The sequence below is a fragment of the Antechinus flavipes genome, chromosome 1 (assembly GCF_016432865.1).
Source record: "Antechinus flavipes isolate AdamAnt ecotype Samford, QLD, Australia chromosome 1, AdamAnt_v2, whole genome shotgun sequence".
In the NCBI taxonomy this organism is placed as follows: Eukaryota; Metazoa; Chordata; class Mammalia; order Dasyuromorphia; family Dasyuridae; genus Antechinus; species Antechinus flavipes.
In genome coordinates, this window is record NC_067398.1 from 498,164,943 (window position 1) to 498,453,300 (window position 288,358).

Here is a 288,358-nt window from a genome sequence, read left to right on the forward strand (position 1 = left end):
TGTTTTTTGTTTTTCTTTGTGTGTGTTTTTTAAGAGCTTTGGCAGATGTCAGAAGTATGAACTCAAGAGAATGAGAGACAGAGAGAACAGTAATAGTGTTTTTAGACAAGACTGAATGTTTAGAGATTGTTGGAGGTAAAAGCATGGGCAACAGAGAGAATATGCCTGCATCTGCTAGATAATATACTCTAAAGAATCATATGGAAAGGTTCTAGCATTTGCTAAATCTCTCCAAGCAGTTCCATGATATGGGAAAGTGAAAAATTGCTGCGAGTGTGATGAATTTGATGACTATATCTTACCCTTGTTAAGTGGTGGATAGATTCAGTGTCAGTTGACACTGGAACAGCTTTTATCCAGTTATACTACCTTCTTGCCATTTCTCAAACAAGACCACTCCATTTCCCAACTCTGCGTATTTTTAACTGTCTGTTTCCCATGCCTGGAATGCTCTCCCTCTTAGTTTCTACCTCCTGGCTTCCTTCAAGTCCCAGTTAAAATCCCAATTTCTCTAAGAAGCCTTTTCCAAACCCCCTTGATGCTAGTGCTTTCCCTCCGGGATCATCTCCAGTTTATATTGTACCTATCTTATATGCACATAATTGTTGTTGTGTTATCTTTCCCATTAGATCATGATCTTGAGAGCAAAGATTATTCTTTCCCTTTCTTTGTATCCACTTTACTTAACCCAGTGCTTGGCAAAGTAGGTGTTTAATAAATGCTTGTTATTAGAGATGAGTAAAAAGAAATAAGACCATTTCTTAAGATACATATATGTCTTGACTAAAGAGATGCCATAAGAATTCTTTCTTTCCCAAATTAGAGTATGATTCATACATATTATTTTTTATTCTGTCCCGTGTAAGTATCCAATGCTTGAATCCTAAGAGTCCATGACTTACTCTGAAAAATCAGAGTTCCTTCTCTATATTCTGTGAGCTTTTGGCTAAAAATAATAAAAATTGGCCTGATTTTCAGTATTTAATCTAGGTTTTGTTTAAATGTGAATTTAATCCAAGGCAATCCTAATAGAGTTAGGATAGAAAATGCCATCTGCATCCAGAAAAAGAACTATGGAAATTGAATATAAATCAACACATGCTATGTTCACTTCTTTTTTCTGTTTTTTTTTTCTCTCTCTCATGGTTTTTCCCTTTCTTCTGATTTTTCTCTCCCAACATGATACATAAAGCAACATGTATTAAAAATAAATACTTAATAAATTAATTTTTAAAATGTTCATTTAAATTGAATATTTATTTTCTTTTGTAAAATAACATTTTACCTGAATCTGAACAGGCCAAATAAAGAGATTTAAAGTATAGATAATTCAAGCTGCCTTCCCCCCAAAACACACACACACACACACACACACACACACACACACACCTAACAACTTTTGTTCTAGTCAGGAAAATCATTCTTTTTCTGACCTGAATTATCTAGATTGTCTGTCCACAGTGGCTGAACTTATTGGATAATGCATTGCTTGGCTATTTACGTCCCTTTGCCTATGAAGACACAGCCAGACTGTGGTCTGGGATCCTTCCATCCAGATATCCACTGTAACACTATCCTTGCATTATGACCACAGACAGAAAATAAAGCCTTTGAAGTAGTGCCTGAGGAGCCACATTCTTTATTGTGGGAAGATAGCATTGCACAGAGAAAGAGAATTAGTTCTGAACTCAAATCCTAGGTTCAAATCCTGACTGATATTTATTAAACATGCAATCTTAGGCAAATCATTCAATCTTGCTGGGTCTCCAATTCTTCACATGGAAAATGAGGAAGTTGGACTAGATGTTCTCTGAGTCCCTTCTAGGGCTAAATCTACTATAGATGGATTCTGTAGCTTAGACAGAAATGGGCTGGGTCTTTCGTGTGTCAGTGTCTGCCCCCAAAAGGGAACCCAGAGAGGATCATTTGGGTATGTTTAGGAGAGCACCGTCAGTATTCTCTACTGTGCACTCCCTTTTCCATCCCTGCACCTTTCTTTATCTCAGCACTACCTTCTCCAACACATAGCTTCAGGATGAACAAGTCTTTTACTATGTTGAAAAGTCTAGTAGTTAAGTATGAAAAATCAAATGTACAGAATTATGAAATTTTAGAACCATTTGAGTACATCTGTTCCAATCTTGTCTCTCTGATTGGCCCAAAGTTACATAATTAATTAGTTGCAGATGAAGGTCTAAATCCTACATTCCAAACTCAGAATCTGGTCCACACAACACTACAGGTATTATGATATATTCAAGAACAGATTTTTCATAGGTCAGTCACTTTTGCATATTAAACCCATTAATATATAATATTAATTATATTTAATTTATTTAATTTAATTTAATTTAATTTAATATTAATTTAATTAAATATTAAATAAATAATAAACAATCTCTGGGCAATGCTTCTTAGTAGCAAAAGAGAAGAGATGAAGTATTGTCTAGTAGGCTGAGTTCTTGACTTTTAGTCAGAAATACCTATTTTCAAATCCTTCCTTGCCTTTATCATATGAACCTGAGTAAATCACTCACCGTCTCTGAGCCTTAGTTTCTACATCTGTAAAATGAGAATAACAATATTTTAATCAACAGTGGGCTAGAACCAGCTCCAATCAGCCAAGTGTTAAATTTTCAGAATGAGCATTTGGATCTTGAATATTGTCAAATGCTACAAATCAGGGCTTGATTTATCATTTTGTTGATTGTCTAAATTTTAGAAAGTGTTGGAGAAATGTTAATGGTGTAGACTAAACTTAAAAGTGTGTTGTATATACATTTTAACACCTATTAAAGATTTCACATTACTTTTTTGTTGTTATTGTTCAGTCATGCTTGACTCTTCATGATCCTATTCAAGGTTTTCTTAGCAATGATAATGGAGTGGTCTGACATTTCTTTTTCAGTTCAATTTACAGATAAGGCAGGGTTAAGTGACTTGCCCAGAGTCACACAGCTAGTAAGTATCTGAGGGCAGATTTGAGGTCTTCTTCATTCAAAGGCTGGTCCTCTATCCACCGTGCAATCTAGCTCTCCATTTATAGCACAACACTACTTATAATATATCAGTATGTAGCTCATAAAAATAAACTAATGTAAGTAAAGCATTTGGCAAACTTTAAAGCATTATACAAATATCAATTTATATTAAACACAATTTATATTTCTGTTTATTTTATTATATATATTATATATACACAATTTCATATATAAACACAAATTTATATTAAAAACAATCAAATTGTTTTTAGTAACCCAAATCAGTACAATGAAATTATTTTACCAAAATGTTTGCTCTTAGGCAGTTAGTTGAGCCTGTAAGTTTTGTACCATGCTTTTATACTCTTGAGTCCTTCTTTCCTCAACATTTTGAGTTAAAACCTGGGCATCTAACACCTTTGTATTTTATTTGCATTTTTTAAAGGCCAGGTGTCATCATCTGATACATTTTAGAAAAGAGTCAGGTGCAGAAATAAAAAGGTGACCAGTGCAAAGCCAATGGCTGCCAATACTGAGCACAGATAATGCTTTCCTTTAAGAGTTGATCTATGTTTAGTTTGAACCTAGTTACAGCATTCACTGTATAGTCACTTGCTATAAATTGCAGCAATATAACAATGAAATGAAACATGCAAAAATATGAATTTGCTTTCCACAGCCTTTTCCACATTACCATTTTTTGAAAATGCCATCTGTCTTGTATATATTTTGATTGTCTAGAATTGTTTTCTGTTGTCTCCTTCATTAGAGTGTGAGTTCTTTGAGGGTAGGGACTGTCTCTTGTGCTTTCTTGTATCTCCAGTGCTTGACACAGTGCCTGGAACATAGTAAGTGTTTAATAAATGTTTGCTGACTGACCAACCATTACTGGCTATTTATGCTTGTGCTGGAATATATTTTGACTTATTTTGCTAATAAGTGTTAAGTGTCTGAGGTTAGATTTGAACTCAGGTCCTTGTGACTCCAGAGTCAGTATTCTATACACCATGCCATCTAGTTGCCTCAATTATCTTAGCTTTTATGGCTAATATATGACACTGTTAATTCACATTGAGCTTGCAGGCCACTTAAAACCCTCAAGTCTATTTGAGATAAACTTACTTTTGAGCCAATGTCTCCCCTTCCTTTAACTTGTAATGATTTGTTAGATTGTCTTATTTTTAAAATTAAATATATTTTATGAATGGAAATGTGATCAATTCATTTAAATTTGTATCCCAACATTTTATTTTAAAAGCCTTGAAAAAAGCTAAAAAAACCTCCATTAAAAAATGCATTCTAAATCTTTTTTCCCTATTAAATTGAATGAAAACCCCTCAGAAATCATTAATTACATTTCTTTCTTAGATTTGGACCACTCATTAATATTGGTTAAAAGCACAAATCCAGATGGCTTAGTTTTAAGTCAATACATGTTTCATTTTCCACAGTGACTAATAAAAATGGATCTATGAAGCAAAAGAAAAGCATATTTCAGAGAGAAAAACTTATTATTTGCTAATTCATGACAAAGTTATTAGATCAATAAACAAACTAGTGTTTCATAGCATTTCTTAATTAATATTATAATTATTCCTTCAGGTATTTTCTATGCAATGAACCCCAGCAATACTGGTAGGTGGTATATATAACAAGGTTTGGAAACCTATGAAAGATAGTAAGCAAGAGATATGCCCCAAATACTTTGAATGTATCAGAACTGAAAAAGTACTTTTACTAACAAAGGGATCTTAGACAGAAGGGTGTGAATTTATTATTTACCAACCTTAAAGGGAGGTAATAAAAATAATAGTTAACATTTATATAGTACTTACTAGGTGCCATGCACTGGGCTAAAGGTTTGCAATCATTATCTGAGTTGAAATAGATGCTATTATCATCTCATTTTACTGATGAGGCATATAAGAGTTAAATGACTTGCCTAATACCACATGGTTAATAAGTATCTGAAGTGAGATTTGAAGTCAGGTCTTTCTGATTCTTAGCTAGGAACTATCCATCGCACTACTTAGTTATTGTCTACTCCATATAGTATGATATAAAGGACATTGAAAAGGTTTCCCCAGAGACAGATGCCTCCAACCATCATCTGAAATCCTTTATTCCACTCTTTTACAATGTATAAAATTGCATGTATTAAAAGATACACTTTTTTTTTAAAGAAATAAACTTTTAAAATATCTCCTTTCCACCTCGCCTTCCCTGCATTAAGGGAAAGCATAGAATATAGGACCAGGGAGGTAAGAGTCTCACTGTATTGTGTCCTATTTAAATGCCCTCTGGAGGGCACATTAGGACATGACGATACTGAAAAGGCCACCCATGAAGGGCCACATTTTAGCATAAAATCATTACTAATTTGCATTCCTACTACAATGAAGCTTCACTGGAAAGAGAGAAGATTGCTTTCTGTTAGGAAATAAAAGGATTTGAGGAAGGAAGAAAAATAATTTCCTAAGGGCCCACCTAGAGCCCAAGGGCTGCTAAAGGAGTGATAGTGGAGAATATGTGGAGAAAAAACAAAAACGGGTAATGGGAAAGTGTTCTTCTCATTTTTCATTTTCTATTGAGACCAGTCTTTGTTTGGGGATACAAGGTAGGTCAGCAATCAATTTCCAGTGAGAGGACTGTCACTATGGCAACATTTTGAGAGTGATCAGTAGCTCTCAAAGCCTCAGCAATCAAAAAACTGGATAAAAATAGATTAAAAAAAAAAAAACACTGAATTTACCAACCATAAGACTAGTGAGTGGGATGTAAATAGTAATATCCTGCATTCAAACAGGGTATGGAAATACTAAAAATTTCCAGAACACAGCGATGGTGAGAATAAGTGTTACCATGATATTAGTTTTACATATACGTCTTTGAGAAAAGAAGATGAAATGTTTAGATTTCCATGGCAATGATCAGGTGAAAAAGCAGTTGTGTTTTATTTTAACATGCTGCTATGCTTTACATATTAGAATCATTAGCACCATTAAAAAAATAATGCACAGTTGTTAAGGATTTCACCGACCTTCCTCATAAACTGATGGGCTATTGCTGCTATTGTTGCTCACTCACATCTGACTCTTCTTGACCCTATGGACCACAGCACACCAATATTGTTCATGGAGTTGTTTTTGTTTTTTGTTTTTGCAAAGATACTGGACTGCCATTTCTTCCTCCAGTAGTTGAAGGCAAACAGAGGTTAAATGATTTGTCTAGGGACACACAGATTTGAGATTACATTTTTGCTTAGGTCTTCCTGACTCCAGTTCCAATACTCTCTCTAACGTCTGCAAAATGGTAGTTTTTTTTTTTTTTAATAGCTTTTTATTTACAAGTTATATGCATGGGTAATTTTACAGCATTGACAATTGCCAAACCTTTTTTTTTTTAATTATAGCTTTTTAATGGTAGTTATTTTTAAAAGTGAAGATGGGAAAGAAAGATCATTCATAAACAGTTAAGAGTCAAATGTGAAAGCTGGAAATGATAACAGAGCAGTTCAAGAGATAGTCCCATCTGATTAGAGCAGAGTGCCCCCTGGACTAGAATAAAATAAGACTGGAAAGTTAGGGTGGAACCAGGTGGAACCAAATTATAGAGACTTGAATATTAAACAAAGCAGTTTGATGGGTTCTGACTTTTTAAAAGCAGAGTGTTGGTACAACATTATCTATGTAGAAGGAAGATTAGTTTAAATAAAGGATGAGTTGGGGAGAGGAGGGTAAAGAGAAGAAAGTGAATGAAGAAAACATTTGTTAAAATGTACTGAAATTCTATATTTGCTTATGACACAATAGTTTACTTTAAAAATCCTAGAGGATCAGTTAAGAAACTAAGATAATAGCTTCAGCAAATTTTCACATAACAGTATTTCTATATAATAATAACCAACATAAGAATTAATGATAGAACGGGAAGTTTTATTTGAAATAACTACAATATTTGGTATAAATAAAATATTTGGGAGCCATTCTACTAAAGCACACCCCATTCTTGTATAGATTTCATTACAAAATGGTCCTTAAGGAAATAAACATCTTAAATAGTTGGAAGAATATTCATTGCTTATGATTGGACTATGCCAAGATAAAAAAACGATAATACTACTAAAGTTAATTTAGTCTTAATGCTATACCAATCAAATTATCAAAGGGATACTTTATAGAACTTGATAAAATAACAAAACTTATTTGAGAGAATAAAAGATATAGAATATCAAGGGAAATAATGAAAAAGGGTAGGAATGAAGAGGGAATATCATTTCCAGACCTCACATCTTATTATAAAACATCAATCATAAAAACCATTTGCTTGAAAAAAAATTATATCAATGAAACAGACCAGCCAATGGAGAATCAGAAATAATGGAATTCAATAACCCAGTGTTTAATAAACCTCAAAACATAAATTACTTAGGAAAAACCCTCCTTATTTGATTTAAACTGCTGGGGAAAAGTAAAAAAGCAGCCAGTCCAAAATAAGTCATAGATCAATATGTTATACATATTCCACATTAATTCAAATGCACATGTAACTTTAATATAAAAGATCATACCATGGGAAAAAGAGAATTAGATTGTATACCTTTCACTGCTACATGCATTCTTTGCCAAAGTAGAAAGAAAAATGTAAAAGATAAAAAAAGATAATTTTGATTACATGAAAAAGCTTTTTAAAAAAGATTTTAGTACTTATAAAACTAATAGCTAAGATAGAAAGGAAAAAGGTTTCCTGAGGCTTAAACCAACAGCCTTGTATCAACATTCTTGGATAAAGGTTTAATATGCAAAATATTCTGACAATTAACAGAATTATTTAACACCAAAAGCCATTCTCTAAAAGATAATTGGTCAAGGGATATGAATGTTTGTTAAAAAGAATTGCAAAATATTAACAATCATAAAAAAGAATATCTGGATCACTTGTAATGAAAGAAATGAAAACCAAAATAACTCTGATATTTCACCTCATGCCCAGTAAATTGGAAAAAAATGATGAAAGATGAGAATAGTAGCTAAAGTATCCATAACCTATGACCCAAAGATAGCACTGTTAAAATACACCCCCAAGGAGGTCATTGACAAAAAGAAAAACACACATGAGATTTCTAGCAGCAATTTCATGATAGCAAAGAACTAGAAATAAAATAGATATCCATTGATTAGAGAATGGCTAATGAAATTTTGGTATATGAATGCAGTAATATGCTACTGTGCTATAAGAAATGCCATTTTTTTCTCTCTTTTGAAAAATCTTTGTTATAAGAGATGGCTCTTTAGATGGGGAGAGAGGAAAGATTCAGGAGAAAATTAAGGTAAAACATAAAATAAAGACGTTTAAAAAATTATGGCAATGACCATTTATGACTTAAAAGAACTGATGATGAATTATGTACAAAATGAGATGTACACACACACACACATATATGTATATATATATACATATATATACGTGTGTGTATATATATATATATATATACACACACACACATGTGTATATATATATATACATATATATATGTATATATATATATATATATACATCTATCAAATAAATTTACTTTGCTTGACTCTTATTTAAAGGTACTGAAATTGTTTGGACAATGGTATTGAAAGTCCGAATATTATGTTGGTATATACAGGAAGAGAAAGAGAAGAAAGACAATGTGGAGGGATAGTGGATAAGACTTAGAAGCAGATTATATACAGGCATACCTCATTTTATTGCACTTCACTTTATTACATTTTGCAGATACTGTGTTTTTAAAAAATAATTTGAAGTTTTGTGGCAACCTCGCATTAAGCAAGTTTATTGGCACCATTTTTCCAACAGCATGTACTCACATCATGTCTCTGTGTCACATTTTGGTAATTCTCACAATTATTTCAAAGTTTTTTCATTATCATTATATGTTATAACACTTTGTGATCAGTGATCTTTGATGTTCCTATTATATTATAATTGTTTTGGGATGCCACAAACTGCACCTACATAAGATGGAGAACTTAATCATGAATGTTGTGTGACTTCTGACTATTCCATCTTTCTCCCTTTCTTTGGAGCTCTCTATTACCTCTGATACAACAATATTGAAGAATATTACATAAACTTAGTTGATAAAGCAGTGGCAGGATTTTATAGCATTGACTCCAATTTTAAAAAAAAATTTCTACTGTGGATGAAATGCTATCAAACAGCATTGTATGTTACAGAGAAATCTTTCATAAAAGGAAGAATAAATAGATGTGGCAAACTTCATTGTGTGTTATTTTAAGAAACTGCCACAGCCACTCAAATATTCAGCAACTACCATCCTAATCAGTTGGCAGTCATCAATAATGAGTCAAGACCTTCAACCAGCAAAAAGTGTATGATTCACTGAAGGCTTAGGTAATTATTAGCATTTTTAAGCAATAAAGTATTTTAAAATTAAGTCATGCACATTTTTTAGAAATAATAATATTGCATATTTAATAAATTACAGTATAGTATAAGCATAATGTTTATAAGCACTAGGAAACAAAAAAAAATTATGTGACTTGCTTTATTGTTATATTTGTTTCTTGCAGTGGTCTACAGCTGAACTCCCAACATCTCCAAGGTATTCCTGTATAAAAAGTAAGAAAGAGAGATGACTTGAAGATAACACCAAAGTTGCAAACACTGGAAATGAAGATACTAGGTGGTATCATTGGTAAGAAAAAACAATAGCAGAGTCAGAAGGAAAGCATGGGGCAAAGATAATACATTGGATGGATTATGTTAAATTTGAGGTGTCAGTGAAACATCTCATAGACAGATTTTTTAGCTGTTGGGAATGTGTCAATAAAGAGCTTGAAAGGGAGGTCAAGGATAGAGATAGATTTGGGGATCATCTGCATAGGGCAGACAAAGTTATAGGAGGAAATGAGATTTCCAAAATACAGTTTAGAGAGAAAGAGAAGAATATTAACAACAGAATCTCAGGGAACATCCATTTAAAAGATTGGAAAGATGTAGAATCAGCTAAGGAAACTCAGACAAGTCAATCATAAAGGTAGCAAGAAAATTGAAGAGTGACTCCAAAGCCAAGAATTGTCAATGTTAAAAGCTACAGAAAAATGAAAGGACAAGAAGTTTAAAAAGGTCATTGGATTTGACAATTAAGAGGTCATTGTAAACTTTGAGGAGAATATTTTTGATAAAAATTATAGGAGCAGAAACCAAATTTGCAAGGGTTGAAGGAAAAATTTGTATTAAGAAAATTAAAATGTCACAGTAGACATGTTTTTCAAGAAATTCAGCACTGAAGAACAAGAAGGATAGAAAACTAGTTGGATGGGATATGTGTTTGTATGTATGTATGTGTGTGCTGTTGTGTAGTTGTTTTCAGTTGAGTCCTCTTTGTGACCTCAATTTGAGGATTTTTTTCACAAAGACACTGGAATGGTTTGCTATTTTCTTCTCTAGCTCATTTTATAGATGAGGAAACTGAGATAAATGACTTGTCCAAGGTCATCTAACTAGTAAGTTTCTGAGGCTGAATTTGAACCCAGGTATTTTTGTCTCCAAGCCCAACATTCTATCCACTGAGCTACCCAGCTTCCCTATATTAATGTGTATGTGTATGTGTGTGTATATATATATACATATACATATCTGTATACACACACATATATATGTAAATCTTGTTTCTAAATTGTTTCTAAATCCTGGGTACCAAACCCTTATCAGAGAAGCTTAATAAAAAGTTATTCCCCCCATTTAACTGTTTTCTTTCTTATCCTAAGTATACTAATTTTGTTTATGCAGACTTTTCAACTTAATCTTCTGTAATTACTTCTATCCATTGTTCAACAATACATCTCCTACTCATAACTGAAAAATCTGCTTCTCTTCTAATTTTTAATAGACTAATAATTAATATTGATAAATTATTATATATAAAATTATATATAATTCATTATACACATATAATATAATTAATATTAATAATAACTAATATAATACATTTAGAATATATTGGGCAATATGGCATAAGTATTGGTCTAAGCTTAATTCTTGCCAAACTGTTTTCCCAAAGTTTTTATCAAGTAATTTGTTCTCTCCTAAATATTTTCTATTTTTTAGTTTACTGAACATTGAGTATTGAATTCCATTATTTTCATTCTCCCTTTCCTAGTCCATCTCTTTCTTCTATTTTTTTAAAACTAATACCAGATAGTTTTGATGACTGTTGCTCTACAATAATTTGAATCAGAGGTCCTCAAACTTTTTAAATAGGGGGCCAGTTCACTGTCCCTCAGACTATTGTAGGGTCTGACTATAGTAAAAACAAAAACTTTGTTATGTGGACCTTTAAATAAAGAAACTTCATAGCCTTGGGTGAGGGGGATAAACGTCCTCAGCTGCTGCATGTGGCCCACGGCTGTAGTTTGAGGACTCCTGGCTACTGAATCATTGAAGTATTATCCTGGAAATTTGAAGTTTGGAAGTGCTATTTCCCTCCTCCTTCCTCTTTTCTTAATTTCTCTGGATATTGTAGACCTTTTTTCCCCCAAATGAATGTTCTTATTATTTTATTGAAGCCTATAAAATATCCTGTTCGTAATTTGATTAGTGTGGTATTAAAGTTGCAAATTAATTTAGGAAATATTTTCATTTCTATTATATTGGCATGGCCTAGCCATGAGCACTGGATATTTCTCCATTATTAACTTCTTTATTTCTTTCAGAATGTTCTATAATTGAATCTATAAAAATATTTTATGCATTTTAGTAGATTAATCCCTAGATATTTTGTACTTTTTGTAGTTATTTGCAATGTGATTTCCCTTTCTGTTGTAGCTTCTTAGATTTTGTTATTAGTGTATAAAATTCTATTGCATTTTTGAGACTTCAATTTCTTATTAACCACATTAATTCTCTTTTCCACCTGGAAGCTCATTCTTCCTTCCCTTCAACCACAGTAAAAAAAAAAAAAAAAAAAAAAAAACTACAAAGAAAATAAAAATGGTGTAATTCTTTCTATAATCTTTATGTTAATGTTAATGTTAAATGTTAAATGTTGGTTTCTATGCTTTTTTTGTTTAGTGACCATAGCCTTCCAGGGATGTTGGTCTCAGTAATGCATAAGGTTATCACAAAGGCAAAGCCAATGTCCATAGGTACTTAACATGTTTACCAAAAATTCTATAAGTATGAAGGGTGGCAGGAAAATTTGAAATACAAATTTCTACTGCAAAAGAGAAAATTCCAGCCCAGTCTTAGCAGTCCTTTATTCTCCAATCGAGAACATCTGTAGAATGATTAATCTACATAGCTACATTCTATTAGACAAACATATAAATACAAAGAGATATCTTCTCTGCTACAATGTAGAAAGTTAACAAGTTACTAATGTGCAGGAATGCTTTCTTCATTTTTTTCCTCAATCATATTGTACTCTCATAAGCAGGCAGAATAGTTTCCCTGAAGCAGCAAGTATCCCCTGGGGAAAAAATAAGAGGTAGTAAGTTCCAAGCAAGTTGGGCTACCTCTTCCACCCTAACCATCATGTCCCTTCAGACCTGGATGGAAAAACTCAAAACTCTACCCCCCAAACTATCAGACTGGCTTCTAGCCCAGTCTCAGCAACCATCATTGAGGAGAGAAATCTTTGTGGAAAAGGGTTCTGCTACTTTCCTCATCACCATCAAAAACAATTTATCAATTGCCACTTGCAGGCAGATGGCTACAGGAGCCCTGAGAATGGCAGCACTCCACATCTGTTATCGAGGGAAGCAAAATTTGTGAAGAAGGGGACAACTATTCTCACCACTTCCAACCAAGTGCTACCCACAGTACAGGAAAGCCAACCTATCTGAGGCAGTAATTATATTGACAGACAAGAAGCAGTATGTACCAGAAAAGTCAAACCACTGTCTCGACCTTTGCTACCATCGCCCCATAAATTTTGATGGAGACTGCTCAGAATCCTGAACCCACGAATCTTGGCAACACCAAGGCATCCATAAGCCTGGGAAGCAAGCCCTGTGGAGATGCAGTCTGGCAACTGCTTCCATAGACACTACAACTATATCTTTTGAAGATACAGAAAATTCAGTTTTCCTTGACATTGCCAAATGGTTCAACATCAGAAACTAATTAGCCTTTATTAGTGTAAATTATAGTAAAGAAAAGGCATTAACATCTGCTTTGCCACTTCCCCTTCAATCCATCTGACCCTTCTATTGTGCTTGCAACTAAAACCTACATGTGTTAATTCCCCATTAGAATGGGAACTCCTTGAAATCAAGAAATAGCTCTGGTTTTCAATCTTCCTTATCATTTAGGACAGTGCTTTGCAAAAAAAATAAATAAACAAGTGTTTAATAATGCATTTTCATTCATTTATTCATTCTGCCTATGACTCAAATGCCCTCTTAAAATATTTGAATCATATTTCATCTTTGAACTTTGTAGTGCCCACCACAATGCCTTGCACAGGGAAGATCTTTACACTAGAAATGATTCTAGAATTGAAATTGAAATAAATTTGAATTAGGAAAGTTGAGTTAAAATGGCATTCATTTGGGTTTTAAAAAATCTGACTTGAGATCAGGTTGTTTTCCAAAGTGAGAGAGGAACAGGGAAAGGAACAGAAAGAAGGAGCTTACATGTTCAAGCAGAGGCTGAATGATCATTTATCACCCATATCATAGAAGGGATTCATGAATTGGGCAGATATCAGAGATAACCCTGAAGATACGTTCAAATTTTAAGATGTTTTATATGTATAAAGATCAGAATCCTTTTGGATCAAATCCTAGAGAGGACTTGATAGAGATGGAATTACCATCTAAAAAAGAGAAGAAAGTACTTACCTTCGCCTTAGTATAGTTACCCAGAGAAGGAAGATGAATTTCCTCTGCTTCCTTTTAAAAAGTGTGGAGAAGGGGCAGTTAGATGGTGGTGTGGTAGATAATGTACCAGCCCTGAAGTCAGGAGGACCTGAGTTCAAATGTGATCTCAGACACTTAACATTTCCAAACTGTGTGACTCTGGGCAAGTCACTTAACCCCAATTACCTCAACAAAAAAAAAAAATGTGGAGGTGTTGGGATACATAGAATCAAAAGTTTTTTGAATTTTAAGAAAATACTGAGAAGTAGAGATCAGCAAATGTTGAGAAATATGTTAATTATGGAAAGGTGAGTTTCTCAGAAGTGAGTACAAGGGATAATGCTGTAAAAAATTACCCTGGCATGGGTTCTGTCAATAAAAAGTTATTAAAAAAAATAATAATAATAAAGAAAGATGAGTTTCTGTACTAAGCTTAGGCTGAGCAAGGCTTTGTATACTTATCAGTATTTTGACAAGAAATAAATTCATGCAAATGGATTGGTTGTTCAGAAGAACTAAGTACTCCCAAAGAAATATTTTTTTAACTATTTTTCACAAGCTCCACAGAAAAACAATAATGTGCCTCCAACTACTGAGAAGACAAGAACACCCCTCTCTCCATCCCATTCTCTTTCTCCCCAACAAGCAATTTTTTCACCACTACATGCATTCCCCACCCTTCCCACCCACTCACCCTCAAATAGAGTTTTTGTAGATTTTGCAGAAATGGATAGGACATGATGGGTGTGAGGGAAATGGTGATAATTCTGCACAGAGTTGACTTTTCTTGGCCTAAAAATACCCCTTTCTGCCTAAACCCTTGGGTCAGAAACATTCTCTCAGAAAAACTGCTGGCAAAGATTTTTGACTGGGTGAAATGTCAACTGAGGGTTTGGTAACTCTGGATAAAGTTGAAGACATGGTAGGTTGGGAGAGGCAGTAGTTGAGGTAGAATGAATAGTGAATCTTTAATTTGCCCAAACTCCTAATTGTTAAGGAACCTATTTGTCTCTCCCCCATATTCCATATTATTCAATCATAGAAGAAAAAAATTGGATTTGGGATCAGAAAACTTAGATTAAAATCTCAGCTCTGCTAAATATTCTGTGTGGCTTGGGATATGTCATTTAATATTTTGGAATCTCAGTTTCTATAAAACAAAAAAGGCTCAACAAGATGCTCTCTATTGTCTCTTCTAGCTCTAAATCCTTGTTATTGTTGTTGTTTAGTTTTGTCTGACTTTTTGTGATCCCATTTGGGGTTTTCTTGACAAAGATACTGAAGTGGTTTGCCATTTCCTTCTCCAGTTCATTTTATAGATGAGGAAACCGAGGCAAACAGAATCAAGTGACTTGCCCTTACCAAGCTAGTAAGTTTCTGAGAGTGTGTTTGAACTGAGGTCTTCCTGATTCTAGGCTCAGTGCCCTATCCATCTAGCTGTCCCAGCTCTAAATGCTATTATTTTATATAAGTAGAACAAGTTTCAACTTCACTTTGAATAGTATCTATTATGTGCAGACTACTCTGCCCAGCTGGGGAAAATGAATATCAAATAAGACCAGTTTTTTGTTCTCATCTAATAGAGATACAGTTTTGAAGCCATATTGCACCCATGCTGTCACCTGAAATGTAATAATAGTCTTGGAACCCATTGAGTACAGAATAGCTTGTGAGGTAAAGAGAGCAAAGCCTAAGTAACATAGAGTAAATGGGACTTTATCCTAGGATCCTGAAATACAGGAAGTAGAATTCCTCCCCAGAAGGTTTCCTTCTTCCTAGGTAAAATACCATATTCACCAGCCTTCCATTATAAGAGATATCATCCTTACCACGAATCCATCACAATGGTATCTATCTCCCTAACCTTACTCTTCCCTTCATATGCACAAAGTCAAAGAACTGTGTCTCTAGGGGACATACTTCTCCAGGCAAGACTGTCTTGCAATCAACTCTGTCCTTTGCAGTACCAACATTCCACTCTTCCCTATTGTTTTTGTGCCATGTGAAAAAATTCTGGGTTACATTTCTGGTGAGAAGGCTAATTTTTTGAATGTTCTGGTGCCAAAAATTTGGGGAGTACAGGACAAGAGTTAGAAAATCAGAGTCAGAAGAAAGAAAAGAGTCCTTTGGGGATGGGAATGGGGATGGAGCAAGACAGAATAAACTTTTGGAGAGAAAGTACCCAGTGAACATGAACTATGAGAAGGAAACCCAGGAAGACAAGAAGGAGGGCTAATATTCAGGGATTGGGATAATTAGCTACAGAGTATTTGAGTGTGGTGGGCCAAGGCAATTGAAGCAGATTCAAGGGCAAGCTTTTGACTTTAATCAATGGGGAAAAGGGAGGTGTGATCAGAGAAAGGCTGGATAGGAAACAGATTTTAATTTCAGACTTTTGAGAGGTTATTATAAACAACTGTGAGAAAAGGTTGTTTTAAAATGTGTTTAATGTAACTATTCACTCATTGGCAATACTCAGGATTTCCTATAAATATCACTTACATCTGATGGAATGAAACTGTAATGTGTAATTTGTAAGGCAAAGAGGCGAAGAGCAAGGAGGAAAACTTGGAAAGCAAAGACTTGGCATGATGAATTCTGGGAATCTAAACTCTATTCTTTTTGGAACTAATGGTGAACAATTGCCTTTTGAATGGATATGATCTTAATAATGTACATTTTTGCTTTGGTTTTTTGGCTATTTAATGTACTCTCTAGAGTGCTGTTCAAAGGACTTTAAAAGAACAGCTGCTTATTTCTTCTTTTTCTAATTAGCACAAAACCATCTTGTTCTTGCCAAGACTCTAGGCTATATCTACTCTAGCAAAGTGAAGGGAATGGTTGAGGCAATTATCTCCTGTGAAGAAAAAATAGGTGGGTTTTTCTTGGAATAATTGGTATTAGCATGTACCTTAATCAAATCATTAGGACAATTGCTTGTTCTTTCATTTTGTCCCCAAGGATACTGCCTAAGTACAACATTCTTCTCCATGTCCCTTTATATATCTAAAAATGTCTAAATCTTCACTTATTTTCTTTTCCTTCCCTCCTATTTTGGAAGATGAAATTGTCCATTTCCTTGCCAAGGCCCTCCACTTATGCCATTGATACCATCTTTTCCTATTCTCTCCAATTCATTTCCATCAATCCATTCTTTTCACTTAACTTCAAGAGTTCCCTTTCTACAGCTTCTTATGTCTTTTCCTACATAGTGAGCTGTGTTTATCCTTAAAATACTTTCATTGACCCTATATCGACTCTAGTTCCCCTTCTTTCACAGGATGACAAATCAAGAGCAAGAAGGGATCCCAGAGATCAATTAATCCAACCACCTTACTTTACATATGAAGAAACTGAGCCCCTCTTCAGAGTCTGAGTAATTTGTTCAAGGTCACATAAGATAGCAAATATCAGGAGTATAGTTTGAACTAAGGTCCTTTGATTGCAGAACCACTGCACTGATTGCAGTATTTCTACTGTACCACATTTCTTTTATTGCCAACTCTGAAAAAAGTAGAACTTCAGTTTTTGAGATATGATTTCCAGCTTCATTAAGACTGCTCTTTTCAAAATCACCTATGGCTTTTAACTACCATATCTAATAGCCTTTTCTCAGTCTCCTTTCTCTTTGGTCTTTCCAAAGCTTTTGACACCATTAATCACCCAGATGGTGTTTCTGGATTTTTTTTTTCCCATCTGTTACATTGCTCTCTCCTGTGCCTTGTGACCTCTCTAACCTTTCAACACAATTCAACCAATACACATTTATTAAGAGCCTACTATTACGTGTTAGGGGATAGAGTAATGGCCCTGTATTTAGGAGGATCTGAGTTGAAATCCAACCATGGATAAGTCACTTAACTCTGTTTGTCTCAGTATTCTCATTTGTAAAATGAGTTGCAGGAAAAAATGGCAAAACTCTCTAGTATCTTTTCCAATCAAGCCCCAAAGAGTCAAAAAGGAACAACTGACTAAACAACAAATGTGTCAAACAATACAAGAACAAAGAATGAAATAATCTTCTTCAGAAGGGTCTTACATTTTGATAGGAAAGACAGTAAATATGTTTGTAATACATCCAAGCCCTCCTTGCCCTTGCAGAGGGGTTTGCATAGCTCATTAAAACTATGAACTATGCAGTTCAGTTACCCAACACAGATTATAGTGGAGAGTTCTGACAAATGGAGATTCACTAGAGAAGGAAATGGCAAACCATTCCAATGTATTTGTGAAGAAAATTAGAAAAGTAAAGCTAAATAGATACCCAACTCATAAATTCTTAGACAAAAAGGTTTATCAACTAAACTCTTTGAAAAAGCTGCCCATATTTGATATCTCTACTTCTCTTATTACTCAGTCTTCAACCCTTTACAATATGGGTTCTGATTTAATCACTCAACTGAAATTGCTGTCCCCAAAGTTACCAACAATGTCACAAAAGAGCCTTAATATCCATGAGGTCACAAAAAGTCAGACATGACTAAATGACTGAACAATAGCAACAAATCTATACAGTATAGAAATATATAACTTTATTCAGAGGTTGTTGTTTGTCCTCCATTGTTTCAACTAGTTTTTAGTTGATTGTCTAATTATATAATTATAGGGGCATCTAGGTTGTGAATAGAGCACTGGCCCTGGAGTCAGGAAGACCTGAGTTCAAATACAGTCTCAGACACTTAATACTTTCTAGCTGTGTGAATCTGGGTAAGTCAGTTAACCCCAACTGCCTTGCAAAAAAAAAAAAAATAATAATAATAATAAAACAAAGGGAGTATCATGCAAGTAATGTAAATTATAGTAACAAGACAAGAAAAGGAAAGTGAAGGCATAAGAATTAAAAGAGAAAATAAAACTACCACTTTTTTGCAGATATGATAGTATACTTCTAGAACCCTAGATAATCAATTAAAAACTAGTTGAAACAATTAACAATTTTAGAAAAGTTTCAGGATATAAAATAAACCTACATATATGAGCATTTCTATATATTGCCAATAAAACCAATTAGGAAGGTATAGAAAAAGAAATTTCACTAAAATAACTACAGAGATATAATAACCTTGGAAGTCTACTTGCCCAGACATATATAGGAATTATATGAACACAAAAATAAAGATAGATCTAAACAACTGGAGAAATATTATTTGCTTGTGGTGGATTTTTATCATGTTGGTTGAACCAATATAATAAAAATTACAATACTATCTAAGCAAATTGCTTATTTGGTGCCATGCCGAAACTGCCAAAGAATTATTTTTTAGCGCTAGAAAAAATAATACAAAATTCATCTGTAAACAACATTATTATCAACAACAACAACAACAAAAAGATCAAGAAAATTAAGAGAATTACTGGAAAAAAGCAAAGGAGTGGCCCCATAGTACCAGATTTCAAATTATACTATAAAACAGTAACTATCAAAACAATCTAGTATTGGATAAGAAATAGAGTGGTTGATCAATGGAATTGATTAGGTACACAATAGTCAGAAGTAAATAATTGCAGCAATTTAGTGTTTGATAAATCCAGACTGAAGGTTTGAAAACCAGAATTAATTATTTGACAAAAATCTCTAGAAAGCAGCTTGTCAGAAACTAGATACAGACTAACATCTTATGCCACATGAATAGATTCATGCTTTAGACATAAAAGATGATATCATAAGCAAATTAGGGAAGTGTGGAAGGAATTTCCTGTCAGATCTATGGATAAAGGAAAAGTTTATGACCAAACAAGAGAGAGAAGATCACTGGAGAGAAATTGTATAATTTTAATTGCATAAAAAAGAAAAAATTGTTTTTTGCACAAACAAAAAGCAATGCAGCCAAAATAAGAAGAAAGGCAAGAAACTGGGGGTGAAGATAGAGTGTGAAATTTACAAGAAGTTTCTCTGATAAAAACGTACCTTCTCGGGGCACCTAGATGGCACAGTGGATAGAGAATCTAGTTGCTATTAGAGAATGTAAATTAAAACAACTCTGAGACACTACCTCACACCTATCAGATTGACTAATATTGACTGGCAGAAAAGGAAAATGGCAAATGCTAAAGAAGATGTTAGTTAGTGAAGCTGTGAAATGATCCAACCATTCTGGAGAACAATTTAGTACTATGCCAAAGGACTATAAAACTCTGTATATCCATGTTTACAAAAGTATAGTGGTTCTTTTTTGGGATGACAAAGAATAAGAAAATAAGGTCCCATCGATTGGGGAATGGCTGAACAAAATCAAGACAGATAATTGCCATGGAATACTATTGTACTTAAATAAATAAAGTATTGACATTTTGCTGGGTTAGTTTAAGTAACTCTGTTTTTAAAAACCTCATTTAGACTTTGAGTACATGGCAGTTAGTTTACATGAGAAGTCGTGTGCTCACCTCCCCCATCTTCTCACTGATACATATACCAACACAAATACTAAGAAAGTGGCTGAGGAAGTATTAACCCCAACTCCTCATTGAAATGTGGAATTAGAATTTTCTTTCCTTTATATGAGAATTGTTTATTCCTCTCTATAAAGCAGCATGAAATTTGAATGTAGACAGTCACACTTCTACTGCTAATTGCCTTGGTGAGTTCAATACTCTTCTTAACTTCCTTTTCCCGAATTTGCTTTTTTAATTATGGTGAGACCCATATAAAGAAATCCTTTTAGCAATTTGGCAAATTAGCCAGGAGTCCCTTTGTTCACATGACTATTATCAAGTGAGCCTATTCCATTTCAGCAGGCACTTAGACCTTTGTCCAATCACGGGTTGGAGTGGACTCCCCTAGTTATTAGCCATGAAGTTGTTGAATAAAACTAACCAAAATCAGTAAGGATAAAGAGAAATAAACGTTAAAAGATATTCTCTCTCATTTGTCCATAAAGAAGGGAAAGGGAGCATGTAGAAATGGGGTCAGGGAGAGTACTAGTCCTTGCCCAATATTAGATTACTGAGGGATAAATGACAAAGGGATATGTATATCAATATATAATTGGCATAGAGTGAGTCTCCTGCTAACTTCCTATTAGATAAGCTGTTCAAAGCTTGGGATAATGTAAAGCTGCCTATGCAAGCAGAGATGTCCATAGTTCAAGGGGTAGAACTCAGTTCATACTAGATGCAGTACTTAGATAATTTTGGGGAACAAATTTGACCAGGTAGATATTGGACTTTTGATTATTGTCAGTCATGAATGCTAAAAACCAAACATGAAGAACTAGAGTTCAGGGAAAAAATGGATTGTTTATGCATTGGGTCAGAATTTTCGAATTCAAAAATCTGGGTGGGAGGAGAGAGAGAAAAAGAGAGAGAGACAGAGAGAGAGAGAGAGACAGAGAGGCAGAGAGAGAGAGAGCAGCGAGACAGAGAAAGACAGACAGACAGAGACAGAGAGAGAGAACAAAGAGAGAAATGGAGAGACAGAGAGATAGACAGACAATTAGAGAGGGGGGAGACAGAGACAGAGACACACAGAGAGAGAAAAAGAGAGAGACACACACAAAGAGAGATAAAGAGAGAGAGAGAGAGAGAGAGAGAGAGAGAGAGAGAGAGAGAGAGAGAGAGAGAGAGACAACTTATTCTCATTAATTTTTGATAAAGCTTTCAATGGAAGATGAGGAGAAAAATTGTGAATTTCTTTCTCTCTGCCTTCACAGTTCTGGTGAGGATGGAGATTGCAGAGGTCAAGCAGCTAAGAAGAGGAGACATTTATTTTCTCTCTCCCTTCTTGCCTGATTTGTAGAAATTCGTGGATTTATAATCTAATTAGAAACAAAATTTTGCAAGTCAAATGTAATCCTTATTGTAAATTTCCAAATTAAGGTTTAACTATTTTCCAATTGCTGAAAAAGTATAATAGTTAATTGGCATTGTAAAAGGGTAATTATGGTAAATCAGAACTTGTGAAAGAAATTTGTTAATTTGTCATTAAGGCAATATTCTTAGAAAAATACATGAATTAGAATAACCTGAGTTCAAATCCATTCTCAGAATTTCATTAACTGTGTGGCTTTAAGCTATTACTTTCACTTCTCTTTACCTCATCTATAAAAGTTATAATGACAGCACTTAAACCTACCAGAGTTGTTGTATGGATCAAATGACATCATAATTGTAAAGTGCTTAGCACATTTCTTGGCACATGATAAGCACTGTACATAAAATTTTAGCTATTATTATTTTCATTGAGTATGAGTAGTCTATAGTAGATTTTGAATGTAACCAGTAAAGACTGCCAAATTTATATATAGTGGATTTTCCATGAAAGGATTCAAGAATAGCAGTCAAATGAATGTACATTATTTGATTAACAAAAAAAGTTGTTATATTTTGAAAACTCATCTTGTTTATGTTATTGTTAGACTGCTAAATTTTTTGAATTATGAATTTTGATAAGCCCCTTATATTGTTTATGTTATTGTTAGACTTCTAGTTTTTTTGTATGATGAATTTTGGGTAACTATCACAAAAGAATTGCTGTTAACTGAAAAATGATGCCCCAAGAATGTTGAAATTGGATCATTATGAAAATAACTTCCCTTTTAATCTGGATACTGTTACATTTGAATTGAGTGATTGAAGAATGTGGTCACAGTTTTTGAAGACTTTTAAATATTTAATTGGGTATGTTTTATTTTAAAATGGATAAAGTTTTGGGGTTTTTTTGTTGAGCAGGGTCATAAGATCTTATCAGCCCTGCTGTCTGCATGTTGTCACATTTTACAATAATGAAGTTTGAGAAACTAGATCCATTCCCAGCCAAAGTTGTCAGGGGAAGGGGTAGAAGGGGAAGTGGGGGAGGGGTAGTGGTGGGTAAAGAGAGGAGGGGAAGGGAGGGAGGACTAACAAGTTTACATATAGTGTAGAGTGGGTTTTGTAATAGATTGATTATTATTTACAGAAATAATAAAATTTTACTGTTAATGAATAGTATGTATTGAAGCTACATGTTTGAGACAACTCATTAACAATAGCTCTTACCTTCAGAGGTTTTATTTTTGCCATATGGTTACTAGGAAGTATAAAACGAAGGCTTATAATGGTCAGCTTTTTATGTGCTTTTAAATCAACTATTAGGTATTCACTGTATGTATGAAACTCCAGAATGTGATCATTTTAAATTTATAAATGAAAAAATAAGATATTCTTCTATGTATATTCATTGTTAACAATTATTGAAAAATGAAAAAATAAAAATAACAAGTTGCAATTAGTAAAATTTTGCTATTTGAGTTTAAATCTTTGGGGACTATAATTTGATATAGTTCTGAGTTTTGATTTCAGGTTTGTGTGTCAGAATTGTTATTGAATCAATAGTACACCATTCAAGGGGAGTGCCATGTGTTGACCAGAATCAGTGTAGTCTGAGGATTGTCATAAGTGGATATGTGTGTGTGTGTGTATGTGTGTGTGATAAAGTTAAGGGGATAACCTTTCATAGGCAAAGGTAAGATTCTCTTGATTCAGTTTCCCCATTCTATTATTTCCTTTCTGAACAGGAAATTTTCCCACCTGGTTCATTCTGAGCCTGTTCTTGATACCTTGTGAATAATGTAGAACTCTTTGTATCACTGATTGTTAAATATGATGCATTCCTGGAATCAAGAGAACTAAAGATGTTATTCTCTGTTATGGCTTATGGCAGATATATCTGTTCCTTGAAGAGATAATTTTGATATCATTATAACCATGTGCCTCCTTTTTTTTCCTTTAATAGCAAATTTCTGTATTCAGAACAAACAAACTGTAATATTAATCTACTAATGAATAGATTAATGCTAAAACATCTGAGTTTCCATAATAGGACAAAAATATGAAAGATCCTTTTTATTTTTAATCTGATTTTGTAGTTAACTCCATATCCTAAGCAACTAGATAAATGGGTTCTTGGGCTTGCCAAATCCTCACCAATAGTTATGTGTATTCATATATAAGATTAGGTCTATTCTTCAGGATGATATATGGATAATATATATATATCCTCAAAATAATGGGATTTGATAAAGATGGAAAAGTTTTTTTTTAAATTTATTAGAGTAGTAAACTTTTAGAAAGCAGTAAGATTAAATTGTTTTCTCTAAGAATTAAGGCATATATATACAAATTCATATATACATATATGATTGATTGGCTTCCCTCGAATGTGTTTTAGCAGGGTCTCAAAACTGCATTAATAATTTTAAAAGAATTGTGAAATTATTGTTTTCCTTTTTTCTATTTTGAAGCATCTTTTTATTAAGAGACAGAAGAGCTCATTTTAAAAGTCAGATTTTTATAGGTATTTTAAGATTTTTCCTTCAGCCTCTTGATGACATTGTCCCTATTACGTGTAGGGTTTTAGTAGAGACAGAAAGAATAAGTTGTATATAAAAAACGAAAATCTTTTAAGTGAATTTGAGATTCTTTATTTGTTGTTTCTATAGCTCTGGTGTTAATAGAAGTAGATCCATAAGTTTTGAGTCAGTTTTTTATTGAAAAAGCAAATTAGGAGGTTGTGTCAAATTATGTTGAAACTTGTTCCTGGCATATTTTAACAGAATTTCTTAATAATTAATACTTTAAATAATAAATTACTTAATTTATATAAGTGGCTTGGAAACAGAAAAGCAAAACTACTAGGAGAAACCCCTTCAGAGATGCCTCAAAACAAGGACTATTCCAAAATGTCCAAGGAATGATGTTTCCAGGAGCAAGATAACTACATGAGATATCTGGGACTCGATGCAATGTGCTGTGGACATTTGGGAATATGTTACCAGATTACAAGGAAATAATATTGTTTAATATAAATGATGACTTATATCACTTTAGCTTTCTGTTTAATGATGTTTATGTTTGCCTAGAAGTATTGTTAAGGATCAGGGCCATTCCTCCTGCAACTTTTTGGTCAATTAAATGTTTTCTATTTATAGTAACTTCACCTGATTGAAACTTGATTATGGAATAATAATATTACATTCTCCAGATGGAAATCAAAGAGAAGTTTGAAGTTTCCCAAAATGATTTCATTATTATTCTCATTAATTGTATGAGAGGATTTCCCTGACACAAAATTCTCTTGGTTATCTTGATATATCTGTCTTTCTGTTTCTTTTTCTCTCTTTCTCTCTATCTCAATTTCTTTCTCTGTCTCCGTCTCTCTCTTTCTCTTTTGCTGTCATTCAATTTCTCTTTTCTTCTCTCTGTTTCTCACTGTCTCTCTCTCACACCTTCTCTCTGTGTCTCTCTGTTTTTTTCTGTGTTTTTCTTTATCTTTGTCTCTGTCTTTCTGTCTATTTCTGTGTCTGTCTTTCTCTGAAAGACATGTCTTCCACTCAAGAAACTTCTAAATGAGTGCAAAAGGTTGCCTCAGTATTCTCTCAACCAATCTAGAGTTATGTTTCCTCCTGAATATACAACCACATAATAAATGTCCTCGGCTTGGTTGGAAGCTCAGTTACAAATACATGACCCATTTCTGGGACCATATGATCCCAGCATACAGGTTTAACAGATATTTTTGTACTCCAGCAATTCCAATTCTTGGAATGGTTTATTCCAAGAATTTGTCTGAAAGCTTGAATCCTTATGGCAAACACATTATCAACTTCACTGAGAAAATTTCTACTGTGAATTTTGAGAGCTGGAGCTCTGAGCCACCAAGCTCATTAAATATCATCTTTATTAACATATGTATGAAAAGATAGGTAAGGCTAGATGGGGTCATCAGAATGTAGAATCCAGTTATTGGCTTAATAGTTTCAATTACTTGGAGCAGCATGGTACAATAGTCAGAGCTGGTATAAAATCAGGAAGGTGTTGGCTTGAAACCTATCTTATTGCTTACTTACTTACTAACTATGTGATTCCAGGCATGTCACTTGATTACTCTGAGATTCAGTTTCCTCATCTCCAAAATGGACTTAATACTCTATAATATTTCTTCCATCACTATTATATAATCCTTTTATTTTAACAGTTCTCCAGAGGTAATTGGTTTCTGAGGACTAATTCACACTGTCCAAACTCAGGAGATTTAAAAAATTATAAATAGGAAAATAATGTATTAATTTATAATGAGATATCTATGCTATGAGGACCATAATACTCATAACTCCTAGCTGAGGATCCCAAGAAAATGTCATTCATAAGCATATGGTGCCTAGATAAATATGAATTATGAAGCAAAGATGGTAGATAATTTAAGGGGTATTTTTCAATTAGCTACAGTAGTTGGTAAATCACCCATCTTCACTATAAGAATATGTGAGCACCTGGACAGATTTGTGTCTGCTATTCAGAGCACTACACTAAGCGGAAAATCTTTAGACACATTTCTAGACTATTTTTGCACACAAAACCCCTGCTATTGGCCCTTATCACCATGTCCTTGAGAACAGGGCAGAAACATTTATCCGATATTATTATCATGTCATCTTCCTAATCTTTTTCAAGGTTTTTTCTCATCCTAAATCTTATATTCCCTCTTTCAGTTTCACTATTCCCCTTCTTTTGGCACTATAATATTATCTTCCTTCCTTTTAATCTGTATATAGATTCTTTAATTCAGTCTCTGAGCCGGAGTCTTCTCTGATATGGGTATGTGTTATCTTCCTGATCTTTAACTTTAGTTCTCTCTTGCCCTAAATCATGTACTTCCTCTTCTATTGGGCCTGTAGCCCAATGATCTTGCCTATTGTAGTTTGTACTACAACAAGCAAGGCCACATTCAGGTTTGATATAAATGTGCTTGTTTCTATTCCCATTCTCCACCAGAGAGTCTGATTGACTGAAATCTACTCCTTTGCTCCCCCCCCCCCATTTATTTCCTGTAAGCAAAACCAGTCCTCATATACCTCACATAAAAATATAAATATTTCCTTATGTGACCCAATTAATCATTCTTATCTTAACCTTTTGAGAGATTTTGCCTTTCTTACTCAGAATAAGAGTTCAAATAAATAAATGTCAGATTTGTGAGTCTTCATGAGAAGCTCTTCAGAACAAAAATTTTAATCTTTGTAGAAAGTTAAAAAAAAAAAAAAAAGCTATTTGTTTCCTTGATACAGATAGATACTATCTCTTGAAGATTTTGATCAAGAAAGAGGAAAAACTATAAATGTAACAAATTTCACTATCTGGAGACTTGTTGGCAGAGGAATGCTTTTAATTATTTAAATACTTTCACAGCAAGGGATCCCTGTGATTAAGGTTGCTTGGAGCTTTGCTAGAGTCCCACTTTAGGTAACTATGTAATTGTGTTAGAGGCATTAATCATATCCTTCTCCATGTCAGCATGGAATGGAATGTACGCTCATGGCAGGGGTGAGTGACCAATAGCTATATCATAGATGGCTATACTGTGAAGACTATTAGCTGTTACCTACTTGCTATGCTTAAAGATAGCCTGTCTCAGTGGAAGTGAGTCAGGACTGGATACCCAAACCTCCCCCAAAATGAATTTCTATGCTTACACAGTAGGGGGAAATTCCCCATCAAGGCTCCTGTTGGTGTTTCATCTTCTATGAAGACAGCCAAAGAAGGTCACAGACAGAGATACACTATAGCCCATAGGCAATAAGGAATAGCTTTGAAACACTGTGCAAATAGAATGCTGGTCTCCTCTGTCCACCTGGAAAAGATTTCTATAAACAAAAGGAAAATTGAAATACTGAATCCAAAGAAAACTAAGTCTGGGAAGAGTTTAAATTTCTCCAATTAAATATAGGTCCTTGCAAAGTGTTTGCTAATGAAGAGAAAAATAGCCAAAGATGACTAAATAACTTAGAAGCTTAGATAAGAAGCTTAGGTAATATATTAAATGTTATACCAGGTAAAGCAAACACCTCTTCTCAGGCACCTTAAAATTTAAGTGACTGTCAATTCTATTTGTTAAAATGAAGAAGGGCTCATAGAGAGTTCCAATCTAATTCAACAAATATTTATTAAATAATTATTGGATATAAGGTACTGTGCTGGATATAGAGGATATAAAAATTAAATGAAAATACAATTCCCTTTTCCCTCAAGGAATCAAAACATTTATTTTAATTGCTTAACTATGCTTATTTGTCAAAAGGGAGAACTTTTCCATGAATAATGCATTAATGTACCCCCCAAAGGATAATACCAGAATTTTGGGGGATTTGATAACTCTTCTTTACTTGTATAAGGAGTCTTGTCTTATAAAACAAAAAAGGGGGGGAAGAATTTCTATATAGGAAGGAGTTTATGAGTTAGTGGGAAGAGTAAGAGAAGAGAAAGAAAAAGAGAGACATATATATATATATATATATATATATATATATATATGAGACAGAGAGACAGAGGAGACAGAGACAAAGAGAGAGAAGAAACAGAGAGAGAGATAGAGACAGAGAGACAGAAAGAATAAACATATACAATACATATCACAAAAGAAAAAATATAAACATACTTTATATGTGTATATGCATATATATATATTTAGCAGGATTTATATCTTTTTAAATTTTTTGGTATTTGGAATTTTTGTGTCTGTTAATGATGTTAAGTTCAAAATTTTTATAAATTTGAGGAAAAAATAGGGAAAAATTGTCATTTATTGACTGACTATAGCTCCTTTTAAAATCTTGCTTCCAGGGTTCCAATTGGCTCACAACTCTGGCACTCAAAAGTTATAAATCCCTTATTCCTCTACTTTTTTTAGTACTCAGAATTCTGAAGGTAATCCATCCTTAAAAGATCCATCACTCTCGTAGTCACTGTCATGACACTTTGAATATCACAGAATTATAAAATCTCAAAAGTATGAACTATCTTAATCCATCTAGTTCAACTTGTGCCATCTAGTTCATTCCATTCCTTACAAAACTGTATGTCTATAACATATAGACTAGAAATAAGCCAGGCTTTGTCCTCCAATGAGGAAGCATTATCTCCCCAGAGAGACCATTTCGTTTTTATGTAGCCCAATTGTTAGGAAGTTTAAATTTGTCTCTGCTCCTTCTGCATTGCTTCTAGGTGTGCCTTTTGGAACCAAACAAAACAAATTAATTTCTCTTGGTCATAAAAGTCCTTCATATTCTTGCAGGTAGAGAATATGCCCCCTAAATTTTCTCTGCTGTAGGCTGAATAACTCTCCTTCATTCAGCTAATATGGCAAGAATTCAAAGCTCTTTATTCCAATTTCCCTTTTCCTGGTACTCTTCAATTATCAAAAGTTCTCCTTAAAATATGGTCAGCTAGGTGGTATAATGGATAAAGCATCTGATCTTGAGTCAGCCAAACCTGAGTTCAGATCCAATCTCAGACACTTACTAGCCATGTGACACCGAACAAGTCATTTTCTATTTCCCTCAGTTTACTCATTTTTAAAACCACAAACTTCTCCAACATCTTTGCAAAGAAAAACCCCAAATAGTCTAACACAAATGAACAGCAACAACAAAAATGTGGCACTCAGAACTATAGAGGCAGTAAGTTCAGTGAAGAGTATTGAGGGACTTATTTCTGAAAGCCATGTCTCTCAATGCAAATTAACTCTTGCTAACTCTTCAAATACAAGGTTATTATATTTATGTGCTGTTATAAATTATATATCTACCTTTCATTGATCTACCTTTCTATTTCTTATCTAGTACTCAATAGTTTTAATAATTACTACCTTATTATATACTTTAAGATCTGATACTGCTAAACTTCCTTTCCATTATTTTTCAATAGTTCCTTTGATATATTTGAATTTTTGTTCTTCAAAATCAATTTTTAAGTTATTTTTTCTAATTCAGTAAAATAATTTTTCATAATTTAATTGGGATGGCATTGAATATATATATTAGCTTGAACAAAATTGTCATTTTTTATTGTGTTGATCCTGCCTACTGATTAAGAATTAATATTTCTCCAATTATTTATATCTGATTGTATCTGCATGAAAATTTTTATAATTGGTAGCCATAGTAAGTTTCTTTATTCATATTGAACTTGAAATGAAGATGCTCTGCTCATGTTATGTTGTCTTCCTTTTCTTACTTTACTATGCTTTTGAATCATGTCTAACCTTTCATACTACCCAAAATACCACATACTTCTTACCAGTGTAATGAGACTGTACGTTTTCCCCTTACAGGTAGAGTACTTGAGGAGTTTTGAGTTTCACATGATCTTAGATGTCAAAGCCTGAAGTTAGGTAGTCCAAAATCCTAACAAGTGGGCAAAGTTAGAAATAAGTTGAAATGGGCGTATGTTGTCAACCTTCCAAGTCACTCAAAAGTGTTGGGGAACAAAGGGAAACAAAAGCCTTAGAGCATAAAATGGAGTCATATTTAAGGGTAAGAAGGGCATTTTTGTTTTCCTGACATAAGTAAATTGTCATATAAAGCCAGTTACCCCTGGGACTGTACTGTAAGAGACAGAATAGCTTTAGCATAGAGGAAACTTCATCTGGGAAATGAAATATTCCAAAGGCTTCTTTGGGGAATGAAATTTGCCCTACCACTTGCTGGAGTCCATGAAGAACTACAAGCAGACTGATCTGGAAAGTTGTGAAAAGCTTCAGGAAGCACGGAATATGAACTCAAATCCACATAATGCATTATTATAAAATGACTGAGACTGTGCAGATGTCTGGAGAAAGGCTGGGTATCTATAGTTTCCATGAGCTCTACTAAGACTTCAATTTCGGCCTATCAACAAACCTACTGACCTGTCTATCAATAAACTTTGTTTTTTTTTTTTCTTTTTTCTGAGCAATACACAATATGTATTGTGTGACATATGCAAGAGGAATTATCACCCAAATATACCATAACTATAATGGTGCTGTATAATGAAGTTCCCAGATTTTGTAGGGAGCAGAAGATAACAAAGGAGAAATTCCCCCAATATCCCAAACTATCCCTCTGCCCTGTATGTTTTCTGAGAGCTTCCAACCAATATATTGGGAGGGAGGGGAGTGAATAGGATAAAAGTAGTAATGGTTATTATGGTGGGAAAAAGATGGTTCAGAATGTGTGTAAACTTTTAGAATGTATTTGATTTTTTTAATAGCCCACATTTATATGGTGATTTAAGGCATACAAAGTACTTTACTACTATTATCTCATTTGATAATCAGGTAGAAGATAGGTTCTATTATCTCCATTTTACATTTAAGGAAAATAATACAGACAGAAGTTAAGTGAATTGCAGGGAGGTTGGACTTGAATTCAGTTCTTCTGTCTCCAAGGCTAGCACTTTATTAATAATAATAACTAATATTTTTATAGCACCTTCTATGTGTCAGGTACTATATTTCTTTATAAATATTTGCTTTATGGGGCAGTTGGGTGGCACAGTAACTAGAGCACCAGCCCTGAAGTCAGGAGGACCTGAATTCAGATCTCAAACATTTAACACTTCCTAGCTGTGTGGCCCTAGGCAAATCACTTAATCCCAATTGCCTCAGCTAAAATATATATATATATATATATTTAATTAGCTTAATTGCTTTACAAATATTATCTTAATTGATACAACAACCCTGGGAGATAGGTGCTAGTGTTATCCCCATTTTACAGATGAGAAAACTGAGGCAAACAGAAGTTAATTACCCTGGTCAGGATCACACAGCTAGTAATTATCTGATACCATATTTGAACTCAAGTCTTCCTGATTCCAGGTCCAGATGTATATCCAATGTGACACTAGACATTAGTCCATCTATGATTTCATCAGTTAGGAAACTGCCAGTGTAGAAATTCCCTCTACAGATTCATATTTTCTATAAGTTACAGCCACAAAAGTTCCCTGGGTCATTGAAAAATAAACTGACTTGCCCATGATCACATAGTAAGAAAGTGTTAGATTGAATATTTGAACTAAGATCTTCCCAACTCCAACTTGACCAGCCCTTCATTCTCTAGTCCACATTGTCTCTTCGATATGGTAGAAAACAAGAACTATGTGGGATGATGGTTTTGAAAGATTGGGAGGTATTTTCTTTCTAGATAGTATCTATTGGTTGGTTTCTATTTTTATTTGTTTGATTAGTTGTTTTGTTTGTTTTTGCATTTTTACAGAAGTCTTGCAGACTGACAATTTTGGATCCTCTGTCATATTTGCACCAGAATTTAAAACAAGAATGCTTTTTTTTTTTTTTTTTTTTTGGACTGGTTGGACACCAGGCTGGATATGGGAGGATTGGGGGGATGGGAGGAGGCAGAAATATTTTCTCCTACTTAGAGCTCTAATATCTGGTTTTTATTAACAGAAAAAATAAGAATTCTTTAATAAATCAATTTTGATACAACCATGATTTCCAAAATAATGACTCAAAGAATCCATAGCCTTTAGTTTCTGAATCACAGCTGATCCTCATTTCTCAGAGGACCCATCTCACAACTACCTGTGGAGTCTGCTTTTCCTCCACTATGCAACTTATACTTTTTCAGTATAACAATGTGTATACACACACACACACACACACACACACACACCCATATATACATATACACACAGTATAACAGTAACAATTAGCACCACTAACACCATTTCCTCTGTGATCCCATGGAACTGCACTACTGTAGGAAGTCTCAAGGGTAAGTTGAGCAAGAAACTGTTTTGACAGTGATGGATTTCTAGAGGCAGTTAGCACAATGGGTAAAAGGATAGACTTAGAGTCAGGATGCCCTGAATTCAGATTCTGCCTGAGACACTGATTTTCTGTGTGACTTGGGGCAAGACACTTAACTTTTCAGTCTCAGTTTCCTCCTCTGTAATATGAAAAGGTTAGATTCAATCCCTTCTGAGGGCCTTTCCAACTCTAAACCTATGAAGCTACAGTTCTTAAGGCCCAATGTCACATAATCAAAAGTAGACATGTCAATATCTATAAAATTACTTGTGTATATGATTGTAAAGGAACATTTTGTAGTAAGAAAATATTAATTTGAGAAATTCAGAGAAATGTAGGAAGATTTGGGTGAATAAACTTAGCAAAAATTGTATAAAATAAAACAAATAAAGCAGAATTATAAGACACATCATTTCTACAGCAATGTAAATGAAAAGATGATGAAAAGGAAACTAAAATATGCATAATTGAAAAACTAGTAATGATCCTTTGATATACTGAAGTATAGCTTTCTTCATAAAAGCAAAGAAATAGCCTTATAGACCAATATCATTAATGAATATCAGTTTAAAAATTTTGACATAAATAAAAAATCACTGAATTTTTAACAAAAACATATTTACAATAATCAAGTCAAATTTATATCACCAATGTAAGAATAGTTCAATAATTAAAACCAATTAATGTAATTTATTCAAAATGATATTAATAATAATGGATAGCATTGTACAATTTGCAAGATTTACAAAAATGAACTCATTTCATCCTCCAACCGACCTTGTGAGAGAGGCATAATGATTATCCCCTTTTCATATGGGGAAATTGAGGCAGATGAGACTAAATTATTTGCCCAGGCCAGGGTCACATAACTAGTAAGTGTCTGAGGACAGATTTAAATTCAGGTAGATCTTCCCAACTCCATCTCTATCACTCTATATACCGGGGCACCTAGGTCCCTTCAAACAAAAATTATATGAAGCCACATTATTATATAAATAGATGAGGGGAAGACTTTGACAGGAGAATAACACTTTCAGACTTCATTCTGTACTATTGTGGTAATCATAAAAACCAAATGGTAAAAACCATTTTGGTTAAAAAATAGAAAAATAGACCAAAGAAATAGAGAATCAGAAATAACGAAACTCAATAAATATAGTGTTTGATAACACACTTTAAAAAATAAACCTTAAAACATTATCTAGGAAAGAACTTATTTGGTAAGAATTGCTGGGAAAATTGGAAAGCAACCTAATAGAAATTAAGCATGGACCACTGTATTCGATCTTATTTCATATGACTTAAATATTAAATATTAGATCATTAAAAATTTAAAGAGAATCAAATTGTATATCTTCATAACTATGACTAATATGAATTATTAACAAAATGAGAAAGACAATTTCAAAAATTGAAATAGATTATTTTAATTATATGAAACAAAATTATTTCCATGGACAAAATTAATGCAATTTAGAGAAGTGAAGCAATCAACTAGAAACTTTTTTTTTCAAATATCACTGATAAGGATCTGATATTTAAAATATATAAGCAACTAACAGAAATATATGAGACCAAAACTCATTACTCAACAGATACGTTCAAAAGATCTGAACAAAAGTTCCCAAAAGAATTGCAATCTATGAACAACCATATTTTTAAAAGTGTACCATGTCACAAATAAGAAAAAAAAAAGCAGGCAATCCTGAGATTTGGCTTCACACCTAGCAAATTGACAAAGATGACAAAATATTGGGAAAAGTGAGTTTGGAGGGACTGTGGAAAAACAGGCACTCTAATATATTGGTGGAGCTGTGATTTAACCCAGCTGTTTTGAAAAGCAATTCTGAACAATGTGAAGAGAATGACTAATAATTACTAGAGTTTATATAGCTGTTTAAGTTTGCAAAGCACTTAACATATATCCTCATTTGAATTTCACAACCTTTTGTGAGATAATAAGCATGTCAATGAAAAAAAGAAAATTCCCTAACTTTCTCTAATCACTTTTTAAAATAATAACATTTAAAAATTATAAATTAAGTAGACATCCACGGAGAATGAATTTAAAAACAAACAAAAAACAACAAAAAAGTGTGGTACATTAGAAGCAGTGATTATGAGAGCAACATGGAGAAACATGAACTAATGCAAAGTGAAGTAAACAGATTCAGGGAAACAATACAAAAGAACTGGGAAATCACAAGAAGAGCAAACAATAGAGAGTAAATAGTGATATTATCATAATCAAGATTGAACCAAAAGAGGAGATATGAAAGAGACCTGTGACTGCTTCTTAGCAGTGGTGGGTAACCAAATAAATAACATGAGTCATTTTCCATAGCTTACATTATTTTGTGGAACACTTTTTTTTTCTTCCTTTATAAAAATTCTTTACTAACAGAGGTGCCTCTTTGAGAGGTTGTTATTGTTGTTGTTATTGTTTTTGCTCTTTGTGATCCAATTTGAGGTTTTCTAGTCAAAGATACTGAAGAGGTTTGCCATTTCCTTCTCCAGTTCATTTTACAGGAGGAAACTGAGGCAAATGGGTCGCACAATTAGTATCAGAGGCTGTATTGAACTTAGTTCCTGATTTCAGGTGCAGCAAGGGAGATTTACTTTATGTAAAAAAAAAAAAAAAAATCAATGAAAATTCACTTTGAATATAAGAAAAATCAAAATAGTCTGAAACTTCACTTCATATTTAGCAAATATCAAGGATGATAAAAGATGAGAATAATCAGTAGTAGAGAGTTTGAAGAAAGAGAGACACTTATACATTTCTGAATGTACTATGGATTGGTCCAAACAATTTAGAAAGCAATTTAGAATTACTTAAAAGTAACTGAAATGACCTTAACCTTTCAGCCAAAAATTTTATTACTAAGTGTATGTATATCTTAGAAAGTCAATGAAAAATAAAGGGGGAAAGGGACTAATATAAAGTATTTGTAGTTGCAAAGAATTGGAAATAGTTTATCAATTGGGGAAATGACAATGAATTGGGGTATATGAATGTAATAGAATATTGCTTCTCTATGAGAAATAATGAGTTGAATGAATACAGAGAAACAAGGGAAGACTTAAATGCACTTCCACAAATTAAGAGAAGGAAAATAATGAGCAGTGACTCTGAATCCAGAAGATCTGCATTCAAAAATCCCATCTAATTCTTACTGTTGTGTAACTTTGAAAAAAATCATTTAACTTCTCTAAGCTGTTTAATCGTCATCTGTACAATGATAGCATTGGACTAAGTGGCCTCTGAGGTTTCTTCAAGCTCTAAGGACTAACAAAACCAAGATCTATGTATGTATCTATGAACTAGGAAGCAGTATACATATGAATGAATAAAAAATATTTATTAATTACTCACTACATGCACAGCATTATGCTAAGCACTGGAGATAAAAACAGAAAAATGGAGACATCCCATGCTCTCAGGGAACTCACATCTTAATCCAAATTCATATTTATTTATTCCAGATATTTTGGTTGCAAGTCAAATGGAAAGTCCCATGATTCTTACGGTTCAGTGGCAAAACTTGCGCATATCTTTTAACATAATGAGAATAAATGATAAATATATATATATATACATATATATATATATACCCTTCAATTTAAGAAATAAACTTGCAATTAAGAAACAAACTCATAAGGAGCAAAATCTAGTTTGAACTGAATAAATTCTGTTTCCCCATTATCAAACTCACATGTTTATTAATTCTAGGAAGACTAAATTAGTTGTGCCTGGACCTGGTGAATCTAAGCAACTGAGTTGTCTCTATGGTATCTGTTTTTATTTAGTAACATTATGTATTTTTGTCCAGCACTGCTCTTTTTCTAATATGACATTTTTGTACATGTGCAATGCTTTGGATCTTATATACTGTGCAGAGGTCAATCACTTTAATTTATGGAGGATCCCAGTTGTTGCTTCCCCTAAACAGCAATGGAATTTTTCAATATCCTCAAAATAAATCCCCCTTCCAGAGCAGTAAACATCATATGACAGTATGTCAGGCATGGATTTGTTTTGAGATTATTTACTTACAATTAAACAACATGGCTGGCTCACAGAGTGCATTATCAGCAAAACCAACATTATTTGAAGAAGCAGGGGAAACGGCAAGGGTCCCAGAATCTGAAGAATGCAGTTTTCCCAAATACCTCAGGATTACGAGATGCTATAGCACCAATAAATTTGTTCCTTAAAATAGGCCAGAAGGAATCTTTAACTATTTTTACATGTTTGAAAGTTTATGTTATTGATGGGGAGAGAGACTGTGGCTTTCTCTTTTTGGCTTATACAATGAATATTTCAGGGTGACCTCTTTTTTTCTATTTCTTTCTGGTTTCAAAAAAAGCAACGACAACAAAAAAAAAAAACCTAGAGTTAGCATAGTTTTTGAATAATCAAGAAATAAATGTGATATAGAAATTAATCCCTGTGAGATCACCATTTGATCATATATCAGGGATAGCTGTCATATTTATAGAGTGCAAATAAATATGTGAGCTGTGGTCAGTTGGATCATATCCAGAGAAGAACCATTGATTTAGAAGTGGAAGGGATTTTAAGGGTCATCTCTCCAATTTCCTCATTTTATAGATGAGGAAACTGAACCATAGAGGGCTTACTCAAGATCCACAAGTGGTCAGCAGTAGAGCTAGGCTTTTAACCTAAGATTTATAATTCCAAATCCAGCACTTTCCCCACAGAATCTTACTACTTTTGTGAATTCACAGAATTAAGTTGTTTATTTTGGTGTTGGGTTAAAAAAAAGTATGATTCTGTAAAAAAAATTAAAATCACAACATAAGTAAAAACTGAATTATCCCATCCAACTATAAAGCTTATATTGGCCAAAAATTCCATCCCCATCCCCATCATCTGTTTGTCTAAAACTTGAGTGCTGCTTATCACTATGTACTTAGTGCCATGGAGAGGGTTAAGCTTCTCTCCTTTACCAAACAGCTTCAGCAGCTTCCCCCATAGCTGCCCAGAAACTGGAGAAGCCAGAATCAGATGTTGCTGCTGGTAAAGCTAGTTAATAAGAAAGCACTTTTATATTCAGAGGTAGCATAGAGTCAAAGCTATATAGTGAGACCAGTGAATATTTTTCCTTTTTATATTGCAGCTTTATTTTGCTAGTGCCCAAATCTCCATGCCCCTTTCCAGTATCTGCATATCAAGACTTCCTGCTTTCAAGCCATTTTCCTCATCTTCTTCCAACCAGAACCTTGAGGGTCTCCCCTCATTTTATTTGGCCAAGGTTCATGCCACTTTCCTGTCATCACCTCACCATACCATCACAGCCTTCCTTTTTTAGCACTCCTTAACAGTTAATCTTCCCCTATTGATAGGAAACTCCTTGGTGGAAAAAGACTATTTTGCTTATTTGTATCCCCAGAGCTTAGCACAGCCTGGAACACAATAAATGGTTGATAAATTAGCATATATATATGCATAAATTTAAAAATTTGACAAAATATTTAATAAGAATATTTCCTATTTTGAGTAGACTTTAAATTTTTTAATACTATTTTATTTTTCTAAGTACATGTAAAGATAGCTTTCAACATTCATTTTTAAAATATTTTGAGTTCCAATTTTTTTTCTCTCTCTCCTTACCTTTTTCCCTCCCAAGAGAGCAAGCAATCTGGCATAAGTTATATATGTATAATCATTTCAAGCATATTTTCATATTAGCTATGTTGTGAAAGAAAAATCAGAACAAAAGGGAAAAAAAGCAGATAAACAAAAAAGCATGAAAATAGTATGCTTCAATCTATAGTTCTCTCTTTAGATGCAGATGGTATTTTCTATCCCGTCTACCAAATTGTCTTGGATCACTGTATTACTGAGATCTAAGTTTGCCATAGTTGATTATCACAAAATGTTGCTGTTACAGTGTACAATGATCTCCTCGTTCTGTTCACTTCACTCAGCATTAGTTCATGTAAGTCTTTCCAGGTTTTTCTGAAATCAGCCTGCTCATCATTTCTTATGAAACAGTAATATTCGATTACATTCATATACCATAACTTATGCAGCTGTTGCCCAATTGATGGGCATCCTTTCAATCTCTAATTCCTTGCCATCACAAAAAGAGCTATTACCAAATTTTTGCACATGTGGATCATTTCCCTTCTTTTATAAATCTCTACTTTACTGAAGTTCATTCACCTATGTTACACAAATAAATCATTAATGTTTTAATTAATTGGCATATGTTAAACAATATAACTGCAAAATTTTAGACTAGTGATATTTCACTTATATGTACACCCCAAGGGATAATACAAAGCATATTTTTTAACACAGAACTCTATGAGATCATTAGTGGAGATGCTATTATCTGTATTTCATAGATGAGGAAACTGAGGTTCAAAATGAAATGATCTGCTCAAGGTTATGTAATAGTTAATTAAGTATTAAGCTGCAATTTGAACCTGAGTCCCTGACTTCAAATTCAGGAATTATTCTACTATAGATATTGGCTCCCCAAGATATAAAAAACTATACTAGTTTAATCTCTGAAGGGGTTGGTAGAATTATAGTTTCTGACCTGTGTTAATATCCTTGATTTTGAGGAGTTTCTTATGAAAATAGCTCCTCTTTAAATTGACTCTAATTTATAAGAAATCAAGCCATTCTCCAATTGATAAATGGTCACAGGATATGAACAGACAATTTTCAGATGGTGAAATTGAAACTATTTCCACTCATATGAAAGAGTGTTTCAAATCACTATTGATCAGAGAAATGCAAATTAAGACAACTCTGAGATACCACTACACACCTGTCAGATTGGCTAAGATGACAGGAAAAAATAATGATGAATGTTGGAGGGGATGCGGGAAAACTGGGACACCAATGCATTGTTGGTGGAGTTGCGAATGAATCCAAATCATTCTGGAGAGAATCTGGAATTAGGCCCCAAAAATTATCAAATTGTGCATACCCTTTGATCCAGCAGTGTTACTACTGGGCTTATATCCCAAAGAGATATAAAGAAGGGAAAGGGCTCTGTATGTGCCAAAATGTTTGTGGCAGCCCTGTTTGTGGGGGCTAGAAACTGGAAAATGAATGGATGCCCATCAATTGGAGAATGGCTGAGTAAATTTTGGTATATGAATGTTATGGAATATTATTGTTCTGTAAGGAATGACCAGCAGGATGCATATAGAGAGGACTGGCGAGACTTACATGAACCGATGCTAAGTGAAATGAGCAGAACCAGGAGATCATGATATACCTCAACAACAATACTGTATGAAAATGTATTCTGAAGGAAGTGGATTTTTTTGACAAAGAGAAGATCTAAGTTGGTTTCAATTGATGATGGACAGAAGCGGCTACACCCAAAGAAGGAATACTGGGAAATGAATGTAAACTGCTTGCATTTTTGTTTTTCTTCCTGGGTTAGTTTTACCTTCTGAATCCAATTCTCCCTGTGCAACAAGAGAACTGTTCGGTTCTGCACACATATATTGTATCTAGGATATACTGTGACATATTTAACATGTAAAGGACTGCTTGCCATCTGGGGGAGGGGGAAGGGAGGGAGGGGAAAAGTCAGAATAGAAGTGAGTGCAAGGGATAATGTTGTAAAAAATTACCCTGGCATGGGTTCTGTCAATAAAAAGTTATTTAAAAAAAAAAAAGGAAAAAAAAAAGAAAATAGCTCCTCTTTGCTGAAGATTTGCTTTATAGTTAACCATATGTAAATGAAATCTTCAAACCCAGTCCAGTCCATGAGTCTTCCATGACTTCTTCCCCTCTATGGTTTGATGGGTATAGGCTCCTTGTCCTCTAATTGGTGACTTCTTCCCCAGAACCTTTGTCTAAGGAAGCAACCATGACATCCATGTTCACTTCAAATCTGACTGAACCTATGACTCTGATGGGACTTCTTCATCTAGCTTTCTACTTCCTTTTTATGTATTGTCTTCCCCCTTTAGACTGGAAGCTCTTTGAGGGCAGGAATTTTTTTTTTGCTAACATTTATATTCCCATCACTTAATTCATACTAAATGCCTAATAAATACTTTACCTATCCTACCTGTCCACCTATTTATTAATCTATCTGGAAAAATAATGTAAATGTTTAACAATTGGCTCTCAAAAAATGTGCATGACACGTAAGAATTATGTGAATTATTAACATTTTCTTCATCTTCTTAAGTGTAATATTTAAATGTAATAATTAAGTGTAGATACTTAATAAAAAAAATAAAATCTAGACCTACTCTGTAATATTTGCTCTCTTCTGAGATATACACACTTACCTTGAACATTTTTAAACCTGCTCCCCAGGCTTAGCTGGTTCTGGCAGATGTTTCTCTCTCTCTCTCTCTCTCTCTCTCTCTCTCTCTCTCTCTCTCTCTCTCTCTCTCTCTCTCTCTCTCTCTTCTCTCTCTTCTCTTTCTTTCTCTTTCTCTCTCTCTCTTCTCTCTCTTTCTCTTTCTCTCTCTCTCTTATCTATCTATCTATCTATCTATCTATCTATCTATCTATGTGAGTTTTTGTCTCCCTGTCTCTCTGTTTCTCTCTGTCTCTCTCTTTTCATCAGGACTTTTCTTTCTAAGTCAACCAGGATTTCACTAGTTTTGAGAATTCCTGATGAGGAAACACCTTCCGAGAGTTCTCTCTGTCTGAGAGAATTGTCTAATGTAGTGAGAAGTGATTTGTCAAGAGTTACAATAGTCAAGATTTTTCAGAGGTGAGGTTGAATTACCATCTTCTTTATTCTGAGGGCAGTATTCTATCTTCTCTACCACGTTGCCAGTAAACAACATCATAGTTTGATTCTGATAAATTTCTAGAAGGCCTCCACAGAAGCTCCCTTTCTTCTGTAATTTTGTCCTGTGGCCCATGGTTTGAGATTTTCTCCTTATTAGTGAAAATGAAGCCCCCATGGATCTGGGCAGAGCTGGGAGAGATGAGAGAGCTCAAATTTTTCCTATTCCCCTTTTCTGACCTCTTAGAGAACTCTCAAACTTTGTTTCTTCTTCATGAAGTGGAGTCAATTCCAGTGCTTCTAGCTTCCAGAGTCAAGAATTAGATGAAAAAGACCAACCGCACTAAAAGATGTTGAAGGAAAATACTCAAGGAGAACATGAGAAGAGCCAACAGACTCTATCATGTCCCTATCCCCAGCATGCTACACTAGAAATTTGAGAAAGTTTTCCTTTCTTGGTTGACTGAATTATCTCATTCCCAATGGGAGAGCTCTTTCATTCTTTATTGTCTGGTATATATTCTTTGTATACCTTCTTTGATTTCTGTTTTGTTATCTAATTAAATGAGTTTCTTTGCTGTTCTCTACGAATATTCATTTTGGAACTGATATTTGGTGATAAAAGGGTCAATCCTTGAATATAAAAGGGTCTCTCTCTAAGCTCCCCAAAATGGCAAAGTGACCAAAATTTAAATGGAACCCACTAATAATCTTTGCGTGAACAGATAAAGTTCTAGCTCTTTCCAAGGAAAATAAAGTGATTTCAAGTCCTATCTTCCTGCTTTAATTTCTGGTGAGAATAGAAGTTTCTTTTAGAGAAATGTGAAGGGAAAAGAGGCTAGAAATGTCTATTCTGACACACAACAGGAAATGAATGAGTTCCTCTATGCATGGAGAACTCTCCACAATTTTGCTACACTAAATTTTCTGATTTTTAATTTTTAATGAGACCTTCATTTTGGGACAATGCATGAGCATGAGAGAATATTGTCAATGTTTTCACCACCTCCAAAATGCCCACTGGATATCAGAGCCAATATTAGCATGGGACAAATGGTCATCTGTCTCAAGACACTAACTTCAAGGAGCAACCATTCTTCCTCCCTAAAGAAATTATCATCTCTTTGTTTTATTACCAAGATCATCCCTAGAAGTGGAATTCTATTGCCTCTGTCAGTCTCTCTGGGGAACAGACTGCCCCCTTAGAGGTAGTCACACCTCAGATCCCTCCTTTCATCTACCAGTCTCTGTACAACTTTGTGATTCCATCCTTGCTCACTGATCTGATGTAGTTGCCTAGTTGCAGTTTCTTCTAGTTAAAGTTCTACTGGATGTGAACCTTTGCATTTTCAAAATAGAAAAGGAGTTGTTTTTTTTTTTTTTTTTGGTAGACTATCAAAGATGTTTTATTATTCTTTGCAAAATTAGTGTCCTTGCAAAAATTCCCCAGGAGCCTCAAGAACATTCCTAGTTTTGTTCAGCCATGTTTTTAAATTCATAAATTTGCATGAAATGTATGGGGAGAACAGAACTGGAAACTAAAACAAAGATTGAATTAGCATTCTGAAATTGACTTTCTTTTATTATTTTCAGTCTTAGATAGAGTACTGGGCCTGGAGTCAGGGAGACCTAAGTTGAAATACTATTTCAGACACTTACTAACTGTATGACTCTGGACATGTTGTGTTATCTCCATCTGCCTCAGTTTTTTTTTTTTTCAGTTATAAAATGGTGATAATAAGAGAAACTATTTCCTAAGATTGTTGTGAGAAAATTGTCTCATTTTCATCTGCACGATACAGAAGAATTAGCCTGAAAGCCAGAAATCCCTGGCCTGACCCACATGTCACAAGTTCTGTGGTATGTGACTCAAGCAGAATAGACATCTCTAGACTCTTTTTCCCTCACATCTGATACATATTGGCTGTGTGATTCTGAGCAAGTGACTTAACTCTTAGTGATCTAGGCAACTATGAGGCTATAATTTGCAAGGAATTTCCTCACCTGGGAGTTCCTTATACAAAGGAAATCATAGATTCATTCCATATTTCAACCCCTTCATGCAAAGTAATGCTTCAAATGGTTCCTGAAATACCACATGGATATGGGCCAGTACAGGGGGAATGGGGTACGAAGTCATATGAGAATCAAGGCATCTCCTATGAAAATTGTATTTAAAGGAAGGAAAAAGCATCTCAAATAAATGACCACTTTCCCTCTCTAAGCCATGCACTGCACACAGCCTTATGAGCATATGGAACCTTGGCTAAGGCCAAGTAAGAAAAAAAAAAAAAAAAAGGAATGGGGATTTCAGATAAGAAAGGGCCAGAAAGTAAAGGAATTTGGAAAGAACTCCGCAGATGGAAAATAATGAATACCGAACATGAAGGAAACCAGTAGGGTCAAAAGTGGAGATGGTGAGCAGACATAGGGTGGAAAGGCCTCTCCCAGACATCTAAATGAAAAACCTGTGGTCAGCATCAGCTGTCAACTGGCAAGAGAAAAGGAAGACCTGTTCATCTACATCCTCTGCTGCTCTAATTGTGTGCTTTTTTTCCCCTACTGAGTCGCCCAGCTGGGAATTGTGTGATATGATTACTTTGTGGTGAAAGAATTTTCAGTCTCTGCCTTTAGGGAAGGCCGAAATGACCTCTTGATTTTCCTTTGATGTGTTTCTAAGACAGTATTTGAACCTTAAAATGCAGGCAAACTAGCTATTAGTTCAAAAAATGATCTTTCTTTCCCCTGACTCCTCTCTTTTTAATTATGTCTTCTGTGAACAAGGAACTTAGTTTTACTCTGAACTTTCTTTTTCTCACATATTTCCTACTGCAATTATTAATGATTAATTGTTAGAAATAATACTAATATAATTATATTATTATCATATTGTATCTATTATGACAATAATAAATCTGCGTTTATGTAGTCCTTACAGTTTGCAAGGAATTGTATTTTTCACTGGCCTCCTATCAGTCATCCTTCTAAGATTTGAGATATTCATAGAGAAAGTTAAGACAAAAAAGAAAAAAATGATCAGACTTATATGTCCAAAATTAGCTAGCTTCATCCCCAGACTATCTCCAAGCACTTCTGGCTTGATATAATCCATCATAACTAATGGTTCACTGACAAAAGCTACAAGAACACAGGATTGTTGTATCATAATGAGTCATCATCACTAGATTTTTGCCATATGTAATCATATTTTCTCAAAATAAGTTGCTGAACTAATTCTCTGATTTGAAAACTATAGACCAGATTTAATTTTCCAAAGGAAACCCACTGGACATTCAGCAGGGAGAATAAGGCAGAGAATTCTACTCCTTCAGCTGATGTTTCATTGTTGTGTCACATACTTCCAGGTTTTAATAATAATTGATTTTTATGTAATACTTTAAGATTTACAAAGCACTTTAAACACCAAAAATCTATGAAGTGGGTGGTATAAATATTATAATTATAATTATTATTATTTTTTTTTACAAATGAGGAAACTAAGGTTTAGGAAGGCAGAGAGATAAAAAGACTTACTTGTTTTGACAGTGAGTATAAAACAGGATAGAACCAAAATCTTCTGACTCCAAATCCAATGTGGTTTCCATTTTATGATGCTGCCTCTCCTAAGAGAATAATGACAATCCCTACAAATGAATCACAATTCATTTCTGTGTTGCTCTATGAATTAAGCTATGTGGGCTAAAGAGTTTCTGGATTCAAAAAAAAATTCTAGAAAAAAAAACAGAAAGAGAAAGGGTGTCCAAAATGAAATTTATTATATTTCCCTCCAAAGCCAATTCATTCTTTTTTTTTTTTTAATTTTATTTTATTTAATAATAACTTTGTATTGACAGAATCCATGCCAGGATAATTTTTACACGACATTATCCCTTGCAATCACTTATGTTTCGTTTTTTCCCCTCCCTTCCTCCCTCCTCCCCCCCCCCCAAGATGGCAAGCAGTCCTATATATGTTAAATATGTTGCAGTATATCCTAGATACAATACATATTTGCAGAACCGAACAGTTCTCCCGCTGCACAGGGAGAATTGGATTCAGAAGGTAAAAATAACTCGGGAAGAAAATCAAAAATGCAAATAGTTCACATTCATTTCCCAGTATTCCTTCTTTGGGTGTAGCTGTTTCTGTCCATCATTTCTCCAATGAAACTCAGTTAAGTCTCTTTGTCAGGGAAATCCACTTCCATCAGAATACATCCTCATACAATATCGTTGTCGAAGTGTATAATGATCTCCTGATTCTGCTCATCTCACTTAGCATCAGTCCATGTAAGTCTCTCCAAGCCTCTCTGTATTCATCCTGCTGGTCATTCCTTACAGAGCAATAATATTCCATAACATTCATATACCACAATTTACCCAGCCATTCTCCAATTGATGGGTATCCATTCATTTTCCAGTTTCTAGCCACTGCAAACAGGGCTGCTACAAACATTTTGGCACATACAGGTCCCCTTCCCTTTTTTAGTATCTCTTTGGGGTATAAGCCCAATAGAAACACTGCTGGATCAAAGGGTATGCACAGTTTGATAACTTTTTGGGCATAATTCCAGATTGCTCTCCAGAATGGCTGGATTCGTTCACAACTCCACCAACAATGCATCAGTGTCCCCGTTTTCCCGCATCCTCTCCAACATTCATCATTATTTTTTCCTGTCATCTTAGCCAATCTGACAGGTGTGTAGTGATATCTCAGAGTTGTCTTAATTTGCATTTCTCTGATCAATAGTGATTTGGAACACTCTTTCATGTGAGTGGTAATAGTTTCAATTTCTTCATCTGAAAATTGTCTGTTCATATCCCTTGACCATTTATCAATTGGAGAATGGCAAAGCCAATTCATTCTTGAAATTTCCTGTTAACCATTGATTGCTCCATTATTGAATTCTGTTGTTCAATCATGTTGTAACTTTTCATGACTTCTTTTGGAGTTTTCTTGGCAAAATACTTAAGAGATTTGCCACTTTCCTTCCCTCCCCTACCCCTTAGAAAGGGCATCAGGAAGCGTGATCAAATCAATTGTGCCTTGTTCCTGGACAAGAGTCAATCTCTTCTCTTGTGGCTCCACTCACCATCTCAGTTACTTTTCTGACCAGAGTGCCCTTCCTTAAGCACCACTAACTTTGGTTTGCTGTCTTTTCCACTAAAATATAAAAGTTCTGATGGCTTTATCCACCAATCTCCAGGATACTCTGCTTACTCCCTCAATGAGTTCAGAGCTTGGCTCACGATCTTTCTTTCTTTCTTCCTCAGTTCTTTAACACATATCCTTGTTCTTTTAGGGTTCTTCAAAATATACATGATGTTCTTCAAACACTAACTTAGTGTTCTTCAACTTACTCATTTCTCATGTCTTATTCTTCCATCCTCCACTCTACCACAAAGATGGTAATATTCTTGATCTTGCCATCAAATGCACTACTTCCATGTTCACAAATTCTGAAATTCCCTTATCTATCATAATACATTTTTAATCCAAATTTTTTCTTGCCTTGCAATCCAAAAACCTTGTTCTTTATCTTTATCTTCCTCTAACCTCAAACCCTTAATTCTTTCCCTATCACTAGCTACACTTCCCTATCTTGATCCTTTGGTGAACTACTTCAACTCTACACTCTCCTCTTCAGTTGCTTTCAAATCAGTGAACTGAGATCTCATCATATGCAGTGAATTTAATTATCATCCCATAATGATTTTCAAATACCCTTATCCAAACTTAATCTCCCCATTGGCCTCTAGTCTCATAATTTCAACTAATTATTGAACATCTTGAACTGGATGCCCTGTAGACAACTTAACTCATTATGTTCAAAACTGAACATATTCCATTTTTTCCTAAACCTCCACCTATTCTGGACTTCCCTATTATTGTTGAAGGAATAAAACCTTCCAGTCACCCAACTTCTCAAGCTGGTTGCCATCCTCAATCTCTCCACATAGCCCCCTATGTAGCCAATCTGTTGCCAAAGTCTGTCTATTTTACCCTTGTAACATCTCTCAAATACTCCCCATTCTCTCCTCGGACACTACCTCATTACCTCAATGGCAATATCCTGATGCTTGGTACCCTTGCCAGAAGCATTTCTCATTCTAGTCCATCCTCCACACTCAGCTGTCAAAGTGATTTTCCTAATGCTCAGGTCTGATCCCTTACTCAATAAATTCCAGTAATTTCCTATTGCTTCCAGGATCAAATATAAACTCCTCATTTGACATTCAAAATTCTTTATAACTTTGCCAAATCCTTCATTTCAGTCCATACAACTTTCCTATCTTTTTAAACCTCACCACATACTTTGGGACTATTGACAGTAGCTTCCTTGTTCCTTGAACAACAAATTCCCGCTCCTAACTCTGGGCCCAGTCACTGACCTGTTCCCCCATCCCTATATTCTCTCTTTTCTTTCTTCACCTCTACCTCCTAGCTTCTTTGGTTTCTTTCAAGTTTTAGCTAAAATCCCATTATTTTCTACAGAAAATCTTTCCTGATCCCACTTAATTGTAGTGCCTTCTTTTTGTCGAATATTTCCGATTAATCCTGCATATAGCTTATTTTCACATAGCAAACAACTATGTTATTCTTTCAAAACAGGGACTCTTCCAACTTTCTTTGTATTTCTAGAACTTAGTACAATTTGTTGTTGGTTAGTCAGTTAAGCACTTAGCACATAATTGTTGTTTAGTCAGTAAGTCACATCCTACTCTTCATAACCCCATTTGGGATTTTCTTGACAAAAATACTGGAGTGGTTTGCTCTTTCTTTCTCCACTTCATTTTGCAGAAAAAAATTAAACAACTTGCTCAGAGTCACTAGTAAATGTCTTAATATAGACTTGAACTCACGTTGACTGTTGACTATCTCTTCCATCCCATCCCACTCCCACAAATAGGGGGAAAAAAAGATGGGGAAAGCCCTTGCAATAGGAATGAATAGTCAAGCAAATGATATATCTTCATCTTAAACAATGGATGGATGAGGTTCCAGCCAGGGATATAGTTGGAAATGAAAGAAGGGAGCAATTATACTTTCTCTTTGTTAATTTGCAATTATATAGTATTTTACAAAGTTCTTCCTTCACAACAACTTTATGAGCTAAGAAATGCAGTTTTAAAACAACTAAGGCTCAGAGAATATAAGTGGTTTACCCATACTCCCATAGCAAGGAATTATTAAAGCCTAGATACACCCCCAGGTATGTTGACTTGAAATCTAGGGTACTTGCCCCTTTACAACATTTTTTTCTTTCTTTCCCTATGTTACTCACATCACCATCTCGATCTATGCATCAAAATAAATATCTGTGTTTTTCAAATCTCTTGAGTTCCTCCTAGAATATTGAGTCTAGCATTCATAACAACATAATCTGTATTTTATATCTGAGAGGAGTGTTTCTTTATTTCTGGGGTTCATAGAATGAGAAGTTTTGTACTCCTTGGCTGGACATTTATGTCTGTTTCCAGGCTTGCCAAAAGGGCCCATACTGAGTCACACTATTTGATTTTATATTCCTATTCACAGACCACTGGGATTGTAAAACTCCCCGCTGTTGAGTCCATTTCTTGTAAATGACTCCACATATTTAAGAACACATATTTCAGCTTACCTACCCCCACCCCACCAGAATTGTCCTCATGCTGAAGAGGCAGCAAGCATTTACATACTTTCTTTCTTCTGAATCAGTTGGAAAATGGGCAGCAATAAATAACAAAGAAATAACTAAAATGAAAAGGGCACTCTCTGATGGGTCAACTCAACTCAGCTTTGGCACCTGGAATTCACTGAAGGCAACTTAAATTTTAAAATACTCGAGAACTTCACCTCTCTCATGCTTTGGAAGTCAAATGGGAAATCAAACTTGAAAAATCAGCACACTGCACTGGTTCTTTTTCAGGTTTGCACAGCCCCTCAGGGTGCAAATTGTGAAATTCCAGCATCATTTTTTCTCCCCAGCTGTCACTGTTTTCCAGGCTGACTTAAAGATAATCTATTGTAAAATGTTATATATCAGCTATTATTAGTATCATTATTATGGCTGACAATAATAATAATATTTATTTTACCCTGTGTACACTCTCTCTCTTTTTTCTTCAGCTTTATGTGTGTATATGTGTAGATACACACACATTATATGCACATAATATATATATGTGTGTGTTGAAATTACTCTGTGTGGAATTAAAACTGTTCCCCTCTCCCACTTTCAACCCTGGTCATGGCTGGAATGCCATCTATTGACTGTTTGGAATAAAGGGACAGAGGTAGAAAAAGGAATATAAAAAGAAAGGGGCTTTTCCAACCAGTTCTTTCCAACCAGATACTTGCACAGTGTTTAGACAAACAGGGTTAAGTGCTTAATAAATTTAAAATAACAAAATACCCATTTCCTGAGACATAACTAAAGCTGGGTAACAAGCTTTGCCCCCAAATTTAGAGGGTGTTGACAACACTTCCACTCCTTCAGCTGGTAAAAACAGCTGAGCTTAGCACCTAGTTAGCCAGAATGATTAGCTATAATAGGAAGCTAAGATGCCTTCCTCCCTCCTTAATTCCTCTCCCCCAGCTCTCTCTGCAGGAGGGGAAACAGGCTGCCAACCTCCCTGTCTCTGGAATAAGCATTCAACCATCGTCTCTCACAGTCACAAATTTCTGCTAAGAAACCTCATGGTAATGAGTATAAGTCTTGATTGGACACATCTGGACTCTAAGACAATTGCTTTGCTTTGGGTCCTACCTTGTCCAAATGCAACTTTATATAAAGTAATGCACAACTTATCTGGCTTGTGCTGGGGCAAAGAGTAGGTGGTCTGTTATTAGTGGGGGCCTTTGGTAAGTGCTAATCCCTTGGAGATGCTTCTCAGTTCCCAGCTGGCGCCCCTTTTCCCCACTGTCTTCTGCCTCTTACTGTCACTGCCAAAATTCTTTTTTTTTTCCCGTCTTCAGCTCCTTTCTAGACATGCCCACCCACCTACCATCTCTCTGTAGCAGGGGATACAAACTTCAATCCTCTCTTCCATCCAGTTGTTTTTGGAGTAAGCATAAATTCTTAGGTATCTTAAGGGTTGATAATAACAACCATAGAGAAAGCATTGGAGTTTCAAATAGCAAATAATCAACCAACAAGTATTTATTGTATACCTACTATATGCTAGGAACTAGGGATACAAATATAAAATAAAAGGGGAAAGTTACAGCAATAATAAATCATTATGACACGTAGAATTAAGCTGTATAAGTCTTCACTGAAAATATAAATGGACCCAATGCTTAATCCTTCTTAACTTCTCTGCTAATTTATCAGTTTTATTCTTCTTTATCATTCTTCAAGTGCTTATCTTAGTCACTTAGCCCCAATTATATTCAGCTTGGACAATAAATCATCGTATCATAGATTTAGAATTGAAAGGGACCCATGAGTTCAATGTCCTCATTCTACAAATAATGAAATGCAAATCCAGGGGGACCAGTAGACCTCTCAAGATTACACAGAGGTTAAACACAAAAGTGGGATTTGAACCCAGGTCCTTTGCCTGGGCATTTTTAAGTAGAAATTCTCAGGCTACTAGTCTAGGGTAAAATAAGGGTTGATAAGATTGTTAGTCTTCTCAGCTCTTCGCCCTCCTGCTGCCTGGTCTTACGCGGAGGTAGGGGGCATCTACCTTAGGAAGCCACTCCCTGATTTGACTTTTTCCATTTTTCTCTAGCATTATAGCTACCTCCTTTATTCAACTTGGAGATGATATATCTTGTTCTTAATATATTTCACTCTATTCATATCAATTTGAAGGAAATACTGGATATGGATTCAAAGTCCACTTCTGACACTTACTGCTGACCTTTAAAACCTCTCCTCATCTTGATTTCCTCACCTGTAAAATGAAAAGATTTCACTAAATGGCCTCTGTTGTTCCTTTCAGCTTTTAAATCCATTATCCTTTAAGTTAATTGGCTGGTTAAGTCTATTTCTATCTTCACAGTAAAAGTCAATTCCTTTAACTAATGTTTCAGACTTAAATTTTCCCTCTAGAGAAAATGTGGCCTTGTAGATAAACCATTGTCCTCTGGAGCCTCTATTCCATGACTATTTTCTCCACAGACCACCAGCAGATTTCCTATTATTCTTGTTCCAGAAAAAAGCCCAGTCCCTTAAGATTTCCCACCAAGTTCCTAGTTTTGGCTTAGAAATGTTTATACTTTTCTTGTCTCAAGTTACTAGTTTCAAATACTCCCTGAGGTCTCCTTCAAAGTTTCATCGTTCCAAAGTCTTCTGCCCCGTGTCACATATACTTCTTGCTCCAGTGTGTTGACTTTTCTGGGATCTTGTTTTTATAGGTTAACTATATTAAAACCAGGCAATAGCACATTCACGCATACACACATACACATACCTCCCCCAAATTAAAACATTTAAATAACAATTGAGACAATTTCCACCAACAATATCATGTGGCTATCAATGGGAGGTGAAGAGGGTTATGAATTGTGAAGGACAATGAGTTTATAGAAATGTATTTGATTTGGAGGGAGGTTGAAGACTTTAGACAAGTAAATATATACATCAGGGGAAAGTGAGGGCAAGAGTATTTAACCCACATAAACTGGTACTCTTGCCCATCTGAAACATGAACTAAAGAAGATCAACAACCACAATTATATCTTACCATCTCCATTAATCCAAAACCAAGACTTCTGGATGGGAAGAAGTTTGGCAGTGCCAGTAGGCTGTTTTTTCCAAGGAGGACCGCAAGTTTCAGTAAAGATTCTTTCATACATTCATGGTCATATAATATGTTTTTCTAGGTAAGAGAGAATTCATACTCAGATGAAAAGTTTTTTAAAGCATTGACATGCAATTATAAATATTAATCATTATAATTCACCTAAGCACAACTGAAGCTTTCTTTGAGGATGCAGAAGATACATCAGATATCCAAAGTGCCTTTGTTTTGTAATTTTTGAATGCTGATAGTACTTTGCACACAGAATATGGATTAATAAATAATCACTATCTTACATTTGTTGCATTATCATTGTGCCATAGGTGTGAAGTGATCTTTTTTAAAGATTGTATGTATTCATTTATTTTTAGATTATGTCTCCCTATTTTGCCTAGGTTGGAAGTTAAGTGGCCACTCATGAGCCCAATCCCATTGCTGATTGGCATAGAAGTTTTGACCCCAATCTTGGGAATTTACCATATTGGTTACAGACTGCAATCCAGTTGGCTTTAGCTAACTACCTAAAAGATAAACTTCTCAAATTCAGTTTTTTTTTTTTTACCAACCTCAACTTCTACAGTAACAGACATTGCAGGGGGCAAGCCACCACACTCAGCTAGAAAGTAATAATTTAATCAGTTACTTGGCAGGATGTCAGATAAATCCATTTTTTTTTAATTTGTGAAAATATTAGACAATGGACTGAAACAGAATCTTTGACAGGGACATATAGTTCTTTTGCTCAACAATCCCATTCTTTCACTCCCTCAAAAAATTTCACTTGTCTTGGATACACAAATCTCGGCATCCAATAAATACTCTTTGTTCCTGTAATGCCATTTCTAGGTTTATACTCCAAAAAGATCAAAGAAAGATACGAATGATAGAATATCATTGTGTTTGAAATTATGAAGTGGATTACTTAATGAAGTAAATGGGGAAATATGAGGATACCTTAAAAACTAGTGCAAAGTGCCCTTTTTGTAGTGGCAAAAAACTGGAAATTGAATGGATGCCCATCAATTGGAGAATGGTTGAATAAATTGTGGTATATGAATGTTATGAAATATTATTGTTCTGTAAGAAATAACCAGCAGGATGAATACAGAGAGGACTGGCGAGACTTACATGAACTGATGCTGAGTGAAATGAGCAGGACCAGGAGATCATTATACACTTCAACAACAATACTGTATGAGGATCAATTCTGATGGACGTGGCTTTCTTCACTATTGAGATGATTCAAACCAGTTCCAATTGTTTGGTGATGAAGAGAGCCATCTACATCCAGAGAAAGAACCATGGGAACAAAGTGTGGAACACAACATAGCATTCTCACTCTTTCTGTTGTTGTTTGCTTGCATTTTGTTTTCTTTCCCAGTTTTTTTTTCTTCCTTCTTGATCCAATTTTTCCTGTGCAGCAAGATAACTGTATAACTATGTATACATTAAAAAAAAAAAAAAAACTGATACAAAGTGAACAGAACCAGAAGAACAGCTTATGCAAATGACAACAATATCATAAAGACAAAAAAATTCTTTGAAAGACTTGGAAACTCTGCTCAACACAATGATTAGCATCACTCCAAAAGTTCCATGATGAAACATGCTACTCACCTCCCAACAGAAGATGATAAACCCATTGGTATAGATTTAAAGCTTTTTGATAGGGCCACTGTGGGAATTTGTTTTGCTTGATTATATATGTTTAAAATAGAGGCTTTGTGTTTCTTGCTTTCCCATGGGGGGAGGAGGGAAAGAAGCATAGTGACAGAAGACAGACTTAATTTTTTGTAAATTTAAAAAACAAACTATACCTCAGATCTTCCCATAGGACCTCTTCGATATCTACCACTTAGGCCCAGCTACCAAACTGTATATTCTATAACATGCCTAGTTCTGTAGTGAAAAAGAACAATGAGATATTTCAAAGTTTTAAAAGGTATTAGGATATATGGTTTATTTAGAATGCTAAAGAGGAAAAAAAGGACTGAACATATGGACTTGAAAACATTCTTTGAATGTGACAACACTGAGCATAATCCACAGAAATCCCGGACAGGGAGAAAGGTAAATGTTGGATACTATATGTACAAAAATCTTTGCTCTATTTTTGTAATAAACTTTATAGATATCCAGTTCAATTCAATCTATTTTTCTATTTGTGCAATGTTGAGCTCATGCTATATAGTTTTTTGATATTTGTTCTTCCTTTCCCTTTCCTTCCCTCCCTACATCTGTTTCCAAGTGATTAAAACTAATTCTGATTATTCTGACTTTATCATCATACTTGGAAGCATTGCAGACTATGAAAGCTGAGATACCCTAGCAGGGATCTCTGTTTTCCTAGATGTTTTTTAGATGCTCAATGAAAAGAAATTTTAGATATTGACTTTTCAAGCCCAATGAATTTGCAGTTAGGGTTTCATTATTATCAATAACAAAACAAAAAGCACACTAGCAAAACACTAACAAAGAAGAGCATTACTACTTAGAGAAAATGTCTCCACCTTGTGTTTTGTTATATTTCTTGCCTGATAAATTTGCAACTGGCATCTGAATAAAGTAAGAAGACAGGTATTTTAACGACAGATGATTTTCATGATCCCTTAAGTTCTGGCCCCTTTTAAATAGTTCCCCCTAGTGGTCTATAACAAAAGCTCTTGAAATGACTAGAGTCCATGGAATTAGATGTTGAATATTTAGAATTTTAGCAAAAATAAGCTCTTTGAGATCAAGTCTATTTGAGAGATTTCTAAGCCAAGTTTATTGTTATATAAGGCTCTAGTGTTATGTATTGGTTAATATTTTGTAGACATAGAGCAGAGGGGAGATCTTAGATTTTCTTCAACATCTAATGTGGATCAGCTAGATGGCACAGTGAATAGAATCAAAAAGCTTATCTTCCTGGATTCAAATCTGGTCTCAGACACTTATTAGCTGTGGCTACACAAGTTACTTAATTCCATTTGCCTCAGTTTCTGCATCTGTAAAATGAATGGAAATGGTAAAATGAAGGAAATGGTAAACCACTCTAATATCTTTGCCAAGAAAATCCCAAATGGAGTCATGGAATGTTGAATGCAACTGAAACAACTCAACTATACATTTTCCTTTCTGAAGACATGAAACTTTGCCTAACTCAGACTGAAATCTTTGGAAGTTATACTTTTAAAAGCATTAGGATAAAATGAAGGTGATCAATAATGAACTAAATGTTTTAAGTTCCGGTTATGGATCCAGAATCCAAGTGCCCCTAGAAACAAAATGGCAAACTGGGAAGCACCTCAGGCTGTAAGGGAAGAAAAAACATTGTCATTTTTGTGACTTTCCCTTTCCCTGGTACCTTGCCATTTGAAAGAAAGGTCACCACCCTATGAAGAGAAGGGGGAGTGATTTGCTTAGAAAGGGAAAAACATGGCTCTAAAGTGAGCTGCTAGAGAAACGGCCTACATGAAGAGAGACAATACAAATTATTAGAACACGTCCAGAGAGGTCTTCTGGCTTAGTGGGTGATTGACAGTTCAACCTACCTAGCTCTCTCTTAATATCTCCTACTTACAGGTGTACCCTATCATTGAAATTAAATTTAGCACTATGGGTATGAAAAAATGCTACAGATGTCAAGTTTTTATATATCTGAAAATCTACATATATATATATATATATATATATATCTGAAAATATATATATATATAAATACATTGATTTTTATTTTCAGATTTGGACAACGTAATTTGTGGGAAAAGACAGAAATAAAGAACTCTGAGCTTGCATCTCCCTCCCCAGCCAAACTGATTAGATGAAAAACATTGCTGCTGGGAGCTTATTGTAGGAAGGGCATCACTGCTGGGAGATAATTGAAGAAAGAAGAGTCTTTCTTCTTAACAGCACTGGTTGGTGACAAATCAGCTTGCTTTGCCTGAATATAGGCCCTGGGTTTTATCCACTGTGTCACTTAGTTTTCCCACACCAGCATTACCCTTAGAATCTTGGAAAAATAAGTTATAGCAGCATGACCATTCCTTTCAGGAACCAGCTAGGGGGTTGCTGGAACTAGCTTGAACAAGCTCTCAAGAGATGGTGGCTAAATTTTCAGTGTTAGCATTTACACTTCAGATATTAGCAAAATGTTACAAGTCAGTGCTTGATTTTTTTTTTGTTTCATTGCCTAGATTTAAGGAGTTATAAAGAAATGTTAACAATGCAAAAAATTAAACTTAAAAGTATATTATGTGTATTTTTAAAAAGAATCTGTTGTTAAACATTTAACAACATACCACCTGCCAACATGAATGAACCAGTCCAGAGAGAAGAGAGACAGAAGAGTAGGGATCAAATGCTCATGTGCACGTGGATTGCCCATACTATGTTTAATTTTGCTAGTTTTTTCCCCCTTTTTTATTCTTTGCCATTAGGTATAGCTGAGGAGGAAGGGTGTGATACAATGGAAAAGGTATGTGATTTTTAAAAACAAAAGCTATCAATAAAATGTATCTGTAAAAAGAAAATAAATATGGTAGAGCTGTAATTATAATGACCATGATTCAACCTGAAGAAAATTTGAGAAAAGTTGCTAAAAGCTAAAAAAAATTACAGATGTGATAGTTTAATATGCTGTCAAATATTGATGATGTTTTGATGAACTGTTTTTCTTTAGTCTTACTTGTTTTGTTCTTTGTTACAAAGTATTTGGAAATGAAAATGATCTATTAAAACAAATGCAGGAACTATATGAACACAATTACAAAACACTATTTCACACAAATAAAGTGAAATCTAAACAATTGGAAAAATATCACTTGTTCATAAGTAACCTGAAGCAATATAATAAAAAATAACAATGCTACCCAAATTAATTAACTTATTCAGTGTCATACTAATCAAACCACTAAAAATTATTTTATTGATCTAGAAAAATAATAACAAAATTCTCATCTGGAAGAATAAAAGGTCAAGAATATCAAGGGAATTAATGAAAAATGCAAATGAAGGTGGCCTAGTCATACCAGATTTCAAACTATATAATAAAGTGATAATAATTAGAACTATCTGGTATTGGCTAAGAAATAGAGTGGTAGATAAATGGAATACATTAGGTATATAAGACATAGAAGTAAATGACCATAGTTATCTAGTATTTAATAAAGCCAAAGGCCCCACTTTCTGGGAGAAAAACTCACTATTTAATAAAAACTGGTGCAAAAGCTGGAAAATAATATGTCAGAAACTAGGTATAGACCAACATCTTATACTATATACCAAGATAAGGTCAAAATAAGTACATGATCTAGACATAAAAGGTGATACCTTAAGCAGTTTAAGAGAATAAGGAATAATTTACCTGAAGAAGGGAAAAATTTTTACAAACAAGAGAATACTATATAAGATATAAAATAAATTTTGATTATATTAAATTTTAAAAGATTTGTACAAACAAAAACAATGCAACCAAAATTAAAAGGAAAGCAAAAATTTGGGAAACAATTTTTATAGCAAGTATATCTAATAAATGCTTCATTTTTCAAATATATAAAGAACTGAGTCAAATTTATAAGAATATAAGTCACTTTCCAATTGGAAATTAATCAAAGATATGAAATAAGTTTTCAGATGAAGATATTTACATGAAAAATGCTCTAAATCACTATTGATTAGAGAAATGCCGATTAAAACAATTCTGAGATACCAGCTTAGCTAATTTGACAGAAAAGGAAAATTACGAATATTAAAGTTGTGGGAAAATTGGGACACTGATGCACTGTTAGTGGAATTATAAACTGATCTAACCAATCTGGAGAGCAATTTGGAACCATGCCCAAAGGGTAATAAAATTGAGTATCTTTTATCTAGCAATATTACTATTAAGTCTATATGCCAAAAAGATCAAAAAAGAGAAAAAGACCTACTTATAACAAAAATATGTATAGAGCTCTTTTTTTTTTGTGGTGGTGAAGAATTGGAAATTGAGAGGATGTCTATTAATTAGGGAATGGCTGAACAAGTTGTAGTATATGAATGTAATGAAATCTTATGATATAAGAAATGACAAGGAAGATGATTTTAGAAAAACCTGAAAAGACTTACATGAACTGATACAAAGTGAAGTGAGCAGAACCAAGAGAATATTGTACAAAGTAATAGCTCCACTGTATGATGATCAACCATGAATGACTTAGCTATTCTCAGCAACAATGATATAAGACAATTCCAAAAGACTCATGATGAGAAATGATAACCATATCCAAAGAAAGAAAGAATTAATGGAGTCTGAATGCAGATTGATTCATATTGTTTTCACTTAATTTTTTTCCTTTTGATCTGTTTCTTCTTTCACAATATGACTAATATAGAAATATCTTTTACATGATTGAGCTTACATAATCCATTTTAAATTTCTTGCTTTCTTAGGGAAAGGAAGAAACAGAAAAAATTTAGAATTCAATTTTTAAAAAAAGTTAAAAGTTGTCTTTATGTATACTATTAAAAGTATAAATACTATTAAAAATAAGCATAAAAGGAAAAAGAAAATAAAAATTATTTGAAAACAAAAGATAGTAATTTTTTAAATGAAAAAGAAAATAAATCCATGAGATTGCATAGTCCTTGAAAGTAGGCATTATTTTTGTCTTTGTTTATATCATTAGTAATTAACATAATGCCTATTAGTAAGGATAATTGGATTTATTTGCTATGAGTAGGAAGAGAATCAAGTCTTGAATATATAATTTGAATATATAATTGAATACATAGGGACTTCTGGTCACTCTCCTGTTCCCCACTCCTACAGAAACCAAAATCTCTCTTGGAAAAGTATGGGGAGAACAGATTCTAGAATTATCTACTCATGTTCTCCTTGATACATCTATAACATCAACAACATAAATAGAACACAGATTTTACATATGGAAACAGAAGCAAAAACTAAATGACATGTGCAAGATCACACAGTAAATTTCTGAGGAAGGATTTGAACTCAGGTCTTGTAGATTCCATTCATTATGCCATCTGTCTGCTTCTTACCACCTAGCTGCTCTACAAGGCATTCAAGATGAAGACTGTGAAATATATAGAGTTCCCCAAAAAAGACTTTTCATCAAGTCTAAAGTTGTGAGGGGCTAATTTTACAAAACAAGGCTTAATATTATAAGAGAAATGAGTGTCTTGAGCTGTGTAAACACTTATGGGATTTCATCATATAGAACAATATTAGATCATAGGATTATGTATCTAGCACTTAGAATCTCAGAGGTCTTAAGGTTCAATCCCTTCATTTTACAAATGAGGAAACTGGCAGGAAAGGTGGGACTTGTCCAAAGTGACATAGTATATATCAAAGGTGAAATTTGAACAGGGTCCTCTGATTTGAATTAAAATAATACAAGTTCCTTCATACTTACATGTACTGCTTCCCAATGGTTGTGAACTGGCTAGTACTCAGGGAACAAGTATTCTATGCTGGGGACTAATAGGAAGGGCATTATTTCGCTCAATCTGCTAAAGCAAGCATAAAAATATAATGATGGTCTCTTTAATTTTATTTGTTGTTTAGCTTCTGAGCAGAACCTTGGTTAATTGGCACTAATGGAATAAAGATGCCGTATAGAGTATTTATAGGACTAGATTAGACTGATTAGTCCGACTTAGCCTACATTTTTAAGTAGTATAAAGTTGAAGATCTTGCAAAAGAAGAAGATTCATGATCAAACATGTATTTACCTCCTCTCACAAAGGAAAAGTACTCAGCACAGACTAAGATATAATCTTGTTGGCCAATAAAGGCATTTTTTGCTTGACTACAACATGTTTGTAATAGGACTCTTCCTTCCTTCTTTCCTTCTCTCCTTCTTTCTTTCCTTCTCTCCTTCTTTCTTTCCCTCCCTTTTTCCCTCCCTCCTTCCTTCCTTCCTTCCTTTCTTCTTTCCTTCCTTTCTCTCTCTCTCTCTCTCTCTCTCTCTCTCTCTCTCTCTCTCTCTCTCTCTCTCTCTCTCTCTCTCTTAATGTGGGAGAGAGGAGGTAGAAGATGGGTAGAGAGAAAATAGACTTTCAATGAAGAAAATTTTACTAAAAAATTTTATGGAAGAAAATGACAGCTCTGCCCATGTTACCTGGGATATCGCTTTGATAATGAATGGAAAATCTGAATTTTTAGACTTTAGTTAAAAGTTTTATTCAAGTGAAAGAAAAAAATTCTAGCTGCTTTTCCAGAACTGATAATGTCCTTTACTTTGTGACAGTAACAAGCTAAAATGATCTTCCAGAAATATGAGGTAGTAGAAATTACTGGGAGAAAATTAGAAGTTGTTACCTAATAAAAATGCAATAAATATAGTGTACGATGAAAGAACACAGGAAATGAATTGATAGAAAAGTCCAAGTTGGAATGTGGGATAATAAAAATCACTTAAACTTTGAATGACCTTAAAGAACTTAAGGGACATGACATTGGAGTGTTTTTCTAAGCCTCTCAAAAAGCATTTTGAGCTATCTCATCATCTAATGAACAGAACAGATACTTTCTATACTGTGTGTCTTGCCTTAGACACATTGCATTGTCTAATATAGACAGTCTTTTATCAGACCATGTTGTCTTCTGCTCAAGGGTTATTTGACTTCCCTACCATCCTTATCCTTCTTCTGGTTGTAGCAGTAAATGTGACAATTAATACCATAGGATTTTCTTATTTGTGATAGCAGCAACAAGGAGTTCTGTCTTTGATGATTCAGAACAATGGTGAGCCCAGGGTGAGATCACCTGGGGTTATAAGTCGTAACAACAACAACAAAAAAAAATGACTGTGGCACAGAGTTCTTACACAATTTTCTACAGATGTTCTCTATTTTCCATGGACTCACCTTTAAATTAAAAGAATCTCTACACTCCAAAGTATTTGAAAACAAAGACATATGCATGAATTTAAACTCCACTCATCTGCTTTAACAAGAAATGAGTAACACTGGAGGTTTTTGACTCTGCAGACTCAAACAAAAGATTATCCTGATGATAAATTTCTCTAGGTGATCTTTTTTACAGATGGTATTATATTAATTGCAATGAATTCTGGAACACCACAAAGTCTCTTCAGTGAAATCTGCAGAAATACAAAAAGAACTATGCTGAAAATTTTATATTGATCAGATTATGACTTAAGGCAGCTAAGTGACACAGTGGGTAGAGTGTTGGAGTTGACTTCGGGAAACTTAAGTTTAAATATTGACCAGTTGATCCAGCTTTACCCAACTGCGTCTATGTCCCAAAGAGATCCCCCAAAAGAGGAAAAGACCCATATGTGCAAACATATTTGTAGCAGTTCTTTTTGGAGTGGCAAAGAATTGGAAATTAAAGAGATGCTCATCAATTGAGGAATGGTTGAACAAATTGTGGTATATGAATGTAATGGAATACTATTGTTCTATAAGAAAAAATGAGGGGACAGATTTCAGAAAAATCTGGAAGAATTTACTTGAACTAATCCAAATGAAATGAGCACAACCAGAAGAACACTGTACACAGCAACAGCATGATTATGTAATGGTCAACTACAATAACCTTAGCTCTTAGCAAGACAGTGATCCAAAACAATTCTAATACACTTGTGATGGAAAATGCTCTCCACATCCAAAGGAAAAACTATGGAGACTATTTTCCCTTTTGTTTTTATTTTTTTTCTTATGTTATTTCCCTTTTCTTCTGAATTTTCTTTTACAGCATGACATAAAAACATGTTTAATATGATTATACATGTATAATTTGCTGTCTTGGGGAGGGAGGAAGGGAGAAAAATTGGGGATTCAAAATCTTATAAAAATGAATGTTGAAAATTATCTTTACAGATAATTGGAAAAAATAAAATATTATTAAGTTAATAAAAAAGAAAGATGAGTTCAAATGCAGTTTCAGATAATAGCTTCATAACCTTGGGTAAGTTATTGAATCTGTTTTAATCTGTTTCTTCATCTCTTGATTTTGAGGGTGATCATCTTCATCTTGAATATGATAAAAAGCACCTTCCTTCCAGGATTATTGTGAAGATTGAAACAAGGGGATATGTGTAAAGTGCTTGACAAACTTTAAAGAGCTATATAAATACTAGCTATTATTATATAGCAAATATTATGCTAATTTTGGGGCAAATAAGAAGGAAAAAATAAACCCTGCTTTTGAGGAGCTTCCTTATAATAAGAAAAACAATATACAAATAGGAGGTGGGGGAAGGTGGAACAAGATGGTTATCGTGACTTTTGGAGATGACTATAAGTGAAGCTTTTCAGGAAAAGGGATTTCCTGAAATGATGGCCCAGAGGGGGAAAAAATCCATTAATTAATTCTACAAGAGTTCAGATGATGAAACTGTTGAAATTTCAAGTCTTTCCTAGTGTCATGGATATAGTGGCTATCTAATCTTTGTTGAATTGCGTTAATAAATGCTTATTAAATAGAAGATCAAATAAAGTCTCAAAGTTTCTAAGAAAAGGAGTGAGAGGGTTATACTTAGTTGCGGGATCCAGTCAAAAGTTGTAAGACATAATGCTTAGAAAATCTAAAGCGGGAGGAAAGGGTATTCTGATCCAATGAGCCAGGGATAAAAATATACCTGGATGGGGGTAAAAAAAATAAAATGTTCATTTGTCTGGAATCTTATAGTTCAGAGGGAATTTATCGAAGCAAAGACAATTTATACCAAAAGACCAAGCTTGGGGAAGTGTATCCTGCAATCCCAGGGATCTGTGGCTTTTCCAAACTGAATATATTGACTACCAAGTTCCCTACACATTAGCAAGGTGGTATGAAGGAACTTTGGAAATCCTGTAAATATTCCTTTTGTCATTAGTTCTCACCTATGTTTCTCGGTTATGCAGAGTCATTTGAAAAAAATTTTGCATGTTGTCACAGAATAGGGGAAACATCCTTGCTCTTTTCTGGAAGTGATCCAAGATTTAGAAGACAAAATTGGAGCATCAAAGATCCAGATGGGAGTGTCAGTAAGCCACATCTTCAAGGAGACACACAAAGAGTAATGTCATGAGGATGAAAGAGTATGTGGGTTCAAGGCACCACATGTATTAATTGTAATTAAATAAATGATTTCCCTTGCTTTTTTTCAAGACTTTGTATTCTCTCATGTGTGTGTATATTTGTTGTGTGTTTGTATACTTCTTTTTGTTGGATCTTCCCATTATCCTTAATAAAGATTTCCTCTCTTCTGGATCTCTGGAATGGATGAACATCTGACCAAAATACTTAAAACCTCAATAAAAATACTTAAATTTTGAACATAATAATGTGTCATAACATTAGAAGTGCCAAGACTTAATTGAAGTATTGCCTAGTTTTAAGCACAAAAAGACAACTATAAAAACAGATGAGGTAATTAAAGAAAGGAAACTTTGGAAAGCATCAAAATAATTTACCAGTCATTACTACTAATTTGCAGTCAAGTTCTGTTCTCAGAAATTATACTTAAAGGAGGAACAAGAGCAAAAGGAAAAAAAATCTACTATGAGCTAGGCAGCCTGCTGAACTTCTGAAAACTGTTTCTATTTTGCAACCATATGTGGATTTGGAATTATTGCCTTTGTCTAGTAAGGCATATATACAAAAGTAGACATCATTTTGGGTATGAATAAAGTTATGCATATAGGCAAGGTAAGATTACAGGATAGGCAAACTCCCATAATTCCCAGCTGCTAGATCACCTTCCCAGGAGCAGCAAGCTACAGCTACCCTTCATTTTTTTGAGAAAACTACAAAAGTATTGGATATTCCATTGGCTGCTGGGCAAATAGCCAATCATTCTCTAGATTAATCCAACCTGTGTGTAAGAAAGGATAGTAACTTCTCAAACCTCAAACTAAGAATGTCTTAGCCAAATATTTGGTTTGTCTCAACTTGGTTTGTCATGGAGTCGAGAGGTTTCCAGACAAAATAGTTAATTCATGAATAATTAATAATTAATAAAATGTCCCAACAAAGTCAAGAAGAATTTATTAAGAAACTATTATGCACCAAACACCATGCAAGGATGCAAATACAAAGAAAGGCCAAAAAAATCGTCTTTGCTCTCAAGGAGTTCACAGTCTAATGGAAAACATACTGTAATAATACATAAATAATTAACTATACCCATATAAGATATAGACAGAATAAATTGGAGCTACTCTCAAAGGGATGAAGCTAAGACTAAAGAAGACTGGGAAGGGCTTCTTGCAGAATGTAGGACTTTACCTGAGTCTTGAAGGAAACCCAGAAGTAGATGTGAGAAGGAAAAATTCTGGAAATGAGGAACAACCAGTGAAAATGACTGGAATTGGGAAATGGAATATCTTGTGTAAAGAAGAGCAAGGTGGCCAGTGTCATTGAACCTCAGAGTACATGGAAACAGAATGACAGTAGTGTTTAAAAAAAACTGGAAAAGTAGAAAGGGGCTAAGTGATAAATAGGACTTAATAGTTGGTCCTGGATGTGTGTGTATATATATACATATGTACATATATACATATGTATACATATATATATACATATGTATATATATAGACACATACATATATATAGATACATATTGATAACTACATTTCAATATAGTTACATCCTATGCTTTTATTTATAACCTTATAATTACTTTATGCATTTAAAAATATTACTCTGAAAATAGTTTTAAAGGCTTCAGCAGGCTGCCAAAGGAATCCACCACCCAAAAATAATTAAGAACCCTTAACTCTGGAGTTTAAAGCCTTGTAGTACAGGATAAGACATTAACACCGATATCAAAACCATACAGTATTATATGAAAGGTGCACTAAAGAGGTACAAAGCAAAATTCCAAAAAAATTTCTGAGTGTTTTAATGCTATTCTTCTTTCTATGTTATACTGGGGTCTAGATCAATGAATATACATAGGCAGTTTTCCATTCTAGTATGAATAAAGTAATCACTTTAAATGACTCATTGAGGAGTTGTAGTTTTCTGGAATTCATAATGTACTTGAACTTGAACATTTAGAGACTCCGTGTACTTCTAGGGAATCAGTCAATTTAATAAATTTTTATTAAATGCTTACTGTGTTCATAACAGCAGTATTGTAGCAATGATCAAGACAATTGCAAAGGATTCATGATGGAAACAAGGAACTCTGAGTGCAGACTGAAGCATACTTTTTGGTCAGCTGAGAAAGTTTCCCTTCACCTGTTTTTATCCAATATAATCCTTGTTGATTGTGCATCGACCAATCTTCTGAAGTTATTGCATAGATTAGAAAATGGGTTTGGGGTTGGGAATTGCCTTCTGGAGGCAGCAATCTTTTCCATTATTTTAAAATTTTCTCCTTTTAGATATCTCATAGAAATCAATCCTTATTACCTTTAAACATGTATTAGTTTCAGCACAGATTTTCTTCTACTTAGATCTGGCAACTCTTTCTAGCTTTGCATTCTTACCACTTCCCCCTAGAACACAAAATGCTAAAATGATAGGGCCAAATATGATGTTTCCTTTATTCATGTTGATTAAAAATAGACTATTATGAGACTGCCCATAGATCCGGCTCTATTTGATATCTATTTGTTTTATCTTTTTCCTCCAAGCTTCATCTATGAATGCCTTTAGGATGACCTACTTTAACTACATCTCTACAGGTCCATTATCTTTTCAATTGCTCTTCACTATTTAGTGAGGTGATAGATCTTAGTGTTTCATCTTCCTCTTCCTCCTCCATAATATTTTTCAAATCAACTTGTACTATAGTCCCTTGATTGCTCTTTCTTTCACCATTCTTGTAGTGAATGTTTTGCATCAATTCAGTTAGAAGTGATTGAGTCAATAACATTCTTTGAAGTTTTACTTTTTCATAATCAACAGTTTATTCACACAGGTAAGATTGAAACTGCTCCAATGGCAAATATCTGTCATCTTTAATCTTCTAAATTCATGTTGGATTTACTTTTTTTAAAATCAATTATCCAAATCATTATTGATCAGAGAAATGCAAATTAAGACAACTCTGAGATACCACTACACACCTGTCAGATTGGCTAAGATGACAGGAAAAAATAATGATGAATGTTGGAGGGGATGCGGGAAAACTGGGACACTAATGCATTGTTGGTGGAGTTGTGAACGAATCCAACCATTCTGGAGAGCAATCTGGAATTATGCCCAAAAAGTTATCAAATTGTGCATACCCTTTGATCCAGCAGTGTTTCTATTGGGCTTATATCCCAAAGAAATACTAAAGAAGGGAAAGGGACCTGTATGTGCCAAAATGTTTGTAGCAGCCCTGTTTGTAGTGGCTAGAAACTGGAAAATGAATGGATGCCCATCAATTGGAGAATGGCTGGGTAAATTGTGGTATATGAATGTTATGGAATATTATTGTTCTGTAAGAAATGACCAGCAGGATGAATACAGAGAGGACTGGCGAGACTTACATGAACTGATGCTAAGTGAAATGAGCAGAACCAGGACATCATTATACACTTCGACAACGATATTGTATGAGGATGTATTCTGATGGAAGTGGATTTCTTTGACAAAGACCTGAATTTCAATTGATAAATGACGGACAGAAGCAGCTACACCCAAAGAAAGAACACTGGGAAACGAATGTGAACTATCTGCATTTTTGTTTTTCTTCCGGGTTATTTTTACCTTCTGAATCCAATTCTCCCTGTGCAACAAGAGAACTGTTTGGTTCTGCAAACATATATTGTATCTAGGATATACTGCAACATATCCAACATATATAGGACTGCTTGCCATCTAGGGGAGGGGGTGGAGGGAGGGAGGGGAAAAATTGGAACAGAAACGAGTGCAAGGGATAATGTTGTAAAAAAATTACCCTGGCATGGATTCTGTCAATATAAAGTAATTATTAAATAAAAATTTTTAAAAATTGCAAAAAAAATAAAATAAAATAAAATCAATTATCAATTATCTCACTGACCAGCTATTTCCTATTTGTTCAGATCAGAAAATCATACAAATAATTAATAATCATTATTTCTATTTGCACTAGCAATTATGAGAGACAAGTGGATAGTAAGGATATCCATTAGTGTCCATGTCATTACAAAAGAACATAAGAAAAGCTCCCTGGCACATATGGTGAATTCACCGAATAACACGGAGGGGAGTCACATAAGATAAGCCTTTTATATTGTGGGACAGAACATCTTTATCAAAGATATTAGAGTCAATTTAATGTTTCTTAATGTTTGGTATTTACCCAATCTAGTATCTTGATTCTTATCATTAAAAAAAACAAAACAAAACAAAAAAAAAAACAAAGATGTAATATCTGAGAATTCTACAAACCACTTAACTTTAAATTTCTTGATACTGAGTTATAGTTTCCAAAAACTTTTTTTGTTTTCCTCCCTTGTATCCATCTTCTCATGTAAGTTATGGAGTATTAGTATATGAGAAGCTAGTTTTTTTTTTTTTTTTTTTAAGATTCCTCACAAAAATTTTTTTAACTGTGGGCCACATGTCAGAGACGTTTTAAAAAATGCAAACCTTTAAGACCTTAAATTAATCTTATCAACATGAATTTTCTTAAACAACATAGAATTGACTCAAAAGAAACATGTCTGAAGTGTGAAATGACAAATGTTTGTCCCAACAATTTGAGTAACACTCCCCCTGGTGTTTACTTTTAAGCCTAGAAAGATTTTAGTATATAGAGCAACCAACAGCAAGCCTTCTAACAGCAAAACATTTTCATTAATGAGATTAAGGATCTTGTCATCAGATAAAGAGAACAATGTTAAATCCTTGACACAGATGAAAATTAGATCAGAGCAAAGTGAGGTTCTTTCCTGCCACTGAGAAGCACCTTTACAAGGGAAAAATTTCAAAACTACTGGTAAATATAAGATATAATATCTACATATATATATATATATGTATATGTATTTTAAGTTTATTTTAGTAGCTACTCCTAAAATTTATTTAAAAATTCATTTAATAAGTTATCTTAATGGAAAAATAAGTTATGCATTTTACATATATACGTTACATATTTGCATGAATTGTAATCTGATTCAATATCGTTTAGGAATACTATTAAAAAAATTCAAGACCTTATAACTTGAGTTTATTCTCTCAAATGTAGTTTCAAATGCTTTATAGACGGTCTTATGATAATCCACTTTCCCTTGGAATTCTCCCTGTAAAATATTACCCCAAATTCCATAGGGAAGAACAATCAAATTTCAATGGGTCTACTTATTTGTAGTAACGTATAAATGTGTATATGTCTGTATATATTATTAATCAAGAAATATTGATTTATCTAAATTTCTCAGGGTGAGAAAAGAAAACAAATGCATTTGCAAAATTCCTAGTATATATGTTGTTGAAGCGGGCACATGTTTGCAAAATTCTAAGAACCATATCCCTACATATATAATAAGGAGTCATAGATACTACAGAGAACAGACAAAACTTTGAGGCAGTCCTAGTTTGTTGACCTTGTTATATGTGGTATTATCAATACTAAGGTATTTTGTTGTTTTTAAAGAGGGAAAATTATAAACAGCTCTTTCTGCTTTCATTACAATAAGTAAATTAGGAAAATTTCCATATAAAACCAATTTTAAAATTACTACTTGGGGAAAGCATTTTTATTGGCTACATCTTCACCTTTCTTAGGTGTTTTTGCATTTAACAAAATTAATTTTAAAATAAAATTTTGAGCGCTTACATTAGCTGGTGAATCTGGGGATAATATCCTTCCATAGCCACCAGCATGAATGTAAATACAATTATTTTTGCTTTTTGATATCAATTTCAGGCTTTTCAATACCCCTAAATAGAAGTATTAAAATAAGTATATGTGGTCTCAACTTATAAAGTGAAGTGGCTGACTTTCAACAGAAACATGTTTTAGAGTAACATATGTTTCCATTTGATACTGAATTGAAAATAACAACCTAAAGGCTAGCACTTAATTTAGGTTTATTTTTCTTTTTCAGTAATGGGGAACATGAAGCTTCCAATTCTGATGTTTACTGTGCATCTGTTATGGTGGAAAAGCTGTCAGTGTGCACCTACTTGGAAAGACACAACTGATCTGGATGAAAATCTAAAGGGTAAGTTTATCTCCCTTTATCCTTTATCTCCCTTGTCCTGTTTCTATGTACTGCTGGCATTTACTAGCGCTCACAGTTAAGAGATAACAGCTTTCATTACAGCCCTCTAGTTACATGGTGTTGTAAAACTTTCTCTAGGCCTGATTGATATTAAACATAGAGGCTGCAGAGACGTGATACTAAACATCTGGACAAAAATGGGAAAAGTCAGCCAATTATCTGAATACTTTTCCATAGCCAGCTGGTTGGTATTGTAGAGATAAAACTGACCATTTTTTTTAACAGGATTTCCCGTATTATCCAGATGTTTGCTGTCACATAGATACAGACTAATGAACAATGAAATAATGTTACAGCTTTAAAAAAAAAATTAAACAATGAAGATGCTCTTTGCAATCATCATTATTCTGTAGAAGATTAAATAACAAATATATTACATCTGGTTGTTCTCTGGTCATTAATTGAATTCTCATTTTAAGAACTAAATGTGGCTTTTTCTTGATTATGGACATTTAACATATATTGACAATTAAATTTGCTAAAATGGAACAAGTTAGAAAATGCTTTGAAGGTTTATACTCTTTAAATCAGATTATAGTTGTAAAGAAGAGGGATATCAAGCCATGAATTCTAGCCCTATTAAATCTATTCATCATCAATGAGGAAAAAGTATATTCAAAGATTAAAGAGTCTCATTACTGGGGAAGAGATCATGCCAAAGAATCAATTATATTTGTTCAGAACTATAAATAGAGTGGAGTGATGAGGACTTTGTTTTAGAGTACTAAATTTAAAGGGTATTTGGGAAAGCCAGTGTTTTCACACTCTATTCTTTGGTGTGGTATTAAAGTACTACACCCCAGGTGATTTAACTTCTCTTGATCTCAACCACTCAACTTGGCATTGGTGCAGAAATTTGCAGCCATATCTCCGTTTGATTCTTCCATGGAGGTTATTGGAACAAAGGCTGAGATTACAAATTATCTTCAGTGTCCTGGTTGCATACATTTGATTTATGCTTTTTTATTTTGTCTAATTGCAAAGTTTTGACTCCCAAACTAAAAGCACATTGAATACATAAAAATAGTTCCAAACTAAAAACACATTGAATAAATAAAAATAGGTCACTGATGCAAGTGACAAGAATGAGGTCAAATTAACTACAGCACACTGAGGAGCTCACAACACATGAACAGAAGGTATTGTCAGGGTGGCAGCTTACTGCTGATTCATTATGAGAGGCTTCCAGAGTCAGATGCTATAAAATTGCAATTAGGCCTCTATTTAAGGGAAAGAAAAATTAGTGAACTGGTTTTGCAATGTAGTTGTGTAATCAAAGCAAAAACAAAAAAAAAAAACCCAAAACAGATCTTATGATTCTCTTAGGCTTGTCTGTGGCTGGAGAACAATATGTAGATGAAGAGGTGAAGAAAGCTTTGATTGGAATTAAGCAGATGAAAATCATGATGGAAAGAAATGAAGTAAAACACAAAGAGCTAATGAAAACCCTGAAGAAAAGCAGTAAAGAAAAACAGGTGATTGAATATGGTCTTATTCCCCAAGTGTGTCAAGAAGATAGACTGTGAGAGCCCCACTGAGCAATCATTTCCTCCAGCATTCATAAGCTGACAATCATTTTGGTTACATCAAGTATCGGCTTCACAAATAAGCATTTGTATTTGCCATGCATAGATGACATAATCAGTACACACTCTTACTAGGAAAGAAGGATTCCAAATATATATTTTTTCCAAATTTGTTCTTCTGTTTTGTTCTCAATAGTCACATCCTATTTGACCAAAGTGGCAACCTAACAAATTCTCTTTTCTCAGAAATCTTATATTCAGATTAGGAGGAAGACGGTTTACCTGAATTATCACTTCCATATTTTCTACTTAACAAGAAGAAATCCTGCCCCTTTTTTTAAGCACTCCCCTCATGAAATCAGTTGAACTTTTGCTGGGATTTGAATATGTCTTCAAGTCAAAGATGAATAATTATCTTAGTAGATCTCCAAAGTGGAAACTGATGTCATACTTCCCTCCCTCACCAGAGATTTCTAAGGATTCCTAGAGGGGATCCATTTCTTCATTCTGACAGTGATAAGATTTGGGAGAATAATGCCATATGGAATCAAGAATTAGAAATGGATTCAGGCAGAACCGATTTTAAAATTCATCTCCAAACATTTACTATGTGTATGTGGTGGAACAATGGGCAAGTCACTCACCAAACCTCAGTTTCCTCATCTGTAAAATGGGGATAAAATTATCTGCCATTATTGACCTCATGGAGTCGATGTGAGGCTCAAATAAATTAATTTACATAAAAATTTTTTGCAAACTTTCAAATGCTATACAAATATCCACCAGTTATTCTCTAAGACCTTCTTAGTCTATAATATGTATAATAATGTAGCTAATAAATGCCCTGAACCTAAACACTAGAGTTAATTCCATACTGTGACAAATAAAAGGCTAGAATACACAAGAACTGTGACTCAGGGGTTGTCTGAAATTTTTATCTTGAACAAGAAAAAAAGGTTTTTCAAATCATAGGCTGACATTAATGCCTAACAATAACAATATCATAGAACAGATTTTTGATGGATTTTGTTTTAGTTTACAAAAAGGGAAGCAGTGATCTCTAGAAATTAATGAGTTTCTCAAGAACAAGGCATGTCAGACTATTACTCATTTTCTTTTACAATAATAGCATTTATATAGCACATTAAGGTTGCAAAGTGTTGTATGTATCTCATTTCATCTTCACAACAATCCTAAGTGCTATATTTTCCCCATTTTATAGATAAGGAAAACCAGGGTCACACACCTAGTAAATGTCTGGGGGCAGACATATCCAAGAAGATGTCTTCTTGACTCCTGGTGCTATATATTGTCCTGCTTAGCTGCCCCAAAATATAGATTTCTGAAGTCATATTTGAACTCATACTTTCCTGATCCCAAGTCCAGTGTTCTTGCCCACTATGCCATGTAGCTGTCCCTTTTTTGACTGGTTTACAACACTGTGTAGATTAGGGGAACATCGAGTGACATCATATACCTGCAGTTCCTCAAGGCACTTGACACCATGTTTGTAGACAAGTTTCAGAGTTGGTAATATAAGTCAATAATGGATAATGCCATTTTGGGGGAAGTCTTTGGCAGAGAAGAAATAAGGAAGTCCTGTCAGACCTAAAGGGCATTTTTGGGGTCTAATAGAATGTGTCTTCCCATGAGCTCCATCACACAGGTCTTAAGGAGGAATAAGAACAATTTTAAACTTCACAGAATCACAGACTGTCCAAGGCCAAAGAAGTCTGAGGCTCTGAGGAACTTAGCTAGTGAGTCAAAGAGCTGGGACAGAAACTTAGGTTGTCTGAAACCAGGTCCAATGTTCTATTGGTCCCCAGGAATGTCCTGGAATCCTCTTAATTTTTTTCATTCTCATGTAGTTTGGGGTTTATGAACATTTTTGTTTCCTTGTAAAATAATAAGAAATTTGCCTCCCTCTTTATCCCAAGCAGGGGAAAAGAGGGAAAAGTGATTTTCTGACCATTGGTTTTGTTCCACTTAAACATAGCATATTTCTAGAGAAGGAGTGCGGAGAAAGTGGAGTGCCAAGATTGATTCTTTGGGGAAGGCTCATTTCCATTCCACTTGGTAAAAAAGGAAGGAAACCAAATTTAGTCATAGTTTCCAGGTATGAAAACTTTCAGTCTACTAGTCATCTCCATTTCTGGGGCCCTCACTACAATTCTGAGACTAATTTCTCTCTTGAGATTTGGGTCTGATCATTCTGGGGATGTGCTAAAACCAAAGAGCTCCAGACAAGCCACTTGTTAAATGTATCTCCCCCTAACTGAGAGAGTAAGAACCAAGCAGGCAGAAAAACATTTGAGAAGGATCTGAGGTCTATGTAGCAGGAAGAGAGGACTTTTTTTTTTTTTACAATAGATGCCATGCTTTAGGAGAAACCCTGATTAAACTTACACAAAAACTAGAGGATTTTTTTCAAGTGTAAACCCCAAACACAGTTCTTAATTGTCTTAACAATGTTGAATTCCCTCCAAAAAAAAAAGTAAAAATAAAAAAATTAATAACTTCATAAAAGGAAATATTTAATAAACACAAAAGAAGAAAGAATAATTATAGTTAACTAGTAAATCAATTAGTATTTATTAAGTGCCTATTGTGTGTTAGGTATTGGTACTAAATGTTCTATGCAGAGCTATATATAAATATATCATCTCATTTGATTCTCCAAAGAGCCCAATAAGGTAAAGGCCATCATTATCTTCATTTTGCAAATGAGGAAACTGAGCTGAGAAACATTAAGATAAGTCTGGAATTGACTAATAAATATCTGAATCAGGATTTGAACTTATTTATCCTAACTCTAAGTTTGCCATTTTAGCCAATGATCCACTTAGTTGCCCCAAAGAAGATGATAGAAAACAAAAATTAGGTGACTCTGAAATCAAAGTAAGGTAATGGGAAAATTCAATTTATAAAAATTTAATTTACTTAGCAGAACACATTTTATGTGATTAATCAGGGGAGGAGCTGGGATTTGGTCTACAAAGTCTTATGACCCACATTATTTTTTCCCTGTATCTTGCATTTCAGGATTCCTTTCATTATTTCATATTTGCAAAAGTTGCAAAATTCTTTATTAATAATCATAATGCTCTCTAATGTTTACCTAGGGCTTTTTACCTAAAGGCTTCTTAAAGAAGACTTTACCATATTAACTGATGTCCCTTCTAATCAATTTCTGTTAACACAAGGAACAGAGAAGGGAGGGAGTCACGTAGGGTTAGAAACAAATCATTCACTCCCTGAGTTACTTTGATAGAATGTAGACCAAGAGAGATCAGTTGGTGGATTGTTCCATGCTGTAAGAAAGGATGGAAGGATAGGTGAGTCCTTTCCCTGTCACCTCCAAAAGTTAGCCACTAGAGGGTGATCTTCCCCTTTCTATTTCACAACTGTGGCCATATGTCCCCAGCTCTACTCCTGGACGGCTTTCACATCCCTGCCTTTTGATAGACCATTATTGTATCCACAGGTATGTGGGTGTCCAGACACCCCTAAAGTGGAGAGTCATCCAGCCCTAAACATATTGTTTACCATGCAGTAATTATTTCATCGATATAGTCAGTCATCTAGTATTACTGAATCTCATGGTTTTATAGACTATAAAAGTTATCATTTGCATCTTCACTTAGAGGCAAACTTCTAGGAAGTACCACAAACATGAGGGACTTGGAGTCAGAAAGATATGAGTTCAAATCCTGCTTCAAACACTTACTAGCTCTGTGACTCTGCAAGTTACTTAACCTCTATCTGCCTCAGTTCCCTTATCTATAAAATGGAAATAATGGAACCTACTACACAGGGTTGTTTACAGAATTAAAGGAGTTAATATACATAAACTACTCTGTAAACCTTAAAAATGTAAGTTATTTTTATTTTAGATTTTTTAGAACCTATAAGTTTTTATTTTTCCTATAATAACAGTTAATATTTATATGGCAATTCAAGACTTGTTATATACTTTACAATTATTTAATTTGATCCTCACAACAATTCTGGGAAATATTATGCAATTATTATCTACAATTTACAGATGAGGAAACTGAAGTTGAGAAGGATTAAATGATTATCTCAGTCACACAGGTGATATCTGAAGTAGGAATTCACCACTAATCTGCCTAAATCTATTGTGCCACTTGGTTGCTTTTATATTGTCTACAAAGAGAATTGCTTGACTGGTATAGGACAATTTCTATTTTATACAAATAGAAAACATGAGCTTTTCTGTCAGCAACTGAAATGGAAAAGTAGAATATCTTGGGAAAATAGCTTAGAAATGCTCACTTTAAAAGCAGCATGTATTGAGGTGCTTGATGTTGAAATGGCATGCCACTTTCTCCCCCTCAATTAGGAGGCTCTTCAACTTATGAATGAAGTCAAAGAAAGACTGGAAGAGGAGGAAAGACAATGCCAGGTGTCTTTGACAGGTTCGTGGGATGAGTGCAAGTCTTGTCTGGAAAGTAGCTGCATGAGATTTTATACAACCTGCCAACTAAGTTGGTCCTCTGTGATAAATAAGGTAAGGGAAAAAATAGATCAGAATTTCAAGATTCCTAGAGCTCAACTAAGATCCCTTCCAGTTCCAAATTGGGGAGGAGAGGGCAAGGAGGAGATAAAATTAACAAAAGGGGTATCTATAGAAACAGGGGATGATTTCCACAAAAGAAGAAATGTAGGTGGGTCAGCCATAAAGTGAAGGTGAAGAACCAGAGGAAGACACCATTCCCCCCACCCCCCACCCCAGTATGTTGGCTAAATCCCCACTGGAGGACCAATACAATGACCTGATAGGTAAGAATACCATAACAGATGCTTGTAAGAAACAGATCCATTGAAACATCTTAGAATGGAGGACAGAGGTACCCAATTTGATGTCAACACTAAATTATCTGTAACTGAACAAACATTGTCAATTTTTTTGTGCTAATGGTTCAATGTATTTATACTTCAATAGTTTGCAATCCTTCATAATCTATATGTGCTTTTTATAAAATGCTATACTACTATTGCTAGAAAATAATAATAAGGTCTTATTCATTCTTTCATTTTTTTCCTTCTTGGAGCCAAGAGTTTCCTTTGCACTTTTACTTCACCCACTCTCATGTGCATTAAATTGATTCAGTTCATGGGAATATTATATAGATCCTGAAATCCCTGGTCAGTTTACACAAATGGAGAAATCATCTGCATATTTCTCCAATATTTCAAGGAGCTGTAAGTTTGTCAGTTTGGGTACTTCTTCCATCATTGAAGATAGCAACTCTTCTACTTAATAAACATGGTTCCTAAATTGCCATCGCTGGAAAATTAATCCCTCTACACCAAATGGATAATGAGCCTCTCTGAACTTAGGTTCTCAGTTGAAAGACAAAATCTTTCCAGCTTGGGAGTTGTACTTTTCTGGCATAGCCTTTAAGTTCCCAGGATGACTTTAGAATTTTCAAGAATCATCAGAGGACCTTAGTGGATCTGTATTCACTAGGGTGGTTTCCACTAGATAGCTGTCTTAATGTCTTCAATTTCTTCCCCTTCCTGCAAGACTTTGCAACTCTGCCTCACTTAAATTTATTTCACACACAAGTCAAGACATCACTGGTGATTTCATTGGTCCTCTTTTAAAAAATGAAGAATAAGCAACATTGTTGAGACATGAGCCTTGATGGTTAAGATTTCATGCCCAATATTGGACAAAGCCAAGAGTAATCAGAACACTTCTTGCTTGTCAATGCAATACTCAATTATATAGAAAATAATCTCTAGGATAAATAAGCTATTTACTTGGCTTTCCCTTTAATTGGATCTCCTGGGCTTTTGTGATTGCTTCCAGTCTCTAACCCATCCACAGAGAGCTATGAAGAAAAGAAGCCTTATTGTTACCACAGTGTGATCCAGGATAAATCACTTAACCCCCCCCCCCCAACCTTAGTTTCTTTTCTGCAAAATATATTGGTTGGATGAGATGATTCCTTTAGTCACTTCCAAATCTAATATTTTTTGTTTCTGCAAAAGATTATCAACATAATTAAAGATATTCCAGCAGTATAGGTACAACCAAATAAGACAAAGTAAGGGTTTTTCTTTTCATTTTAAATAACTGCTCTCAGCATACAGACAAAAATATTTTTACATACAAAATTGTATTTGTTGAGTCTGATAAATGATCAGTGGTAATTGTGTTTACTCTTTTCTCCCTGAGATTAATTTATTATTTATTATTTTGTTATTTTAAGAACTTTTTTCCAATCAAAACTGTTTAATAATTAAAATATAATAACATTATAAATAAAACAAACTTCATATTGTAATAAATATTGTATATATTTTTATTATTATAAATAAAATACTATACATAAAAATAATATGACTTAAAAAGACATAAAACTGAATTTCCTTATAATAGTCAAAAGCTGAACAAAGATCCCCGTAGACAGTTTGAGCTCCCTAAAATTTGACAGCTTACTCTGCCCTGTCCCAGATCTTTTTATGATTCAAACATTTAGTGAAAAGACCAATCATCTGTTAAACAAACATATCTACATGTAGTCTAATGGTGTAGCAACATTGACGAGCTACTTATCTGTGAAAATATGTTAGCCAGTTGACTCATTTTAACATGAAATCCACTCCCTCCACAACTATGCCTCTCAGAAAACTTAGGGTTTTTTTTTTTTTTTTTCAAAAATCCACTCAAAGGCTGCCTGGAATTGTGAAATCTTTCTTGATTACTCCCTTTAACTGCTAATACCTGCTTCTATAATTCTTTTATATCTTATTCTATTTTACATTTACTTTTTATGTAAACATGTTGTTTTCTTAATAGAATATAAGCTCCTTGAAGATAGGAACTTTATTTCATTTTAATCATTTTACCACTAACACCGATATATATAGGGATATCTACATATGGAAGTAAAATAGGATTTACTTTCAGAGGTACCCAGGAAGACCCTTTTGCCTCCCCAAACACCTCCCTTATTGATATCTGAAATCCAGCAATTAGAGTTTGGCTTAAGCTAAAAGTAGGCTTTGATTTTTGAAAATGTAAACACTCTTGGTGGAAGTAGCATACTAAGCCTTATAAATTATATTTATATTTTAGAGTAAATACTTTATCTGATCATTTCTCACGAATTCATTTTTGTGGGTTAAGGTAAAGGAGAAAGTATTCAGAAAGGACTCAGGATTGGGAGCATGCTACTAAAAGAAAAACCTGAAAAAAAGGTTTTAGACAATCTTGGGCTTAGTTATATTTTTCCCCCAAATCTTCTCTGGATACTACCTTATATGTCTTCTAGTGTTCTTGGTATTCCAAATTCCATTCCTCAGGTTGTAATTCCTTAGTAATGTCATTAAACTTGAGCCAGTTTTGCATCATCAAAACTCTCGGATCAGAACTTTACAGGAATTGAACTTTTTTTGTTGTTTTTGTCATTTTCACCTGTGGATGACTTTGTAACCCCTTTTGGGGTTTCCTTTGCTAAGCTGCTAGAGTGGTTTGCCATTTTCTGGCAGCTCATTTACAGATGAAGAAACTGAGGCAAACATAGTTAAGTGACTCGGAATTATCTGAGGTTATACTTGAACTTGTCTTCCTGATTTTAGACCTGGCACTCTTATATACAGTGCCAACTAGCTATTTGGTAAGCACTTAATAGAACTGAAATGAATGATTAGTACATCATCTAAAAATTCACTGCTTATTCCTATAATATCCAGGAATTCAAGGTAAGAATTTGATTCCATTTGTATTTCCTTACAGATTGAAAACTTTTTCAAGAAAATGCCTCAATTAATTTTTCCTTTTTATGAGGATGAAGGCAAAGCACTCCCTATCACTGGAAAGGCAAATGAGGAAGATGCTCTATTAAACCAAATGGAGGGCACGTTTAGCCAACTGGCTGTGGATGTGAACACACTATTCAACAGAAGCACCGATGTCTTCAAACAGATACACCAAGAATTTGACCAGGGTTTCCAAACATATTTCATCTCAGATGTAGACTCAACAGAACCCTACTTCCTGCCGGCTTTCTCAGAGACAATTCCCCCAAATATAAATCTTCTGAAAAGCTGGGAGATACCCAATTTCTTTCAGTTGCTTTTTGATTTCAGCAAATCAGCTTTGGCAAATATTGGTGAAATGATTACTGAAATGCTAAAAGGAATGAAGGATTTGCCTGAACAAGAAAAAGGCAAGTATTATAAAAATCATTTGATGGCACCATCTTTAACAATGTCTAGTTTTAAGTAGAATAGTATATATTAGAGTTGAGAAGTTCGTGAGATGATAGGACCATAGATTTATAGCCTAAATCATCCTTAAACATCACCTAGTCTAACATCCTAATTTTAAAGCTGAGGAAACTAGGACCAGGGAAATGATGCTGTAAGTGGCAGAATCAGGATACAAACCCAGATCCTTGAATTCCAAATGTAGCACCCTTTCTATTATAAAACTGCCTCCTTATTTATTGTTACTAAAGTGTCTGTCTGTGGTTAAACAATATTTCCAAGATTTTTATCCCAGTTTTTTCTCCCTGTTTATTCACTTGAGTCCATATTCTGATTGAAGTGAATAAATCATAAATAGCCATTCCTTTAGGACAAGACACTTTGACAGGATGAACTGAAGGCCCTTGCACCTGTTTATAGACTGATAATATACTTTTGCCATTTGGATAACAGGTTGTTATAAATATATTGAATTGAGAATGAACATGATGATGAAAGAATGAACTCACACTTTTTATACAAGTTAATTAAATCCATTGTAACTCATTCATTTCATCAACTTTCTGATGACTTCTTTGCCATGTCACAAAGTTTTTCCTACTTACACAGTTGTTTGTGTTTGAAATTAACCAGTTGTTTGAAATTAAATACCAGTCTATCTTCTCACTTAGAAAAAAATCATTAATGTGAATAAAAGAGCATGGAAAGAAATAGTTTAGATTGAAGATGTTAATGTACAGCTTTTATTTTTGTTGTTCAGTCCTTTCAATCATGTCCAACTCTTCATGATCCTAGATGGAGTTTTCTTGGCAAAGATACTAGAATGGTTTGCCACTTCCTTCTCCAGCTCATTTTACAGAAAAGGAAACTGAGGCAGACAGGGTTAAATGACTTGCCCAGGATCACAGAGTTAGTATGTGTCTGAGGTAGGATTTGAATTCAGGTCTTCCTGATTCCAGGCCACTGTGGCATCTAGCTGCCCCAACTAATAAGGTAGCTCAAAGCTAACCTCAGCTAACCTTATTTTTCCTTGGAAAGGTTCCAGAAAGGACTAATTCAATAAAGTTTGTACCCTGCTTCGATCTCAGCACTTTATATTTAATTTTAAGTGACTGTTAATAATGATATCAATATAATAAGTAGTTTATGCTAATCTGAATTACAATATACCTCCAAAAATAGTCCTTTCTCAGCATTTTCATCTTAATGTATTCTAATGACTAATTGGTCTTTGTGCATTTGGTAACTCATCTCTTTAATTTATCCTCCATACAGCTATCCACCCTGATCATTCTAACATGTCTTCCTGACTTTAGGCTGGGGGCTCTTTCTCTTGTGCCATATAGTTTTTATACAACTTATTTATACAAGCTATATTTAGTTTCCTGAACCAAAAAATTACACAAACCCCATAGTTCTTTTGTTTAAAAGGATATCTTTTGTTTTTCCATGTTAATAATCTCAGAATATGTCCCTTCCTCTCCCTCCCTTCATCATTTCCCACAAAGATTGAAAAAAAAATTTCCACCAAAAATAACCAGTACACCAAACACGGTTTCCCTATACCTCCAATAAAGGAAGGGAGATGAATTTCTTCTAGTTTCTCTGGGGCCAAGCTTAGTAATTATAATCACATAGCATTCAGTTTTGTTTTCTTGATCTTATCATTTTAATCATTGTGACCATTGTTAATAGTTCTTCTTTTCCTCCATCCTTTATTCCCACAATTCTATTCTTTGTGACCTTCTCTACATACTCTTTAGGATAAATGCCAAGGTCAAGAACTATTAATCTAGCTTTTTATGAAGGTAGAACTTAATGTCCTCTGCTACTTTCTCCAGATCATAAAGCAGGAAGGACAGTGAGCTGTAGAAGAAGTAGGATTTGGATTTGGATTTTGAATGCATAACTTGAGATTAAATCTAATCTTTATCATTTAAGGACAATGTGACTCTGGGAAAAGAGCAAGTTCCGTTTAGGCTTCAGTTTTCTCATATTTAAAATGAGAAGTTTGAACAAGATTATGTGATGATCAACACTGATGGACTTAGGGCTTTTCAACAATTAGGTGATTCAAAGCAATTCCAATAGATTTGTGATGGAAAGTACCATCCACACCCAGAGAACTATGGAGACTAAATGTGGATCAAAGTATAGTATTTTCAGTTTTTTATTGTTGTTGTCATTGGTTGTTTTTTTTCTTCTCATGTTATTTTTTCCCTTTTGATCTAATTTTTCTTGCACAGCATGATGAATATGAAAATATATTTAGAAGAATTTTACATGTTTAACTTAAAAAAGAGAAGTTTGTCACTCATTGCAATTTGACAAAAATGTTAATTACTGGAACACTGTCAGTTATCTTTAGAAAGGTCATTGAAGATGTGAGAAATTCAAAAGGTCTGGAGAAAGAGAAAATCCTAGATTTAAAAAAAAAGGAAAGAACAGAGTCTGAAAATTATAAGCTTTGATTCTTGGCAAAATTGTAAAATATATTTTCAAAGGGATAGTTAGTGAGCATCTAGGAAAAAACCCCAGCAATCACGAAGTGCCAGTGTGAGTAAAAACAAGAACAGTTTGTCCTAAACCTTTTTTGACAGGTTTGACAGGGATGTTACATATATCCATAAAGTTTATTGGTATTTTAGTGAAATACTTGACAAAGTCTTTCATGTTTTACTTAGGGACAAGATGAAGAAATGTAGATTAATCCCCAGCTTCTTAAACTATGAGTCACAACTCAACTTGAAGGTGGAGGACTCAAAATTATGGTTTATTGTCAGTAAATGTTTGGTTTTTATACCTGCTTTATATACTTACATACCTGGGGTCACATAGAAATTTCTCAGGTGAAAAGATATCTAGAGTGAAAAAAAAGTTGAAGAAGCCCTGGGCTAGACAATATTACATTAAGGCAGGTTTGGGAGTGGTTGAATAGTTAAACCCAAAAGATAATGATCAATGTTTCAAGGTCAGTTTAGAATTTCTTTAGTGAAGTGCATCCCAGATTTGTTAGTTAACAATCATGTACTGATATGGTCACAATAACTGAATTATAACAACTATGTGCCAGATAATATGCTAAGCACTATTCTGTTTAGCATTTTTATCAATAATTTGAATCAAGACACAAATGACAGGCTTATCAAATTTTCAAGTGACAAAAAGCTAGGATGATAGAGTTAACACATTTGATGACAGTGTGAGAGAACCCTCCCCCCCTCCCCCAAATGGTTTTAACAGGATGAAATCTAATAAAATTAAATTCAATAAAGATAAACAAAGTCTTACACTAGATTTTTAAAAAATCAACTTCCCACATGTAGTATAAAAGAGGTATGATTAAATATCAAGTCATGTGAAAAAAGATCCATGGGTTTTATAGTACCCTAAGCTGAAAATCAAAAGTTCAGATGAGTGAAGTGATAGCAAAAAAGCCTCAATATTTAAGCAAACTTAAGAGAGTCACAATCAATCTGCAGAATGAGGGAGGTTATCTTTGCTATGAACTCTGTTTCAGGCACACCATATTTGTAATTTACAATCTTGGGCACAAATTTCGGGGAGGAGATTAATAAAATTGAGAACATCTGAAGAGAGCAACCAAGATAATGAATGGATTTGTAATTGTTATAGGAGGAATAGTTGAAGAAACTGAAGCAGTTTAAGCTGAAGGAGAGATTTAAGGGGAACACGCTAGCTATTTTCAAAAACATCTTCTGGAAAAGGTTGAAGGACTGTCATGTGAAAGATAAATTAGACTTGTTCTGCTTGATCCTGGACCGACCAGCCTACAGTTGAAAGTTGCAGAAAGACAGATTTAAATTAAGCTCAATGCAAAGAAAAAATTCCTAGAAATTAGAGCTTTCTCAAAGTTGAATGGGCTGCCCTAAGATCATAGACTTCTCTCACTGGAAATCTTTGAACAAAAGCTGGTTGACTCTTTACCGTATAAATTGTAGAAGAGGTTGTTATTACAGGTACATGTTGATTTAAAGGAACAGCTTCTAAAGTTTCTTAGAGATTTAAGCCCATATGACTGAATGATTATATGATCTCTTACCTCCCTTCTCATTCTAAAATACTATGATGCTCTAATTTTTTAAATCATGAAAGCTCATGCAAAGATTTGTTAGATAAGATTCTTGTAGGTGTATTCTAAATTGAACAGGTCAGAAAAAGAACAAATATTGCTTCCTACACATAAGTTATTTTCCAATACTGATAAGAACTTATTCCAGTTTTGTCTTTCACAATTCAGCTTGGGGGAAAAAAAGAGAAAAAAAAATCCTCAGGATTTCTCTGTGATTTTTAGATAGCAAAAATTTTCAGAAATAAGTGTTGCTACATAGGCAACACCTGGAGTAAGCACTTGTGCATTATTGAACTTGTTTCTTGCTGGGCTCTTTCCCAGAAGAAAGGTGAGAGGAATGGCTTTGTTAACTGGCTGAAACCAATTGAAACAATTGCAGCAGCCAAAATGTAAAGCAAGTTCTTTGTATGGTTGGCATCAACCTAGGAGTGACTTATTTAAGTAAAAGTGAAGAATTTTCAGCTAGACAAACTCCATACCTGGAATAGTAGTGAAATTCAATGTCCAATTATGAGTTTTTTCTAGTAGGATAGAGATTGTCAGGAGGATAATATATGCAAACTACTTGGCACAGTGTCTGGCACATGGAAGGGAAAAAAGGAAGGGAGGGAGGGAGGAAGGGAGGGAGGAAGAAGGGAAAGGAGAGAGAGAGAGAGAGAGAGAGAGAGAGAGAGAGAGAGAGAGAGAGAGAGAGAAACAGACAGAGACAGAGACAGAGAGAAGGAGAGAGAGAGAGAGAGAGAGAGAGAGAGAGGAGGGGGGGAGAAAGGGTGGTGAGAGAAAGAGAGAGAGAAAGGAGGGGGGGAGAAAAAAGGGGAGAGAGAGAGAGAGAGAGAGAGAGAGAGAGAGAGAGAGAGAGAGAGAGAGAGAGAGAGAGAGAGAGAGAGAGAGAGAGAGAAAGAATTGAGGTTCCCTAATGAGAAGAGGCTTGAACAAAGTCACAAAGAAACTAGTAAATGTTAAGGGAGGAAATTAAATGCAGGTGACTGGATCATAAAGCAGAGGCTAGAAGAGAATCTCAGAGATCCTCTAATCTAGCCCTTTCACTTTATAGAAAAGAAAGCTAAAGATCAGAGGAAATAAATCCTTTGTTAAAACATCAACATAAGTAGGTTTCTGGACACAAGCTGGTATTCTGTCCTGGTTTACACTATCATTTCTCCTAGTGTACAATAACTTTGCATATCTAATCCTTTGAAATGAGGAAAAATTTTAATATCTGCCTTCTCATCTTTCCATGGCTTTCTTCCAATTCACTACCTCCATTAAAGAACTGTCCTTCACTTTTTCCTTGCCTCAGATGGTCTGGAAACTTCAATGTTCAAAGTTAATTTAAGGGGGAAAAAAGTCCCATCAGTCTAAGTTCCTCTCAACTCTTTGATATGCAAGTAGTTCTAACTGGGAAGTATGTATGTAGATCATGAAATGGAATCCCATTCTTCATGTAGAGTTTACTCTCCCAAGAAAAGTAAAACTATTTGAGAGGTTACTGCAAACCAAATGCCAAGAGTACTACCTCAAAGAGCAAAAAAGCATTTGTACATGATTATGAAATTTTATTGGCATTTTTCCAATAGAGAAAGGGAACAAACTGTATTGGGAAATCTGCCTAAATAGCCTGATATTTTGAGACTTTTGTAGCTTTTTTTTGGGGGGGGGGGAAGGGGAGGGAAATGGCAAAATCCAAATGTAGTGCCTGATGTCTAATTAAGATTTACTGGGATGAGAGAAGAGATAGTAGAAAAGATCACCAAAGATATCATCTTTGTTAGCAATCAGTCAGTAGCTACTTATTAGGTACCTTAATAAGCCAGGTACTGTGCTAGGTACTGGGGATAAGAATCCAATGAAAGAAACAATCCCTATTCATAAAGAGCTTACAGTCTAATGAAGGCGATGACAAGGACTTCTATAAGTATATATGTATAAAAAAACACTATTAAATACAAAATGATTCAGTGCAAAGTACTTTAGGAGAGAGGTTACTGATAGAGGATCAAGAAATGCTTCATAGAAAACATGGCATTGAGCTACTTCTTGAAGAGAGGGACTGAAGCAAAGGTGAGGAGAGTGTTCAAAGCATGGAGGAGGGGGGATTGAATAATATATTATTAGAACTAGAGAAATCTGAATTAAAGTCCCACCTCTGACACCCATATATTCTCTGTGACTTTGGATAAGTTGTTTCATCTCTGCTTGCCTCAGTTTCCTTAATTTGGACCTCTCAATACAACTCTTGATAATATATACAACTATTAGGATAATATATACAAACTATTAGCACAATGTCTGGCACATAGAAGGCACTATATCAGTGTTAGCTGTGATTATGTAGCTAATGATGGCTATTATTATTATTTGTGGAGAAAGTGTCAACCATTATAAGTAGAATAAATTCCCTCAACTTAGAACTCACTATGAAAATGAAATCGCAAGTCTAATATTACTCTAATATTAGTGTAGAGCTATGTGGCCCATGTAAGTTGTGTATGGCCATATGCGTAGTCTAAATGCAGATCATGGTGAAATGTGGATATATATCTCTGAAACTGCCCACTCTCTCCAAGGGAATTTTATTTTTTCCTGGAGGGGTACAAGAAAAGGGATCACAAAGTTGGATGGGGTACCGGACTAGAATTATTTCCATTTGTCCCTGTAAATATTGTTTATCTAAAGGAATATTTTTAGCTTCAAGTCACTTTTCTGGGCACCTTCCTTTAAAGAGGAAGAGATAATTCAAGATATATTCTCATAGGCCTGTAAATGCTAGTTATACAAAAGAGCATCACAGAACCAAATTGTTAACAAAATCATTTATTCAAGCAGATAGCACACAGAAATCTGAGAAGTTATATAAACCAGGGCTTCTAAAACTTTTTCCACTCATGACCCTTTTTCACCTGAAAAATAATTACATGATCTCAGGTATATAGTTATATAAAATAGGTATACATATCAAACCAATTATAAATCAGAATTTCATGACTGCCCACATTGCCTATATTGGGTTGCCAATTACAGTTTAAGAAACTGGGATATAGATTAGAATATACCAGCAAATACACAAGAAAGGAGCCAGTTGATTATAGGAGCCAGCTGAGATCTCATTTAACCAAGAAAGAAAAAAACCCCTTCACTGTCCCATCTCACCTGAAGGGAATATCCCAAAAGACTCTAGGGAGACAAGCTGAGATTTAGAGACACATTGAGGCTTTGGATCCTTTTTTTTTTCTTCTGCTTCCCAAAGTCTTTTATCTCTATCCACATATTTCTCTCTGAAGAGTGTTTGGAACTATTTGTCTCTTCTTGAAGCTGGAATAAAGAAAGTATTTTTCCTCTCCAACATTCTTGTAGCAACCATCTTGTGGACATGACTTTGTGCCGGTGTATACATGAAAGATTCTAGGAAAATTATGTCCCTGATCTAGAATGGAGCATTATATTACATATCCCTATTTCTAATATAGTGAAATACTCTAATATGTTGGAAGACTTGACATATATGGTTTATTGTTCACTTTTTTCATTTATTTTCCCTTTTGAATGAAAGACAGCTAACATAGCTTTAAATTTCTTCCAGAAAAACTGCTTTCTCACTCTTTTCTCTCTTATATACATATATGTCCATACTGTGTACATACTATGCATACATATACATGCATATTTATTATATTGTAGGCAAAGATATTGTCTATGCATGTATTACATGTGTGTGCATATGATAGTGTTGCAATATGTTCATGTATATACATGTATCTCTATATATGTGTTACACATACATATAGAAAGACTATATATATATATATATATACATATCCCAACTTCTTAAAAAAGAGATTCATGACCCTTTATGGGGTTTTGTAATTGAATGTGGGAGTTGTAAAATTATGATTTATTATCAGTAAATGTAGTATTCTGATTGATTTCCTGGAGGTCTCTGGACCAGCCTTCGTTTTCAGTTGAGTAATCACCACGAGAATAACCAGGGATAAAGTCCAAATTCTTTATTATCTCCTTCAAAGTCTAGTTTCTTTGCCTGCGGCCCAGGCTAGCTTTCTGGAGGTCCTTCGGAATGTGTCTTGGTTTCTGTGGAGGAAGCAGGAGGACTACACAGACCATCTCTGTCTTGAAGTCTGTCTCAGTCCAAGAGTTTGTGCTCCAGCCTCCAGCCACCACAAAGGTGGGCAATGGAATGAATATCTCTCTGAGTCCAAGAGCTTGAGCTCTTGCCACCAGTCCTCTGTCTTCTCAGAGTCTGACTCCCAGCCCTTCTCTGGCTGCATTTGTCCCAGTTTATATGCAGTATACTGAGTAAGCCAATCATTATATCACTAGGGAACCATTATTTGTTGTAAGATTAAATCAATCATACTGAACTAGAGAACTATTAATCACCATGCTAAACTAGATAACCATTGTCTTATCAATTCTACTGAATTAGCACCTTGTAAGAATCCTTGTTTCAAGTACAGAGTGCTGGCCCATAATAAGTAAATGTTTGATTTGTATGCCTATTTTATATACCTATGTACCTAGATCATGTAAAAATTTCTCAGGCAAAATTTTTCAGGGACTGTGAGTGGAAAAAATTTAAGAAGCTTAGAATACATATGTGTGTATATGATTTATGTCTTCCCTCAGCTTTGACTTCTACTCATATCCTTTCAATACAACTTTTTTCTTATTGAGGCTATCAATTTTTTAAAAATCATATTTGTATTCATTGGAACTAAAACTGAAGTGAAATCATTGTACCCATAATTTATTTCTCTTTCCCTCAGAGCCCAACAAAGGAGGCATGTTTTCAGAGATTTTCCCTGGACATACTAGAGTACCATGTAAAGAGCTTAGTCAGAATTTGTCTAGATGTTTTGATTTTCACAACAGATGCCAAAAATGTCAAGAAAACCTCTTGCAAGGTAAGTTAATGTTTCCTTATTTGTTTCAATGCACATTGATTAATAAATAGGTTGGAGGCTTGTTTTTAAAGCACCTTCAGATACTAGGTATCAGGCCAATTTGGATGGGAGAAATATGAATAATAGTCTTTGCCTTCAACAACTTAGGGGAGATAAGATAGAGACACATAGATGATTCCAATGCAAAATACAATATGGTAGATAAATATCAAAAAATGTGCCCATTTTGGATGTCCAAAGACTTTTGCTTTACAAATCCTTTTAATTCATAAATTGTTTTCTTTTCCATGTATTTCTACATTTTGCCATTGGGGTATGCTTAGTCTAGATTTCAATGCCTGCTACTGTCAATTATTTTGGTTTGCCTTTCTATTGTTTTTGATTTCTCACAGTTCATGATAAAAGATTAAATATAAGCTAATGTCCCCAACAGAAAAGAATACCAATTATATCTGCCAATTATAGTAAGTTATTACTACTTACTAAGAAAAAAAGAAATAATGCATTAAAAGTATTATCTAATAATAAAATTATAATGCATTTGAAAAAAATAAATTCCTCCCATTTGATAAATTATTCAAGTGAATAAGGCATGCTGAAGATGATGCTGTAATTCTTTTGTTTTATTGAAATACTATGTTATTGTGGCCTTGAAGAATTCTTTTAGCTTCAATTATATCCATTTATGCATTGGGAAATATGGCTTGGAGAATTGTGTGAAAAAATAATTGGAAATTTTAATTTAATGTAATGATAAAGTTAATTTAGCTATTTCATTTTAAAGTAGTTGCACTGTTGCTTCAGGTGGCTTTGAAGGGAGTTGAGTGGCTCACTGAAGCAATCCTTGTATGGGCTGCATAATTGTACTGCATATGTGTATTGACCAACAAATGGCTCATTTGAGCAACTTGTTCCATGCTCTTATGTATTGATGGATTTGGGGAGTAAGCAGGAGGAAGGATGCCAGATATGTAAGGCGTCAGCCTAGGGCAGTAATCATACTGTCAATCTACTAGAGGGACTAGGAAGGGCAGTGACCATGGCTGGACAGTCTGAAAAGTATGGGAACCTGCCCATTGAAAGTGATGACGCTGAAGAAAAGGATTTGGAGCACTTGGTAAAATGGTAGCAAAAGAGAGGGAAAGGCAAATATTCAGAAGATACTGCTTCTTCACTGAGTCCTCAAACTCACTGTGACGAAATGCTAAACTGAGTTCTTGTCAGGGAAGCCTAAAAACTTATGGAGAAAAGAACTCTGTCATCAAGAGGTTATTTCTATTGAATTTTTTCCTCTCTTTGTTAGCCTGTCTATAAGAAAGCTGTCTTTTGTTAAATGGTTTGTTGGTTCAAATGCTTACAAGGGAGTATGGTATCAAAAGAGCAGGATTCATAAGGAGATGTGACTCATAATGTGTAAATTTGGAGAAAGCCAGACTACAGTGAGGTTAGAAGAGAATGAAAGAAAAGGAAGTGGAAGCACTAATTATAGATGTCTTTCTCAGAGGTTAGCCACAAAAAAAAGGAAGACAGGTATAGGACAATAGCTATTGGCAACAGTCAGATCAAGTGAAGAATTTCAAATTTTTCAATACAGGAGAGATGTGTGTATTTGTAGATAGCAGAGAAATAGACAATGTATAGAGAAAGACTAAAGATTAATGAGTAATATGGATAATAGAGGAAGCTATCTCCTGAAAAGAACAGAATAAAATGATATTAAAAGTATCTGTAGAAGAATTTGCCTTGGCCAAAAATAGGTCTACTTTATATGAGAGTGAATCAGTTCTTATAAATCTATCCATCTTTTTCTGGATATTTCATACTTACTATATTTTACAAGGCAGTAACATCCATTAACATATCTCAATTTATGAAGCTATTTCCCAATCAGTGAATACCTATTTCTTTCCCATTTCTTGGCTATTACAAAAATGCTGCTATGAATATAAAGAGGAATGTTATTTTTCCTTCTCTCTTTGACATTTTTAAGATTTATGCCTGTCTGATATTAGATCTCTGGGCCAAAGGGAATATAAAGAAAATGTTATATGCCAGATATTTGATAGTGGGAATTCCTTTCATAAATGGTTTGGATTAGGTAAAAACTGAGATACTTTCCAAAAAAAACAAAGGTTTTGGTCCCTTCTAAATATTTTTTTTACGGTATGAAGCACTTTTAATTCATTTTGGTTTATCTACCATTGTCTAGGACAGTACTTTTGAAGATCAATTGATGATTCTTGAGTTGATTTGTCTCTCTGGACTATGCCTAAAAAATGACGGAAGATCAAAAAAGATAGTTTGATAGAGGATAAGTTCACTTATATTTCAAACAATCAGTGAAAATAAGTCTTCATACATGATACACTATTGAAATGGGAGTTGGCATTTCATGCAGTAGAGTTTACCCTGGCTATAATACTATCCATCATAAAAATAGATTTTTAAAATAGTTGCAATCTTTGCCCAGCAATATGGAATGGGAAAACCTGATTTCAGGGTGCTCTGCAACTGGATGAACCACAGAAGTCTATGGTAAAAACCAATCAAAACAAATAAACAAAAATTCATATATGCTACAGATATAATTAGAATTACACAGGACCTATCAGTGTTTATAATCAAAGACCACAGATCCTGGAACTGTCAGATTTTCAGGATTTCATTGCAGACAAATGTGAACTCAATAGAAAATCTGTCATATAAAAGCCAATATCAAAGACTAAGACAAACAGTTTATGTTTTACATATGGAAATGTAAACTGTTATGTCTAAAATTGTTATTAGTAATTGGGTAGTCCAAAAGAAAGATTGAGGTAAAGCTTAATATGATGTGATTCTAAAAAGCAATACTATATAGGAAATGATAAAAACAGTAGTTTTGCTATACAAGTGAGATGCAAGAACAAGGACTGACATAGAAGTATTAGATGCAGGAACTGATAATTCTTAAAATCTACTCATTTCAAAATGGGTTAAAGAAGAAACTATGTATGCATGTAATATGTATGTATAATACCCTCCAAAATATAAAAAGAAAAAAGAGAGGGAGAGAATAGGATAAGGCAGGGTATAGAAGGGTGTGTAAGTTAAAGTGAATGGGATAAGGAAAGGATTAAAGAGGGAAGGAAAGGATTAAAGAGGGAAAGAAAGAATATAGGAGGGATCTTGGTACAGGGTGTGCTAGAGGGAGGTTAAGTAATAGCTAGGCAATCTAGTGGGTAGAAGTAGAAGAGTTAGCAGAAATAGGTGTGTGTGTGTGTGTGTGTGTGTGTGGGTGTGGGTGTATCAGTGTGTATATATGTGTGAATGTATGTATCTGTGCTTAACTGTAGCCTGCTTGGAGGAGGTAGGGGAAAGAAAAGGGGAAGGAGGGGGAGAATAAAATAAAAAATACACAGCAGAGGACAAAAGAAAATCTATAAAGAAGCAAAGATGGACAGTTCTGAATATGTGTCCTTGAAAAAGTTTTCTTGAAATGGTAATTTATTATTACATATTTTTAATCCTCTCATGCTCTCCTGTGCATATGACAATATTTTTTCTTTCTGTTTTTTCCCTTTTTCTATTTTGTTTTTTTTTTTCCAATTTTCTATTCAAGTTTTAAATTAAAAAGAAAGAAAAAAGTTTTTTAAAAACAAATGTTAAAATGTTTTGCTTACATGTAATTGAGGAAAATGAAAGAAAAATTAAATGTAGAAAAAAATAAAAGAATCTTCATTTTAGGGGCAAAAAAAAATCAGCGGGATCCCTGATTGATCAAGAAATGGGATTTTTTTGACTCTACAAGAATATTTTCCTATCAAATTATTTTCTTTTTCCTCAGACTGCCCTGATGTCCCTGAACTGCACATGAAGTTTGATGAAGCCTTTAAACTGGTTAACATTTCTGAGCAGCAATATGCTCAGATTTTCCAGATGACCCAGCATCACATGGAAGACATGATATTGATGATGGGGAAAATGAGGGAAAAGTTTGGATGGGTAACTGAACTCTCTCATTGGACCACAGGACCAAAAAATATCTTCAATATTATAAAGGTGATACCTTAATCTAAAAAGAGAGTTCATTCCCCTCGCAGGAAATGACAAGTAGATTACATGTATATATTGTCACTGTGCTTGTATTCCCAAGTATGGGACTATTTGATTTGGTGCAAGTTGAAGTTTCTCAGAAACACAGAACCTTAAAAAAATTAGATGTTTGTGGAAAATGCTTCCAAAATGCTATTCACATCCAGAGAAAAAATTTATGGAGTCTGACTGTAGATCAAAGCATATATATTTTCACTTTCTTTTTTTTTTTCATATTTTTGGCCTTTTATTCTGTGTCTACTTTTACAACATGAGTAATATGAAAATATGTTCTACGTAATTACACTTATATAAATCATATCAAATTGTTTGCTTCTCAGGGAAGGGATAAAAGGAGAGAGAAAAATCTTATACATGTAACTGAAAAAAAAAATACTATTTAAAAAAAGAAATAAAGAAAAATGCTTCCCAAACTGTGAAATGCAAAAATGTGACTTTCATAGATGAAATATTATTATCTATTTAAAAATATATATGCATTGCCTTGTATACTCCACTGATATGATCAAATCATTCTTACTTATATTCTTTTAGCATAAAAGATAAGGTATTGTCAGCCTTATTAATCAAAGGCTGGTACAACAGACATAAATAGGCAAAATACTCTTCTTCCCCATTTTAAAAATATGGCAAATTCACACATCTATCTTTACATGAAAGATACCAAATAGAATAGTGAATAAAGAGCTGGATTTGGAATTAAGACCCTTAACCAGCTATGTGGGCAAGTAACATAATCTCCCTCAGCTTCAATGTCACCATTTATAAATGGCTAAGATAATAGCACTTATCAGGTAGGATTATTTTGAGGGTCCAATAAGATTTTGTATTTTTGCTTTGAAAAATCTTAACGTATATAAATGTTAAAATTCTCATTAAAGGTTGGGGGGGATTGAAGAAGGGAGTGTTGTTAATGCACAAAATAAGCAATGCAAAGTATACTTTTGTAAATGGCAATTAGCAGAATACAGAGTTTTTTTATGGTCTATTCCTTTGCTTGGCAAATATTTTTTCCTGCTTGGGAATTTACTGAAAAAAAGATTTTAAAACTTATTTTCCCAAAATTCAAGTCAAATTATGCATTGGCACAATTTGTTTCTGTTTTCTTCAAATCAAAATATATATACATACATATACCTATATATGTGTGTGTATATATATATATATATATGTATATATTTGTTTGTGTGTGTGTGTGTATGGATGTGTGTATTCAAGAAAGAGAGATGCAGAAAAATGTATGGTAAATATAGCACTGAGCTTAAATCAGGAAGATTCATCTTTAGTACAAATCTCATCTCAGACTGTTACTAGATTTATGACCTTGAGCAAATAACTAACCCTGTTTGCCTCAGTTTCCTCATCTGTAAAATGAGCTGAAGAATGAGATGGCAAACCACTACAATCTCTTTGCCAAGAAAACCCTAAATGGAATCACAAAGAATCAAATATAACTTAACAACAACAAAATAATACATATATAACACATTAAAGCATAATATATATGTTAATACATGTGAGTATGTTTGTGAATTGATTGAGAATCATTGCTGTGCTTTATTAATAATTGTACTTCTTTAATAAAAATACTTCAGACAAATAAAAAAAGCAACAAAGTCCTATAGACTATCATCAAAGAATGTAAGCTCTTTGAGGTCAGGGGCAGTTCCACTTATGTCTTTTTATCCCCTGTACTTAGCAGTATATGGCATATAAGTAGTCCCTGAAGACAAGAAGGTCTAGAATTTAACAAAACCTAGGTTAATACAATGCTTTTTCTTTCTTTCTTTTTTAGTCACAAAGCAAAGAAAGTAGAGATAGTAGAATGGAATTTTTTATTTCAATAATATTTTGCATCAATTAATGTTTCTGGTCAAAATTAATGCTTGTTTAATTGAAACATTTATCCTTTCTAGTAAAAATGGTTTTTAAAATTGACACATAAAATTGGTAATTCAACTAAGCCTTAAATATGTATAAAACTGTAGTAATTTTCTACTGTAAATACATTTTCTCTAGGTAGATCCAAGAACAGGTGAAGGAAAGTCTACTAATCCAAATGACACTCTGCTAGAAGTGACCATCCTAACGTCACCTACTTTCACCATCAAAGTCCCCGAGCATGACAACATAGATAACTCCAGCTTCATTGAATATGTGGTTGAGAAAGCTTTACAGTATTACAAGCAACATTTTTAAGTCTGGTAAGCAATTCAGCCTTATTGAGAGCATTTTCTTAAAATGTATATCTGTATAGAGAAGTAAAAGAGATAAATTACACCAATATACAGTGTATTCTGCGTTTTACAATTTAAGCATAAATAGTCCCATCCAGGTAAAGTATTCATATCATCTCGGTTTCCACAAATTGAAACAAAATTCCATACCATCTAAGAATGATTTCATCAAGTAAAGCAAATGAACTGCATTTCTTGCTGTTAAATACAAAATCCTCTTTTAAATATACATCCCACATAGTGTTAGAATTAGCAGTTCTCTGCTTTGGTATACAACAAACCTTCAAATGAAAGTAAGCATATTTCATTTTTTAGTTTTCTTTAATAAATCAAGTTGAACATATGATTGATTTGTGACCAATCTGGTCTAAGGGAATCCCTTCTAGGAGGACACAGGGTTTCCCTGTTAATCTTTGTTTTCTGTTGCTGGTCTCTGTATCCCCAAATTCCCTCAGCATAAATGCAGATTAAGTCCTTGACCAAGACCTGATTTATGTTTAAAGGAAAGCCTGTGATCCAGCCAGAGATGTTGAGAAAAACAATCCTTTAATGAGTTCTGATGCTGAGAATAATATGTAAAATAATGGGAGTTGATTCAATACAAAGCTTTAGCAGTAGTAATGGGAAAGAAAGGGAAGGAGAAAGGCTGAACAATAATACAATTAACAATAAACAATTTTGTCACATATACTGTCAGACTCTAAAAATATATGACCAAAGAACTGCAGAGATTATGTAACTGTTAATTCTGAAAATACTAAAGAGCTCACAAAGATTATATATCAACTGTTAAACTGTGGGAAAAAAACCCAATAAAACAAAATAAAACCAAAGATTTCATATAGATTATCCCCAAAAAGCCTTCTTTATTCCATTGGAGGAGGGAACCTGATATGTATGCTAGGGTCTGTTCCAGGACCAAGCCAGCTCAAAGCAGTATAGGAGTCACAGCAATAATGAGACTAGTTTGTGTGGAAATAATCCATTTACAGCAGGTGCTTATCCAAGCTCAGAGACCCATTACCTGGAGTTGGTTTGAGACAATTCTGTGATTTAGCTAGAGCAGAGTTCATCCAGCTAGAAGAGCCAAAGATTATTGTTATGGCAAGTTCAGGGTGTAATTTGCTTTAGGGGCTTTTGCTCTGGAAAAAAAAAAAAGGTATTTCCTAATTGTAAGAAAAGAGTGGAGTAAAAATAGGAGTGGTCTTGAGGTGGGAATCCTGGCACTAACATAGATAATTACACATAAATGCAGTGCTGTATTGTGATGCAAAGAGACATAGGTCTCTTCATCTGGAAAGAAATGAGGGGACTACATAAACTTTGAATTTGGTGGCCACCTGGAATTGGTCATTTTTTAGATTTTAAGGTATATAAGGGATTTGGGGGATATGTAGGTACAAGGAGAAAAAACAAGCTAACTCTTAGAAAGATATCATTTTGGGATTCATAGATGATTAATCTTTAAAAATATTATTGCCAGTATTTTTCCATGACTAGGCAATAGACTTTAAGAGGAAACTATAATGGAGATATTTAAACTACCAGATCTATTTTATAGTGGTGATCACTTAGAGTCTAGATATTTTCTGTGATTGTTAGAAAAAAACTTCAGTGATCTCCATCCCAAAGACTTACTTCTTTATGATTTATCTTCTTAATGTTTATAAAGGACCATATTTAATGGGTTGCCTTGGGGCAGTCTCTACCTATGCTTTCAGTGAATTTTGTTATTGACATTGAGAAATTTTTGTTGGCAATTTAATACAAATGAGAGCTATTTATTAACGTGTCCTATACAACATGGGTCAGAAAAAGTTCCCCAAAATATGCCCCAGTCAGTGACTTTCTAATCTGTCAGCACCTAAATTATCATACAAAAAGAAACAAGGCTAACAAGATTGAATTCCCATTGCCACGATGTGGCAGCCTTTAAGTACCAGGGTCAGATCTGCTAGCAAAGGGCTGTAACCCTGGGACTTCCTTGAAGATGACTCTATTTTCTAGACCTAGACATTTTTCCCTCTTCACCAAAATTCTTCATGAGTTGTATGCTGTTCCCTGTTCTGGCCTACTGAGTTCCTCAATAAAAGGCATTGTACCTTGCTCAATCTAATGATCTCACTCACATCCTGATACCTGCCAAAGACATAGGTGAAACCTTATCTCTCTTATGGCTCAAAAGAAATTACGGTTGATATATTTAAGGATTGAGTCATTTCCATTTAAACTCAATAAACATTTATTCAAGGCTTCCTGGGTGCTAGGTCCCAAAGATACAAAGACAAGAATAAATAATCTGTCCCTCAGAAACTTTCAGAAGTCAAAAAGACTTTGGTTAAAGGTATCCTTTTGACAAAAGCTGTATAAACAGAGGCAAGTAGTTGAAACTTCCAGAGTCAGGCAATTCCCCTAAAATTGATATTTTGATCTGTTTCAGGGGAAAGAATTTTCTGAAGCTTTGCATGACTGGCTATTAACAAGTATAACAGATTTAACAAATTAATAAGCATTTATTAAGAGAGTATAGATTCTAGAAAAGTTCTAAATCCTGAGAATACAAAGGAAAAGCAAAAATAATCTTTGCCCTCAAGGAGTTTACAAATTAATGGTGAGAAACCACTAAATTTATATCCTGGAAGGTAGCCACCTAAAAAATCAAAGAACTACCTTCTGGGAGGACCAAAAAAGGCCTTCTGCAGAAGGTCACTTTAGAGATGAATCTTAAAGGAATACAAGGACTCCAAGAAACAAAGATGAGGAAAGAGCATTTCCATGTATCAAGAATGGCCTGGTTTTAAGATAGGACTTAGGGAATATGTTTGAGGAATAACAAGTAGAAGAGAATGACTATATCAAATTGTGAATGGAAGGGACAGACGTTATAAAACTAGAAAGGAAACAAAACAAAACACAGTTCTATGAGCTATCATCAAAGAATACAAGCTCCTCAGGGCAGGAACAGCCTCACTTCTGTGTTTGTATTCCCAGCAATTTGTTTCTGTTTTAACCAGAAACCCTGAGTGTCTGTTCCTCCAAGATTGATTTTTTTTTTTTAAACAAGTATAAAAGAGGCCATTCTCTGTCTCAGTTTTTACTTAGTCTTAGTCACTGATTGAGCTTGCCTCAGTCAAACTAAGATCTGGGAAAGACTTTAACTTAAAAAGGCCAAAGTCTCTCACTGAATGCAGGGTCATTTCTAATTCTATATCTTGCCACTGGGCCCACATGGCTCTGGAGGGGAAAGTGAGGCAGGTGACCTTGCCCAGTCCTCCCTCACTTGAATCCAATTTACTTGCACATCATGACATCCCCTCCCTGATATCATGGTCCTCTTTTAGCACAAAGGACAAACAATAACAGGAACAACCCAGTACTTAGCAGGACCTCATGGCATAGAAATAGCCCCTGACCATTAAAAGGACTAGAATTTAGTCCTGAAAAGGGTTTATTCGTGAAGTATTTTAAATGCTAAACAAAGAATTTGATTCTATAAGGGATTTCTCTATAGAAAACATTGTAGATTATTGAATAGAGATCAGATCTGCACTCATTTTGGCAGCTGTGTGATGATTGCAATGGCGTCATGCTGTCTGGTACATAGTAAGTCTGGCACACAGTAGGTCCATAGAAGGTTATGGGATAAGTGCCTAAACTAGAGTGATGCTTGGGTGAGTATATAAAAAGGGACATAATGGGAGAGACGTTGTGAAAGTAAAAGTGAGATTTGGTAACTGTGTGCACATATATGGGGAGGGAAAGTAAGTAGTCAAAGAACAACATAGAGATCTTATGTGTCAGGGAGACTGGATATCTGGGAGAGTTATCTGACTCTCAACAATACTAGCCAAGTTTGGAAGAGTAGATATTGAGAAAGAGATAAATGTCAGCCAAATGATAACAAAATAATATTGGTAAACCCTTAGCATAGTGTCTAATACATAATAGGTACTTAACAAATGCTTCTTTCCCCTTCCCTATTGTCTTGATTAATGGAGGGAGGTGTGGCTATCAGGGACTAGATCCTACTAGGAGGACTTCACAGAATGCCTTCCTGTCTTTCAGTTTTAAAGAGGAAATGACTCTACAACAATAGTGGGAAATCATGTAACTCTAAGAGCTGTTTCCTACCTAAAATTTCTCAGGTAGGCCAGCTTAACATGTTAGCCAGCAATATAGAATCTAGAACTGGGTCCATTTGGGAGGTCACTGATTGCTTGTAGGCAGATCTAATTGAGTTTATATTTTCTATTCATAAATTTCAAAATTGGAATGGATTATCTCACTGAGCTTTTAGCTATTAATTGTCCAGCTCTCTACAACCTAGTAAACTCCTGTGCCAATTACTGTAAGCCATTAAGTGGAGAGGGAGAGGATTTGATTAATTAACTCAATTTCTTTTCCTCTCTCTGTCTCCATCTCTGTCCCCCCCTCCCCCCTTTCTCTTTCTCTTTCTCTGTCTCTCTCTCTTTTTCTCTCTATCACACACACACACACACCCTTACATTTTGGATGTATTATCATGTGATCTAACCACCATAAGAATCCAAATCCCTTATTCTATTAAAAAAGACATTGAAAAATAGAAAGATTGTGATTTAATCAAGGTCACACAGGTAACAAGTCAGATTTTCCAGATCCAGATTTATTTTTTTCTACTGTATCATGAGTGCCTCTCTCTTAGATGCTACAGACTACAAGGTGAGCAGTTTGCTACAAACTTTAATTTCCATAAGGAACAACAGGCAATTTTGAAATCTTACCCATCATCCCACCATCAGAAAAAAAAAAGAAAAAAAAAAGTTGATTTAACTAAGTTGTATGTTCTCTAATTATCAAGGGCTTTTTTTTTTATTAGAGCAAGGACCATTTTATTTTCTGGATTTTGTATCCCTAGCATAGTACCTGGCCCCTAATAAGCACTTAAGAAATGTTTTATTTGTCTATCTCTCTTCCACATGCCATTTTATGGATAAGGCACTAAGGAATCAGAAAGATCTGTGTTCAAGTCCCATTTCACCTACTTAGTAGCTATGGTTCTGGGAAAGTCATAGAACCTCTCTGGATCTCAGTATCCTCATCTGTCTAATGTATAAATTGGAATCATGGCTTCTGATGTCTTTTCTCTCTCTAAATCTATGCCCCTATGCTATTATCATTTGTAACCTAGAACATTAAGCACTATTAAATGCCTATCTATCAAGTGCTAGCTTAATGGATACATATCCATTATTACCATAAATAATAAATGTTTATTGTTCATCACTTATAAGCAGGGAAAGCACCAAAAAAAGCTATTTGGCTTTCCCACAAGAGAGAATGGTTTATTTATGATCTAGGAAAACCTCAGGGAGCAGTAAGCATCTAATCAAAAAGGAATAAATAGAACTTTACACTTTAATTTGCTGCTTATTTAATGGCTAATAATATTTAATTGTTTATTTTTCAAGAACTAAAGACACTTATGCTATTTTCTTATTCTCTAGGTTATAATTACAAAAAATTTCACCAGACGCCTCTGTTGTCATATTGCTATTTTATAACTATTTCTTATATTCTCCCTCTAAGAGTAAATCTCACCTGAGCTAGGAGATGTTAAACACTAGAGGAGTATTTATGACTTGACAAGGATACTTATTCTTTCTATCCTATTCGAACTAGAACAATGCAGATGATAAGCATAATAAACTGTTTTGATTTTTGATGTGTTTTGCAACAATGAATATTATCATTGACTTTTTTTTTTAAGGTGAGATGATCTGATACATCTAACATCTAGACCTTTCCCATCGCCTGAGATCCCAGAATTGTGAAATAGATGAGTATGATGTGATGAACGTGCTAAATATATAGTTTTATGCAGGTAAAGTATTAGTTTTGAATGCCATGAAACACTGAGAACTGAATAATTTTCTAGAATAGTTTAACAGCTGTTCAAAACATACCTTAGACTTGTTTTTAAAAAAGGGTAAAGCAATTGTGAGATGATCTACATTTTGTGAATTTTATTTAAATACCAAATAAATGAAGCTCTAGACCCCGAAATGTCAGTTTTACTAATATGTTATTTTCTAAATAAGAAAGGGGGCTTTCCTTCTATTCAGTTTTATATTTGTAATATTCATTACTTTTAAAATTGTAATTAATGCTGTAGTATTTTCTTTTAAAATAGAAATAAATATTTTAATGAAAAACACATGCTTTTGGTTAACATTTTGTTATTCTTCTTCAATTATACTTGCAACATTCATGAATGTAAATCCAAACTATTTGTTAAACTGCTCTTTGTTGGTGAAATCAGCAAAAAGAATCAAAGAATCTTAGTGATAGGGAAGGCTTTTGAACTTATCCAGTCTATAATTTTATAGATCATAAACTTGAGACACATAAGATAAAGTAATTAGCCCAAGGTTGAAGCAGTATTTCTTAGGACAGGAAAGGCTACTCTTAGGATTGCAAAGAGATTCTTTTGATTTCTAAAATAATTCATATAAGGAATTTCTTTTCTAAATAACTCTGGATGGTTGTGTTAATCTACTCTTTTTGATCAGACATAGAGCAGAAACATGCTGTTTGGAGTCATTGCAAATTGAAAATAATTGTTCTTAATGGAAGATAAAGTCTTTCATGGTTGGGATTAGGTTAAGGTTAGGGTTAGGATTAGGATTAGGGTTAGGGTTAATTTTTAAAATTATAATGGAGGCAAATGGCAAAAATCAGATTCTCTTGATTTTTCTAAGGATATAAATCTTTGCATAAAGTATGGTGTTCTTTCATTCTTTCATGTTTCATCTCAAATTATAAAGCCCATTCAGCCAGATTTTTACTAGCAGTAAAATACTATAGGTGGTATTTTGATAGGAAAAGGAAATACCATTGGAAATCGAGTGCTTGAAGATAATCCTGGTTCTTCCACTAACCAATCTAGAGTAAGTCAATTCGAGTTAATTGAGGAAAGCATGTTACAGATCTGATAGGAATTAAATTTGGTAAATATTTCTTAATTCATTCTGGAGAAAATACAGAAGTTAGATGAGACTCAAAATTTTTTTCAAGGCGCTTTATGGCCTGATAAATTAGAACAAGCTATTGGGAAGTACTATTTCAAAACCTCACCAAATAACCTTATTATCATAAAACTTGAATCTCTGGTTTCCCTTCTTTGGATTGTCCATTTTCTCTTTTATGAAATGATGAATTCCAGTAAATGGTCTCTAAGATTGCTTCTAGTTCTAAAATTCTATGATCCTCAAAATTCTATGACTTTTACCACATCCTCTGTCTATAATTTTTAGGACAAAGTAGAAATAAGTTAAGTGAAAAGATGATCACTTTGAGCCAAACCAGAGGTTTAGAAACCTCCTCTGATTGGAACTTGAAGAAAAATGTTTTGAAACAAAGCCAGGAAGAAGTGAGGACAAAAGGCTATATGAAACTTTTTTGTCCATAGCTTTTGCCCTCACACATATATCAAAATATTGACCTATACTCAGGAATGTACTTAACCATTTAGAATTAGAAGAGATCAAGAACAATTTCTGAATTTTACAGATAAGTAAATTGATTTTTGAGAGAAACTAAGTGACTTGCTCACGGTCACATAGGCAGTTTCTCAGGCAGAATTTGAAGGCAAGTCTTTCAGACTTTAATTCTACTTCAGATCACATGATGCTGACTTCTTGATTGAGGCTATAATAAAAGTAAAAGTGGGGGAGTTGAGGAAGAGAGTTGGGAAAGAGAGGAGAAAGGTAATATAAAAAGAAAAAGCGTAAAGTGTCCATATTAATGACCTCTACATAATGTGCATCCCAGAAATGCTGACATTTTCCTCTTACTGCAGTCCCTCTTCTCAGTCACTCCTAAGTTCTTACCTTCAAAATCTTACAAAGATGATTGCTAAAAATCTTCTTGACATATGAGAAAAAAAAATACTATTAAAAATAAATAATGATCAGGTGGCACTAAAATATCTACACTGAGAAAGATATTATCCAATCTATTCAAGGATGTATTTTTAAGCACCTATTGGATGCAAGGCTCCATGACAAGTTTTGGAAAAACAAAGACAAAAGGAAGAAAAATTCCTGAATTTCAAGAATTTACCTAGGGTATACATTTACTGATAAATAAATATAACATGATGAGTTGGATAGAGCAAGGTTGAGGTGGGGTGAGGGATGAGGATCAGGAAAAGCTTCCCATAAGTAAATACAAGATAACTTAGCAATGGAGAGAGCACCCCAGGATGTTGGAGAATAGCTGAGGAAGAATCAAGAAAGACTTCCTAAAACAGGGACATCTGATTTGAGCTTTGAATGAAATTAGGAATTAGAAGAGGTTAAAAGTGAGAAAAGAGTATATTTTAATGAAATGGAAGGGAAATCAGTGTATTCCATGAGACAAAGATAGGTGCACACAATTGGGGAGCTGAGATGTAGAAGGTATGAAAAATCCAAAGTAAACCTTATTAAAGTCAACCCTCAATAATGTCTACCCACTAGAGGCATCAGAATCTGAGACAGCAGATAAATACACAAAATCAACTGAATTTAAGTTAAAAATAACTCATTCATTTTTTTTTTTCCTAGTGCACTTTCTTCACAATCTTGTGTGGCAGATTGTACACATTTTATATCTGTTTTGAATAGGAAGACACTGAATAAGTCAAGCCTTCAAAATGTGAGCTAACTTTTGTGGGATGATTTGACCAAAGGGATCAGGGTATACTGAAACAACTTTAAATTCTTTTCTATATTAAAATCTTATGTTAAAAATCTTAATATTAAAATCTTATGCCAAAAAAGAGGACCAAAATAGATTTTTAAACTTTTAGTTTTCCACTATCTATGAAGATTTCCCATGTACTTGTGGCACTTTTGATAATACCAATATACAACTGTTGGAATATGCCAGAGATGTTGGGTTGTGGAGTGTGGTGTCTTGTCTAAAGAGTTCAGGCTCAAACCATCTCCAAATCAACTTGCATGGGCATTTGGGCATTTACTGGGAGTCAGAGGTATGCATTCTTCAGGCCTCTTCCTTAAGACAGGTGGGCAACCCAGCAGAGTGGTGTAAGGGTTTATATAGAAGGAAAAAAAGTAAGAAAAAATAAGAGAATTGGGCAGAACAGGAAAATTGAATGATCTCAGAAAAGAGTTTGTATATGCTTGGAAAAGACTGGGAAAATCTTGATGATTTGGATTAAAGTATGTGAGGAAAAAGGTAAAAGGCCCTTTTGTTCTAATGAGATCCCTGAGGGAGACTAAGTGAAGGGATCTTTGGGGCAGAGACAGCAGCTAAAATTACATTCAATCTGAAAAATAACTTAAGTGACCTCAAGTAAAGGCTTTTAAAGATACTCACAGAACTTGTTGCTGCCTAGTTTTTAATCCTTTTCTTGTTTTATTATATTACTGTTTAACAAAGTATCTTTTAGAACGTGATTTATTTGAAAAAAAATATATCCTGCAGGATAAAAAAAATTTTTTTTGAGTTTTTGTTAATCAAGTTAGGTAGTGAAGTCAGGAACTCGAAGGGGAAAATGTTTCCTAGTTTCTAGAGGATGATTCTCCAGAAAGTCAAAAAAACTTCTACCTGCCACAAAAAAAGAAAGAGTATGTTAAATTTACATAGGAATTCAGAATTTTGCAGATAGAGAAATTTGAGATTCCTGAACAGAGACATGTATGATATGCAAGATGGTAGGGTACACTAAAGCTTTTGCAGGATACTGATACTTAAAATGTTATTAGTAAAATTGGGAAGTTATTATTAACTATGAGTTCTTTTGGTCACAACTGTTTACTGAACTACAAAAATGTTATACTTAAGAGGAACTACTTGTTATTAATTCAACTTCTGTTTTAAGGCTATTAAAAAAATTATTCCCTTAATCCTTATTGGAGGCTAAATCAAAAAAGTCAAATTCAGCTTTAGATACTAGCTGTGTGACTTTGGGCAAGTCACTTAACCCTGTTTGCCTCAATAGCTCATTTGTAAAATGAACTGGAGAAGGAAATGACAATACACTCCAAAAAAACCTCCAATAGGGTCATAAAGTGTCAACCATGACTAAAATGAACAAATGAAGAATGTTTGCAGAAGGAATTCAGCAGTAGTGGGAGACTGAAGCTAATTAATCTTGAAAGTTCCCTTTCAGCTTTGATCCTAACCCTTCCAGACAACAAGGGAGAATAAGGTAAATTTAGACCAGTCAATATAATCACTTACTAATGTTTTCTGAAAATTTTATGTGAGGGTTTTTTCAATTAATAGCCAAAAAAGTTAATCCTAAAATAACATGACTCTTGTCTCCAATTATGACCACATTAAAAGGCAGAATTTACTAGGAGTTTTGGAATTGTCTTAAAATAAAGCTTCTTAAACTATGGGTTAAGAACCCCACATGGGTTCATAACCCATAGGGGGTTATGAAATGATTATTGGCAAATCAATAAAAATCTAGGCTATTTTATATGCCTATATACCTGGATCAAGTAAAAATTTCTAGGTGGAAAAGGAATCTTTAGTGGAAAGAGTTTTACAAGTCCTGGCCTTGAGCACTGACAGGTTAAGTGACATGCTAACCAGTATTTATCAGGGCCTTGTAACCAGGTCTTCCTGACTTCATGAGTTTACCTGCCCTACAGGCTTATAGCCCAAGCTATATAATGAATAGAAATCTTAAGATCAAGAGTGTGTGAGAAATAGAACTCTTCTAAGAATGAAAAGAATTTGGGGAAATCTTGATTTAAAGTAATCTCATTCATCAAGCATTTTTGAATGTAAGTCAATCATCTCTCAAACATCAAGGAGCTTACATTATATTGGGGTGAGGCTATTTATAGTTTATCAATCAACCTATCAATAAACATTGAGTCTATTATGTGCGTGGGCTAAGCATATGATTCAGCAAGAGGCAAAAGATAGGTCTATGAAGGTGTTTTATCTATCGGCGAATTAATGAACATTTATCAAGCTCCCAGGCACTGTGGTAAATGTGGGGATGCAAAGAAACAACAGGTAGACCCTCATCTCAAGGAATTACCCATCTAAGGGAGAAACCACATGCATACGAATTAAGGCCCTGGAATTAAGGATTGGGAAAGTAAAGGTAGTAAAGGATGGGAATTTAGATGGGCCTTAAAGGAAGGGGGGGTCGGTGGTCAGAGTGATGGAAGGAGAGCATTCCAGGCTTGGGCGGACAGCCGAGGCAATGCCTTGGGCAAGAGATGGTGTCTCCCGTTGGTCAGTGGCCAGTCTGGCCAGTACCTCTGGATGCATGATTAAGGCCTTAAAAGATTGGAGAGTGGGAGGAGTTCAGTGATGAAGGGTATTGAATGATTCGCCACACAAAAGTCGATCTTCAGGCCCGGTACCAAGTCTGAGCAGGGGGGGAGCCTTGGGAGAATAGAGGGGGAGGGCTGCAAGGTCGTTCTCGCGTATGTTCGATCCCACCCTGAGCGCCGTACTCAGGGTCTCTGGGGCGGAAATTCCGTTTTCGTTTGCAGCAGGAAGAGGAGTTGCCTAAATCGAGAAAAAAGGCGCCAAATAGAGGGCTGAGCTAGACAGCGCGGCTCCCCTTCCCGGATCTCTTTCCCCTGGTCTCTTCCCCCGCTCCAGCCATGCCCGCCGCGGGCTCCGAGCTGCAGAGCCAGCTAGCCCCGGAGTCGAGAGCCGAGCCCCAGGATGTTGCTGCAGCCAGCCCGGGCTCCGACCCCGGCCCCTGCCCCAGCCCACCGCCCCGGCCTCATGGGGAGAAGCAGTATCTGGAGCAGCTTGAGCATATCCTCCAACACGGCTGCAAGAAGGAGGACCGCACGGGCACCGGCACCTTGTCTGTGTTCGGCTTGCAGGCCCGCTACAACCTCCGAGGTGGGGGAGAGGGGGAGGCAGGGGAGCATCGGGACGGGGAGGGGCGGTCTGGCTCGGAAAGCTGGGCACGGTCCTAGGCTAGGGCCCGTGGGAGCCTCCTTCCCCGCCCCCTCCGGGCCCTGGTGTACTTAGGGATCATTGCGGATGAATCAGCCGGTTCTTTGTAGGTTTGAGTGGCCCGACTCGGGAGCGAGCAGAGCGTTTTGGAACCTTGGGAATGCCGTAGTCATGAAAGCTAACCGTGACGGTCACATGGGTGTGCTTTTTAAATGCATTTTTATTGAAATCGTATGTTTTCAATCAGCTACCGTTCCCTAAACTACCCAGCCTTCCTCCAAATGCTCCGAGAGAGCCATTTCTCAGAATAAAGAAAGAAAAAACCTAAACGCCACATTGCAAGTGTCTGATAATGTGCATGGGTAAGCCATCTCTGCAACAGACTGAGTTGGAGGTGGCTTCTTAAATCTCCTTGGGACCAAGCTTGGTCATTGTGTGTTTAGTTTTTCTTCCAGCCCCCTCATTTTCCCCAGAAACTAAAAGCCCATGCCCGCTGTTTGACTTGCTCACTTGTTGTTGCTGTTGATTATTCATGTCCAACCCTTCCTAATCCCATCTGGGGTTTTCTTGGAAAGATACCGGAATAGTTTGCCATTTCTTTCTTCCGTGGGTAAAGGCAAGCAGGTTAGCTGACTTGCCTGGGGTCATATGGCTAGGAAGTCTTGGAGCTGGATTTGAATTCAACTCATCTTCTCTCCAGAGAGGGCACTCTCTACCCCCCCGTTTAAATATACTCAATAGGAAGTCACTAAAACTTTAAAGCATTAGAATTCTAACCCGTGTCTTAAGTAACAGTTCCGGAGCTTTCCCTTGGACCCCATATCTTAAGTAACAGTTCCAGAGCTTTCCCTTGGACCCCATATCTTAAGTAACAGTTCCAGAGCTTTCCCTTGGACTTCAGCCAGCCCCTAGAAAGTGGGGAAGAGACTGACAAAGTCACTTTGGTCTAGCAACCCAATGAAAGAGCAGGAAGGGGAGCCTTCGATGTCACCCATTCCAAACTCTTTCACTTTACAGATGTGGCCAATTGGGCCCACAGAGATGACCAAATGACTTTCTTAGAGTCACAGCTAATAGTGTCTAAATCAAAATTTGAACTCCGTTCTTCCTGTCTAGCCTCCATCCACTACACCAGGGAGATGATGCTTACTTACCTCTGCTGTTTATCAGCTCTGTGACCTTGGGCAAGTAGTTTTCATAATATTTAAATAGCTTTTTTCTGGAGCCAAAACAGCAGGCTGGAGACAGGAGGGCCAGGACAAAAATAGACGTTTAAATAATTTCAGAGTGAAGAAAATGACATTAGCAAATGGAAGCCTTAACACTATTAATCTGAAGCCCCTTCCATACATAAAAGGGCTTGATTCACAACACACTCATTCTTCGATTTTGAGATAGTTCTCATGGTTAGCATTTCTCAGCACAATACAGGTGTTCCTATGTCTCCTGGGAACAGCCATTGTTTCAAATCTTGGGGATCATGTCCACCCTGCGGGGCACAAAACGAGAGGTCTGTGAATGTAACTGCCAGTAACAAGGGACAGGGATTGTGAACATGTGATGGATAGCCCTGTAAAAATAAGGTGAACTAAAGTTCTTAGTGACACTTTGCCAGCAGATGACATCATTCCAGGGTGCAAAGGATTATTGTTAAACTCGGCACACTCAGCCTTAGCTGTGAAAAACAGGGTGTCTCCTAAATATTTTGGCATGTTTGTCAGGTCCTTTTCCCTTTCCACCCTACCTCTCAGTTTCCCTGACTTGTCATTCTCACCAGAGAGAAAATGAATGTCCACCTGCTGTCTTCAATTCTACTCCACAAATACACCACAAATACACTGTCCATTTCAGTTCCATGAAAAATCAGGGGTTCAGTCGATCCTTCCACAGTTACTTGGGGGTTATTGAGAACCAGGAAGATGTATAACTGTAGATATAGCAAGCCTTGCTCAGCACCTTTGGAGTTAGACTACTTGAGGTCTGTATCATAGGCAAGATAGCACTCAGGATTCCCAAAGGTGCCTAAAAGTTCCACAAAAGTCCTTTGGGGGTACAAGTTCCCCTTGGAAATCTGGAGAAGTGAAAAGGACTTTTCTATTTAGAACACAGGATTTGCTGCTTAGTACCCTTTGGTTTGGGGGGAGTCAGTCAAACTGTGGGCCTACACTTTAAAATAAGGGAGCTGGACGAGATAGACTCTAAATTTCCTTCCAACTGTACTAGGACCATTGATGTAAAACACCAACAAACAAAAAACTATCCAACCCATACCAAATGCAAATGATACTCATTCTCCAGAGATTGTAAAAAATAGAGCAGACATTTTATATGCATGATATAGTTCAAGTTCTGTCCAGCCTAAGCAAACAATCTGAAGGCATTTGGGACCCATGAGCAGAGTTATTTTTAATTTTTATTATTTCCATTTGTCTTTAACCTGATTTCTTTTTGGCCTCACTTAACCCAGATTAAGCAAATTATCATTTGTGGGATAAATGGAATTTAGAGTAGTGGCCCAGCTCAGTATCCACCAAGGTTCAGGAGACTCTTCTGGAGGTTATTTTCATGGTGGTTCACAACATTTGAGCTAAAAGGCAGCTTGTGTGACTTATCAGAACACATTTTTGCTTCCATGCTGGCATCCTAACCTTTCTCAGCTAAATACCCCCTGTAGTGTGTGGCAGGTGGCAACACAGGCTAGTTGCACTGAATCCATGATTTCTTAGTTTGTTTTCTTTTATTAATGTTGATTACATCAGTGCCATGTGCTCCTGGAGGAGAGTTATTCCATCTTCATAAATTTTATTTCAGGGTGACCTTCCTAACTTCCTAATGCAATTTTCTGTAATTTTTTTTTTTTTTTTTGTGGTGGTGGTCTTTTTTTTTTTTTTTTTTTCAGATGAGTTTCCTTTGCTGACAACCAAACGTGTGTTCTGGAAGGGTGTACTAGAGGAATTGCTGTGGTTTATTAAGGTAAATTTTTCTAGCTGATGCCTAAAGTTCTCCTCATTTAAGTTTTCTAACACTTTTTACTGCTTTTGTTTTCCCTAGCATCATGATGTTAAATACTACCTTACTTCTGATATAGGCAAAAAGCAAAAGTAATTATCTACTTAGAGAATAGACCCGGCCCCGGGCAGGGGTGGGGAGGGTGGGGAAACTATGCCTGTGGAACATTACATGTATTGGAAGACTCGTGGTGATTTGTTTTTCTGAACTGTTGTTTCTCAAGAGCTGGTTCCCCAGATAAAGGAGGAGGAGAGACATATTTGGAAATGAAGTCGCTGTAAAAAAGATATCAATTTTTTTTTAAGATAGAAAAACTTACTAGTGAAAGTATCAGTCATGAGAACTGAATTTAAAATGGCTCACAGTGAAGAGAAGACAGATGTACTAAAAGCTTTCTGCCTTCATCCTTCTAGTCTTAATTACTGAATGGGTCCTTCAGTCAAACTGAAATCTGTGGAAGACCTTAGCTTAAAAAGGCCCAGGTCTCTCACTGCATCCAGGGCCATCTCCAGTTGATTTGCTCTATATCTGGCTCTGGGGGGGAAAGTGAGGCAGGTGACCTTGCACAGCCCTCCCTCACATAAATCCAATTCATTGCATGTTGTGGCATTTCCTCCCAATGTCATGGACCTCTTCAAGAATGAAAGACAAACAATAATTCTTCTCTTAGTGCTTTTCCTAGTCTGGCCATCCTTCTCTTCCCACAAGCTAGGAGATTCTCACTCCTGGAGGCCATGGATACTAATCTATCCAATGTCTCTTCTCGGGTGTTAAGCCTAATGCTAAAAGCCCATTATCAAAAAGATTCCAGTTTCTAGTCCTGGACTCTAAAACTTGACTCAGTAGCATTAAGCCAGAAATCCCGGGTTGCTGAGTGAGCATAGTGAATAGTGCACTAGGACTGGTGTTTGGAAGGCCCAAGTTCAAATCGGGGTTCAGACTTACTGGCTGTGTGACCCTGACAAATCACTTAACTTTAATTGCCTCGGTTTCCTCTTCTGTAAAATGAGCTGGAAAAGGAAATGGCAAAGCACTCTAATATCGCTGCCAAGAAAATTGCTAATGGGGTCATGGAGAGTTGGACATAAATGAAATGACTGAATAACAATTTCTTAATATAGAAGCTGATGGAGGGAAAATTGAAAACTGCTCTCTTCTATCTCCTGTGTTCTTCTTTTTCCTCCCTTCTAACTGTGAATGTCCTCAGTTATCTGCTCTCTAGAGTCTCTGCCTTGGCAATTTCATCTATTGCAATGACTTTGGTTATCTCCTTCATGCAAATGATTCTCAAGTGTAGTTTTTAATCTCTCCCCATGCTCCATTCCTATATTTCCAACTGCTTGCTGGTATCACACTTGGATATTGTGTAAACATCTCAAAGTCATCTGGTCTTAAGCAGAACTTCTCATTCCCTCTTTGTCCCCAATTTCCTTTTCTTCCCCAGTCTGTTTCTTTTGATTATTTTATCCATTTTCTTCTCTTTTTAAAATTTATTTTATAACTATATGTATATATTTATTCACTATGGAAATAAAGCATTTCCATAATATTGTGTAATTTAACAAATGATTGCACATCAAATTTCAAATCTTATGTACAACTTGGTATTCCTTTTAAATATAAATAAAGTTATGTAAATTTCTTTTTTTCCTTCCTGCCCTGTGCCCCTATAGCTGCCATAAGACACAAATATGTGTGTGTATATATGTGTATATTATGTGTGTGTATATATGTACATATAACATATATATGTACATGTAAAATCCCTATACATATTTCTATTTATCAGCTCTTTCTTCAGATATTGATAGTATCTTCCTTCATATATTTGGGTATTTATAGAAGTCAAAATGCCTTGGTCAATATCATTGTTACTATATACAATGTTCTTTTAGTTCTGCTCATTTGCTCATTATTTTATCTTATCCATGTTTTTCTAAGAACATCAAGCTCATCATATAGCAGAGTAATGATCCATCACAATCACGTACTACAACTTATTCAGCCATTCCCCAGTTGATGGGCATCTCTTCAATATACAGTTGTCACCATAGAGAGCTGCCATAAATATTTTAGAATATTTAAGTTCTTTCCCTTTTTCCTTGATTAAATTTGGAAGCAGACCAAGTAGTCATATCATTAGATCAAAGGATATAGGCATTTTGACAACTTTTTTGGCATAATTCTGAAAGATGCCCTGTCCAGTGACACCAGCCTCTTTGTTTTTCACAAAGAACCTTCCATGGCCTGATTCTGGACATTTTCTCTATCTCCCAAGCTTGGCCTTTGCTTCCTCCCAGCTTCCTTGTTTCCTTCCAAAATATTCATCAAGAAGCCTTTTGTGGTCCCCCTTTATCTCAGTTCTTCCTTCTATTGATTGCTTCTCTTTTGTCCTTTACTTATTTCTTTGCACATTCTCTCCCTTAGTAGGCTGTGGGCTATTTGAGAGCAAGTCTTTTACCTTTCTTTGTGCTTAGCTCAGTGCCCAGTACTAAATTTACTGTTTCTATAGACTTGAAATCTGATTCTTCCCTCTCCCTCCCCACTTGTGATCCATTACCCAGTCCAATTGATTTTGCATTAGCATTCTCTCTCCCATTTAGCCTTTTCTATTCCCACTGAAGTACACTAGTTTAAGCCCTCATTAATTCTCTTATTTGTCCTATTAAAAACCACTTCCTGACTGGTCTGTCTCTTTTCTCCAGGCCCTCCTTCACATTGCTGCAAAAAATTTGTTCACTCCCTTGCTCAGAAATTTTCAATGGCTCCCCATTGCCCACCAAACAAAATTCAGACATCGTTGCTTGGCCCATGAGGCCCTCCAGTATGTGGCTTAACCTAGTTTTCAGGCTTAATGTGTCCTGCTCCTCTGAACACAATCTACAAGGCAGCCAAATTGTTACTATTATCCATTCCCTTATTTCATCCTGTTCTCTCTCTCTAACTTGCACATGTTGTTCCTTAGACCTGGAAGCCACAGCTGGTTAAATTCTGTTCAAGGTCCCTCACCTTCAGAAAGACTTTCCTTCCCTCAGCTGGAATTTATTCCTCCCTCATTTAATCTCCTTTTCCACCTTCATGTCTCAGATGCATTTAATTGTATTTTGATTGTGTAACTTCCTTGATAGTAGGAACCATGATCTTTTTTTCATCTTTGTGACTTAGCAGTAATGGTTACATAGTATGTATTTAATAAATCTTGACTAGATTGAGAGAAAAAAATTTAGGGAAATTGGAACTTTCCAAACAAGAAATTCTTATGAGGAAAGAATGGAGAATAAACTCTTGGAAGAGTTATTTGGCAGATAAGAAAATATGTTGAAAGTGATAGTACTTAAAAAAACAAATCCGAGTTCACTTTAGAAAAGGAAAGAAAGTGAAGGAAGAATTGAGGGGACTTAGAATTTAGGAATTTGAGGGAGAAGGTAATCTTTTTAAAGTTGAAGTTATGAAGGATAAGGAATAAGAGATAGGAACTTGATGTTGGAAGAATATATTGACATTTGATTTATTTTTTCTTCTCTTTAGTTTACATTTATGTGGCACTTTTCACTCAATAAGCATTATCTCATCTGGAGATGTTCTACCTTGCAAAGGAGTCTTATAAAGTACTCTTTAAATATGTGTCATTATTTCATTTGATCCTCATTAACAGCTCTGTGAGAATAGGTACAGTGCAATGCAGGTTTCAACTATGTTATATCCATGTTACAAATAAGGAAGCACTGGGTCAAAGAAATTAAGTGACTGGTCCAAAGTTGTGCAGCGACTGCATCTGCATCAAGTGCATGAATTGTGTCTCCCAAGTATAGTTTCACCACACTATCCTGCCTTTCTTGGAAGTCTGAGAGATAGGGGCAGCTAGGTGGCTCAGTGGATAGAGCACCAGTCCTGGAGTCAGGAGGACCTGAGTTCAAATCTAGCCTCAGACACTTAACACTTCCTAGCTGTGTGACCCTGGGCAAGTCACCTAACCCCAAATACCTCAGGGGGGAAACAAAAGGAAGTCTAAGAGATAGAGGTGCATCCCATTGCTGTCACAGGGTAAGAATTCCCAGGCACAGGTGATGCCATTTTGGTAGGCCCCTGAGTTTTCTGACAGTGGAGTAGAAGGACTTCTTTCTTACTTCTCGTAGGGTTCTACAAATGCTAAAGAACTCTCTGCCAAAGGAGTGAAAATTTGGGATGCCAATGGATCTCGAGATTTTTTGGACAAGCAGGGATTCACTACCAGGGAGGAAGGAGATTTGGGACCAGTATATGGCTTCCAGTGGAGACATTTTGGGGCAGAATACAAAGAAATGAACACAGGTGAGGAGACTTGGGTGATGAGTCAGCTTTGCACATGTGTTGTCAAGAGTGTAGGTGTATTCTATTATTTCAGACGAGAGTATGGAGAAATAAGAAAAGTGTACTGGGGGAGTAAAAAAAAAACAGTCTGTTACCCACATGAGGTCTCCTGGACAAATGCCTCTCTTCTGGATGGTATGAATGCTGAGAGGCAAGGAGTAGCTTCCAAAGCTGAACCTCAAAGCATCTTCCCCAAGTGGTTTCTTTATAGGAAAATAGATTATAGAGTTGGAATGGTCCTTAAAGGCAATCTAGTCCAACTCCCTATTTAGGAAACTGAGGCCTGAGAAGGATACATGAGTTGCCCCAAATCACCCTAGTATCGAGTGTCAAAACATCAGGCTTATAGGCCTATTCCATAGACTCTAAATACTTACACCTTTTTTGAGCTCCAGGATCTTCTTTTATTTATGATTCTTGCCTTTTTCTGTTTTAAAGCTTTACATACATTTCCATTCCTCGAATCTCCCATCAAGTCTTATTTCCGAGCAAATGCTTTTCAGAGCAGAAATTACTGACCTTCCCTTGGTTCCAACTTCTTTGTCTTTACTAGTCTAATTCAGAGTTTTCCCCATTTGCCTGTGTTTATTTCCTTACAAATTTATAATAATCTAGGTACATATCCAAGTAACATAGAATTAATTTTGTGTGATTATACTTAATTGTAATGATGGACATTGTTTTTCTTGCTTTCTCAATGGGTGGGGGAGAGGGGCAAAGGGAATTTGGAACTGAAAATAAAATTGAATTATTATAGCATTTGTCATCACAGGCTCTTGTAAATTCCTGGAGCTTGACCTATCTGATCATAGCTACTATTACCACTTATTCTATTTGGCATCCCTTTGACAATATGGTTTGTTTAATTTTTCTCTAACTGTACTGTCTTTAAAAAAACAAAAAAACAAAAAACCAACCACATTTCTTATCCCCTTTTTTTGAGGGGGGAAAAAAAGGAAGTTTTTACAAATTCAGAGCCAAGTAATAACTGTCAGGGTTCAGGATAACAGACAAACATCATGCAGTGGGTAGAATAATACACTTTAGAGTCAAGCAGATCTCAGCTTGAATCCTAAGTTCAGTCTAAGAAAGAAACTTCCAACAAATAGGACCCTCTAACATTGGAAGTGGCTATTTCATGATTTCACCATTTTTAAGAGGGCAATTAAGATCTCTTCCTTGAAGCTCCAAGATCCTACAATTTTCAGAGTTTTCTTTGTGCTCTCATCCTATTGCTTATAAATAGTTCTGGATTTTTTTTTTTTAAACTTTCAGATTATTCTGGGCAAGGAGTAGATCAACTACAAAAAGTCATTGACACAATCAAAACCAACCCTGATGACAGAAGGATCATTATGTGTGCTTGGAATCCTAAAGGTAGGTATCCTCTAAAATAAATTATAATCATATATCAGCCAAAAACTTGTTGATTTTTCTAAAATATTTGAATCCATTTGGATTTAAGCATTTAGGAAGTATCTAAAAATTAAATGATCGTATATAAGTTAAGGGTTTTCTTTGAATCTCTAAGTGACTGTGCTCTTACAAAAACATTTCTTAGCAGTTCTGTTCTGGGAAAGCATGTTAACAATAGAAAAAAATATTTAGAAATACTTAGAAACAATATGATGAGAGCATAAAGAGAAAACAGAATATTGTAGAATTTTAGAACTTTCAGGAATGGACGTTAGTTGTTGCTGTGAAGCTAGCGTATAGAACCTTGGCCGTGGAATTTGGGAGGATCTGAATTCAAATACTCAGTAGCTGTGTGATTGTGGGTAAAAAACTTAATCCTATTTGCCTCAGTTTCCTTGTTTGAAAAATGACCTAGAAAAGACTGTGACAAACCACTTTGATATCTTTGCCAAGAAATGGGGTTATTGACAGAGACACATTAACAGAGAATTTTGACAAAGCTCTAATCCAGTTTCAATTGTATTTTAAAACACTATTAAGAATAAGGTGGTACAAGTGTTACCTTCATATACCCTCCCACAATTGCTCAGATAAATGACATGAAGCTGAGTGTGGTGGTAGCAACCTGTAATCCTCGCCATACAGAGAAAAACTAAATGAGGAAGCTCAGAATCCTTATCTTTTCCCAAGTTAGTAAGCATTTGACACCTGCTGTTATGTGGGAGGGCAGCTAGGTGGTATGGTGGAAAGAGCACAGGATGTGGGAGACTCATCTTCATGAATTCAAATTTAGCCTCAGATACTTATTAACTCAAATATTATTAACTCAGATAACTATTAACTTGAGTGAGTCACTTAACCCTGTTTGCCTCAGTTTCCTCATCTGTACAATGATCTGGAGAAGGAAATGGCACGCCACTCTAGTGCCTTTTGCCAAGAAAACCCCCAATGGGGTCACAAAGACTTTAAAAAAGTGACAACAAATTATGTGCCAGGCACCAGGATACAAAGTAAAAAATAAAAGTCCCTGGCCATAAAGAATTTATAATCTGCTAGGGTTAATATGATTATTAGTTATCTTTTTTCTTACTGTCACTGCAATATCTAGCTGGCTCAATGAATAGAACTCCAGACTTGGAAGTCAGCAAGATCAGAGTTCAAATCCAGCTTCAGATATTTAATCTCTGCCTAACTCTCTGTAACAAAGGGATGGTAATATCATTATTAACCTCCCAGGGTTGTTGTGAGGATCAAATGAAATAATGTTGGCAAAGCACATTGCCAGCCTTAAAATAAATACCAGTTATCATTATTATGATTATCACGATAGGTTATTTTGAGACGAGAGTAGATGAGGAGCACAATATGCAGCCAGCATGTTTTAAAATATTTCATATTTTTAGAACTATGCTGATAAGACTCTTACTTACATTCTCCTTTTTTCTCATTCCTGGTTGCAGATCTTCCTCTGATGGCACTGCCTCCATGCCACGCTCTCTGTCAGTTCTATGTATTGAATGGCGAGCTCTCTTGTCAGTTATATCAACGATCTGGAGATATGGGCCTCGGGGTACCGTTCAACATTGCCAGTTATTCCCTGCTCACCTACATGATTGCTCATGTCACAGGTCTGAAGGTAGAAAACTTTTCTTAAGTTAAGCACCAAATGAACCACTGCGTTCTTCATTATTACAATAATCATATATCACTTTTTGGGATAAAATGGAGAAATTTTAAAATGTCTCCAAAAAAGAGTGAGAATTGTGTCATTCTTTACCTTCTGATAAAATCAGGGACTAAATCTTTAATCTCATTGTTGCTGTGTATTAATTGAAAGGTTTTGATGAGAAGCAGTATAGTGGAGTGGCCAGAATCCTAGATTGGAGTCTGGGTTGAAATCTTGTTTCAGACATGTCACTTAATTTGTGTATGTCTTGGTTTCCTCCTCTTTAAAGTGAGGATGTTAATTGAACATATATAACCTATATCTGATGGCTTACAGTCATTCTTAAAAGGTTGTCATAGGGTAATCTAGAGAAATAGGGTTTTAGTTTTTAAATATAGAGAGGATTCTTAAAATCATAAACCTTAGATCATAATAGATTATAAAATTAGGAGTCACATATGTTTCTTGACTTGCTCAATAAATATTAATTGCTTAAAAAAGTTAAAATGAGGATGTTGGACTTGACCTCTGAGGCATATTCCACTCCAAATCTATGGTTCTGTGACACATTATAGAAAGAACAAGTCTAAACAAATTCTAAACTGACTTGTATTTTTTTTTTAAACTGAATTGTTTAAATTCAATTATTTAAGCTGAATTGTTTAATTCAGTTTTGGCAAAAGTGGATTTTGTACTCTTAACATGTTTTCTTTGTTTAAATTTGTTTAAATTGCATCATTACTGCTTTGTTTCTTCTCCCTGTATTTTAGCCAGGTGATTTTGTACATACTCTGGGAGATGCTCATATATACTTGAATCATATTGAGCCACTGAAAATTCAGGTAAGATGCTTTTTCTGAATTTGTGTGTGTATGCATGAGTTCTTTGGTCATTCAGTTGTGTTTGACTCAACACTTGATTCTACATTTGTCCGTGGAGTTTTTTTGGCAAAGATACTGGACTGGTTTGCCATTTCCTTCTCCAAGGGATGAAGGTAAATAGGATTAAGTGACTTTATGGGGTCATATAGCTAATAAGTGTTTGAGGCCAGATGTGAACTCAGATTTTCCTGATTTTCCAGGTGCAGTATTCTGTCCTTTGAGCTCCTAGCTGCCTTGTATGTGTATACATATGCCAGTAATATTTTTTTAACCAGTCTTGCCTAATGCTTACCATGAATCTGTCACTCTCTGGGTTACTTGTTTTGTTTTTTCACTCTTTCTGTAGTATTCTATGATATCATTAGGGAAATACCGCACAAAAATAGCAGTTTTTGTAATAAGGAATACTTTGGCATCGTGGAAAGCCCCATCTTTTCCCAACCAGTCTCATTTTTAAATCATTTCTAAGCATAGTTCATTCATGTGTAACTCCTTTCAAAGCTATATACACATATTGGTAGTCTATTTTTCAAATTTAGTCCATTCATTATTATTAATATAACAACTATCCAATAATTTGTTATTTCTAAAATATAGACATTAGAATTAATATATATTTTGGAAATGGGAAGTTTATTTTAAAAAATACTATCTACTCAGAAAAGCCAAAGGATAGGATACCTACCTGTTTTTGCCTAGAAAAAGAAAAGAAGCATTTATCAAGTACCTAATATATGTCAGACACTGCTAAGTAGATGCTAGTTTTATAGTTAAGGTGAGGAAGCCAGGTCCAGGGTCATACAGCTAGTGAGGTTCTGAGGTTGGATTTAAACTTAACTTTCCCCACTCAGGCCTAGCACTCTATCCACTGCTGCTATATAGAGACTATATGCTCCCCATATGGTACCTCCATGATGTTTTCTCATACTGAGCCTCTGAAAATTTAGGTGAGTTATTTTCTGTGGATGTGTGGTGTTTATCTGATTTCTACCTTTTAATTATGCTTTTAGCTTCAACGAGAACCAAGACCTTTCCCTAAACTCAAAATTCTTCGAAAAGTTCAAGCTATTGATGATTTCAAAGCCGAGGACTTCCTGATTGAAGACTACAATCCGCATCCAGCTATTAAAATGGAGATGGCTGTCTAAAACAGCCTGAATGTCCAGTTGAAAATGTATTCTGTCTTTTCCAGGATACTATGTAGACTGTATATTGTTATAAAGCATCTTTATTTTGGCAAACAAAATGTAGTTTATGTTATAAAGATATGAAAAGGGATGTTAGGAGTGGAGGAAATCTAATTCACCCCTGTGACATAAACACATAGGTAAGATGATTATTTTATATTCATACACACATTTACGTGTGTATGTGTATGTACATAAAATAATCTGATCTGAAATAGTTGCACCTGACAACTTTAAAAAAAGTGAACACCACTATTCCAAATATATAGAGAATGGTTATAAATAAAGTTGCAATTTTTGTCTTATGTAATTATTAAAATAAAGCAAGTTCTGCATTCCAGAGTAGATGTTTTCTTATTCTTTAATGTAATACATCCATGTTCCCCTACACATGAATTCTCTATTTACGAGTGAGAGATCTCTTTGGACTATCTTAAGTTATCTCTATCAACTAATGCTTTATGGAGCATTCACTAAATGCAAAGCATTTTATAGTTATAGTTCAAGTTATAGTTCAAGACGATTAAAAATGTCACTAGTTGACTCCCATTTAAACATTTTTTAACAAGTATTCACCAAGAAAGATGACATGTAGACATGACAAAGCAAATAACTAACAAAAGTCACTCATAGCATATTTTAGATATAATATGGTTTATACTTTCTGAAACATGTCTATCAGCTTTTACGAATGACTTTCACTATTGCTCAACTTTGCTTGTTACAGAACCTGAATTGCAGAATAAATTATATCATTTATAGTTACAGATATTATTGCTTGTTACAGAACCATGTAGCCATCAAATTCTACTGGATTTTGGAGGTTTCCTTTTTTCTTTTTTTTTTCCACTTGGGAAATGGATGACATAGGAAATAGACTTTCAAATAGGTGGAGTCACAAAAGCTGCTGTTTCCAGTATTGCCTTTAGGCCTGGCCTGGCCTGGCCTTGCCATAAGGAGGTCTGTAACTATAGTGTATGTACCCAAAGCATGGCTCAGGACAGGAGGGTTGTGATGGGAGCTTTCTGGAGTTGGGAAAAATGAGGGATGTCATGTGGCCTCGCTTTGCCCCCACAAAGATCTTGCTTTATCTCAAGTATGTTTATCTTTTCAGAACAACAGGTCATGAAGGGACCTGTGTCTTCCTGGAGTAACATAGTCTTGACTCCTATAATCTGATGCTTGGGTATGCTTGAGGCTATTTTTCTCTTGGGGCCAATAAAAAGCCTTTGGGAATGAGGAAGCTCTGCCTTCTGCCATCTAAAAGGCTCCAAAGGCCTCTCCTAAAGGCTCTCCTACTCTCCCCACTCCAGCTGTTTGTGCTCTACGTCCCTGGAAGCAAGTGTTTTGTATAGACTTCTCTCTTGGTGCTGTCCCTCCCTTCCAAAGTAAATAAGCAACTTTAATCTTTGACTCTAGACTCGGCATCCAGCATAAAGGACTCACAGCCAGACTGACCCAACACTCAGGCTCATCAGCAGCCTGCTCTTTTCAGGACTAAGCCATCCCCTTCTGTTCTCTTTCATCTTCTATTGAGGGGGCGTGGACTGTTCGGGACAAAAGAAGTCAGCACTTTGGGTTCTCATTCTGCCTCTAGTTATTGGACTTGGGACCAATCATTTTACCACTCAGCCTTGATTTCCTCAATTGTACTCTTCATTTCTCTTCCTGTCTGCCATTATTGGGGCTCCTTGGAGAGTTAGTGTATATTTATGGACTATCAAATAAATGTCATAACATATACTTGACTTATGATCCACACTGAAAGTTTTAAACTATGTTGGCATTTTACTTAGCATAAAATTTTCAAACTATCAATATTAGTACAATAGGGAACACAGTTGTGAAAATTTCCCATTATTTCTCAAGCTTCCTTCTTAAGGTTTAATTAGGGATTTATGATGAATCTTTCCATCTAGACCTGGCTGATTTACCTATTCAGAGATGTCACTTAAGAGATAGTAAGACTTTTAAATTTCATGGCATGTAGTCAATGCTTGGAAGACATGTTTAAAAGAATGAAAAGGGACCAGCTTTTCCTCTCCTCTTTCTAATAAACAGTAGAGACCAGGAGGAGCTAACCCAAAATACCTTTGAGGGATGGATCAATGGAACAGGTTAGGTTCACAAGACACAATAGTCAATGACTAATCTAGTGTTTGATAAACCAAAACCACCTTTGATCTCAGTGTTCTTATCTTGCCTTTGTTCCATATCAAATATCATCCCAGGGACTTCAGGGCTCATCATTTTTCTTCTTTTTAAAAAATGTATCATTTGTAAGAACAGCATTCTGATATAACATTTCTTAAAATGTACTTTAACATTTTAACATAGCCAGTCCTACATGAAAACACTGACATACATAATAAATATATTTTATCTTTTAAGAAAATAATCAAAGAATATGGTTCCCAGATCATTGAGGAGGATATCTGAGATTTATCTCAACTGATTAAATCTTGTGATTTGAATGATATTGTTACTGTGATATGTCAAATCAGATAAGCTTTCCTCCCCTCTCCATTAAAAATTCATTTGTATGAGAAGAAAAAGCCATAGTAAGGCTAAGAACTTAATTTTGCTGAGCAGCCAGGAGCTTCTGCCAAACTTCACCCCCTGGAAACTGGTGCTTCTTTACAGACTCTTCTTTCATTTCTGTGGAGTAGCCGGCATCCTTGGGAAAAAAAATACATAGTTTAATTAAGCAGTGATATCCCAAGAGAACAGAAACATAAGCCTTCTTTGCTCAGTGTGATACTGCTACTCTCAGAAATAGAGTTGCCTTGACCTCTTTTTAATGAAAACCCAACTATAAGGCAATTCAATTGTTTTAATTATCAGACTTTAGATGCTTTAAATTAAATATATTTGTCAACTTTCAAGACTTTAAGTCTGCATATCATCACACTGAACTGAGAAATAAAGGATAAACTTGGAAAAACTTCCCTTTTTTGGCCCTAATAGTTATGTCTACAGAGATGAAATCGAGCAATTATGGTCTCTATTAATTGTTTAACTGAATGATAATAGTTTGAATGATAATTTAGTTATGGTTATAGTTACAAATATATCATTTATAGTTATAAATATCTTGTTTGATCCTCAACCTTGTGAAATGTGTGTTATTATCCTAATTATACAGATGACTAAGCAGGCAGCTAGATGGTGCAGTCAGGGCCAGAAGTCAGGAAAACTCACCTTCCTGGATTCAAGTCTGGCCTCAAACATTTACCAGCTCTGTGACTTTGAGCAAGATTTACCTGGTCTGTTTCAGTTTCCTTATCTATAAAATAAACTGGAGAAAGAAATGACAAACCACTCCAGTATCTTTTACCAAGAAAACCCCAAATGGGGTCACAGAGCCAGAAATGACTGAAATGACTGAACAACAACAGATGAGTAAACTGAGGTTGATAGCTTAGGTGATGAGAAAATATGTATGATACTTTGCAAACCTTAAAGAGCTATATAAATGCTAGATATTATGATTATCATTTGTCTTGGGTCATGGATAAGTGTCTAAGGCATGATTTTTAACATCTTCCTGACTCAAGTTCAAGGACCTAACCACCACAACACCTAGCCCTGCAATGAATGAACATGGGCAAGAAAATAATAGCATAAATTTTTTTTAAATTTGTTATTTTGTATTATAACTTTTTATTGACAGTATATATACCTGGGTAATTTTTTACAACATTATCCCTTATACTCACTTCTGTTCTGACTTTTCCTTCCCTCCCTCCATCCCACCCTCTCCCCTAAATGGCAAGCAGTTTTATACATGTTAAATAAGTTATAGTATATCCTAGATACAATATATGTGTGCAGAACTGAACAGTTCTCTTATTGCACAGGAAGAATTGGATTCAGAAGGTAAAAGTAACCTGGGAAGAAAAACCAAAAGCATAAAACTTTTGAATTTTTCCCTCTTCAAGTTCAAATTTTTGGAAAACTGAAATAATTCCTTAAAAGCTTTCTGAATGATGACTATGATGTTCAGGACCAACTCTTAAAATGGAAATGCTATCTAAAATATTTTCATAGAAGCCTGTTTCAAAGAAGTCCTGAAGTCATGGTAATCAAATCTTATATAACAGCTAGATAAAATAATAATTTTGTTTTTATTTTGTAAGGTTGCAGCTCATTCCTAAGCCTCAGTTCTGATGATTTTAATAATAATAGATATAATTTATGTAGCACTTTATGACTTGCAAAATGTTTCACAAATACCTCCTTCAATCCTCATGACAACGCAGAGAGGTATATGCTATTATTTTCTCCATTTTATAGAAGAGGAAACAGATATAGGTTGAATGATTGGGGTAACCCTATAATATCTAAGACTTGAATTCAAGTCTTCTGGATTCCAAGCTCAGTTCTACACCACAGGAGAAACCTTATAAAAGAAATCTGACTTTTATATTCTGATCATCAGAAATTATGTTTTTGATAGACTTAAAAATAAAGAATAATTCAAGCTCTTGGTTATAGAGGTTGAAAATACCTCCAGGGATAGAATCATTATGTTTTAATTTTTCTGGGTTCTTTTTTAAATGAATTAAGCAAACCAGCAAAATAATAAATCTGAGTACATGCCTGGAAACTGTCAAGAGCAGCTACTTAACATTTGGACTGCCACCCAAGGAATGAAATAAAAAAACCCTTTATTGAATTTGAATTTTCTATCTATTTACTCTTTTTCAATTTTAACTTATGGTAACAAACAACTTAATTCACACCAGAAAGACAGCATGGTAAAGTAGACAAAAGAGCAAGTTCCTGATTCAGGAAAATCTGAATTCAAGTGTTTCTTCTGACACATTCTGGCTGTGATCTGGAACTAGTCACTTAATTCCGTAGTATCTTACAGAAAAGTTACAATTCTGCATTAGAAAAGAAATCCCTATACCAATGAAGTCCTGGTTGTCCAACCCCCACTCTCCCAACCTCAATTATACATGTAATGGGGTTTTAGCATAGAAACACCAAGAGATGCTTTTGAAAGTGGATATTCTGCACTCTGCTACCACATGGGTAGAAACAGACTCTTTTCACTGGTTGCATATTTCAAATTACCATATTCTGACAGTCTCTCCAAGAGCATCCAAGGAATTAAAAGTCCTGTTCACCCACAGCACAAGCTTCCTAAACTGAGCTGGGTGGGATGAAGAGTGACCTTCCTCCCCTCCCCCACTTTTAGGATCTGTGGCCCCCATTATTAGATTTGGGATTCTATTTTGTTTGTCCTTTTTTAGAAACAGGTGGTGAAGTCTTCTCTAGTGGCAGGATTTCAGGTTAGGTATTACTGCCAGTCCATCATGGAAAGCCCAAGATTGGACTTTGAACTTGGTGGGATTGTGCTAAATAAGAAGTGAGTTAAGTCCCATCCAAAGGGATCGAACTGGTGTAGTAGAAAATTATTACACTTCGCATCCTCTCAAATTTGCAGGAGTGATATTTGTATATTTGTCCTTATTATACCTTGAAGTAAATATTCTTCAGTTAAAACTCATCTATTGAGAGAGTAAATTGGTGGGCTGTGATGGATCTTCTAAAGTTAAGGGAACACAAAGTTAGAGGCTTGATTAGAGACTAGAAACCCTCAAACTCCCTTAAGGATACCAGAGAACCCTGAGATATGGGTAAAATATAACACATTTAATCTTCAAGTAATGGGGTCAGGATAGTCACTGTTAAATATATACGATAGGGTTAAGAGAATCTATTTAGATCAAAGCTTCTTAAACTGTGGATAACAAACCTATATGGGGTGGCGTAACTGAATGTAAGGGTCATGAAAAATTTGGCAACAGTAAAATGTTACTGAATGCAATGACCAAGAGTTAATTCAAAATCAAATGTGTAATCAATCTGAGGTATTTCTGGCAGCATTTGCTGTGTGGCATAGCATGACTTTCCTGCAGCCTTGGTTTTGAACACACAACATGAACACTTTGCATTGCACATACACAAATACTGCCAGAAACACTGGCTCAGATTTGAGAATGAGTTGAGTAAAAATTTCTTGGGCAAAAAGGGGATCACAAGTTAAAAAAAGATTAAGAAGCCCTGATTTAGACCACTTGGTATAATTTAGATATAATTTATTGTTCTCAGCCTACCTTAGGAGGCATGTATGAGGCTTTTTTGATTACTACGGGATACTTGAAGTGTTCATGTAGATGATCTACATATTCACAAATCCTAGGAGAAAAAAAATAATTGACATATTAGTTCATAAATTAAGTAAAGCCAATATTATTTCTTAAAAAGAAAGAACAGCATGCTACACTACTCAGAATATTTGATGTTCTTTGAAAATGCTTTTAGATTTTTTTCCCCCAAGGTATCATCTAAGAGGGTGTAGTGCTTCCCAGGAGGCAAAAGATCTGGATCAGAACCAGAGAACTGTTGAAGGTTCCTTTCTGGTCCATTAATTCAATCTGATCTTGTATTAAAAAAGATAACTGTTAGATTGCTTTGGGAGTGGGAGAATCTTTCTATACTAGTCCAAGATATCACCCACAAACAGCAGGATGTCAATATGTATGGAAGCCTATCCCTTCCCCACCTTCAGTTCTTGGAAGAAGTTACAGTGAGAGGGATTGAGGCCTAGTGAAAGAGAAATAACTTAGGGAATTTAGTGAAATCAATGTTTCAGTTAGTGTTTCAAGTAGTCTTGTTTTGAAATTATTTAATCAACTATTAATTGTCCTAACCATTATAACAGTATTTAGGGTCGCCACTATTAATGGATGACTAGCTGGAGCACAAGAGATGGGATATATATTTCTCAAAGAGGCTTTGAAATTCCACAGAAAAGGCTTCTAGATCATAATACATCCCTTTGAGAAGCAAACTGTCTACAAGGGGTAGTTTGCTGGAATGGCTAGAGCTGTAATTTGAAATCTTAGTTTTACCATTTAGTTTCTGTGTGATTATGGGTAGACCCCTTAATTTCTTTGGGTTTTATTTATCAAAAGTCTTTCGGAGATCTTAGTTCATGATTCTATAAGCACTAATAATAATAATAATAAGTAGCATTTATAGAGTACTTTATGTAGAGGGCTGAAACTCCAAAAAGGTATGCTTGAATCAGATAACTGAGCACTTAAGGCTAATTACCTATGTGATGTGAGATAAAGACTCTATTAGCCTATGTTTGAATAATGGCTCTTCTCATCACTGGTGCTTGCTAAATGTTTAGTGTTAAGATAATCGTAGGCAAGGATTAGAGGGTGGGGAGAGATGCCAGAGTCACTTGGCGGCAGGACAAGGAAGAGAGAGACTGATGACTCTGGACGCCAAAATCCAGGAGACATTTTTGGCAAGCCTCATGGCAGTTTGCCTGCCTCCTTCACTTCTCCCCCTACAGACCAAGGACTTTAATTTATCCTGACTCTGGCTGACCCCAAGGTCCTCCAGGGAGCTAGCCTGTACTTTACATTTTGACGCCCAATATGAGGCAAGGACCTTAATTTCACTGAAGAAGTCCCTGTAACCAGGAAATAGGGTATTTTAATAGACAAATAGAGAACTTTGTTAAGAGGTAAACTAGTAACTTTCGTTTTCTAGATGAAATGGGGCAGATATTAGGAAAAGATTCTCAGAACTCCCTTTCAGTCCACTCAGCAGAATGAATTGTATGCAATCATTCTAGCTCTTGTTATCCAGGAAATATATAGTATCTGATTCGCCCTATTCAGTAGGTGTGGTACAAAGAATTTTCACAGCCCAAATAAAATTTGTAGCTTCTAATATATATCAGCTCTTTAAGTAACTTCAGGAGCAAGTGAGAAAGCATCCAGGCAAGATTTATACCTTGCATGTCTGCTCACATAGTGGACTTCTTCCAGGTCCTATTTTTGATGATAATTCAAAGGCAGATAGCCTTCTAATTATGCTGGCCAATACTCCTTTATTTCAGGAAGCCCAAGAATCCTATTCTAAATATCATCAGGCTGCTCAAGCTTTACATTTACAATTTGGAATAACAAGAGAGGAAGCAAGGATCATAGTAAAAGCCTGTACAGCTTGCCTTCCTTTCCACACTCCTACGCTCCCTCCGGGGAAGAACCGACGTGATTTGAGACCCAATGAAATTTGGCAAATGGATGTGACCCATTATAAATCTTTTGGTCGTCTATCTTTTATCCATGTTGTGGTAGACACTTTTCAGGATTCATTTTTGCAATACCAGCAGCAAAAGAGACAGCCCAAGTGGTCACTGAATTCCTTATACAAGCTTTTGCAATCATGAATGTGCCACAAGCAATAAACAACAGACAATGGTCCAGCATATACTTCTAAACATTTTGCACACTTTTGTGCACAATATAAGATTTTACACACCACTGGAATACCCTTTAATCTTCAAGGACAGGCAATAGTAGAGAGGAGAAACAGAGACATTAAGACACTGTTCCAAAAACAAAAGAAAGGGGGAGCCACAGGTAACTCTAGAGAACTTCTAAATCTAGCTCTTTATACTATTAATTTCTTGATTTTTGACAAAGATGCACTGACTCTGGCAGACAGGTTTTATAACCCACCAGCAGGGCAGTGTTCAGTGCAAGCAGCTCCACTATCTTTAGATAATCGCTAGGTGATGTGGAGAGACCCAGAAAGTGGTGAATGGAAGGGACCAGATAGACTAACTGCTTGGGGGAGAGGGTTTGCTTGTATCTCTACAGGTGGAGAAGGAATCAGATGGGTGACAAAGAGCCATATTCGCCTTGTCCATCGCAGAGAGACAGAGCAGACCCTTGAAACGAAGGAGAAGACCCAAGAAACATCGGGTGGTTCCATCGCTGACTGTGCTTACTATTGAAAGAGCCTGGCAATTATGGCAACTGATTCATAGACATCAAAAATTGTTAATGGGACTGATGCAGGACTTGAAAACCCTCAGGAATCAATGGATTCTCTGAGACATAAGACTGCTGCAAGACTTCAAAATCTGCAGGAACTGTTGGTTTCCCTAACACATAAAAGGACTGTTGCAGGATTTCAAAAACTTGCAGGGATCATTGGATTCCCTGACATATGAAGTAATGGACAATAGGTTGGTTTTGTTCTATCTCTTGGCTGCTGAAGGAGGCATATGTGTGATTGTTGTTTACATATCCTTCTTCTAGGACTTCTGGAAATCTTTTACAACACCGTGTTGATTTATATTGTTTGTTATACCACTACTTGCTTGTATAATTCATGTCTGTTACACCACATTGAGCCTGCACTAGCTGTGGGGAGAGTCACCACTAATAGCCTGTGCGTTATTGCTATATGCTTGTGTAACACCCCCCATGCTGATGGGTTTGTGCATACCTGTTTCTAGTAAGACCCTTCAGCCCAGAAACCCACTAACAATATCTGGCTTGACTACCCACTTCCCTTTAGTGTTTTTCATCCTTCTTCCTGAAATGTTGGGGGTGTGTGTGATCACTTCCTTTTTGTCTTTTCACCTCCCTTCCTGAGAAGTCATGAGGGTGTGACTACCTGTGTTCTAAAACAGAAGAAAGCAGGAGATATAGAGGGCTGAAACTCCAAAAAGATGTGCTTGAATCAGACAATTAAGCACTTAAAGCTAATTACCTATTCAATGTGAGATAATGACTTTATTAGCATTTGAATAATTTTTTGAATAATGGCTCTTCTCAACATTAGTGCTTGCTGAATGTCTGGTGTTAAGATAAAGGTAGGCAAGGATTGGGGGGAAGAGGGGAGGGTCACTTGGTGGCAAGATGAAGAGGAGAGAGGTTGGTGACTCTGGACTCCAGGATCCAGGATTCTCTTGCCTGCCTCCTTCACTTCTCCCCCTAAGACCAAGGACTTTAATTTATCCTGACACTGGCTGACCTCGAGGCCTTCCAGAGAGCTAGCCTGTACTTTACAACTTTAAAGCTTACAAAGTACTTTATTTCATTCTCACAATAACTCATGAAGAAGGGGCTATTAGACTAATGAGGAAAACTGAGGCTTAAAGATTCAGTGAGTTGCACAGGGTTACATAATTGTTAAGTTTCTAAAATGGGATTTGAACTTGTTTTCCTAACCCAAGTCACACCATCTCAACAACCTTCTTCTATTCTTTACTACTTATGCAACTTTGAATAAATCATTTAACCTCTTCATTTTCTCACCTGTAAGATAAAGTTTTGGCCTATGGAGCCCTTGAGGCTCCTATAAGTTCTAACCAAATGATCAATGAAGTTAAAAACCTACCACATAAAGTGGGAGAGAGTTCCATTCCCTGATGAATCTATATTCTCATTTTCTCTGGCTAAGCAAAGTCCTGTTTCTGGGGAAGAATTAGATTTACTCAGTTTGGCCCTAAAGGAGCCAAGTAGATATAAGTTACAGGAATTTAATTTTGACTGAATAGAAAAGTATCATTTCATTACACATTATACCGTACAAAAAGCCAAGTACGTTCAGCAATTGACAATGATATAGCAGCAAGGCTGCACACCTGTTTCAGGTACATAGCTTCTGATTATCTGACCTGACATTTGGCAGCCTTGACAAATGAGCTCTCCATCATTGGTTGGCCTTTAAGAAGATACTTACCAACCTTTTGCTGGGGATATTTTGGAGAAGATTCATGCTACATAAAGAGGTGATATTAATTTAGGTCTCAAGCCTCTAATTCTAAGATTCAATAATTTAGAGAGTTTGCATGGTAAGAATAGAAAGAGCATTGGTCTTGAGAATCAGGAGACTATACTCAAATATTGATTCTGATGCTTTCTTGTTATTTGACCATGGGCATGTTCATTTACTGTGTCTAATCTTCAATTTCCTCAACTCTAAAATGAAGATAATATTTTTGTTAACTACATCACAGTGTTGTGAGGAAAGCATTCCCTGCAAACCTTTAAAAAATATGAATATTGTTGCTACTGATTTTGAGAGCAAATAAAGTCAGTATAGAGTTTAACTTCAGTTCAAAAGCCTCAGGATTATTAGCAATCCCCAGACCACAAGTCCTGATTTCATCACAGTTCCTGAAGCCATCTTTTAAGGGAATTGTTGGATGACTCAACTGGCATCTACTTCTACAGGGACTGCAATTTCCACTTCAGTAGCCATTGCTACTGAAGCTCCAGGAAAAAAAAATTCTCCAAATAAGTCCTTCCACTCTTAAATAGACATGATTTTCTCGATGGAAAGGACATTAAGAGATTTCCAGCTGCTTTGCTACAGTGCCAGAAGACCACTGAACTCTTCCATTGAACTTGGAACATAAATCTCTTTTGTGTATGATCTCTTCTCTATCAGAATATGAGCTCCTATAGAGTAGCTAGCTATCCTGCTTTTCTCTGTATATCCCCAGGGCTTTGCACACAATAAGCACTAAATTCTTTTTTTTTTTTTCCATTCATTCATTCATAACTAGACATGGACTAAGAGTTAGCACTATCACCACAACTGAAACTTAAAAATCTGGAGAAGAAAATGGGACCTGGTTGGAAATGATAATCAGAAATTAGTCTTAACTGAGATAGTTTAAGATCCCTTACTGAATTAAATTTCTATGATACTCAAGAGAAGATTACTGACCTGTTTTCAAGACTTCCAGATATTGAAATATAGTCAAATATTATTAAATGTTGTACCAATTCACAAAGGCCAACGCCTCCAGCATGGGGGCAAACAGGAACTGAAAGTAAATGGGAAAAATCTCAATTAATATTAAGAGTATTAATCAGATAAAATGAAAGAGGCAAATTGTAATAGAATGTTAGAAGTATGGAAGTCAGTAGGTGAACATATATATATGTTTTGTTTTGTTTTGTTTTTTTGCTGAGGCAATTGGGATTAAGTGACTTGCCCATGGTCACACAACTGAACTTAGAATTTTTTGATTAGCTATGAGTGATTTGTTAATATTCATTAGTATTTAGGAAAATGAAATCTTAACCTTTAGATTAACGATTGTGTGGCACCAAAAATCAAGAAAGAAAAATACACTGCAATCCTTTAAGGATTTGTAATTTTGAATGGTTCTTTCCCCATGGCAGATAACAATCTTCGATAATTTAACAGATGGACTTCCAGAGATGCTGTGACCAATAAGTTCATTATCTATGGCCAAGCTAGTCTTCAAACAGCAGACATGTAACCCATCATGGAACCAGCCCTCATATATGAATTAAAAATTAAGATAGTGGAAGGAATCACAGGGTTACTTGTTAACTTTTTCTACCCGGGGAAAACTGATTAATTTATTTTCAATTTCTTCCAAACACTTACTTTGAAATTTTTTGGCCATCAGTAACACAGAGAGATTTTCATTGACACTTCCCAGTCTGCAGCTGTCAATCTGGAGAAACTGTAGGGCTTCAGCCTGTAGGAGTTGTTTAAATATCACTCTATTCTGGCACTGTAGATAGAGTTAAAAATAAAAGCCAACAAAAAGTCAGCTTTTGCCTTAACCTTCAAAATCTTTGTAAATGACAACACAGCAATTTGATGCCAAAAGATCATTATTCCAGAGGCCCTAAATCCTTTGTGAGACCTGAACTCATTTTTTCTTTGTGATCATTTGACTGAAGGTGTTGGTGGGGACTGTGCTGCCCCTTACACAAAGTTTCTAGACAGTGAATTAGCCTACACTGTCAGAGACAGACAAACCAATTTTCTTTTCATTAAGAAATTCCTACGACGATTCCAAAGGATTCCTCATGAAAAATTCTATTCACTGTTGAACTGAATACAAAATAAAGCATTCTTTTAAAACTTTATTTTACTGATTTTTTTTGCATATTTTCTTTTGAAACATGGCTCTTATGGAAATATGTTTTATAAGACATTGCATGTATATTTGAAATGATATTACCTGCCTTCTTACAGGTTGTTGGAGGGGCAGGATTGAGAGAGAGAATTTAAAATTCAAAAATAAGAAATGAATATTAAATCTTTTTATATGTAATTGGGAAATATTTAACAAATTAAATATATTTTAATAAAAAAGAAAAAAAAATAAATATCTATGTATCATGGTTATTGTCAGATCAGAGATAAAATAAAGTATCAAACTGTATAGGATCCACAAATGATCTGGACAAAAGCATTACACCTCCCTTTGTGAGGGAGGGCTGTGAATCTTCTTCCTCAGTCAAGATGTATCTTCCTGGCCCAGGCCCTGATCTGAGCTTCAGTAACTTCCTTTTTAGTTGGCTCTTCAGGATGACTAGAGCAGATTTTGGCAGGCAGATGTAATTAATTTATAAGCACAAAAAAAAGAGCATAGATTTACAATATTGATTTGATTCAAAAGCTGGCTTCCTTAAAAATGACAAAATGTAAAAGCTTGCAGCAAGAGCTTAGAATTGTTGGTTTGGAGCTTTTTTTTTTTTTTTTTGGTAGTGATTAGATATGTAGGAGAGGAAAAATATACACTTAGTCATCTGAACTGTGGTGATGCACACATTTCTGACATTTTACTTCAGTCGATAAACATTTATTCATCACTAACTCTGTGCCAGGTGCAAAATCAGCCTGTATAGAGGTTCCAAAATGATTCCTTTCTAAATGTTATAGAAATTTCTAAAAATGTCTACATGACAACCCCATGAGAGGATATTACAGTAGGATGCCATCAACAGATGGTCAAGAATTGTTGGCAGTGATGTAGTGCTGAGTACTTACCTGTTCTCCTGTTGCAACACCAATTCCGAATGGAGCTAAGGCCTAAAAAAAGACACGCATAAAATGAGGTATAATTTTCATAAGTTTCTAAACTGTAATTTTGAATGTTTAAAAATATTTATAGCTGAAGAAAACATTTCTGTTTGCATATTATAAACTGAATGCAATTAAAGAATGTTAAGGTAAATACTAACAAACCCATTAAAAAAAGTATTAAGTGCCTACTACATGCTAGGCACTGTGCTAACCATTGGTGATACAAAAAGAGGCAAAAGACAATTCTTGCCCTCAAGGAATTTACAATCTAATGGAGGGGAAGGGGGAAAGAGCAAATAAATACCAAGCAAGCTATACTTGTACATATCACAAAGAACATGAACATGAAACAAAAAAAAGATATCCAGACACAGGCAGAGGCAGATGCAATGCTGTCATTAACAGTCCCCCTCATTCTGTCTCCCAGGCTGTGCCGGACTCCTAACTGTCTCCCTAGGCTGAGTCCCAGAGGCTCAGCAGCCTCCCTGGCCTGCCTGCTGAGCCTCTGGGAACCGTGACCAGAGGAAGACAACAAAATGGTGCAGCTCTGCCTCATTACTGAATACCTCCTTTCAGTCTGGCCTTTGTAGCTACCTATTAACCCTTTTCCTGGATCTCTCATTGTCTCCCTAATACAATATACTTTTACTCAAAACATTCTTCCCTTAAAACTTTAAACCCTCCCCCCATCTACACCCTTAGTATTTGACAACTTCCTGCTTTATGCAGAAAAGTGAGGTTACCACAACTTTCCTCAGGTACCTTTTCTTGATTTTCACACCTCACTGTCCCAATATATTTCTTTTCTTTTGAGGCTCATCCCTATACTCTGGACTCTGTCCCTTCCCACCTCCTTTTTTTTTGGACTCCTCTGTCTTGCTCTCTCTATCCACAGTCTCCTTCACTTTGGCCTTCAAATACACCTATCTTCCCTATTTAAAAAATTAAATCCTTTCTGTTGTTCAGTTGTTTTTAGCTTTATCTGACTCTGTGACTCCCCCTGGGGTTTTCTTGGCAGAGACACTGGAGTGGTTTGCCATTTCCTTTCCCAACTCATTTTACAGATGGGAGAACTGTGCTAAACAGGGTTAGATGACTTGCCTATGGTCACCCGGCTTGGAAGTATTTGAGGCTTTGAACTCCAGAAGTCATAAGTCTTCCTCACCTCAGGCTTGGTGCTCTATCTGCTTCAAAGAATTCTTCTTTCATAAAATCTCTTTAAGACTCCATTCTACATAAAGCTTTTTCTGATCTACTCAATGCTTAATGTCTATTCTCCCTAGTTATCTTGTATTATTATTATTATTATTTATATATTACTTAGTATTTACTTTATATATCACACTAGTTTTAATAGCCTCTCTCACATAGCTGATGAGTACTATTGTATCTTTTTTAAAAATGTTAAACATTTCCATATTAGTCATTTTGTATAAAAAGACTTGAACCAAAAAAAAAAAAAAAAGAAAAAGTAAAGAATAGCATGCTTCGGTCTATATTCAAACAACATCTGTTCTTTCTCTGGAGGTGGATAGTATGCGTCATCATTAGTCCTTTGGGATGGTCCTGGATCGCTGTATAGCTGTATTGCTAAAAATAGCTAAGTCATTCACAATCCTTCTTCAAACATTATTGCCATCACTGTGTACAATGTTCTCCTGATTTTGTTCACTTAATGTGCATCAGTTCATGTAATCTTTCAGGTTTTTTCTGAAATTGTCCTGCTTGTCATTTCTTATAGTACAATAACATTCTATTAAAATCATATATCACAGTTTGTGATATCTCTTTGATTTCATAATCTTAGCCACCACAAAAAGAATTGTTTTAAATCTTTTTGTAAAGGAAGTAGAATCTTGAAAGATGGTAGTTTAACTGTCATTTTGGAGAGAATTTTAACTGTGATGGTTGCAAAAAGACTTTGAGAGGACAAAAAGAAAAAAAAATTAAATGACTGAGAGAGTTAAGTCTTATGTTGCAGAAAAATTACAATGGAGATAAGTAAATAGCAGTTTAAGAGTAGGGTGACTCTACCTAGTCTACATATGGGGTAGTTAACCTGGAAACCTTGTTACATATATTTATGCAAAGCAGCTTCTTCAACAAATAGAATTAAAGCTCATTAAGATCAGAGATTGTTTCATATCTTATCTTTGAATCCCTAACATCTAATAGCTGTGACATAGTAGATACTTAAACAAATTCTTGAAGCTTTTTTCATCTCTAATAAATTCATGCATGCAAGTTTTGCTATACCAACTATATCATAAACTTTTTGACAGTTGTTATCATTTCTGAAATTACCTTTGTAGATTCAATTTAGTGATGGATACTCAAAAATACTTGATTAATTTATAGAAATAGATATTACTATATTGTTCAGTCTTTTCAGTCATATCTGACTCTTTGTAACTCTCATTTAGAGTTTTCTTGACAAAGATACTAGAATGACATTTGCCATTTCCTTCTCTAACTCATTTCACAGATGAGGAAACTGAGGCAAATTGTTTAAGTGACTTGCAAAGGGTCATATAGTAAGTAAGTATCTAAGGCCAGAACTGAGCTCAGGAAGAAAATTTTTTTCTGACTCCAAGCCCAGCATTCTATCCACTGTACCACCTAGCTGGCCCCATTCCCAGACTGGGGTATCTCAAATACTTCAGAGCTCCATTAATTGGGATTCTACATTTTCTCAAGTCTGGATGAATAAAATAAATCACATTGAACATTTTCATAATTATATAGTATAAGCTTTGTAGTTAATCTCTGGAAAATTTTTGGTCATTTCTTAAGCTATTAAGTGTCTGAGGAGAGAATGGGAAGAAAAGGATGTGAAATCTTCAGATCTTGTCATTGCCACAAGTTACTTCTTTAATTCTTTATCAGAAAAAGATTTAAAAAAAAATCTCAGTATCTGAAATGACTCTCTTGAAAGAAACAAGTCTCCTACCTTAGAGATGGTGGCGTGTCCAAGAATATCATCAGGGGAGGTTGGCTCCTCAATCCACAGAGGCTTAAATTCAGCCAACTTTAGCATCCACTCTATTGCTTCTGGCACATCCCATCGCTGGTTGGCATCCACCATCTACAAGGAATGAGAAATATTACTCATTACTCTGCATTTGTCCAGGTGTTTAAATTCTAAGCTTTAAAATACACAGCTGCATGCTAGTGATATCCCTAAGCTGAGGAGTATTCTTGGTTCAGGACCAGCTGAACATAACAGAACTGACTGCCCAAGAGAAGTTTAGAGTGAAAGACAGGCAACAGTCTTTTCCCATGGAGCACAACATGCAGGCATAATTTGGTGAGCCAATGGGAAACCAAGAGACTGAGCTTTCACAGCCAGTTTTTGCAATAGAGACTGTTTTCTGGAAGAGAGGTGTACTGGATCTCTAAATGATGGAGCTCATGCGCTTTCCATAGGAGGGCCTTAGCCAGATTTGGTGCTCTCGTTAATTTCTAATTTGAACATTGTCTTTAAAAGTCCCTCTTCTATTTGCAATTGACGTACTATAGACATCATCTTCTGCTGTATTCTTCTAAAGCTGATATTTAGTAGTTTATGGAATTTTGTGCTCTGTATAATAGAAAACAAAAATTTTGGGATGATGATAATATGGCTGTATGAGGCCAGATAATGATAATGAGGCCAGAAAGTTATATACAGCGTATTCTAAAAGTTTTAGTGTAGTTTTAAACTTTACTGATTATTAAATTTATTGTAAGTTTAACATTATAAATTTTTGTATACTGTACATTATATTCTATGTTATATAATATATTGCAAATTTAATATAAGGTAATAATATCAGGTAATGATAATTTCTTATCTCATACTCTTACTAATAGAGCATAGTGGATACAAGACTAGCCTTGAAATCAGGAGGAACTTGGTTCAAGTCTTGCTTTAGATACCTGTTCATATTTCTTACTGTGGGCAGGTCATTTAATTTTCTCAATATCTCTGGCAGCCCTCTAAAACTGTAGTTTGCAGATAAATTACTGAACCTAGATTGATGGAGGAAATTTCCATCCTGAGAGTTCTCTACACTAATGAAATAACATGTATGGACCCCAAAATATATAAAAATTCTAGTACCAAATAGTCAATCTGAATTATGTAGTAGGCTTTAAGATATAGTGGGGAAGGGGCAGTTAGGTGGCACAGTGGTTAGAGTACCAGTCCTGAAGTCAGGAGGACCTGAGTTCAAATCTGATCTCAGACACTTAACACCTCCTAGCTGTGTGATCCTGGGCAAGTCACTTAACCCCACTTGCTTCAGCAAAAAAAAAAAAAAAAGAGAGAGAGATAGTGTGGGAGGAGAGGAGGGAAAGAGAATCTCAGTGATTTCATCCACTTTCTAAAAAACACTGCATAGATATATAATCAAAATATACAGGGTGGAAAAAACCCTTGTCATCTAAGTCAATGTTTCTCAATATTCTTTGCTTGATCCTGGGACTTGCTGTTACACACTAATCAAGAAAGTTGGTAGTTTCAAATGCTAAGAATGTGGAATAACTATTCCTAGATGGAAAAATGAACTGATAGGCTGAAAAGAGAAGTTTTTGTTCAAAGACATGTAAATACTAACTATTACTAAGATGGAGTGAGACAAAGAATTAAGGCTTTAGAATTATGTTTTACTTGCATCCTTACAGAATATATACGCCTATAATAGTCTTTTCACAGATTTTATAAATTCTGCATTATAGATCTATAGGCTCCATATAGATCTACATTTAATTATCTATTGCCAGTCTCATACCTCCAATTTTTTAAACAGCGTATATACTTACCTTAAACCTCAAATTCTTAACACTGGTTATTCTTCAAGTAAATGAACTTGTATCTTTCACAAAGCTGTATATTTAATGCATATTTAAAATATATGTACATTTAAGGACATATTTACCAAAATCTTTTCAGGCCCAATTATGTCTCTTATAACTCTGCATCTACGAATGTCATCCTCAAGATCAGCACCAACTTTTACTTTAAACCTAAAAAATACATTTGGTTTGGAAATTTAGATCCATCCACAAAACATGGCAAAACCAGTAAAATTTTCTACAAAAATGATCACACCTGCCAATAATTCACAGATACCAGTTTCTCAGTAAGCTCTAGTTCTTTTCCAAGAGCCCTCAAATGAGTCATATAGTATAGACAAGATTATTTTTAAAATATGCCTCAACTCAGAACTGTAGCAGTAGCTACAAATTATTGGCTGGCCCAAGGAAACACCAGATAAATAGGATCTTTACTACTATCATCACTTATTTACTATATTGACAAAAGGAAATAAAATTGTTATTAACTCATAAACTAGTCAGAGTGGAAGGGATGTTATTGCAGTTGAATGATTTAAACTATACCCTAAACTAACAAGTCATACTGATACAACACTTTAAGTTTATAAAGCACTTTACCTGGCTTTTTAAAGGCTTACAAATAAGCTTTTAAGCTTATATACAAGCTCTGTCATTTGAGCCCAAGGCTCACAAAATATGTATTCCAAACTTTAACAACTTTTCTGCAATCAACCATCTAACAAACATTAAATGCTCATGCCAGGTACTGTTGCTAACCAATGTATACAGAGAGGGAAAAGGTTTAAGGTAGAAAGATTAAATAGGAGGCTATTGAAATAATAGGGATGAGAAAGCCTGAATTGGGTTGGTAAGCTGTGAGAGTAGAGAAGAACAGATATAGAGGAGAGATGTGGTGTTCTCTTCTTTTCTAGAATATGATGATTGTTCTCTGGGAGCAGGTTTCTTGGGGAGGTTTTCTGGAGGCTTAGTTTTGGTTCAAATCAATAATTACCTCAAATACAGCAGGAGTTAAAATCCAATCTTTTATTGTCTCTTCCAAAATAGCCCAGTTAGCTTTCTTTGGTTCCGAGAGCTCTCGTTGCTAGTCTTTTGCTTCTGCCAGCTTCTGCCTCTAGCTCAACTCCAACTCCTGGCAATCTTCCGAACTGATTCTCGCTGAGACTGAGAGCTTCTTCTATATCATCTCTTAAAGGTGTGAACCCAAAGGTTGACTCTTCCTCTGAGAGAGTGGGATTGTGGGAGGTGTGAATTCACAAAGTTACAAAGTTAATTTTGTGAATCTCCCGTACTTGTGAACTCCAGTGTGTGAACTCTCAAAAGGTGTAAATAAGCATTGCTTCTATCAATTCCATTGAGTTAACACCTTGTTCCAAGTTCTGGATCATAACAGAGAGATGTTGTAGAGATAGGAAATTTAACAACTGATTGGCTATTTGGAATGAAGAAATGAGAGTGACAATGAGTTTTAAACTGAGTAATTGTGAAATTAGGAAGAGTGGGTTTTAGGAGAAAAATTATTTCTGTTTTGGACACATTGAGTTTGAGATGTCTATGGGTCATCCATTTTTTGGTGTCCAATAGATAATTGCTAATGTGAGAATAAAGCTCAAGACAGGGGCAAAAGATATATAGATTTAGGAATCATTGATATAGTAGTTGAACTCATGAAAGCTGATGAGTTCACCAAATGAGAGGCTGTAGAGAGGTGTAATATTCTCTTCTCTAAAAATATAACATTCTCTGGGAGCAAGTTTCTTGGGGGGCTTCTGGAGGCAGCCTTCCTTTCAGTTCAGTGTAATCACCCCAAATGTAGCCAGCTGTTAAAGTCCAAATCCTTTATTGTTTCTGTCAAAATCTTATCTCCTTCACTTGGAGCTTGGCTAGTTTTTTGGAAGCCTTCGGGATCGTGGTTTCAGTGTTCTCCACAGGACAGCCTATCATCACTTCTCTGTCTTCCTTCATTCTGCCCCACTGCTGTCTCTGACTTGTGAATCTTCTGGACAGAATCCTACCTTGTGAATCTCCCGAAGTGCATCCTGGTTGAGGCTCCTAGCTTATATATGCTCTCTTAAAGGTGTGAATTCTAATAAGTACTAAGTATATCTAGAGAACTGTTAAGCACTCTGCTAAACAACCATTGTCTCTATCAATTCCACTGACTTAGTACCTTGTAAGAATTCTAACAAAGGAAAGAAAAAGGAACCAGAACTGAGCCTTAGAAAACACTCACAGTTAGTAGACATGACTCGGATGATGAAAAGAGAGTAAGAAGGAATAATCAGGCAGAGAACCAGGGAGGGAGGTCAGAGAGAACCAGATTAGAACAGGACCACAGAAACCTGTAAACGAGAGACTGTCGAGGAGAAATGGGTGGTCAGCAGTGTCAGTGCATCATAGATCCAAAAAAGTAAGGATAAAGAAGAGGAGATTAGATCTGTCTATTAAGAAATCATTGATATCCTTGGAGAGAGTAGCTTCATTTGAGAAATGAGATAGTAAGCCAATTGCAGGGACTTAAGAAGAAAGTGAAAGGAGTGGAACTACCACTGAGGTCTCCCTGGATTTCTCAGATCTCAGCATTTCTTTCTGTTTCAGTTTTCAAGAGAGAATCTTACTTTCAGCCCTTGGGTCAAAATCTCATGTTTGTATATGATACTCAAAACTATTTTCTATTACTAACCAATTTTTTCCATGGTGAATATAGTAGCAAAACTTGATATTTTCTCCTCACATGCCCGCCGCTCAAAGGAAGTCACCTTTCAGACCTATTAATCTTATCTTCCTGTGACTGTGATTTCCCCTGTGATTCATAGGTCTGCTGTGTCCTTAATCAGTAAACAGAGAGTAACTGTTGAACAGTCTTGAGATGTAATTTGCTAGATACTTGAAAATCAATATTGTCTTTTAAAACTTCTCTTCTCTAGACTATTCACAATTCCCCTAAGCTTTCCTATTAAGTTTTTACTCTTTAATTAAGGAGATAATTAAATTGATAGCAATCCATAAACTTATTTTTAAAAAAAAGCATTTGAGAATTTTAGATGATCACAAAATCAATGTCAATCTAACAGTATGACCCATCCTTTAAAAAACAATGTTGGGGGGCAGCTAGGTGGTGCAGTGTTAGAGCACCAGCCCTGAAGTCAGGAGGACCTGAGTTCAAATCTGATCTCAGACACTTAACACCTCCTAGCTGTGTGACCCTGGGAAAGTCACAACTCCAATTGCCTCAGCAAAAAAAAACAACAAAAAAAAAATGTTGGGCTGAGATAACAATAATAATAATATCATTTACATGTTACTTTAAGATTTACATAGTGTTTTTACAAATATCTCATTTGATCCTCACAATGATCCTAGGAGGTAGGTGCTAATATTATGTAGCCATGAGGAAATCTGATCAGGTAGAGATTAAGTGAGTTGTCCATCATCATATAGCAATTTGAGATGGAATTCAATTTTAGGTCCAATACTCTATGTACTGTGCCATCTAGCTGTTAATAGTTAATAAGATTAGAGTCCTGATTAGGAGAGGTCAAAGTACTACTGCACTCTGTGTTGGTCAAATTACATTTAATAGTATTTATTTACAATTAAGAGCTGGTGAGGACTATTAAGCAGTGAAAACCACTTTTAACAAGAAAGGGCCCAGAGGAAATAAATGCTATGTGAGATTCAAAAGAGGGGAAGGTGATCACTGGGCAGGGAAATCAGTAAACCTTCCTAGTCATGACACTGGTGTCAGGTTTTAAAGCATGAGTTGAAATACAACAGGGAAATGAAACTGAGGGCATAGCATAAAGATATACATGGATGTAGAAAACTGGAATGAGGTCCATGTGTGGGGATATATAGCAAATAGACCAGTTTAGCTGAGTATAATAGAGGGGAGTAATTTGAGATAAATCTAAAGAAGTCAAATAACACCAGATTGGGACAGGCCTTAAATGTGTCTGTGTGTGTATGGGGAATATATGTGTGTATTATGTTTATGTATTTGTGTACACACACCCTCACACATATTTGCTCAGTAGACAAATAAGTTATTATGAAAAGTCACTATGTCTTGTATGAATTTTATAATTTCTCACTATCTGTAGGTAGTACTTTAATTATTGTAAGCACTTGATAAATATTTGAGGAATTAATAAACAGTAGACTGGCTCATGAGGCATAAGTTAAAGATGAGTCAAAAGTAAGCCCAAGATTTCAAATGTAGTCTGTGAGTTCTTAGGATGGGAAGCAATAATTACTATGAGCATACACGGCTTCAACAACATTAAACTATGTCAAACAACATTGAAAGACTTAAAAACTCTGATCAATACAATGACCAACCATAATTTGAGAGGATTCAGAATGAAACGAGTTGTCCATCCCCTGAAAGAGAAGTAATGGGCTCAGAGTACAGATTCAAACATTTTTTTGGACATGGCCAATGTGGGAATTTGTGTTGCTTAACTATACTTGTTTGTAATAGGGGTTTTTCTTTCTTTCCCAAATTGTTTGGTAAATGGTGAAAAGGGGAAAATTCAGATTTTTATTGTTTGGAAAATAATAATTTAATTTTAAATTAGTATTTTTAATACTATTTTTAATAGGCTCTATCAGACTCACCTCATTTCTTTCCTCTGATAAGAGTTACAAGGATAAGTCTAATTATTATAAGCCAGAGAAATGACATAGCAAATAGACATAGTAAAACTAAGATTTTAGCTAAGTAATGATAAAGTAATTTGTTCTATCTTTAAAAACAAGTGCACAGATATGGGCTATATGACGGAATAATTAGGTAGAAAGAGCTAGACCCAAATAGTCATTAATAGGTCAGTGTTTATTTTGAAGTGACCCTTTTGTCAATCTCTTGGATGGAAATATAGATGACATGATTATCAAGTTGTAGGTGACCTGAGTCTGGAAGGGAAAACTAAAAGAATGGCATGACAAAATTAGGATGCAAAAAGATTCTGATAGGCTAAAATGATGGACCAATTTAATTAAAATGAAATGTAATAGAAAAAACTGTCAACTCCTAAACTTATGTTAAAAAATAAATAAAAGACCAACTGGACAAGTACTAGATAGTGAGTGGTACAGTAGACAATGACTTATGTTGTACAAAAGATTTGAAGGTTTCAGTGGACTGCAAACTCAAAATAAGACAACAGTGTGATGAGGCAGTCAAAAAATCCTAAAAAACCTGATGCCATTTTAAACTATATCGAGAATCATGGTACTTACTTCTGGATAGCTAACCCTTGATGAAGATATAAGAAGGGTACATAGAGATTTGTTTGGTTTCTTTTCCCCTTTTGGTTAGCATCATGTGGTCTTTTTTGTTAATTCACTTGTCCTCAGTTTGCTCCAAAGTCTAACATACTGCATCACCTTCTTGAAAAACGTGGCTGATCAGTGGGGTCAATTAGCTATTAGAAAATTGGGAAGCATTATAAATTTGAATAAGAGGACTTACGTTTACTCAGTTACTAACTGAACAGCTCCATGAAGCTACTTTGAAGTTTACTCTCCCTTCTTTTGCCTTGCTTTAAAAAAACAAAAAATTTATTTTCTAAGTTATATAAAATTAAGTATAGCTGACAGGTTGAAAGGGACTAGCAGAGTCAGTATAATCACTTTCTTTCAGCATGTCAGCAGAAGACTTGATTTTAGAACAAGGAATAATCAAATTAAATAAATCAGTTTCTTTAGTCTCAATCCCCATCTTCCAAAAAGGAAAATTAGAGCCATCTACCCATAAAAGAAGACTTATACACCCTGGGGAATCCATTTAAAAATCATGTTAATTGGGGCTTTGTTCTGTGCATATCCAGACTACCCAACATGGAGACATCCACACAGGACATGACAAAGAACCTGTTTCTGAAAGAAAAAAAAATGGTAGAGTCTCCCTGAGGCAACAGGACAGAAAGGTTGGAATCTTCTATACTCTACAAGAGAATACCAAAGAATGTTCCGCCAGGCAATGGAGGCTAAGATAATCACTCCTAAAACATAAAACAACCACTTCATCTGAATGATGTTCATCAGTCCTTGAATAAAACAGACTCAATTCTCAACAGCAAATGACTGAATACTTGAGAACTTCTACAAGGACCAGATATGAATATTAAGAGGGCCCATTGGATCCCATAATACTCATAAGAAATCCCATTCCCATCAAGCATGTCACTGATTTATCTGGCAATATCCAGAGCTTTGTCAGTTTTTCTTTTCCATCATAGAAATCACTTCAGGGCTGGTCTTGCCTGGTAATTCAATTGCCCAAGCTGATCTCTGTGAACACACTGCTTTCTTCTTGATTATCTATTTCTTAGCTAAGAGAACCCTAAAATGCTTCCTGTGCATTGCTGAGTTGTATGGAGACAGAATCCTACAGCACCCGGTGACCCCACCCTCACAGCAATAAATCAAGATATGTTCAGACAAACAAATTGTCCAGAAAGACCAGAAATCTTATGTTTAGGGATTTCCACACTGACCATGCCTATGAACAAAGCTCATCTGGTGTCAGTTATGATCCAACAAACAATAAGTCCTGCCAGTTAAATGTGGGACAGAAACTCAGGTTATGGCCTGGGAAAGTCAGCATTTCAACAGGTCTAGGACTGGGCTATAACCCTGGCTGAGGAACCAGGTGGAGATACTCTTCAGTGCCATGAGAATAGATGGCTGCCTTGGCTGCTCAGATCTCAGAATCAGCATAGAGGATTCTAAAGGATTATGCAAATAACATTCCACAATAGATTTACATTATTAAAATATAGAAAATAGAAGATCACATTGTATTTACTATTTGTTAACTATTTTTAAAAAAGTATTTCATTTCTTTAACCAGGAATCTCTCAGGCTTACGTCAAAATTGTAGAAGATTCTTTAAAAGATGTAACAATAGAAATAATTTTGTCCAAACAGAAAACATGCTAAATATCCTGGAAGTTAGAATAATCATCAGAGGAAGATTGCCTACAGATGGTGAAGTCATCCAAATAGTCACTTTGGTAGATATTGTCTCAATTGTATCAAGCTCTAGGACATAATAGGGCTTTCTGTATTAGTAATAGTCATTCAAGAATTCAACCTAATTATCCACATAGGAAAAAGGAAATGAAAAATATCTATTGTCCAAATTGTCATGTGCAGTTGGATAGGCAAACCATAGAGTTGGTCCAATAGTATGTATGGCTTGGACAGTCAGAGCAGATGGATAATGAAGTAGATACAAATATGAAAAGTATAATTATTTGGATTGCTCTGAAGAAATTGTACAAAAATGTTAATGACCCCCAAGTTTCTCTCTGAAATACAGACAAATCTTTTTAACAGCAAAAAGTTTTCCAGCAATGGCGTACAATGAAAAATGATGGAATACTACAAAAAAAAAATTAATTAAAATGGGATTGGAGAAATACTTAGTGAATGAGGGTAGGTTGTAAGCCATTGCCAATGAAGAATTGCACGGAAGAACCAGAAAAAAGGATTTCATCTATCAGAGAGATGTGAATCAGATGTGAAGTTATGTTAGTCAAGTAGCAAAAGAGTGAAATAACTGAGAGACAGCCCCACATGCTCCACTCATAATCTGGCAATGACAAAGAATCTAAAGGAAAACTCCTATAGCAAATTTTTGGCAGGACTAAGGACAGAAATTCACAGGATAGAAAACAGGGATGACTTGTGAACTGCACAATTGGAGGGAGTACCCTTCACCACAATATCACAAATAAAATGAAGTAGCTGTCAAACTGCTGGTGCAAAGTTAAGAAAAGCCAAAAGAATGGATTACAGGATAACATCAAGATTATTGAATGAATAATTTTGAAGTCTTAAAATTGATGAAGAATAAAATGAACAAAACTAGAAGTTTATACAATAACAATAAAGGTAATTTTGAAAGTTGTAAAAATTAAGATCAACAACGACCATTTGAGTTCAGAGGACCAAAGCTGAAATGTGATCTCTATCCATCTGACAGAGGAACAATGGATTTAGAGTGTAGAACAAAATTAAACACACACACACACACACACACACACACACACACACACACACTGTTGTTCAGTTGTTTAATTTTGTGTCTAACTCTTTGTTTATTCTATTTAGAGTTTTCTTGGCAATAGAACTGGAGAGGCTTGCTATTTACTTCTCCATCTCATATAGAAATGGGGAAACTGGGGCAAATAGGTTTAAGTTACTTGTCCAGTGTCATACAGTTTTTAAGTGTCTGAGGTTGGATTTGAATTCAGGTCTTCCTGACTCCCGACCTAGTACTTTATCCACTGTGCCATTTAGTTGCCTATACATGCACAGACACACAGTCAGACTGTCTATGAGAGAATTTGTTTTGCTTCATTATACACATATTTTTAAAAGAATTTATTTTTCTTTTTTCATTGGATTATAGAAGTAGAAGGAATAATTTAGATATCTATTAATTAATAAAATGCTTTGGAAAGGTTAGAGGTATGGAATGTTCTATATATTTTCAGAGCAGGCCTCTATATAGTTAGTTTTGCTTAATGTATTCTGTTTAACAGAGGTCTCATAGGGTGGGCCACAATTTGGCAGTTTTTCAATGCAAAAATGAAACATCATTAAAATGAATTAATGAAACAACATTAAAAAAGGCTTTGTGATTCTAAATACCTACTTCTTGAGATTATTTGTTGTTGCTCAAATCCTTGCTGGAGATAATCCTTCAGAAGTTATCTCACACTTAACTAATTCCAAAACAGTAGAAGTTGTTTTGCTTGATATTTAATTATTAGTCCTCTGGCTTCTGACACACTTCTTTTGCTCCTTATTATATAAGAAGAAAGTTCAATATTACTCTGAAACAACATACCTTGTCCAGCCCTCCTTGAGTGCTTCATTGCATAACTGGGGAGAAAAAAAACATATTTGTGTTGTTATACATTGACTATGATGTTATATATTGACCAGTGAAAAACCCTACAGCTAGGAAATATTTGTTCACATGGCTGTCCTTGTTGTAATACCTAAGTCATTTCTTTCCTGGATACAACACATTTGGTGTCTGTGGCTTACAGCAGGGGAATACACTACATTTTATTGAAACTCTGGTTGATTGGCTAACAAAGTAATTTTTTGTATTTATGGAATTCCCTTTGATCCTAATCTCTTCACAAATAACATTCTATTAATATTCAAAGCATTCTTAGAAGGAAAAAATCATTAATATCTCTCTTTTATAAAAAAGGGGTTCATTAACATATATACCTCTATTAGATACATATAAAAATGAAATCCCAAATCCTTAGTCTTTTTGAAACTACTTGCATTAGCCATATACCTGACTAATAGGATAGGGTAAGGGTGAGCCTGATCTGAAAGCCAAACATTTTTAATACTGAGGAGTGCACTACTGTCCTATTTCAAATAAGAATCCATGTATGCAATATAACTTGAAAGGTCTCCATGTCTATTATTTTTCCAAGAGTAGGTGTACTCTCTGAAATGATTAACAAATTTCAAATTATTATGAAAAGTAGACAACCCAGTTATCTGTATCTAAGCAGCAGAAGGTATGCTGGCTCTGGCTTCAGAGGTTCAAATGTTACCTCTGAAGCTTGCTACCTGTGACATCTTAGGTGAGTCAGTTAGCTTCCTGCACCTGCATTTCTCTCTCTCTCTCTCTTTCTTTCTCTTTCTCTCACTGAGGCAACTGGAGTTAAGTGACTTGCCCAGGGTCACCCAGCCAGGAAGTGTTAAGTGTCTGAGGTCACATTTGAATTCAATTCCTCCTGACTTCAGGGCTGATGCTCTATCCACTGCACCACATAGCTGCCCCCACATTAACTTCTTCATTTGTAAAAATAGTGGTTCAGTCTGAGGACCTGATTGGCTCTAGATCTATGATCATATGATCTGCCAGGCAATTAGTTTTAGGAATTCTTGCTCATAAAATATCCAAAGTACAAACCTGCTTTAATTGCTGGTCAGAATAACCCAGCCAAGCACAGGAAGTAGTATATGCTGGGTAGCCACACTCCAACATCTGTTCTTCTGTAAAGACACAATTCTTCAAGTGGGCATTTGACATTGCCTAGTGGGCAATTTTGCTGGAAAAAATTAGGTCTGGAAATACCTATACTCAACTTTCTGCTATTCGTGTAAATTCCAATCATTTGTTAAATTACATGTAGTTCATTATTAATACCTTTCCTTAAACAGACCATAGCTGCTACCTACTTTTCCACTGCTATTTTGGTTTATGTGACCCCCCATCTCACAAATGGAATTCATAATCCTTTTCATTCAAACTAATAACAAGCATTTGTTAAGCACCTACTACTCGATAGGGATTGTACTTGGTAAGAAGGATTAAAAAAATAATAAAATAGTTCCTATCTTCAAAGAGCTTACTTTCTAAAAGTAATTAAGATGGTACCAGAATGATCAAGTCTTTTTTAAATGTTTCAACTCTCAGAATCTTTTAGAGTAGGGATTCTTAACCAAGAATCCATTTAAAAGGATCTGTGAACTTGCATGAAAAAAAAAGACATTTTTATTTTCACTAATGTTGAATTAAAATTTAGCATTTCCCTCAATTACATATTACTACATATTTATTACATTTTTGTACATGCAGTACAATTACTACATAATTACAATTACTACATTTATTTCGTGCCTTTAAAACACTATAGTGAGAATGGGTCCATAGATTTTATCAGACTATTAAAGGAACCCAGAATATGAACATAAGTGAAAAACCCTGCTCTAGAATTTGTTTCGTGGAAGGGCATCCCTTTCTCATTTTGCTTTCTTCCAAAGTTGCCCATAATTTAACAGTTGTTGAAGTGAATATAGATCTAGAGAGATATAAATGTACACATACATATATACTTACACATAAAATATTGAGAGGCTAATTATAGCATAGGGGGTAGAAAGCTGACCTTGAATAATTTAAATAATTTTGGAAGATGTTTGTTGCTTGTCCTGTATTCTGGAAGAACACCATGACATCAGGGAGGTGATGCCATGACATGCAAGTGAGTTGGGTTTAAGTGAGGGAAGGTTGGGCAAAAGTCACCTGCCTCACTCTTCTCCAGAATCTACTGGCTCCAATGGCCAGAAATAGATCAGGACGACTGAAGACAGTCCTGGACACAGTGAGAGACTTAGGCCTGTCTAATTCTTTAACAGGTCTCACTTTGACAGTTCCGTGAACATCCAATCAGTGATTAATGCTAAATAAGAAATGAGGCAGAGAACAGCCTCTTTTACTCAGTCCCCCCCCCCCCCCCAAAAAAAAAAAAAATCAACCAAGGAGAGGAAGACTCTCTAGGTTTTTGGCCAAAACACAAACAATTACTATTTATATTCACTCTGAGCCACTCTCTAAGACTGTAAGTCACAAAGAAAGGGGATATCTGCATTAGGAGAGGAAGTTCCTTCTTTGGGGAGTTTCCCATACCAGTGAAACCACAGGTCCAAACCCTACCCTAAAGCCTAAAATACATTCGAGATTCCTTTCTAGTTGGCTTCCGCCTACAGGGCTCATTGCAAAGTGAGTGAGGTATTTAGTATGATAAAATATACCCAAAGGCAGGTCACATTTTTGTTTGGTATATATAGAAATCTTACCCTGACAACTGACATTAGAAAAACACAACAAAATTTCATTCAACATACCTCTTTCCTTTTTGCCAATGCTTCCCTTCTGTAATATTTCTGAAAACAAAACCACACTGATTACCTCTCTTTCAGAAAACAAGAAGTGTTTCTACTCTATTTACATAACAAAAATGCTGCCAAATGCATTTTCTAAAGGACTTACCATAGGCTTCTTCTTCAGTTAAGGCATCAGTGATGTACCTGAAATCTATGCAGGATATTAGCTGCTTAGGGTCCTGGTAGTAAATACAGTATAAAAAGGGAAAAAGCAAATTGGAAAAGGAAGACGTGTACCATGACTAAATACAAATGCCCATGCAACAGTATGTTAACATAAAAATGTGGCTGAGCCTGCTCCTCTAAATGAAGGTATCTTTGAAGGTGATGTTCACTTAGGCTACCAAGATTCTATTTCATCAGCCTAAACTCAAGTCCTTCCTCACCCAAAAGTTAATCAGAGACAAAAGTTAGTGTAGGCCAGATCATATTTTCTCAAGGCTCCAAATGCTGGAATTCTTTCATGCTCCTTTTTCCCTTCCTCACTGTCACTGATATCTGCTTCCAGCTAGCTGTTTGGGAAGCATAAAGTAAATCCATTCACACCGAGTTATAAATGACTGATGTTTTAGTGTTATCCCTCTTGAGAGTGTTTATATTTTAAGAGGGAACTTCTATTTTCATACTTTTATTAAATCTCCATCTGTACTTGACACACACAAAAAGCACCATATTGCTATATAAAATGTTGCTTTTCTGTCAGATTGTAAGGAAAAAAAATATTTAAGGCTATCTCCTTAAAACTTGGCTTTTAAGATTGTTTAACTCAAATAAAACCCCACATTGTTAAGCCAATACATAATGGAGAAATTCACAGAACTGATAAAAACAAGGAGCCCTTCTACAATTGATGGCTATCCCTGCAATTCCCAGTTTTTTACCACCACAAAAACAGTTATAAACCTTTTAGAACACATGGATTTTTTCCTTTGCCCCCAGCCATCTTTCGAAATTGTCCTAGGAGTGATATTGCCATCACTAAGGGCTGGACAGAGGTGAAGCTCATAGCAGGCATTCCGTTATTTTACTAATATCCTACCAATTATAAGCAAGTGTATAGGCTATTGAAAAGATATTCAAGAATCCTTTAGGACAGGACAACATTGTTATCTTTGATTTTGTCCACATTCTTCCTCCTCAGTAGTCAAGTGGCCCATATTGGTATCTATCAGTCTAAAACTTCTAAGTAACAACAAGGAAAAGGGCTAAAATAGTCTTCCTAGTGTTCTCATCAAAGTGATCTCCCATCCTGTTCTAGGCCATTTATCTTGGAATCAATGTGAATGGTTAAGCACAGATGTTCATATTTTTAATACTAGCATATCAGAAGAAGCTCAGGTTTTAAATAGATTTTTTGCTTTGTGATTATAGGGACATTCAGCCAGTTACTCTAATTATTATAAGGCATAGTAACCCTGCCAGTTCTGAGGCTGTCCTGTTCCAGTATGCATGGTGCATGCAGGCAGCCTCAGGTTTTGAAGGCTTATGCAAGCAGAACAGAGGCTTTTAGCAGGTCCTATCCAGCTGGAAAGGACAAGAGACATTTGTTGTTGCAGATCAGTCTTGCTAAACTGAGAGAGACTTATCAGCAGGGAAGGTTTTTCACTTACAGAAAATCTCCAAAACCATCTTTGAAGTTGTCTGGGTGAAGTAGTATATATACAAATACCTACCTGATATACACACACACACACACACACACACAGATGAAATTACAATATACATACACTGATGAAATTACAACTCTCTCAAGGGCTGAATGAAGCAACTGTACTACAGTGATACAATGAGTATAATTTAAAAGCATTTCTTTACCATGTCAACAAGTAATTTCCAAAGGGGCTGTTAAAAAGAGAGAGAGAAAAGACATTTATTTAACTTATGTGCAAAAGTAACCCAATAAACACCTACATCACTTTTTTTTTCCTGATAGAAAACCAGAGAAAAATGATTGCATGTGACAAACATCTGTGTTATTCTCTTTCTGCTCATGGCCTTCTGTTTTCTCTTATACCTTTGCTATCTCTTCCTCTTCCTGGTTCTTTTCTTGCTATATTCCTTTCCCCATCTCTCCTCACACCTTTAAGGAAAACAAACCAGTTCTCAGTTTCTCCAAATCACAAAAAAACTGTCCCACCCAGCTCTACTGCACATCAAAGAAAACAAATTTAGGAAAATTCTATCAGCCTTTTGTCATATGTTATGCATATTCATGAGCAAAATAGCAATGCCCATTAATAGTAGTTATGAAAAAGATAATCCAACTGAGCTCCATTTAAAAAAAAAATTACATTTTACCTTTCCCTCCTGCTTGGCCCACAAGTCCCATAAGGCATTCAAAACAGCTGCTGTAGCCAAATGCACAACGCCTTTCTCTGGACCAATCTATAGAGAGATAAAACATAGCACAGATATTTGGAAATTATGACTATGGGATGTTTCAAAAGTTTTAGTGCAGTGCTGAACTATTTAAAGCTTAAAAGCTGCACTAAAACTTTTGGGACACTGTATTCCCAGCTTCTCTGAGAGTCACAAAGTTTAAAATCTAAAGAAATCACCACAAGATATTGGATGACAAGTCTGTTCTTTCTTAGCTTGCAGTTAAAAATGGAAATTCCACGCAGATGAGTAAACTGAGAAACATTTTCTGTCATCATGCTGTTGCTAAGTGTCCAAAGTAGAATTAAAGACCTGGTCTCGGCCATTTCAAATCCAGTCCTCTTCCTACAATGCCATGCTAAGAGCTTCATGGTCTCTTGGCTAATTTACAGTAAAACTATGGCACATTTTCTTTCATGGTCCTATCCCAGGACTCTTTCTCCTATATCCTATTTCTTCTTTGGGGGTATATTAGAAAAATTGGTCTCCCTACCATAACTCTTTGCCCCCCTGCAATTCATTCTCCATTGAGCTATTAAAGTGATCTATCTTCCTAAAGTATAGGTCTGATTGTGTTAACTCACTCCCCCCTCCCCCCTCCCCCCTTCCCCCCCCCCCCCCCGGCCCCAATTTCTCTCAATACATTTCAGTGGCTCCCTATTACTTCTAGGATCAAATACAGCATAAAATCCTTTATTTAACATTCAAAGTTCTTCACAGCCTCTCCCCATTCCCATACTTTTACAGCTTTTTTACACCTTACAAAGCAAACATGTACTCTTTGAACCAGTGATACTAGACTTTCAATCTAATAATACAGGAGACAATTTGCAAACAAACATGTACAAACAAGCTACATACAAAATAAACAAAGAGAAGGCACTGGAACTAAGAAGTAAAGGTGGGATTTTAGCTGGGGCTTAAAGGAAGCCAGAGAAGTCAATAATTGGAATGGAAGGAAAACAGCACAAGTGAAATACTGAGAATTTGCAAAGCAGTAAAAAATCTATTTACACAACAGCTTGCTTAAGCCTTAAGCAAGCATAGCTACAGTGAAAGTAATGGAGAATCAGGTCTATTGTCATCATTATCATCAATAAGAAGCGAAACATAACACTTTATGGCTGAAATGTTTGTTTGTTTGTTTTTTTTAAAAAGAAGTGTCTTACAAAAGGCACATTTCTCCCACAGTTTCTGGATGGAGTATTAAACTCTTCCCAAACCCTTCCTCAGACCCTGGACTTTTGGGGCTCACTCCACTTGGCATCTGCTGCTCTGGTTGGTTTCAGCTCCATGGAAGAAGATGCCTCCTGCACCATATACCTCTTGTTCCCCTTTACTCCCACTTTCCTACCTCCAATCCAACCTAAAATTTATTCCCTAGTACTTTCTATGTTTATTGATATCAAAATGATGGTATGTATAGCGAATAGCATATATAACATTTTAACAAAGTTAAAAGGCATATAGGTCTGATGCTACAATCCAAAATTTACTTCTAATTCTTGCCTTGTTATTCTTTCTATGAACTTTCAGGTTTCAGATCATTTAAATGGATATTATTTGCATGGATTCACACAAATATAAAGCTTCCATTAATGGTCATAGAAAATCTTAAAGAATTATGCCATTGTTCCAAACAGAAAAACATAAAATGCTCCCAAGATTTCAGCCTAGAGAAAAAATAAATAAGTGAAGAATTGGCCAGAATATTTAAACATCCCCTATGAGCTAGTCCATTAAAGATAGCAGTAAGAGGAGGAGAAACTGGAGGAGGAGCAATAGCACAATGCACAGATTTAGGTGTCAAGAATACCTGGGTTCCTACCTCTGATATTTAACATCTATATGATGCTGGGAGAATCATTTTTAACCTCTGCATCCCTCAGACAACTCCCTAGGACTTATCTATTAAATTATAGATGAGTTCTGATCTTCAGTGAGGAAGGAATTCTGCCGATTGTGAAATCATGCACCTGAGTATTTGTACATCTCCTGGTGATGGCTCTACAACATGCAACACCATAATCTCAGAAGAATCAAGATAACATGGAACCCAAGAGGCAATGGAAAAAACACTGGGTGTAAGCAGGCTCTAGTTTGTAGTTAAGAAGTTGAATAAAAGGGCAGCTAGGTGGTGCAGTGGATAGAGCACCATCCCAGAAGTCAGGAGGACCTGAGTTCAAATGTGACCTCAGTCACTTAACACTTCCTAGCTGTGTGACCCAGGCCAAATCACTTAACCTTAATTGCCGCAGGGAAAAAAGCTGAATGAAAAATTCAGGGCATATATAACAGAAACACAGGGTAAGCAATCACAGAGAGACAGAATAAAAAATGGACTACTAGAGTGCTAGGCCGGTATCCACTGAGATATTAAGAGACACCAAGGGAGGACTCCAGAACATTAGGTGAATCATCTATGGAAAGAGATGAGCAAGAATTGCACAAGATAAAATGATGTATTTGTGCTGCAATTTGTACTGATTAAATATCTGGCAAACAGTAGACAATAAAGGCTTATTGATTAATTTGCAGACTGGACCCTTTATGAAGAGTTTATAGGCTTATTAATGAATTCATTTTGGACTAAATTTCCCTAAAACCCTGGGATTAAGCATATAGGGAGTAGAGGAATAGCCTTTTCCAATATCACTCTAGGATCCCAGAGAGGGTCAAAGAAATCAATGTTGCTTATTCTGGGAACAGAATCCTATCAATTATCTTTTAAAATACCTTGTTCAAACCCCTAAAATCCTAATTTGTCTCTCTCATACATGTTTTTCTCTGTAGCAATTTTCTCATTGTGAGGCATACTTGATATTTTTATAATTGTTGCTTATGTTCATTGTATACCTCATATTTTCTTTGCTAACTAGTGAGTCACTTCAGCATTCTACAAAATAAGCATCTTACCCATCTGAGCTGTCCATCACTAGTGAGCTGCCTATAGAATCCTCTGAAGTCTCTGACAATATCTCCAAGGTCTTTATTAAGCACATGATGGGAAAGTGCTTTTATGGCACAGACAACTGTAAAACATAATTAAGCATTTGGTTTTTGATTCTGCTTTTTCTTCATAGTAAGCCAATACATTAAGGAAAATACTTCATTAATTAAAAACCAACCTGTGTGATATGTAAAATGTTTTAAACTTTAAAAAGAATCCCCAAATAGGTCCTTCCAATTATAATAAATGAATAAAACTTTAAAAACCCACAAATATCATGCCTTTTAATATGTGTGATATTGTCAGTAATTTCTAGCAGAGAAAATTAATGTTTTGATTGGATTTAATGAAAGAAATTAGACCCTCAAACTGTGATATTCTTAAATTATTTTCCTCTCATATTTGTTGTTGTTCAGTCATGTTTGACTCTTTGTATCATCATTTGATGTTTTCTTGACGGAGATACTAGAATGGTTAGCCATTTCCTTCTTTAGTTCATTGTATAAACTAGAAAACTGAGGCAAATAGATTTGCCCCACACAACTAATATATATCTGAGGCTAAATTTGAACTTAGGTCTTCTGTATTTCAGACCTAGTATTCTATCTACTAACCAGCTAGATGCCCTTTTGTGTTTGACCAATGATCAAAAATAGAGTTAAATGTCACCTGTTGAAAATAACTGGGAGGAAAGGGGGTTTGAATGACAGAAAATTATTTTAAAATTCAACATTATTTTTGAGTACAGGAATATTTGCTATCAAAATGTTTCTATATTTAAAACCTAACAGAACATCACTCTTTGCTGATGAAATAAGATTATGTATTGCTATATTAAGTAATAATAATAATAATGATATAGATGTAATGCTTTCAAAGTACTTTCTTCACATAAAGGCAATGGAGTAGATAGCTCAGTAGCTTAATGGTATAATGAATAGTTCTCTAGACTTGGAATTAAGAAGACCTGTGTTTATATTCTCTCTCCCCTACCCCCCAATTCCTCTTTTACTTACTGGAAATATGATTCTGGAGCCACATAACTTCTATGAATCATTTAATCTTTCTAATTTTCAATTTTCTCAACTGTAAAATGGGGATAATAGCACCTGCCTCAGTGTGTACTATCTCATCCAATGAGATAACATGTGTAAAGTGTTTTACAAATCTGAAAGCATTATACAAATGCTAGCTATTATTATTGTTGTTATTACTAGTGGCTCTGGGAGGTTATTTGTGTATCATATGCTCGTTTTTCTTGAGCACAGTGATAAGTAAACATGGTTTTTGTTCCTCAATGGTTAAATACTATGGCATTCTTTTCAAAAAGAATTTGTGTCCTTGTATATAAAGGGAATTTGAAGAAAAGAGTTGTAACTTAGGGGACATTATATTCACTAGAATGCTCAATTTTGGAGCCCTTGGTTGGGAGCGATACTATGAATCATACCTGGATTAGTAGGTCACAGAGTAGTAAGAAAATACAAAACTGTTCTCACAATATACTGGATGCTGTGATATATATTGACTACATAATTGTATTTTTTTCTATTATATTCTACAACTAGAACAGTAGAGAACATGAATTTTAATTATTGAAACTGTGATAACCAGATCAAAAAAACTGTAATACATTGAAACTTTAGGAGTATAGTAACATATACTATAATGCATATTGTGATGGAGGTGAGAAATGGGAACCACAATCATTTAACGACATTTTTATGGACTAAAAATGTGGAAATTTTCCAGTTATCTGATGGCCTAACAGTGTGAAATAAGGAGAGGGATGATCTTATCCACTGTTCTAAAAAGAATTTGTTGTTTTTGAATAAGAGGTACCTGTAATGTTATTTAAACCATGACCTCAACCCTGATGTTTTGTCTAAAAGGATCTTTACACAATTGCAAAAATATTTGTTCACCTCCCCTTATTTCCTGCTCTTGAAAAAGAAATGTCTTCTTATTCTGATAAACTCCACCAGATTATCTGACAAACACCCTCGCAGAAGCTCCCTTTTTCTGACTTAAATTTTTCATTCTTTCTCTCCTTCTCTCTCTCCTCTAAAAGATATTACTTATCTATCCTAAGTTGTTGCAGAATGCTGCTGATATACTCTAAGCAGAACTGAAAAGTTGTAAAAACTAAATCTGTACTTGTAGTAAGTTGAAGCTGCTATCAGTAGTTTCCTTAGCATGCTAATAAATCTCTTTGATTTTATTTTGGCCTCCTATTTTTGACACATAGTTATTAGTGTTTCATTGATGAATATACTTTTCCTATGAGGTTGAGAAAATTCCCTGTCAATATACCACTAGGTCCCAATTAATTAGAATAATAAATCTCATGGAAGTGATTCTATTATTCAAATTCATAGTGAATATTTTCAATGGGCTAGAACCAATGATTTTTTTTTTTACATAATTATGTAACTTCAAATAGTATAAATTTGACTATATAAGATTCATTATTTTCACTAATTGGGACTTAACTGTATTCCACCAAAGTCCTATTTCAAATCATATCATGAGATGGAGAACCCTAGGTTCTTGGATATTATGCTAGCAGAGTGCTGGACCTGGCAAGTCCTAACAACTTAGAGAAGTTTAGAATATGGCTCCTGTGACAGACTGTAAAAAATAGCCTGGAGAAGTTTGGAGAGGCTCAGCAAGAAGTAGATCTTAAGATGATGGATTTTTCAGTCACAGTAGACAGAGTAGTCCCTACAATGAAAGAGCAGATCCTTAAAGTATTAAAGCACACTTTGCAAACATATGAAGCACAGACACATATATGTTAACCTATGAATGGCTGGGCACATCCTTCTAACTCTCCTGTGGTATCTCCATTGAGCATGTGGCTTTGCTTCTCCCTGTTCTTGGTCTCAGCCAAAGGATGCTTTGGGAATAATGTTTTAGCCAATGGGGTGGAAAATCTGTCTTTTTACATATGCAGTGTTTTAAAAAGTTCTAATTCAACTGGGGGAAATGATCATTTTTTCCCTTCTTTTCTGAATCATGTGATCACAGAAATGCTAATTAAGCTAAGTGAAGTAACTAAATATTCAGAAAAGGCCAATGGACATGTTTCATTTCAAATGATATGAGGTCTTATTGATATAGCATATTTAATAAGACCATTATGAGTCACTTGATCTGTGTGGTCAGATTCAAATGGGTTCTCTTTATGTTGTGGCTTCAAAAAAGCAGAAACAAAATGTTACCACAAAATAACACATTTATTTGAAAAGCATTAAGAAGAAAAATAAAATCTATTTTTGTCTCTCTTGGTCCAGGAGGTGGGCAGGAAAGTTGGAGTAGAGGTTGGGGATGGTCCTAAAGGTCCCAGAGTCAGGAGTTAGGGCATGTGAGCCAAAGCTGAAGATCTATCTTAAAACCCTAAGCTAACCGGCAGTCGTAGGTGAAGGCTAAGCTTCCTGGCCATGTTCAGAAAGAAATCTTGGTTCAATCCCAAACAAGTTTTTAGCCTACTCTCACGAAATCAAGTATCCAAACCCAGAAGTCCAAACTTTGGTTATCTAACTCACAGGAAATGGTTCCAAAGGCCAGGCACAAGGCTGCAAAATTGTTACTATCTTTGGTGAGCTTAGTCTTGCTCAATCTTTTTAGACTTATTTTACATATTTTTCTCAACACTGGTTATAGTAAAAAAGGCTTTGCAGTCATTAGAGGTTGTAACTTATATCAGGGGTCACGTCTAGGAACATGTGGAAGCTAGTTCATTTTAAGATATATCTCAGGATTGTTTTGATGAAAATCTTATGTAAACAGCCAAGAGCCATATAAATGTGTGATTATTAGCAGTGTGAGCAGCGGTACTGCTTCCTCCTAGTGCCAAATGGAATAATATACAACTATATAGACAAAATAACATCATGGTCAAAGGGCTTAGTCCTGGAAGGTGCCTTGGGATATCACCACCCCTCATTTTATTGATAACAACACCAAGGTTCCAAGTGAGGATTTGCATATTAGAAATGGGATTTGAACCCAATTCCTCTAGACTTCAAATCCAATAGTTCCTTTTATTATACCATACTACCTAGATCCCCAACCTCTCTGCCTCAGATTTTAAAGTCCATTCTGTACTTGAACAGGAAAATTTTTTTCAGCATGTCCTATATGTCCTACAAATAAATGGTAACGTACCCATTGTCTGAAGGAGGCTATTTCATTTTGGGAAACTTCTGGTGAGTAGGAGATCCTTCCTGATGTCAAGCTGACACTCATTATTACTCTTATTTCTGCCTTTGAGGTCAAACCGAACATGTATAATCCCTCTTCCACATGACAGTCATTCCTATACTTAAAGACAGTTCTCAAATCTCTTGCTCTCCTTCCCTTCTCTGCACTTAGCTAAGTATCAGCAGTTCCTGCAACCAATGCTCATGTAGAACATTCTCTAGGCAGTTGGCCCAGAGCTTAGAATGTCAGGCCTGGAGGCAGCAAATAAGAGTAACAATGAGTGTCACCTTGAGTAATAATGAGTGTCTTTAGGAAGGATCTCTTACATGTAGGACTTGTATTCTATTTGTAGTACATAGCTGAAAAATGACTGATATCAACAACTAGACTTTATATCTTCTTCTGGAGGCACTCCAGCTTATCAACATTTTTCTTAACATGTGCTACTCAGAAATGAGCAAAATACTCTTATGTGATCCGATCAGGACAGACACAAAGTAATACCATTATCTCCCCACTGCTGGACACTATGTCTTTCTTAGCTTTTTTGGCTTTTCATTCACATTAAGATTACAATCCATTATAAAACCCTAAGATCTACTTCAGATGTACTACTGACTAGATACAGATTGCTTCTTCTCATCTTTGTGACTGATTTTTCTGTATACAAGTATAAGACTATATTTCTATTCAATTTCCTCTTAGTAGACGGAACTAATTCTAGCCTGTTGAAACTTTTTTGGGATCTCATCATTCAATGTGTTAGCTTTCCCCCATGTCTTTGTATCATTTGCTAATTTAATAAATATGCCATTATATTTTATCTATACCATTGCTAAAAGAAAATATTAAGTAGAATAAAATCTAAAGAACAGATCTTTGCAGTGTTTCAAAAGAGATTTCCTTTCAAGTTGACAGTGAATGTTTAATAACTATTCCAGCTATTCAAGAGTTCCTAATTTTCTATCTTGCAAGTCAAGACACCACTCTCCTGATGTCATTGTTCTTCAAAAAAAAAAGGATGAACAACAATAATCTTCTAATTATACTATTTGTCTAGCACCCCATCTTATGCAAAAAGTAAAATGAGTATGGCATTGTTAGATGGAGAGCTGGAACTGAAATCGAGCTGATAGCACCTATGCTCGGCTTTGTCATCTACTTTAAAAGAAGTCAATGATTTTTATAGTATCCACTTCACAGGTTTTTTTTTTAAGACTTAAAAGGGATGAAAAAGCCCTTTGCCAACATTAAATTATATAAATGTCAGTTATTATTATTACTATTGTTAAATACTTTGTTAAAATCTAGACAATCTCTATGTACAATAGGATAATAGATTTAAAGCAGGAAGAGGTTGTAGAGATTATCTTGCCCAACCTTTTTGTTTTATAATCAGGAAACTGAGACCCAGTTGATGAAGGTCATATAGTTAGTAGATAAATAGCTAACTGAATAATGGATTAGAAAGATATATATAGCAGATGGAATCTAAATACTCTTTCTTGTTGAATGACTGAATATCACATGACCATAAGAGGACCATAGAGTTAATCCAGAGCAACCCCCTAATTTTGCAGATGAAGAAACTATGGCCCATTAGGGTAAAGTGATTAAGCCTTAAGTGGAACTGACAGTAAATAGAAAAAAATGGGATTTAAGCCCAAGTTATCTATTACCCTTTTACTATATTCTTTCAAATTAGACCACATCATATCCTTGTTTATTTCTATTGGCATTCAATAGATAACAGGTTCAGTCCATACTACATTCAAAATGGTTGTCAAAATGAATTTTAAAATCAAAAGTCTGTAAATTATTAAAATTAGCTACAGAAACCCTAGCAAGTGGCATTGAGTCCAAAGAATTTAACTAAGGATTTAAAATACTGCTCTCCAAAAAAGAAACTATGTACTTAATTAGTATTTTCAACATGCCAAGTTAAAAAAATATTATTCCCTTAAATTCAACCATTCCACTAATTACAGAAACATATGAAAGGCCAGTCCTAAGGAATTTTTAAAAGATCCGAGAAGTAAACTCTAGCTTTACTAGTATTAAATACATTAAATAACTTCCAGAAGGAAATCATTAATGTTGAGAAATGGAGCTATAAAAACCTAATATTCTACCACTTTTAACTAAAAGCAGAATTTGAAGATATATGTCTTTATGAAAGCCATCTTCCAACATTAATAAAGAAAAAAAGCCAAATCCCACTTAAAACACTTTTCTAAGGAGATGCAGAGAATGGAGTCAACATGAAATAAACACTTTAACTAAAATGAATAGAATGCTATCAATAGAGGATAAAGGAAATGGAACAGAGGATAGAGTGCTGGAGTTGGAGTCAAGATGACATTTTCTAACTCTGTTATTTTGGCAAGTTACTGGAGCAATTACACTTTCTCCTCTCCAAACTCATTGGGTGCATAGACTTGTATTTATTGAATTTAAATTTATACTCTCTAAGTTTACTCATACTTGTTACCTTCTCTTTTCACATAAGGACTGTTTCATTATTTCTTTGAATCCTCGGGGTCCTTCTTCAATAGCATCTGGCCTAGAGTAGGCACTCAATAAATGCTGCCGATTAAAAGATGAGGCTTGGTCTCTTAAATGGTTATTTGGATGTTCTTTCAGTTCAAAAACCCTCTGATGCCATGTACTTTCCTGAAAGCCGATTTTAAGTAGGTGAAAGAAAGGACCTAGGGAATTCGATCTTAAGAAGAAAAAGGACATGAAAAGCATTTGACTGCTTAGAATGTTGTCTGACGTTAACTCCCATTTATTGCTTTGTGGTTTCAAGTAAAACCATTTTGGAAACCGCATTTTCAGTTTCAGGCCACTAACAGACATACCAGATACTGTGGTAAGTTGCTCATTCCCTCCTAATAACTTGGTCTGAATGGAAAAAGCCCTGGGGTGTTAAGAAGATCCCTTCCAATCTAAGCCTTCTATGAATCCATGATGACACTGTTCCAAAAAGGACTCTTGCTCCTCAACAGACACTCATTTTTTGATGAACTAATATGTGCCATAGATATAAGAAACAGAGGTCTGAGAAGAGAGAAAGGATTTGAGACACAACCTCCTTTATTTTTTAGAACTATCTGTGCTCAGTAATAAAAGGTAGGTGCTATTCTTATTTTACAGCTGGAGAAACTGAGGCAAACAGTTAAAGGTCTTGTCCAGGGCCACACAAATAGGTCTGAGGCAAGACTGGAACTCAGGTCTTCCTAATATCCACTATGCTACCTATATTAAAATGATAATTAAAATGAAGCTAAATTTCAAACCAAGCAACTACTTAACAACATTAATTAAAGCTACCCTCACGGAAAACAATGGGAAAATAGACCTAGGGAGGCCAGTTTTGAAGCAAATTTTAAGTAGTTAAGGAGGGAAAGGGAAAATTTTCCTTTAAAATCATCCTACTTGATCCAAGACAATCCCAAAGGACCAATGCTGAAAATACTATCCAACTCCAGAGAAAGAACTGATATGGTTTGAATACAGACTTAAAGCATGCCATTTTTCCCTTTCTTTCATCTTTTTCTTTTATTTGAATCTTCTCATACAAAATAACTAACATAGAAATGTTTTACATAATTGTACATGTATAACCTATATCTGATTGCTTACCCTCTCAAGGAAGGGGAAGGGTCACAAGAAAGGGAGGGATGGTATTTGAAACTTAAAACTTTAAATAAAAATGTTAGGAAATTGAAAAAAAATCCCACTTATATTAAAAACAAATAAAACTCAAATGATATTTCTTCATTTTCTTTTATTTCAAGTTTTCAAAATGTCAAAATATGGTTAAACCAAGACAAGATTGAAAGATGCCTAAACATTAACAGTTATATACCTAAAGAAAAATCGACTTACCAACTTCAGTCCCTTTCCCCAAAGTAAAGGTGATTCCATATCCCTTGAGTCCATCTTTTGCATCTGTCTCTATTATAACATAGGCAGCAGAATAGTCCGGATCTGTGTGCTGTGTGGAAACATTCCAATACCCCACCCCCAAATAAAAATGTTGGTAAATCATAAGTAAATGGAAGTCACAAGTAATTTAATTAAAAGCTAGCACAATAATAGAGCAATTTTGAATTGGTGATGAAGTGAATGAAATTTCTCCATCAGAGTCTTCCATGGTGTTTCTCCATTACAGATGAACCTGGAATCACAGAGGGTATGCCAGGGGAATCCTGCCATGGTTGGGTCTTACATAATGTTAGTGTTACACAGTGACAATGACTCTGAGTCTGAGGACCAGCCCAATTCAATTATGAGAAGCTCATAACTAGAGGAAACCTGGTTACTAAGTGATGATTTTTTTTTTTTCTAATAGCAATTCAAAAAAATATTTTAGTAAGTATTGTGAGAGAAATTTTCTTTAAGCATACTACCTCACACAAACAATTTTCACATTGTACAAATCAATTCCTCTGAAAGCTCTGAAGGAAAATGGGGCCTATTTATATGGGAGAGTAGAAGTACCAGAGGCTCAGTGGAAGATTAGGAAAGGAATATGCAAAAAACTGAAACTTGAATGAAATTCAGTTCCAAGAACTGGTGCTTTTTTGTTTAATATTTTCAGCCATTCCTAAGTCTGCCTGCTGCATTTAGAATTTTCTTGGCAATGATATTGTAGTGATTTATCATTTCCTTCTCCAGTTTATTTTATACATGAAGAAATTGAGATATACAGGATTAAGTGATTTGCCCAGAGTCACACAACTAATATCTGAGACTGGATTTGAATTCAAGAAAATGAGTATTTCTGACTTCAGGTCCAACATTCTATCCACTGTACCACTTAAGCTGCCCCAGGGACTGGTGCATGGATTACCAATGAGTAAAAACCAATATGCATAGATTGTTTAACATTATGCAAGGACAATGGGGAAGATAAAGAAGGAATTGAAAAGAAGTCCCATTAATATATTTAGTCCCTGGTCTTCAGGAATTCTTAACTTTGAACTTGTAAATATTTTGATATAATTGACTTTCTTTTTAATCCTATGTATTTTATTTTATGCAGTTAAAAACATTGGGGGATAGGGTCAGACTCACTAGATCACCAACATAATCTATAACATACAAAATTTTAAAAGCTCCTGCCTGAAGATCACCATCGATAGAGGGAGTAAAAACTAATATCTAAAATGATAAAAATTATATAAGACATAGTATGTGAAGTATGTTGAGCACCATACTATATTAGTCCAAATACATATTGCCATTTTCTCCCCCAAGATCTAATTTATATAAAACCTGTTATGTCCTATAATCAGTTTCATTTTTCTCAAAGTATTTTTATTTTATTTTCAGAAAGATATCCTGGTTGGGTATGTTCTACCAGTTGTGACAACCTCTCCAAATGCTACATTTTGATTATGAAATTGTACAAATTATATGTCATACTCTAGAATGCTATCAAGTATTCTCAATGAAAATCTTGATTAATGCAAATGTCTATTCTTTAGCAGTTGAAAAAAGAATTGAATGAAAAATGCTTGTTACCCAGGCTGTAACAATCTGTTAAATTAGTGCACTAATATATGACCACAGACTGGTGCTACTGATAATTGGTTGACCCCAAACTAAGTAGTGGAAAAAATGATATTAGATAGGATTTGGGAAGAGATGGTAGATCTATGCTTCCAATTATTTCAAATAGTTCGATGTTACAAAATCCTGTTTCTTTAAGAGTCCAAATTATCCTGGTTATGTTGTCTATATTGCTGTAGAGTTTAGAACTCCATAATCTTAGAAGTAAAATAATAAGTAACTCAAGGAGCCACTTCAAAATGTATGAAAGGGTTGTGCTTGTTGCATTGTGCTTGTACGAAGTTTAAGACACATTACTGAAAAAGAAGAAATAAGTCTGAGCGCTTTAAACTTTAAACCCAGTAAAATTTACTTTTTTGTTCCTCAAGATTTTCATTTTTGATTTCATGAAACAAAGCAAAGACAGAAGCCCATTGTGTTTTTTTTTTTTTTTTTTTTTTTGGCCAAAAAGAACATTAATTTAGAGACAGACAGAGAAAGAAACAGAGAGTTTCCAGTAACGGGCTTAGTGGAGCTAAAATGATTGGACTTCAAGGAACAGCCAATAATAACCCTAACCCAAACCTCCTCAGCTCAAGGTTTAAGTTATTTACTGCCTTAGAATTAGCGCAAATATGGCAATGAGAAGATTATAGGAAGATCAATTCTTATGGACATGACTCTTTTCAACAATAAGATAATTAAGGCCATTTCTAATGATCTTGTGATGAAGAGAACCATCTGCACCCAGAGAGAAGACTGTGCTAACTGTGTGGATCACAACATAGCATTTTCACTCTTTTTGTTGTTTTTTGCTTGAATTTTATTTTCTTTCTCATTTTTTTTCTTTTTTAATCTGATTTTTCTTGTGTAGCATGATAATTGTACATATATATACATATATTGGATTTAACATATACATACATACATACACACACACACACACACACACACACATATATATATTTAACATGTTTAACATATATTGGATTATTTGCCATCTAGGGGAAGGGGGTAAAATTTGAAACACTAAGTTTTGTAAGGGTCAGTGTTGAAAAATTATCCATGCATATGTTTTGAAAATAGAAAGCTTTAAAAGAAAAAGAATTAGTGTAAATAGTAGGTAGTAATAGGTCAGAAATATAGGGCTCTTCCCCCTCCCAGACTGATAGCTTTATGAGGATAAATTGAACTATTATCTAAAATTTTAGACGATGAGAATGGTCTTAGACAAATTGATACCAGGGGAAAAATTACTTTAGAAAGGCCAAGGTCACTCACTGCACCCAGGGCCCAGGAAGGAAAACCTTGTGGGGTATTTGCCACTGGATTTTGATGCTTGGAGGAGAGAGTGAGGCTGACAACTTTACACAATTCTATCCCATTCATATCAAATTCATAGGCAAGGGAAGACATCACTCTCTAGATGTCCCTGGTCCTCTTGAAGAAGGAAGGATTTTTCCATTGTTAACTATTAAAACCCCCTTTTCTTGCTATCTGCTCTCCAAAATCTATTTCGTATTTACCACTTTTAGTGTCTTTAATTTGTCTGTAATCTTTTTTCATAAATAAATGTATCTTTTGGCAAGGAGAAGATACTTGTGAGTTCTTTACATGTAAATTGTTACTGAACTCCAACATTTGTGCCAATTTCCAGATCCTAATCTCATCATTTGTTGCCAAATCCCATCATTTTAGTGCCTACGCCAGTCTTATCATATGGTGCCAATTTGGTGTTCCCAACTCATCAGTAGGATGTGTAATGGCAATAGAAAGAGATGAAATAATCCAGTCTTTAGCCAAGAAACACTGGAAAGACATTATGCAACAAGGTAATTGACAAGACCGTATATGGAACAAAAATAAGTCTAGTTAGATAAGATGGAAAAACCAGAGCTAAGAAATTAGATTTGATAAGGTAGGAACCATGGAAGCCTTTTAAAGCAGAAGAACACAAAAATAGAATCTGGGTGAATCTGAAGAAACAGAATTAGTTTGCAATATTTCAGATATGATGTAATCTAGACCAGAATGTCAAATTTAAATAAATATGAAAGCCATTTAGTGCTTTAAGGTTTGCAGAGTACTTTCCTTATATTATCTTATTAGAGTCACACAACAATCTTGGGAGGGAGGAACCATTATTATCTCCATTTTAGAGAAGAGCAAACTAAATCTGATAGAGGTTAAGGGGACTCCACCAGTGTTAATACAGTGTGTGAGGAAGGATTTTAACTCATGTTGTCCTGACTCTATTCACTTTACTACCAGCTCAGTTGCTGAAATCCTGAGCATTGTACACCCAGAGACAAATACAATACTTCAAATTATATTATCCCAAACTGTGATGGTTCATAAAAAAACTGCATGCTGGAGGGAAAAAAAAAAAAAGCTAATCATAAAATCAAGAGATTTGGTTTAGAATCCCAGGTCTAATCCCTGTCTGACTCTGGTTAAGTAACTTAACTTCTGAATTTCTGGTTCCTCACCTGTAAAAAGAGAATTGCATTTACCTATCTTTTAGGGATGTTGTAAGAAAAAGAAAAAAACCCTATTAGGACTGTGCCTAAAAAGTTATCAAACTGTAAAGCATTATAAAGATGTAAACTTGGTATTTCTCAGCAACAGGTTTAAATCTCTTGTTATCAGCTTATAGGGACCAGCACTATGAAGTACACAGCTATTAGAGGAAACAGTCATTCATTTTTCAGTTGTATCCAACTGTCTGCAACCCTATTTGGGATTTTCTTGGCAAAGATAATGGAGAGGTTTGTCATTTCCTTCTCTAACTGTTTAGTGATAAGGAACAGAGGCAAAAAGGATTAAGTGACTTTGTCTAGAGTTACAGAGCTTAGTGTCTGAGGTTGGATGTGAACTCAGGAAGATGAGTTTTTCTGATTCCAGAACCAGCAGTTTATCACCCAACTCTCCAATTAATCTCTCAATTCAATCTCAAAATTCAAGGAATGAGAAAATTTACATACTGAGTCACAATTTAATTTTAAAAAATAGATTTCACCAATGTAATTATTCCCTCCATTGATATACTGACAATCCTTCTTTTCCTCAGTATAGCTGATAAAAAAAAAAAAATCACCTTAGCTCATAATTAATTGGATCCTCCTCAAAGCATCTGCAATAGTAGAACTTGCTAGGATTAGCTTTGGGCAATCCATGATCCTTTTTACATCAGGATAAGACATTAGAGTAGGACTTTGAAATCAGATTAAATGAACACTGGGACAGCATTGATAGGGAAAAGAAGCTATAAAAGGACAACAGAGAGTCCAAGAGCATATGAGGGAGTGGAGGTGGTACAATATTTAGCCTCAGTAATGGTGGAAAGGAACGTAGACTAATAATATGTACATGTAAAGTAGTTCAAAGTCTAGGAGGCAGAGGGAGATACCTATCTAAATATGCTTTTTGTTCTTGTTTCCCTTTCCCTTTCATTCCCATGGTAGACCAAAGGATCTTGGGGGATTAAGAAAAAAATATGAAAAATAAGACCCAACTCCTGGTGATTTATTTAAGGAAAATTCCTAAAATGATTTCAAAGGAGTGAATGTTGGCAATGAGACATTTTAAAGATTAAAGAGTAATATCTAATCTTAAATCTTGCTCTTGACAAGCAGGAGAAAACATATTTAAAGGAAGATTATATACATTCTGGTAGGTTCTGCTTAACTGCTTCTTATTATGCCCCAGGAAGGAATATTCTCCTAGATAAAAAACTATAAAATAGCTAAGATTTTGGCAGGTTCCTTATTTAGAGAAAGCTGTTAAAGATTTCCCCAATTTGATACTGCTCTTCCTAATATAGCAATGTAGTGACTATATACTTGACAAAAATCACACACACTGGTGGGCAGGCCAATTGTGACCAGTACGAAACCATCACCAGAAGACTGTACTAGCCATACAACAATGCTCTCATGAGTTGCCTCTCCATGACTATACTCTGGCTATATGTATTCTTTTTATTTGTCTTGTATGGTCCCTAGATATGGTCACAGTGCTTATTTGTGAGAAAGTATGCTCTAGATTTATGGTGGAATGTTTTATTGCTACTTAGCTTGCTATGCTTTTTTATTTAATACTTTTGATTTGAACTAATTGGGTATTCTGGTGGACTAGCAAAAATCTATACATTGATAGAGATACATACTGATAGAGAAATTCTGCCTGATAAGGCAGATCTAACCTAGATTATTTTGCTCAATGAACTTCAGTGGTTCCTTGAGATCAAATATACATTCTTCTGTTTGGTATTTAAAGTCCTTTTGGAGGTAATATTGCATATTAAATAGTATTAGCCTGCAGTCTGAATGACCAAGGGTCAAATTCTGTCTCTTCTATTGGCTGTGTAATCATGGACATGTTATTTATTGCTCAGGTGACAAATGGTCTTTAAGGTAACTTTCTAGCTACACATCTGAGATTTTATGAGGCCTTCACAATCTGGCCCCAATATACCTTTGCAACCTTATTATGTATTACTGTCCTCTATGTAATCTACAATCTGGCCAAATTGGCCTTCTTACTATTCCTCATACTTGTGTGCTTATGCATCTGCTGTAGGTTTTGTCTTACAGGTACTCCTTCCTCCCCTTCACCTCTTAGAATCCTGCATCTCCTTCAAGATTCAGATCAAATGGCCCTTTTTTCAAGGCCTTACTAATTATTATCCTCTCCTCCAATACTCAACTCTAGGCTCCTAATAGCTTTTTCCAGCCATTCATTCACATTGTATCTAATTCATCCATATTTATATTATGTGTGTGTTGTCTCTTCTGATAGTCTTAGAGAATAAGGGACATTTTATTTTTGCTTTTAAATCCTCAGTTCCTGAGTGTCTGGCATAATAACTACTTAATAAATGTTTGTTGATTGTTTGATGATTACTAATTTTTTTAACCCTGGCTGGGCAAATAAATCACTTCTCATAAAATTAAGGGGTTGGATTAGATAGCCTCTGAAATCCCTTTTCTAAGTAGAAAGAGCCAAGATTAATTTATATATGAGAAGTGAGGATTTCATATCAATAATTCAATCAAGAAGTCTTTAAGTACCTACAGTAAACAAGGCACTGTGCTATTCACTAGAGATAGAAGTATAAAGAAGGAAGTAGTTAGTTTCTACTCCCAAGTAGTTTCCAAGGTTAAAATAAAAAATAATGCCACGATGTTCAATATATCCCCAAACCCCAAATGCTAGAGTAAGAACTTACACAAAAATTTAGAAAAAAACTGGAAAGCAATAAAACAGAAATTGGGTTTAGATCAATACTTCACAGTATATAATGTATGTAATAAGCTCCAAATTGATACATGGCTAGATATAAAGGGTAACAAACAAATTAAAGGAAGAGTAAAAGAGATATCTTTCATTAGTATAGGTAGAGGAAGAATTTTTGACTAAATAAAGGAGAGATTATGTGTAACTATCATTATTTAAAAAATTGAAAAAAAACTTTTTACATGCAAAGTCAATGCCTTAAAATTAAAAATGCACCAAACATTGGCCTCCTATAAAATTTGGTGATGGATTCAGATATGCAAGAATAAGAGTGATTTGTTAAGAGATAAATTAAGAATTGAATAAATTATTCAGTATCTGGAAAGATAAGCTATCAACAACTATATGAAAAACTGTTTCAAAAAACCAATTGTAAGGTAGATAGATAAATGCCATTGAAATGAAGTTCTCCCTTGTACCCAGAAGATTGGTAAAGGTAACAAAAAAGATAAAGTAGTAATTAGTATATTCTATGGAAAGATACTAAGGATATTATTATCAGCTAAATGAGTCTAGCCACACTGAAAAGTAAAGCAGGACTACAATCCAGAAGTCACTAAACTGTGTATTCCCTTTTATCTAGCAATATCATGACTAGGCATATAATTTACAGAGATTTTTTTAAAAGAGGAAAGATATTCATGTGTGCAAAACCTTTTTGTTTTAGCAAGAACTAGAGTTAAAGAGTTCTCATGACTGAAATAGCTGAGTAAGTCATGATATGTGAATATAATATTTGGTGGGTAGGAGGTATGTGGGTAAAGTCACATACTTCCCTTCAAGTGACGGGATTACTGAATGTTAAAAGTCAAAAGGCCAACTAGACCAACTCCCTCATTTTATTGGATAAAGAAACTGAGGCTATAAGTTTATATAAGTTTGCTGCAAATCTGACTCTAGAATCCATATTTTCTGACTTTGAATCCAATGCTGTTTATATGGTACCTTCTAAAGTTAGTTAATTTAAAACATTTTAATGTTAGCACTTTGGTTGTTTAGAATTTAATTTGCAAGAATTACAGGAGAAAAAAACTAGCTTTTAGCAACATTTTACTCATTCTAAAGAAAAAAAAAGATATGAATACTTGGGATTTTAAAAGTCAACTTTTTAAAAGGACATGGGGGAAAATGTACAAAGGAGTGGCCGAGGTTTGATGCTTTTTTACTCTCTCAAGTAGGAATAAGAAAACTTGGGTTCTGTTCTTTCTACTAATAACCCATCATAACCACCTTTGCTTTGGTCACTTGAGAATGAAGTGCTCATTTCCTTTGTAATGTTAACTTCATTTCTTGTACCCTTGATACCAGTTCCTTCCATTTGCTTAAGTATCTTGTGTGGAAAGGATCCTACTATTCATGTAGTCTGGATTCTACAACATCTCTAAATCTCCAGAACTATCTAAACAAGTAGTTAGGAGGGAAAAAGGATAAAAAGGGCAGCTAGGGCACAGTGGATAAAGCACCAGCTCTGGATCAGGAGAACCTGACTTCAAATGCTCCCTCAGACATTTAACACTTCCTAGCTGCGTGATCTTGGGCAAGGCATTTAACTCCAATTGCCTGGCCAAAAGAAAAAAAAAATCACAAATCCTTAATTATTCTTAAAAAGCTCTTCAAAACAAAATAAAAAAATATATGCTTGAAAAAATATCAGACTAAGTATGAGATCTTGGAAAGTTATCCATCTTTGAGATTCAGTTTCCTCATCTTTAAAATGAGACTGTATAAACTCCCAAATATCTCCCAGATTTAAAATGCTACATATATATTCTGAAAGGCAGTCCTTTATAGTTTTTTTTTTCCCTACTTGAAAAAAAATAATTTTCTAGCAAGCTGCCCCCCTTTTATATTTTATTCACATTTTAAATAGAGACCTTGTGGCCACGAAGGTAGAGAGCTGGCCACAGAGTAAACAAAACCTGGGTTTTCTTTCTTCTCTGATACATCCTGACAGCTAGGAGAGACCAGAGCAAACCAACTATTGCTTTAGTACCCAAGAAACTCTAAAAAAGCAACTGATTTGCATAGATAGAGGGTTCGTCATTGGGATGTTCCTTTATCACAACTAGGGATATATGAAAACCATTTTTCACAGTAAGGGGGGGAGGGCGCACATATTTCGGCTTAATATGAGGAAGAACTGGCTGACAATTGTCCCAAGTGAAAGTTGCCAACTCACTGAGCACTTAGTGGGGCAGGTGTAACCGGCAATTAGGGATTTAGCGAAACCTGGGGAAAAAATGTTAAATTATGTTTAATTTAGAGAGAGAGAGAGAGAGAGAGAGAGAGAGAGAGAGAGAGAGAGAGAGAGAGAGAGAGAGAGAGAGAGAGAGAGAGAAGGCAAAGAGAGAGAGAGAGAAGAGAGAGAGAGAAGGCAAAAAGAGAGAGAGAGAAGGCAGAGGGAGAGACAGAGACAGAGAGAGAGAGAAGAGAGAGAGAAGGCAGAGGGGAGAGAGAGAGAGAGAGAGAGAGAGAGAGAGAGAGAGAGAGAGAGAGAGAGAGAGAGAGAGAGAGGGAGGAGGGAGGGAGGGAGGGAGGGAGGGAGGGAGGGAGGGAGGGAGGGAGGGAGAGAGAGAGAGAGAGAGAGAGAGAGAGGGAGGGAGGGAGGGAGAGAAAGAGAGGGGAGAGAGAGAGAGAGAGAGAGAGAGAGAGAGAGAGAGAGAGAGAGAGAGAGAGAGAGAGAGAGAGAGGAAGCAGAAGTTCCTGAATGTTAAACAATTGTAGCACAAAATTAATCTTAAACCTGCGTACAGATGGTAAACTGTTGGATTCTTATCTATGAACTGCGCTGCGCCACGACTTCATCCAGGGTGGAACAAGGAAGATCAAAGTCTCCAAGTTCCAACTCCGCTTGGAGATTCTCCTCCCTAGTATACCGATCACCCCATCCAGGGGGCCTCAAACTTTTTAAATAGGGGGCCAGTTCACTGTCCCTCAGACTGTTGGAGGGCCGGACTATAGTAAAAACAAAAACTTTGTTTTGTGGTCCTTTAAATAAACTTCATAGCCCTGGGTGAGGGGGATAAAGGTCCTCAAGCAGCCGCATCTGGCCCGGGGCCGTAGTTTGAGGACCCTTGCTAGGCTGTACCTCCCTAAATGATTCGTGGGAAGCGCCCGGGATCAGGGCCCCGGGACGTGGGCACACGGCTTGGGACTTATCTGCAGCCTCGGCTCTTACCATGGCATCGGACCCGTGGGCTCCGAGAGAAGTTGGGAAACGCACGTCGTGAACCGACAGCCTGGTGATGCGACCCCCAACCATCTTCCTCCCGATCCGAACTGGAGGAAACTTCAAGATTTGTCCGCTTTACAAACCAGGGGGAAAGGACTGTTCGGCGGGGCTGACTGACTGGAGCATAGTCCGTCTTCGCCACCGCCCACGTACCTCGGTCCCCTCCCTCTTCTCTTCATTAGTTCTACATAGAACTACAGACTGGGTTATTATGAAATATCAAGAAGCATGATGGGAATTGTCTGCTCACACGCATGTGGGAAGTGTAGTTCTGTTAAACAGCTGGCAACGTCCACCTGCTACATCCCTATGATCAAAAAGCTTCAACGCCCCACCCCTCTGCAGATTCGATTCCCAGTGCTGCTTGACAGGACAAAGATCACCATTTCTTTGGCTTTAGTTTTGCCTTCTATTAAAATGCATATCACATCCTTGAGGACCTAATACCAAAATTTTTCAGTGATGTCCTAGCTCATTTTGCATTAACTTTTCAAGTTATTTTCATCCACTGACTAAGCACTTACTAAGTAGGTGTAAGACACTGTTAGGCACTGAGGATTCAAAGAAGTTGAATTTGTCCTGTAAATAATCCCCTTAAAGATAAATATGAACAAAATGATGTGAAGATGGACAGCTCTTTGCTGGAAATAGGATTTTCATTTCTCACCTGGCTTCACCACTTTGAAACTTCTTTGACAGCTCCACCATGACCCAGAAAGCTCATTATCATGATAATGTCATCAGCCTGTATATAAGGTATATGATAATATAGTGTTAATTCCAAAAAGGGATAGAGTTAAATAGGAAAGACAGAGTACCTAGGGATGGATTGGTTTTAAGAGGGGAAACATAAATGTAAAAATAATATACAAATGCTGAAGGAGGAAGAGACAGAACTTGCTCTTTCTAAAAATTGGGGTGCCCAGCAGATGACATTTCATTTTCATCTGAAACAGAAAGAGGGCTGAATTTGTTGGTTTTGTGACCCTGTGGACTATAGCATGCCAATCCTGTTTATGGAGTTTTCTTGTCAAAGATACAGAAGTGATTTGCCATTTCTTTCTCCCCTGCATTAAGGCAAACAGGTTAAGTGACTTGCCAAAGGGTCACAGAGCTAAGAAGAGTCTGAGGCTAGAGTTGAAGTCAACTCTGACTCCAGTCGCAGCACTTTATTCCCCTGAGACACCTAAGTACCTCTAGGGTTGAATGCTTGAACCCATTTAAACTCTAGTTTTATCTGTATTACATGTAATACTGACTTAATTTTACATAAATACTATAAGCCATGTAAAGAAAAAAATTAAAAAGCCTTTTTTTGGTGGTATTTTTGATGTCCTTATTAAAATAGTAAAATGTTTATAGTCCTCATTTTGAGCCAACTTTGCATTCCTGATGTAAATCCAACCTGTTATTATCTTTGATCATATAATCTTTTAGATATATATTATTGTAGCTAATATTTGATTTCTAAATTTTCTGTCAGTATTCATTTGGGAACATTAGTATATTAAGGATATTTGTTTTTCCTGTTTTGACTCTCACTTATTTTTAATAGTAAGACCATATTTGTATCATAACAAAGAATTTAGAATTCCTTCCCCCTTTTCCCACCTGCTACCCATTGTCTAAAGTTTGTGACATTGGAATAATTTTTTTTAATATTTGAATGATTTATCTATTTTTATTAAAAATAAGTCTACCTCCTAGTTTTAAATCTTTTTTTTCTTTTAAATCTTATTAATCTTTTAGAATTTGTTGGTTTTCTAGCTTTTCAGTTATATGCCCAATTCATTAATCTGTTCTTTTATTAATATAACTGTTTAGATGGAAATTTTCCCCATAGGACAAGATTTGTAGCATTTTCATGTGATGTGTTCCTTCTTAGAACAATGCTTTTAAATATGTAAAATAAAATACATAAATAAACTCCTGTCTTAGACTGATATTCCAAAAATATTGCTATCTTTTTTCATTGTCATTCTTTTTCATGGTAATTATAAAAAACTTTATATAGCATTTTAAAGAATTGCAAATTATATTACCTATGATTTCTATAATTTGTTCTTTGAACCCATCCATATTTTAGAATTATTTATAGCTTTCCAATTACTTTTTAAACATTTCTTCATTGGTCCTTTAATATAATTTTATTGCATCATAGTCAATAGAATATTAAATATTCTTTTCTGCACAAGTTATCCATATTTCTCAACCTTAGTCGTCCTTGACTCTTTTCCCTTACATGCCATATGTAATATATTACTTTTTCATCAAATTTACCTTCTCAGAATTTTTTTTTTCAATTCACAATAAATTAATTTTATCTCTTGAATCCATCCCTTTTCTCATTATGGCCACCAACCAAATGGTCAGTCAGGTAGGAAGGGAAGCAGGAAGAGAAGACTGTTACAAAAGTTGAGTCTGGAGAGGATATTCAGGAGTCAATTGGGAACTCAGGTTGAAGGCTGGAAAAAAGACTATTTATAATAATTAAGAAAATAAAGATGACTCCCAGTGAAAAGAGGTAGAAATAGCTGTAGGAGAGAATAGGGATAAAGAATGAGAGAATAAGACTTTTTGATGGCAGAAGGTAAGGAGCTAGTAAAGATTGAAAATTAGAGATGACAGAAGAGAGCTCCTAAAGAGGAGAGAGAAGGAATTCAAAGATGCAAATAAATGGGATTAGCCTAGAAATACCATCTCTGTATTCCAGAAAGACAAATGGCATAAGGTTGGTTGAATGGTTGATGGACTAATACGAGTTTTGAAGTATAAACTCAAAATGAGGAGAAATGAGGGAGCTCATAGTTCATGACTTCAGATTTAACCCCCCAAAAAACACAAAAGAATAGCTGGTCCATTTGTACTTAAAGACTTGTGAAGGGAAAAAAATTGGTTAGGATGACAGTGAGAGGAAGTAAAAAAGCTTCTAAACTAACCTAGTTGTGATAACTTTAGTCATATAAACAAAATTAATTTTAACACTAGCAAGGGGTTCAAAACTGAGTAAAAACTAAGACAGTACTTATAGTAGCAAGTCTTCTAGTCTAAGAAGGGTTTTTTTTTTTTAAATTGCAATAACTTTTTAAAAAAAGATTATACATGTATGATCATGTTAAACATTTCCACATTTCATATTGTGAAAGAAAAATCAGAAAAGGTAAAAACCTTAAGAAAAAAAAATGTGAAAATTGTATGCTCTGATCTGCATTCAGACTCCACAGTTCTGACTCTGGATGTGCATAGCATTTTCTATCTAGTCTTTAGTAATTGTCTTCCATCACTGTATTGCTGAGAAGAGCTGTCATAGTGAATCATCACACAATTGTTATTGTGAATAATACTCTCTTCATTCCTAAGTGATTATTTTTGTATTTTGGACTATTTTAATATAACTTGATAATAAAGCAAGGTGTCTTAACTCTGAATTTTATAAGATGGGAAGAAAGCCCAACAAACTGTAAATATTTGGAACCCTGAATACTGGATATGGAGGCTGAGAATGTTAATTCAAAATTTGTTTATTATCTATGGATCTTGGGCAAATCACTTCATTTCTCTGGACCTTAGTTTCCTTCTCTGCAAAATGAAGAGTAGACTAAGAATAACCAAGCCCAAGGTTTTTCCTATATTTGACTGATAACATTTGAAAAATGTTGTCTTTTATAGTATGTAACTTTATTAATTGGATTGTTGAATAATTACATCACATTTCTTGACATAAAATAGTTACTACTGTGTGGCTATTTATTACAATGGTTACATTAGTTGCGTTTATAAAAGTGATGGGGAGAACGTAGGGTTTACAATTTCTGAAATCATGTCTCACGGTTGTGATCTAAATGAAAATTGTTCTTAAGATTACTGTGGGAGATTTGCAGGTCATTGATAAATTATCATTGATATCCTTGAAGTCATTATCAATATATTTGAGCTGATATTACTAGAGCTATTCTTCATAAATTTAAGATTCAATGTATTCTAATTTGTATATTCTAATTTTTTATCATATAGAGAATGGTCTATAAAAAGACAGCATGCTGGCTAGTCTTGGAATATGAGCTAGAAAATCTATGATTCTAGATCTAGAGATCTAGAGAATCTAGAGATATCTCTTGAGTCTTAGCTTTTTCAACTATATAAAAATAAGAAAAATAAGGCTCAGCTTAGGATTCCATTTCATTTGTATTTAATATTTAATTGACCATCATTTCTTCCAGTTTTTAGGGTTTGCAAAATTTTTTTCATTTGAAAGTGTTCTTCAAATTACCTTGTGTTTTCACTTGTGTTTTTCTTCCCCAATGCAAACCAAGGTAAGGTCCTGGAGGATGGAGCCTATTTCATTTTTGTGTTTGTATATCAAGAATTTAACAAGTGCGTCATACATGGTAGGCTCTTAATGTTCAGTGACATTAATTTGATTGCAAAAGATGACAAAAATAACTTTTAATTATGTATTATGTAGGAGGCAATACAAAGAACTCTTGGGATTTTTTAAAAATACATTTTCCACTTTTTATTTGGATTTTATGTTGTTCAATGTTTTCCTCAGTATTTTCAAAGCATTCTAAAAAAATTAAGTAATATCATTATAATCCTGAAAATAAGACTTCTTTCTGAGGACCAGCCCAGTTAAGTGTGGATAAATTCCTCACCAGTAGACTAGACACATGGTAATGAATTCTTTGGTTATAGCAGCTTCCTTCAGGCACAGATGGAAATAATCTAGAATTCAGTCTAGGAATCCAAGAATAGCAGCACCCCACAGACTACCTGCTCTACTCCTAGCTCATTCCAACAACCATCACCCTGGGAGTCAACTCTGGTTAGCGATATGACCTGGCAACACTTCAGCAGTCACAATTACTGGAAACTTAGGAAAGACATTTTTTTACACCCAAACTCTTGGCACTGTCAAATGGTTCGGATTCAGAAATGCATACAGCTTTTATTAGTAGAAAATACATTAAAGAATTTGGATTAGTCTATTTTGCTGCTACACCCTTAGGGCTTTTGTGGAATGTGAGCTCTTTAAGAGCAGGGAACTGTCTTGCTTTTCTATTTGTAACCCTAGAGCTAAGAATATAGTTAGCAGCAATGTGTTTTCATACATTAATTAAGCAAAGAATACAAAATAACCCAAGGAAGACAAGGAATGTTAAGAATCAGTTTTAGACTGTTAGATGTTGGTAACTGAAATGTTAGATTCTTGTCCACTGCATGGAAATACAACTGAACTTCTATGCATTTCAACTTTTTCATAATATGAAACTATACTGGTCTTCATATTCTCACACTAAAAGCAAAACCAGAAAACAGAAAAACATTGTATGTGAGTGGAAGGATAGCTTCTAAGTTCTCAGCGGAGAAGCAAATAAAGGAGTTGGTTCTATCACAACTCCAAAGGCAACAAGAAAAATCATTTCATAGGACATCTGATTAACTCTGTACTATAGTGCTCATAAGGAATTATTTGCAAAAAGTGAACCACTGAAAATAATTGTAAATTATATTACAAAAACTTGATGCAGAGGATGAAGAGGTAAAGAAATTCTAAGATGTTCTATGAATAATTAAAGACCAAAAAAAAATATGGTTCAAGAGTAAGGGAAAGACAAAAAACTTACAGCATATACCAAAAGCCTCATGTTGCTATAATATAAAATATTTAAAATAAGTGAAAAAGCATTGTACTTGTCAACCACTGAAATGGTTTAGATTATGAAATACAGTTGTAGGGACAATGTATTAAGCTCATTTATTAGCTCATATGTATGAGTAAAATATATTGCTGATAGAAAATATTCATTAATTTTAGATAGACAATGAACATGGCTGAAGAATTGAACCTAAAAAGGAAGAGGAGGAAAGATATGGGCCAGATTACTATTAAGAAGCTGCAATTTCTTTTTATGATCCCAAGCTCTTCCCCATAACAAAGGTTCATGGTTTTTAATGTGTTTATTCCAAGTCATGGAAACTGGAAATCTTTGAAGAACTGAAACTGACATCATTGGAACAGCTATTGAGAAATGCAACATGAGAATGAGCAGTCTGCAACATAATACAAATTAAGGGAATTACAAAAGAAAAGTGACAGTCACTAGATAAAGGGATGTTATATTTAAAAAAAAAAAAGGCATGAAAGGAGGAAAGAGAAAAAAAATAGGCTAGCTACTTGGCAAGAATATGTAAAAAAAGTCCCCTGTATGTTGGGTGGATGTCCTGTAGTGAAATTTAAGTGATGCTATGGGTAAGAGTTGCAAATCACATCACTGGAAGAAATAGCCAAATCGATGAAATCAGAGATCCAATTGTATGACTATTAATAAACTTATTACAATTTTTAAAAAATTAAGAAAAAATAGTAAGAAATAAAAAGTAGGGAATTCTAATAATATAATCACTAGTATATCCAAATAGTTAAAGCATCTGTTAAAAATGACTATATATATATATATATATTATATATATATTTAATTTCATTACAGCTTTTTTATTTACAAAATATATGCATGGGTAATTTTTCAACCTTGACCCTTGCAAAACCTTATGTTCCAAATTTTCTCCTCCTTCCCCCTATGCCCTCCCCTAGACGGCAGGTAGTCCAATACAATATGTTAACAATATGTTAAAATATATGTTAAATCCAATATATATTTATATAGTTATCTTGTTGCACAAGAAAAATGGGATCTAGAAAGAAAAAAAAATCTGAAAAGGAAAACAAAAATGCAAGCAAACAATAACAGAAAGAGCAAAAATGCTATGTTGTTGTCCACAGTCAATTCCCATAGTCCTTTCTCTGGGTGTAGATGGCACTCTTCATGAACATGAACTTCATGAACTGAACAATTGGAATTGGTTTGAATCATCTCGTTGTTGAAGAGAGCCAAGTCCATCAGAATTGATCAAGTGATTATATTTTTAAAGATACTTTTGTCAACGTTGAAAGAATTCAAAACTCTGCCAATGCAGCATCTAATTATGACTTGAAAGGACCGATGATGAAACATACCTGCTGGCAAAAAGGTAAACTATAGCTATAGAGTGAAACACATATATGGCCAATGAGCTGATTTGGTTTTTTTAATTCTACTTATTTGTTTTAAGTAGAAGTTCTAATGGAGCAGGGGGGAAGATAGTCATTAGAAAAAAGAAAAATGTATTGATATTTTTTAAAAACCCATATTTTTCTTAAATTATTACACAGAAAAATGGCTTTATATGTACAACAATATAATAGTATATAAATTTAAAAGAAAGGAAATGATTGTAATTGATCACCTGAAACATCATTAAAATAACTTCATATTATTTTCATCATTTCTATTATTTACACACACACACATACACACACACACACACACACACATGAATATCTGTGGAGGAATAATAATGAAAAATTAACTATGTGACTAGATTATCTGAGAGAGAAAAACTAAGTTTTAAAGTTATGATTAAATCAGACAATAACTAACAAGTTCTTCAAATCTAAGTAATGCAAAAGGTTTTAAATAAAATAAATTCAAAATGCCTTTTATTTTTAAAAACTCTTTTATACTCATGGAATTTTTATTAGAAAAAGAACTTGAACACCAACAGCTGCATTCAAGGAGAACTTTTATTTTCAAGTGTATCCACAAAAACAAGTCAATATTACAATATTTTATAAAAATATTAAGTTTCAGGCTACCATTATTCAGTTTTAAAAAGTGTTTGTGCTAGAAGCTTTTTTTTTTTTTTTGTCAACTTTCATTTTTGGTTAGGGTAAATTCCACATTAAGATTTTCAAGATGAAAAGTTGTTGGAAAAAAAAAATCTTTTAATGTATAAAGTTGATTTTCTCAACAAGTTTAAAAATACATAACCATTTAAAATGAATACATATTAAGTTAGTGTTTAATTTCTTTACTATACAAATGTTATTACAAGGAACTATTCCATTCAGTTAAAACCTAATGAATACCAGCCTCATTTTCTGGCTTTTCTTTTTCTTTAACAACATTAGTACATAAACATATAATAGTGTTACCCTTTTTAAATGCTTAGAAAAATTACAATTTCATAGTTTACATAAAGCCCTTTAAAAATCTGATATCACAGGTTTATATAGAAGATAAGGGAAAATATGATGGCACTATTCTTAGAAAGATTCATTTGGTAGAGGGATTCAATACTAAGTAGGTAATGTAAACATGAAAAATCATAACTTTTAGTACCAGAATTCTACTGCCCATTTGCATTAAGACAAAAAAATCCTAATCATTAAAAAAAATTGCAATTCCAGCCAATACCATAGCAAAAATTAAAATTTTCATGATTTTATTCAGGTAACAAAATTATAAACTTCATTCCCAAATTGTAGAGACATGATGTTATTTATTGCTTAATACAAGGTATGACTGCAAAGAAATCTTTTTTTTTTTTAATATAACATAAATGAGGTCCTTCAAAGATAGTTCCTTTGAAAACTACATTTATTACAAGGGGAACTTCATTTGTGGAATTACCTTTAAAGCTAGCCTGTAAGTCACACAAGAAAACTAGTTTCATTTACTTAACAGTTAAATCTCTCTTTTAAACCTAAGTAACCCTTAAGAGTTGTCATCCAACTTGATCATCTACCATATACACCATAACTAATTCTGAACTTTGAGCTATTTCCAAAAAAGAAAATTCATCTAACAAATGACTAAGAACTGTCACCATTGGGAACAATCAAAAGAAAAGCTGTTTTGAAGGCAATTCCAAATCAAAGAGTTCCAAAAATGTTTTGGATAATGACAGCATTGTTGTAATAAAGGGCATATATAACTTTCCATGTTAACTACTTTGTAGAGGACCACACAGAATTGAGATTTCTATTTTAAAAAATAAAGCCATAGAGGCCTCATTCCCTTAGTCTTATTACCTATCTCTGAAAACACAGAAAAGTTACAATGTGGGATGTTTTGAATGGCAGAAAAACCATACTGTCATTATTATTAAGCCAACATTAAACACTGTCCCTCTACCTATAATTTTTTCAAATTTTCTTTTCCCATTTTTCCTCTTAAATATATCTTCCTGTCAAACGTTATATTCAAAAAAAGCAAAAGTGCAATCATTCAAATCCCTGAACTAGTGACATTTTACATTTGTGGCACCCATCACCATGAGTACATAGTTACATCTCACAGTACCAAATTCATTTTTTAAAAAATGCACTGTCTAAAGATTGGCCTTTATTTTCTTTCTTCTTAGCAACTAAAGATTAATAACTCTCCCCTCAGATTGTAGGCTATGGTTTCAAGTCACAAATTGTCAACTTTTATTATCATAAACCTTATAAAATATTAGCATATTTCCTAGATACCTCATTATTCTAATTTGAGCTAATCAAAACATAATTAAAAAGAAAAATCTCTCATGCTATTTTCCAGTTACATTAAAATAAGTATTAACAGTGCATTATGCTTTCCAATTCCATTGACTGACATCTAACATTTAATCAAGTTATATACTATTTAGGTTAATTTTTCTTCTCTTCAAAAAAAAAAGAAAAAATTAAATCAATGTCTTGAGTTTATCAAAAATGATAAATTTTCTTAAAATTATGAATGGATAAAATTTTACAGAACTGGAATGGAAGTGTTTGGTCCCATACCAAAAAGTTCCTTGGCTTAAAAATTATACTGTAGTGTCATTTTACATTAGTGTTTATCTCCCAGGTTTACACATAATTGCTAAACAGTTTTCTCCTAAGGTTGAAATTTTTAAGTTTGAGGGAAATAAAGGAAAGGATTTACAAATAGTAGCCTTGTTGCTATTCATTATCATGCCAACACTCATAATGTCATTAGTATTTTAATTAAACTTCCTTTGGACCCTGAAATAAATTGGAAAATTGCATCATTGGTTCATTAGAGTTTAACACTTAAAAAGTGGTTTTGTGCAACCATATCTGGAATTCCAGTTTGCCATGAAAAGCATGCAGAGTGGAGAAGATCTTCTTCTTTAGATTCCTTTATATAAGTGAGGAACTCTACACAAGTTCTTTACATTTTGGCAAATTTGTGCATATACGTATAGGCGTGTGACTTATAAATTGTCACCTGGCTGGTATTGTGGTTCTGTAGCAGTAAAGTAGTCTTCTAAGAAGGACTGAATATATTCAAATGTTGGTCTTTCATCAGGGTCCTTCTTCCAACAAAGGTTCATCAGCTCGTGGAGAGATTCTGGACAGCCTTGAGGACAAGGCATTCTATATCCCCGTTCTACCTGTTCCAGTACTTCACGATTTACCATCCCTGGTACAAAAATATTTAAAGCAGCAAATAGTAGGATTAGGTTTGGGGGACGGGGTAGAGTGTGTAGTCAAATATATTTGTTTGGGGGAAAGACTAAGTTTAAAAACCTAACAAAAGTCAAATGGGCAACTTAATATCTTTTAAATAAGAATACTTCATGTATCAAAATGTACCAAATGTACCAAAATGACATTTTATTTAATACTACTAAAACTCACCATGAATTTAATATAAGCAATTTCAAAGATTTGAGGCTATAAGTATCAATTTAGTTTATTTCTTGATATTAATATCCTCAGTTAAGTTATAAATCTAACACTGGTACCCCAAACTTGAAACAGAGTAGTAGAGACAGTGTGGTGTAACAGAGCATTAGGACTGAAATCATAAAGATAATTTATATTTCTGGTTCTGCTATTTCTGAACTTTGTGATTTTAGAGAAGTTAATTGAGCTCAGATTTTATTTCCTTATCAGCAACATGATTTAAAAAAAAAAAATTGTCTACTTCATAGGTGATTATCATGAAGATGAAAAGAAACAGTAATGAAACTATCATTGATATCTAAAATGTTGCTTATTAATGAGAAAATAAATGTAATAAATCATTTTATGAAGAGCCTGATTATTGTTCTGAGAAAAAACATTTAATATCTTAAGATCTATGACTTCTTGACATAATCATGATTTAAGAACAAGAGACTATAATTCTAGGATCCTACTAGGGGCACCAGGTGGCACAATAGATATATTGCAGGGCCCAGAATTAGGAACTCTTCTTTGTGGGATCAAATCCAGCTTCAGACACTTAGTAGCTGTAAACTTCATACAAGTCACTTTACCCTGTTTATCCCAATGGCCAAGTACTCTAGCACCTTTGCTGAGAAAAACCAAATGGAGTCACAAAGAGTCAGATACAATTGAAATGACTGAATGATACAACCAACTTGTAGAGAAACATGAAAATTACATATCCTTAATGAAACTCTACAGTATTTCTTAATAATATAGACTTTAAAAGTGATTATTAATATCTTCATTTTTGTGCTAATTTAAATTTAAAGCATCACATTGAATTGGAGCAGGTGTGATGTTGCTAACTAATTTTTTTTAGAAAGACAATCTTAAAAGGTTCATACAGGGGCACTTTACAAAGTTTCTTCAAGTAGTATCTTGAATTTGAGGCTACATTTTTCTTTCTTTTTTTTTTTTCTTCCTTATTTATACTATTATTTCTTTTTAAAATGGGCTAATTAACTTTTTTTCTCCCCTCATGTGGTTTCATTTATGATTTCAAAGCCTGGAAAACCAGGCTTTGACAAAACCTATAAAAATTCAAATGAAGTGATCTGATCTAACCTTAAGTCCAAATCACTATAAGCTCTCACTACTAGGCCAATAATAGGTCCCAGCCCTAACCTCTCACTTGGCCACTGTCTGGGTTTTGATGTCTCAAGAATACATGTCAATAGCAATTGTTTGGGTTCTGGTCAGAAACTCCAAGGTTTTCCTCATAGTTAGATTTTCATTATTTTTTCATTATAAATGCCTTTGTTTACAAAGGATGCTTATCATCACTACCAGAAAACAAATGTATATCGAAGTACTTCAGGAAATATTTCTTACAGGGATATAAACAAAGATTAAGGCTCTTTTCTATGTCTTAGTATAGAGTTTCATGAGTCATTACTTGATAACAAACTTTTTATTAGTGACATAAACTCTCTAAACTTAGGTTGGCTAATCCTTAGACAAAAGGATAAGTCATCTTGATTACATATTTTGGTTTGGTAGGGATCTTCTAGAATTTCTACATCTCACTGATAACTGTCATCTTCTTTTTGTTCAGCTGTTTCAGTCACGTCTGATTCATCCTATCTTCATTTAGAGTTTTCTTGACAAAGATACTAGAGTGCTTTGCCACTTCCTTCTCCAACTCATTTTATAGATAAGGAAAATAAGGTTAAAAAGTCAGGTGACTTGCCCAGGGTCACACAGCTAGTAAGTTTCAGAGGCCAGATTTGATCTCAGGAAGATAAGCCTTCCTGATTCCAGGTCCAGCTCCCTATTTACTATATCACTTATATTTATTGGGACAAACTAAGAATTTAGGATTGGCTTTATACCATGACAAAGCACCAGAGTAGGATTTTAGTATTAGAATAATGTAGCCTAAATAAAATTGTTTAAAATGATCCAATGTTTATGTATTGGTCAACCTGCCATCTGGGGAAGGGGGTGGGAAAGGAGGGGAAAAATTAGAACAAAAGGTTTTGCAATTGTCAATGCTGAAAAATTACCCATGCATATATCTTGTAAATATAAAGCTGTAATAGTGTTTTAAACATTAAAATGAAACCGTGTTAACTTTCCATTTAAAAAATAAATTTTAAATTAATCTTTTCTTTTAGTTAACAAACATTTATTTGTTCTCCTGCCCACAACCTCTATAGCAAATATCAATAATTAAGCAAAACAAATTTGTTGCATCATATCCAGAGAATTGATTTGTTTCATTCTATATATTGAATCCATCACCTCTTTTAAAAAAGGTTATCACTTCTTCCCATTTCTCTTAAGTCATTTTTCAAACTCCCATTTGACAGAAAATAACTGTCTCCAAAAAGCATAATTATTTAATTAAAAAAAAAAACATAAATAAGACTGGCTGCACTGGGGACAAAGAGTACCTTTTCAGGGCATGTCTTTAAGCAAAGACAGGATAAACAATTTTGTGGAATGCTATATGCCTTATTGACTTCAAAGTAAGATCCCATTATCCTCTTTTTCTGAGTAGAAATTAATTTGCTTTCTTTTTGTTATAAAGAAAGTTATAGGATGAGATATCTATTTAAACCCCATAGAAAATTTAAAAATGCTTTAATAAGTTTTTGCAATCTTTACCTATTTGTATTATCTAAAATCATGATTTACTTTAAATACTAGGTTCAAACTGTTGGTGAAATGGTGAATAGATTCAACCATTCTATAAAGCAATTTGAACTATGTCTAAAGGGCATAAAAAACTATGTATACCCATGAGATCTGTATGCTTTTAAAAGAGACAAAACTAAAAGGAAAAGGATCTATATGTACAAAAAAAATTTACAGCAGTACTTTTTTTGGGGGTAAAGAATTGGAAATTTAAGGAATGCCCATCAAATGTGGAATGGATGAATGAACTGTGGTATGTGATTGTGATAGAATAATACTATTGTGCTATAAGAAATGATGAGCAGGCTGCTCTTGGAAGAACCTGGAAGAATTCCATGAGCTGATATAAAATGAAATGTGCTGTCTACAAAATACCAGCAATATTGTAAAAACATCAACTGTGAATGACATAATTACTCTCAGCAACATAATGACAATTCTATGCTATTCTATGCTATCCATACCCAAATTCTGATGGTATCTGAATACAGACTGAAGCAGACTTAAAAAATATTCTTAATTTTTCTTGAGGTTTGGGTTTTTTTTTTTTTTTTTGGTGGGGAGGGAGGTAGCTAAGGTTTTCTTTTTCTCCCCCCCACAATATGATAATAGAAATATTTTGCATGACTATACATGTATAACATTATCAAATTTAAAGTAAGGAGGGGAAAGAATCTGGAACTCAAATCAACGTTAAAAACTGTTTTTAGCGACAACTAAAGTGGCTAGTGGCGCAGTGGATAGAGCACCAGCCCTGAAGCCAGGAGAACTGAGTTCAAATCTGGTCTCAGACACTTAACACTTCCTTCCTAGCTGTGTGACCCTTGGCAAGTCACTTAAATCCAATTGCCTCAGCAAAACAAACAAAAAACCCAAAAAAACTTTTTACATATAATTGAGAGGAAGATAAAATATTAAATTAAAAAATATATACAGAAGGAATTCAAAGGATGTTCAGAGAGACAATGATGGCCTTGAAACTAACACATTGAATTTATAATTTTTTAAAAAGCAAACCATATATATAGCTAGATAATTTATAGTTTTATATATGACCCTCTATTTTTATGCTTTTGCATAGAAATATACATGTCAATTGGTGTTTATAAAATTGAGAATAACAAAGTAATATAAATTATTTTACAAAAATATTAGGGGGTTCAATAAGCATATGAATCCTGACTTTAAAATATTTTTATGGGTATTAAGTTAATGGCTGTACTTTACATATTTAAAGGACTTCTAGGATGTTAAACCTCAAAGAAAAAGTAAAACCATCTCATCCCTTTATAAATTGGTAGATAACTTTTAAAGCTGTTGTAGTTAAAATTTGCCATTCTGACCAACAGATCCAGATTCAAATAAAACCGATTCTGTTGGCAGTGCAATTGAATCTGCAAAAGTATATCTTTGAGAAACTAGATCATATGAGGCTGTTTTGAAAAATAACAAATGTTATGTGGTAGAGTAGTGAATAGATAAATTTTATATAAATCCAATGACAGAGTGTTGAGACTAGAGTCACATAGTTGGTGATTTATAAAACTATAAAGATTTATGTATGCATGATTATGCTTTTTTTCCTTTTTTTCTTTCCCTTTCATCTTGTTAGATGAAGCATAGAAGGTATACCAGTTTAGAAACTTATCTATAAAACATGTAAAATTAAATAAAGGCAATTTGGGCTTGGGAGGCATAACTGGGGTGATGAATTACAAGTTCTGATGTTGTGTTTGACTAGTGTTGTGAAGGGAACCAATATGTGAAAGAAATATAATGCATTCCAGATACAGAAGACAGTATGATCAAAGGTATGGAGATTGAAGAAAAAATGTTTTGTGTGAATAACAAGGAGGTCAAGTTTGACTGGATCATAGAGTATGTGAAGGAGAGTAATGTATAAGAATGAAAAGGTAGGTTAAGGCCAGATTTTAAAGGGTCTTAACTGTCAAACAGAGGACTTAAAGACTGATTAATCTCATCTTATGTTTTGTTTAGTCCTAGGATTTCATTGATGTGGGAAATTCCATAAAGAGATACAGCATATAATAAAAATATAATACCTAAATTTATTATACACACAGCAATAATAATTGATGAAACAACCAAGACTTCAAAATCATGTTTACCTGGATATGGCACTCTACCCTTTGTAACAAGCTCTGTCTGCAGAATTCCAAATGACCAAACATCAGATTTAATTGTAAAACGGCCATATAATGCAGCCTCAGGAGCTGTCCACTTGATTGGAAATTTGGCACCTAAAATGAATGATATATTACTTAAAAATCAATAAAAATTTTAAAAATAAATTTGTATAAAAAGTAGAAATTAATTCAACAAATATTAACTACTGTTATATGTAATACAATGTGTTATATGCTCAAAAGGATACAATGTCAAAATCCTTGCCCTAGATTATAATCTAGCCTGAGAAATAAGAAATGCACACAAATAACTATCATATAAAATAACACGATCAAACCCATAAGGATGCTTGCTATAAATGCTTCAATAATTTTTTCTTTTCAATAGTATTTTTTTCTGAATACATATAAAAGATACATATACATGCAAACATTTTTGTAAGTTTTTTTGTTCCAAATTTTTCTCTCCTTCCCTCAACTCCCTAAGACAGCAAGCAATCTGATATAGATTAAGTATGTGCAATTCTTTTAAACACATTTTCATATTTGTCTTGTTGTACAAGAAAAATCAGACCAGAATGGAAAAAGAAATAAGAAAGACAAGCAAAAAAACAAAGGAAGGTTGAGTAGGCAAATAAAGTGGTTAATTCCATAAATAAAAGAGGTTGGAAGGGTCAAAACTTGTTTTGGGAAATATAAGCGGTGCTGATGTGCAAGATATACTGATAGGATTGGAGAAAGAGGAAGCCTAGAAAAATTGTTTGGGACCATGTGGAGAGGCCCCACACGCCACACTAAAGACTACATAAAAGATAATAGCCATAAGAAACTTACATTCTAATGAGGAAGATAAAATATGCAAGGAAGCTGAAAAGAAAGGGAAAGAAGGGAATAATGGAGAAATACAGAAAGACTGACTAGTTGTGCTATATTTAAAAGAAACTTCTAGAAAGCAATTTGGAACTAAGCCCAGAAGATTATCGCATGTACAAATGACCATCCAGCAATACCACCTCTTTCAGGTTATACACCAGACCTTATCAACAAAAAATATAATTTTCTTTGTTGTGACCATATAGCTAAATAAATTTTGGTATATGAATGAAATGTAATAATACTGAAATATAAGAAATTATTTTCAGAGAAACTTGGAAACTTGTATAAATAGGAAGAATAATTAGAATAACAACAATGTAAAGAAAAAAAAAATAAAAAATAATTAGCACCAATCAAGATTCCAGAGGATTCAAGATGAAACATGCTACCTATCTCTTGACAAGAGGTGATAGATAAGAGAAGCAGATTGAGTCACACATATTTTATGAAATACATGTATACAGAAAGACATGGTCATTGCAAGAACTCTTTTCTTTGACTAAGCATATTTGTTACAAAGATTTTGTTTTTCTTTCTTTTTCAAAGGGAGATAAAATAGGTTTCTGTTAATTTTTTTAAAATGGAATCAAATGAAAAACATTAAAAAAAAAATTCTGAATATGCAGGGGTTGAGTGGTAGGAGATATAACCAGCATTATTCTTCGGTTCTCTGAATCAAGTCTGAGCCCCTCCCCCCTGCAAGTATATGCTTTTAATAAATAAGCTTTTATTTTAAAAAAAACCAAACATCTTTCAGTACCTCTATATTGCCAAGTGAATAAAGTTGAAGACATTTACTTGGACATTTAAGGGCATATACCACTCTACTTTTCATTCAGTGGGTCATTTTCTAATTCCAATATACATTCCATGTCATCCTACCTCCAATTTCTACTGGTGTTGCTTCCTAATCTGTAATGCCTTTCTCTAAAATTACCAGCTGAAATCCCATCAATTTATTACCAACCAGTTTCAATGCCATCTTCACTGTACATTCTTTCCTAATTCTCCCAATCAATAACAATTCTCTTTTCTCCTAAGGCGTTCAGTAGCATTTGTTATCAACCTTTCTCCTATACTTAGTATCAGAAGTTCCTAGTAGATACAAGTTACACAAGGACACCTCCAATCACTAACATTGGGCAATGCACATGCTAACAAGAATAATTCAAACATTTATATAAAGTTTTAAGGATTGAAAAGCACTTAACATGTCTTGCTTCATTTGATGCTCCTAAGTCTTCGAGATAAGTACTTATCATCATCCCCATTTTAAATGGGGTGGGGATAAATAAGGAAATAGAGGCTAAGATTTATGCATGATCCCACATCAGTGACAGAAGCAAGATTCAAACTAGGGTCTGTTACTTGATCCATTACACAACTTCCTCTAAGAAATATTACATAATTAAAACAATATGGTAAAAATTTAAAATCCTATTCTATCCTACCTTCTCTACCAGACTGCTCCCTCTATCATCATCATCATCACTTTCTCACTTATCTTTAATCTTTTCCTGTCTACTGGTTCTTTCCTGGTGCCTAAACATGTATGTTCTATCCTCAAAAAACTTTGACTGGCTTCTGAAGTCATTATTCAACCAAAACTGTTCTCTCCAAAGTTACTGATGACTTGTTAATTATCACATCTAATGATCTTTTCCTACCTCTCTGAAGCCTCTAATATTCCTAATTCTTTTCTTGTCCTTGATATTCTCTTTTCATTAGATTTCTCTTAAGTTTTCCTCCTCACAATACCAATCCCTTTTTCTCAGTCTCCTGTGCTGGACTTCATCCAGGTGACATATACCAATAATGGATGTTCTACAGGGTTCTTTTCTCGCTCTTCTTTTCTGACAGGTGTCAGCAAACTATATAAATTGAGAGCCAAATCTGGTCAATCTATCTGGCTGGCAAGCTAATAGTTAATTCTGCATTGAATTAAGTACAATAAAATCTTGTTCAAAAATATAAAAACCATTCTGAACTCTTTGAAGTTTAAAAAACAGTTGGGCCAATGGTGCTCAGGCTATAATCTGCCTATGATTACTCCATATTATTTCATTTTGTGATCTCATCAGGTCAGATGTATTCAATTTATCATCTAATTTATGATCTCCAGATTTCTACCTCCAACTGCCTTTTAGATATTTTCCTTCCAAACCCTCTCCTTTTCTGAACTTCCCCAATATTGTTAAAGATAGTGCCACTCTCCTAGCTACCCAGGCTTAAAATCTAGTGTCAATCTTGACCCTTCACTTTCTCTCCTTCCCTCCCTTCCCTATCTAATATCAATGTTCCTTGATTTTATCTCCATAACATCTCTCACACATGACCCTTCCTCTCTTGACACTGCCATCATTAGGGTACAAGCTTTTATCATTTCATGCCTAGACTATTGCAATAGTCTGGAGTTGGTCTGCCTGCCATGTCTCCCCAGTCCAGTCCATCTTTCACTCAGATGCTAGTTATGCACTTCTCCTAAATAACAAATCTGATCAAAACACACACACACACACATACACACACAAACACACACACTTTTTTCTTCTTTCTCTCTCCAATGTTTCCCTATTACCTCCAGAATCAAATATAAATTCCTCCATTTGGCATTGCAACTCCTTCATAACTCCCTTTCTACCTTCCCCCAAATCTTATTACACCTTACACCATCAATGTAGTTTGTGATCCAATGAAACTGACTTCCTTACTTTCCCTTGAACAACTCAGCTCCCAGCTCCCAGCATTTTCACTGGCAATTCTGCCTGCTTGGAATGTTCTCTCTCATCTTTGCCTCCTGACTTCCATGGATTCCTTTAAGTCCCTCCTAAAATCCTATCTTCTAGATGAAGTCTTTCCTAATCATCTTTAATTCTAGTGCCTTCCCTCTGTTGATTACTTCCAATTTATCCCATATGGAGCTTGTATATAAATAATTGTTTAAATGTCATGTGACCCCTTTGAGAGGAGACTGAAATCCTTGAGAGAAAAAAATGTTTTTTGCTTCTTTTATTATTTTAGTGCTTAGTACAGTACTTGAAACACAGTAGGTACTTTATGTTGATAAATTGGCAACCTATTGAAACTTGACTAATAAAACTTCAAAAACACAAATAAAAATCACCTTTGTCAAATTTCATGGGCTACACAGTGTTTTACTGTAATTATACTTGGCTAAAAAGAAATACATTTAGGAAAAATCACTTCATCAATGTACTGTCCCTTAAAAAAAAAAAAAATTAGAAGCTGCTTTAGTTATACAAGTTTTTGGAATGGAAGACAAAGAGGGAACTTTATCTTGTAAAACATTCCTTTATTCTTCTGGAGTCAGGAACTTTTTGTTTTTGTTTTGCTTGGGGTTAGATCAGATTTTTAAGAGGGGAAGGTATAAGGGTCCAAATGTGTGCTTTTTAACAGACAAAATACACACAAAGAGCCCTATTCTTACCACCTATATCAAAAAACATACAATTATATTCTTTCTTAGAAAAACTAATAAACTAAAGCAAACACTTATAAGGGCAGGATTATTTGCTGTATATAAATATTTCCATGGCTACTATATAAACTACAGGGGGCACAATAAATAGAGCACTGGCCCTGAAGTCAAGAGAACCCGAGTTCAAATTCAGTTTCAGACACTTACCACATGCTAGCTGTGTGACCTTGGACAAGTCACTGAACCAACTATCTTACAAAAAACTCCCAAAACTTTCAAAAATCAGACAATTATCTCAATAGATGAATAAAAAGCATACAACGTTTATTTGTGGTAAAAATAAAACAATAACAACAAAAATCTGGCAAAGCATTAAGCACAAAATTTTTTTTTTAATATCATAAAAAATGTCTAATCTAAAACCCAAAGCAACATCATCTGCAATGGCAAATAAACTAGAATCTTTGCCAATAAATACAGGAATGAAACCAAGAATCCCTATTCTCCTCACTTCTCTTTGATACAGTTTTGAAAATACTATCAATGGCAAACAAATTAGTCAAAAATGGATGTTACAAAATCAGAAACATCAATCACTGAACTAAAGAAGAGATTTATAGGATGATATTCCCACTTTCATACCTTTATAGAGGTTTGTTGTGACTTCTGAAATTTATAAATTTTATTGATTTTTTTTCCTTGTCTTTCAAAATTTCATTTTTTAAAATATGGGATTGCTTCCCACTAAGGGATATTAAAAAATATTGGTGATGTTAAAAAAAAAAAGGCAAGGAAATATATATATTTTTCTGAAGAAAGAGGAAAAGGAAGAGGAAAAGGAGGAGGAGAAAAATAATGTTGCAAAGTTGCAAAGAACATGGTCCCAAAAAGAGATATGAAAAGGGAACCTTGCATATATATTGCTATGTTTTTGTGATGTTTTGATTAGTTTGGATTACTTTTTTTCTCTTCTTCCCCTTTAAAAAAATTCTTTATGCTTTCTGGAAGAGGAAGGAGGAAAGAATATAGGAGAAATTTAAGCAATATAGAAACAAACAAAAAAATTCTAAAACTTTATTAAAAAAAAAACACCAAAAATGAAGAATTTGATAGAGAAAAAAAATTACAAAATTACAAAGAACTTAGCACCTGCCCCAAAATATTTTACACACACACACTATTCCTGCTTTTCTAAAGAAATGAAGGGCAGCAGGAGAATAACAGAAATGATTAGTTCATGTGTGTGGAACATAGTGTGTAATATCAGACTTCTTGTATTTAATTATGTTTTGTCAAGTTTTTCCTTTTTGTCCTCTCATTAAATAAAAGTTAATTCTTGCTTTACATTTATATACATATTTGTGTTTTAATGGTAGCCATCTCTAAGCTGGGGGAAGAGAAAAGGGGAAAAAGTTACATGATAAATCTATTATATATTGAAAAATAAAAGCGAGTTGTAGATAATAGATTTGCAGTTTTATGTACAATCCTCTTTTTTTCTATTCTGCTTTATTACGTAAATGCTTGTTTTAATAAGTTCAGAAAAAAAGTAATTCTTTGTCATAAAAGATGGTTCTTTGGAAGATGGGTAAAATATAAAAAATATTATTGTTGATTTTTTAATGTTATATAAATATTTACATAACATTATTTATATAACCTTAAAAAATCAATAAAAATATTTTTAAAAAGAAAGGTTAGTGTTGACTTTAAAGTTAACTGTCCCATGGAAATACATTTGCTATGCAAAGCACTTCTACTTACTTGTATTTCTTTTGAATATTCAAAACAAATTCATTCTAAAATAATGTAACAAACATTTACTAAATATTAGTTTTACCTTGCGGCAGCTAGATGGCTCAGTGAATGAGTGCTGGGCCTGGAGTCAGAAAAACCTGAGTTCAAATGTAGCCTCAGACACTTACTTAATTGTGTGAACTTGGGCAAGTCACTTAATCCCATTTGTCTCAGTTTCCTCCTCTGTAAAATGAGGAAATGCAGGAAATGGCAAACTATTCCACTACCTTGTCAAGAAAATTCCACATGAGGTCACAAAAGGTCTGATATGACCAAATAACAGAAATAGTTTTACCTTGCCTTGCAGTGTATTCATTGTCTTCAATTAGCCTTGCTAATCCAAAATCTGCTATTTTACAAACAAGATTATCTCCTACAAGGATGTTAGCTGCTCGAAGATCTCGATGGATATAGTTCATTCTTTCAATATATGCCATACCATCAGCAATCTTGAGAAGAAACCGAAACAGTAACAATTTAGAGACAAGTTAGATGACTGTCAAAATGTATTTCTAACAATAAGAGAAATGTCAATTTAATGATAATGAAATTAGGTTAAAATTGGGATTTTTAGAAAATGGGCTAGATCTGGCACAGTGAGTTTTTGCTCACCTCTCAACTTATTTAGGAAACAGATTCCTATAGCATTTAGAGTAGTCATTTGACTATACCAGCATTAATCCAGGGAAAAGAGTGGATGATACAAATATGAAAGAAGAAGGGTAAGGATACCCATCAGTACATTCCAGGCCAAGAACCTGGAAGTAAACTAATATATCTAGTTATTTATACATTCACAAACACAGCTAATGAAGATAAACTATTACTACCACTATGAATTCATAGAAGGGGCATACCAAGCACATGCTCTAATGTGCCCTGGGAATATGTGTGTGAAAAACTGGTTCATACATCTTCCAACTATTAAGGATTACAAGAGTATTGGAATGACTCCAGAATGCGTATAGGCATGGCTATTATGTCAGAAACCTAACACCCAGCAACGAATATCAAATTCCTTGAATTATAATACTATATATATGCTATATGTGTATATATATACACACTATAACTATAATACTATAGTTAGATACCTAATGAGGGGTATAGAGCTCAATTTCTGCCCATATAAATTAAAAAATCAGAAACATCCCTAAGTGCACATTAGCTATGTTATTCATTTTAACTTAAAAATTATTACTATTGTTCTCTAGAATAAAGCCTTCCAAACAGAAAGTCATTTTTGTTGAGTCAAAAGACAGGTAAATGAAAACACATGCTAAACTACAGAATAATACAATTCTCTATAATAAAGTTCTGCTCTGTTGCATCATCATGAAGTGACTGTCTATAGATTTTTGAAGGATTTGTCAACAGAATGCAAGCTTTAACAGGTTCTTTAGCAAGATGGAAAAATTTTGAATAAGAATCTAATAAAATACTGTCTATCCATTATTCAAAGACAAGCCTGGATAAGTTTAGAAGAGCTCAATACTAATTTGATCACAGGGTGATTTTGGCTACAAGAATTCTCAGGGACCATCTCAGTCTATTTTTGAATCCCTAGAGCCCACCACTGTGCTTAGTATATATAGCTGGTGTTTAATAACCGCTTTCTAATTGATTAAATAGAAAAATTCTTACCTGTAAAGGGAAAGGCCACATTGACAAAAATCACAAATCAGTGAAGTAGCTAAGATGCTACAAATTAGGCTTCTCTTATGGCATTATAATTTGAAAATGCTTTGGAAGCAGTAAAGGAGAACTAAGTTCTAAGTGAAATTTCTTTCACATGCATAATCTCATCTGAACTTCACAGAAACCCTCAATAGCAGGCACTATCATCTCCATTCTAAATAAGGAACCCAGAATCAAAGAGATTAAGTTTATAAAGTTATTAAATTGCAAAACTTTACCTTGAACTCAAATCTTCCAACTTCAAAACCAGTGTTCATTTCCATTATACTACACTGTCATCTTTAATGACCCATTAAATTACTATTTTACATACTACAGAGTCAAATGTCCAAATAATTTATATATTGTCTATGATAAATAAGGCAATTATTGATTTCTTACTTTTTATAATTTATCTGATGAAATTAGATTTCAAAATAGGAAAATTTAATGTCCATGAGTTTCATGAATAAGCAAGGAAATTATCTATATATATGACTACCAACAGATAAATAAATTCAATATGAAGATGTAATGAATCCTGATCAACTACAATATTAGGACCACATTACCAAAGCAGGGCATGTCTTTTCTTTCTTTTAATAACTGATAATCAAACTATCTTCTCTGGGAATGAATTTTATAAATGTTTGCGCTTTGGGTGTTTGTTAGGAAGTTATATTTCTTGTATCAAAACAAAATGTATCAAAAAATTTAGGAATTTTTCTTTACAGGTACAGCGGTGCCCCAAATATATAGTTCTAAAACTTTCCTTTTTATTTAGTTCAGTTTAATCTTTAAGTAGACAGTGATGTAGTGTAAAGCACAAATGACTAGGAAAGAGAACATTTGGGATTCCTAGTCCCAGTTCTGACACTAGTCAACTATAAGACCCCAGATTAATCATTTAACCTCTCTAGGCCTTAGTTTTCTCTCCACAAGGCAAAGGAGAGTTGGGATTAAGTCTAGATATCTAGGGTCTCCTTGGCGCAATTCTATGATTAGTCCTCCTCTACACTATATTTTCTTAACTTTTAGGTATCTTTTCAAGCCATTTATAGATATATACATAAAGAAGTACCTGTGCAGCCATATCAACCAACTGTGGTAGCTTCAAATACTTTCCATCTCCTTCTTTAAGGAAATCTAATAAGCTTCCTGTAACAGAAAAATTTTATGAAAGAAAAGCAAAACAAAAGGAATAAAGTACAAAACAAGTAATATTTCTGAACTTTAACATCCTACTTCTTTATACCATTTTAGTCTCAAAAAATTTTTTTGGGGGTGGAGAGGTTGCAGGGCCATTATCTTGATATGTTTCCAAGAAGGTTCCTAAACCTTCAAGATAGGGTTATCTTTCCCTACTTTTTTCCCAAGTTTCCTCCATCTTGTCCCAGTTCCCAATTCTCCATCCCCACTTCCAATCCCTAAAGTAAAGAAGTTGGAAGAAAGAAGAACAACAATTATCACTTAGCAGACTTCCAATCAAAGTCAGTGTTTCCCAGAACCCTTTTAGTAATATCCTAGTTATTACATTATTCCACCCAAACTCCTCCTAAAAGTTCTGATACTTTAAAAAACATTTTAAAAAGTAATTTTATTGATATATTTTATTTTTATATCATCTTCATTTCCCAATCAACATTTCCCACACTTAAAGAACATTTTATAACAACCAAAGGAAAGACATTTAGCAAAACTAACATATCAACTGGGTCTGAGTATATGAAACATTCCACACTTCTGCAAAGGAGGAAAGATCTTGGTATTTATTGAAATTCAAATGAATCAAAATTTACTTTGGACAGTCCGTGGGATAACTAGAAACATCTAGGGGTAGAACTATAACCAAGAATTTTGACACTAGAACAAGAAATAGGAAAAACATCTTTGGTTAAGATTAAGAAAAACAGAAACTGAAGGACAGAAAGAAAAGGAATAGAAATAGAACAAGTTCAGGGATCATATAAGCATTTTATTTGGTAGTTTCCAATTCAATTCAATATAACAATGGTTTATTAAGTTACTTGTAAGGCATGGCAACTACAAAAGACAAAATTAAAAATAATCCTTGACCTCAAAGAAGCATATTGGGGAGGCATATAACATGTAAACAGTTAAGTAGTCATGATCATGTGAAGAAGCAAAGAACTCTGACAATTCAAGAGATCAGGAAGGCTGGGAAATTTAGGTTTAGAATTATACATTTTGTAAATCCATATAGCTACATCATAGAAAGAGACAAGCATTAAAAGGCATGTAGCATTCTGGGAAAAAGAAGAGAAGGGGAAGGGTTTAGGATAAGATTGTCCATCTGAAATAAGGATGTCTCAGAGAAAATTATTCATGCCTGGGAGATAGTATCTCATTTCTTCCAAGACATCTATAGGAACTCAAAAAAGAGGTAGCCGGTGATTTTCATATTTCAATCAATCAATATTTATTAAGCATCTACTTAGTACCTTGCACTGTGTTCACTGGGAATACAAAAAGAGGCAAAAGACAATCCTTGCCCTCAAAGAGCTTACAACTTAATAGAGGAGACAAAAATATATATACAGGATAAGCAGGAAATGATGAGAGAAGACACAGATTCCTTTTTTTTTTTCCAGCACATAACTGGTTCGATGGGAGTCAAGTGGAAAGAATAAAATATTTATAGAGCATCTACTATGTGCCAGGTACTGTCCTAAGCATTTTACAAATAGTACCTAATCTGACCTTTACAACAATCCTGCAAGTTAGGTCTTGTTTGTTAGGCCTCTTCACAGCTGAGAAAACTAAGGCAAACAGGTTAAAAAACTTGCCCAAGGCCACACAGTTGGTAGGAGTCTCAGATAAAATTTGAACCCTTAAGTCTTAACTCTAGACCCTGTACTTGCTGCCTTATAGGTCCTTTCTTGTTTCTAATAGAGGATACACCTTTGCTCACTGAGCAAGTTTATACTCAGCATACAGAATATAAAGTGGTAAAATAAATGAGAAAGCAAATAAAATAATTTTTAGGTTTCTTTTTCTGCCACAGAAAGATGAGATTAGATTCAGATCCTGGAATATGCTACCTCTCTGAAAGCTAAGCACACCCAGAAAGAACACGTAGAGGGAAGACGGCCCATGACACAGGACTGAGATAACATAAGGAATCAGGGACACCATACAGACAAAGAGGCAACAAAAGAGAGTGATAAATAGTCAGTCAGGTGGTAAATCAGGAGAAAACAGTATCTTAAAAACTGAGAATAGCACAGAACTTAAAACACCTTAAAGGCAGGTTCTACTTTCTAATCTAGCAATTAACCTAGAACCTGGTATATAATAGATAGTTATCCCTTTCACACTGCAAGGGTTAAGGGCACAGTGTCCCCTTGATCTGAAAAACCAAAGTAAAATATTTTGGCTCTCTCTTTGTACCAGTGAAGGTATCTGAATTTTTCTTTTTCTTTTATGAGGTTTTTATAGTACCTTATTGTAAAATTTAGGTTACATATTTTAATCTCTATGTTGTCTGTGGCTTTTGAAAATCCCCATTCCATTTAATTTTTGATTCTAGCCTGACCATGATAGGGAAAATTGCAATGTGGAAGGAACAAAATTAAATTCTTGTTGAATTAAACTGAATTTAGAAAATATCTACAAATGGACAAATAACAGTATCAAAAAATAAGGTTATCTAGAAAGATGACAACTGAAAAAGATATCAAATTTTGCACTGCTGGTTTTAACAGTACTTGGTTATTCTCAATGGCTTAACTACATTCTAAAGGAGCCTACTCAGGAGATGAGCAGTTAGGTGACCTAGTGGATACAGCACCGGATTTGAGCCTTACTGATTAGGCATCAGGAAGACTCCTCTCTTTTTGAGTTCAAATCTGGCTCTGTTACTCTGGTAAAGTCACTTAACTCCATTTGCCTCAGGTTCCTCATCTCTTAAGTGAGTTGGAAAAGGAGATGGCAAATCACCCAAGTATCTTTGCCAAGAAAACCTTAAATGGGATCACAAAGTTGGCTAAGACTGAAAACACCTAAACATTCATGAGCATCAAAACTTCTAATGATTAGACAAATAAGGAAAAATAATCTGACTAAATTTGGTTAATAGAAGTATCTCTAGAATTAATATTTAACCATGTAGAAAGAATAATACTGAGAGAGGATAATTAGAGAGAATGAATGATTTTTAGGAAAGATGTGTGGGCATTTAAAGGGACTGCACTTTTATTTGCTACAGCAAAACATTAACTGAACTTTCACCTGAATTCTCTAACTTATATTTTCTCTTTATTATCTGGAATCAAAATTAAGGTCACTGGGATAATATTTACTGAATTCTAACTCTAGGATATCTCTGTCACCTTCAATGACCTTTCTGAAATCATTTACACCCTAATATCACTTCTTTCTGTTCCTTAGGGTATAATTTAAGTTGGATAACAAACTCATCACTGGCAGCTAAGTTTTCCTCCTCTCTTGGGTCTGCTTATTTTGGTATCTGAGTAGTTCAATGGATAGAGTGCTGGGTCCTGGGCTAGGGAGATTGGGATTCAAGATACTTCAAAGCTATGGAACCCTGATTTAACCACCTAATTTCTCTCCACTTTAGTTTCCTCATCTATAAAATAGGGAGTAATGATAATACCACTTACTGCCGCACTAGATAAATAGCCAAAATATAAGATCAGGCAGTTTTCAAAAAAAAAGAAATCCAATCTATCAACAAGCATATGAAGAGATAATGTAAATCACTAATAAAATGCAAAAAAAAAAAATGCAAACTGAAACAACTTTTGAAGTTCTCTCTCATATTTATAAAACTGGAAAAAAAAAAGACAAAAAGAAGAAAACATTTGGAGGGATTAGCAATTCTGGAAAGAAATTTGCAACTATGTCCAGAAAGTTATAAAACTGTATATATTCTTTCATCCAATAGATTCCTATTAGGCCTATATCCCAAAGAAATCAAAGAAAGAGGATAAGGATCGATAATATGCAAAAATATTTATAGCTGTTCTTTTCGTTGCAACATACCCCTTATTCTGCTGGCAAAGTGACTTTCCTAAAGCCCAAGTCCAGTCCTGTTACTCTACCAAATAAACTCCCATAGCTCTCTATTGCCTCCAAGATCAAATACAAAATGCTCTCCTTGGCACTCAAAGCCCTTTACATTCTAGCTCTTATACTTCCCTGATTCCCCTTCTATCTTACTATCTAACCCCCACTCTTAGATTCAGTTGATACCCTGCCCTCCTGACTGATCCAAGAACAAGATACTCCATCTCTCACCTCCAGACATTTTCTCTGGATGTCCCCCATGCCTTAAAATGCTTTTCCTCTTCAATTCTAACTACTCAATGATTTTACTTTTAAGTCCCAATTAAAATTCCACCTCCTACATGAAGCCTTAACCAACATCTCTTAATTCCAGTGCCTTCCCTCAATTATTTATCCTGGATCTGGTATGTTTGTTATCTCAACCATTAGATTGAGAGCTCTTTTAAAGACAAGGGCTATCCTTTGCCTCTTATCCCCAGAGCATAGCACAGTGTCTTGTCATATAGTAAGTTCTTAACAAATGTTTGATTGGTTGATTCATAGTAGTCAGACAGTGAAAACTAAGGAGGAGAGACCTTCCTATAACCAAATTATAGTAAATGAATACAACAAAATAATATGGCACTATGAGAAATGAAGAACTTGTTAATTTCAGAGGAAACTGGAAAAAACACTATAAACTAATGCAGAGTGAAGTGAGAATTACCAGGAAAACAATTTATTAAATAATAAAAATATTATAGCAAAATAGAATTTTGAGAAACCATGCAACAATAAAAACACAAGTCCAAAAGAATGAAGAAACATGCCACATACCTGACAAAAGAAGTGATGAATTTAAAATGCAAAAATTGGACATTTTTGTACATGGAAATTTGTTTTGCCACACTACATATTGAATTATATATTTTTTTGTTTTAATTTGTATAGGGGTGAGGGAGGAAAAGAGGAGCAGGTAGTAGATGGGCAGATTCATTTAAAAAATACTTATTTGAAAAATAAAAACAAACAACTTAAAAAAAACACCATCAACAAAACCAGGTTCTTTTTCTCAGTTTTTGTTGATACATTCCCACTTCTATCTTTACTCCCTATTCCTCTCCTACAAAAATCTTAATCTGGACATCTAATTCACAGAAATCTAGGGCAGTCAAACATGAATTCCTCTGGTATTAATGAAGACGTTCTGGGAAGAACAAGAGAGAAAGAAGGTAGTAACCCTAGGAATTTACTCAACTTTCTTCTACAATTATCTGTTCTTCTTATTTAAGATTTTTCTCCAGATTTATGTTATGTGGTCCAAATTAGATATGGGTAGGAGGAAGTGTTGCATATGATAATGAAATGGGGTTCCAATTGTCATGTGGATGAGGTAGTTATTTGTATTTTGAGATATCTGCAAGTACTTAAATCAGGAACCATCCACATATTTTACCAAAGTTCTTTCCCTGGTTTGTTTGAGATCCAATTTGATTTGCTTTAGGCTTTAAAGACAAGAGCTTTTTTCCCTTGATGCTTTAGTTTTTCATTCTTATAGCATCGTTATTCTAATTACCTTTCTTTTTATCATATTTTTCTAATCATTCCATTTCTATAGTTACATATACCCCTTCACCTTTTCAGTCTGTTTTGCCATTCGAAACTTTTACTTTTCTTCCAAACTTTTCCAAATGACTGGTAAAAATCTCTTTCCCATTAGAAAAACCACCAAATTTCATATGCCTATATAAAAAAAAAATCTGCTTTGTTGAAAACATTTTTTAGAAACATTAACAGGATAAAAATTTTACATACATAAATAACATGATCCCAAAATAGTCTTTTAAAAACTTTTTAAATGTCATAAAAATACCTTCATTTCTATTCATCATGGACACATACCTTTTGACATAAATTCAGTAACAATATAAATTGGCTCCTCAGAAACAACAGCATATAGGGGAACAAGTTTATCATGTCTTAGTTTCTTCATGATCTGAGCTTCCTGAAGAAAAGCTTCTGGCATCATTGTACCAGGCTTCAGTGTTTTGATTGCTACTTTTGTGGTTCCATTCCACGTTCCTAAGGAAACAATAACTTCTGTTATTTTCTCTAGTAGTTTAATGGTGAAAACAGTAGCAAAAGTCAAATTGAGTAGCAGACAAAACAAGTAACAGCTACAAATTTTATATGACATGAGTCTTATTGAGATATTTAGGAAAAAAAAAGAGAAGTATGGGGATGTTACTAATTATACAAAAGAGCTATTATCACATAACAGACTGATTATCTTAACTTACAAGGCTGCTGAAATGAAAAAAATGCCCCTAAACCATATTATTAAAAATAATACTCCTTCACTTAAATACTGCCCCAATGCCTCATCTTGGATGTTCTGAGAAAGACCTTGGATTCTTAAGGATCATGATAGCAGAGCACAAACTCTACCAAACTAGAAAAGGCTCAAGAACAATCCCACTAAAGGATGCTTGTTATCTGAGGACACTAAGTCCTCAAAAAATTTATCATTTAGTTGGCTTTCATATAATAAATCTTGGTTACAGGAATGTTTAACGAACATCTACTAAGTTACAGAGGGATGGTAATCTGTGTCAGTGGAAGAGATACACTGACAAAATTATAGCTCTCCAACAAACTTGATTCATTTCAAGTAACAGCTGTATTCTTTACAGGACTCTGAACTTGAAAATGCTGATTCTATGTTGCAATACATTCCTACACCATCAATGTTAGTCTTTTTTTTTTCATTAGACAATATTTCATACCATAGGCAGCCATTGAAACAGTGGATAAGTAGAGGGCCTGGATCCAGAAAGACCTGAGTTCAAATATTAGTTTCAGATACTTGCTAGCTTTGTGACCCTGGGCACATCACTTAACCATCCATCGCTTGCCTCATTTCTATAAAAGGAATAACAGCACCTACCTCCCAAGGTTCTTGCTGAAGGTCAAATGAGACAATTATCATAAAGCATGCGTTATGTTAGCTATTGTTATCAGCTATGATCAGCTAGAGAATTTTATACCTTTCTCTCTCTCCTTGTGCTGAGAGAAAATTCTCCTCCTGATGTAAGCAGCGCTAACATTCGCTAAAGCTCTTAATTTAGATGTGCCAAATTGCTACAAATCAGTATTTTTACTTCACTTATTATTTTGCTATACTATATGCTATATATTGCTAATACATTAGCTAGTAGGGTCAGTTTTCAATATTAATACTATAATTATCTTTCAATTATAACATTTTAATTCATATCTAAATATCCCAAATAAAATAATACAATTGGGTGGTTTACTATTTAGTGCAAGAGATTCCATTTGGAGGAATTGCCCTCACCAAGGAAATCACAGGTTTGGAGCAAAAGATTTTTAAAAAGCAATTGCTTCTTACCCATCCACACTTCACCAAAACATCCTTGGCCCAATTTAACTTCTAGACGTAAAGATTCTCGAGGAATTTCCCAAGCATCTTTTGCCAAACCTTGTGTCTGAGGTTTCACAGTTGGACACACGCTTGTTAACTTATGGCATAAGCCATCAGCATGTTCTGAAGAATTAAATATAAGTTCATTTGAAATTTCATTATTTAGGAAATTTGAGCTTATACAGTAGATGAATATTCTTATCAGATAAGGTAATATTTGAAAAGGCAATGAACACAGAGTTTAGAACATAGTAATCATGAAAAAAAGCTTATTTCCTCTTTTAATAAAATTTTAAATGATAAACTTCATATAAACATATAAGCAATACAATACTAACCTTACTCAGAAACATCTATATAAAAATATGGGTCAAATGATTAACAAGTATTTATTAAGAAAATGCATAACTGTGGGCTAGGCATTGAGCATGTTAGTGAAAAGAATTAAACAGTATCTACTCACAGTCTATATTCTAACAAGTGAGACAACTATATAATATTAAGTGAATAAAAATAAATCCATAAAAGTACTTAAATACCTAAGAGGAAACAAAGGAACTAGCAGTTGAAGAAATCAGGAAAGATTTCACTCATATAACGCTTGAGCTATATCTTAAGGGAAGAAAGAGAATCTATGAGGTTGAAAGTTAAAGAAGTAGTATATGCCCAACATGGGAGATAATTAGTAGTAATTATACCCAGATGTACTTATGTATAAGGAACAGAAAGATGGTCAGTGTGGCTGATCTCAAAATGTAGGAGACAAATAAAGAAATCTAATAAGACTCAAAAAAGGCTGGAGTCAGATTATGCAGCTTTCAAAAGCTAAACAGAGGAGTTTATATTTCTTAGTCTTTTTTGTATAATGGATACCTTTGGCAAGTCTAGTAAAGCCAATAGATCACTTCTCAGAATGTTTTTAAATGCATAAAGTACAGAAAATTACAAAGAATATAATTAGTATAAAAAATATATAGTTAGCAAAGTATTAAAAGAAAAAAATCCAAGAAAATCTAATTTCACAGATTTTGGGTTAAGAACCCTTTCCTAGAGATAAAACAAAGTAGCTTAAGTTGAATAAGGAGAGTCACATGGTCAGACCTGTGCTGAAGCACATGTGTTTATATGGAGAGGAGTTAAGATACAAGAGATGGAGAGAGGAGTGTATCTATATCTGTATCTATAGCCAAGATTAAAAATTTGGAAGAGTGGAAGGATACTGACATCTTCAACAGAAATTGCTAAATTTATAAGAGCGAATGCTTTAGAGGAAAAAATGACTTCAGTATTAGACATATAAGTGTCAGATGTACATCTGGGATTCATTTGTAGAGACATGATAAACTAGGAGGTGATGAGGTCATCATGAGAGTAGAAGTCCTAGGACAGAATTTTAGGGAATATCTACAGTTAAAAGGTATGATGTAAATGATGAGGTAGCAAAGGAAAATGAGAAGAACATGCCAGACAAGTAAGGAAGTGACTCAGCAGAGAGTCGTGAGAAGAGACCATATGTAAAAGAACATAACACAAATACTGTCAAATGCAGCAGAAAAAGACTGAAAAAAAAAAAACCCATTAAACTTGGCAATATGAAGACATTGTTAGTAATTGTGAAGAAAACATTTAGTTGCAAGATACTACAGGAAGTAAGACTGTAAAGAGAGAAGAAATGAGTAATAAAATAGAAAGCAAACCCCCCAAATAGTCAACTTTTTCAAGAACATTGGCTGAGAAATGGAAGAGAGCGAAATGATAAGAGGATGGTAGGGCCGACTGAAGATTTTTTGAGAATGGAGAAGATTCAGGCTTATATAAAGACAGTAAGAAAGGAACCATTTGATAAGGAGAAGCTGAAGATCTGAAAAGGGGTGTGACTTTATATATAATCTGTTGGAGTAGACCCAAAAGATTAAGTGGCAAGGAGAAGGGTTAGCTCTTCTTTTTTGCAGACATCAGGAAAAAGGGGGAGAGAATGGGAGAATTATGAAATAAAGAGAATGGTAGTTAAGAGCAAATGGCCTCAGTTTTTTCAGTTAAAAGGGAGGGTGAATGAAGAAAAGATTAATAATAGCTTCTGTGGAGAACAAAGTTGGGACTAATAAAAGTACCACCTTCCTTCAGTGAGGGTCCAGGTGAGGAAGCATATTGAAGGTATATTACTAATCTTATATGTTAAAATTTAAAGTTAGTTTAAGTATTCACCTACCTGTGTAGTGTTTGACTAATTTCTGCAAAGTATCAAACGGTGCTCTGGTTGTGATATAGTATCCACCATTGTCAAGTTTCCTAATTTTGTAGTGTTTCACATTGTCACCCCTTATCTCATCCCAATCACGAATAGAAAGGGAAAAAGCACCTAAAAAAATGAATCCTTTTATTGTATCTTTCTTAAAATGCCACTATATAAAACACTATTTTAACTATGGAAATGGCAGTTTAGTGAGGACCATACCTTTGGTGGTTTCACTTTCTCTTACTAAAAAGATACCTCGCTGGTTCCCAGGATTTAAAAGTAGTCTCTCAGCATCTTTTCTGCCCATTTTGCCAAAATACCATCTGAGGAAAAAATGATGTGTTAGAATATAAAGATAGAGCCAAAGATAGGAAAATTACAACAAAACAAAAGAGGGAAAAAAAAATCAATGATGGATAGATACCACTTTATTTTTAAGCCAAATTTTAAGTCATTAAGTATCTGGTTTGAAAAAAAGAATTTCAGGTGGCTGAAAATATCAGAAAAGCTAAACAGTTAAATACAGAAGTTATTTAAAAATTTTTTTATGTTAATTTTTGGCATAGGTGAAAATACTTAAAATTTATCTTAAATACTTTTTGTGACCCCATTTGAGATTTTCCTGGCAAAGTTATTGGGAGTGATTTACCATTTCCTTCTCTAGTTCATTTGACAAATGAAGAAACTGAGGTAAACAGGGTTCAGTGAGTCACTCAGGATCACACAGCTATTAAGTAACTGTAGCCAAATTTGAATTCAGGTCTTGCTGCCTCCAAACCTGGTACTCTATCCACACTGCCTCACCTAGCTGCCATTGACTCTACAGATAGTATTCATTTATGCTGAAGGGTGGTTAGCAAGGTGTGCTGCAAATTCTATGGAACTTACACCCCCAAAATACATATAAAACTCTGACTCTCTCATGGCAATGCTGTAATTCATCACAGCAAAAAATACCATATCATGAAGAAAAGAAAACTTTTGAGATCAATGTCATACAAAAATCTTTAACCAAATAGTAAGTATTATAAAAGTAGAAATTAAATTTATAAAAATATCCACAGTATACCAGTGAACAGTGATGGCAGAGAATGAATAACTTTGGAACCACCTGTGTTAACAGCAACACCAAGTAAGAACAGTGAAAATGTGGCAGGAAATAATACAATGGCATCAATAGCAGTAGCATCCATGCTATATCATAGATATGTAGCTAATATGCAATCAGAATTACTAATATTATATCTAAATTATTAATAATTTTTTATTAGGAAGGATCTTGATTACTAAGATTTTATCCAACCTACTTCTAGACATACACATTAATACAATAAATTAACAACAACTATACTATGTAAATAGAAAAATTATATATAAAGTAATTTACTTCTGTAAATTTTCCTAAGAGTAAACTGATCATTTCTGACAGATACAAATAGCAAAATTTGTCACCCTTTCTGTACAAGGAAGAAATATAAAACTAAAGTAATTTTTGTTCTTTATTTGAAACACAAGAATATTATATAATAATGACTAAAATGAAAAGCATGTCTAAGTACAAATATGCTGAAATTTATAGCCCATTTCAAAGTTTATAAAAAATTTTATATGCTTGATCTCATTTGCTTTTTACAACAACTCTATGTGGCAAGTATTTGGTGTATTACTATTACTCCCATTTTATAAATGAGTAAACTCAGGTTCAGGGAAATTATGTAAGTAGCCTATATTCTCATAGCTAGTAACACAGGATCAGCATCACAGTTTAACACTGTATCCACTGCATTATAATTTATAAATGTGTGTGTATATATGAAAAAATGTGTACACACATGTGCATAATGGATATACACACATGTCCATGTATACACACAGATATGTTTGTATGTATGTATGTATGTGGATAGTTATTTAATTATTTAAGAAAATCAGAACTTTAAGAACTATTATAAATAATGTAGAACTGGAAAGGATCTTTGAGTCCATTTAATGCAATTCTTCTTATTGTACACAGGAAAAAAATGAGATTTAGAGAAATTAAATGGTTTGCTGAAATTTCTTTTCTATCACTTTACTAGAAAGAAATCACAAGACATGCAGTTTATGTGATAAGCTCAGTTTAAGTTAATCTTGGCAATAACTACCTGGGATAGAATGTAAACTTTTAAATATGACTAAAACTGCAGAACATAAAAATGGCTCCTAAATGTAGGGGAGAGGAATGTGCTACTACTATTGGATTGTCAAAGGATCCCTGACTTCTTGTATCTTTTAAAACAAATTTTCACTGAATATCATTTTTTATGATCTTACTCTAAGTGTTTATCACTGAATTACTGAGTTTCATATAACATCTTGTATTAATAGGATACATTAGTAGTATTAATATTGGCATAAAATTTTTTGGTCATTACATTTGAAAAAGTATAAATAAAACAGAGATTGTGTCTTACTCTTCTGCCTGAATGGAGTCGGCAGGAGCTACATAATTGCTAGGGATATATCCAGTCTTTCCTGTAGCTATGGATCTTGCTTCCCACCAGTCTCCTTCCCTGTAACAAACACAACAGCAATTACTACAAGGTAGATATGTTAATAACCAAGTATAATATATGCAATGCTATTTTCCATTTAAAGTTGTAGGAAGAGATACATTTCAATTTTTGCTGTTCTATTAACCTGATTAGTATTCATACTTGGATATACTAAATTAACTTACACAAATCAAAGGAATTCAGACATAGAAGGAATCTTTATATTCTAGCAATATTATTATTATTATTATAAATTAGCAATATTATTTTTTATTTCAGTTGTGGTATAATAAAATAATCAAGGTTCAGATCAGGAGCCAGCTTCTCTGATTTCCTCAGTTGTTATTATTTATTATCTTGTATTTTTTTCCCTTCTTTGCATATTCTCTTTCCTTAAAAAGAATATAAACTTCACCAAGTCAAGAAATGACTTATTAATTTGACAGCTACTATGATGTCCTAAAAAGTTGGGTTAATAAAGGCTGAATGAACTGATTTGACCTCTAAAAAGGAATCCTAAAAATTGTTTTTACATGTAACTGGAAAAACCAAAACATTTTTCTTAAAAGATATAAAACTTCTCAATTAAAAAAAAATAGTGAAGACAATTAATACATCCTTTCCTGAAAATGTATTTGGGTTGTTATGCTTGAATCACATTTATGATTTACAGCATTCACTATGAAAAACTTTCATAACTTAAAAAAAAAGTCAAGTAACTGAAAAGAAGAGGGAACAAGTAAGGGCCACCCTCAGGAAAACCATTTAGATGGTTTTGAATATTTGATTTTAAGGAAAATTAAACTTTCTTAAATAAGTATTTTAAAATATATTTCAAATGTGTATTACGGATTAATGGTAAGAGAAGAGGAATTGAGAATGAGAGGGTGAAAGAAAAAAATAATAAGCATGTCTAAAATTTACATGATTAATTTTATTTAAAGTAAAACAAAGAAATACAAATCATACAAAGGAGGTTTGACTAGAGGCTATCAAGTGTAAAGTACTAGGGTGATTGGAGACATAGCCTGTTTTCATCAAAACCCTATAGTGTCCTGGAGCTATAGACTTTATAATATTATTAGCCATATTACTTCTGAAATTATCATCTTATTAACTAATATTAAAGACTTTATACTATTACTTTATCTTTAAATATTTTGAGTGATTACAGGTCCCTTACCACTATTAGTACAACTAATACTGATTATCACAAGCTGATTTTATAGTATTTCCCAGTGAAACATTATAACACTCACGTATTGTTAATTATTTGAAATCTTTCACCCTTCTTAAAAGAAAGATCTTCTGTAGTTCTAGCTTCATAATCATATAAGGCCACAAATATAGTAACACCACCTAAAAGAGAAAAAAATGATACATAGGCAAATCGTATAAGACAGCAGAATACTCTCATCAAAAAAAAAAGTTCAAAGTTTGATTCTTGCCCCAATCTATTTTTTTGAAAATGAGATTCTATGTTTATTTTTGGTTGATTAAGAGTAAGCAAACAAACAAAAACATTTAAGCATGGCAAAAAACACCTTTACAGGCTTGCCTTCGTAATTGTTTACCAGAAGTATTTTAACATCACACAAAATTCTCTGAGATAGTTTTGTTCAATGACTATTTCATAGTCAATATTAAATGGACAAAATCAGGTAAATGTTCTTATAGCTTAAAGAATCCTTAGAACAATGTCTAGCTCAATCTCCTCATTTTACAAATGATGGAACTAAGATCAACAGAAGTTAAATGTAATATAGCTGGATCCAGGTTCTTCATCTAAATCAATTTTTACTTTAAACAGAACCAAAGTGAACCTCATGTCCTATAATAGTGTAAATAGAAAAGGGATTCTTTATATAAATTCTGAAGTTTTCTATATGTTTGTTAAAGTCTTCAATTAAAACACTAGTGTTTCTTTCTGGTAGGGATTATTTCATTCTTTGTATTTCTATTCCCAGTACTTAGCCTATCACACCATCCATTCCAGTGACATTGATGGTCCACAGTATATAACATTCTATTTTCTACCCCTGAAAATGATTCCCACCCCCACTCCCCAGTCTGAAAAGTATTCCTTCCCCAACTTCCTATGCTGGAACCTTTGACTTCTTCAGGATACAAATCTCCTTCCCAGCAAAAGTCAGAAACAGGGCAGATTGGTCTTAAATTAAGAGAAAAACTGAGTTCAAATCCAGCTTCATATTTATTAGATATATGGAGCTATCTTAAACGCTCAGCCCACTGTAAAATGAGGCAGTTTGTAATCAATGGTCTCTGAGGTCCCTTCCAGATCTCAATCTATGATCCTATGGTTTTCCTGAAACCATTATTTGTTAATGCTCAAAATTACTTTCTATTTATTGTATATATTTTAAATTTTTATTTAATCACATACCTAAATGTATTAAGAGTAGGGAATGTTTTGTTTTTGTTTCAAGCACCTAATACAGTACCTAGCAAAGAGCAGATTCTTAAGAAATGCTTGCTGAAGTCTACTATTAAACTAGGAGCTTAAACACACTGTCCAGATTATAAATTACAGTTTCGTTAATTGGAGGAAGAGCATAGCCTAAGATGGTTGTGGGAAACTATATAATACTTTCAATAATCCCAGACTGTTCCTATTAAAAAAAATCAATATTCTCCTATTGATACTATATGGATGTCTACCACTGTAAATACCATGATTTCCAAAAGAATAAAAATTCCAGAGAACTCAAAGGGTAATGGAGAGATGCATAATGAGGGTAAATAATTGATCTTCAGTATATTATTAAGTGGTGACTAAGAATTGACTACATATAAAAGATATTATCCAGGAAATGGATGGTAACAAAAGGATGTGGAGTAGTCATATAAATGGGTGGAGGGAGAAGGAAAGGTCCAGGAGAAAAGCTGAAAAGTCTGAGTGTTGCAATAATACCAAAGACCTACATAACTTCCAGTATTTTGGGGAAATCTTAATAGAACAAGGATCAATCTCACCAAGATAAGAATGCTGAGGGTTGCAGTTTGCACAAGGGCAGAGAGTACTTGCAATGATTCAACAAAGCTAAGGTTATAGGGGGAACAAAAGGGGTATTCTGTGAAACTACAGGAATTAAATCCTATGAAATCAGAAAATCAAATTAAACGCTGATAGAGTTCACTAGTCAATACAAAATTTCAACCTTGAGAAGAGGGCAAATTTTCCTCCAAATACTATGGACATGAAAACCCAATCAGGAATTTTATTTACCAATGATGCCTTATCTTCCTATTTTTGTAACTTATCTTTTTATTTTTATAAATTCCACAGCTTGATGTTTTCGTACCAAGAATCCTTATTTTAGCAACACATGTAAGAAATTAATAAAATTATTTAAGGCATATCATTTACCTATGAGAAGATATGATATGCTTAAAAAAATAAAATGAATAACATTTTAATATTCAAGTTAACAATTTAAGATTATAAAATAAAATGTCATTTTAGGAATCTGTCTTTAAAAATTAACTATCACAAATGAATTAACAAAACATTAATACAACAAAGTAATAGAACGCATTTCTACAAGAGAAAAACACTTATATGTCAAAACATTAACCGAAGATAGGAATTTTGAAACTTTCAGACAAGACTACCTAAATAAGATGATCTCCCAAGCTCCCATGTATCTAATTCTAGCAAAAACTTGAAGTTTGAACATTTCTTGAATGATCAAGAAATCCAATGAGAAACTACTGAAATATAAGCATAAGAATCCAGGAAAACCTAGAAAGGCAAATTTAATTGAGCAATTGGAAGGAGGTAAAAAATAACATTATATAATAGAGGGAGAAGAAACATGTATCCTTTCAGAATTTTAATGTCTTCAAAGGGACTGAAAAGAAATAACTCAAAAAAAAAAAAAACAAAAAAAAACCCAAACCCATGAGGATGGGAGGGATGATGACATACAAGACTGGCTCTATTCAAATCTCTGTTTTGAGATTTGAAGAAGGCAAAGAAAATGAAGCAAAAAAAATGAAGCACATATAGTAGTACAGAAAGTATAAAGGAGGTAGAGCCTGCTATTTTTCCCTAACAAGTACAAGATAAAAAGAATATATAATCATGAAGAAAAAGGGAGGGAATGAAATCAATTACTCTTATTTGAAATGACAAAAGAGGGTTGAAAACACACACACACACACACACACACACACACACACACTACAGAAATGTAGAAATACATCAGATTCTACATGGGAAAAAAAGGGAAATGGAAGAGAGATTGATTAAAAAGAAGGATAATACTGTAAATAGAAGTTATTAGCAAACAAAGCTTCTGATCACAAAGAGGGGATTAAAAAAACAAAAAAAGGTGAAGATATAGAGACAGAAAACAACAATTAGAACCTAAGGAGTTATCCACAAACTGTGGGAATGGTTGAACAACACAACACAAGTCAATTTCACAGAATCCAAGGGGACTATGACATGATGCAAAATGAAGTGAGTAAAACCAAGAAAATGATTTATACACAGACAACACATTGTAAAGAAAAACAAACTCTGAAAGACTTAAGAATTCTAATTAACTGAATGATCAACTACCATATATATTCGAGTAAAGTCGAGTTTTTCTGCCCAATTTTTGGGCAGAAAAATCCCCTCCTCGGCTTATATGAGTCACTAGATAAAACATGTGTAAATATCCCTTTGAATGCCCCCCTGCTGTGTAGTATACAGTGTAAGTGCCGACTGTGATACTACAGGGCCGGCCGTTGCTACGGTGATGCGGCTGTTCCTGTACTATCACAGTTGGTAACTGGACTGTATAATTAATGCTGGCACCCGCTCTCCTCCTCTGCGGCACCGGTGCGCTACCTAAACCTACTGATATAATAAGTTTTCCCAGATTTTTGAGTTAAAATTAGGGGCCTCGGCTTATATTCGGGTCGGCTTATACTCGAGTATATACGGTATGTCTACAGAGAGAGCTTATGACAAAAGCAAGTTTTATCTACCTTTTGTCCCAGAGGGGATGAATTCTAGGTGTAGGAAAAAAACATTCATTTTTGGGCATGGCTTCCATATGAGATTTTTCTTGAATATGCTTATTTTTCCCCCTTTCCTTCTTTTGGCTTTTAATTGGGAAGTGCAATTGGAAAGTATAATGATTAATAGTGACACCAAATCAATGAAACAGTTTTTAATACACAGAAAAGGAGGAAGTTCACAGAAAAGGCAAAAGTTTTGAAAGTAACCTGCAGAATTTTTAATACACTTTTTTTAAAGGCAAGGAACCTTTGCTATTATCCCCAAAAGACTATAAAAACCATGCATACCCTTTTGACTCAGCAATACTACTACTAGGTCTGTATTCCAAAGAGATTAAAAAAAAAAAAAAAGAAAAAGATCTATATTTTAAAAAATATTTATAGCAGCTCTTTTCTGATAGTAAAGAACTAGAAATTGAGGAGATGCCTATCAACTGGGGAATAACTGAATAAGCTGTGTATATAATTGTGAAAGAAAATTATTATGCTATAAGAAATGACAAGTAGGATGGTTTTGGAAATACATGAAATGACACAAAATAAAATGAACTAGGAGAACATTGTATACAGTAACAGGCAATTGTGACTTAGTTATTATTAGCAATACAATAATCCAAGGCAATTCTGAAGGAATTATGATGAAAAATGGTAGCTATCCCCAGAGAAATAACTGGTGGGAGTTAGAATGCAGATCAAAATTTTCTTTATTGTTTTGGGGATTTTTTTGGGGAGGGGTTTGTTTTCTTTCACTTGTCTAATGTGAAAATACTTTTTACAGGAATATACATGTGCAACCTATATAAAACTGTTTGCCTTTTCAATGAAAGGGGAGGGATGGGAGAGAGAATTTAGAAGTCAATTTTTTTAATGCTAAAAATTGTTTTTACATGTAATTGGAGAATAAAAGACTAATTTTTTTTTTAAAGCCAAAGAAAATGAAACAGGGATACATCTCATACAGAACCCTTTTTTGTTTTTTGCTAATTATGGAAAATTTTTTTTGAGTGTTTTAAATACAAAATAAAACTTTTTTAAAATCTGAAATTTTCAATCTATCAGATATTTATTATTTTTTACTATGCTTTAATGAGCATGCTAATAGTTTAATTAGTTTGCTGGTATTCTACTGTATATTTTTAAAATATAAAAAAGCAATGGTTGTAACATATAAGAAAGAATAACTATCATTTTATAAAAATACTATAAAATATAAAAACAAGACTTTAGAAGCAGAATGAGCTTCCAGAACACTCTTGTTTTTCTCTTCCTATTTGATTCCTGCTCCCTGTTCCTAAAATAAAATTGTGCAAAGTTGAAATAGAAAAATAAATATCCAGCAATACATTTATCTTTCAATGTAAGGGAATCGTACGTTCCACTTAAAGTGAATTTTCTAGACAGCTAAGATTGACTACGTTTAAATGCAAAACATTTTTCTAATTATTTTGAATGGAGATCTTTCTAAAACCTATAACACATTTCCTACATCACCTTTAACACAAAGCACACAAAAGTTAAGCTATTGCATGATTCTGCACCACCATTATTGGCTCTCATCATTCCACTGTTATAACACATAACATAAGCATATACCACTCTGGACATATAACAACTAAGTGACCCTGACTAATTCCTTATCTTATTTGCCTTAGTTTCCATAAAATGAACTGAAGATGACAATGGCAAACCACTCTAGTATCTTTGCCAAGAAAATCTCAAAAAGGAATAATTAAGAATTGTATACAAACGAAATGATTCAACAACCAGTGATTTTTAAAAAAGCTTTTAAGACTCGTTTCCAGTTACAGGTTTTTAATACTGCCAATTTAATATTAGCTCTGGAGATATTCATCCCGTCAAAAAAAAACATATTCTGGCCATTTCTAATTTGTTTTTTTCTAATATGCTGTGGTCTACAAAATCTAATAATCAATCTTGTTAGGACTGTGCTACAAGAAAGGACAACATGCTCTAAGGATGGATAGGGTAGGGAGGGGTTCTCCTTTGACCAGTGACATAGATCAGGTAGGCAAGGATAGGTTGTGATCTACATCATCTTACTGATGTTATCATTCATCCATTTGACTTTTAAAAGTGAATTTTGCTTCCAAATTATTAGATTATCTAGGCAATGGGAACAGAGCTATATTATAGGATAAAGAATGGTAGATTCAAGTTCTCGCTTAAATCACTTCTTAGGCATATGAGAACTTAGATATTAATCTCTTCTGGTCCTATTTTCTTCATACATAAATTGGGAATGAAAGAACCATTTGGTTTACCTACCTTATAGGGCTGTTGTGAAGAAACTGCTGTTAAATTTTAAAATGCTATCTGAGGATATGTTATCATTTATTTCATCTCCAATTGACTTAAAAACATGTATTTTCTATGAAAATGTTACATATATTAATAAATAACTCCATATTATTTCATTTTATTAATTCCTTAGGACAAAGTCAATGTGATTTCCAATTGAAAACATTTTATTAATAATTTGGGGTACTATGTGTTTAGGCATTCTTATAATTTATGATATTAAATATTCTATAATAAATATATTTTGAAAGCAATATGTATTTTTCCATTAATTATAATGTATGCTTTTATTAATCATGTGACCTTTCCTTCAATTAGTATAAAATGACATGGCATTTTTCTTTCAAGGATCTACAATTTTATTGGTATGAGGACTCTCTCTCCAAATACAGATTGTGAACCCTTTTTCACTTTAATTTTCTAAATAGTTTTTGAAAGTTGCTATGGGGGAGAATTGTATTATTCAATGGCCAACCTCTGAACTCAACTACATTTGGTTTACAATACTACAAAAAAATTTCTCTATTTAAATGGGCAAAGTGAAAATCAAATGATGATACTTGAAATAAGGAAAACCATGTTTGGCTCTAGCCCAAAAGATTCTCAGCCTATTAGATTGTCATTGTCTTTATTTTTCTGTGAGTATGGCATGATCAGAGACAAATTTTATTATAAAAACAATTGTTGTGTCCTGCTTTCTAGAGTCCCCAAGTTGGGGTGACAAAACGTACTGCGCTTTCTAGAGCCCCCACACCAGGGGGAAAAAACATACTTCTCTTAGTGGAAGAGTGATGAGACAAGACTCCTGAGGAGGAGTCTTTATTCCAAATTCTCTCACCCTTATATAACCAAAGCAACATTGAGCATGTACTAAGTATATACTGTGCAGGTGGGACCAACTAAACAATTTGCTACTGTATGTAGATTGCTACCTGGTATCACTCTCCTTCAATCACAACACCATTGTCAAAGCCCTGACTTCTCAGAAGGCTGAGAGCCCTTAATGATCAAATATGTCTGGCACATCAAATTAGGCAGACATTTACTATGACAATTCAGGGCTATATCACTCATATAACACTATAAAATAGGTTTTATTTAATAAAGAATTAATACAAAGCACCAATCTGATATATATATATATATATGTGTGTACACATATATATATATATATATATATATGTACACATATTAACATTGACAAACCTCTACAAATGTAGAAATAAATAAGAATATAGTGCTACTATTTCTTAAAAGACAGGGTCAAAAAGATGAAAAATGAAGAATTCACTTAAAACTTACCTGTTAAACCAGCAGAATGTGAAGTTGGCATAGATGTAAAGGCAGAAGTAGCACCTCCAAAAGGAGTCATCCCTGTTGAACCTCCAAATGGTGTCATGGAATGACTGGTAAAATTAACAGTTGATCCCTTTACTGAAGATGACTGGCACACTGGGGTAAGTTCTGATCCAAAATGACTGACATTTATACTAATAGGCTCTGGACTGCTTTCAGTTCCATATTTCATAGTTGGACCTTTGTTTTCCTTACTTTTAATACATCCCATTGTTGATTCTACAAAGACGAAGAAAAAACAAATAGTAACTATATATATATATATATATATCAGCTTGATTTTGAGATGCCATAAAGATTGTTATGTATGAAACAGCAAGATACATCAGAAAGGATACTAGCTTTGGAGTCAGGACACTTATTAGCTGTATGACTTTGGGCAAATCATTTTACTAGTGTGACCTCAGTTTCCTCATTTATAATACAAGAAGAATACTAGTATGTACTTTACATGATTATTATGAAGATCAAATGAGAATGTATATAATTCTTTCTGCAAACCTTAAAATGCTAAAAGAAAGTTATGATCACTCCAAAAAGATATTTAATATATAATTCCACTTCAATGAATAAACTGAAGCTAAAATAGTAATAATAATAAAATTTCTAAGATAAATAGATCTAGGTTTTATTGATTTTTTTTTAAATCAGGGATATATTAGAACCATTCCCAATAAAAAATGAGAATTAACCAAGAACATCCACTCTCCCCACTATTATTTGACAAAGTTCTAGAAATGCTAGCAAACCATGGTTTAAAAAAAAGAGAAAGAAATTAAAGGCATAAAGACAGGTCAAGAGAGATTACTAATATAATGATACACTTAGAAAATCCTAGAGAACCAGCAAAGACACGAAGACAATAAAGAGATTCTACAAATTTATGGACAATGAAATAAACTTTTAAAAATCAACAGCATTTCCATATAATCACTAACAAAACTCAACAAGCAAAAATAAAAAATTCCATCCTAAATAACTACAAAATGTATAAAATATCTGGAGATACCAAAGCACAAAAAATTCTTGCATATATTGAATTACATTAAAGAAATAAACAATTTAAATAGCTTGAAGAATTCATTGCTCATGGCTAGGGAATGCAGGTATATTAAAAATTACAACACTGTCAAAGTTAATTTATTCCTTAATATACCAATCAAATTACCCAGAAGATATATAATTATAAAAGTCTTCTAAGAAAAAAAAAAGATCTGAAACAGTGACGTTAAATTCAAATAGAAATAAATTGTCTACAGCAGCATCTTGATTTAGAAAATCACATTATTTAAATTGTATTTTATTTTTAATTTAATTTCTTAAAATATTTCCCAATCACATCAACATGTCTGTTGACACTCCATAGTATTAAGAGAAATGGTGAATAGAAATGGAGATTCAAGCAGGAAGGGAGGAAAGAGTACTTCTAGACCTCAAACTTTATTATAAGCAGCAATAATCAAAACCGTCTGGTATTGGCAAAAAATACAACAGAACTCAATAACCTAGTATCTGATAAAATGGAAATAAATTGGGAGTAGGAAGTGGGACTCTATTCAGATGGGAAAAAAATTGAAAAGCAGTCTGGAAGAAATTAGGCTTAGACCAAAACCTTAACACTATATTCTACAATACACTTTAAATAGATGAAAAAAAGATATTATCAATCAATAAGCACTGCTAAGTGCTAGAAATACCAAAAAGATAGTAAGGGGGTTTAGGTAAAGACAATCCTTACCTTCAAAGAGTTTACAAGCTGACAAAGCAGAAATAACTAATAGAGGAAAGGAAGCACACTACAATTAAGGGGGGCTAAGGAAGGTTTTTGGAAAAAGATGGGATTTTAGTAGACTTAAAAGTAGTCAGGGAGCTCAGTAGGCAAGCATATTCGGTCTGCCCTAGGCAGTTACAGAGCACAGTAGATAAGCTCTGGGTCTGGAGTGAGTAAGACCTGAGTTACAATCCAGTCTCAGACACTAAATGGCAAGTCACTTAAATGTTTGTCTCAGCTTCTTCACTTTTAAAAAGGGGATAATAACAGCATCTATCTCACAGGTTTGGTCTAAGATATTACATATGAAGTGCTTTAGCACATCTGGGGTGTGATAAATGCTATAAAAATATTTATTCCTTTACCTTAATGGATTAAGAACTAAAACAATACAATTTTCAGAGCTAATATTTAGATAATGGTTTTAACACAAAATATGAATGTTAATTTAGAAATATTAGAAACAGCTATTCCATTCCAAACAAAGGAAAAGGAAATTAAGAAATTAAAAATAAAAAATAAAAATCATTATTTGTCAACTTTATACAACTTCTCAGAACTTTTATAGTAAAGAAGCACTTTTATATTTAAAAAAGCCCTTTTACAGAGTGGACAAGCATAAGATACTATCATACTATCAGTGGATCAGCTAATAAAATAAATTTGACATTACTTTAGCTGCCACTACAGAAAAAAGTTTTCAGTAACAGTGATTTAATTCTTTTACACTGACACAAATACTTCCTTTTCTTAAAGGAACTGAATAAAATCATGGACAAGCATTTATCAAAAGTTTACATGTGATAAGAAATTAAATTCCAACTCACAAAAAACAATTGACTTGAAAAAGGAAAGTCCTGATCTGATGAATAAAGCTTAATATCTCATATGATCATAAAAATATTACTTGACATTAGATTACTCCAGGTGTTATTTATTACATGATCATTACTCTATTGTGAGCAGAAAATACTTTTGTCTAGTAGAGAAATGAAGGATTGGATGTTTTTTTTAGCCCAAAGAACATGGAGTAGAAATTCTGATCTCAGAAAAACAACAGTTATAGGAACTTAAAAGACAAGAATATGACGTATATTAAGCTAAAAGCATATATTAAACTAAAAGTACCATAATTAAATGTCAGTATTACATATAGATATATGCACCAAATTGCTTACCAACTAAGTGCTTAAAGGAAAGAAATTAAATAAATTAAAGGAAAATCTAGACTACAGTCATACAGTATATGCCTCCCTCAGACTTAGACAAAAGAAAAAAATAGTAAATTAAGAAAATAAAAAAAAAATTAGAAGTGAGAGGCCTGTAAAAACTTCTGAATAGCAATCTTGAAAAGCGTAACACCTATTTTTTTGGGGATTAAATGGCACATACACAAAAGCTAGGGCATAAGGAACTTCTAAACAAATCTACAAAAGCAGAAGAGAATCACTTTTTTTTTTTACAGACTATAATCCAATAAAAATATAAACATATATGAGCTTGTAACAAAATTAAGAGTCAGGCTAGAATAGTACATAAAGAGGCCCATCTCAAGTCAGATGGATTTGGGTCAAATTTTGCTTCACACATAGTGACTTTGTTTCCCTAGGGATACATCATGTAATCTTTCAGTGACAATAAAAACAAAGAACTAAAACTTAACTGGAAATTAAATAATGACCCACTAAGAAATGAAGTTTCAAAGAACCATAAAACAACAAAAAACAAAGTCAAAAATTAAAATAAAATACATGCTAAAAATGTATGGTTGCAACTATATAGCAATCCTTTTTAAACAAATTTTTTTATTGTTATTTTAAACTTCTTCCCTCCTCACTTCACATAGACAAAGGTCACCACTTGATATAGATATATAGAAAATTTTTTTTCACACTGTGTACTTCTTTTTATCAATTTTCTCTGGAGGTGGGTGTTATCTTCCTCCACAGGTCCTTTGCAATTGATTTATTTATAATACTTAAAAATAACTTGGTTGTTCCCAGCTGTTCTTTGAACTATATGTTATGTTCTCTTGGTTTTGCTCATTTCACTCTTTCATTATTTCATGCCAATCTTTCCAAGTTTTTCTAAAATCAACCAGCTCTTTAAAAACACTCTCTCTCTCTCTCTCTCTCTCTCTCTCTCTCTCTCAGTCCATCACAATAACACACCACATGTGTTTAGCCATTCTCCAATTGATGGGCATTCTTTTATCTTCAACCTGATTCAGGTTGAACTTACAGAAAAGTATGTGAATGGTTTAACATTAGCCAAACTAATTTTTGCTTCATTTAAATTATTGTCAGCAATAGCCATGAAATCTATCGTTCAAACAGAACAAAACACTTGATTCTTCTATCTTTAAAAGTTAAAGACATCAAGTCAATTTATGGGGTTTTTTTGGACCATGCATAAATACATTAATCTTCACTTATTAGAACTATATTGCAGGCTCCATTTATCTGTGAAAGCATGAAATTTACTATTTTTATTATGACAAATCATTTAAAGTTAATAAATTTTGTAGATTACACAGGGCTTAAATCTTGGTCATAATAGCATTAAGCTTTAATCAGTTCTACTCTTCTCTTCCTTTCTGCCTTGTTTTTTGGCTTCTTATCAGATCTATTGTTACCAAGTATCTACCTATGTATACAGCTGGAAAGAAAAGGGGAAAAAAGGGAAGACCATAAAGAGAAAATTTATCATGTTAGTTAACTAGCCAAAATTCATTTCCCCTGATTAACTCACAAAGGACCTACCACTGTTTGGTTACAGAAAATCAAATACTAAAAAACTAAACGTGCTTTTCTTTTTCATTCCCTGGAGACATCACGAGAGAGGAAAGAATATGGAAAGGAGAAACAAAAACACCTAAAGGTTTCTTGAGAGATGAGAGAGAAAAAGTAAAATTAGGCAGAGGTATCTGGTATATAGTGAGTTCTTCATACTTTGATAAGTTGCCATATCCAGTAGCTATGAGTGTCTATAAGTGCTGTTCATGAACAAGGTAACATAATACATCTGAAATATTTTGCAAACCACAAACACAGAATCACAAAAATTTAACTTAAGTTAATTGTGACAGATCCATACAGCATTATTAAGGAAAGTAGAGTCTCTTCAAGCTGAAAAATAGTATAATTCAGAATATATCCATTCTCTCTTTTTCCTCATTGTTTTATCGTTGTGTACTGTGGCATTCTCTTTCATTCTCAAGATTTCCAACTTACTCATGTAGGAATATTGGTCCTAAATCTGTATGATTTCTTATTTTCTGTTAATGACACCACTATTCTCCCAATCACCTAGATTAGAAACTTATAAGTTGTTTCTGACTTCTTCCTTGTATCATTTTCTAAAATCCAATCTTAGGAGCTATTGATTCTACCTTTGCAATTGCTCTGTCTAGCCCTTTCTCTCCATGGTTATCACCAGTCAGTCAAAAAACATTTTATGAAGTATTTGCTTTATGTACTATGCTAAGGCAAAAGCAGTCCCTGTTCTCATTACTACTCATTGCTCTTCTAATACTACTCATTAGCATTTATTTAGTATTTTAACAATTACAAAGCATTTTACATATCGAATTTGGTCCTCACAACAACCCAGTCAGTTAGATATTATTATCCCCATTTTGCCCACGAGGAAATTGAATAAAAGAAGTGAATCGATTTGCACAGGGTCACAAAACTAGGAAAGATCTGAGACAGAATATGAACCCAGGACTTCCAGAAGCCAAGTCCAGGACTTCATTTGTGACAAGTAAATGAACATATATGATACATGCAAATTAGAAGAAACCTCTATAGGGGACTGCAAAGAGTCTTATATAACATGGTTTTTGAGCTAAATCTGAAGATAAAGGAGATTCTAAAAGGCAAAGGAAAAAAAAGGGAACATTCCAGGCACTGAAGATAACCAGCTGGAAGGTACAATGATAGGATGAGTATTCTGTACGAGGAACAATAAGGGGGACAAGTATGGTTACACTGTAAAATGGGGTTATGAAAAAAACTTAAATGTTTAATGAGACCATAAGATCATATAGTTGATCTGGAAGGGAACAGACACTCAGGAATTTCTGAATCGAGGGTAATATGGGTAGACCTTCAATTTAGGAAAATAACTCTGGTAGAAGTGTAGAAGATAAAATGGAGTCTGGAGAGATTTAAAGAAGGCTGCCCAATTTGAAAGCAAGAACAATAATTCAGGTGTGAGGAGAAGAAGGTCTGAACCAATGTAGCAATCATATGAGTGGAGGAAGACATATATAAAAGATGTTAAGTAGAAATAATAAGACAAATAGATTAGATATGAGTCAACTGGAGAACATTTAAGAAAAACACTGAAAGATAACACTAGCTTGAATAAGCTTTTCTATGCTATTTGGGAATATAATCATCATCTATAATACTGCAAATTGCAATCTATATACAGAAAAATATTAGAACGAAACACAATCATAATTTGGGGATTGCCTGTTCAATGTTAGAATTTAAAGAAAACATGTCTTAAATTGAACTGTCAAGAAAACTTCTTGAAGAAACTGAAAGGAAGCAATATGATGTTGTGACAAACACTTAACTACAAGCTAAAATGGGGGGGGGGGGAGGAAGAGAAGATAAATAGTTAAAGCAAATTATACAACTAGAATATTCTATGTAATCTCAAAAATTTTGAAACAATAATTTCTACCTTAGATTTAAAAAATTAAAGCTGCTACTGGGTCTTAAAAAAAAGAGAGAAAGCTTATGAAAGAAACCACCTAGAAATTCACCTTGAAGGTATTTATAAATAGGTTATTCTTATTAAGAAGTTTTCATTATTCATATTTTGGAACAAAAATCAATGAACATGGGCATTTCCACATAAAAATCACAGAAAAAATACTGCATAAGGAACTCCATATTTCTATTATGTACAGCTTGCATTTCTTTTCAAAATTATATGATAAATTCCATCTGTTACTTTCAAAGAGGTTTTATTTATTGGTGTCTGGTTAACCTTCTATTCTAATTACACACAATAATATATATATATATATATATGGTGTGTGTGTGTATACATATATATTTTTTTTTTTTCTTAACTGCTACAATGATATTTCCTTTTATTGCATCACTATGGTCGTTACTATTTCTTTCTCTCCCAAATCCTCAGTTAAAAATAAACAAAAAAACCTTTGAAACAAACATAGTCGAACAAAAAATAAAAAACCCACACACTGGCCATGTGAAAAAATATCACATCTAACTTTATACCCTGAGTTCTCCACATTTCTGTCAGACAATAAGTAGGGGGATTTTTCATCAATTCTCCTGAGTCATCATGGTTGGTCTCATAGATCAGTTAAGTCTTTCAAACTCGCTTTTTCTTATAATGTTTTAGTTACTGTATAAATTGTTTTCTCGGTTCTGTACACTTCAGCTAATGTAAGTTTTCTTATTCTTTGAAGCAAACTCTTTCTTGACAAAGAGTTATTCAAGCATATCTAGTCTCTTAAATCACTAAGGAATATTTGAAAAAAGAATGACCAGCCACATAGTGTGTGAAGGGTCTATGAGGTTTTCCATGACTCTTACATATTAAAAAAAGAGACCATGAATTGGGTTTGTAACAAGATCTTTATTAGCATCCACAAAATGTTTCATTTTTTTTTTTTTTTACATCTAGTAGTTGGCATATAGTACACTTAAAAATGTTGTTGACTATATAAATTTTTTCATTCCCGGCACATGTCACTATTGATATCGTAATCTCAGTTGGGGTTTTCTTGGCAAAGATACTGGAGTGATTTGCTATTTCCTTCTCTAGCTCATTTTAAAGATGAGGAAATTGAAAGAAACAGAATTAAGTGACTTGTCCAGGGTCACATTCTTAGTGTGTCCAAAGGCCAAATCTGAACTCAGGAAGATGAGTCTTCTCAACTCTAGCTAGGCCTGGCATTTCCTCTACTATGACCCAATTGTCCCAATTTATGTCTTGTCTTCTCTACTCCATCTTCTGTATTGTCCCTTGGGTCATTTTAATTTTTAACTCTTCAGAGATTGTGGTGTTCCAAGAATAAATAATATAGCACCATTGCTAGAATGTTTATAAAAAGATGACATTTTGTTTCAGGGAGAAGCTTGAGATGGTTGAAAGTGTTCTACTTCTCAGTTTGGAGTCCAAGCTCTATAATTACCTATAGAGGCTTCTCAAGATATGAAATGATAGACCAATTCAAAAGGTTGCCCATCAAATTGCATTTTTTTTCCAGTGTGGATCATTAGTTCAGAATCTTTTAAAAGGATCACTGAACTCACTCTCTGCAGAGGCTCTGTAAGGAAATTAGCAGGAGCATTTGGAAGGCTTCATGATATAGAAAGAATTCAATCTCTCAGAACTTTTGATAGATAGTTTTTTAACAGTGGCAAACACCTACGTTCCATATTTGATACTGATAAAACTTCAATGCAAATACCACCCTGAATAGGAAGTTGATTTACTCCCAGTGCAGTGTAGCTATGGCATTCAAATATAAAATTATTGAAACTCTCAGATCCTACTGGAAATTCTTTGCTTAAAATATAAAAGTGGTTAATTCCTAGAAAGTGTATTTCTTGGTTTTTAAAACCATATGGAAGCCCAGATGGTATCAATTTATAAAATATAGTAATTAGTATGGTTGAAAAGTCTGTTAGCCACCTACAAATAAATTAAACTGCATTCTAAATGCTAGGGGAAATTCACTATTAAAAGAAAAAAGGCAGTCAGTTTTTTGAAAATAGAAAATTATCATGTAATATGATAATCATCATATGATTTATGTTTGTTGAAAACAAATGTAGATTTTTTAGTATTTAATACATGGCACATCTGGAGATGTACAGAATAAATATATATCAAAAAAGTTTGCTGGGAAAAGAAATTCTGAAAAGTGAAGTCATTTCTCCATGATGAATACCAAGTGGATAAATTCCATCCAAGTTACCTGCTAATTTTTGTCAAAAGGGAAAAAAGTCTTGATAAGACATACTATTTGTTTGAATCCTTAACTATGTCTGAATTATTTACTTATATCGACTGGCCTCATAATCATTTTCTCAGCTAGGAGAAAAGCATGGTGCTATAAAAAGAAGAAGAAAATACTGTAACTGAGGCAAATAGATAAAGATTCCACTTAAGAAATACTTAGCTGCAACTGCAGATCACCCAGGGGGAAAAAAAAGTCTGACACACAGAAAAAAACTCTTAAAAATCTTAAAAGAATTGATAAAACGGGAAACTCAAAATTATTTGTCTCTAAAGACAAAGATGTCCCTTTCTCCTATTTCCCAAAATTAACCCCTCTACTTGAAGTTTTAATCATGCACCTAACCTGAGCAATCGTGGTTTCTACAATTATCCCTTCTTTCTCTAGGTATCTCTAGTTTTTCCTTCACTACTAGATTTGGATTCTCCTACAGTAAAAACAACAAAGCCTACCTGATCTTCTTGTTTCTCCTGGTTATGATCCAATGACTCCTCCATATGGCTGTTAAATTGCTTGAATGAGTCCTTTCCCTTTCACTTCTACTTCAATCCCTTTCATTCTTTTAAATCATTCTGGCTTTTTTCACAAGATTTTTCTAGGGTCACTAATGACTTTCTTCTTGACAAATCCAAAAAGACTTTTTTTTGTTTGTTGTTAAAACTCTTTCCTTAGGTTCCATGAACTGTAATATACATGTGTACATTATACACTTAGTTCCACTTTTTATTCCATATGTTTTATGCCCTTGCCCCAACTCTATACTTAAGAGTTCATTCTCTCACACGATTCTAGTCAATATCTTATGTGCACTATTCTAGAATCTATATGTTTTCTCTTAACTTTGGAGTTATAAGCTCCAAAATTTTTTTATTTGGAAAATCTATTATTTCAAATTCAGTAAGTCCACATCTACAAACATCTAATCATATCTCTGAATTAAGTTCCTTTCCCAATTTCATTTTTATTTTTAATTTACAATTATAGACTAACAGCATTAGACATGAACAAAAAGTTTGCAATCACTAATGTTAAGTAAATTAATTTCTACATGTGAAATGTCCCCATACAATGTCAGTCATTTTAAGTCTCCATTACCTTTTTTGCTTGTCTATTTATTCCCATTTACTTAGTATTTTATACCGTCACTGTGCAGTCTGTTGTTCTGGTTTTTCTTCCTCTCCACTCCCACCCTCACCTCCATTTTTATTTTTAAAAAATATATACATAAAAATGCAACCATTTTCAAAGTAACCCAGAATAAGACCCCTGAAATCACCTTTTGTCTCTTCATGGATGGGTAACAGAACATCCAGCAGTTGTAGGTCTTTCCTATTGCTTTGACAATTTAATGTGTTCCCTTTCACAATCAAAGTAGAAAAGTTATTCACTCTCTTCTTTGCTCTCATTTCCCCTTTTCTTATTCACTTCTCAACCCCTTGAAATTTGATTTTGATCACTGTTAAACTGAAATCCTCTCTCCAAAGTTACCAATAATCTTTTGATCATCAAAAATCATTTTCCCAGTTCTCATCATTCTAGAGAACTCCTTGCAACATGACATTGCTGGTCTTCCTCTCCTTCTGCATACTCTTTACCCTAAGACCCTTAGGCTCTATTTTCTCTTGGTGACCTCATCAAGTCTCAAGAACGCAATTATTATCACTTTTCACTTGACTCTTAGATTTATATATCCAGCTCAAGTCTTTCCTGATGTGTGGGTCAGAAACCATTAATAAAACAACTGGATAGATCTGTAGAAGCAAAGCAAAGTTTATTTACGTTCTCGAGACCGGGCATCCAACACATCGAGCAAACAATGGAAGGGAGGAGGCACCGTAGGGGGTAGGGTCGGTGCTTTTATCCCTAACGCAAATTCCCCCTCCCACCACTGACCTTCATCCTTATTGGCTGAGGATCTTACATTTCTAAACGCAGGAACTACCCAAGAAATTGAACTTGGCCAACAAGTACATAGTTGCCCTTATTTGGCTGAAATAGGGAGGATAACAAGAAGGGGACTTAAGTATGCCCTTGACCTTAAAGTCCTTCAGGCCTACTCAAACTTTGAAATAGATGAAGCCTTACTCGATTTTCACAACTGTCTTGAAAGATCTCATTTTATCTCGTTCACTGAGTTCCAGTCCCATTGATCTCCAACTGTCTAGTCATTTCAAAGTGGATTATCTCTTTAAAATATCTCAAACTCAGCATGGTCAAAACAAATTCACCCTCACAAATTCATCTTTCTCCCAAATTTCTCTTTTTGTCATGACCACGCAACTTAGCTTGCAATATTAATCTAATTCTCAACTATTCATTTTCCCTTGCTTCATAAATTTAATCAGTTGCCAAGTCCTACTGACTTTCCTTCTATAACGTTTTTCCCATTTAAATTCCTCTTCATTCATACTTTTCAGAGGCACTATTGTAAGTTTCCTAATTGCTTTCCCAACCTCAAGATTCTCTTTCCTTCTCCAGTCTACTATCTATAAAGTTATAAAAGTTAGATTTTCCTAAAGCACAGGTCTTACTACACTACTGCTCTGATCAAGAAAATCTTGTAGTTTCTACAATCAATTACAGATTCCTCTGTGGCATTTAAAGTCCTCATAACTTTGCCTGCAACTCCCCCCCCACCCTCCCCAAACACCTCCCCCCTCCTGCAAATACCCATCATTTGCTTTAACAAATTCTGCAATTCAAACAAAGTGACTTTTTTTTTTTTTTTGGCTATTTCTCATACATATTCCTTTTCTCATCTCCATTCTCTTACACAGGTGGAACACCATGCTTCAGTATCTTTTCATTTCAACCTTTTAGAATCCCTGTTTTCCCAAAACTCAACTTCTTCGAAAGAGCATTTCTCATCTTCCAAGTGCTCCCTGAAAACTATTTTAGACAAGAGTGTGCAGATTACCTGAAACAAGGAATATTTCTGATATAATTTCATTCCTTAGCTGATAGAAATATTTCATTGTTCTAAATTCTTTGCAATCTGGCTTCCAACCTTATTGTTTTCAACAGAAACTACTCCCTATAAATTTACCAATCATCTTACCTACCAAACTAATGAGTCTTTTCTCAGTCCTCAAACTTTTTGATCTTTCTGCTTTTTCTGACCACCTATTCCTTTGTAGATTTTCATGACTCTGTTCTCTCTTGCTACCTCTCTTTTTTCTCTTTTCTTTGCTTCCTCTGAGTTCTCCTTTCAGTCATGTTCTAGTGCCTCTTCTTTTTTCTATGATCTCTCAGTGGATTCATTTATCATTTCTATGCAAAAGATTCGCAAATTTGCTTATCTTGACCTAATCTCTCAAGTGACCTTCACTCTTGAACTGTAACTGACAATTAGATATCTTAAACAATCTCCAGTAAAGCCATCTTAAATTAAACATGTACAAAATTGAACTCATCAAATTTTTCCTGAAAATCTCATTTCCTAACTTTCCTATTACTATTGAGGTTAGCCCCATTCCCAAGTCACCCAGGCTTGCAACTTAGGTGTAAGTCTCAACTTCTCACTCTTAGCTTCTATACCCAATCAGTTGTTATAGTATGCTGATTTTACCTCCATAACTTCTCTTCAATATGCAGCCTACTGTCCTTTAATACTGTAACCACCCTGGTACAAGACCTCATCAGGACTGGCGAGACTTACATGAACTGATGCTAAGTGAAATGAGCAGAACCAGGAGATCATTATATACCTCAACAATGATACTGTTTGAGGATGTATTCTGATGGAAGTGGATCTCTTCAATAAAGAGAGCTAATTCAGTTTCAATTGATCAAAGATGGGCAGAAACACCTACACCCAAAGAAAGAACACTGGGAGATGAATATAAACTGCTTTCATTTTTGTTTTTCTTCCCGGATTATTTATACCTTCTGAATTCAATTCTCCCTGTGCAACAAGAAAACTGTTTGGTTCTGCACACGTATATTGTATCCAGGATATACTGTAACCTATTCAACATGTAAAGGATTGCTTGCCATCTGGGGGAGGGGAAAAATCAGAACAGTAGTGAATGCAAGGGATAATGTTGTAAAAAATTACCCTGCATGAGTTCTATCAATAAAAAGTTATTAAAAAAAAAAGACCTCATTACCATGGTTAGACTATTGATATACTATTAAATAAGTGAATCAATTTAGGTTGTATTGAGAGACAGAGAGACAAAGACAGACAGAGAAAATGAATGAGAATATGTAAACAGATAGTTCCCCACTTAACTGCAACCAATTCACATTCATCCAGGATAACCCCTCATCTCCTTTCCCTCCTTACTGGCAAAACAAAAGAACACTGTTGACCACTTAACCACACATTGATATTTTTCCCTTTTTATCTTTCAGACACTCCAGAGAGCACTCTTTAGATTCTTTTCCAGTCTCACAATCCATATTGTCTCTCACTGATTCCCACCATCATCTTAATTTGTAAATATGGGTGTCTCTGAATGCTCTGTCCTAAGTAGACTTCTCTGAATTTCTCCATTAACAATCTTATCTGCAACCCAAGTCTTCAATGATTCATAATGACTCACAAATTTCTACATTGAGCATTCCTTCCCCAAATCCCCCAAATTCTGTCCCATATTTCCAACTACCTTACTTCTGAAACAACACCTGGATGTGCTACCAATAACTGTAAATCAACAGGTTCAGGATGAGCCTGAACTCAATCTTTCCCCCTAAAATTTGTTGATCTTCTCAGTTTCTATTGATACCATTATCTTTCTACATCTATTCTCGCTAAATTTGTTGATTCTGCTTCAATAGTACTTTAAAAAATTATTTTCTCTGTCCCATTTCTCAAGTTTGCAGTTTCCCAGGCTTTAGAACTGAGGTGGAAAAAATCTTTGCTCTCACTAACCAGCAGAAAAGAGATGCTTCCTTAAAAGGACAGAAAATCAAGAGGATTATAAAGAATGCAGCAATCATTCAACAAATATTTATTTAGGTACTTTCTAATTACTAGGTACTCTGCTGAGTTGTAAGAATGAAATAACTTCTAATCAAAATAAGTTTAAAATTTTAAAAACCAAGTACAGGAGAATATGTACAGTATAAATTTGAAGTTACTAAGTTAAGGCAAATAAAGTCAACAGAATTTACTAAAAGAGTATTGGTTATGGAGATATATAGGTAAAATGATGGTACATACACAACCTATATCAGATTACTTGCTGTATTGGAGAGGAGGGAAGAAAAAAGTTTGGAACTCAAAATCTTACGAAAATGAATGTTGAACACTACCTTTACATGTAATTAGAAAAATAAAATATAATTGAGAGAAAAAAAAAAGATTATTGGTGTTCCAGGTACTGTGAAAAGGTATAAACAAAAGCAAATAACAGCTTCTACTCTTAAGGACAGCTTAATGGGGGAGATGAAATGCAAAAACTTAAGTACATGTAGAAAATGAATGACAATATGCAAACAGGTAGCTCCCCACTTAACTGAGCCCAATTCATATTCACCCACAATCACCCCTCTTCTACTTTCTCTGTTTAATCTATCAAGTTATATAAAGGTTAAATCAGAGACTATTTCAGAAGGAACACACCAGCATTTGGGAATAGAGATTACAAGACTCTTGTAAGAAGTGGGATTTAAGCTGAGATTTAAAGGAAGTCAAGAGGCAAACATGAGGAGGGAAGAGTTCCAAGGTATCCCAGGTACATTCACATGGACATCAGTAAATATGCTCAGGAGGTGAAGTATCATGTGCAAGAAACAGCAAGACGGTTGATCTAACTGGATCAGAGCATGTGAAGGTAATAAGGAGCAGCAAAGGTATAAAGCCACCGGAAATGTGAGGAGGGGTGAAGGCAATTTATGGAAGAAAGCAAGATAAGAGAATGTTACAATTCAACAAAAAAAAGATTTTGCTATATTTGGGAAGATCAATTTGACAGCTGGGTGGAGGATTGGACTGAAGTAGGAAGAAACTTGAGACAAATAGACAATCTGTAGGCTACTGCAATAACTCAAGTATGAAATAACGAGTACCTGCACCAGGATAGTTGCAATTCCAAGAAGAGAGAAAGGGGCATATATAAGAGACATTAAAAACCTCAGATTATGGCAACAGACTAGCTATGGAGGATGAGACTAAGGAGTGAATAATGACAACTAAGTTGTGAGCCTGAGTTTTGGGAAGATAATGGTGCCCGTGGCCTTACCAGAGAAATTAGCAAAAAAGGAAGAATTTCAGAGAAAAGATACAGAGTTCTGTTTTCGGCATGCTGAGTTTAAGATATTCTGTAGGACATCCAATTGGAGATGTCTAATAAGCACCTGGATATTTGTCAGGAGAAAAGCTGGGTTGGAATAAGTTGGAATCTGAGAATTCTCTCCATAGACTTGAAGATTGAAACCTTAGGAGTTGATAAGAACATTAAGCAAAAAGTGGGGAAGAGGGAATCTAGGATAGTCTTGGGAGACACTCATGCTTAATAGCAAGAACAATCTGGATGATGACTCAGTAAAAGGGATTGAAGAGTAGTCTGCCACTACACAGAGGAAAACCAGGACAAAGTGTCACAAAAACCTGGGGGTAAAAGAGTATACAAAAGAGAAAGGAACGATGTGTCAAGGCTGCAAGAGAAATTAAAATGGAATCATTAAGAGTATGTAATTAAAAATCTTTAGTACCTTTGGAGACAGCATATTCATTTGAATGATGAGGTTAAAAGCCAGACTGAAAGAGAGCTAAGAAAAGGAGAGGAAATAGATGACTTTTTCAAGTTCAGCTTCAGAAGTGAGGAGACAGAGAGGATGACAGCTACCAGGGATGGACAGACCAGGTGAGAGGGTTTTTGATAATGGGGGAAACGTTGGGCACATTTGTAAGCAACAAGGACCAGAGTAGACAAGAAGAAGTAAAGATTAGTGAGGAGAAAATCTGCAGAAAAAAGAGGGGACAGAATGAGCTTACTTGTACAAGGACAAGAAGGGCTACCAAGAAAGACTTAAATGAGTAGGTGAGGTTACAGAGAGAAATAGAAGATTTGAGAAGGGATGAAAAGGTCTGGAAAAATCACTTGGTGAAAAGGACAATGAAATCCATTAGAATGGCATAAAATGATCTCCTTCCCAAAAAGAGGGCCCTATTAAATTATGTAACAACTTCGTAATGGTCAGCACAATTTGATGATTTTTCTCAACCCATCACACTAGAAGAGAATTAGGGCAGTGGATAATGAATAATCCAAGGGTAGGTCTAGGGAGGATAGGATTGGCAGTAAAATAAGGGGACATAGAACTAGACAGAAGAGGACAGTAGCTTACCAAGGGTCAATATGGGGAAAGGAAGAAAATGCAGTCACTACAGGGATGTTAGCTTGGGAAAGAATTAAGGAGTACAGGAATTGGAAGTCATGGTAAGGATGAAGAATGAGATTAAGGATTGCAAGGAAAAGGGTTGCATGACTAGAAGATTATGATCACATAAAGGAAATTCAGAGATTAGGTACAGAGAAGCGGGATGATGACAAGATAAAGGTAACTATCTCTTGTGTGCAGCTAAAGTGGAATAGAGGAATAGATAGAAAAGACTTAAGTTGAGGAAGTGTTTGAGGGAGTAACCACATATATATATATATATATATATTTATGTTCAAGTCCTCTAGTAGAGAAGCTGAAATTAATTAGGGCAGGAGATAAGCACAGAACTCACTGCCTTGATTTGGTTTAAACCTTTGATGAAGTATGTATCACGTCACTCAGTGTCTGAGGATTTTCATCTCTAAATAGAATCAAAAAGAGAAATGATTATTTTTCTTTTGTATTAATAGCTAATTATTTAATTTTATACTTCCTCATTAACCAGTAGGAAATCTTGAGCAAATACTTAGCCAGGATAAGATCTAATCAAAGACAGCAAAAAAAAATTCTAAGTTTAAGCAAATGGGTGGATTATAATTCCCGGTGTTTACTCTGGGAAAAGGGATTATCCCTTTTGTCAGACCAGTGATATGAAAATGATTAAGACTCTTTGACCAAGACTTGAGTGATCCTAATCACATCTCAGACCCTGATTAGAATAAAGCCCACATAATATTCATTTTCTCATTATTTGTTAACCAGTCAATTGTCACATCCACCTTTCCAAGGGCATATAAGTTTTGAGTGGGTTCTAATGAGGGATAGTTGGCTTTTGAGAGTGCCACTGACTTCTTTTATTTTCTTTACATGTTTAAAAAATTTTTGTGTTATACAAGTGCATTCATTTTTTTACATATTTCCATATGAATCGTTTTTCTAGAAAAAATCAGAAAACAGAAAAAAAAACTAGAAAAAATCAATGACTTCTTTTATTAACAAACATTATGAATAAAATGACTAATTACCCAGAAACTTTGTCCCGAACTTTTGTTAATGGCCTAGAACTGTTTCAAATCTATAAAGAATACTAGCTATTCCCCAACTGATAAATGATCAAAGAATATGATCAGGCAGTTATCCGATGAAGAAATCAAAACTGAAAAAAATTCTCTAAGTTATTATTGACTAGAGAAATGCAAATAAAAAAAGAAACTTGAGATACCATTTACACCTATCAGAAGGCTAAAATGATTGGAAGGTAACAAAAAATGTTGGGAGAGGATATACAAAAACTGGGACACTAATTCACTGTTGGTGGAAATGTGAACTGATCCATCCATTTTGGAGAGCAATCTGGAATTATGTCCAAAGAGTTATTAAACTATCTCTACCCTCTGATCCAGAAATATCACTAATAGGTTTTTCCCCACGATGATTAAGAAAAAAGGAAAAGAACCTGTATGTTCAAAAATACTTCTAGCAGCTCTTTATGGTGATAGAACTGGAAATTGTGGGAATAAACTGGGAAATGGCTCAAATGCTGTGATACATGATTATGATGGAATACTACAATGTTATTATGATAAGCTCAATGATGTTAAAGAAAAAAATGAACAGACCCACATGAAATAATGAAGAAAATAAGCAGAGCCAAGAAAATGTATATACTAAGAGCAATATTTTATACACACACACACTCTCTCTCTCTCTCTCTCTCTCTCTCTCTCTCTCTCTCTCTCTCTCTCTCTCAAGATGATAACCATCTTTAGGGAGAGGGGAGGAGAGAGAAAAAAGATAAGTTATATGCTAACTTGTATAGATTTGCAGTTTCATGTGCAATCACCTTTTTTTTTCTTCCCTATTCTAGTATGTTATGGAAATGTTTATTTCTTAAGTTTAGAATAAACAGATAAAATTTTAAAAATATTATTAAGTATCTACTATGTACAAAGCATTATGCTAAGCACTGGAAATACAAATGTCCTTAAGGAGCTTATGGTGTAATGAGGATGATAAGCAAATGAATATGTATAAGCAAGCTATATACAGGATAATACTAAAATTAAGGTAGGCTGGAAAAGGCTTCGGTAGAAGATGGGATTTTAGATGGGATTTAAAGAAAGCCATGAAGGGACAGCTAGATGGCACAGTGGATAGATCACTGGAACAGAAGTCAGGAGGATGTGAGTTCAAATTTGACATCAGACACTTAACACTTACTAGCTGTGTGACCTTGGGTAGGTCACTTTATGAGGCAGGGATAAGAGAGCATGGGGGATATAAATATAGAAAAAGTACAGTGCCAAAAGCAGTGTCTTATTTATGGAACAAACAGGTGAGTCACTGCAAGAAGGGAAGACTAGAAAGGAGGAGACTAGGTTATGAAGAGCTCTGAATGTCAAAAACAATTACCCATCTTTGTATTTGATTTTGAAAGATATGGGAAGTCACAAGAGTTTAGAATGGGAGGCTGACATGGCTGGACTTTCGTTTTAGGGAAACTTTGGTAACAGAATGGAGGATGAATTGGAATAGGTAAAGACTTGAAGCAGGTCGACCCACAAGGAGGATGTTGCAATAGTCCAGAAGAAGCCTGTACCAGGGTGATTTGCAGTATCAGAAGAGAGAAGGGAGCACAGGAGTGAAATGTTATAAAGATTAAATCAAGAGACCGTGGTAGCAGATTGAATGGGAGAGGGGAGGAGCAATAGGGAGGAGTGAGAGAATGAGGAGTTGAAGTTGATACCTAAATTCAGACTTAAGGAACTAAGGATAATGTTGCACCCTTCCCTACACAGGAAGGAATAAGAGGGGGAGATTTTAGTTCAGTTTTGTAAATAATGAGTTTAAGATGTCTCCTGAATATCCAGTTAGGGAAGTCTGAAAGGCACTTAGAAATGTGAGACTAGAGATCAGCAGAAAGAAGTTAAGGGGGAATGTTGGATTTGAGAATCATTAGCATAAAGATGTAATTAAATCCATGGAAACTGTTTATTTTATTACCAAGTAATACCTTATATGGAATTAAGTTCAATTTAGAATCTTTGACCATAGAGGCATTCTCCAGTTTCTTGAGGGCAGTGATTTTTGTTTTTGAACCTAGCACCTACAATAGTGCCATTATTACATAGGAACTGCCTAATAATCATTTTATTATACTAAATTGACAAGTATATAGATATATAGTTGGACCCATATATTCTTCTTCCTCAAAACTCTGAAGGCAGTTTAAATTCATATGCATACTGCTATGTGATATTGTGTTTGTAGTCTATTAAAATGGCTATTTTTTCAGATAAACTTTTTACAGATTTTATTTCTATATTATTTTGTAATGTTGCAAGTGAAATTCAATAAAAAAGTAAGCTTGGGCTGATTTTCTCTGACCAATATATATATTTTTAAAAACAGGAATGCTACTTGCCAACAGAATAGATCAATGGCTGTCTCAGTTTAGCCAAAAATCCTGAAGCAGAGATTCAGTTCCTTTTTATAAGATTTGAATAAATATGATCAGAGAAATGCAAATTAAGACAACTCTGAGATACCACTACATACCTCTCAGATTGGCTAAGATGACAGGAAAAAATAAAGAGGAAATGTTGGAGAGGATGTGGGGAAACTGGGACACTGATGCATTGTTGGTGGAGTCTCCATTCTGGAGAGCAATTTGGAACCATACTCAAAAAATTGTCAAACTTTGCATACCCTTTGATTCAGCAGTGTTACTACTGGGCTTATATCCCAAAAAGATATTAAAGAAGGGAAAGGGTACTGTATGTGCAAAAATGTTTGTGGCAGCCCTTTTTGTAGTGGCTAGAAATTGGAAATTGAATGGATGCCCATCAATTGGAGAATGGCTAAGTAAATTGTGGTATATGAATGTTATGGAATATTATTGTTCTGTGAGAAATGACCAAAGGATGAATACAGAGAGGCCTGGAGAGACTTACATGAACTGATGGTAAGTGAAATGAGCAGAAACAGAAGATCATTATATACTTCAACAATACTATATGAGGATCATTTCTGATGGATGTGGCCCTCTTCAACAACGAGAATCCAAATCAGTTCCAATTGATCATTAATGAACAGAACCAACTACACCCAGCGAAAGAGCACTGGGAAATGAGTGTGGACCACAACATAGCATTTACATTCTTTCTGTTATTGTTTTCTTGCATTTTTGTTTTTCTTCTCAGGTTATTTTTTAAATCAGATTTTTCTTGTGTAACAAGACAACTTATAAATATGTATGCATGTATTGTATTTAACATATATTTTAACATGTATGGGACTACCCGACATCTAGGGGAGGGAGTGAAGGGAAAGAGGGGAAAAGTTGGAACAGAAGTTTTTGCAAGGGTCAATGTTGAAAAATTACCTATGTATGTGTTTTGTCAATAAAAAGCTGTAATAAAAAAAAAAAGAAAGAAAAAAATTGAATAAATAATGAAACACTGTAGATGAGGAAATAATACAACTCGTTAAAGAACTGGTGACATCATGGCGTTAAAGACGTGGGGTGAGACAAGAAGAACAAACAAAATGATAGGTTAGAAGTTGGGAATGAGGGATTAGCAACGAACACTTTCTTTCTGTGACTAAGAAAAGTTCACTTTTTGAGTCCACTTGGAAAGTTAAGAGATAGTGGGCTAGATTTCTGTGGATGGCAAATCAGACAACCTTGAAGGATTGTTTGATGTAAAGACCAGATTCCCTGGTGTCCAACTGCATTCCCCAAAGATAGCAAAGTTCCCTGAAGCAAGAATAGAAAAGTTATTAGAAGAACTGAGTTTCTAAAATCAACTTTACAGGTGATCTGAATTTCTGAATTGAGTTGCAAGACAAGGAACCATAACTTAAGCAGTTACTGGACAAAATCCACTGACTGTAGATAGGATCAGTAAAACATTATAGAGAGTCAATTTAACCTTTTCTTGATTCCTCCCCTCATTCTTTCCTCTATCTTCCTCATAAAAAAGAATCTAAAACAAAAACTCAAGATTCTTCCAAGGATTATATGAATTTTAGCAGATTATATGAATTCTTAGTAGATTCAACAATATACTGGAGAAATATGAATTGTTCATGGGTATATATAATTGATATATATAAATATAATGGTTAAGCCAACATAATAAAAATGTCATAATTACCTAAATTGATTCACTTATTTAGTAATCAAATTCCCTAAAGAATAAATTACAGACCTAGAAAAAGTACTAATAAAATAGAATAAATAAAAGATTCTCAAGAGTAATAATGGAAGAAAAGTATAAAGGAAGGGGATTTGATCTATAAGTATCATACCTCAAACAACAGAATAGTAATCCCCAAAATGACTTGTATTGGTCCAAAGAAGGGGGAAAGTAGTTCAATGGAACAAATCAGGTACACAACACAATACAACAGTGATAAAGTGTTTCATAAAGCTATAGACTCCAGAACTGCTGAGAAAACTGAATGAACAGTAGTCTGGCAGAAATTAGCCAATATTTTCCCAAAAGCTATATGACGAATAGCTAAGTTTCTGGTTTTGTTTATATCAAATCTTCCCCTCTTCTTAACTTTCCGGTTATTGACAGGCTACTCAGTATCAAAACTTATCATCATAAACTACTCTCTCACACTCTCATATCTGATCTGTTGCCGTGGTCTGTCATTTACATTCTTAAAATTTCTCATATACACCCTCTCTTAGGACACTGTAACCACCATGATGCAAGCATCTACATACACAGTAAGTGGCAGAATCCAAACTCTAATTGAGGTCTTTTGATTTCAAGGTCAGTGTTTTATCCATCACACTACAAGTAAGTTTTTTTTTTTTCTTAATAAGCTGAAGCACCTTAAAGATAATCTTATTTTCATCCTCCCATTTTCATAAAGAAAAAACAAAAAAAATAAAATGTACTAAAAAAAATGAATATTTTAAACAAAATTTTTCTAGCTTTAGTCACATTCAGTACAATTGCATAGATGGGTGCTAATATAAAAGAAGGTCTATAATTCGACTTTTTTTTCTCTTCAAAGAAAAGTCTAGAAAAATACTAATTGCATGGTAGAAAGGGGGGGGGGAAGTAAACAATGTTTCTTTAGTAATGTGTAAAAGAACTTAACATTTTTAATTAAAAAACCCACAATTTATGAAACTGCATACTTCTAAGCTCAATAAGAAATAAAATCTCTTAACTTTTTGCAGAAAAAAAATTACATTTATCAATACTTATTTTAAAATATGTTAACCAAAATTAACCTTGCTCTGCTTGCTATATTTTCCAATACTTTTTATAAAGACCTATATGATTAGACTAAAGTTGCACTTAATTTGATAAATATTGTACATGCTTAATAATAACAACCTGTAGATGACACAAGTCTTTTTTTTTGGCAATTGTAATTTCAAAATAACTTCATTTTGGAGACATAAAAATTTTAAAGATGTCATCATTATATAATGGTTTTTATATTCTAGATTTTTTGTAGTTATCAATTAAGTTTATTTCAAAATTTGGCAAAGATTTTCTTTAAGAAACAAGAATTTTAGCTTTCTCTGGAAAAGCTTCTTAATAGCTATACTTTTTATAACTGTAGATAAGTAGTTCACTAAACAAAGGGTGATAATTGATTCTTCCATCTTATTTGTTTTCATGTCCACATGAAATTATTTGCAAATGAAAAACAATTTTCACTAAAAATAAAGCTAAAGAATAAACCATTCATTATTATTTTGTTATTTTGAATGTATTAGTTCCTCCTCGAGACACAGAAATTTGACTGTTTATCCTTCACTTCTAGAAAACACGAACTTATTTTTAATGTATCCTTTGATATTAATAAGATGGCAACAAAAAAGTTGATTCTCTTTTTAAAAAACTATCTAAAATAATAACATAAGAATTGCTATTTAAATGAACTGAAAAAATTACAACCAGACACAATCAACATTCTTCTCAGCAGCTAAGTGGCTCAATGCCACCAGATCTGCAGTCAGAAAGATCTGAGTTCAAAGCCTCAGATACTTGTGACTGGGGCAAGTCACTTATTCCCAATTGCCTCAGAACAAAAAATATCAAAATATCAAAAAAAAAAAAAAATACAGCTAAAATGTTTAAATATATTTTTTTCAAACACACTGATCTATTGTCAGAATTTTAATGTAGTTTGCTTTCTGTAATTATTTATCTTGGGAATTGAATGAATAAGTGAAAAAATATTTTAAAAGCATTTACTACTGCCAAATACTGCTAATTACTTAAGGCATAAAGAGAAAAAACAAGATACTCTCCTGCTTACAAAAAGCTCACAGTCCAATTGGGGATAACAACACAGAAAATAAAGTTCAGCTTCAAGGTAAATGGAAAGACCCAGAATCCTAAAGAATATAGAAGTGAGGTGACCATGTCTTGAGATGGGAGTGTTCTTTGTTCCAGGAACAGCAAAGCAGCCAATGTTAATGAAATGAAGGGAGGAATAAGGACAGGTAATTTAAGAAAGATTTTGAATGCCAAAAGATTTTATATTTCATCCTGAAAAGTAATAGGGAATCAAAGAAGTGGATTGAATAGGGCAAGAGAATACGTTCAGTTTTGTGCTTTAGGAAGTTCAATTTGAAAGCGGAGTTGAAGATGGGCTGGAACAGAGAGAGACGTGGCAGGGAGATCAACCAGTAGGCTATATATATAATAAAAATATATATAAATTATTATTTATTATAATAGTGTCTCAGACAAAATAATTTATTACCAAACATTTGGCATTCTAACCATAATTACAGCAACATTCTGGATCTCACCCAGATACTTCAACTATCAAATGAGGCAATATCAGTAAAGACTGAGTGAGTATCTCTAACAGAATAGGCACCACATAAATATTTATTTCCTTCCTTCCTTTTAGTGAAGAGAGGAGTGGGAAAAGAGAGAGAGAGAGAGAGAGAGAGAGAGAGAGAGAGAGAGAGAGAGAGAGAGAGAGAGAGAGAGAGAAAGAGAGAAGAGAGAGACGAGAGAAGGGAGAATTGAAGAAAAGGGAAAGAGAGGAAAAAAGAAAGGGAAGAAAAGGAGAAGAAAGGGAAAATTACAACAAGCAATCAAAAATCTGCCATTGAACCAGGCAGGCTGGAAAATTGTGTGCATAGTTGTCCTCCAAAATCAATTCTGCCACCAGGAGGGTGAATTACTTGAAATTACTCTGACTGAAAAATATATATATATAAAAATTGTAAATCTCTGTAAAAGGAAAGCTAAAGTCTTAGGCTTATAAAAAGTCAATGAACTCAGTAATAGCTTTATGCTGTTGGCAAAATATATAGAAAGAAAAGTCTATGACATACAAATCCAAACATAAATTGATGGCAACAAAATGGTTCAGTGAAAAAAAACCATTGCATTGGAGTCTGACTCAGACTAATTGCTACCTTACCTGTACTACCTTACCTGTAGAACACTGGGCAATTTGCTTCACCTCACTGAGCCTCAACCTCATTTCTCAAAACAAGGGGCTTAAATTAGATGGAACTCTTCAGTTCCTTTCAACTCTAAACCTAGAATTACTATTTCAATCAATAATTCAAATTAACAAACAACTATTAAATGTCTATTGCCAGAAAAGCTCTCTGTTAAGAATAGTAGCTAAACAAAAGTAAATCAGAAAAGTTACCTGGTTCTGAAAGAGTTTATAATTTGTAGAATTTACTTATTTCCCCCAGAGAACACAATTAAAATCCTACCTTGAATTCATCCTAAAGAAAGTGCACACCAAAATATCTTCCAATGAAACTACACTATTAGTTGATTCCCTAAACTCAAAATTTTATCTCTTCTTATGGTGAATTCCTTAGGTGTGGAATGTGATCCTTCCTCAAATGGACCTATCAAATACATCTTCTTAGTATAAGTTCAGTTTAAATTTCATTTCTTCCATGAAGTATTCCCAGCTGTCAACTAACTCCTCATATTACAGCTCAGATTAAATTTATCAGTAGACATGCTCTATGTGTCACCCCACCCATAAAATGTAAGCTCCCTAAGGACAAGTATTCTCTGTTGTGTGTCTTTAAATAATCTATACAAAGCACTCCACCTTTCATAGAGTAACTGTTAACAAATGTTTCTTATAATTTCCTTTAGAGGGGAGGATTTGGATTCTAGCTGGCTTTACTTTCCATTGGAAGCTCTGATTGGTTTCAGCTTCACTAATAAAATGCCTCTGTGAGGGGATCCTATATAGTGTTCCTGAATCTCCAGCAGCCCCCCTAGCTTCCCTTTGTGTGTTGGTCTTCACCAGTTAAGCTCCTAAAAGGCAGAAATTGTCTTTTTGGGTTTTTTTTTGTATTACTAGGGCTTGGCACAGTATCTTACACACAGTAAAATGGTTTAAAAGTATTTATTGAGGGAGAGGATTTGGGGAAGATGTGGAGTAAATTTCAAGTTTTCCAGATTTCCCCCACAAATAAAACAAATTTGTGCCTCAGGGCAAACATAGACTGGTGAAAAATCAATTAGACTTGGGGCAAAATGGGTCTGGTACAACCCAAAAAGAGCCAAAGATCCTAGGCCAGAGATACTGTAAAGTGCAAAAACCTCCAGGCTAGCTCCATAAAAACACACACACGATAAGAAACTTACTGAGGGAAAAAGAATTCCACCCCAAGGAATAATGTTAAATGGCTCCTTACTCAGAGAGAATTTATAGAAGAACTCAAAAAAAAAAAAAATTAAAACAAAATAAGAGACATTGAGGAAAATCTAAAACTAAACTAAAAACCATACAAGAAAAACAAGATGATGAAAAAATTAACCAACTAGAAAAGGAGATACAGAATCTTGGAATCTGAAAATTAGAATCATAAAAAGGGAAGCCAGTGAAGCTGTAAAAGGCAAAGAAATAACAAAACAGAATACAAAGAATGAGGAATGTGAAACATCTTTATTTTTTATGTTAAGTGACTTGCCCAAGGTCATATAGCTAGGAAGTGTTTAATGAGGCTGCATTTGAACTGGGATCCATTACTGTGCCATCTAGCTGTCCTATGTGGAACATCTAGAAAAACAACAGATCTGGAGAGACAATATAAGAATAATTGGACTACCTTAAAGAACACCTTGATACAATAATGCAAGAAATAATCCAAGAAAAATGTCCTGGATTGATAGAACATGTGAGGAAAGTAGAAAACAAATAAACACATCAAAGAGATCCTTTGTGTAAAACACATAGGAGTATTATTTACAAACTCCCAGATCAAAGAGAAAATTCGCAAGAAACAAGAAAAAAAATTCAAATATGCTGGTTGAAGCTACAATTAGAATTGTACAGGACTTATCACAGCAGCCACAATAAAAAAAACACAGAACCAGAATCATATATATTGTCAATCAAACAAACTAGGTCTGCAGACAAAAATATCATGTCTAGCAAAATTATCTATAATATTGAACTAAAAAAAAAGGACATTCAATGAACTTACATAATTTTAGAACTTTCAATCAAACCTAAATTCAATAGAAAATTTAATATTTAAGAGCCAATATCAAAGATCATTTTCAAAGAATTTAATATGGAATTTTAAATTGTTTATATGTTTCTTACATGACAATGTATACTATAGGCTTAAAATTGACATCAGCAATTGGGTAACTCAATAAAAAGATTGGGGCAGAATAAAGATAAAAATAATAATGTTATACAAATAACATGCAGAGGAAAAATAGACACAGGCATTAGAGCAAAGAGGGGGGCCCATAGTTCTGAAAACTTATTATCAGGAATGAGTTAATAGGCAACACTACATATATATCACCAAGGGTATAGTACCCTCCAAAATCTATTAAGAAATAAGGGGGGAGTGGAGGGAGCTAGGTGGCACAGAGGATAGAGCACTACCCCTGAAGTTTGGAGGACCTGAGTTCAATTCTGACCTCAGACACTTAACACTTCCTAGTTGTGTGACCCTGGACAAGTCACTTAACCCCAATTGCCTCAGACCAAAAAAAAAAAAAAAAAAAAGTAAAGAAACAAACAACAGAAAAGAAATAAGAAAGGAGGAGTAGATGGAGGGGGAAGACAGAGGGATCCATGGGTGGGAGGAAGTTAAGGACTACCAAGGCAAGTTAAGGAGCAGAATTAAAGCAGAGTTAGCAAGAATAGGAAAGATATGTGTGTATATGTATTTATTTATGTATATATAAATATATTCTTACTTAACTACAGCCTGCTTGGGAAAAGTAGGAGGAGGATGATAAAGGGGAAAAAAGAAGAAAGTAAAAAAAAAATGCATAGCAGAGAACATAACAACCTATAGGAAGTAAAGAAAAGATGGAGACTCATAAAAATAATTTCTTCTGATGTTATATATCCTTTCTTGAACCAGTAATTTCTTGTTATATATTTTGAATCCTCCCTAATGGGCTGCTGGGCACATGACAATGTTCTCTTTTGTTTTGCTTTCCTTTTTTTTAAATTGTTTTTTTTAGTAAAATATAAAAATTTAAAGTGTTTATTGAATTGAACTTAAACTTCCTAACTTATTCAGCACATACCTAAAATATGTTTTGTGCATAGGAAGTACCTAGATGAATTCAAGAAATTCTTGAATTATTCAAACTTTACTTACTAGGCAAATTAAAATACTTCACCCAACAAAAAAAATTCACTTCCTGATAAAAATAATGAAAATAGTGATGTCAAAACTCAAATAGAAACCAGGCCACTAAATAGTACATAAGGATCCTTATAGGCTGAATATTGACTTAGAAAATCACATATTAACATTGCTTCCCTGTACTTTTACTTGTAAAATATTTCCCAATTATATGTTGCAGATTATGTTTGATAACTCAGTTTTAAACAATTAAAGCTTACAAAGTACTTAAGTCAAAAGTCAATAATAATTTAATAAAGCCAAACATAGAATTTAAGCACTGGGGATAAAAAAGACAAAAGTACTGGCTCTCAAGAAGTTTATTTTCTAATGAAAAACAACATGTAAACTATGTAGGTATGAATTATGTAAGAATAAATAAAAGACAACTGAAAAGGGAAGGTATTAATAGCTTGAGGGAATGAGGGAACAGGGAAATATGGGAACAAGGACTGCCTAACCTTTCCTTTCCTCATTCCAGCATGCTCTCTCTCCCCCACCTCCAGTTGGGATCTCAGTAAAATCTTGAAGGAAGCTTGGGTGACTAAGAGAAGAATCTATATCCCAAAGAGATCATAGAAAAGGACCCACATGTGCAAAAAATGTTTGTGGCAGCCCTTTTTATAGTGGCAAGAAACTGAAAATTTGAGTGGATGCCCACCAGTTGGGGAATGGTTGAATAAGCTATTATATATGAATGTTATGGAATATTATTGTTCTATAAGAAACGATCAGCAGGATGATTTTACAGAAGCCTGGGGAGACTTACATGAACTGATGCTAAATTCTGATAGATGTGGCTCTTTTCAACAATGATTCAGATCAGTTCCAATTATCTTATGATAAAGAGAGCCATCTGTACCCAGAGAGAGGATTGTGGGTACTGAGTGTAGATCATAACATAATATTTTGTTTACTTTCTAATTCTGTTTTTGCTTTTTAATCTGATATTTCTTGTGCAGCACAATAATTGTGGAAATATGTATTGAAGAATGGTATATGTTTATCATATATTGAATTACTTGCCATCTAAGGGACAGGGTTGGGAGAAGGAAAGGAAAAAATTTGGGACACATGATTTTGCAAGGGTGAATGTTGAAAATCATCCATGCATATATTTTGAAAATAAAAAGCTTAAATAAATAAAAGAATAAGGACATTATATCCAAAGTACTTTGCTTAAAAATGTTGAACATCTTATCTGGAAAATTCAATTTCTGTAAATTCATGTAAAAATTCTGACATTTGTCAGGAAATATTTGTCATTCAATAAATATTTACCAAGCAGCAGATGTTGAAGAGAGCCTGTTCTCAAAGAGCTTACAGCTGAGACAACACGCAAACTCCTCTACACAGACAAGACATATACAAGATAATTGGAGATAATCAATAGGAGGAAGGCACTAGAATTAAAGAGGATTGAGTAAGGCTTCTAGAAAAGTGTGAATTTTGGCCCTTGAAGGAAGCTATGAGGTAAAGAAAAAGAACAACATGGAGGCATGGAGGACAACCAATGAAAATGCTCAGTCAGAAAATGACAAGAATACTTTGTGGTGAACAGCAAGGAAGCTGGTGTCACTAGATGACAAAGTAAGCAGGGGGACGTAAGGTGTTAAAAAACTGGAAAAGTTGCAAAGGTTCAGGTTGAAGCTCTCTTAAGAATTCACTCTACTTTATTTTTATGTTTTATAGGGCTTTATTAATTTTACAAAAGCTGCTATCTATAATAGATATTGAATATTCTACATATAATTAAAAGACCCAAGGTATATTGGGCAAAATTTTTTGAACGTCCAAAGAAAAACATAAAGGTCAAGAGTCTTGAATTCATGATGTGAAAATTGATTGGAAGAACAAAGGATAGTAGTAAGATCAGAAGATTCAGGCAAAACATGTTATCTATCTTCAAGGATTTGAGGGGCTGTCAGCAGAGAAGACAGATCAGACTCCAAAGGGTAGAACAAGCAGCAATGAATGAGAGTTGCAAAGCATTAAATTTAGGCTTTATGGTTAAAAAAAAATTCATAATTAGGCCTGTCAAAAATGGAATGGAATATCTAAGGAGGTAATGAGTTTCCCCTTCTTCCTGGAGATTCCAAGAGAGTAGGAATGATCACTTGTCAAACATCTCACAGTGGAGATTTCTTTCTTGTAAGAGATAAACTAGAATTCCTTGAAGATCCCTTTCAACTCTCAGATTCTACAACTGGTCATTTTGTTTTATACTCTATAGTCCTGCTCTGATGATACCTCCTCATAATATAGTATAGAGATGATCTGAGTTCACAAAGACTATGTCAATGAAACATGCTTTGATACTATTGAAAAAGGTTTCAAATACAAGCCTGACAATGGAGTATGTGGTGCCTATTATAAAAATGCCAGGCTAGCCAAGTTTTAAGAAACTTAAGAGTCAAAAGGCTAGTTATCAGATGTCATTTTTGAAGTCTACAAAAACTTAGAAAACTATATAAGGCTTAGTAAAGTCATGATTTGCATTAGTAGAGAGTAGCCAAGACAAAATCAAAGATCTTTTGAAATATTAAATAGGTATCTGGCTCTAGCATCTCATTTCGTATTTTATTGCCTGTCAAGTTGTAATCATGAAGTTTGATTGCTTCTTCTGGGCATTTTTCCAAGCACCTATGGGTACTATAGGATACACAGATTCTTATACTCTCTACAACTCCTACAGCACCTACCATAATATTAGGTACATAGCAAGCAGGAAAAAAATATTCACAATTCCATAACCAGTTCCAATTTATGACCTTAAGAGATAAGCTCTCTCAGAAAAATATCTTTTGAATCCAATGGGTATTATACACATTTTTTTCTTCACCATGATTTTCCTAAAACGAAGTAAATGAAGTTTTTCTAATATCTGTGGGCAATTCTTATGTAAAAGGATTTTAGAACATCTTAGTAGTGTTTGGAAATGCATATTAATTTAGCAGTATTTGTAAATATTTAGGTCCTCTGCTCCTCCCCCACCAAAATAATCTGTAGAGTAGAAATGCTTCCACATACTAAAGCAGATCTCATTTTGCTGAGGGAAAAAAAGGAAATAGTTTTAATGTTCATAGAAACATATACAGATTTTATAATAATCCCTCAGAATTGAATATAAATAAATTTATTAAATTTTCCAAACTTTTGAAAAAATTTTTACCTATATTTTTTATTCTTACTTTCCATTGTACTTCCTTTCAGAGAGCCATTTAATAGATTTTTTTTAAAAAGGAGGTAAAAATTCAGCATAACAAAACTACTTACCAAAAAAAAAAAAAAAAAACCTGACTAAAATATATATTGTATAGTCTTTTGAGAAGGGAAACCTATTGTTATAGTATTGGATGAAGCAGGCTTATTTTTCTAAAGAAGTACCATAACCAAAATGTAATACAGATATTTGTTGATAATGTTCTGTGTTTGGAGAAAACTGGGATACCATTCAGGATTCACAATGAAAAAACTGCTGGTTTTGAGAAAAGTTATTTCTAAATCCTGTCAATACGCTCTAAAAATGCAACACCAAATGACAAAACATGTATAACAATTACCTGGAAATGTTATCTGTCTGAGAAATTGCATCCAAATTTTTAAAATTGTGGTTCTGTACAAGATTGTTCAATAAAAGATACATCTTTACTAAAAAAAAATATATATATATATAGTATTCTATGCCCATCATTCTGTTTCTTTTCAAAGAAATGGATTAGGTACTTCCTCAACTCTCTTGTGACCAAACTTTGTAATTATAAATTCAAAGCATCATTTTGTGCTTTTCATTTGCATTTTTGGAGTCATTCAGCATTTACTTCAAATTGTGTTTGTATAAATTCTCATGTTTCTCTATATTAATCACAATTCATCATTTCTTATAGCATTGTATTCCATATTATATTCACGAATCACAATTTGTTTAGCAATTCCATAACCCATGTGCATCTGAATTTGTTTCTAGTCTTTCGCTAGTACAAAATGTTTTGATATATGAGAATAAAGTGCATAACATATTTTATTCTTACCATATATTCATGGTAATGTGAGGTGTTCTTCTTTTCTAAAATATGATCGTTCTTTCTGGGAGCAGGTTTCTTGGGGAGGTTCTGGAGGCAGCCTTAGTTTCGGTTTCGTGTAATAATCACCTCAAATGCAGCCAGGAGTTAAAATCCAATCTTTTATTGTCTCTTCCAAAATAGAGCTCTAGTTGCTAGTCTTTTGCCTCTGCCAGTTTCTGTCTCTAGCTCAACTCTGACTCTTGGTTCCTCAATTCCCCTCAACTGACTGACTTCTGGCTTTCAATCTCTTCAACTGCATCTTCACTGACTTGTAGCTCTCAATATCTTCAACTGACCCTCGTTGAGACTGAGAGCTTCTTATATATGATCTCTTAAAGGTGCAAACCCAAAGGTTGACTACTCCTCTGAGAGAGTGGGATTGTGGGAAGTGTCAATTTAGATATCTCCTGACTTGGGAACTCCAATGTGTGAGCCAATGTATGAACTCTCAAAGGTGTAAACACAAGCACTGTTTCTATCAATTCCATTGAGTTAACACCTTATTTCAAGTTCTGGCTCATAACAGTAATGGAATTTCTTTGCCTAATTATAAACTGCTTTCTAGAAAAGCTGAAACTGATTCACAGCTCCACCAAAAATTAAGTTACCTTTCCATTATACCATATAAACTATTAACTCACCAAAACATTTATTTAATCTACAGAATTTAGTCTAGCCCCGGCAAAACTTAAGACCAGCCTAAAAAAGTTCAGTGCCAAGTTTCTGGATCCGAGTTCTTAATTATAATTCTGACTCATTTGAAACTTAATTTTCAGATCTGATAGGACCATATATATTTTCTGGCTAATTTAGACAGAATCTGAAATTTCTGAAGAGCTTCCCTAACCACGTATTAGTGTGATTCAGGAAAAAATATGACAGAAAACTATAGAATTTCAAAGATGGAAGGAACCTGTGAATATTTTACAAAGTGAGACCAGCTGGAGTCACAAAGCTGAGCCCAAGTCTCACCTCTATTTACATCAATATTGCCTCTTTCTGTTTTTAAATATTTTTATTTATGACAGATGATCATGAAGGGAAAAAAAATATTAAAATTTGGATTTCTCTTCAAAAATACTATGTCTTTCCTGAGAAAGTCAGAAATCAATAAGCTTCCTATAGGACATTTATAAGAATCTATTTTCATAGTAAAGCATCCTTATCCAATAAAAATTACTGATGCTTATGATGAAATACGAGGTTTTTTGTTTTTTTCCCTAAAAACTGGTCCCCATAGTGCAGCTTTAAAAACAGAAGACATTTAAAACAAATTGTTATGTATATTAGTAGAAAATGCATCTTATGAGGTTTCTGTCAAACAATCCATTCTCCCAGTACTTTGTTTTGACCTACTCCATTCAACTCCCCTTTAATCTTCCCACCAGACAGATCCTGTGAATAATTATATGCTACTTCAACAAGAAAATCAGAAAAACTTTCTTCTCCCATCTTAAAAAACATTTCTTTTCATAAAAGATATGGGTTTTTATTATCATTAATGTACTAGCAAATTTTTATATTATCAAATAAAGTTTATATTTCAATGCTTTTGCTTTTGTACTTTTTACCAGGACAAAAAAGATTAAGGGGAGAGAAGGAGCAAAAGGAGTCCTAAGTAAAGGTTCTGTTCACTTGAACCACGCTAATTTTTAAGGTTGGATTTCCATATACCAATAAAATGGTTCCTAGATTCACAACTCCCCCAAGTCTCAAAATGTTTTGCCAATTCATTCTATACAAATCTAGACAATTTTTCAGATCTACATACTCTATAAAAACATGTCTACCCTAAAATTTAAATATCATGCTTAGTCTAAAAAGTCATATCATAAAAGGCATACATAAAATATGCCTATGACACATCAATATCAACGTACTATATTGATGTCAACGTACCACACCAACAAGTATGACGTTATCATCTGTAACTATTCTTCCTTTCAGGTCTAACAGAATCAATATCACTCCCCTCTCAACACTACTAGCTCTAGCTTCAAGTTTAAGTGGTCACTCTCTCTGGAGAGACTTAACCAATGTACAGAAAATCACAGTAGGAAAAAGTTTTATGAAGAAAAACAAGTTGAACTGATAATTAAATTGACTTAGTACATTCACACAATGAGGGATGCTACACTTAAAATATTAATAGCAGTATCATCTCAGAAGTATCAGTTTTCCAATGGCAGAGTCTGGAGTTGGTCAAATCATATTATTCCATAAGGACATGATGACCATTTCCTCTAATCCCAGTTTTAACTGAAGAGTATTTATTAAGCACTTAAAAGACAGAATTTAGAATGCATATTTTCAGTGCCTAGCAAGAATGCAAAAACTCCAAAATTACTGTTCTAAAGAAGCTTGCATTTTACTAGCTGATAATTATCTTTACTATATATTAGCATACAAGTTTTTCTCTTCTGACAATATGTAAAATTTAACAAGAAAAACTGCTACTATCATCATTTCATTATTTACAGTAAATTAGTAAAAGTCTTTTTACCTCTCCTTGGGAATGTGTGAGAGTAAAGAGAAGGGAAAGGCTATGATCAGAGTTTGAACATTTGGATACAGGAGAGCTGGAATTTATATCAGGATGGGCAATGGAACTATTTCTTGGAGAATTCCAATTTTTGGATGAGGTTGGGAAAAATTATCTGACTACTAGAATTCTGATCTCTGAACTTTTGCTCTCTAAAGTTACCAGACTCCAAACTTATTCAAGCACTACAATAAAAAAATTTACAAGCATACACCTGATACATATTCATTTATTTATAAATATATATATATATACACACACTACTATACAATCAATTGTACTGTATTACTAACAATTATTATTATCAATTAGTCATGAAATTTACACAAAGAAAATTAACAAAGAATGGACTAAAAGTAAAATAACATTTTAAAATATTTTTTAACAGTAGGGCAAATGTTTGTCTTAATTTTTGTTGATATATTCCAATAGGCATATATATTTTAGTGAAATCAATTCTGATTAAATATTTGATTTTTTTAAATCTTGGTTTATGATACAGCATTCAAAAGTCTGATTAAGTTCAGTTTGTTTCATACTTGTTTTTAATTCTTGTCAGTTTACAAAATGTGTTCAGTCATTCTGTAGGATTATCAAAAAGTTTCCAAAAATACTTAATCAACATCTATAGTTCCAAATTTAAGAATGCCAATTTTATCCATCAATCCTGCAAAGGTTTGTTTCAGTTTGGCCTGTGTATTGTTACAGTAGTTGCAAACTATAAGTGGAAGATGTATATTTATATTTTTAGCAAAGGAGTTCAAAAGCCACAAACTATTCACCTGGAAGATTTTCATATAGATTAGAAAGTTCTTTTTACATTAAAAAAAAAAAAAAAGATTTTTTTGGGGGGAGAAGGGGAGAACCACTCAGGAGCTTCTATAAAAGGAACTTGCTCTACCAATGCAGAAAATATCCTTCTTTCCAATTTATAGTCTTAGAGAAATGATTAAAACACTGAGAGGCTGCTTAAAGGACTGGTTTAGGGTCACACAGCCAGTCTATGTTAGACATGGAACCTAGAATTAAAATACCTTCCTAAGTTACTGACCAATTCAAGAGAACAGATATAACTTTTTATTGGTAAGATGAAAAATTTAGTTTTTAAATATTTTAAACTTTTATGGCTGTTTTCTTGCCAGATTTTTTTTTTAACCTCATGATTAGTATTATTCTTATTCCACAGCTTCTCTGAAGTTATCTTTTTAGGCCATGTATGCATTTTTTCAGCATTAATAATGTTAAATTGTTAAATTAAAAATGTTAAAATGTTAAAACTAAAGAGCATAACCCACAAATTTCCTTAACTAAGCATGTGAAAATTGCAATATTTTAAAGTGCTGAAAGAGATTGAAAAGAAGGCGTGTCAATCTATATATTAAAAATAAACAAACAGACATTCTACTATTTTTCTGTACTCCAATAACTCTGCACTCTGCATAGTCTTCAAGAAGAAGACCTGGCCTCAAGACACTTAATAATTACTAGCTATGTGACCCTGGGCAAGTCACTTAACCCCAATTGCCTCGCCAAACAAAACAAAACACCAAAAAGACCCTCACTAACAAAAAGGAAACCTAAAAACTAGTCATTTCAGTAAGAAGGGAGTGTGTTCCCAAGAATGGGAGATGAAAAATAAAGAAATTATAGTTAATCTAAGTTGAAGCATACATCTTAACCAGAAAGGAATAAGGGTGTTTGAATAGGGTGTGAGGGGAAGAGGAGAAAAAGAGTATTGGGAATGATCCATGAGTCATTTTACTCCTAGGCCTCAACATTCAATTTACTTGTGCCTCACATGCATCCTACAGGCATCTATCTCACCCTGTAATCCAAAAGTTTAATTATTTTTCTAAATCATTGATAAGGAAAATGCTAATTAAAAATGACCTTGAGGTCCTATAGTTCTTACCCATGTTGGGCAAAAATAACAAAAGAAAAGGGCAATAACTCTAAGTCTAGTGGAAGGACACAGTGGAAAGAGATATACACTGCTGATGGAACTATTGAATTCCAATCATTCTGGAAAGCAATTTGGTAACTAATCCAAAAAAATAACTTTAGTTGTGGCTAATCCTTGACCCAAGGATACCATTACAAGGTATATATCTCAAAAAGTCAAAACCAGAGGTTTTTTGGGGGAAAAAAGAAGTCCATAAGCACAAAAATACTTTTGTATTTCAGCAATACCTTTGATGTTACAAAGCCCTGGAAACAAAAGTGGATGCCCATCAAGTAGGAAATGGAAGAAGAAATTAAGGTAAATGAATGTAATCGAATATTGTTTTATGAAAAAAAAAAAAAGGATTCAGAGAAACCTTCGAAGACTTGTATGCTAAGGGAAGTGAACAAAACAAGATCGATTCATACCATTACTACAAATTTAATGTAACTTCTTAACACAAGTTTGGTTTTCATATACAATCTTACTTTTTATTCTTTGTATACTGAAATGTTCTTGTTTGTTAGATTCATTATTAAAAAAAAATCTAAAAAATAAATTTGATATCCTAAAGCAGCAGCACTGACTTTGTAACTAAAATTTTCTAGCATACAAAAATTAAAACAATACTAGCTCCAACACTAGTTACTTCCTTTTCCTTTCTGCTTCTTTTAAAGCTTCTCTCCTTAACTCTCCCTCTGAGCTATATCAGAAGGTAGATAATGTCACAGTCACCCAGCAGCTGCAGCTGAACTGAAGACCTCCAATCCTAGAGCAGCTGATGGAAAAAGGGGTAAATAATACATGCTTCGAATTTGATACACAATGCAAAAATGACACAAACAAATTAACTCAAAGTCAAAGATTAAAAAAAACAAAAAACCTTCCAAAGAAGAAAAGAAATAGGTAAGGGTTATGAAGCATAAGATCATTTGCACAGCCCCTCAAATTCAAGTGGATCTAGGAGGGATAGAGGCAACTGGCACTTAGGGCAATGGAATTCTACAACTCAACCACAATTTACTTATGAAGCTATTTATAAATTCTGCTAACTCAAAATTTCAAATCTACATAAATGAAGGATAACTATAATGCTAAAGACCAACATTTATTAAACATTCCAAAGAAAATGGTACTGTGCACTACACAAATGAAATAAAATATACATGGTCTCTCCATGCTAAAATACATTACATACATTAAAATACATTACATATGAGGGGGAAAATACTAGGTATATATACAAAAATTAATTTGGTTATTTTAAAGAATTGAATTATGTCCAAATTATGAATAAATTGAATTTTTCAAGTATGAATTGATGTGAAATCAATGAAGTAATATAAATTTAGTTAAGAGTACTAGATTTATAATTCCAATTGTTCAATAATGAAGAGAACCAGCTACACTCAGCAAAAGCGCTGGGAAATGAGTGTGGACCACAACATAGCATCTCCAGTCCTCCTGTTACTGTTTTGCTTGCATTTTTGTTTTCCTTTTCCTGTTATTTTTAAATTATTTCTAAATGCGACTTTTCTTGTACAGCAAGATAACTGTATAAATATGTATACATATATTGAATTTAATATATACTTTACCATATTTAACATGTATTGGTCTACCTGTCATCTAGGGGAGGGGAAAGAGGGGAAAAGTTGGAACAGAAGGTTTTGTCAAGGTCAGTGCTGAAAAAATTACCCATGCATATATGTCTTGTAAATAAAAAGATATAATAATAATAATAAAAAGAGTGATAGATTTAGATTTATTTACATTTTCTATTATAAGAAGTTATTAAATAAGTCCCAAACAGCAACCTTATTCACATGAAATTATTTCATTTGGAAGATATGAGAATTTGACAACCATACCATTCATACAGCTCTCACATATTCCCATTCTTTTATGCTGAGAATTACATATGTCACACATATATAGTAAAATTTGATAATTTCCTAGAAGCAACTTACATATCAATAGCCAAATGCAATTTCTCTCAAATTTTCTGGAGTTGCCACATTCTACAGTTGTTTGCTTTTGTGACATAACCCACTATTTTAAAAATTAGTATAAGACCTATGTTAATATATACACAAACATTTAAAATTAGGACTAAAGGAAAATAGATAATAGTTATGCTTGTTTTTTGAAAAGCAAAAAAGCTGTTAAAAGAGAAAAACGGAAAAAGGAAAATCCCTTAATTCCAATAGTATAAACATCAAGAAAAATTTAATTGAAAAAAAAAGACAGTATTCTGTGAAAATGAAAGTTTAATTAGAAACTATGGTTAAGATATTTTTCATTCAACAAATACTGATTAAATACTTATGTATATGATATTGTTATGGCTACAATGAAGAGATACAAAAATCAGACAATATAACACCATCTTTGTTCTCAAAAACATGGTGAAGAGGCATATATACATTTATTTATAGAAAATTATTTATTAATAGAAAATTAAAGTACAAGTAACTTGAACTTGTACATAAGACAAAATTTTGAGAATTTGCCTTTACTTTCATGACCTTTTAAAAGAGCACTAGATTTGAAATCAGAGGATCCTAGGATTAATCTTGACCCCTCCCCCTCATTAAAACAATTTGACTTTGGTACAGTTTTCTTCTCTGTAAAATGGGATGGTGGAAAGGCTGAATTATGTGCTCTGAATAGTTTTAAATCTATAAGGAAGAATTTAATTTTTTTCAGCTTTATCAGTTTATTTTTTTCTCTTTTCAACTATTTCATAACTTTTAGTTATTGTTGTTGAGTTTTTTTTTAAAATAACTATCAATGAACTGAACAGCTGTAGAAAAGGGTTAAATAAGTGATCATAGCTAATTCCAGCAGCTCAAATTGAATTACAGGATTTTAGAATTGAAAAAGACCTCCTTATTTCTTTCAAGAGAACACCTGTGTTAATCTGGTTCAGGTCCCTGGAGTATCCTTGAAAGAATTCCATTTTAAACAAAACTACTAGATTTCAAAGCTTTCCAACTTTAATTGCATATTTCACATGTGTGTGGATACAAAAATATGCAGATGATCCTTCTATTGCATAGGTATCAACCAACTTCTCCCCTCACCACTAGGAGTACCAACATGTATACAAATTACTGAAACAGATGTCAGTATGAGTTCTAAACTAACTTTTTGTATTATGTAATAAATCACATATATTAATGAAATACTATTGTTTAAAATTACTCATACTTTGAAAGACTAATCAAAAATTTCCCCCAAAAGTGAAGTGTTAATGTTGCAATTAAAACATACTAGTTTTAGATTATTTCAGCATAAATCCTTTCAATATTACAGATATTACAGTGTTCATTCTGCTAGATAACTAATAAACTCCTTTCAATCTTACACTAGTATATATTTCAGCCATAAGACAAATTCCACCTATCCCAAAAAGAGAGCCAAAGCTGTAATTTCACTTCAGGAATTGTCTACTTTTGAGCAGAAAGGAGTCAATTTGTGGTTTATGAAGTCAGCAGAAACACTGCAAAATAAAAGCTGTGTTATAATATCATGGTAATTGTGGCCAAAGATCTACTTTTGTTATAGGTCCAATTTCTCTTTTTCCCTGGAAGAAAAGTGGGGTAAAATTTTACAGGTATAGAATCAATGCAAAGAAAACCTTTTTCCAGGTTGTTGATTGGTTTAGAAATTAGAAATTCCTTTCCTAATGATCAAAAACAAAAATCCAGTAAACTTCAAAAACATTTTTTTTCTTGAATCTTTTAACATGACAGGTGTCTGAACTTTCTTTACCAATCTGACTTATAAATAAGAGAATCTTAGTACAGGAATATTATAGATGATCTAGGTAACATTCCTAATGCTTAAGAAACCAGACTAAAATATTTATTATTGTTCTACTTCAGTAAATATCCAGAGATGCATTAATGTAATATATTTCAATCCTGACAAAAATATCAGCTATCATAATACCTATCATTACTATCATAACACCTATAAGTGTCTATGACTATACATTCATTCAACGAACATTAAACCGGGCTGTGCATAAAGTGAGACAGAAACCCGTTCCAGTTCCAGTCCTCATGAATGCCACCTAAACCGTGGCATTCAGCCAAAACAATGCATAAAGCAAAAGGGCTTGGAATTACATTTACGGTTAGAAACCTACCTTCTCAGATCCTGAATTCATTAATTCAAAAATAGTGTTCAAGTGGGGTTTTAATTTTTGCATTAATTATTCACAAATGATCATTCAACCAAGAACCAAGGTGCGCTATATTCCGATCACCATACAACCAAAGCAATTAGAGCATAAAAGAGCCAAAACTTTAAAAAGAGAATGGGGGGGAGGAAGCACACAATCTCTGAATATCGTCTTAAAACATCACCCGCCCCCCACTCTATAAAGCATACCCTGGATACAATGAACGAAAAGAAAACAAAACATACGAAGTTTTCAACTCCCCCTGGGAAATGAAAATATAACTGCGAACTGTAAGTGAAGTGGCCACAACACGGTGAAAACTGCTTCCTGAATGACAACCCCCCAGCCCAAAACAAAGGAAAACTTTTGCATGCTGCGGTTTTCAATCAACCCCAGTAAAGGGAGAGGCTCGCCCCAAGCCCAGCGCAGTTGTCACTAAGCATCAGCCAACAGACAGGTCCCCGATCGCACGAAGTCAGGCAGGAGCGCGGCTTCCCTCGCTGGCCTGCCCTCGCTTGGAGACCTAGGTTGGGAAGGGGCGCCTCGTAAATGCCCTCCCCTCCCAGCAAGGTTGGCAGCACCGGGCACCCAGGAGGACTGAAGGGTTACATCGCTCCGAGGGCATTAACAGCCAGAGACCAGGTTCTCAGCCCCAACCTGGCGGGCGCCGAGGAGGGAGGGGGACCCGGTCTACCTGGAAGGAAGCGAGACACACCCGCTGGGGGAGGGGAGAGTGGCGGGGGAGCGGCCAGAGCGCAGAGCGGCCCCTCCCCCCAAGCCCAGACCCGGGAAGGGGTACTACCGGGAGAGATAAGTTTCTCCCCAACTTCCCGACGCGAAGCCCGAAGCGAGAAGGGGGGGCGCTTCCAGGGAGAGGGGGAAGGAGGCGGCCTCCGAGAGCTGTTGGGGCCTAGCACTCTCGGGGCTCGGGCGACTTCTCTCCTGGGGAGCGCAGCGAGGAGGGGGAAGGCGGGGGGGACTGGCGGGTCTTACCTGCTTTCGGCCCGCTCACATGAGTGTCGGTTGCGGTGGGAGTAGCTTCGGTTGGAAGGTGGAGGGGAGGGAAAACGGTGGTAGGCGAGAGCCGCGGGATCCGGGCGGGCAGCGGGACCTCCCTCTCCCTCCACCGCCCTCACCGCCTCCTCCACCTCCGTGAGCGCCTGTAGACAGCAGCAGCCACCAGCTCTAGACTCCTTACTTCTCGGAGGAGGGAATTCCCGGGCTCCCCCCACCCCTGGCACTCACTCTCCACCTCTTCTCTCCTCCCCTCTCATTCGGCTCCGCCTCTCTTACTCTCCTCCCGCCCCTCCTCCTCCTCCTCCTCCTCCTCCTTCTCCTCCTCCTTCTCTTCGGCCGTTGCGGCTACCTGCGCGGGCGAGGGAGGGAAGGAGTAAGTCCCGAGGACACCGGAACTCGCACCTCCCCACCCTGCTCTCGTATCCCCCACCTTCCGGCCCCCAGCGGCGGCGCGGGGACACCCCCCACTAGATCCCCCTCAGCGGCTGGGGTCACGCGCCTCTCTTCCCTCCCCGGGGGTAGGGGCTGTTGGGCAGCCCCACCCTGCAATCCCCCAGGCTGGCCTCGGCCAAAACCGTGTCACACATCCCGATCAAACATGGCGGCGGGGTCCGGGGCGGATTCCCGGGGGGATGAATAGAGAGCCCAGGCAAGGGAAGCGCTTCTCCGGCCCCCCCTTTCCCCGCCCCCCACCAAGTGCACCCATAGAGACGGACCGAGCTACTTAAGCAGCCGCGAGGAAATTAAGGAGGCGACTGAATTGGCCCCTCCCTTGCCCTCGTAGGGTGACTTCGTGGTTCGGGGCCGGAGCTTTGCGTCGCGGCGGGGTGGGTGGAGGGAGTTTGTTTATGGAAGTCAGTGCATCCAGAACATCCTGCGCTTCAGCCCAAAGCTTTTCCATCCTTTGTCCGCGAGACTAAAATTCTCAGCCCAGCCGGATGAGGCAGATGGGCGTTATCGTCGGCGTTCTCGGCCTGCGTTTCCCCAGAGCCCGTCTGCCCTCCCGCAGCGCGCAAATCAGCCCAGAGAGAATGCCTCTTCCACCCCCAACACTGGCCCGCCCGGCCTTTCCCGGGGTCTCGCGCTCGCGCGAGGCTCCCTCTATGGCGTGTCCGCGTGCCGCTGCCCGGGAAGTTCTAAATTCTCCCCAGGCGCTCCGGGAAAGTGCACGCTCCTGGAGATGTCCTGAGACAGCTCAAGGTCGTCCAAGGTTATTGTACAGGTCGCAGGGCTTTCCGCTAGAAGGGGCCTGAGCAGAGATCTATCCCCGTCAGTGGCCCATTTCACAGTCGAAGAATGCAAGGGCTTGAGCCCAAGGTTACTCCATTCTCCCTTTACTTCCCTGGCTTCTTATTGCTTTCGTAGTCCGGAGAAATTGGCTAGAAATTAGGAGTTAGAAGAACTGAGTTCGAATATCGATGTAGGCACTTAACTATAACTGTGTGCCCTTGGTCAAGTCACTGAAACTCCCTCCGTTTTCTCCCTGTTGAATGAGGGAGATAGAATCCCTGAAACTCTAAAACTGAAACTCGGCGTGTATGAGCTTGTTTTTAATATATGTACTTTTAAATTTTTTCATTATCATTGGTTTCCTTTGTAGTCCTATGTATTTTATACATTTGAAAATATTCTGAGAAAGGATTCATAGGCTTCTCCAGACTGTCAAAGTGGTCCATGACACGCAAAAAAAGCTTACAAACACATGCTGGGTGTCTTCCAGCTCCGACCTTCTATGAATATTGTGTCTTGTTCTGGTGAAATCATTCCGGTCTTGTCCAGCTCTCAGATTGACTTCCTCTTTGTATTTCCTCTTGGACAGAGTTATCAAGAATCATTCGGGATAGCTGGTTTCCTTTGTGTGTACTGGTGAAAAGTGAAGTTAAGAATGTTCGGTAACTTTACTAAATATCAGTTGTATTATGATTGTATTCTAGGAACTTTGACAGAAAGTTCAAAGATTGAAAAAGAAATCAATTCAACTGATTTATAGAATGGAATAGATCTTAGGCATACACAGAAAAGAAACAAAGAAAAACAAGCTTTTCCCCTCCAAAATGCTAAAAATAAAACACCTGAATTTTACATTTACGATTTAAAGGTTCTACCTACCCTTTTTTCCATTTTATTTGTGTGATTTCTTGTTTTTAGCTTTTCTTTAAAAGATTGTATTTGGTCAAGATGAATAGTATTTATCTAAGAAGATAAATTCCAGGAGAGCAGTAGCTTTTTTTATTTAAATTTCTAATGTGATGAGAGCAGAAAATCTTGTGTAGAAAAGCATAATTTTATTTTTGTTCATGGGAATTTCTGTCCTTTCCATCTTTGGAAGGCTTAAAAATTATTCTTAAGCATAACAATTTAAAAATAATGACTTCCTGATTTAACAAGGTGTTGGAAAATGGAGAGTTTCACCTTAGAGTTCCAAAAGAATCAATATTTTTGTCAATATTCTTTATTAGTGTCACTTCCCCCTTCCTTTATCCCCTCACCTTGATTCCCATAATCCTCCCCTCCCTTTTGCCTTTCCATCACTCTGTACAACAGTATCCTTACTCTAAAAAACAGATCAAATCCAAAAGTAACAAAATATAAATACATTTTTTTCAAGCCTCAACAAACAACACTTCTCTAGGTAGTCTTAAGACTATTAAATTGCTGAAAAAATGATATCCTCCATTGATTAATACTCCCCAGCTAGGAGTTCCAGATACCAATGAAATTACTGGTTGAGACCCTCTCCCTATTCAATACAAAAGAATTCTAGTGTAACAATAACTTAGAAAATTTCTTTTGAGTTTGATATAACAGGCCTTGGCAGATCAGTTTACAAAGACTAAACAAAGAGATAGGTTCCTGTCTCTTTCCCTTTCATAGTAACATTAAAATAATATATTGTGCTTGTGTGCTTGCGTATATTCTAAACACTAGGGAGTAAGAAAAATTTCATTTTAGTAAATGCAAAATATTTTAATTTAGTTAAAAACTGCAACTTCTTGACTTCCTAAAAGTAAAAATGTTTTGGAGTTAGCTAGACTAATAATTCTCTCTAGACTAATAATTCTTAGAAATTCACTAGAAGACTTTTAACAAGAAGAGATTAAATTAAAAATCATCATCATCATAATCACCAGCATTTATGCAACACTTTTACTTTTGCAAAGTTATTTACAAATTATCTCATTTTTTGATCCTTGTAACAACCCTGTGGGATAAGAACTATTATGATTCCCATTTACAAATGAGAAGACTGAGGCAGACAGGTTAAGTGACTTGTCCAAGATTACAAACTGGTAAGTACCTGAGGCTGGGATTTTATTTCAAGTTTTCCCCAACTCCAAAACTGGCACTCTTAACCACCTAGCTATAGTTGAAACTTTAACCCATGATAATAAAAACTTATATTTACAGTTTACAAAATGTTTTTTGATCTAGTATCCCATTTGAATCTCACAACAGTCCTTTGAGGGTAGCAAGTTTTGTGATAGAACATCATATTTTACAGATGAGAAAGTTGGGGCCCACCAAAGTTAAGTAACTGGACCTATAGTTATATAGCTAATAATAATAACTGTTTTGTATAATAATAATAATAATAACTGTCACAGAATCATACATTTAGAAGCATGTATTTCCACATTCTCCTTTTTCAGATAAGGAAATTAAAACCTAGAGAAATTAAACGATAGGTTGGGGCATACAGAGGTAACAAGTGGCAAAAGTGGCATGTAATCTCAGGTATTCTGACAACAATCCATGATTCTTCACAGGGCCAGGGTGCTCTAAAATCGTCAGAGTACCATGTGTATATTATTTCATTTGAGCTTCATAATACAACTGTGTGGTGACTATTATAGGTGGTAAAATCCTCATTTTATGGAAGAGGAAACTAAGAATCAAAGGTAACTTGACCATGGTTACTCAGAGTAGAAACTAAAACTCCTCTTCTGATACTCAGTCTAGAGCTCTTTCAAGGGTGTACAGATGATAATTTTGTTCAGTCATTTTTCAGTCATATCCAACTCTTTGTGAACCCATTTGGGATTTTCTTTGTAAGGAAACTGGAGTGGTTTGTCATTTTCTTCTTCAGCTCATTTTGCTGATGAGGAAACTGAGGCAAATGGGATTAGATTTGAGCTGGATGTTGATATCAGGACCTGACTGATCATGGAAATCATTGTCAGTGCCCATGGCAACTCTCTAAACAGGTCCAATCTCCCCTCTTCTTTCCCCCAACTCTGCAAGCACCCAAGAATATTTTGGGTAGTTCCTACTTGGAAGTGGAGTTACATTTCTGAAAGATAATAGTCTTTGTCCAAAGAAAAGTCAGAGGGAAAAAAATTCTAATGAAAGATAAGGGGGAAAAAATGCTCTACTAGTTGGTAACTTTTGGATTTCTCTTAAAACAATTCAATTTAACAAATATTAAAATAATACCATGAGCAAAGGCCAATCAGTAATATAATTTAATCACCATTTAAGCCAAGTTTTAGTTTCTCTTTTTAAGCTTTACTCAACTCATTTATTACCCCTCCTTTACAATCAATGAATAATTAACCCTGAATCAGATTCTTGCAATATGAAACTAAAATATGAACACTGCCTCTGGCTTACAACCTATGTGACCTTGGATTTTCCACTTCCCTGAGTGGAGAATCTTTTCCACTTCCCCTCTTGGAAAATCTTTCCTCATGCGTAAATTAAGGAGGTTAGATTAGATGTGTTCTGAGGTCCCTTCCAACTTTAAGTCTAAGACTGAATGAAAACAAAACTCAACATAGCAAAATTATTTTAAATACTGGCCTTTTCATAAGGAAACAAAGCAAAGTACAGAATCAGCAATTGAGTTGTTGGAGTTAAGTGATGAAATCCACCTGTTATCTTATCTTCCTAGTATCATATTCCTACCAGTATGACTTTGGGTACTTAACTTCTCAGTATCTACATATGTAAAATGAAGAAGTTGGACTAAATGATGATATCTAGGATCTCTTCAAACTCCAAATGCACAACTGTATGGTACAGACTCAAGTGCAAAATAATATAATTAGCATTTATATAGCCAGATTTGCTTAGGGTCACACAATAATTGTCTGAATAAGCATTTTTCACTTGGGTCTTCTCAAATTCAAATCCAGCAGGATATTTACTACCCTACCTAACTCCAAAAAATTAGTTTATAGAAAGGAGAAACCAGGCATAACTGAAGTAGTAGAGAAAGCATCATGAAGAGAAGATATAAGCAGAGCTTTGAAAGACACAGGATTTAAAAAAGATGAAAGTGGAGAGAGCATTGCAGAAAAGTGAAAAGCAAAGCAAATGACAAAAGCATGAATTAAATATGGCATATATAGAAACAAATTGCTGGACTGGAGTAGAAGATGCATTTTAGAGAGGAGAAAAAAAATAATTTTCAACAAGTAGAATAGAACCAGATTATGAAAGACCATAGAAACTAATCAGAGAAATTTAGATGTCATTTTAGCCTCTTAAATAAGGGAAATGACCAGATGAAAGCAATGTTTTAGGAAAATTTGCATGGTTTTAGGAAGATTTGCATGGTATTATCATGCAAAAAGTATTGGAGATGGGAGAAGAGTCTAAGAATCTAAGATACCAAAGCCTATAAAAATAGGGTTAGGAGTGGAATGGATGATAGAGACTCCAAATTATATTCAGTGAAAGAAAAAAGAGATAAGTAGTAGGGATCAAGAAAATGGGAGAATCAGTGTTTTTTTGTGTGTGTGTGCGCGCGTGTGTGTTGTTGTTGTTTAACTTGGGAGAATGACCACTGACATAAAATTATGATGGGTTCCATTGGAATATTTTGAGGTGATTGTATGAAAATATAGAACAGGAAACACCATCTCTTAAAATTATGTTGTGTAAATGTACATAAAACAATAGTTGAAATAGACCCCTATGTTTTTCCCCTGAGGCAATTGGGGTTAAGTGACTTCTCCAGGGTCATACAGCTAAGCTGTATTAAGTGTCTAAAACCAGATTTGAACTAAGGTCCTCCTGATTTCAGGGCCAGATTCTATCCACTGCACCATCTAGGGGCTCCAAATATGTATAGTTTTAAGAATTATTTGTGTAACCCAGCGAGAGTACTGTGGGAACTGGGTGTGGATCAACACATAGCATTTTCACTCTTTTTGTTTTTGTTTGCTTACCTTTTATTTTCATTCTCTTTTTTCCTTTTTAATTTGATTTCTCTTATGCAGCAAGATAATTGTATAAATATGTATGCATATATTGGATTTAACATATATTTTTACCATGTATAACATATATTGGATTACTTGCTATCTAGGGGAAGGGGTGGGGGTAAGGAGGGGGAAATTGGAACACAAGGTTTTGAAAGGGTTAATGTTGAAAAATTATCCATGCATAATTTGAAATTTAAAAAGCTTTAATAAAAAAAGTTAAAATTAAAATAAATCATTTGTATAGAGTTGGTCATTGAAGCTATGAGTAAAGAATCTCTTGAAGTTTGGTATTTTTTAAATAAATAAATATATGACAGCAAAAAAAAAAGGAAAGAGATTTAGTAAAGGAAATAGAAGATCTATGAGTGAAGCAGAAGACCAAGTAAAGTACAAATTCAAAGAAGCAAAAGGAAAAGAAGATTTCAAGAGGGGAATATTATTTAAAAGAAAATTTAGAGGAGGGGAGAAACCATGCATAAGGAAGTTTGTGGAAGGAAGCAATGAACTGTACTAAAAACTCCAGAAATCATACTTTTTTCACCAATTACTTACAATTTTTAAAAAATATAAAAATTATCATAATTGTGGAATTTCTGTAAAACAACACACAAATCTAATAGATTTTTTTGCAGCTGATTTTGCAAAAATTCATTATTCATTAATGTTCACTTTAAATATTTAAATTATATAGAGTTGTGATATGTTAAAAGATAATTTAGCATATAAAATTAATATACTATTATTCTGTGTTAAAATCATACTGTTCTAAGATTGAGGTGAAGTCTGAGAAAGTAGAATAGAAATTCTATATATATATATATTTAACTGATATATACAACCTAAGATGGGGAAGCAGTTTCATGAATAGAATTTCAAGTCTAATCAATACAATTTTGCATTATCACGTTACCAAGGAAACACGTTTTTCTTAGTACAGAGTAAATAACCACCATATTTTATTTTATTTTATTTTTTAATTTGAGATGAAATGGAGGCATCTGCGTGGTTCTGTGGTTAGAACCCAGTACTTGGAGTCGGGGAGACCTGAGTTCAAATTCATCCTCCGACACTTTGTAGTGTCTGTAATGTGCGCTGCTGTGGAAGTCATTTTACCTCTGTTTGCCTTAATCCATTGGAGAAGGAAATATGGTGCTAAAATATATGTGCTAAGAAAACCTCATGAACAGAATTGGCATGCTATGATCTATGGGTTACAAAAGTTGGACACAGCTGAATAACAACAATAAGAGCTCCTAAAGAAAGTAACAACTTGGCTATATTTCTTTAATAACTCTTTTCAATATAATAGATATCTTAGAGAATCTTCCAAGATTATAGACTCATAAATTTAGAACTCTAAGGTCCTTAGAGGCCATCCATTACAAACTTTTTGTTTTATAGATGAAGAAATTGAGGTTCAGATAGATCCATGGTCTACCTGCCATGATCAGATAGCTAAGTGTCAGAAGTGGCATTTGGAACTAGATCTTCCTGAGTCTACCTTCGATGTGTTGTTCAATATGCCAGGTTGATGATATGAACTTTATTCCAGTTTTTGAAGTCATTACTTAAGCAAGAGAGATTAAAAAACAGTAAAATTTTCAAAGATCATAATGTAATAGTCCACCTGATGCCATTCACAAATAACTAGAGTTGGGGCTTCTTCATAATTTCTTCATAAGCTATTAGTATAATATATATAATATAAATAAATATAAATATATAGTATAATAATAAATAATAAGCACAATCCTCATTAGTATAAGGAAAATATAAATTAAAACCACTCGGGGTTAAATCTCTCCCATCAAATTGGCAAAGATAACAAAAGGGAAAATAACAATTGTTGAAGGGTCTTTGGAAAGACAAGCCTAATAATGCATTGTTGATGGAATTATGAAGTGTTCCAAAAATTCTGGAAATCATTTTGGAATTGCAAATCAGTAGATTGTGCATACTTTGTATGGAAGGAAGGAAGGAAGGAAGGAAGGAAGGAAGGAAGGAAGGAAGGAAGGAAAGATAGCAGAGAGCAGAAAGAAATTTAGAAGGGGATTCAGACAATCAGGGCAATATTGGAACTACTTATTAAATTTGATTTATATTGGGGGAAAAACCACTTGTACTTAATGGAGACTCATGTTTCACATGGCCCTCATTTTTTTGGTTCAATTGATTTTTATGAATGTTTGGCAAGTTTGTAATAATAAAAAAGTAATTTTTAAAAATAGCATTTACATAAGCTTTGAAGTTTACAAAGCACTGTACATATATCATTTGGTCCTCAAAAACAATCCTAGAAAATACATACCATTCCTATTCTAGTTTAATAGATGAGGAAACTGAGGCTGAGGTAGGAAACCAGTTTTCTTGAATTCAAATTCAGAACTCAATCCTGATGACACACAGGAATTGAAACAGCAAAAGAAACTCCCAGAGGAGAGGTTAAGAGAGCCATTAACACATTAGATACTGTAGAGTACAAACTCATAGGTAATCCCCAAATACTGTAAATCCAGATCTATTCTAACCTGGCTTCTATAAAGGCAACAACAGAGGAGATGATTATGGTTTTAGCTAAATGCTCACCATTAACTTTCTGTTTTTGCCTTTATTTTCTCAAGATGCCAAATCCAAGCACTGTTGATTCTAATAGTTTGAAGAATCTGGTTCCTGCTAATCTCTAAACTTTTGCTTTCATCCCACCAAGCACCATCATTGTGGAATCCTAAGGATATTTTCTGTGAATTTCACTGCTGGCAAATGCCTGAATATAATGTAAACTCTATATCTGCTTAAGAACTTTCAATTTTTTTTTTCTCTCTGGAAAGTTTTTACTTATCGATTTGTTGTTTTCAAGTAGCTGCCACACCTGCTTACTAGGGATAGAGTGTTAAATCTTTCACTTATTTGTTTACAATTTCAGTTAGAGAGGTGTTAATGGCTCTCTTAACCTCTCCTCTGGGAGTTTCTTTTGCTGTTTCAACTCCTGTGTGTCCATTTACACAAAAAAGAAAATGTCTATCCTCCAATATAATTTAGCTTGATCTCTAACCCTCATAATTCCACAGTATAGCAGGCTCATTATGTTCCTAGTTGGTTGCAAACAGTGAGTTTAAAAAACAAACAAAACAAAACAAAAAAATTAACCAAAAAAACCCCCCCAACAACACTATCAACTACTGTGTTATCTATAGAATCAGAAAAAAATTTCCCTGGCTACTTAAGTAACTACAGTGTACCTAAAAGTATCTCTAATAAAGTTCCTTGAAAAATTTTGCATTTAATTGCTTACTTTCACCTATAAACTTGACTAGCAAGCTTTCAATTCCCTTCAGTCATCTTAAAAGATCTCTGAGTGGGTTGGCCTTTCCAGAGTTAATTGATAGTTATATTTTTCTGTGTGAGCATTTACATCTCCGAAATAGGCAAAAGCCACAGATCAGGACCTGATTTTTTGTTTCGTTGATTGTTTATGGAGTTTAAAAAGAAAGTAGTGGAGAACATTTTAATAGTGCAGATTAAATTTAAAGGTATGTGTTGCATATGTTTCCCTTTTACCAGCCAGTTGTTAAATTTTTATCTGCACACACTTGATATAAACATAGATGAAATGAATGGGTGGTTGGATTTTTTGGTTTCTTTTGTTTATTTATTGTTTGTATTTGGCGACTAGATCTTTGTCGTAGTAATACTAGTCAGTAGCTAGTAGTAATACTAGTCAGTAGCTAGTGTAGCAGCTATTTACAGATCAGATTGGGGGCTTTATCCTCCTTTTCTGACTTAGATGAGTTTGCCCTTTCTTGGTCAGTCTTGTGTGTGTCCCTTCCTTCCTGAGCTCACCTAGTTGGTGTCAGACTTAGTTCAGATACTCAATTATTCAAACCCTCTGCAACTCAGAACCCACAAGCTAAAGGTGTACACAAGTCTTATCCTCCTCAGTAGTAGGGATGCTGGGCATACTTCACCTCATAGAGCCAGAATGGTTTATAAAACATCCAAAGACAGAATATTGGAGCCTAAAAATATTAAATCATATGGTCAATCAAGCTTCCCTAAATTTCCAAACGAATAAACATATACTCAGAGGTAAAGTAATCTGCCCAAGGTCTCTTAGCTAATTATAATCAAGCCAGAGCCAGTCTCTTTCTCTTACCAAGTTGCCTTCCTATTTGCCTCATAATACTGCAGGAGACAGACAGTTGTTGAAGCCATTCCTCTTTCCTCTGTCTCTCGTTTAAAGTCACCTTTGTGATCTATGCTATTGATTCTTTGGGGACCAAATTGTTTCTTCTTATCACGTGTACTGCATAAGATATACAAATATAAAGAATACAGCCGAGGGGTAATAGGTATTAGCCTTTTCTACTTTCTGCTTCCTTTTAAAATCTTAAAAACTTCAAAAAGCATGATATTGAATTTTCCTTGGTTTTAATATGAGTGACAATTAAGAAAACCATTGTATATAGCTTTCATTACTCACATGTACCTCATAATTATGAGTCTTCATCATGTCTTTAGTCTTTGTAAGAGCAACCTGATAACTCCTGTCTTTGGAAACATTTTCTCATTTTGAATGGTTAGTTTATGTTAACATTATTATTTATGATAAATTTTGATTCCCTTTTCATAAAAAGTGAAGGATAGGGAATCATTTGTGCTATTGGAGGGTGATCCACACTAGTAAGATCATGTCTTCCCTGGTGTAGTAAATAAAAATAAAAATAAAAATAATTATCATCATTTATCACATCATTATTTATTGCTTGAAATAAGGCACTGTATTTGAGACAACAATTTAAATATTCTTATCCCTGAAATCACTATATAGCTAAACAATTCTTTATAATACCACGAGCAGATCAAATACCTTGCATTTATGTAGTCTTTCATGGAATATTAGATTGAAAATTAAGCAGATTTGGGTTACTAAATGTATAACAAAGCTTTGGGAGAGTGGAAAGGGGGAAAAATGTATATAGGATATACTTTAAAGTTTAATCTGCATTATTAATATTTTCTTTATCACTTTCTTAAGTCTAATCAACAAAGCAATAAATCAAGCTCTGATTTATTGTACTTGCCAATTTCTGTGGCATAAATGTTCTCACTAACATGGTTAACAGTTTCAGAATAGCCTGTATGAACGGCATTCTCATGCTCACTCTCCTACTTTCTGATAAAATCGTTTATCATCTCTGTGCCTTAATTTCCTTATCTGTAAAATGAAGGAGTTAGATGTAATCAAAGCTTCTTAAACTGTGGGTCACAATCTCATATGGAATCACACAACTAAATGTGGGCGTTGTAAAATATCAAAATACCAATCAACTCTGAAAAAAAATTGAAGATGCTTTAGATTCTATAGTATCAAATATGCGGCCAAGATTTAATTCTCCATGTAAAAATAAAAATCACATCCATCTCTTAGTATGAAGATTTGTTTTCCTCTTTACTAAGTGGCAAAATTGTATGTATACCAAAGAATTGTTGTAAGATAAATTTCTTTATGATTTATTATCAATAAATGCTTGATTTATATACTTAATTTATATACCTATATCCTTGGGGTCATGTAAAAATCTCTTGGATGAAAAAGAGTCATCATTAAATCTTTTGAATTGTCATCATAAAATAAACTTGCTATTCATTAAATAACCAAAAAGTACTTCATTATTCTTTTTGGAAGTTTAATATCAAATATTGTGGAAATAGTACTTTGTTGTCATCAAATCAAATAGCATTTCTTATTTATACTCTTTGCTGCTAAATAAATCAACTGCCTATTATTTCCTTAAATTGGTAATATTATAGCTTGTCTTTTAATCCAAGTTCCTTGAGTAAAACTATGTTTAACTTTATGTCAAAGCTAGATAATCTGTAAATTGTAAATAGCATGATTTACCCACACTGTGACTTTCTTTTTCCTTCCTTTCTTTTCTTATTCCCTCTTAATTTTCTTTCTTTTCCTCTCAGAATTTCTACTCCATTTCCCCACATGTGCCCTGAACATGTATAAGTGTGCATACTTCTATTAATTTATTCTCTGATGGCACAACATATCTGTAGGTTATACTCTATTTTCAAAGGTTTCACAAGTAGAAATTAAGCTCTGACAGATGCTAACCAAGTTGGTAAAACTTTGAGTCTGGATCCAGTGATGGATTATATATCAAGTATATCTAATGAGGACCAACCTGGATAACTTAGGAAAATTTTATCATCCAGAAAAGTTAAAGATTCTTGACTTTGGGGTGAAAGAAACTCTGAAAGCTCTTTTCTTTTTTTGCAAGTCTTAAAGTGCTATAAAAATACTGTAATTAGTATTACTGCTAGGTTATGTTGTTGTTGGTCTTCATGACCCCACATAGGTTTTTCTTGGCATAGAAAGTGGAGCAGTTTGCCATTTGCTTCTCCAGCTCATTTTACAAATGAGGAACTGAAACTAATAGGTAATGGACTTACCCAGGGTCACACAGCTGATATCTGACATCACATTTGAATTCAGATCTTCCAAGTCCAGTACTTTATCCACTAAGCCACTTAGCAGTCCCAGCTTCCTAAGGTATAGAAAGGTTTTAATCTTTATCAGAGAAGTGAAAAAAACCATTCATAATGAGGAAAAATTAAGATTCTAAGAAATCCATGTTCTCAAAAGTCCTGATTTAACCTTATTTTTCAGAAAAACGCACCATCTTAGATTTTTTGCTACAAAGGTTATTATTGTTCATGATGGCATCATATTCTGTTAAAAATCATTTACTAAATTTGGTAATATAATGCAAGTAATATTACTGCCCTCTGATCTTCATCTCTTTGTATTTAATCAATCTCCTTTGTGTATAAACTGTCAGTTGATTTTAATTAGAAGAATAACCTTTGTTCCAAGGTCAGTAAATATTTTTGATAAATTCTTGATACTATGACTATAATCTATGCTAAGAATTGTACTCTGACCATGTTGATATAATTAAAACACAGTGGGTCAGAAATTAACTTTGTTATATTTGGAATTGTGTTAACTAGTGAATCACAGTTCAAATGATATCATGGTCACATGATTGTTAAAATAGGAGGGAAAAATGATATTTTTTTCAGTCCCCATTTATAAATGTAGCTTATGTTTCTTTCACTCCAGAATAGTTTAAACTGAGGAACAGCCTGTATAGGGAAATTTTATTAAAGTTTTATAAATCAGTAATATGAAATTCTACACAACTCAAACTCTTCAAAACAATTTCATATTCTTAAGAAAGGATGAAAAACATTCATAGAAAAAAGTGACATGCTGCTCCCCATTTCTCCCCCCAAAAGAAAACACAATGGAGAAAAACACCTAGCTTATATTAAAGTAAACTTTCTAGAGTTTTCAGTTTCCCACATATCCAGATTCCTATTTATATGCCTTTACATTCATTATCTTTATACAAAAGAACTGAGAATGCCTGAGCAATTGCCTCACACACAGCATAAATAATCATCTTACTAAATACAAAACAAACTAGGTTAATTCAATGTTAAGGTTCACCTTTTAATCCTCAAAAGCCGGAGAGTTGATAGTTGAGCTTTCCATGGTAACCACAGTTTTTAAAAGGTTCATGATGACAAAACAAGAGCAGTATCATATACTATTTGGAAAAAAGAACAACTCTAAATTCAAAAACCTCAAACTCAAAACAACAAAAACTCTATGACTCCTACAAAATGTATTTTTAAAATACATGAATATAAAGAAACAGGATTTGTTTTTCAATGCAAATGTAAAATAAATTCTCAATGTCCATTGATGCTTAGGAACAAGCAAGACATAGCAAACTTCTGGATTTCTCATTTTTTAAAGGAGAAGATTTCTAACTAATTAGATGTTGAATCTTACCAAATGTCCCATGAAAATGGATTTTTTTCTTTTTAACTTTTATGATAAAATTGTTTAAATAAACTAGATACTTTTCTAAAAACAATACATCACTGTTTTGTTATCTTTGGAATTTATGAACATTATTATTTGAATTTCATTCTAAAATAGGGATTTTTTTTCCCAAGCATCTTAAAATTTATTTATTTATTTATTTTTTAACAGCTTTTTATGTACAAGTTATATGCATGGGTAATTTTACAGCATTGACAATTGCCAAACCTTTTGTTCCAATTTTTCCCCTTCTTCCCCCCACCCCCTCCTCTAGATGGCAGAATGACCAATACATGTTAAAATATATTAAAGTATAAATTACACACAAAGTAAGTATATATGTCCAAGCTCTTATTTTGCTGTACAAAAAGAATTGGACTCTAAAATATTGTACAATTAGCCTGTGAAGGAAATCAAAAATGCAAGCGGGCAAAAATATAGGGATTGGAATTCAATGTAATGATTCTTAGTCATCTCTCAGAGTTCTTTCGCTGGGTGTAGCTGGTTCAGTTCATTACTGCTCCACTGGAACTGATTTGGTTCATCTCATTGCTGAAGATGGCCAGATCCATCAAAATTGATCATCATATAGTATTGTTGTTGAAGTGTATAATGATCTCCTGGTCCTGCTCATTTCACTCAGCATGAGTTCATGTAAGTTTCTCCAGACCTCTCTGAAATCATCCTGTTGGTCATTTCTTACCGAACAATAATATTCCATAATATTCATATACCACAGTTTATTCAGCCATTCTCCAATTGATGGGCATCCACTCAGTTTCCAGTTTCTGGCTACTACAAAGAGGGCTGCCACAAACATTTTGGCACATACAGGTCCCTTTCCCTTCTTTAGTATCTCTTTGGGATACAAGCCCAGGAATAACACTACTGGATCAAAGGGTATGCACAGTTTGATAACTTTTTGAGCATAGTTCCAATTGCTCTCCAGAATGGCTGGATGTGTTCACAATTCCACCAACAATGTATGAGTGTCCCTGTTTTCTCACATCCCCTCCAATATTCCGCATTTTCTTTCCCTGTCAATAGGATTCTTAACCTGGAGTCCATGGACCCCTTAAGTGTAGATTTCAGGGAGCCTATACATTTTTTTTGAAAAATATTTTGGAAACTATATTTCAATATAATTTTTTTGTAATATAGTGTATTTTATTTTGTGCATTAAAAACATTATTCTGAGAAGGGTTCCATGGGTTTCACTGTCAAAATGATACATGATTAAAAGAAAGTTAAGGATCCTTATTGAGACTGCATGATATGCCACCATTTCAGGTTTATTCGAGCAGCAAATCTTTTTTATATACCTAGAGAAGCATTTATCCTGGTTTATTGAATAAAGCAGTCAACCTTCATAGGTTCTATACTACCTGTCCAGGTTTTTTACACTTTGCTTCCCTTCCTACATTCTGTGGTCCAGCCTAACTGGTCTTCATGCTGTTTTCCACACACAACCTTAGATGACCTGTCTCCATATCTTTTGTAATCTACCCTCACATCTAAAATGGAATCTCTTTTCATCTTCAATTCCAATTCTGAGCATCTCTACCTCCTCCAAATCTTGTCTGTCTTGATCTCTTCACCTGCTAGTGCTTCTCTCCTTCCTACAGTTACTTTGTATATATTTTGTGTATTGTTACACAAACACACACACATAGTTGATAATTATACCTACCATCCCCATCCAGATACACACACACACACACACACACACACCCCTACCTCCCAAAATACTTTTACTTTTGTTTTTGTATTCCTAGCACTCAGCAGAGAGTCTTGATTAATGCTTGGTTGAACAACTCTGCAAAAAATATATGACTCAGGCAGTATATATTCTATATGATCTGTGAAGTCTCCTGTTATAATTTAGTTGATCCAAAAGGGAATTAACTAAAGAAAATGGAAGAAAACCAGGAGAAAATCAGGTGTGGATTTCTTTTTTAAAAGACATGGACTTAAAGATGTGGTTTATATTAATTGTATATTCAGCAGCCTAGCACAATGCCTTGCACATAATAAGTATTTATTATTGATTGTTAATATTAAGTGGCTTTTTTTTTTATTTTAAGGAGCCATTGTTTGGATAGAGATTTTATTTGAAAACTTTGAAACTAAAAATATTTGTTTACTGTCTCTACAATAGCTAATTTCTTTAAGTTACTCTAGAGACTGTATTCTGTTAAATTTTATATTTTCTTTGAAGTGATGTCAGTTAGTGAGTTAAAAAATACTTATTAAATCTTTACTATGTGCCAAGTGCTATGTGCTATTCAAATAATAGACAAGGCATTCCCTGAGTCTATTTAGTTAAATTGCCCAAGTATTCATTTTCAATGTGAATTGCTCTAATTATGTACAATGAATGACTTGAATGGTCTAGGGACAAAAAGGAGAGCCCCAGGTTTAGTTTCAAGTTCTGCCAGATGGGAGGTTTATCAGATTATTAGTAAATAATTACATAACTCTGTAGCTCCCACTTTAGGGAGAGATTCCCTAAAAATTGGACAGATACTGGGTTGATTGCCTTATCATTAATCCTGTGTAAACTTTATTTCAGAGAGTGAGAGGAAATAAATCTTTCAATAGTATCACTTTGTGCAGGCACTGTGCTAATCACTTTATATATATTATCTCATTTGATTCTCACAAACAGCCCTAAAAGTATGCTTATTAATTTGCTCTTTATGTTGCCAACGTACAAAAATACAATATACAACTTTCATAGTCCATCACTTTTTTTTTTTTTTTCTGTTAGGGAAAACAAAATTGGAATAAAGGAACAATGTAAAACATAGGACAAATCATAAATGGAACCCAGGTAAGCAGCCAGTCATGGAAATGGCAATGCTGCGAAAAGAAAATTTTTTTCTAGAGTTTCTTTAATTCTTAAATGCTTTTGGCCAATGTCTTCTCTGGAAGCATTTGTGTTGCCTCAGATCTGGACCACTCTTGAATGGCCTCTGTGTTCCTGCCAGGACTTCTCAGGAAGTCCTTCAATAGTCAGAGATAGAGGCAGCCCACCTGTCTTCCACATGCCCTGTGTTATTTTTAGATCTAGATCTTTGGTTGGACATTGAAGGACGATCTTGAATACTCTAATCACCAACATCACTCGATGGATTTCTCATCAGTCACTATAATCTTCTTAATCTCATTGCTCAATAGTGTGCTCCACAGATAGCAAACTTGCTTTCATCTTAAAGTTTTTTCCTTTCTTATTCCTTCTGTCTTCTGAAATCTGTTTCTTCCTGATAACATAGCATACTTGGCCACACTTTATAGTACTAGTTGAACTTTCACTTGCAATCTCCCTCTATTATCTCCTCCCTACATCCCAATTCACTGGTCAAGATAAGAAACTTAGAATACTTCTTGCTCCCCACTGTTACTTCCAGAATTACTTTCTCCTACTGTCACTCACTAATTCTCCTCTGAAATTCATTCAGTTCATATTTAGCATCCAATCAGGATCTAGTAGATTTCTTCATCTACTTCAGATAATATTCTCTTTCCTTCTCTATTGAGTTCAATGTCTGGAACATAGTTCCTCCCCCATCCCTCCCACCCCGCCCCCAGCTCCTTTTCAACTTATGAACTCATAAAAGGGGACTTCAAATATCCTAACTTCTCAGCTCCTCAGTTTTCTTACTTCCTATGACCTACTTTTTACTCTAAGCTACTTATAGAGACAGTTATATCCTTGATCTGGCTATCAACCCACAAGTATGTCATTTTCTTGTTCATGAACTCTGAAATTCACTTATGTGTTGATAATCTTTTATCATTCTATCTTTCCTTCTGCCTTAAACCCTAATTTTATTCTCCTCCTCATTAAGGTAAACCTAACTCTCTCCTATCAACTTGCAGCCTCTCTTGCTACCTCCCCACAGACTCGTGTATCCTTCCATCTTCAAAAAACCCTCACTTTATTTGTCCATCCCTGCTAACTACTGTCTTCTATCTCTGTCCCTTTAGTGCCTAAATTCCTTGAAAAAGTCATCTACAATTTGTGCCTGTATTTCCTTTCCTCTCAATCTATTTTTAACTCTGAAGTCTGGCTTCTGATCTCATCATTCAACTGCAACTGCCCTCTCCAAAGTTCTCATTGATTTCTTAATTGTCTAATCTTTATCCTTCTAAACCTCTCCGAAGATTTTGACATTGTCAAGCACTCCCTTCTCTTGAATATTCTCTCTTCTAGCTGTGACACTGCTTTCTCTCCTACCAGTCTCTTTTATAGTAAATCTAACTGCTCAATGTACATGTTGAACTCTATTTCTGGTCAGTGTCTTAAACTCAGCATGTCTAAAATGTAATATATCTTTTCCCTCAATCCTTCCCCTCTTCTAAACTTTTTATAACTATGAGAAGCACTACCATCCTCCTAGTCATCAAAGCTTGCAGTCTAGGGATCATACTCAACTCCTCACTCTCACTCACCACCACCATCATATCCAATCTGTGTCAAAATCTGCCATTTTTACCTTTATATCATCTCTTGTATATATTCCTTTGCTCTTTTGATTCTTCTGCCACGCTGGCGCCTTAACACTTCAAACTTGGATTATTGCAATATTCTCCAGGCTGGTATCCCTCTCTAAAATATCTTCTGCTCTGATCAAGTCCATCCTCCCTCCAGTTATGATCTTTATATGCAGTAAAGTGAGACCTTTACTCAATAAACTATGACAGTTCCTCTTCTGTACCATTTTCATACCAGCTACCTTACCCTAGTAAGGATGACTCTGTCCTAAGGCCTGCTTGCTATTGGTAAATCTCTGTCTGAGATTGCCAAATTTTGAAGAGCCATAACCATTTTTGTTGTTTTCCTTTGTTCTCAGAGGACCAATGACATCATGAAGGTGGTGTCTTAACTTGCTCATGGATTGTATTTAAGTAAGGCTGATGACTTTGCATAGCTCTGAATTACTTAAATCCAGAACCATGCAAAGTCATCCGCCTCACTGTCTCCTCTAGTCATCAGAGTCCAGGAGCAAGGCAAAATCAAGATAAGTGATATTGGAGTAGTGCCACAGTTATGCTGCTTATTTCAGTTCTCACTCAGTCTCCACTCTGCCAAAAGTTAGAGCCTTGTCTCTGAAATTTCCTCCAATTTACCCTTTATTCATATCTACATAGTCTTTCCCCCATTAAATGTGAAGTCTATGAAGGTAAAAGCTGTTTTGCCTTTATTTCCTCAGTTCTTAACACAGAACCTGGCTTACAGTAAGTGTTTAGTAAATGATTCTCTACTTGCTTTGACTTGGAAGCTAGTTTATCATCCAGCTGAGCTGTTATGTTCGTCCACTGTCTCAGGACACATACCACAAACCTGCAGGGACCCAATGTCTATCCCTCTCTCTTGCTCTGTCCTTCTCCTCAATCTCTTCATATCTTTCTTACCAGTCCAATAAAAATATTTTTCTATGCCAACTTAACTCCATCTGGTTTATTCCAAATGTTGTGATGTCTCATCTCTTTCGAGAGTAGGGAAAAACCTACTGAAACTCTGCACTACAAATTCTAGGATCCTTAGTCCTTGGATGCCTCTTTCGTCCTACAAAATAATCAGGTCCATTCACAGCTGGGCCTATGCTTAAGTTTATTGCAATGTGATTTCAGGGTTGTCAAGAAAATTCTATTGACACCATAATATTGGATGTGTTGATGGAAAATATTAGAAAAGTAATAAATACTGATATGGTGGGAGAAATGATAGAGGGTAGTCCTTAAAAGGGCTTTTCTCCCATTCTTCTGGGTCACAAATTATAAACAACATCCTCCTCTCCCTCACTGCTATATTAGATTGCAAAGATCAGGTGAGGTTCAACTATTTCTTATGTAATCTGGGGCATAGCAAATAGCAAATAAATTCAATTTCCCAAGCTGAAAGCAAAGAAAAATAGGAGAATTTATGCAGGTTAGATTTTTCCAGAAGATACAGGTAGTGAATGAACTATCTCACTAAAAGTGAGAGAATTAAGAGTTCTAGTTCTCCTGGGAAGGAAAATTCTCTTCATTTTCTTGTGGGTTAAGCTGGGGATAAGATCATGATAGAAGTACCAGTTTCTCTACATGTTAGCTTCTTCATGGAATATTTTTTTCATTGAAGAGAATCTGGAGTTATTTACCTCCTCTCTCAAAACCATGAGCTAAAAAAAGTAAGATTTCTTCTCCAAGTACTCAATAACTACTCTTTCAACATAGAGAAGGAGTATCAAAGTAATTGATCTCTACCAATGAGATCTTACTTAAATACGCTTGAGTTTGGGCTAAATTTACAACAAAAAAATATGAAGACATTCATGTGTTAAAGTGTCATTCACCCACCATTATCCTACTTTTCATCATTTTGGTCAACTAAAGCTTATTCTAAGGCAGCATGGTACAGAAATTAGAATTTGGAAGGAAAGAACATGGGTTTAAGTGTCAGCTCTCTTTATCAGTATTGGTACATTGGGCAAATTACTTTTTGTCTCCTTTTTGTCTCAGCTTAACTGAAAAAGTAGGAAATCCTATATCTCTAAGTCTCTTTCAGTCCTTATTCTGAGAGTCCAACCTTAGATGAGCCTAAATTTGGCTAAAGAATGCCTAATAGTTTTCATTGAATTCTATTTTTTCCTAGATATCATAGAATTGTGAAAAGGAATTTTAAAATAAAGAGTGAACCTAGGATGATAAAAATAATAACAAAAGCCTTCCTTCTTTGTGTCTTTCCTTTTCTTTCTGATGTTAACTTTGCTCTATGTAATACAGTTATACATCTTGTAGGTATGGCTTTTGTGTACTTACAGATAGAAAGGAGACCATCCTCTCTAAGTTTGTGCCAAGGACAGCAAGTCTGAACATGCTCTAGCACCAACTCTAATTGGAAGAAAGCTGTTATAATAGGGAATGGGAGAGATTGGCCTAATGTTTTGAGAGAGAGGGGAGACAAGGACATTCAAATGAAAGGAATGAAATTAAATGAAGAAAGAAGAAAATGATAGCTATGATCTAGAAGCCAGGCTTGAATAGTAAAAGGAAAATAGGCTTTGGAGTCATTTCACCTGGGTTCAAATTCTATTTCTGATCCTTGTGACTTTTGTAATCTTGGACATGTCAGTTAAATTTCCTGGACCTCAGTTTTCAAAATGTGATTTATACTGGGAGATTGGATTATGTAACCTCTGAGATCCCTTCCAGGTTTATGTCTGTTATGATTAGCATTTTGTATGGATTGTGATGACAACAGTGAGAAGTAGCACTCTCAATATATGCCTCGAGTTTCTGAGATCATATGGTTGCTGTTGTGCCAGGAAGCCAGGATACTTATGTTGATATGGTTCATAGAAGCTAACATATCCCAGGTTTTCTAGGTTGATGTTGTGCTGAAGTGACTAAGCAGAGGTTGCTCTGGAGGCTTATTTTTAACACCCAATAGTCAGTGGCTTGTATGCAACTCCTGCAGTGTGCGGTGGGAGGAGGTAGTTTTGGGAAATGGGTAGTGAGTGTTTGCTGTTGATTGTAATTTTCTAGTTATTTACCTTGCCTTTTTATTTTAAGTAAATGTTTTTTTTTTTTTTTTTGTATTATTCTGAAGTCATGTGGGTAACTCTGGCTACTCTAGATTTAGAAAGAAAGGGGCTTTTAGAGCAGCTAGGTGGTTCAATAGATAGAGCACCAGCCCTGAAGTCAGGAAGACCTGAGTCTAGTCTCAGACACTTAACACTTCCTATCTGTGTGACTCTGGGCAAGTCATTTAACCCCAATTGTCTCAGCAAAAAGCAAAAAAAAAAAAAAAAAGGCGGGGGGTTGTTCATGAGTAATAGAATATAGATCCAAACAATGTCAGATTTCTAAGGATGCTATAGATAAAATGAGTATATTGGTCAAAATCATATGTTCCTAACTCTCCATTTTCTAGACTAGCAAAACTGCAGAACTCATGCTATTCAGAACTGGAACTAAGAATGTGAAAGACTGAGCATACTTTGTGTATGTGCAATGGTATTATCAAATACTTTACTATTTCTAATGCCAGAAAATTCTGGTTTGATGGTACACTGGCATTTTATTTTGAGATATGTCCAATAGCTAACAATTATGTAGTACTTTAAAGTTTGCTTTACATGTTATTTCATTAAATTCTCACAACAACCCTGTTGGAAATAGGTAAAAGCAGTAGTAATAATGATGATAATAATAATATTAGCTAACATTTATATAGTGCTAGTAACTGTGCTTAGTACTTTAAAATAGTATCTCATTTGATCCTCACAAGAACTATTATTTTTCTGATTTACAGATGAAGAAACTGATACAAGTGGAAGTTAACTGACGTGCCCAGTAACACAAAGCTATCTTAGGCCAGATTTGAATCAGTTCTTCCTAAATTCAGATCTAGCATTCTATCCATTGTGTCCTATCTTTTTACCTCATGGATGTGTTATATGAGAACTCAAAAGCCCAAACTTCAAGTACAAAGTAGTAAAGAAAAATAGATTTATTGAGAATTCTTTTTGTTCTATGAAATGCCACCTATAAGGATGGAGTGTCAATTGAATCAATCATTCCATTTAAAAGTTTTTTTTTTTTATCATCTCTACAGATTCAGTCATCCCTCTTCCACTTAAAGTGCTCATCTGAATCAAGCGGGTGATAAAACTTCTTTTGAATTAATCAATGAAGGTCTTAGGCTAGGTACAAGAAGTGCTTGTTGAACTTTGATGAAGTAAGGTGATGTTGCACATAAGTGCAATGCTTTTGTAATAGCTAAGGAGTCCAAGGTTCTTCTGTAAAATAAAAGGAAAATTTGGAAACTAGGTATTTGAGTTTGTAGAAACTTAAAGAAGAGAACAAACAGTTCCCTTCGATTCTGTTATGTGCTGATAAGAGAACGTGCTGCAGAGTTATTGTTTTTTTTGGGGATGGGCTTGGAGCAGGTTGGGATGAGAGAATGTTATGTACTCACCATTATTACTATAAAATCTTAGTAAAATATTCCAGTCTAAAAGTTAATCGAATCTGCTGACTAATTGTTAAAAATCGATAATCATAAAAGAGAAGTACATTGATGGGGGCTTATGATCTATAACATTTAAAAGATATATCCTGATCTCTCAAAGTCCCTTAAAACCCAAATTAAGGAAGTAGCAACTTCTTCCTGCTCCCTAACTCCAACCCAAATCTGCTATTGAAATGATAGATTGGAAGATTAATTCTAGACTATATGCTGTACACTTAGTTTAAATGAGATGATACATTTTTTCTAAACTATACTTTGTTATGATATATTTTGTGTGTAAAGAACTTCAGAGTTAATTGAAATATCATGTTAATAGACCACAAGTCTGCTATTGAATTTATCACATCATCTTTATTAAAGAGAAGTACTTTATCATTTCTGTCTATTCAAATGTTATTTTCTTTCCTTGTTAGTACTAAATGTCTTTGAGTATCATATAATAAAAGTGGTAAACACCATTTTAAATATTCAGTCAACTACCAATTTAGCACTACTAATTGTTCACTACCACTACTTTGATAATTAAATCTGTGATCTCACTGATGTGGGTACATCCTGCAATGTTGAATCCTAATGCTTTCTAATACAGTGTGACTAGTCCCCGCTGCTGCTGAGAATCTTCCATAGGTGATCCATTTAACATGCGAAGAGCCTTTTCTCATTTTTCTTAGTGTTAAAATACTGAAGGAACACAGGGACATTAAATAACTTTTCTTCACTCTTCTTATGTGACTCATCCACCTTCTTAAGTGTTATACATCTCTCTGATAATATTTTTTCCTTCAAGTAATTCTTCCTTGGTTTTGTGTTGCAACCTACTCATATTTACTTTGAGTTATACTTAAGTTTAATGCTTCACAGATTGACATACCACATGACATAACCATAATGTACCATCAGAAGAGTATTGATATTAAAATATGCCTTTTCTCCCCCCAGAGAGAAATTTAGACATTTTCCCAAAGACAACTGATTCTCATCTTTCTGTCTCTGTCTCTGTCTCACTCTCTCATACTCCCTGTCCTTCTCCACACAAATAGAGTAACCCTTTAGGTTTATCTACGGCACATTGTAATCCAGACAATAGGCATCTATAGAATCATATTTTAGAGTTGCAAAGAGCCCCTTAGGGCCATTTATTTTACTCCTCTCTTTTTGTAGATGAGAAAATTGAGGTTAAGTGACTTACCCAAATTCACACAGATTATAGTAGAGACAGGATATGACCTTAAATTCTTTGGCTAGTACCTTTGGTACTCCACTGTACCATCCTTTATTCACTTGATTTTTAACACGTGAGCAGGTAGGTAAACAATTTAAATGGTTATGGATTGTATTTAGGAAGTCCTACAGAATTCCCATTTTTGATCCAGGAAATACAAATGTCATTCACAAATAGGAGTATCTGGAAGACCTTGCCATCTGGCTTGGTCTTGGACTTTGTACTAAATCTCCACCATAATAGCAGCAAATATCTTAGGCAAACACACACCTTTCTGTTTCAAACTTTGCTTGATATATATAATTAAAGGGACATCAAAGTTGTCAGTTGTTACATCTTGAAGGGAATTTTACATAATTTTGACTTATTTAGGGGAGCTATCTCACTGGAAGAGAATCTTCAAGGGAAGGTTAGTGTACTGAATCAAATTTCTTTATCTATTTTAACAAGCATAGTAGGATCTTATATTTTTCTGTCAACTGTGTGACTAGAAAGATGTAGTTTGTGACTGAATTTCTCTCTCACAAACAAAAAATCTGAGATTTTGTTATCATGAAGAGGATTTCTTGTGTAAAAATTATTTCCACCAATGCACATCAACTTGTCTATAATTTATAGGATAGAATACAGAAAGAAATTATAGAGGGTTTATCTTGTAGTATATACTGGAAGCCAAATTGAACCCAGGCCTTTCTGACTTTTAGGAGAGTCCTCAATTTACTACTCTATCTTGATTCTCATGTTGTAGAATACCATTTGCAAAAACCTTCCAATTCTCTTTTCATATACTATCTGTATAGCATCCTGGTCATCTAAGAACATAAAAATGCTAATCATGTGGAGTCTGGATCCTTTAACCTGGGCAGATATGTCAAGATGAAGTGAATCACCACACTTTGCCCTGATGACCAGATGCATTTTCATATGGTGAAAAAGGGATGTAAACTAATATCAAAGCTAAGTGCTAATATGCTAAGTGCTATTTATTGAATATCCTTTCTGTGTTTTCTAAGTAAACATCCTTTTGTTAATTATCAAGTGACCCTTGTGTTTCTCATTTCATTCCAACACCAAAAAGTCTTTCCTGATGCCTCCAAATTATTAGTGCTTTTTCTTTTCTATAATTATCTTTTATTAACAAGCTATATACTTTTAGACATCAAAGAATAATAATAATTAATTTTATATTTACAAGTCAATTTACAGCTTTAAGAACAATTTCTCATCTGACTTTCACAATAAAGCTGTGAAGTTTTATTACTCTCCTTAACAGACAACCAAACAGGCTAAGAAATTTGCCCAGATTGGACTATCTATAAAATATTATAGTCTAAATCATAAATTCAGTTCTGAATAGTACTTTTATTCACTGTTGCTATACAATGCTCTAAATCTATATCTAAGATTTATATATGTTGTATTTAAAATCATGTTCTTAGATTTTTCTTTGGCTAGCTCTCAATCAGCCAGTCAAAAGCATTTATTAAATACCTACCTAAGTGTGTCAAGTACTGTGCTAAGTGTTGGGAATCCAAAGAAAGCCACAAGTTACTTTCTGCTCTTAAGAAGTTTACAATTTAATCCCTATTAAATTGCATGGGACCAACATTCAAAAAATAAACAAGATATACACACACACACACACATATATATGCATGTATATTATATATGTATAAATACACATATTATATATGTATAAATATACATATAATATATGCATAAATATACATATTATATATCTCTATCTATCTATCTATCTATCTATATATTTTTTTTTTCCCTTGGCAAAGACACTGAAGTGATTTGCCTTTTCCTTCTCCAGTTCATATTATAGATGAGGAAACAGAGGCAAACAGGATGAAGTGACTTGCTTAGGATCACATAGCTAGTAAGTGTCTGAAAACTAATTTGAACTTTGGTTTTCCTGATTACAGGCCAGGCACTCTATCCACCAAGCTGCAAAATAGGGAGCTAGGTGGTTGATAGAGCACTAGGTTTGGAATCAGGAAGAGTCTTTTTTCTGAATTCAAATCTGCCTTCAAACACTTAATAGCAATATAAAATGAGCTGGAGAAGGATATTGTAAACCACTCTAGTGTCCTTGCCAAGAACCTAAATGGGGTCATGAAGAGTCAGGCATGATTGGGTAGGACTTAGCAAGAATTCTAGGAGAAAATTATTCATTCTTATTCACATCTTACAGATAAGAACACAGACTTAGAGATGGTATGGGAATGGATCATAGTTCTATAGCTAGAGGGATTTCCAATCCACAATAAGGTGATCTCCCCCCACATCCTTTTTTTAAAGGTTTATCTTAGTGTCTGGCTTAATGTGTAAAAACAAACTTGTCTGTCTTTCCTGCGTTTTTCCAGTCTTTGTTTGTACCTGCTGGTATGGCAGAATTTCCTTTGCATGCTTTACAAGTGCTAGCAATTTTCAAAGACATAAAGTCTTATGAATCCCCACTCCACCCCCCAATTGCTTTTGAAAGTTTTAGTTTTGTTTAGAAGAAATGTGTTAATGTAAATAATAATAGTTTTGTAGCTTTTCCATTAATGTTAAAATAGATAGAAAATGGAAATTTTTAGTTGTTTACAATCCACATAAGACTAAGTAGATGGAATTATAGTTATAATTGATCTAAAACAGTACCATCATGAGATATTCTAGATAAAGTACTTCATAAACCTTAAAGTGATTTATAAATGCCAGCTATTGTTATTATCATTCTAAGGTTATTTTGAATTGTTTCCCATTTTCCTCCCTTTTTAAGGATTAATCTTGTCTGTTTTCTTATCAAATTTTTTTTCAGAACAAAACCATAACTCTTTGAAGAGAATAGCTGTTTTTTGAATTATGGATGGATAATCAATACCTAGTTTAGTGCCTTATATATAGGAGACTTTTAATAATGCTCATTTAATTTAATTTTATATAGCTTAAAAGAAGTTGTTTAATTCATGCTCATTGAATGAATGAATGACTTAATAAACCAACAAGATTGATTTCAGAGAATGGAACCAGCTTGCTATACCAGAATAGGAAGACTCTCTAATTAGAATTCAAGGGAAATAGACGCTGAATCAGTGGAAGCCCAAGACTTGTCAAATCTTGGTAGAACTCACTGAAAAGAATTAGAAAGCAAAAGAAAAATAATTTAACCTGGGGATGGTAGTGGTAGGGTCACATTGCATTAACTATGGCAATCCCTAAAAATAAGGGTCAATTTTTATTATGAGGCAGAAGATAGGGGGGAGGGGAGGAGGATTGAATGGAATGATGTCATCAGCACAACAATAGAGGAAGATGGTTTTGGCACAGCTTTTTGAATAGTTTCTGAAGAAAAAAAAAAATTAGAGAGAGGGGAAAAAGGAAATGGGAAAGGGAAGCCTGCTCAGGACTCAGCTTGACATTTTGAGTGGGTGGGGAGCTTCCTGTTATAGACTGATACTTACAACATCTGGTCATCTTTTAGAATTCGAGATCTTAAAAACCTCATCTTTCTCTGATGATCAGAATTTAGGATGTGAATCCTGAAGCTTTATGTTATTCCTGACAAATGAAAGTAAATGATTGCAACAAATAGCATGTATATAGTCCCTACTATTGGCCAAGTACTGTACTATGGGCTTTATAAATATTATCTCAACAACTTTGGGATATAGATACTATTATTATCCTCATTTTATAGTTGAAGAAACTGAGGCAAGCAAACAGGGTAACTGATTTACCTAAAATCATATAAATAGTCTGAGACTTGATTTGAACTCAGATCTCCCCGTGTCTAAACTCAGCATTATATCCATTATATCACTGAGTTATTATAGTACTTAACTGTATTAAAATAGGAACGTGGTAAGAAGAATCTTTAGTAATGCAAATATATGTATGTTTGTGCAACATTATATATGTATGTATATATGGAATGAACATATGAGTGCATATCTCCAGATTTGTTATTTCTTTGGTGAAGGAAACTCCTGGTTAGGCAAACTTCCTTTACAAATAAGCACTATTCTATAACTTATAGGTTTAGAATTGCCTTTAAGACTTTAGAGATTAAATGATTAGCCTAAGGTCACATAGTCAGCATATGTCAGAGTAATATACAGAAAAAGGAGAATTAGTTAGGTTGCAAGGAAATGGATGCTAAATGATTGGAAGGCAGGGACATGGCAAATCTTGGTAGTTTTTGGTGAAAAGAAATGGATAATAAAAGAAAAACAAATGTTTGTATATACAAGTAATGTTTAAATATGTTTTTCATGATTTGGCCAACCTGGAGGATATCATCAGAGAAAGCTGAAGCTTTTAAGGTTTCATGTTCTAAAAGGTGACCAGAAGTTATATTTTTTTCCTCTTTCCCAGTGTCACTTATCTTTCTGGTCTCTCCCAAGCAATTTTCTTATGTGAACTTGCATTTTATATATTTGTATATATGTATGTATACACATATGTAGGTGTGTGTGTGTATGTATGTATCACATACTCCACTAAATTGTAAAGGAGGCAGAGACTATCATTTTTCTTTTCTTCCTCTAATCTTTAATAAATGTTTGCTGAATTAGATTGAGCTGTAAGTTCAATCTTACTTAAAGATTGAAGAATCTATTATATATTGTGTGTTCCTCCCTCCACTGAACCCCTAACATCTCCCAATAAGAGACTGAGACTGGGAACCATGCCTTTCTTAATACTGGCATTTCTGTCAACAGCCAGGTTAGTATTATGCATATTAATAGAAACTTTGATAAATATTTGTTGAAATGGTTACATTGAAAGCATCATTCTGGAAATGGAAAGAGTATTATATTTGGAAGCAGAGGAGCTAGATTCAAATCCAGTCTCGTCAGTTAATACTTGTGAAGTCTTTG

The 288,358-nt window shown here is 34.5% G+C and overlaps 4 protein-coding genes and 1 long non-coding RNA gene across 6 annotated transcripts; 2 read left to right on the top strand and 3 right to left on the bottom strand.

Annotated features, from left to right (window-relative positions):
* Nucleotides 1–3,267: 3,267 nt before the first annotated feature.
* LOC127543975 (uncharacterized) lies at nt 3,268–59,767 on the bottom strand. Its single transcript, XR_007949352.1, has 7 exons — nt 59,310–59,767; nt 53,727–53,791; nt 53,038–53,322; nt 52,387–52,430; nt 51,853–51,987; nt 44,708–44,796; nt 3,268–3,819 (listed from the first exon to the last, which is right to left on the bottom strand). It is a non-coding gene; the product is annotated as an uncharacterized LOC127543975 (long non-coding RNA).
* A 9,124-nt stretch (nt 59,768–68,891) lies between these two features.
* Nucleotides 68,892–96,493, top strand: CLUL1 (clusterin like 1). The gene is made up of 7 exons (XM_051970372.1): nt 68,892–68,997; nt 70,384–70,532; nt 74,947–75,114; nt 78,355–78,787; nt 87,702–87,839; nt 91,666–91,880; nt 93,954–96,493. The coding sequence occupies exons 1-7, from the start codon at nt 68,892–68,894 to the stop codon at nt 94,131–94,133; spliced, it is 1,389 nt and encodes a 462-aa protein (XP_051826332.1). The 3' UTR covers nt 94,134–96,493.
* A 9,197-nt stretch (nt 96,494–105,690) lies between these two features.
* Nucleotides 105,691–118,951, top strand: TYMS (thymidylate synthetase). Its single transcript, XM_051970373.1, has 7 exons — nt 105,691–106,045; nt 109,002–109,075; nt 113,248–113,422; nt 114,737–114,838; nt 116,338–116,513; nt 117,314–117,385; nt 118,435–118,951. Exons 1-7 carry the CDS (start codon nt 105,796–105,798, stop codon nt 118,570–118,572), a joined length of 987 nt encoding a protein of 328 aa, XP_051826333.1. The 5' UTR covers nt 105,691–105,795; the 3' UTR covers nt 118,573–118,951.
* A 3-nt stretch (nt 118,952–118,954) lies between these two features.
* Nucleotides 118,955–172,811, bottom strand: ENOSF1 (enolase superfamily member 1). Of its 2 annotated transcripts, XM_051970370.1 has the most exons (16): nt 172,434–172,811; nt 162,290–162,398; nt 154,159–154,274; nt 151,162–151,248; nt 150,679–150,705; nt 148,970–149,042; nt 148,825–148,863; nt 147,107–147,189; nt 146,009–146,043; nt 137,226–137,313; nt 135,257–135,391; nt 132,271–132,312; nt 130,873–131,002; nt 130,180–130,279; nt 124,740–124,821; nt 118,955–121,288 (listed from the first exon to the last, which is right to left on the bottom strand). In XM_051970370.1, the coding sequence occupies exons 1-16, from the start codon at nt 172,515–172,517 to the stop codon at nt 121,187–121,189; spliced, it is 1,332 nt and encodes a 443-aa protein (XP_051826330.1). In that variant the 5' UTR covers nt 172,518–172,811; the 3' UTR covers nt 118,955–121,186. The 2 variants fall into 2 exon arrangements, with proteins under 2 accessions (XP_051826330.1, XP_051826331.1); XM_051970371.1 differs by lacking the exons at nt 154,159–154,274; nt 172,434–172,811 and having other exon boundaries at nt 162,290–162,379.
* A 7,282-nt stretch (nt 172,812–180,093) lies between these two features.
* Nucleotides 180,094–259,389, bottom strand: YES1 (YES proto-oncogene 1, Src family tyrosine kinase). Its single transcript, XM_051970374.1, has 12 exons — nt 259,099–259,389; nt 217,547–217,819; nt 210,151–210,250; nt 208,811–208,909; nt 206,577–206,680; nt 206,331–206,480; nt 204,089–204,244; nt 202,579–202,758; nt 196,730–196,806; nt 194,267–194,420; nt 187,842–187,973; nt 180,094–182,779 (listed from the first exon to the last, which is right to left on the bottom strand). Exons 2-12 carry the CDS (start codon nt 217,809–217,811, stop codon nt 182,571–182,573), a joined length of 1,626 nt encoding a protein of 541 aa, XP_051826334.1. The 5' UTR covers nt 217,812–217,819; nt 259,099–259,389; the 3' UTR covers nt 180,094–182,570.
* Nucleotides 259,390–288,358: the final 28,969 nt, after the last annotated feature.

Coding starts and splice junctions, on each gene's coding strand:
- CLUL1 (XM_051970372.1), top strand. CDS start 68,892: ATGAAGCTTCCAATTCTGATGTTTACTGTGCATCTGTTATGGTGGAAA. Junction 68,998..70,383: donor TCTGGATGAAAATCTAAAGG/GTAAGTTTATCT, acceptor TGATTCTCTTAG/GCTTGTCTGTGGCTGGAGAA. Junction 78,788..87,701: donor TTTGCCTGAACAAGAAAAAG/GCAAGTATTATA, acceptor TCTTTCCCTCAG/AGCCCAACAAAGGAGGCATG.
- TYMS (XM_051970373.1), top strand. CDS start 105,796: ATGCCCGCCGCGGGCTCCGAGCTGCAGAGCCAGCTAGCCCCGGAGTCG. Junction 109,076..113,247: donor AATTGCTGTGGTTTATTAAG/GTAAATTTTTCT, acceptor TACTTCTCGTAG/GGTTCTACAAATGCTAAAGA. Junction 113,423..114,736: donor ATACAAAGAAATGAACACAG/GTGAGGAGACTT, acceptor TTAAACTTTCAG/ATTATTCTGGGCAAGGAGTA.
- ENOSF1 (XM_051970370.1), bottom strand. CDS start 172,517: ATGGTTGGGGGTCGCATCACCAGGCTGTCGGTTCACGACGTGCGTTTC. Junction 162,399..172,433: donor CCCACGGGTCCGATGCCATG/GTAAGAGCCGAG, acceptor GTTTCCACACAG/CACACAGATCCGGACTATTC. Junction 132,313..135,256: donor GACACGCCACCATCTCTAAG/GTAGGAGACTTG, acceptor GTCTTTTTTTAG/GCCTTAGCTCCATTCGGAAT.
- YES1 (XM_051970374.1), bottom strand. CDS start 217,811: ATGGGATGTATTAAAAGTAAGGAAAACAAAGGTCCAACTATGAAATAT. Junction 206,681..208,810: donor GACTCCATTCAGGCAGAAGA/GTAAGACACAAT, acceptor TTTTTTCCTCAG/ATGGTATTTTGGCAAAATGG. Junction 196,807..202,578: donor TACTGAATTTATGTCAAAAG/GTATGTGTCCAT, acceptor TTTCTGTTACAG/GAAGCTTATTAGATTTCCTT.